The following is a 288,358-nucleotide window of genomic DNA, read 5'->3' on the forward strand; positions in this document are numbered from 1 at the left end:
AACTAGCTTTTTAAATCGTCACGTAAGTTCCTGACATTAACCTTTTGATCACCGAGGCATCCACGTCAAAGACATCCATCTTGAATAAACACATTGCCAGCTACCCAACTAGATAAAGAGCCAGGCCATTCTACTCAGGAGGTTCCCCCGTTTTGAAAGTTCTGGTTGGCCTTGGGGCACCTGGGTGGCTCAGTGGGTTAAGCATGGACTTCAGCTCAGGTCATGATCTCGCAGTTTGTGAGTTCGAGCCTTGTGTTGGGCTTGCTGCTGTCAGTGTGGAGTGGAACTCGCTTTGGCTCCTCTGTACCCCTCTCTTTGACCCTCCCAGTTTGCACCCTCTCAAAAATAAATAAATATTAAAAAAAAGAAGAAAGTTCTGGTTGACCTAAATTACCGACGGTTTGACCACTCGCTTTTCCCTTCCCATACTTTAATCCCCACCCTTCTATTTTATGTTCACCAATAAAGAATGAATCCACAAAACCCTACATGTCCCACAGTTGATTCGAATAAAGACAGAACACTGGGTCCATGCTCCCTCTTTGTCTCCCTACCTGTGACCTCACAGTGTGGCCCCAGATGTGCCGTGTATCCTCTAGGATTTGTGAGTAATAAACCTTGTTTTTTCAAAGTCCATTGATGGTTGTTGCTCAGCTGTATCTTGCAGTCATAAGAACCACAAGGGCCAGTGCAGCCACAACATTGGCTCTGGTCAAGGAGGGGTCTCTGGGGGTTCTCCACAAGTAATGCAAGCTCAGGTGAGTGTCCCCAGCCACCTCTAGCCTATAGCATCACTATTGGCAGGCCAAGACAGACATGAAACACACCCACTAGAGATTGTGACTCAGAAAACTGTAATGTGAAAAGGGGTGGTACCTTTAAAGCATTCCAGGAAGGTGGCTAAAATTAACAACTCGGGCAACAACAGATATGGGCGAGGATGTGGAGAAAGGGAACCCTTCTGCACTGCTGGTGGGATGCACACTGGTACAGCCACTCCACTCAGTATGGAGGTTCCTCAAGGAATTAAAAATAAAGCTACTCTATGATTCAGCAATTGTACCACTAGGTATTTATCCAAAGGATACAAAGATGCTGTATGAAGGGGCACATGCACCCCATGTTTATAGCAGGGTTATCAACAACAGCCAAAGTATGGAAAGAGCCCAAATGTCCACTGACTGATGAATGGATAAAAGATGTGGTATATGTATACAATGGAATATTCCTGAGTGGTCAAAAAGAAATAAATCTTGCCACTTGCAGCAACATGGAGGGAACTAGAGTGTATTATGCTCAGCGAAATAAGCCAGTCAAAGACAACTATCATAAGATCTCACTCAAAAGTGGCATTTAGGAAACAAAACAGATGAACATAGGGAAAGGGAAGCAAAAATAAGATGAAAACAGAGAGGGAGACAAACCGTAAGAGACTCTTTTTTTTTTTCAGTTTTTTTTTTTCAACGTTTATTTATTTTTGGGACAGAGAGAGACAGAGCATGAACGGGGGAGGGGCAGAGAGAGAGGGAGACACAGAATCGGAAACAGGCTCCAGGCTCTGAGCCATCAGCCCAGAGCCTGACGCGGGGCTCAAACTCACGGACCGCGAGATCGTGACCTGGCTGAAGTCAGACGCTTAACCGACTGCGCCACCCAGGCGCCCCCGTAAGAGACTCTTAAATACAGAGAACAAACTGAGGGTTGCTGGTGGAGTACTGGGTGGGGGGATGGACTAAATGGGTGATTGGGCATTAAGGAGGGCACTTGCTGGGATGAGCACTGAGTGTTAGATGTAAGAGATGAATCACTAAATGCTACTCCTAAAATCATTATTACACTATATGTGAACTAACTTGGATTTAAGAGAAAGAAAGAAAGAAAGAAAGAAAGAAAGAAAGAAAGAAAGAAGAAAGGAAGGAAGAGAGGGAGGGAGGGAGGAAGGGAGGAAGGAAGCATTTCCAGAAGGGTAATGGATCCTGCTTGAGAATCAACAGGAAAGGAAGGTGACATTCCCAGTAACAGCATCCCTAGCATCGTAGCATGGGCTGTGGCTCCGTGCTTCATGGTAGCACCAATCAGATTGCCACTGGAGTAGCTGCTCATGGTATTGTTCAAGCTGCTTCCTGATTCATCTGCAGATTCTGGGAGCCCCTAACCTGACTTCATAAATGACTTCCCCATTTGAACCAGTGTCAGCGGGTTCCGTTCTCTGTGACTTAGGATCCCAATCGAAGCAGTAAGTGATCCTAGGAGCATCTGCTCTCAACAGGTCTTCAAGGAAACGGGCCACAAAGATGACAGGGTAGCCTGGTTGCTTCTGAGCTGACGAGCTTATAGAAAGAAAACAAGTTCAAAGCTTTTATTTTCCCAGGCTAAGGCATAATCAGAAAGCCAGGGGATTTCTCCGATTTCTCAGGCAGTGCGGAAAGAATACCTGATCTTGGCTGCAGACACAGGGCTGAAGTAGTCAAAAGTCAAAGTCAAGGTTTGAGCCTGAGGGATGCCGAAATTCAGAGTGAGAGAGTGACATCTCCAAAATAGCAGTGCAGGAAACCCCAGTTTCCATTCTTCCCCAAAGATAAATAATTAGACAGTCATCCACGAACATAAACGGCTCTGAGAGAGCTATGGAGTCCACTGAAGAAACATCAGCAACTCAGTGGAACAAAAAATGTGAGAGTAATTGCACAAAAAGGGGAGGGAGACTGGCTTCACTTTGCCTGCATCATCCCACGCCCCGCCCCCCTTGGTGGCACTGCTCAGCACCAAGAAGGAACCCTCTAGCATTTGTCCTCGTGAGAAAAAGAAGAGGGGTAAGCAACCAGCTTCCACAGCCTTTTGGGGCTCCCCACACAGATCCTACCAGCCTCTTGTCTCCCTCCCTGCTTTCTTCTCCTTGTCTCATTCCCCCACCTCTACCAGGTCGTGGGTCCCAGCCTCTACGACTGTGAGTCAGGCTCCTGGAAGCAGTCCTAGAGTTGTGTGTGTGCATACCATATACTCTGGCCACCATCACTGCCTGCTCTGGTCTCTACCCACTGGATGTGGAGGTACCACTGAGGACCCCGACAGCCCTCCTAGCCACTGCAGACGCCCTACAGCACTTACCAAGGACCACACAAGTTGTTCATGCAGCGGGCCCCAACGACCTGAGCCAAAAAGACATCGTGCCTTCAGACCTGGTGCTGCCACATGCCCCCACATATGGCACCCTGCACCAGTAGACCTGGGGTATCACCAGCATAAAAACTTCAGCACCCTTTCATGATATGAAAAAATATTCAGAGCAGAAGGCAACTTCCTCAACCAGATTAATAGCATCTTTGAAAAACCTATAGCTAACATCATACTCAATCGTGAAATACTCAATACTTTTCACCTAAGATTAGAAACAAGGTTGGGGCGCCTGGGTGGCTCAGTCGTTAAGTGTCCGACTTCGGCTCAGGTCATGATCTCGCGGTCCGTGAGTTCAAGCCCGGCATTGGGCTCTGTGCTGACTGCTCAGAGCCTGGAGCCTGTTTCAGATTCTGTGTCTCCCTCTTCCTCTGACCCTCCCCCGTTCATGCTCTGTCTCTCTCTGTCTCAAAAATAAATAAACGTTAAAAAAGAAACAAGGCAAAGATATCCACTTTCATCACTGGTGTTTATCATTAAAGTACTGGAGGTCCTAGCCAGAGCAAGAAGGTGATAAAAATCAAATAAAAGGCATGAAGATTGCAATAGAATAATGAAAATTGTTCTTTTTGAAATAATGATCAGGGAAGTAAAAACTCCCGAGAATTTCCAAGAAAACCACTAGAATGAATAAATATGTTTTATGGGATTGTAGGATGGAAGTTCAATATTTAAAAAAAATAATAGTTGTGTATCTTTACACTAGCAAAAAACATTAAACACTGCAATTTAAAAAGTATTTGCTCTTGCATAAAAAAAGAACAGCAAAATACTTACATAGATTTAATAAAGGGTATGTGAGTCCCTGTACCCTAGAAATTATAAAACAAGGTAAAGAGAAATTCAAAACATATAAGTAAATGGAGATATATAAAATGCTTCTGGATCAGAAGACTAAATGTTGTTAAAATAGCAATCTTCCCTCTATAGATTTATGCAATCTAAAAACAAAATTCTAACAGAATTTAAAAAAATACAAATTGACAAGCTGAATTTAGAACTCTTATAAACAGGCAAAGAACCTGGAATAGTTAATACAATTTAGTAAAAGGAAAGAAAATTGAAAGGATTGTGCTGCTTTACATATTTACTACAAAGCAACAGCAATTAGGACAGGGTGGTATTGGAGAAAGGCTACACTTACAAAGAATAAGGTAACAGAAAACGCTGTCCAGAAACAGACCCATATTTTAAGGTCAATGGATTGTCGACTTAATGCCATGGTGATTAGGAGAAAAGATAGCCTTTTCAAAGTGATGTTGCAACTGATGTTGTAAGTGTAACATCAGTTACAACTGACGTTGCAAGTGATGTTGGATATTTCTATAGAAGAAAAACGAACTTTGGGGCACCTGGGTGGCTCAGTTGGTTAAGCCTCCCACATCAGTTCAGGTCATGATCTCGCGGTTTGTAAGTTCGAGCCCCGCATTCCGCTCTGTGCTGACAGCTCAGAGCCTGGAACCTGGTTCAGATTCTGTCTCCCTCTCTCTGCCTCTCCCTGCTCATGCTCTGTCTCTCTCTCTCTCTCTCTCTCAAAAGTAAACCTTAAAAATAAAAAAAAAAAGAACTTTGACCTCTACCTCACACTATACATAAAAGTTAGCTCAAAATGAATTGTAGATCTAAATATAAAAGTGAAAACTATTGAATTTCTAGAAAAAAACGCAGGAGAAGATCTTAGTGAAAATGGATTAGTCATAGATTTCATAAACAGGACACCAAAATTACAGACTATAAATGGAAAAAAAAAAAAGGTAAAGGTAAAATGTATTTCATCAAGGTTAAAACCTTTTTCCCTTTGAAAGGTATGGTTAGGGTAATAAAAAACAAGCCACAGACTGAAAGATATTCTTGAAAAATGTGTATACAACAGAGGGCATGTGTCCACAATATATAAAGAACTCAATGGTAAAAGCCAAAAAAACTAAAAAAAAAAAAAAAAAAATAGACAAAAGAGTTTAGGATGCATTTCTCAAAAAGGATGAGAAAAGATATTCAACATCATTAGTCATCATAGAATCACTGGTTAAAACCACAATGAGATACCACTGCACGTTCATTGTAATAACTAAAGGTAAAAAGGTTGACAATACTGTGTTGGTGTCGATGTAGACCAACGGGAACTCTCATACGTTGCTGGTAGAAATACAAAACAGTACACAGAAAACTGTAAGGCAGTACCTCATAAAACTAAATACATATTTGCAATGACACAACATTTCCACTCATAAATATGAGAAATAAAAGCATATGCCCGTACAAAAATATAAACGTAAATGTCCACAGAAGCATTATTCACAATACTCCCAGACTAGAGGCAACCCAGATGTCCAACTGGTGAATGGATAAAATTATTAAAATATTTAAACATAAATATGTATTACAGTAACACATTTTATTTATTAATACATTGTAAAACAAAGAAAATACATTTGAAATGTAAGCTAATTAGAGTTGTTTTTAACTCTTAAAAGATAAATTCGAAAGAAAACTGTAGTTGCTAAGTTTGAATAAGAACACCACTGTAAAGTGGCCTTTGATAAGAGAATACGCATGTCGTGTTGACATACATCTCATTTTGGCTGTTTAGTAGTTATAAATGTTAAAAATCACAACTTGCAAAACATATTGTCGCAAATGAATTAAAGTTTCAGAGCTCACTTTGTAGGGCTAGGATAAAATTCTTTCAGAAGACACCAGAATTCTCTAAAGCTTGAACTACTTCAATCGTAATGGGTTATTTTTGTCCTAAGGTCAATTAGTTCATTTTCAGAATGGCAAATGTCTTCAAAATAGTTTATATCAGAAATAAAAGAACTATGTATTTATGATTACATTCTATGCTGTCAAGATGGTGGGCATTTGAAAGGGTCCTGAAGTGTTCTAGGGGTTTCACAGATTTCTTTATTCAAATCTAGTGGTGGGAAATTTTCTATTTCAACTCCATTTTAGAAATGTACTTCAGTATTTGAGAGTTTGCAAGGATGTTCGACGATACTATACTGTTTCATGTTAACAGCATGACCAAGAAAATTTGTCATGCTTTTTTTCAGTTGTATTGGTGACTTTAAAACCTTGAATTCAAAAACTTACTCATACAATTAAATATATCTGCCAGGTAAACTAACCTAGGTACAAAATTCTTTATTTCAAAGTGTTCCAAGAATGTGTTTCCCTTATCTTTTAGCAAACACAAAACTTCTACCCCTAGTTCAAACAAATACTTTAAGACTTGTCCTCTTGAAGGCCAGTGAATTTTGTCACCCATAGAAATCATAAATATTTTCATTTTATGTAATAGCTGTTGCACAGACCTTGCAATACTGTTTAGACTCATCACTATTTCAAAATTATGTTAGTGATTAGACCTGCTGTTAGATCACACATGTTCACAGTTCTCCCCTCTACAGACACTTGTTTGACCAGTCTGCCAACCCTCAAGAGACTGGGTCTACTGGCCATTCAGGCCCAAATGTTGAGATCACTTGTTTGGGTTGATTTTTACTTTTTCTTATTTATAGTTATTTGTGACTAGCTCCATTGGAGTGTAGATCAATCAAGTTTAAATATCTATGGTTGAAATAAATGTTTAAGTGATCATTTAAAATAATTTATAATTTCTTTATAATACAAAGGATCATAAGAGACTGCTATAAACAATTATACGGCAATAAATTAGACGACCTAGAAGAAATGGATAAATTCCTAGAAACATACAACTTACCAAGACTGAATCATGAAGAAATAGAAAATCTGAACAGATGAATAAGTAAGGAGATTCAATTAATCATCAAAAGTTTCCCAGCAAAAATGTCTAGAACCACATGATCACAAATGAATTCTACCAAACATTTAAAGCGCTAATGCTAACCCTTTCCAAACTCTTCCAAAAAATAGAAAAGAGGGAATACTTCCAAACTCATTTTATGAAGACAACAGTACTTCAGTATAATAGTGAATTAAGGACACTGCAAGAAAAGAATATTATAGGCCAGCACGCCTGACAACATTCTCAAAATGTTTTACATTTAAACATTCTCAAAAAATATTAGCAAACCAGATTCAATAATAATAATATACCATAACCAAGTGGGATTATTCTAGGGATGCAAGGATGGTTCAACATCTACAAAATAAAGAATAAAAATTATATGATCATCTCAATAGATGCAGAAAAAGCATTTTACAAAATTGGACCTCCATTAGTGAAAAAAACTCTCAACAGACCGAGTATCAAGGGAACATACCTCAACATAATAAAGGTCATATATTACAAATCCATAGCTAACATCATACTCAATGTTGAGAAGCTGAATGCTTTTCCTTTAAGACAAAAAACACTCTTGTCAATTTCATTCAATGTAATACTTGAAGTCCTGGCAAGAGTGACTAGGTAAGAAAAAGAAATAAGAAGCCTCTAAATCAGAAAGGAAGAATTAAAATGATCTCTATTTGCAGATGACACAATATTATACACAGAAAACCCTAAAGGCTCCATCAAAAAAAAAGTTGTTAGAACTAATAAATTCAGTAAAGTTGCAAGATTAATATACAAAGAACTGTTGCATTTCTATACACTAGTAATGAACTATCAGAAAGAAAAATTAAGGAAGCCATCCTATTTGCAACTGCATCAAAAAGAATAAAATATTTAAGACCAAATTTAACCAAAGAGGTAAAAGATCTGTGTGCTGCAAGCTCTTGACATTAATAAGACATTGACTAAGAGAAACTAAGACATTGATGAGAGAAATTGAAGAAGACACAAATATATGTTCATGGTTTGGAAGAATTAATGTTGTTAAAATGTCCATACTATCCAAAGCAATATGTAAATTTAATTCAACTTCTATCAAAATTTCAATGGTACTTTTCCACAGAAATAAAAAAAAAAACAATCCTGAAGTTTGTTAAAGACCTTGAAGAGCCTAAGCAATTTCGAAAAAGAAGAACAAAGCTTGAGACACCACATTTGCTGATTTTGAACTATATTACAAAGCTATAGTAATTAAAACAGTATGCTATTGATATTAAAACAGACACACAGGTCAGTGGAACAGAAGAAAGACCAGAAATAAGTCCACAAATATATAATCAATTAATTTACTACAAAGGAATCAAGAGGGGTGCCTGGCTGTCTCAGTCAGTTAAGAGTCCAACTATTGATTTGGGCTGGGGTCCTGCTCTCACAGTTTGTGAGTTTGAGCCCCATGTCAGGCTTTGCACTGACAGCGTGGAGCCTGCTTGGGATTTTCTGTCTCCCTCTCTCTCTCTCTCCGCCCCTCTTCCAATCTCTCTCTCTCTTTCTCTTTCTCTCTCTCTCTCTCTCTCAAAATAAATGCACAAAAACAAAACAAAACAAAACACAAAAGAAGCCAAAAATATACAACGGGGAAAGGACAGTCTTTTCATTAAATGGTGCCGGAAAAACCAGACAGCCACAGGCAAAAGAATAAAACTGGATCTCTATCCTACACTGTACACAAAAATCAACTCAAAATGGATTAAAAACTTGTAAAGGACCTGAAACGATAAAATTCCTAAGAGAAAACATAGGCGGTAAGCTCCTTGATATCAATCTTGACAATTTCTTGGATTTGACACCAAAAACAAAGACAACAAAAACACAAATAAACAATGGAAATACATCAAACTAAAATGTTTCTGCATACAAAGGAATCCATCAATTAAATGAAAAGGCAACCTATGGAATGGGACAAAATACTTGCAAATTGATATATCTGAAAAGGGATTAATATCCAAAGTCCATAAAGAACTCATACAACTCAAAAGCAAAAAACCAGACAATCTGATTAAAAAATGAGCAGAGGACCTGAAGAGCCATTTTTCCAAAGAAGACATGATGGCGAACAGGAAAATAGAAAAGGTGCTCAACACCACTAATCATAAGGAAAATGCAAACCCAAATGGTGATGAGCTATTGCCTTACACTTGTTAAAATGTCTGTCATCAAAAGGACAAAAAATAATTATTGGTGAGGATGTAGGAGAAAAGACAGACTATCGGAGGGAATGCAAATTGGTGCAGCCACTATAGAAAACAATGTAGAGGTTTCTCAAAAAATTTAAAACTCAAAAAAGAATTAAAAATAGAATGACCATGTGATCCAGTAATGTCACATGTGGGTTATATCCAAAGGAAATGAAAACAGGATCTCGATGAGATATCTGTATCTCCATTTTTTTTTTGCAGCATTTTCACAATAGCCAAGATAGGGAAACAACCTGTGTGTAAGGAATGAGTAGATAAAGAAGATATGAGATCTATGTCTATGTAAACATAGAGATATCACTGTTATTTAGCTATGACAAAGAAGGAAACCCTGCCATTTGTGACAACATGAATCGACCTTAAGGGCATTGTGCTAAATGAGATAAATCAGACAGAGAAAGACAAATACTGCATGGTATCACTTATGTGTAGATCATTACAAAAAAGTAAAACATATATACAGAGAGTAGGAAAGTGGTAGCCAGAGGTGGTTGGGGGTTGGGGGGTGGGGCCTAAGGTGAGGTTGGTAAAAAAAAAATAAAAATTTGCAGCTCTAAGATGAATAAGGTCTGAGAATCTCTTGTAAAACTTGGTAAGTATAGTTGATAAAAGTGTATTGTATAATTGAAATTTGCTAAGAGAGAAAAACTTAAATGTTCTCACCAAATTAAAAGAGAAAGATAAATATATGAGATGATAGATGTTTTGGTTAACTAGAGGGGGAATTCTTCCACAGTGTAGACATATAGCAAATCATCATAAGGTACACTTTAAATGTTACAATTTTATATGTTAATTGTACCTTGATAAAGCTGAAAAAAATATTAGACTTGTGAACGTTAAAATATGTGAAGTAAAAAAAATTCATGATTGATAACAGATTGCTCCGTGGTATAGGCAGGTAGCATGCTGTAAGAATGCTAAAAAGTCTTTTAAAATTGGCTTTTTCTTCGTATTTCTTTTTAGTTTACTCTCTGAGATATAAAGTACTGGCATATGTATTCAATGTATGACCCAGTGATATTCATACGCTATTATTCCATGAAAATACCATACATTAAAGAAATATGTCTGAGAAAAGTGTGACATGTACTTTATGAAGGCAAAAAACAAAACACAAAAACAAGCAACTCCACTTGACAGGAGCTGAATTTCACCGACCCAGATTCTGAACTAGTGTTTTAATCTACATGCCAACATAAGGATTAAGGTCATTAAATGAGGGGTGCCTGGGTGGCTTAGTCGGTTAAGTGACCGACTTTGGCTCAGGTCATGATCTCACGGTTTGTGAGTTCGAACCCCGCATCGGGCTCTGTGCTGACAGCTCAGAGCCTGGAGCCTGCTTCAGATTCTATGCCTCCCCCCTCTCTCTGGCCCTCCCCTGCTCACGCTCTGTGTCTTTCTGTCTCTCAATAATAAATAAGCATTAAAAAAATAAAAAAAATTAAAATTCATTAAATGAATTAAACTTTTACATAAACTATAGTATCTATATCTTATTGACTTCTTATATAAATTTCTTGAATATCCTATATTCTACCTATTTAACATTAAAATTACCTGCTGCTAAACACATTAAACAAATTGGAAATACAAAAAATCAAGTTGCAAAATGTCAATTGAATCAATATTATTTTTGACGTATATATTTATTTTTACAGACTCAATTTAAGTTGAGACGTCAAAGAAAAGGAAAGATAATGATTCCTGTAAACATGTTTTCACCTGCATTGTCGATGTGATGTTAGGATGGAATACAAAAGCCATTATGTTTTCTGGGTCAAAGGTCTTGTCAACGGAAGCATATATCCAGCGAACCAAGAAAGGATTTCGCTTCTGCTCATGCCAAAATGGACCTAAACAAGATATTTTGGGTGAAGAGGTTGCACGATGGAAGTTCAACTCAAACGAACTGGGACCTCCCTAAACCTTGAATGTACCGTTTCCCAAAAACCTTTTCTTGAGGCATTCTATGAAAGTTGTCAAACACAAGAAGCCCTACTCTGTTGGAAAGGCTTAAGTAAAGCCATGCGTTCCAGTTAGCCAAGACTGGTTTGTAAAATAGAACAGGGGCAAAACTACAAGTGGTTTTCTTGTCTAATGATGTGTTCTGGAAGAGTTAATATTGCTGTTAACATTTTGAAGCAGATCATCAAGTAATTGACAGTCTCCTTATTCCCTTTCAGCGTGCAACTGGAGAAAACTTCAGACATCTTTTTAAGCAATCACCTCCTTTCTCATACTCACTATTTACATGCCAATGCCATCAAAGAAAAAAAATCTGACTTCATGAACTGCTTTTGAAATGACGAAGATCACCAATGTTTGGAAATGGTAAAAAGTTTGTGGGTTTTTTTGTTTTTTTGTTATTTTTGCCACACCACTCTCTCGGAAAGTAATAGCTTCGTACGTAGCACAGATGGAGCTCTTGTCATGCTTTGTAAGACGTCTCGTTTTGCTGCTTTAGGGAAAAAGGAAGCTCTCCACATCTTCATCATAAACAGGCAAAACAGGACTCTTCCAATATCCCCCAAAGAAGTTTGGTGGACAGCCGTAAAGTTATAAATTTCATCAGAACTGATCCCGATTCCTTGGTTACAAACAACTGAAACGGAAGCTGAAACTTTATTAACAAGGGAATTTATTTGAAGGGATTGACCATTATAAAGGCTAGTAAACCAGGCTTGGACAAGTCAACGGAGGGGACCAGCCAAATTCCTGTCACGGGAGTGGCCAGGGGCAGGGTCAATGCCACTAGGCTCTTGACTCAGCCGTAGCCATCACAAACTTTTATTGACCCTCTGCTTTTGTGTTGTTCCCTCAGGAATATCTGTTTGTCACTTTTAGGTCATGTGGCTATGCTCGAGCTGCCAAGAGAGGGTGAGAGGAATAAATGCCTTCCTTCAGTCTCCCTAACGGAAGGAAAGGTATGATTTTTTTTTCTTAGGTATACAGCTAACCAGTGGTGAGCGTAGTAAAACAAATTACTCTGAGCTTTTTTCTATCAAACTGTGACAGTGTTGTCATATTATAATGTTCATTTTTCAGATAACAGCTTCACATTGTGGATTCATATATATCTTGCCATCCTACACCCGTCTATAAAGAATGACTACAGCTGGGATGTGTTTGTGTGTGTTTTCATGACAGTTTCAAAAGAACCATCAGTCACACATCAATCCCTTTGGCCATGCCCATGAACAGAAGTAATAATTTATATCAGTCATATCATCATCTATCACAGTCAGTATAATAAGCATGTGTTTTCTTTTCAAGTGCAACATTTAATTTCTTTTTTCCAGGCTGGTGAAATCATGCATTTGGGGGAAAAAGAAAAACAAACTTCTTGTGGATGAGACCATAGAGTTGGTAATTGGCCGTGGAAAGAATCAAGAAAGATAAATTTCTACTTCAATCAATAAATTAGTTAAATTAAAAAAAAAATTGGGGACCATGTGTACCTACATCATGGTTGAATAACTTGTCTACAGTGCTTTATTCCAGGACAGTGAAGCAAGGTCCTCAGAGTTTTGAGAGAGAGAGAAAAAATTATGATCTGAGAATTAGCAATGTAAAACTGGATTACAAAATGAAGGACTTCTAATGATGTTGTCACTGATGAACAGATACTGGGCAGATGGGGTGGAAAGGGAGATCTGAGGAAGGAGAATGTGATAACGTGTGAAGGAAGGGTTAGGGTGAGAAGTTGGGAGGAATAGGCACTGAGGGTTATTCCTGTTAATTATTTTAAGTCATTAAAATGCTGCATCTTTTTTTAACTACTACACTCTCACTTCAAGAATGTGGTTTCGCTGAACTAGAACAAATAACACTAAAATTTGTGTGGCACCACAAAAGGCCCTGAATAGCCAAAGCAATCTTTTTTTTCAACGTTTATTTATTTTTGGGACAGAGAGAGACAGAGCATGAACGGGGGAGGGGCAGAGAGAGAGGGAGACACAGAATCGGAAACAGGCTCCAGGCTCTGAGCCATCAGCCCAGAGCCTGATGCGGGGCTCGAACTCACGGACCGCGAGATCGTGACCTGGCTGAAGTCGGACGCTTAACCGACTGCGCCACCCAGGCGCCCCAGCAATCTTAAGAAAGGTGGACAAAGTTGGACGTGTCGTAATCCCAGATTTCAAGATATACCACAGAGCTGCAGGAAACAAGACAAAATGGTGCTGGCACAAACACAGATGCGTATCAATGGAACAGAAATAAACTTAAGCTTATATGGTCAATTAATCTACAGTAAAGGAGGTAAGATTATAGAAGGGGGAAAAGATAGTCTCTTCAACAAATGGCGCTGGTGAAACCAGACAGCTACATGCAAAAGAACGAAAAAGTACTACTCCCTGACACCACACACAAAAATAAATTCAAAATGGATTAAAGACCTAAATAGGAGACCGAAACTATAAAATTCGTAGAAGAGAACACAGAAAATAATTTCTTTGACATTGGCCATAGCAATATATTCCCAGGTATGTCTCCTTAGGCAAGGGAAAAGCAAAGCAAAACTAAATTATTGGGACTACATCCAAATAAAAAGCTTTTGCACAGTGAAGGAAACTATCAACAAAACAAAAAGTCAGACAACCACATGGAAGCAAATATTTGTGAATGATAGAGCCAATAAGGGGTTAATATCCAAAATATATAAAGAACTTATGCAACTCAACACCAAAACAAACAAACAACACCAATAATCTGATTAAAAAACGGGAAGAGGACCTGAATACATATTTTTCCAAAGAAGACATCCAGATGGCTAACAGACACATGAAAAGATGCTCAACAGCACTCATTATCAGGGTAATGCAAATCAAAACCACAAAGAGATATTACTTCGTACCTGTCAGAACACTTAGAATAGAAAAGAAAAGAAATAACAAGTGTTGATGAGGGTGTGGAGAGAAAGGAACTCGCATGCAGTGTTGGTGGAAACATAAATTGGGACTGTAAATTGGAAAACAGTATGGCGGTTCCTCAAAACTTTAAAAATAGAAATACCATATGATCCAGTAATTCCACTACCGGGTATTTATCCCAAGAAAATGAAAACACTAACTTAAAAAGATATTTGCACCCCGTGTTTATTGCAGCACTGTTTACAATAGCCAAGGTACACAAGCAACCTAAGTGTCTGTCAGCAGATGAATGGATAAAGATGATATGGCATATATATACAATGAGACATTTCTCAGTCATGAAAAGAGAGTGAGATCTTGACATTGGCAACAACGTGGATGGACCTAGAAGGCATTATGCTAGGTAAAATAAGTCAGACTGAGAAAGACAAATAACAATTAATTTCACGCATATGTAGGATCTGAAAAACAAGACAAAGAGAGAAGTAAGACTCTTAAATACAGAGAAAAAACCGGTGGTTGCTAGAGGGGAGGTGGGGAGGATGGGCAAAATAGGTGAAGGGGATGAAGAGGTACAAACTTCCAGTTATAAAATAAGTAAGTCCTGGGGATGAAAAGTACAGCATAGGGAATAGAGTCAAAACGATTGTAATAATGTTGGGTTGACCAGATGGTGATTACACTTATGGTGGTGAGCACCAGGTAATGTATAGAATTGTTGAATGATTATGTTGTACACCTGAAACTAATATAGCACTGTGTGTTAATTATACTTAAAAAAAATTTTTTTAATGTTTATTCATTTTTTGACAGAGAGTGAGTGGGGGAGGGGCAGAGAGAGAGGAAGACACAGAACGTGAAGCGGGCTCCAGGCTCTGAACTGACAGCACAGAGCCCGATGCGGGGCTTGAACTCACGGACCACGAGATCATGACCTGAGCTGAAGTTGGACGCCCAACCGACTGAGCCACCCAGGCGCCCCTAATTATACTTTAATAAAGAAAGTTCAAAAATTTTTACATTTTTAAAAATAGAAAAAGGAATATGGTTTTAAAATTTGGACAAAATTAGAAATTGTTCCAACTCCTGGAATTGTAATGTCTCTCGATGATTTGGAAATGATACCAACTTCTCCCAATATAAACACTTCTTATATTGTAGAGTTTAGCTCGTCTGTGACTAAAGCACTAATAAAGCATGTAGTTCTGGAAAGTGAGGATGATATTGGAAACGGATCTGCGGTAGGATTTCTGTGTAAGGAAGACCTGTCCACTAATGGGACACCTTCCTACATTAATGGACCAAAGGACATACAACCACAACTCACGGGAAGGAGCTGTATTTCTTTTCTCTAATATTTTCCGCCATGTTCCTGCAGATCTCTTTTATTCAATATTTAAAAGAAGACTAATGTGATAATGATGCAGTAGCTGGGTAGAACAAAAAGTACCTAACTTTCCATGGCATTGCTAAACCAGCACAGTTCATTAACTTTATTTTAGAGCTACTCATATTTTTATGGAGTACCACTTATCACATAAAAATTATACGATGAACAAAGATTTCCTAAGAGCCTCGGTATTGATAAATTCAAAGCACTTTTCAAGCCATGAAAACCCTTTGATCTAGTAGAAAGATAATTGTTCTTAGAATTGAAATGCATAACAATTACACGATGAAGGAAAATCTTGTGAGCTTTCCTGTCTGATGGAACAAGTTTCAGTCTGTCAAAGTCAGCTTCAATTCCATTATTTGAATTTAAAGGAATGGTAGAAATTACATCTCTTAATATCCACGGCATTAAAATCTTTATCAGGGACACTTCCATTGTAAACACGCTCCAAGCATATAGCATTGAAGGATACTGGAAACAGAAAGTTAAAGGACAAACCCAAACACGGAGATGAACTGCTTATGTCTCTAGAACGGTCTAGTCAGTGAGGAATCCATGGGTCTCACAGCCTAGGAGTCCCAGGGAAACCAGACGTGGCCCAGAATTCCTCTTTTACAGTGCCCAAATCATAAATGCACTCCACAAGGGGCAGGAACGCATAACCAGCCTCTGAATGAAACCAGGGCCTCAATAGCCTCCTGTACTCATGAAAGATGGTTGCAAAAGTTTCTGCCTGCCAAGAGTGTGAGGGAGACCACTTGCCCGGGGAAGCAAGAGGACACAGATGCAGCTCCCAATCAGGACTGGCCAGAGTTGGTGACGACATCTACAGCATCCCGTATACTACTCTGGGGAGGGGATCCAAACCACTCTCCAATTTAAGATCTGATAGTTTTTGATGGAGTTCCTGAGATGTTGGGCAGAGAAAGCAAACACATGGAGAAGGAGAGAAAGAAAGAAAGAAAGAAAGAAAGAAAGAAAGAAAGAAAGAAAGAAAGAAAGAAAAGAAAGAAAGAAAAGGAAGGAAGAAAGAAAGGAAGAAAGAGGAAAGAAAGAAAAGGAAGGAAGGAAGGAAAGAAGGAAGGAAGGAAGGAAGGAAGGAAGGAAGGAAGGAACATAGTGAGGGAGAGATAGAAAATTTTACTCAAAATGAGCTTTCAAACTAGAAGAATAAATATAAAAATAAGAAAAATTGCCAATAAAATTTAAAATGCAGAAGATTAAATCATTTTAGATAAATATAAATAATGTAACAGGCTGAAGAATGGCTTGAAATAAGTACATTTAGCTTTAAAAAATGTAAGAATAACATCCATGAGAAAGAATAAGACAGTATAAAAACAAGAGAGGCAGAATGAAATAGGAGTCCATGGATATGAAACCGAACCAATTAGAAATCTTGAAACTAAAATATTGTCATTAAATTTTAAAAATTAGTGAATAGGGGTGCCTTGGTGGCTCAGTCAGTTGAGCCCGTGACTCTCGCCTTTGGTTCAGCTCACGGGAATAAGCCCTTGCATCGGGCTGCTCACTGAGTATGGACCCTACTTAAGATTCTCTCTCTCTAGGGGCGCCTGGGTGGCGCAGTCGGTTAAGCGTCCGACTTCAGCCAGGTCACGATCTCGCAGGTCTGTGAGTTCGAGCCCCGCGTCAGGCTCTGGGCTGATGGCTCAGAGCCTGGAGCCTGTTTCCGATTCTGTGTCTCCCTCTCTCTCTGCCCCTTGCCTGTTCATGCTCTGTCTCTCTCTGTCCCAAAAATAAATAAACGTTAAAAAAAAAAAAATTTAAAAAAAAAAAAAAAAGATTCTCTCTCTCTCTCTCTCTCTCTCTCTCTCTCTCTCTCCTCTGCTCCTCTCCCCTGCTCTTTCTCTCTCAAAAAAAAGAGAAAAAGAAAAAGAAAAAAGAAATCAGTGAATGGGGTAAACTCTATGCTGGGTAAAATCAAAGATAGAATATAAGAAAGGAAACATATTACTAAAGAATTCATCCAGAAAGCAGAACAGAGAAGCAGATATTTAAAATGTGAAACAACAGATAAAAGACACGGAAGATAAACTTAAAGGCTCCAACATATGTCTGATGAATGCATCAGAAGAATGGAGAAAAATTAGCAGAAAAGCAATATATGAAGAGAAAATAGCTCATGATTTTGCTGAATTCAAGAAAGAATAGTGTCAAAGCAAAGCAGTATGCTCAATATTAAGAAGGATTTTTAAAAATCGATCCATACCTGCACAATGAGTAGTGAAGCTAAAGGAGAAAATTCTAGAAATTACCAGAGAAAAAAGGCTGATTTTGCAGGACAATAACAATGAACCTCATTGGGCAGGTTCAGCAACAATAGATGCCAGAATACAACAGACTACAATAGAACAATAGTTATCTTAAAAGTTATCTTAAAAGTATTGAGGGAATGGGTGCCTGGGGGCTCAGTTGGTTGGGTGTCTGGCTTCAGCTCAGGTCATGATCTCAAGGTTCATGGGGTTGAGCCCTGAGTTGGGCTTCATGCTGACAGTTCAGAGCCTGGAGCCTGCTGCAGATTCTGTGTCTCCCTCTCTCTCTGCCCCTCCCCCTCTAATGCTCTGTCTCTTTCTGTCTCTCAAAAAATGAATAAATGTTAAAAAAAATTTTTTTTAAGTATTGAGGGAAAATACATGTCAACCTGGAAATAATTATTTTAACAATCTTTTATAATTTAGGTGCCATTAAAACTAAAGATATTGGTACAGGGACAGACAGATGGACATGTGAATAGAAAGCCAAGAAACAGAAATATACATTTATAAGCATTTTGTGTGCCTGAGAGAGAGAATTACAAGTCAGTGAAGAAAAAATGGATTTACTTCGTACTTTGGGCTTGGACTTTGTTCTTCATGTGGAAAAGAATGGGACTAGACCTTACTTCATTTCATGCCCTCAAATTGACTCCAAGTGGCTTAAAGACTTAAAATTTTAATTTTTTAAAGTTTTATTTCTTTATTTTGAGATTGAGAGAGAGAGAGAGAGAGAGAGCACATAAACAGGGGAGGAGCAGAGAGAGGGAGAGACTCCCAAGCAGGTTCCATGCTGTTAGTGCAGGAGTCTGACTTGGGGCTGGAACTCAGGGACTGTGAGATCATGACCTGAGCCGAAATGAAGAGCTGGACACTTAAGGGCACCTGGGTGGCACAGTCGGTTAAGCATCCCACATTGGTTCAGGTCATGATCTCATAGTTTGTGAGTTCGAGCTCCGTGTCAAGCTCTGTGCCGACAGCTCCGAGCCTGGAGGCTGCTTCGGATTCTGTGTCTCCCTCTCTCTCTCTGCCCCTCCCCGGCTCATGCTCTGTCTCTCACTCAAAATTAAATAAGCATAAAAAATTTTAAAAAAGAGTTGGACACTCAACCGACTAAGCCACCCAGGCGCCCCAGGACCTAAAATTTTAAAGCAAAACTTTAAAGCTCTTAGAAGAGTTTTCTTAGAAGGAAACTTCTACTGTTAAGGATTCCTTAAGCAAGGCATTAAAAGCAAATTATAACAGAAAAGATTAATAGATTTGATTACATGAAAATTAAAAACTGCTATACAAGAACACTGTGAGTATAACAAATAAGATTTAGTTTGCTTCCAATTTTTTCTCCATTACACTGCTATAATGAACATGCTTATACATATTTTTATGCAAATATTTTATCAAATAAATTTTTTAAAGTGGAATTGCTGAGTTGAAAAGTAGGTACAACTTAATAGCTCCTGCTTTCTAAATAGTTTATCAATTTATATTTGTATTAGCACTAATTGAGAGTGTTTTCTGGACACTCTTTTCAACATTGGTTATTATGACTTTAACTTTATATGTACAATATTAATTTTGTTTCTGGTCTTCTGTTGTTTAGAGTAATGCTGCAGTAAACATCCTTGCACATGAGTGGTCTTGCATTCGTAAATGTTCCATGCAAAATATAGAACTGTGTAAGGTTCTATATGAAATAGTCCTAGAGATGAAGTTGCTGAATCAAAAATGTGTATATTTTAATTGCTGTCAGAAGAGATAATTACTGTGCCACCACCAAGAGTTCATGAGAGGGGTCATTTCCCCATATTCTGGGCAGCATTGTATCTGTCAAACTTCTCAAAGTTCTCCGTTTTTGCCAATCTGACAAGTGAAGAATGGTATAGAAATGGTAAAGTCTGCATTTCTTTAGTTATGATTTCGATTGAACATCTTTACATATTTTCTAAAGCTACTTGCATTTCCCTTTTTCTAAATGAATTGCGTGTTCATGTCCTTTGCCTGTATTTTGACCGCATTTATCGATTAACTCCACAGTCTTCATTGAGCACCTGTTGTAATGTACCAGGCTCTATTCTGAACTCTGAGAAAACAGTGCTGCAAATGGCAGATGAGGTCTTCTGGGTCCTGGAACTTACCATTTAGTGGAGGAAGTGAGGTAATAAACACATAAAGTGTAACTTCAATATAATGAAGACGATAAAACCTGGCATTGGGACAGATAGCAACTGGCGGAGGGCACTGCTTTAGAAGAGGCAAGCAGAGGAGATGCCCTGTTAAATCTGCTCCTCCCACCTCCTCTTTACATTATCTGAACATATGTCCGAACACGTGATCTGTTTCCATGATGTCAAGGTACACACCATTTATGACTCTGTCTGGCAATCATAATTACCACAAGAAGTTCAGCTTTAATTCTTCCTTTAATGCATAAAATTCACATAACCATCCCTTCTTCCCACAGCCTTCACATTTCTGGGTTCATAGTTTTGACTCATTTATTGGTTTGTTTAGATTTTGTCTTAAAAGGGTTGATGTGTATTCTATTCCTTAAATTCTTGCATGCCTGAATAAGGCCAGTCTGTTGGACAGCTTAGCTCGGTATAAAATTCTTGAGTCCCAGTTTCTCTCCTTCCTAATTTTTTGTTTGTTTGTTTTTTTAGAGAGAGATCATTAGCTAGGCAGAGAGTCCAAGAGAGAAGGGGAGAGATAATCCCAAGCAGGTTCCACGCGCAGTGTGGAGCCCAACGGAGGCTTGATTTTACAACCAGGAGATCATGACCTGAGCCAAAATTGACTCAGACAATTAACCAACTGAGCCACCGAGACGCCCCATAATGTTTTAGTTTTTGAAGTGTCTTCTAGTATTGAGTACATTCTGTGACATCATCTGAGGTCAATTTGATATTTCCACTTCTTCAACATGAATTACCCCTTACACTGGCTATTTAGAAGATTCTCCCTTTACCCTTGAAGTTCAGAAATGAGACCAGGATATTGATCAGGTCTGTATCATTCTGTTACCATTTTTCCTAAAACATCATGCTCCCTTTCAGGATTGAGATTTGAGTAAATTTTAGTTTAGGCAATCTTCAATCTTTCCAACCTTACTGTTTTTTGAACTTCACATTCTTATTCTAATATCGCTTCTTAAAATGTGGTTTTAATTTACATAAGTTATTTTATTTTTCTAGTCCATTTCATTCCTGAACTCTGCCAGCTCACTCTTTTGTTGCCTTTTGGAGGGTTGTCATCTTGCTTTCTCTCTCTCTCTCCCTCTAACTCTTGTTTCAAAGAAGCCGTCTTTCTTTAATTCCTCTCAAGTCATGGATGCTTTAAAAAACCTTTCTCCTATTTTGAGGCCAAATTTGTTTTCTGCTTTGTGTTACTTATTTGCCTTCTGATTTTCTTTCATGCTTTCTTTTTAAATAATAGTTTATATGCATAGGAGCTACCATAGATTGTATGTTTGTGTTTCCTCAATACTCGTATGTTAAAACCTATGCCCAAGGTGATGGTATTAGGGGGTAGGGTCTTTGGGAGATGATTAGGTCATGGGGCAGGGCCTTCATACATGGAATTAGTGTCCTTATAAGAGAAGCCCCAGAGCACTCCGTGGCCTTTCCGCCATGTGAGGACACAGTGAAAAGACAGGTGTCTATGAACCAGAAGGTAGGCTCTCACCAGATGTCAAATCTACCAGTGCTTTGACCTTGAACTTTCCAGACTCCAGAACTATTAGAAATAAATTTCTGCTGTTTATAAGCCAGCCAGGCTATGGTGTTTTTATTACAGCAGGCTGAAAAGACTAAGAAAAGACTCATCACCCATTTCTTTCTCTTTTTTTCCTCATAATTTCTCATTTTAATGGAGGCTATTTTAGGGAGGAGGGAGATGTGAACTGCTGAGTGCCCACTTTTATTTCGATATGTTAATTTAGAACCCTTTCTCACTGGTTTTTATCCTTAGTGAAACAAGTCTCCCCACCCCCATTTTTAGTGGAATTTAAAACACTGAAATATATTTGATATATAACCCTGATAAATTTAAAGTGTACAACATGTTGATTTGATACATTTATATATTGTAATATGATTGCCATTGTAATGATAATTAGCATCTCTGCCTGGCCACATAATTATCATTTCTTTTTAGTGGCTTGAAGAGTTAAGACCTAGTCTCTTAGCAAATTTGGTGGTTGTAATTGAGGTGAGCAGAAATACGTGACTCATGGTGGAGGGCGTACGTTTTCCATATGGTTATTTAGACCAGTATTTCACCTGCTGTGATGGATGTGCAGACAAGGACCTGGGGCTTCCCGCTAAAATACACACCTGCCTTCATGGAGTCTGGGGTGGGACGGGAGAGTCTTCATATCTAACATACTCTAGATGTGTTTAATTCTGCTAGTCCGTGAGGACACTTTGAACTGCGGGGATTTGGGGTTTACTTCTTTCTTTTCAGCTGATTTAGAACAGCTGCTCCCAGATGGACCCGCACACCCCAGCCTGCCCTGCATCTCTTCCCGCCTCCTGCTCCTTCTGCCTGGGGGGGAGACGGGCTCTGGAAGACAGTTTTTGTGCTTTGTAGGCCTTTATGGGATTTAAGTTAACATTTGATTGTTAAGTTCTAATTCTACGGCATTGTTTTTAAGAAGTTGTTGATGATACAACTTCAGTTTCTCTTTTAGGAAATTTGTTAAAATATTCTTGTGGCCTAAATTACAGGTTTTGTATGTAGTAACGAAAAATAAATGCATTTCTTGCTTATAGAGGCCAAGGTCTCTCTTTCTCTTTCTCCCTGTCTCTCTCTCTCTCTCTCACACACACACACACTTGACCTTATATCTTACATATTTTTAAATTCCTTTTAATAATAGCTTTCCCCCACTTGTCTACTTGACCTATGAAGAAGGAAAAGAGGTGGAGTGGTATGTTAAAGTCTTCCACTGATATTCTGGTTGTGTTGATTTTCTACAGACTGTTGCTCGCAATAGAATTTTTGTTGCAATATTATTCCAGGCATGAGATGTCCTGGCAGTTAAGTCTTCAGTGTGAACTCTAATCTGTAAAAATATTTCCTGATTCTTGCAAGTTCCTTTTTTTCTTTTTTCTCCGTGAGCCAAAGTGTTTTCTTAAAAAGGTTCCTGAGTGATTTTCCCACCATGCTTCCCGGCCAGCCATCTTGCGACGTTCCAGGTGGCTGGCCCTTGAGAACTGACGTTACTGTGTCTTTCTGCTTCAGGGTGCTGGGTGGTCACTGTCATCGCACTGCCCTGTCATTCAGCTCTGCTGGGGTTCCCTGCCAGCCTTCCTTCAGCTACTGTCCACTATCCTGGTCCCTTGCTTATTCCTGCAGCAGCCCCAGGTCCCCTTGGTCCCGCCGTCCCCACCCCCTTCACTTGCTGTCTATGATCTCCCTCCAGGTGTCCCTCCAGGTGTCCCTCCAGGTGTCCCTCCAGGAGAGCAGCTGTCTCCTAAAGGGGGCAGGGCCGGGTGCTGGTTGTGGCAGCAAGTAAACAAGATGTGCTCCCAGCTTGGCGTCTCCTCTTGGCCTCAGATGGTGTCCTTGTCATCCACGAGCAGGTCCCCCAAGCCCACCGTCTTGTCCCTCATCAGGATAGTGCAGTCCATGAACTGGCGCTCCAGGTGGCTCTCCACCCACTCAGCCCGCGCTAATTCTCGCTCGCAGTGTTCACACTTCAGCGGAGGGCCGGTGCACACGGGGACCTCGGTGTCCTGCATGTCGTCCACCTCCGCACGGCTTCCGAGGCTGCAGGGATCGGCTCCGAGTCTGGGGAAAAGCCTGGGACCTCATACACACTGGCCACTTCGTCCACTAGGTCCAGCAGCAGGTCTCTGTACTGTTGCGGGTGAGGAACCCCAGGCGCTCGGCCAGCGCCTGGTCACCACCACCGCCCCCTCCCTGGGAACTGCCTGGGGGTGCCCTGCAGGAGGTCCGCTAGACGTTGGCCCACAAGTCGTTCAAGTCCAACAGCACCTGCGAGAGCCAAGGGCCCTTGTTTTGTTTTGTAATAAACCATTTATTTATTTATTTATTTATTTAAAAGTTTTATTATTTATTTTTATTATTTTTTGAAAATTTACATCCAAATTAGCCTACAGCGAAATAACGACTTCAGGAGTGGATTCCAGTGATTCATCCCCTAGGTATAACAGAGCCAAGGGCCTTTTTCATGCTTATCGCCTGAGCTCTATTCTTGTTACTATCAATTTTACAACCTTTGCTTGCTTTTTTTTTTTTTTTTTGAATGCTTATATGTTTGTATTTGAGAGAGAGAGAAAGAGAGAGCACAATCAGGGGAAGGGCAGACACAGGGAGGGAGACACAGAATTTGAAGCAGGGTCCAGGCTCCCAGCTGTCAGCACAGAGCCCGACGCGGGGCTCGAACTCATGAACTGTGAGATCATGACCTGAACCCAAGTCTGGCAATTGACTGACCCAGCTACCCAAGCTCCCTGCTGTGCTTGCTTTTTATTTGCGTTTGCTTGTCTCTATCTTTTTACTTTTAATTTTTTTGCATCAGTTTGTTTTAGGTAAGTCTGCATGTATTTGAATTTAGTCTAGGCCCAATTTGATTATATTTTTAATGAACTACTTTAACATCTTTAATTATTACTTAACAGTCGTATTTCATCTTGTATCAGTCACTGTGTTCCATGGTTTTTAAAATATTTATGTTTTCTCACTGTTTCAAGTTTTGATTTTTTATTTACTTTTTAAAAAAAATATTTCTTTAGTTTTGAGAGAGCTCGTTGAGTGGGGGAGGGTCAGAGAATGGAAGGCAGACGATGGGAATTGGGCTCCACGCTGACAGCAGTGAGATTCATGTGGGACTAGAACTCCTGAACAGTGAGATTATGACCTCAGCCCAAGTCCAAGGCTCAACGGACTGAGCCAGCCAGGTGCCCCTTACTGTTTTCATTTTTTTACAATGAAATACGATGTCTTATTTTTATCTTCTTCAGCATTTTGAAAATCATGTCCTATTTTTATGTCCCTTGGTGACTAATTTTTTCAAAAACGTTCCTTCACTATTTTTTCTAATTACCAGAGTTAAAAATACACATTTCAGACCCTTTCATTTGTGACACGTAATTTCATACACTTTGAAAATGTTCTCTCAAAAATCCCTACATACTGGTATTTATTATTTATTCAGGCTACGCTATGTGCCCCAAGCGAGTCCAAGTGCCGACTACCTCAGCGAACGAGGCAGACCACAGGACCCACCCTCATGGAGTTCACTCTGGCACAGCAAAGACAGGCAAGAAGAAAAATCAGTGTGTCTATACTGTAGAATATGATTTCAGGAAGTCATGGGTCTATATCATTGTTCTCATCTAATTATATTTTATTTTCACGGAAAATATTTTTGCATTGAATAATATAACCAGATTGACAATAATATTTGGGCTTCTTCCTATTCGAACTGGCTATTGCTCCTGATATGCAATAGTTTTCCCCATTGAGAGATCTCAATTTTACCAAATTGCAGGAAGTAAAGATACAAATCTAAGAGCTTCAATGGGACGCCTGGGTGGCTCAGTCGGTTAAGCGTCCGACTTCAGCTCAGGTCACGATCTCGCGGTCCGGGAGTTCGAGCCCCGCGTCGGGCTCTGGGCTGATGGCTCAGAGCCTGGAGCCTGCTTCCGATTCTGTGTCTCCCTCTCTCTCTGCCCCTCCCCCGTTCATGCTGTGTCTCTCTCTGTCTCAAAAATAAATAAACGTTAAAAAAAAATCAAAAAAACAAATCTAAGAGCTTCAAAACTTTCTGAAAACAATTCTAAGAGTTGGTTTTTCTGGCTCTATTTTCTAAGTTCTCACATTACTGAAAATAATTATTTGGGACTTTCATTTATGAAAGAACTAATATTGCTATAAAATTTTTGGATCTACCTTTGTTCCTTAAAATCCTGTACAGTGAAAGACAATCTTGGGCAATTGTTTCATTGCCTCCTGAGATTTCATGTTATGTAAGGCGAAACTTGAGAAAGATTTTTGCCTGTTGTAAATCATCTACTTTATCTGCCTAGAAGCTTCCTTGTGTGTCTCTACAGATGGCTTCTTTCAGTGATTTTACAAATAAAGTATGGAGGCATTTATTTTGCCTGCCTTGTAGCACAACTCATGGAGTAGAAAAGAAAGCAGCTTACACCTGTAATGGCAGGGGGCTCAGAGCTTCAACTAAAGCTTCCACTAAAGCTCTGAGATTCAGACTATTGCAGATGTGCAGAATATGTACAATTTCTACATATGGGTTATTTTATTAAGGGAACATAGAAGTGTGCTATTAGCCTTAGACATTTTTTTCCCCAATTACCTTCTAATTTGTATGAAAATTTCCCCATAGCTTGACAGTTATCTGTGAACTTTGTTTTAGTAAGAGGGTACATTTTCGTCTTTTGTGTTTCCTCTTGAGTGATTTGTCGAAGAGTTTGGCAGATTCCCGGGTGGATGCTAATTAGGAGAAGAAATCCACAGTGTTTGTGATTAGTGACCCGTTTACATGTTCTTTTGAAAGAGAATAGTATTCAGTTTACAAACAATGTATAAGGTGTCAGAAACCATTTTTCAAAATGTATGAGAAATTTAATGTTTCAAACTTTTGAAGAATACTGTCTTGGTCAGAAAGCTATATTGCTCAGCCCTCTTCATTCAAGTGAGAGAAGCCAAATTCAAGCTAGTTGAGAGAAAAAGAGAGAAGAGAATTTACTGGCACATGTGATAAAACATCCCGAAGTAAAAGTAACTTCAAGCATGACTGTCTCTAGCAGCTCAAAAAACGTGAACAACCCATTACACCAATGCAAAAATGTATTCTTTCCAGATTGTCCCAGAAAACTGTGTAGAATCGATGGGCTTATTTTGGGTTTTATGGCTATGCCACGGGAATAGTCATCCCATGAGAATGTTGACTGTCTAGGATTGTCCCTTTCCATCTTATAGGTACACACCATATTATCACGAAGGTTGATTTCATGTTCTAGAATTTTCAGAATATATTTTTAGTTGGTTTTTTTCCCCCAGCTTTATTAAGATATAATTGACATATGACATTGTGTTAAGTATACAGCATACAACCTGTTTATTTGATATACTTGACAAACTCATTACCACCAAAGCATTATCCGACATCCGCATCATGTCACATAATTATCATTTCTTTTTTTGTGGTGAGAACACTTGAGACCAACTTTCTTAACAGCTTTCAAGTATATAATACAATATTTCCAACTATAATCACCACGTTATACATTAAATACACAGAACTTATTCATGTTCTAATTGGAGGTTTGTACGGTTTGACCAACATCTTCCCTTTCCCCCTACTCCGCAGTCCCTGCTGACCACCATTCAAGTGTTTATCTCGGTGTGTATGGCTGTATGGCTTGTTTAGATTCCACATGCAAGTGCTATCATACGGTATTTGTCTTTTTTGACTTTGCCCTGTCTCATTTGGCCTAAAACCCGCAAGGTCCATCCATGTTCTCACAAATGTCAGTATGCCCTCCTATCTCGTGTTCTGAATACTCTATTGTATCTACACACCACAACTTCTTTATGCACTTATCTGCTGACACACACTTAGGCTGTTTCCATCTATTGGCTATTGTGAATGATGCTGCAAAGAACATGGGGATCTAGATATCTTTTTAAGATCCTGTTTTCATTTCTTTCGGATATATACCCCAAAATGGGATTGCTGGGTCATATGGTAGCTCCATTTTAATCTAATCATCACCAAGACCCATGTCAAAATGCTTTCCACCCGCTATGTGTTCTTCTAGGAGTTTTACAGTTTCAGGTCTTACAGCCAAGTCTTTAATCCATTTTGAGTTGCTTTCTGTTCATGGTGTAAGATAGGTGTTCAGTTCCATTCTTTTGCCCGTGGCTCTCCGGTCGTATTCCAACACCATTTATTGAAGATGCTGTCCTTTTACCATTGTATATTCTTGGCTCCTTTGTTATAAATTAGTTGATGATAATGCTGGAGTTTACTTCCAGGTTGTCTATGCTGTTCCATTGATTTATGTGTCAGTTTTATGCCAATACCATACAGTCTTGATTACTATAGCTTCGCAATATAATTTGAAATCAGGAAGTGTGATGCCTCCAGCTTTGTTCTTTCTTAAGGTTGCTTTGGCTATTCAGTCTTTTGTGGTTCTGTACAACTTTTAGGATTTTTTTTCTATTTCTCTGAAAAAATACCATTGGAATTTTTATAGGGATTACATTCAATCTGTAGATCATTTGGGGTAGTATAGACATGTTAACAATATTAATTCTTCCAATCCATGAGCATAAAACATCTTTCCGTTTGTTTGTGTCTCCTTCAAATTGTTTCATCAGTCTTGTAGTTTTCTGTGAACAGATCTTTCACCTTCTTGGTTAAATTTATTTCTAGGTATTTAATCCTTTTTGATGTAATTGTATGTTCCTCCTATGTGCGATTTGTTGGGAGTTTTTATAATGGAGGATGTTGAATTTTGTGAAATTCCTTTTCTGCATCGATGGAGATTATCAGATGATTTGTACCCTTCACTCTCTTAATGTTGTGTATCACATTGCTTAGTTGATGGAATTTGAACCATTCTTGCATCCCTGGAATAAATTCCACTTGAATGTACTGTTGAACTCAGTTTACTAATATTTTGTTGAGAATTTTTACATCTGTGTATACCAGGGATATTGGTCTGTAATTTTCGTTTCTGGTGGTGCCCTTGCCTGGTTCGTTATGGGGGTAATGCTGGCCTTGTAAAATGAGTTTAGCAGTATTCCTTCCTCTCCTATGTTTGCAAGATTTTGAGAAGTGATTGTATTAATTCTTCTTTAAATTTTTGGTAGAATTCATCAGTGCTTCATTAGTTCATTAGTTCACTATTTTTGTCGTCTCCACCTGTCTGTACACTTTCCAGTTTTCTTCTTGTAACTTATTTTTGGTTTCACAGCATTTTGATTGGGAGGATGCTTGATGTTACTTCAGTCTCCTCAAATGTATGAGGATTTGTTTTGTGGCCTCACATGTGATCCATACTGAAGAATGTTCCGTGCGAGCTTGGAAAGAATGTGTATTATGCTGTTGTTGGACGGAATGTTCTGTAAGTGTCTGTTAGGTCCTTCTGGTCTAGTGTGTAGTTGAAGTCTGATGTTTCCTTATTGATTTCAGAATGCAGTTTCAGAGGTAGGTCCCATGAGGCACCATTTCACACCTACTATGAAAACTATAGTCAAAAAGATGGACAATAACAAGAATTCCAAAGGTGTGGAGAAATTGGAATCCTCGTGCATTGCTGGTAGGACTGTAGAACAGTGCAGCTGCTATGGAAATACTTAAGCAGTGTTCCTATATGACTAAGTATTCCATTCCTAGGTATATATCCAAGAGAATTTAAAACTGATGTCTACACAAAAACATGCACACACATGTTCATAGCTTCATTATTCACAACATCCAAAAGCTACCAAAAAACCTGAGTGTCCATCAGTGGATGAACAGGTAAATAAAATGAAAAATTATTCAGCCACGAAAAGAAGCGAAATACCAATACATGCGACAGCATGGATGTACCATGAAAACATGATGGGAAGTGAAAGATGCCAGACACAAATGGTCTGATAGTGTCTGATTCCATTCTTGGAATGTTCGGAATAAGCAAATCCGTAGAGACAGAAGCTATATTAGCATTTCCTAGAGGCTGAGGAGAGGGAACAATAGTGAGCGGGTATAGGGTTTTTTCCTGTGATGATGAAAACGTGTAGGAGTTAGTCCTGATGGCTTCACAACTTTGTGAATACACTAGCAGCCACTGAAGTCTACACTTCTCAGGGGAGAATTTTGTACTATGGGAATTATGTTATCAATAGAAAAGAAATAATTCTTTTTTTTTTAATTTTTTTAACGTTTATTTATTTTTTTGAGACAGAGAGAGACAGAGCATGAACAGGGGAGGGTCAGAGAGAGAGGGAGACACAGAATCAGAAGCAGGCTCCAGGCTCTGAGCTGTCGGCACAGAGCCCGACGCGGGGCTCAGACTCACGAACTGCGAGATCATGACCTGAGCCGAAGTCGGGTGCCCAACTGACTGAGCCACACAGGTGCCCCAAGAAATAATTCTTTAAAAATATAAAGATGGATTCAGAATTGAGAATGTCTAGTCAGACATTTTAAATCAGCGCTTCCAAGAAATTATAACATTTCTGGGGAATTCTCTAGCAATCTAAGAGATGTGGACTGCCTTCAGTCGCTCCAGAGCATAAAGTGCAAACCATCATAAAAGGAACTGTTCAAGGCCCTATTTGTTTTGTTTTGTTAATTAGTGCTGCCTTCCTGTATGGCCAGAATAATTTCATATTTGCAAGTTTTAAATATGATTGATGATAATCATTAATACACAGAAAGCTTCCAAATACTGCTGAATTAAGTGGCATTTAACACCTGGAAGATATTTTAGGTCAATTATGATCTACTAAACTACAAAATCAGCATGTTGCTCATGAAGGTTTCTCATAAAGCAGAGTATAGTTCAAAAAGTTCATGTGAAAACAGGAAAAGTAAATTTTATATATGTAAATAGTTTGCCCAAACAAGGACAAATTTAGGCAAGTAGTCGAAAGTTCTTATTTTCAAATTACAATAAAGGAACTGTAAATAATTCACTGTGTAACATTATTGACTTTTAAACCTATTTTACTTTATCTTTTAAACTTATTTATTTTGAGAGAGAGAAAGAAAGAGAGAGAACGCGCATGCAAGCCGGGGAGGGGCAGAGAGAGAGGGAGAGGGCACGAATCCCAAGCAGGCTCCACCCTGTAGGCACAGAGTCAGAAATGGGACTGGATCTCGCAAACCGTGAGACCATCACCTGAGCTGAAATCAAGAGTCCAACACTTAACCAAATGAGCCAGCCAGGCGCCCCTAAAACTATTTTATTATAAAACAAACCACAAATACAGGAAGCTCTTCCGAACAAATACACAGCCTGATGAGTTTTTATGAGGCCTTTTTAGAACTACCACCCAGGTGAAGACATGTGGCCTGATTCAATCACAATAACACTCTTACCCCAAGTAACTATTATACTCACCTTTGTAGAGATGACACAAATGTCCATTCTTAGAGATTGTAATTTAATCTTACTTTTTTAAAAGTGTTCGGATTCCGTGTCAATTTCAGCCCACACATTTCTCCTCCTTCCCTTCCTTTTTCTTATCATTTATCTATTAAGGAATCGAGGACATTTGCCCAGCAGAATATTTCACACTCTCAATTCTACTTATTGTGGACTCATAGTGCAGTTCCTCTGTCTTCTTGAAAGTTGGCAGCTGATCGCCAGACTTGATCAGACTCAGTCAGGTTCAACTCCTTTGGCAAGACCGTGTGGAATGCTGTACTCTCACCAGGAGGTGTCTGTCTGCTTGTCTCTCTTTGTGGACTGAGCAGCTGTTGATACTCAATACCTGGATCCGTTCATTCATTAGTGGTTGCAAAACAATGATCTTTCAATTCATCATTTTTTTTTCATTTATTAAATAAAACGCTTTTACAAAGAGATGCTTTCCCTCTTCTACTGTTTGTACTATCCAGGCAGACAGTTTCTACAGAGCCCGGACAAACGCTTGATTCTTCGCTCTGAATATTTGCTTGGTTTCTGCACGGTGGGGGTAGAGACAAATGACCTACTAGTTTTTAAAGGTTTAATATTCAAGAATAAAAATCTGAGCCCCTACTCTTAGGAAAACTAAGAAGTAGAGATTTAATATTCTTGCGTATTTTTCACTTCTTACTGAAGTATATTTAAAGAGTGTCCGTATCATAAGATTGTAGATCAGTGGTTCTTCACAAACTGAACATACCATGTAATCAGCAACCAGATCAAAAACCAAGGCACTCTCACTACCCTAGAACAGCCCCTTCCAGTCACAACCATCTCTAAGGATAACCGCCCCCCACCTTCCTGATATCCAACAACTAATTGTTTCTGTTTTGTTTCTTAGATGAGTGGGATCATACAGTGTATGCTCTTTTGTACTGAGGTTCTTTGCTCTGTCATTATGTTTGCAGTAGTCACTGGATTGTGTATCCATTTTTCTGATAGGATTCAGATTGTTTCCAGTTGCCAGCTGGAGTGTCAAGAACTTTTCAGTGCATGCCTTTTGGGGCACGTAGATGTGCATTTCTTAGGGTATGGATTGCCTTCATTTTTAAACATGATACTAGAACCAGATAGTTTCTTGGGGAAACTACGGAAATATGTAAATAGCTTCATTTTTAAACACGATATTAGAACCGGTTAGTTTCTTGGGAAAACCACTGAAATTTCTGAAATTCTTTTATTGAAAAAATGAGTTGTTGTTAATAATTATCACCGTACCTCATTTAGTTTCAAAATTGTAGCTGCTACCGCTGCTGACATCAGGTACCAGCCTGTAACAAATCTCAGAGAAAGTGGCACCGCCCATGGCTGCATTCAATCCACTGTCTATGTTTGTCGCAAAGAAAAACCGTAGACAGTTCAACGCCGGAGGGGAATTTCACTTTTTCTTTTCGATGCCCTCTCGAAGCTCTGTCTGCTCCCTCAGAGCAGTGCCCGTTTACAGGCCAGCAGTCGCTGAAGCAGCTCTGCTTAAAAACCTGAGTTACCTGGAAATCTATTTTTAATTTACTTTTATAGGGATTCATCACCTGCTATGGGATAAATCATCCTCCCTCCCCCAAATTCATACGTGGAAGTCCTAATCCCCAGTACCTCAACATATGACCTTATTTAGAAATAAAGTCATTGCATGTGTCATTAGTTAAGATCAGGTCATTAGGGCGGGCCCTAATCCAGGATGACAGGTGTCCTTATATAAAAGGGCAAATCTTGGGGGCACCTGGGTGACTCACTCGGTTGAGCATCTTGATTTCGGCTCAAGTCATGATCTCATGGTTGGAGAGATAGAGCCTTGTGTTGGGTCTGCGCTGACGGCATGGGGCCTGCTTGGGACTCTCTCTCCCTCTCTCTCTGTCTCTCCCCGCCACATGCACGCACACACACACACACACTCTCTCTCTCTCAAAATAAATAAATAGCTAAGAAAAAAAAAAGGGCAAATCTGGACGCAGACCTGCACACAGGGAGAAGGCCATGCGAAGAGGAAGGCAGAGATTAGGGTGATGCTTCTACAAGCCAAGGAACGCCAAAGATCGACCACAAGTCACCAGAAGCTAGGAGAGACACATAGAACAGACCCACCTCTCACATCTCTCAGAAGAACCAACCCTGAAGATACCTTGATCTCAGACTTCGGGCCTCCTGGACTGTGAGCCAATAAATGTCTCTTATGTAAGCCTCCCAGTGCGTGGTACTTTGCAACAGCAAACTTACACATCACCCTTTATAACGTGGTATCCTTGGCCGTTGCCCATTGTCATGATCCTTAATTTGGACTCTAACGTGGACTTCTAACTGACTGACAGCGTGGAATCTTGAGTAAAGGGTTCAGCCTCCCTCTGTAAGCATCTGTGTCTTCTTACGTGTAATTAGGATAAAAATCATACCTCTATCACAGGCTTGCTGCGAGAATGGAGTAAAACCTGCATCTAAAGAACTTCTGAAAGTATCTCTAAATGGTAATTATTATTTTTTTTTTTTGCAGAAATATCAGAGCTTTATTCAAAGTTAGGCCTTTCTAACCAAAGAACCTCTATTCTTTTTTAAAATATAATTTATGGGGCGCCTGGGTGGCGCAGTCGGTTAAGCGTCCGACTTCAGCCAGGTCATGATCTCGCGGTCCGTGAGTTTGAGCCCCGAGTCAGGCTCTGGGCTGACGGCTCGGAGCCTGGAGACTGTTTCCGATTCTGTGTCTCCCTCTCTCTCTGCCCCTCCCCTGTTCATGCTCTGTCTCTCTCTGTCCCCCAAAAAATAAATAAACTTTGAAAAAAAAATTAAAAAAAAATAAAATAAAATATAATTTATGGACAAATTGGTTTCCATACTAAATAGCAATTTTTCAAATAAGTATTAACTCTTATCATTATATACTAAGTCGCAACCATAATAAATTCCAAAAAGCAGGACTCGTACAAGCCGCATTCTGTAGAACACAGAAACATGCACGAAATAAATAAATAGACGCAAATTATCCTTCACAACAGATACAAAAGGGCAATAAAAGCTGATGTTACAGACCGTTTGAGGACAAGGCCATCGTGGCATCGTATCTTCTGGATACAACCACAAAATAAAATAAAAATGGATAGCTTTAAATGCGTTCGGTCAAGGAAACATTTTCAGGACAAAATAAAACAGGTAGCTCCTGGAGCCAGAAAAAGTCACAAAGTGATTCTAAGCCAGCAGGATGAAGAAACTGATGATGACAAAAGCGGGAGAAAAATGGCATTCTGGTAACCAACGTTTGCAAAGCATTTCCTAGACACCAAGCCCTGTGCTCCATCCTTTTCCCAGACTGTCATGGAATGATCAGTACAGTCTTATGAGGTAGGTACCCATTTTACAGGTACCCATTTTACATTATGAGGTACCCATTTTACAGGTAAGGACACTGAGGTTTCAGAGCTGGCGTAACTCACCCAAGATCATAAAACAGAGGCAGGATGGTGTCCCAGGAAGTATGACCACAGACCCCAAGTTCTTAATCACTGTATACTCCCCCGGTCTTCTTCAGTCAAGGCACAACTGGTCACTCACGTTCTAGAGAACACCTCCCTTACTGCCTCTCATATTCTGTTTCTACCGCGTATCCTGTGCATTTGAATTTAGTGATTTCTTATAACTCGCTCTCACGGCGCCACATCCCCCAGCCCCATGCACACATCCACACCTGATGCTTGTTTGAGCCCTCTCCATCATGAGACACGAGCGACACGGTTGAACAATCCTCATTCCTAGGCCGGACGTCTAACCATTGGTGAACAGCTGGGCCGCCTACCATTCAAATATGGAAAGGGCCTCAGGGCCCAGCCCTCCTGTGTCCGTCTCGCATATGGCCACTTCTCATCTCTGCTGCTTGGAGGGCACAAGCGGTCCCTGGAGCCCACCTCTGCCTACACTTTGCTGCCAGTGCTCCTCACTGTTTTCTCTGCCCTTCTAAAGGCTTCTGAAATTGGCCATCCGTGGCTTCCTTCACCCACAAATGATTTAAAGTCAAATTGAGAATAGATTTTTTTTTTCTCCACGTAAGATCCACAAATAAGAACGCGTTCCAAGGACAGGAAAAGAAAAATTTAGTATTGGTAGATCTCTGGTTTCTATCAGCTCAGTAGATATTATTCATTAACCAAAAGAGTCAAATCTCCACTCTCATAAAAACAAATTAAATGCAGTTAGCTGAAATACACCTTTATTTGGTTCTTGTAGTTTTTCAGCTGTGACAAAGTAAACCTTTTCTTTTTTTTTTTTTTTTAAGGATCTTTATATAACATAAGAGATCGGTTTGGCATATCCTAAGACAAACCCCACCAACGGAACAAAGGTAGATTACAATTAGTTGTTTTGTAAGCATTATTTTTGGAAAGCCCAGTGTTGATTTCAGCTTTGCACATACCGTATAATGATATAGTAAAGCTGGAAGCGTACACATTTAGAGACCGTAATTACAGCAGTGCTGTGCTTGACTCCCTTATTTGCTAAGCTGAGTTGAAAACTGAAGTTAAGTGGAGCCAGAGTCTACCCAGCTTACTCCACAAATTTATCCCACTTAGACAACAAGTAAGAATTACAACAACAACACGATGCTTTAAAAAAAAAAAAAAAGAAAGAAACTGCTGTAGTTTTTACCCCTTTGGAATTTGATGCCCACGAAGGTAGGAAGGAAAAAAAAAATAGGGATTTTCATTGGATTTTTATTGCCATTCAAGGAAAAACAGTTTGGGTTAGGTCTTTTGGTTTCTATTCGTGTACCCCGTCATAATCAGCGGGCCTCAGTCTGGCTGTCTCTTCACATTTCACATCCTGCCTAAAATGTCTTGGGTTCAGAGAAATTCGGAATGTACTTTGTGCTAAACACTCTTTCTTTTCCTTTTTAAGTCACTGTAAACATTTACCTCGGCTTCAGATTCGTTTGCACTTATCCCATCCAAACTTCTCACCGCCTAACCCTGCACGGACTAAAATAAAACCAAACACTCTTGCTTATAAAAGACACCGGATTCCAGAATCTCTCTGCAGATTCTACTAGGCACTTTCTTCGTGGAGGCATGACATTCTCTTTAGCCAAGTATAGCTGAATTAAAATATCCACTGGGTTTTCATTCCATCTGAGCCTCCTTGTCCCAGCTGAGCCCCGGGGATGCTGCTGGGCGCAGGCCTTTCCAGCCTGCATGGCTCTTGGTTCCATGATAACTCCATGATTGAAATCCAATGTACTCAAAACTCATCGTCTTCCCTTCCCAAATCTGTTTTCCCTTCTGAGTTCATTCTCAGGAAATGGTACCACCTGCTCCTGCAGCCCCAGCCAGAACCCAGAAATCATCCTTCACCTCCCACCATGCCACCAGAGCGGGTACATTCACCTTCTAGCATTCGAATTGGCTTTGCCTTTCGTTGCCCCAGTCTATGCAGCATTGTTTATTGTCCACATTTGTGCAGTGACCTCCTAAAACTAGTTGGTCTGTCGCTAGACTTGTCTCTCCCCAATCCCTTGCTCACTTAAAAATGGTGATCTTTCTGGGGCTCCTGGGTGGCTCAGTTGGTTAAGCAGCCGGCTTCGGTTCAGGTCACGATCTCACGGTCTGTGAGTTCGAGCCCCGCGTCGGCTCTGTGCTGACAGCTCAGAGCCTGGAGCCTGTTTCAGATTCTGTGTCTCTCCATCTCTCGGCCCCTCCCCCGTTCATGCTCTGTCTCTCCCTGTCTCAAAAATAAATAAAACGTTAAAAAAAAAAAATAGTGATCTTTCCTTTCGACAATAGCCAAATTATGGAAAGAGCCTAAATGTCCATCAACTGATGAATGGATAAAGAAATTGTGGTTTATATACACAATGGAGTACTACGTGGCAATGAGGAAGAATGAAATATGGCCCTTTGCAGCAACGTGGATGGACCTGGAGGGTATTATGCTAAGTGAAATAAGTCATACAAAGACCGATACCGTATGTTTTCACTCTTATGTGGATCCTGAGAAACTTAACAGAAGACCATGGGGGAGGGGAAGGGGAAAAAAAAGTTAGAGAGGGAAGGAGGCAAACCATAAGAGACTCTTGAAAACTGAGAACAAACTGAGGGTTGATGGGGGGTGGGAGGGAGGGGAAGGTGGGTGATGGGCACAGGGGAGGGCACCCGTTAGGATGAGCACTGGGTGTTGTATGGAAACCAATTTGACAATAGATTTCATATTAAAAAAATTATAAATTTATAATAAACTGCTATTTAATGGGAAAAAAATAGTGATCTTTCTAAAGGGAAAATTTGCTCACCTGAATCCTCTTCTCAAAACCATTCCATGGTCTCCCATCACTTTTGGAATAAATTACAAATTTCTGAGTAGATTTCACCAGGCGCTTCTTCATCTGCTCTTATCTTCCCTTTCACTCTTCTTTGCTCCTCCCTGCCTGTCTCTCACAAAGTCAAGGGAATTGTCCTCAGCTCCCCAAGTGTGTGCTGATATTTCTTCCCTTTGGGCCTTCTAGCTGTTTAGCAGGATAACAGCTCTGACATACTGACTGTTTTATCATGTACCTGGCGCTGTTCTTTTTTTTTTTCTTGACTTGTTTTTAATTTATACTTTTTAATTTATTTTAACTTATTGTCAAATTGGCTAACATACAGTGTGTAAAGTGTGCTCTTGGTACCTGGCACTGTTCTACATAGAGTTAGTTCTGCTGTGATGTGATATTTATCTTGCAAAACATCACCATGCTGTGCAAAATCATGCGATCAAAATCTTTATGGAAAAAATGGAGTTGGGGGTGTACCACCCCAAATACAAATCAGTGACACATTTTAAAAAGCTAGAAAGTGAATAAAAACTTTGACATAAATTTGATGGTTAAGAAACACATAAATACTCATCATACATATTTTTGCTCTTCTTCAAGGATTCCCAACACAGAGCTCCTAAAACCCTTGGAATTTCCTGAGAGATAGGGGTGAGAGAGGAATATCTTTTGTTATTCATAAGCCCTTTTCAGGGGTTTATGCTAATGAGTCACTCTTGAGGATACAGGCTGGTTATCAGAGGAATCAACTTTGTGATTAGAGGGAGGGAACTTTTAGCTCAGGCTCCTGACCTTTGGGGAGGAGACCGGGCTGGAGATTGAGTCAATGGCCAATGGCCAATGGTTTTAGTTTCTCAGGTGATTTGAATGTGCAGCCAGAGTTGAGATCCACTTGGAGCAAAGCTGAACCTGCAGGTGCAAAACATGTTTTTGCAGAGTGATGTGAGAGCCAGAAAGGTCCTTAGCACCTCCACCAGCATTTGGACTGATTGGCCTTGAGTTCTCTACTGGCCCCAGAAAGTCTGCAAGCCTGTGATCAGTAAGACCACGCCTAGAAGAGAGCAATTCAAAGCACGACATTAAACTAGATCTGAAGCATTTGTATAATCTCCTCAAACCAGATTTTATATTATGAACTGATACACATACTGTGCCCCCAATTTATTTTTGTGAATTCCAAAACATTCTTGTCTCAGAACAAGAAAATCAGCATTCGATAACCTATTAAGTAGGTGAAGAAGTGTCAGATGCATGGAAAGATTTTAAGAATTGTGACAGTTTGGGGTGCCTCAGTGGCTCAGTCGGTTGAGTGTCCGACTTCAGCTCAGGTCAGGACCTCACGGTTCATGAGTTCGAGCTCCGCGTAGGGCTCTGAGCCGACCTCTCAGGCCTGAAGCCTGCTTGGGATTCTGTGTCTCCCTCTTTCTCTGCTCCTCCTCTGCTCACGCTCTGTCTTTCTCTCAAAAATAAATAAAGATAAAAAAAAATTGTGACAGTAGTACCATTGGGTGATGAGTGTAAAACAGACAAATTGATCAGAACAGCAGTATTTTCTATGATGATTTAAAAGTTTAAGAATCAAGGTAAGCTCGTGACCCCAGCTTAATGGGGCAACTGTCACAGAATGTACCATAAATTATTAAAGTTTTCCATTCAGCCAGATGAAATGGGCAGAGAACAGTGTTTTCCAATGCATATTTCATGAAATCCCCATTTCTTCAGATTATATGGGAAATGCTAGGTGAAATAAAATGAGACAGGTTTCTTTACTGTCGGATTTTTAGTCTTTCTTACGAAGATGTAGATGGTGAATGTCTAAGAAAGAGATGACAGTAAACTACGTCTTCAAAATTTCTTTTTTTCTCTCCGTAGATTTGTACTTCCAAAACACATATTGTTTTAAGTCCCAGCATAGAGGGCTGGGGGGAATGAGAACCAGTCAATTCCATCTTTCTCAAAACTGCTTCTAGCTCGTCTAAATATGTGGTTATAACTCTATGCCTTAGGTCATCTTCCCTGCCACTGGGTTCTGGACTTCACCGGGGCAGGGGCCCGCTCTAGGGACCAGAAGGAGCCTTAGCCAGCATGTCAGACTCCATCCGGCCTCTGCCTCCCTCACAGCAACCACCCGGAGAGGGGGGCGAGGATGACAGGGAATCCTAGGCACTCAGACCACTGCCCACACATAGAAATAGTCCTGTGGAGAACTGTCCCAGGTTGGGCCTGGACCTTCTTCAAAGAGCAGGGAGGCTGGCTTCTGAGGCAATATGGCTGGTTGTGGGGAGCGAGGGGAGGGGGGGAACCTTACTCTCTCTGCCTGTGCTCTACCCACTCCTTCACCAGCAAGCTCTCCTCTGCCCCAAAGAGACTTTGACATAAAACAGTACATGAATCAGTAAAGAAGTATAATACAAGAACTGAAAAAAAAACACAAAAAAACCCTTTCGTTTGCATCTCAAATTAAGCCGGGAATACATATGCTAACATAAATGAATAAACTATTTATCCATGTGCAAAGAAATAATCTCTCCACTCACTGATGAAAATAACCCAACGCCCACTTCTACAGTAATCATGGGCTCCTGGTCCTCAGACTTGGCTACATCTGGGTTCACGGTGGCTCTCGGATGGGTGGTTTTTAGCTCTGTCCATCATTGTTGGTTTTTTTTAATATTTATTTATTTTCGGGGAGACAGAGAGACAGAGTGCAAACAGGGGAGGGGCAGAGGGAGAGGGAGACACAGAATCTGAAGCAGGCTCCAGGCTCTGAGCTGTGAACACAGAGCCCGACTCTGGGCTTGAACCCATCAAGTACTAGATCATGACCTGGGCCGAAGTCAGACGCCTAACCGACTGAGCCACCCAGGCGCCCCCATCGTTGTTTTTATGATGTATGATACTTCCCATCTCTAATACCTAATCTCTGTGCTTCTTCTCAGCTTTTGAACAGGTGCTATGCAATTTACAAATCTTCCTGAATAGTAAAATGGACAAATGAGTTTTCTCTGAGCATGAAAGACAAATTGGTAAATGGACTAGCCTGGTCTGGGAGCCAGAACTTCAATGAATTTTCCAGCTTCAAATACAACGAACGCTATTTCACAGTGAGTTATTCTTCTCGGTTTCATTTTTGTAGTATGAATCCTGGATTTAAAATTAGCATGAAAAAGCACTTTCTTGTAGATAGATTCCTACTTCAGGCTGCTTTAAAGCTGCAAAAGGCTTGGTTCAGTGAGTGCCAACCACATAAAAGAACCACCCTCCGGGGCAAAGAATGTTCCTTTCTTCCTTGCAATCTTGGGACTGCTGGATCCCCCCAAAGCTGTCAGGGAAAAGAAATCTTTTCTCCTCTTTCCAGGGAAAGGAAATTCTAGAGTAAAGACTAACCATTTAAATAATGATCTGTAAATCTTTTCATTAGTGGCCAGAGGGCAGAGTCCTTTAAAGGAGCGAGTGCCGACTGTGGCCACTGTTCAGTTTGCTCTGTCCTGGAGCCCTGCAGGAAAATGTGTCCTAAGGTAAGGGAATAACAACCCCTGCAGGGCCAGCCAAGGGGTGTTCCTGAGCTCTCTCTCATTCATATGTGCTGTCCAGAATGCCCCAAAGCCTCTCTAGACTCTATAAAATAAGAATAAAGAGGGGCGCCTGGGTGGCTCGGTCGGTTAAGCATCCGACTTCAGCTCAGGTCACGATCTCGCGGTCCGTGAGTTTGAGCCCCCCCCCCCCCCCCCCCCCCCCCCCCCCCCCCCCCCCCCCCCCCCCCCCCCCCCCCCCCCCCCCCCCCCCCCCCCCCCCCCCCCCCCCCCCCCCCCCGTCGGGCTCTGGGCTGATGGCTCAGAGCCTGGAGCCTGCTTCCGGTTCTGTGTCTCCCTCTCTCTCTGCTCCTCCCCCGTTCATGCTCTGTCTCTCTCTGTCTCAAAAATAAATAAACGTTAAAAAAAAAATTAAAAAAAAAGAATAAAGAAATACACCTACAGAAATTAAGGAATAGAAAATAGAAAGTCAGTAGAGATGATGAATAAATCTAAGGGCTCATTCTTTTGGCACTATCTTATTCCCTTGCCTTCCTTTTATTTTCTTCAGAGCACTCAAATTCCACTGCATTTTTGCTTGTTTCCTTCATATTCCCCCTTCTTCTTCAACAGTATGATCCCAAAACTGGAAGGGCCTTTTACTGTTTTGTTCACGAAGATACTCCCAGCACCTGTTAATTACACTGTGTGGAAGAGAGTAGGAGCTCAATAATTATTGTTCACTAGATGGGAAATAAAGAAGGAAATGAAAACAACATATGCTGGGGCGCCTGGGCGGCTTAGTCAGTTAAACGTCCGACTTTGGCTCAGGTCATGATCTCACTGTTTGTGAGTTCGAGCCCTGCATCAGTATCTGTGCTGACAGCCCAGAGCCTGGATCTTGCTGTGGACTCTATCTCCTTCTCTTTCTGACCCTCCCCTGTTCACACTCTGTCTCTCTCTCAAAGATAAACATTAAAAAAAAATGTTTAAAAACCCAACATATGCCCAATAGAAAACATCAGACAAAATATATGTAATCTTGATATATATATAATCTATCTATATCTACATGTAGGTATAGAATATATATATATATATATATATATATATATATATATAAAATCTTGGAAAAATTAGCTAAAAATATATAAACAATAAATGTTTTTATATTTTAGTTACATTTTATATCACATTAGTTACATGTTCTTTACATGTTAGTAATACTTTATATCAGTAAGTCCCAGGTAAATTAAGATGATAATGTTAAACAAAATACAAGAATGAAATATTTATAAACTTGGGTCCTGGGCTGGGAAAAGTCTTTATAAAAGTGATCCCAGAGCAAGCAAAATGGAAAAGATTGGTAGTTGTGAATGTCTTCAAAGAACAAAAAAAACCTTCCAATGTTTAGAAACAAATAAACTAGGAAAGTATTTGCAACATACACTATAAACAAAGGATTTGCATTGCAATTATAAAAGAGCCTTTAAAATTCAAGAAAAAGATAAGTGATGTTCACTAGCCTTATTGTGGGGGATCGTTTTGTAAAGTTTAAAAATATTGCATCACTATGATGTACACCTGAAACTAAAATATTGTATGTCAATTATACTTAAAAGTGTGCCTTTTCAAAATAGACAAAATGTAGAGACAAGCGATTCACCAGAGAAAAAATGCAGGTGGCCAATAAACAGGAAAATGTAGAAATGCAAGCTCCTTGTAACCTCATTTTCACCTATTATAATGGCCCAAAAGATAGCTAATAAAGGCAGGTAGTCTTGGTAAAGATGCCGAGCACTGAGGATGGCTTGGCAAATTGGGTCTTTCTGGAAAAGAGTCTCACAATTATACCTATTATACAAATCTTTAAAATAAGAGTAACTGTTACAACAGTAGTTTTGCCTCTCAGAATTTGTTGTAAGAAAAATGCTAAGGAAATAGCCAAGATTTAGTCACAGAGACGACAATAACAATGCTGTTTATTATAGTCACCCTAAATTGGAAACAAACTAAATATCTATCAACTTTGAATTCAAAAACCAATCATGATTTATCTACATGATTTATATGGCCATTAAAAACAATTATGGACTGGGCATTAGTTGACATTGAACTATTCTTAATATTATTAAGAATATGATATGGAGGGGCGCCTGGGTGGCGCAGTCGGTTAAGCGTCCGACTTCAGCCAGGTCACGATCTCGCGGTCCCGGGGTTCGAGCCCCGTGTCAGGCTCTGGGCTGATGGCTCAGAGCCTGGAGCCTGTTTCCGATTCTGTGTCTCCCTCTCTCTCTGCCCCTCCCCCGTTCATGCTCTGTCTCTCTCTGTCCCAAAAATAAATAAACGTTGAAAAAAAAAATTAAAAAAAAAAAAGAATATGATATGGACTGCGTTATGTTTTCTTTTAAAGTTCCTATCTGTTAGAGATACATTCAGAGGTAGGTGAAATGGTATCATGTCTTCATTTGGATTGACTTGAAATATCCCTCCCTTTCCCATTCCAAAAAGTATGTGGGTAAAAGAGATGAAAAAAAAACAAATCATGACTCTGGGGATCAGTACTGTGTGACCCTGGGCAAGTGACTTGCCTCTCTGTGCTACAGCCCCCATGTGACATGAGGCCAATAGTAAAATTTACTTCTTCGGTTGTTGTGAGGGTTGAATAAAACAATATAGGCATCATTTTCCCACAGTGTCCGGTGCAGAGTTAGATACCTTCCCAGGATATGGAACATGCAAGGTCGTAGCAGGTGCTCAGATGTGTCTTGTGATCTTCAGAGGGCAGACTACCCTGCTTTTGAAAGGTTAGCTTTTTTCTTCCAACGCATGCCCGTATTTTGATGGTGCAGGGGTAAGGAGGTCTGGATAACACCAGTGGGGAGAATCCCACGCTGCTGGGAGAGAGCCAAATACTAGCAAAGAGAGTTACTTAATGGCTCAGAGTATCTCTGCTAGAGGAGAAGAAAAAACTGCTTCTTCCACAGTTGTTCTGGGTTTCCTCTGTTGCCTGTAATAACTAAAAAAGCGGTAGAGAGTGGGCAGGAATTGAGTGTGGAGGCCGGGCCAGAGACTGACTTCAGAACCGGCCCTCTGACCCACTGGCTCATTCTTGGTTTTCCTTCCCGAGCGTCATTTTAATTTGGGTAGGATCTTTCTGCCCAATGCAAAAGACTCACTAGTATGGGCATTAAAACTAATATGGGCTCTTCAGCTTAGAGGTGCCCAGAGGGCAGCCCTGTGCATAGGTCTGTTCCAGGGCTCTGCAGGGGAATTTATCCTCAGTTATTTTCCAACTGAGGCCAACATTGGGAGTCTCTGGTCCGTCTCTCTTCCTGTTAGATCCTCGGGGGGGGGGGGGGGCATGGCTTAATCAATGAAAAGAGTTATAGGGTGGGATGGACGGGTCGATAAACGGTAGAGAAGAAAACGATCTTGGTCTGTTTCAAATTACACTTAATAAATCACAAAGTGTCGTAGATGAGCTGAGAATAGGAGTCCAAATTATTCTTTCTTTCTAAAACATTCAAACTCATCTCTGAAGCACTGAGTGATTAGACAGACAGGTGTGGCTTCTAACGCAGGCTTTAAAAATAAGACACGATGGGGGCCCCTGGGTGGCTGAGTCCGTTAAGGGTCGGACTCTTGATTCCACCTCGGGTCGTGATCTCATGGTGCTTGGGTTTGAGCCCTGCCCTGACAGTGCAAAGCCTGCCTGGGATTCTCTCCCCCCTTCCCCACCCTTCTCCCATGCTCTCTTTCTCAAAAATAAATAAATAAACTGTAAACTAAACTAAGGCATGATGGGGGGAAAGATTTGGTTCTTTCAGTTCTGTGTGGATATACTATATATCCTCAGCGTGAGATCGCTATGTCTTTCACGAATGAATATCACCATCTCAGTCCACTTGCCTGTCATAAAGGCAACACTGCACAGCTTCTTGATTTTTACTCCTTCCCTTATTTAAACACATTTCTTTAAATCAAAAGGAAAGTTTCAGTTTTACAAATACTGGGGAAATGCGGAGTTCAAGGCTATTATTCTATTTGCAGTCTTCCATCCATATCTTCCACTATTGCAGCCAAATCCTTAATGGGTAAGGACGAGTAACAAGGACCCTGGGAACACCCAGCTGTAAGGACATTGATGCAGAAAAACATGATCCTCCAGAAATACTGATTGTGCTTCGGACAATAGAATCAAGGGTAGTGTGTTAGTTTGCTTGGGCTGTCATAACGACTTACCATAGGCTAGGTGGCTTCAACAAACAAATTCATTTGCTCACAGCGCTAGAGGCTAGAAGTGCAAGGTCAAGGTGTCAGTAAGGGTGATCTCTTCTGAGGCCTCTCTCCTTGGCTTGTACATGGCTGTCTTCTCCTTGCAAGACCCACACCAGCTTGCTCTTCCCTGTCTGTCTCCTAACCTTTTCTCTCTATAAAGCCACCAGTCATATTAGATTAAGGGCTCACTGATATGGCTTTATTTTACCTTAATTACTTCTTTAAAGGCCCCCTCTCCAAATATAGTCACATTATGAGGAACGGGGGTGCAGGAGGTAAGGAGTAACAGGAAAATTCAACATAAGAATTTGGAGGGCACAATTCCACCCATGACATCCAACCTTCTGGTCCACAAAGTTCATATCTTTCTCATATGCAAAATACATCTACCCCATTACAACAGCCCCAAAGCGAACCTATTCCAGTTTCAACTTGAAGTCCAAAATCTTGACTAAATATCATCCAAATCAGATACAGGAGAGACTCAAGGTCTGATCCGTCCTAAAGCAAAATTCCTTCTTGGCTGTAAACCTATGAATCAGAAGGCAAGTTATCTGCTTCCAAAATACAATGGGGAGACAGCCATAAGATAGATATTCCCATTCTACAAGGAAGAAATAGAAAAGAAGGAAGCAGTCATGGATCCAAGCAAGTCTGAAAAATAGCAAGGAAAGTTCCATTAGATCTTAAGCCTCAAAAATAATGTTTGGTCCAGCACTCTGTCCTCTAGGCCTACCTACTCTAGTGGCACCCCTGCTTTTCTGGTCCACCAGGACAGTGACCCTGATTGGATAGACTATGTGGTTTGGGGACAGGAGCACTAGACTGAAGAGACCCTAGGTGTGGCTCTATTTAATAACCAGCTCTGCGACTTTGAACATGACATTCAACGTCTCAGCATCTGGTTTCCTCATGTATAAAGTGAGATGGCTACCATTTCCAAGGCTATTTTTTATCTCTAAAATTATTTAGGTTGATAAGGAACGTTGGTCTTCTTTTTTGACTATTTCTGTCCTCACAAGAGGATAGATGCTCACTGATTCCAAAATACAAAAATGCAATAATATTTAGGGACCATTTATCTGTCTACAGAGATCACTAACATGATTTTTACAAAATAGTAAAGGAGATGTAGCCATTTTTCAGGATTCCTAATCAAGCAGTAAATCAATAAAACTTGAAACTAAATTCAAAGACATGCTTAATACAATAAAATGCAGACTTTTAGGTTTTGATCCAAGAATATGAAGTTCAGGTGCCTATTTACAGACCTGGCAATATGATAGCCGAAATCACCACTGTGGAGAAGCACTCTGTGTAACCAAATCCCTTCCTGCAAATCTGGGGAAAATTCTATTTTCAATGACACTTGGCACATCCTTCAGCAACTAATTGCCTACTCATTCAGCAGTTCTCCATTTCTCCAGTTAAAAATCCCCCATCTTTTGTCTTGAAGATGCAGGCAGGAAGTGTTGCAGCAGGAAAATTAGAGAAAATGCAAAGGAGTTAAAATGAGAGCTGATTCAAGCCATTAGAAAAATGTGAGTCAGCAGGAGGTAAAACTAAATTATAAGAACCCTGAGGTTAGCAAGTCTCACAGGCTCAGTGCATCAGAGTGCAATCATCTCATTAGGTAGCAAATCATGCCAATGAATTAATTAGCATTGTCATTTCTTAATAACATTGAAAGAACCTCAAGAAAGCCCTTTCATCGTCTTCAGCAATCCAGATCTCTAAAAGTTTAGATCTATCTTCATTCCAAGTGTTCTTTCAAGTAGAATCCAAGCCACAAGCTAATACTGGCCACTCATCAAGCGGAGCATGGGAGGAGGGGGGTCATCTGCACTTGGGTGATGACTGTACATGTTGCAGAAGATCTGTAAGTGACTGGGATTATTGACTATCAGAGACAGGAAGGAATTTAGAAGTTGTCCAACTGAATATTGTGACTTGTCAGATGATCTCCAGTTCAGGAAAGTGAAGTACCTTGCCTAGACCACCCAGAAGATATAGGAATTCTTCACTATGTTCAACATTCTCCCAACTAAACTGACTCTATACCATAACACACAAAGGATTTTGTCTTTTGTGGGGTTTGTTTGGTGTTTCGTTTTAATTTTGAAGAAGATATATGTGATAATTCTTTATTTCTAGTGGTCAGAAAGAGAGGTGAAGCTTTCAGCCAAAGTATAAACATAAAAAATTATATATATATATACACATATATATGTATGTGTATATATCTATATGTATGTGTGTATATAAATATATATACACACACACACATATACACACAATAATGCTCATACATATTTAACAATGTTCAGGTGTGTGTGTATATATATATATATATATACACATATATATGTTATATTTACATTTGGACATCCATTATAAAAAAGATCAGCCAGTTTTCAGGCCTGGAAAAAAACATCTTTCATTTTGCTCAAATAATTGTTAAATATAAAAGGCAAGTAGCATAGGGAAAGAAAGTTGCATTTGGAATAAACAAACGGCAGCTTGGATTTGCTTGTGTCCCTTTTTCAACAGTGTGTTCTAGAACAGTACCAGAGTTGTTTTAGGGATTCAATGGCTGACATTCAAAGTGCCTACATAAGTGCCTGGCAACTTGGTAAGCAATTAATAATTTCCCACAAAACAAGATTCTGTTGTGCTTCTGGGGAAGACTGTGGAGTCAGCACGGTCCTCCCTCCAAGTCCTCCCTGCCAGCACTGCTGGACAAGTGGCATGGAGCAATTAGGGGGAATTGCCCGAGGGCTGGATCCTAGAGAAAGGGGCCACCTACTCATCACGAGTTTTGAAGAATTGGTTTTAGATTTTATGCCTATGGAGTTGATAACTATTTAGCAGATCTCCATATGGAGAGAAGAGCCAGAGGTAGCAGAATTAAAGTGAATACCAGCAGAAGCCCTCTTCTAGCTGCTAACATGAAGGAAAGAAGTGGAGGCCTAGATTGACTATTGTCACCAAGATGGCAACATAAGCTGTTGCTGAGTTTGCTCCCAAGAAGAAGAAGAGGAAGAAGAAGAAGAAAAGAAGAAGAAGAAGAAGAAACAACTATTCAAGCACAAGGCACCACTGAGAGAATCTTAGAACACAGTAGTGAAACTGAAGCACCCCTTGCACCACAAAGACTAAGATAGATTGCCTTAGAAGGGTAAGAGAGGTAGCTCAATGTTGACTGCATGGCCCCTCCCCTGGCCAGCACAGCACCATGCAAAGAAGTCTCCCTTGAGCCTACAGTTTTTCCAGTTGGAAAAAATGGGGGGCCACCAACTCCCATCAGCATGAGAGTCTCTTTACAGAAGCCCCAGCTCTGATCTCACACCATGGGGGTTCAACTACTGGGAATCTGACTGTGAGAGAGAAATCTGACTGTGAGAGAGAAATCTGACTGTGAGAGAGAAAGGGGGAGAGGCTTGCAATAACCAGCATAAGGATGTTGGCAGACCAAACTTATACCTGCAGCGTCCAAGCAGTAAAACCAACCAGCAGCTTTGCTCATCTATGGAACCAGGTTGGGATGCACTCTGACCAGGGAATTAGGTGAGATGGAGATCTGCCAACTTGGATCCTGACCAAAGAATCCAGGCAAACACAGAGCCTACTCTGCAGTCTCACTTGGGTAGGGAACCAAGCCAGCAGTCCTATCCAGCTGTTCTCAGCCACGGGCAGATACTCCCATTCCTGTTCTCAGAACCTGACCAGTTGCCTTGCCCCCAAATGCACTATAATAGCAAGCCCCCTTTGCCCAAAGACATTAACCAGCGGCTAATTAACCAGCACATCCAGAAACCCAAACCGAGCTGACTGGTAAAGAACTGACTCTGCGAAGCAAATCTGTAAAGCCTGGAAGAGGAGTCCCATTGCTCGGATGCTCAGGTACCAATATAAGCAATCAAGGATCACAAAAAATTAGGTAAATATGACACCACTAAAGGACACTAATGAAGCTCCGGTGACATCTCTGAAAGAAATGAATCTGTCAGACAAAGAATTCAGGATAATCCTCTTGAGGAAGTTTAGTGAACTACAGGAAAACACAGGTAGCTAAACAACGGTAGAAAAACAATGCATGAGCGAAAAGTTTGACAAGGAAATAGCTACCATCAAAAACAAACAGAAATCCTAGAGTTGAAAAATACCATACCTGAACTGAAGAATTGAATAAAGAGTTTGAAAAGGAGACGTGATCATACATAAGAATCAGTGATCTGGAGGATAGGACATTGGAAATTACCTAGTCGGAAGAGCAAAAAGAGAAAAACTATAAAGAAGGGGGAAGAAGCCCATGGGAATTATGGGACATGATGAAAAAAATCCATATTTTCATTATAGGAATTTCAGAGTAAGAGAAAGGGACAGAAAATGTATTTAAGGCAAAAGTGACTAAAAACTTCTTGAACCTGGAGAGAGAAATAGACCTACAAATACATGGGGTTCAGAGGACCCCAGATAGGTTGAACCTATATAGGGCTACATCAAGACACATTATAATTAGACTGTCAAAAGTCAAAGATATAGAAAGAATTTTAAGAGCAGCAAGAGAAAGGAGAGAAGTAACAGGAGATGGATCCCCTGTAAGATCATTGACAGAATTCTCAACAGAAACATTTCAAGCCAGGAGAGAATGAAATGACACATTCAAAATATTGAAAGAAAATAATGGCCAACCAAGAATCCCATACTGGATGAAGCTATGCTTCAGAAACAAAGGGGGATAAAGACTTTCCCAAACAAACAAACAAACAAACAAACAAAAAAAGCTGAGAGCATTCCTTACCACTAGACCGGCCTTACACAATGCTAAAGGGAGTTCTTTGAGCAGAAATAAAATGCTAATTAACATCATAAAAACATAAAAAGGCAATGCAAATCTCACTTGTAATGGTAAACACATAGTCACAGTTAGATTCTGCAACATGGTATTAGTGGTGCATCATTCACTTACAGCTCTATTTTTAAAGTTAAAAAAAAGAACATAGCAAAAACAACCATAACTATAATAATCTGTTATTAGTTACACAATTTAAAAAAAAACCATGTAAATTGTAACAGCAATAACCTAAAACATGAGGGGGAGGAGGAGGAAAAGTGTGAAGTTGATAAATTCTACTGAAGTTAAGCTGTTATCAGTTTCAAATAGGGTGTTCAAATAAGGGCACCTGGGTGGTTCAGTTTGTTGAGCGTCCGACTTCGGCTCAGGTCATTATCTCACGGTCCGTGAGTTTGAGCCCCGCATCGGGCTCTGTGCCGACAGCTCAGAGCCTGGAGCCTGCTTTGGATTCTATGTCTCCCTCTCTCTGCCCTTACCTTGCTCGCTTTCTGTCTGTCTGTCTCTCTCTCTCAAAAATAAATGAACATTAAAAAATTATTTTAATAAAAAAATAAAATGGGGTGTTATAAATGTAAGATATTTTATGTAAGTCTCATGGTAACCACAAGGGAAAATTCTATATAATTACACAAAAGAACACAATAAGGAAGTCAAAGCATTTGATATCAAATGCCATGCAAACACAAAAACAAAGACAGCAAAGGAGCAACAGATCTACCAAACAACCAAAAAACGACCAACAAAATGGTAATAGTAAGTTCTTACCTACCAATAACTCCTTTAAACAGAAAAGAAATAAATTCTCCAATAAAAGATATTAAATGGCGGGGCGCCTGGGTGGTGCAGTCGGTTAAGCGTCCGACTTCAGCCAGGTCACGATCTCGCGGTCCGTGGGTTCGAGCCCCGCGTCGGGCTCTGGGCTGATGGCTCAGAGCCTGGAACCTGTTTCTGATTCTGTGTTTCCCTCTCTCTCTGCCCCTCCCCTGTTCATGCTCTGTCTCTCTCTGTCCCAAAAATAAATAAACGTTGGAAAAAAAAAAAGATATTAAATGGCTGAAACGGATAAAATAAAAAGAGCCAACAATATCCTGCCTACAAGAGACTAACTTTAGCCTTAAAGACACACATAGACTGAGAGTGAAGGGATGGAAAAAGATTGCAAGTGAATGATAACCCAAAAAAAGCAGGGGTAGCAATACGTATATCAGACAAAATAGACTTTAAACAAAAATGGTAAAAATAGACAAAGAAGGTCATTATATGACGATAAAGGTGTCAGTACATCAAAAAGATACAGCAGTTTAAAATATTTACGTGGCCAACCTGGAAGCATCTGAATATGTAAAGCATAAGTTAACGAACCTAAAAGAAGAAATCAACAGTAATACAATGATAGTTGGAAACTTCAATGCCTCACTATCAGCAATGGATAGATCATCCAGAAAGAGAATCAATAAGGAAGTAATGGCTGTGAATAATGGACCTAACAGACATATACAGAACGTTCTATCCAACAATAGCAGAATACACACCCTTCTCAAGCATACATGGAACAATTTCAACCTTCCATGCCTGGAGTAGAGTCTCTACCCTATGAGTGGAGGCTGGGTGAAGGAAGGCAGCCTCCAGCTTCTCGGCTTCACACATCTGGAATCTTGCCTCTGTAACATGGAATGGGAGGGATGAGAAAAGTTGGCAAACTGCTTCTTCCAGGGAGATACCTTGATCTCCAGGGATAGCCCTTGATCTTTGGGAAAGGAGTTCTATCGTATTGACCACAACTGCATAGAGTGAAACTTTATCAAACTGAGGTAGAGTGGACAAGAGGAAGGAGCCAGTCATGTCTCAAGCACCACAGACTCCTGCTATTCTTAGCAAGAGTCAGTAGATTTTCTTGAGTACATCTTTCTTCACTTGCTATATTCCCTTAGGACAATTTCCAGGGGCTTAAAGTTGTTGGATGTCTTTTATAATTTTCCCCACTTATGTTTGGTTTTGCTGGTGAGCGGGTCCATGATGGTCCTCAGGACACAATTCCAAAAGTTCTCTTCTATCTGTCTCTTTTTAAATGAGGTTTTGTGGTTGTGTCTTTCAATGAAACATCCAATTGATACAAATTGATCAAGTATTGGCATATTGGCATAAGATCATTCATAATACTATTATGATCCTTGAATATCTGTGGATTTTGTAGTGATATTACCTTATTTGTAATATTGGTAATTTTCACGTTCTTCTTTTCTAGTCTAGGGTAAACTAATTTTATTACTTTTTTTTTTAACGACCCAGGTTTTGGTTTTAGTGATTTTATATAATGTTTATCTGTACTCTAAAGTATTGATTTTTATTATTACCTTTTCTTTTCACTTTGGGTTTTATTTGTTCTCATGTTTTTAGTTTCTTGAGTTTGGAACAGAGATCACTGACATGACAGCTTTGCTTTTCCATAATATAGTTTGTTTATACGACAAATTCTACCCTAAACACGACTTCAGTGACATTCTACATATTTCAACATGCTGTGTTTTCATTTCTTCAGTTAAAAATATATTTTTTCTTTTGATTTTCCCCCAATTGCTGAGTTATTTAGAAGTGTTATTTATGTTCCAAAGAATTCAAAATTGTTAAAAATATCTTTCTATTATAGGGGCGCCTGGGTGGCTCAGTCAGTTGAGCCTCTGACTCTTGATTTGGCTCAGGTCACGATCCCAGGGTTGTGGGCTCAAGCCTCACATGGTATGCACTGAGTGTGGAGCCTGCTTACGATTCTCTCCCTCTCCCCCTCGCCACCGCTTGCACATGCTTTAAATAAATAAATAAATAAATAAATAAATAAATAAATAAATTTCCAGGCTTTAAGCCCTGCTGATTGCAAGAACCACTTTATTCAGCCCTTCTCATTTTCCAAGCCAATGGCTTTAGGGAAATGTTCTCCTTGTGTATTCTCCTCTGTGTTCCTCTCTCTGTCTCTCTCTTGCCCTTCTCCATGACCATGGCTCCCTCTCCTCTGGAGCACCTGCAATCTGTTTCTTCCTAAACCATGTCTCCACACTTCCTGCCTTCTTCAGTGTGGCCTCTTCTCCCCCTTTAGCAGTGGAATTTGTTCTGTCAGTCTTCAGGACCATTTCTGAGGTATTTAGGGTGATCTGATGGTTATGTCGTGGTGTTTGTGGGACAAAACAAGCCTAGGTTCCTCCTACTCCACCCCATCTTTGATGCCTCTACCGCTTTAATGCTTTTAAATTTATTGAGTCTTGTTGTGTGGCCGTGAATATATTCTGTCTTGATAAAGGACCTACATGCGCTTGAAGCTAATATGTTTTCTGTTGCTGTGTGGTGTATCCTGTAAATGTCAATTAGGTTAAGTTGGTTGATAGTCTTCTATATCCTTACCGATTTTCTATATACTTGTTCCCTACATTATTGAGCAAAAGGTATAGAAATCTCCAGCTCTAATTGTGAATTTGTCTATTGTTCCTTGCACTTCTATCAAATTTTGCTTCCTATATTTTGAAGCTCTATTATTATTAGGTGCACAAATGTTTAGGATTATTATATCTTCTTCATAAAATAAATTGAACCCTTTATCAATATGAAATGATCTTTTTTATAGTTGATAAAGTTTGCCTTGAAATCTGCTTCATGTGATTCTACCCAAGCCACTTCAACTTTTTTCTTCTTATTATTACCATGGTATATCTTTTCCATCTGTTCATTTTCAACCTCTTTGTGGTTTTTTTCTTTTTTGGCATTTTATTTTCTTATTTTATTTTATTTATTTATTTTTCCAATATATGAAATTTATTGTCAAATTGGTTTCCATACAACACCCAGTGCTCATCCCAAAAGGTGCCCTCCTCAATACCCATCACCCACCCCCCATCAACCCTCAGTTTGTTCTCAGTTTTTAACAGTCTCTTATGCTTTGGCTCTCTCCCACTCTAACCTCTTTTTTTTTTCCTTTCCCTCCCCCATGGGTTTCTGTTAAGTTTCTCAGGATCCACATAAGAGTGAAACCATATGGTATCTGTCTTTCTCTGTATGGCTTATTTCACTTAGCATCACACTCTCCAGTTCCATCCATGTTGCTACAAAGGGCCATATTTCATTCTTTCTCATTGCCATGTAGTACTCCATTGTGTATATAAACCACCATTTCTTTATCCATTCATCAGTGGATGGACATTTAGGCTCTTTCCATAATTTGGCTATTGTTGAGAGTGCTGCTATAAACATTGGGGTACAAGTGCCTCTATGCATCAGAATTACTGTATCCCTTGGGTAAATTCCTAGTAGTGCTATTGCTGGGTCATAGGGTAGGTCTATTTTTAATTTTCTGAGGAACCTCCACACTGTTTTCCAGAGTGGCTGCAAACTCTTTGTGTTTTTATATTCAATGTTTGCTTCTTATTAGCAGTATATTTTAATCCAACCTGAGAGTGTCCTTTAATTGGAGTGTTGGGACCATTTACACTTAACCCTTGGTTAGGCTACATTTAAGTCTGTTATCTTCCCATTTGTTCTTTGTTCCTTTTTCCGTGTTTGTTTTTTGCCTTCTTTTGGATTAACTGACTACTTTTAGGATTCCATTTCAACTCCTTTATTGGTTTATAAGCTGTATTTGTTTATTTTGTTATTTTAGGGTTTACTTCAGGCTTTATAATATACATTTTCAACTTATTATAGGCTACTTTCATGCAGTTTTGTTCCACTTCACATAGAGTAAAATAACTTTGCAATAGTATACTTCCATTTCCTCCCTCCTGGCCTTCGCGCTATTTTTGTAATATATTTTATCAAGACGTACCATGTTTACCGCAGAATACAACATTATAGTTTTGCTTAAACAGTTTAAAAAATAATATATAATCACCTGCGTGGTTAGGATGTGTATCCCCGCTTTCCAAAAGTTTGCCTTCTACCGCTTTGCTTTTAGGAAAGGCCTGTTTTGGCTAACTACATTAAACCCAAAAAGGGTTTCCACTTTGACGAAAACAGAAACAAAAACAAAAACAAACATCACTGTACTCAGGAAGGGAGTTCCTAAAAGTGAAGTGGCATAATGTGAATTTTTGGAAAGCCAGGAGATACTTTATGCCATTTTCACTTGCAGAGGTTTTATTAACACTCTACTTTTGTATAATAGGGAAAACCTTATTTCCATTCCTCTTCATTCCTTTGCATAGACGTAGGTTTTTATCTGGTATAATTTTTTTTTTCCACCTGATGGAATTCCTTTATCATTTCTTGTATTGTGGGTCTGCTGATGGTAAGTTCTTCCCTCACTCTTGTATGTGAAAAATCTTTATTTTTCCTTCATTTTTTAAAGATGGTTTTTTTCTGGGTAGAGAATTCTAGATTGACAGCCTTCTCTTCCACTATTTTCAAGATGCTGCTTCAGTGTCTTGCTTAAACTGTTTTTAAGAAGCATCCATCATCTTTGTTCCTCTGTACATAACATATGGTTTTCTCTGCCTGCTTTTAAGTACTCTCTATCATTGGTATTGAGCAATTAATTATGACAGGCTTTGACATAGTTTTTCTTCATGGATTTTTTCATATTCTTGAAGCTAAGAACTTATCATTTTCATCACATTTGGGAAACATTCAGCCCCAATTTCTTTCACTTTTTCTGTTCCCCGTCTCTCTTTGCCTTCAGAGGGTTAATTACATCTACCAGCTGTTTCATGATAATTTTTCTTTGTGTATTTAATAGTGAGAGTTTCTATTGCTTGTCTTCAAATTCGATCATCTTTTCTTCTGCAGTGTCTAGTCTTCCGTTAATCACATCCATGTGCTTAACATCCTACATAGTTTAGTTTTCATCTTTAGAGGTTCTCTTTCAATTTAAAAAATCATGTCCATGTCTCTGTTTCATATGTTGAACACATAGAATTCAATTATTGCCGTTTCAGTGTCTTTTTTAGCTAATTCTATGCAGCTGTCTCAGTTTGGTTTGGTTTCAATTGACTATTTTTCTTTTCACCATGGGTCATATTTCCTTGCCTTTTTGTATATCTGACAACCTTTGTTTGGATGCCAGATATTGTGAATTGTGCATTATTGAACACTGGATATTTTTGTATTCCTATGAAGATTCTTGAGCTTTGCTCTAGGATGCAATTAAATAATTCAGAAATAATTTGATCCTTTTGATTTTGCTAATATGATTTTCTAGACAGGACCAGAGCAGAATCTCATCTGGTTATAATTATTTCCTACTACTAGTCAAGAACCTTCTTAGCACTCTATCCAACTCTCCATTAATCATAAAGTTTTCTAGTCTAGACGTTGGAAGCAGGCACTTCTTCAAGCCCATTATGAGTAGCAGGTACTGTTTCCTCTCATTCTTTTGAATTTTCTTTCCCCAAGGTCAAATATTTTCTTTTTCACATGGTGCTGTATGTTCTGCTGACCATGCAAGGGACCTGTGGAGATCTCCAATGTTCTCTGTCAGTGCAGTTTTCTCTTCTCCAGTACTCAGTCCTACAAACTCTCGTTGTCTTACTGTTTTAAGTTTATTGATTTATTTTGAAAGAGAGAGATAGACAGAGGGGGGAGGGGCAGACTCTCCACACTCTCAGCATGGATCCCCATGCAGGACTTGATTCCAAACTGCAAGATCATGACCTGAGCCTGAATCAACAGCTGCACACTTAACCAACTGAGCCACCCGGGCACCCCTCTAACTGTCTTATTCTATCTGGACTTTCAGCTCTGTGCCCTCAATTCAAGGAGCCTACCATGCTTCACCTGGCTTCATTTTCTTGTTCTGATAGTTAAATGCTCTCTCAAGGCAGTGAGCTTGGACAATTATAGTGTTCATTTGATTTGTTTTCCACCTCTTAGGGATCCTTGTTCCTCACTGTTGATGTCTAGTGTCTTAAATATTGTCTTGTGTAAAGTCTGTTTTTGCCTTTTGTTTGTTTCAAGTTGGAGAATAAATCTAGTCCCTATTATTTCATTTTGGTTAGAAATGGAAGTTTTAAAACTTACAGGAAATGGGTTGAAATTCTAAATATCATCTGGTATCTTTCACAAGGAAATCAAATAAAACAAAACGGTATGTAAAAATAGAGAAAGATGCAGCTGAGATGATAAGAGAACTGACAACGTTTTAAAAAATGCAGAGAAAAAATGCCATGGTAACTTTATAAAAATAAACATTGTTTTTAAAAACAATATTGGGTTACAGAAAAATTGCAAAGATAGTACAAGGAATTCCCATATACCCCACACTGAGTTTTTCCTATTATTAACACTTACCATTATATGGTGCATTTGTCATAATTGATGTAACAGTACTGATAGAACATTTTTAACTCACATCCATAATTTATTTGAATTTCCTTAGGTTTACCAATTCCTTGGACCAATTTATGTTCTAGGATCCCACTCAGGATACTATAATAATTTTCGTTCATGTGTCCTTGGACTCCTTTTGCCTATGACAGCTTCTAAGACTTTCTTCTTTTTGATGACTTTGACAGTTTTGAGAGCTACTGGTCAGGCATTTTATAGAATGTACCTCAACTGGAATTTAGCTGATTTTTTTCCTACTGGTTAGACTAGGGTTATTTGTTTTGGAGAGGAAGATCACAGAGATAAAGTGCCACTTTCAAACTATCACATCATGAAAACAAACTAACATGATTTATGACTGCTGATACTGACTTTGTTCACCTGGCTGAAGTTGTCGGTACAGACTTTTCCACTGGGAAGTTCTTTTTCCCCCCATCCATACTACACTCTTTGGAAGGAAGTCACAATGTGCAGTCCACACTCAAGAAATGGGGATTTCTGTTCCATCCCCTTGAAGGCAGAGTTTCTACGTAAATTATTTGGAATTTTTCTGCATGAGTAATTTGTTTGGTCTTCCATATTTATTGATTTATTTATTCAATCATCTATTTAAATCATTGTGGTGTCATAGATAGTTCCTTTATACTTGGATTATAATCCAATACTACTTTACTTATTTTTTATTTTGTTGCTCAAATATTCTGGCTTTGGCCATCGGAACCTCTTTAAGTTGACTCCTGTGTCCCTTTTGCATACTTCCATCATTGCAGCCTCTATCATTTCCTTACTTTTTAACACTACAAGTTGTTCCAGAGTCATCTCATATGTTTCCTTCTCCAGTCCAAGAGCTAAGTATTTCTTCTGGAAGCCCTGGTTTCTTTTATGAGAAATGTATTAGAAACCAAGATCTGGGCCCTAGGAATGTTTATTGCCATTGGGGTGTCATTTCTTCTAGGCCTTCTTAGCTGACAGAGCAATAATATACATGTGTCTACTGATCCAAATATATACACATATCTATAAATATTTCCACATGTATCTGTTCCACATGTATATTTCCACATGCTTTATGTATCTGTTTTAAGCCAAACATGAGTTTATACTGATGCCCCTAACCTAGTCCATTACCACATAGATCATTCTAGCATCCTTTTTCTGCGTATCTATAATATCCATCAGGCAAATTTGGCTTCCACCATATGCCATCCATTCACATAATTGTTCGATACCAGTATACACGTATAGTGGTATTAGAAGTTTGAGAAATTTTTCTTAGTGTTCAGAAGAAAATGCCAAAATACGAAAATGACCAAAAAAGGAAAGCATGTTCCAAAATAATTAAGCTCAAGTAAATCAACATAACCAAAAAGTTTTTGGCATAAAGTAATAGTAGAAAGGTTTTCTGCAATACACTAAAACATGTTTTTAAGGTTGTAATAATTATAATAGCATGGTAAAGATACACCAATAGACTAAAAACCCAAGAGAATAAAAAACAGAGCCCAGAAGCCAACCTAAAAATATATTAAAATTTAACACAGCTATGAAGGGAGCATTCAAAATAAGCTTCATCTGGTATTCTTTTGGAGTCTAATGTCCATGCTAATCTTTCATCACACTATTGTACTGTTCAAATGCAACCATTCTATAATGAGCATTGTTCTTCAAGGTCATGGGGTATGACCAGGATATGCTGGCCTTGGCCACACAGACAGGTTTGGCTGATGTTAGAAAGTCTAACTCCTCTGTGAAATTGGTCCCCAAAGGGCATGACCAACCATCCAAAGAGGCTCAGCAGACCTGTTTCAGATTCGAGCAACAGTAATAGGGAAGACAACGTGGTCCAAGTGACAGTTCAGACAATAGAAATTCACAAGCCTCCAGTGAGAGGAAGTATTTGGGGTAAACTTCAGCCAGAAAGCCTGGTGTGGGTAAGGATGTGATAGTCCCTGGTGAAAGACATCTAGTCTTGGTCTGCAGTGACAAGGCTCTAGTACAACTTGCTGAAGTTTAATTCACTGAACTTACTAAAGACTTAAGAGGAGCTGGACTGCCAATCAGGAAACCAAGGCAGGCACCCAAGCACGTAAGTAAATCAAACCAGGCATCAAATAGTAGGAACAAGGGGGCAAAACCACTTCGGGTCTCTCAGACTGGTGCAGACCCTGGGGCCAGCTGAGCTTTTCAGGGGATTAAATGCTCATAGTCAGCAAAGTTGGAGATGGAGATTGCAGGTGTTATGCAGACAGGACTTATGAAATGGGTTGAAAATAGAAAGGTCGGTAAGTGAAGGAAGGGGATGCATGAAGAGAGATAAAAAATAAAAAGCTGCTGCGGAAAGTATATGTTGTGATTCTCTCAACAGATGTGTTCATAACAAAAGTTTATTATTTTTACAGGAGTAGTAATAGATCTCCCTCTACGCTGGGTCTGGAGGAGGTATTTTGATCAGCTATCATCTCATGAGGAAAGTGAACATGTTTAGAAGCTTTCTCTTAAGGCAGTGCTCCTCAAAATAGGAACTCTGTATCCCAGGTTGATGTGTTCAGAAGCCTCCCCTCATATCCTTGAAGCTGGTAGTGATGTCCAAGTGCAGGCTTTTCTATTTTTTTGGTCAATACCTCCTCATCCTTTTCCCCCACCCCATTCTGGCAGTCAGGAAGGTGCTGAAAGGAAGGTGCTTGCCAAAGTCAGACTTGAAGATTCATAATTTAGCCTTTGGCCGGGACGGCTGTGTTCATGAAAGAGCCAAGGATAAACCTAGATCAGACAAATGCCACTTTTTGAAGCCAAGAAATGTTAGAACCATGACCAGAGTATTATTCTAGAAAATATAGATTCTTGTCTTCTGTCACGTGTCTGTGATGCTTCATGGTTCATATTTACTTAGTATGTGTGCGTGTGCGTGCACAAGACTAGTGCTATATGTGAGAGTGAAACTAAATATGCAAACCGGTGTCCTACAGTGGTTGCCTCCTTGATTCCTTGCCGTGAATTCCCAGACCAAGCCATCTCAATAGTTCTGATTTCTTCTATACACCCATCCCGCCCTGGTTCTTCACATCCAAAGAAGGAGCCTAAGTCTTACTTAGTCATGTAAGTAACTTTTACTCTCTAAAAGGAAACTAACATTTATAAAGCACCAAGAAGGCATTATTTCATTTAACTCTAAAAATCAACAAGATAGGCATTATCGTTAATTTTATCAATGAAGAAACCTTAAGGATAATTCATTTGTTTATCATCTTACAACTATTAAGTGGCAGAAACAATACTGGCGTATAAGGGAGTGTGTTCTCAATACTCATGTCCTTCCTATACCTTCGTATGTTAGTGATCAGAATTTACTAATTCTGATTCGGAATCAAAATTCTTTTGGAGCTATAAGGGGAACAAAGTGTACCTTACGAATAATCCAGAAAACACAGGATTCGATTAAATGCAACCTAGCTAATTTCAGGGCAAATAACTCTTTCGCCAGCCACTCCAGCCACTCTGTCTCCACCAATTTGTTTACACATGCTAAGAGGAAACAGAAAAGAAAGAAAGAAAGAAAGAAAGAAAGAAAGAAAGAAAGAAAGAAAGAAAAAGATTTCTTCAACAGTGTATTGGGGCAAAATCTAATTCATCTTTATCCATTTTCAGAACTTGGTAGAGACTAGAGGGAAAGAGGAGCTAATGTTTCATGAATATGGAATGCTCGGCTAGAGGAAAATTAATTCAAAGTTTGATCCTTTACACTTATATTTGGCAACCACAATTTTCAAAAGCACATCAATAGAGAAATGTGATCCTTTAGACATCAGCTATCTTAGAAATAAACAAAATTAAAGAATCGGAATTTTAAAATTTGCATGTACCTTAGAAATGATCTTAGCTAATAATTTTCAAACCTATGGAATCCTCAGGATTCTATGGAAATCCAAAACCATGGGAGGGGTGAGGGGTGGGAAAGGAGTGTCAGGGGAAATCAATGAAAATGAGTGAACTCCCAAACAAGAGTTAAAAAAAATTAACTTCTAAAAGCCTTTTCTCATTAGTAACAGAGTTCTGATCTTATTTGTGATGGTTAAGTACCCGGCTCAAAAGACTACATTTCCCAATCTCCCTCATAGAGAAGAAACTCTGGCCAATGAGATGACAAAAGAGGTATTACATGAGATTTCTGGGAAGACTTCTTGAAAGGTAAGGTTACCCTTTTGTCCGCCCTTCTCAGCGGTGGCCTGGGATGTGCAGGTGATGGTTGGGATTCCAGCCCTCAACTTGAACTCTGGGGGACATTGAGGATAGAAGCCATGCTTTGAAGATAAAGGAACTCAGAATGAGGAGCTTCAGTCGGAGATGACAGTATGGAGCCAACCATACTGTATCAGTCCCAGACTGCCTGTCTCCAGACCTATTTTAAGAGTGAAAAAATAAAATTCTGTCCTGTTCAAGCCAGTATTCATTCCTGTCAGTTACAACCAAATGCAATTCCTAGTGATAAGCCACATTTAGCATATAAAAGATCAGATGTCCTAAAAATTGCCTTTGAGGTATCAGTTCTAAAGAAGTTAAACATTTATTCACTGTTCTTTTTGAAATCCCAATTTGAGTAACTTCCTAGCCATCTGGGTGCTCTTAATGAAGACGTTGTGACTGTGTATAAAGCACGGACGTGCTCATGTTTCCAAGTGAACTTTACAAAAGAACAGGAAATTTTTATAAGCATTTTTGTGAAATTAAGTCAAGCAATATAAACTTATTCTCAGAAACAAGTAAAATCAGTCCACTATGAAAATTAAAAGTGCACACATTGCATAATTTAGAGATGAGAGTAAAAAACACTCTTACATTAAATCAATATATTTTTACTTTTGGACAAAGCTTCACAAAAGCTTTAGAAGAAGAAACAGGTTGGGGCACCTGGATGGTTCAGTCGGTTGAGCGTCCGTCTTCGGCTCAGGTCATGATCTCGTAGTTTGTGAGTTTGAGCCCCGCTTCCGGCACTGTGCTGACAGCTCGGAGCCTGGAGCCTGCTTTGGATTCTGTGTCTCCTTCTCTCTCTGCCCCTCCTCCATTTGTGCTCTGTCTCTCTCTATCAAAAATAAATTTTTAAAAATTAAAAAAAAAGAAAGAACAGGTATAAGCCGCCCATGAAAATCAGCTATAAAGTCAAAAAGTGGTAGGAAAATATTTAAGGTTGTAAGGTTAAAAAAAGGAAGTACCCAAACAATACATTCCTGTGGATATGTCTTTTCACCAAGGATGCCCAAGGAAGGTTTGAATTTGGTTTTGAAGCGGAGATTATGGAAAAGAGAGTCTGACCACATGTCATGGTGAAAGCTGGACTCCACACCCCATGGCTATAAATCCCCCCTTCATTTGTGAAATATATGAGAATTGTGAATTGTATGTAAAATAGATGAGAAATAAGGTCGCAGCTCTCCTTCTCTACATTTCCCAGAAAAAAACCCCAAAAGCCAGCTCAACACCACGCCTTTCTGTTTTGTTTTGGTTTTGCACTGAGAGATTGTTTGAAGGAACACTTACACCGACATCCAGATTTCTCAACCTCAGCGCTGTTGACATTTGGACCGATAATTTCTTGTGGGATGCTGTCCTGTGCTTTGTAGAATGTTTAGCAGCATCCTTGGCCTCTATCCACCGATGCCAGGAGCAACATTCCCCCCACAGTCATGATAATCAAAAATGTCTCCAGACATTGCCAGTGTCTCCTGGGGGCACGGTGTCGGGGAGCCGCCCTCCTGAGGACCACTGTTTCGGCTGTGTTTTACTTCCATAAAAGGCTAGAGAGAGTGCCTGATGTCAAGCGAGATTGAAGCAGGAAAAGAATGAGAGAAGATTCCAAGCACTCCTCCACCCAATTCTGTAAAACCTTTTTCTCTTAGACGAGTGGGACAGCGACAGCAGCGATGACCTAGAGAGGCCCCCCAGCCACACGTCCTTCACGTGCAAGAACACGTTTCTCTGCTCAGGCACTCCTGATGGCCAGGTTGTCCTGGGCATGGTTAGAGCAAGGGAAACCCTCTCCCTGCTGACAAGTGGTCTCTTTTTCCCTTCCCTTTGGCCTCAGGGCACTTTCTGGCAGAGAAGGAAAAAAGGCCTAGACATCCATGAGTGGAAACACTGCAGTCTTTCTTTTGGCCAAGTTGGCTCTGGCTCTAATGAAATTACTTGCAGTTACAGCAAAAGGACCCCAACCTTCTCAAAGAGTCCACTGACTATACTGGACAGTCTGTAGCTTCTCTTTCCAGGGCTGCTGCCGAGTGAACGTTTGCTAAAACATACACGGGCTCTGATTCAAGATGAAAATTACGTATTTACTTACTCCTTCCTCTAGATTCCCGACGGGGATGACCTGAGAATGCAGCACAGGTAAAAATTTACATTGCCATTAGAAACTACAGAAGTGTCGCATTCAAGTGAAGCGCCAGAACTATTAACAGAATTCTGCAAGAAATAAGAAGCTGGATTGAAAGGAAGGCCAATTCATGTGAGGGTCACCGTATGAAGAGGGAAAAGCCCAGCCAGAGACTATATGGAAAGGATCTTCTGGGTCTCCTGGGGCAGTAGGTGGGGAAAATGTAAGGCTTACGTCTCTAGGTAATGCATCTGTCAATCAAGGATCACAGAGTGGAGATTCTAGTAAGAGGCTAGCTCCCAGCTTACATTTGACAGTGAGGAACGCGAAGTGAAATATACACTGTTATTACCCATCAACCCATTCTGTCTCTTTCCCTCCCCCCCCATCTTTGTCTTCCTTTTTTCCTTCCTTCCTCATATATTTTCATCTTTCCTTCCCTCCTTCCACCCTTCTTCTCCCTCCTCTCCTCTTGCCCTCCTCTTCCCCTCCCCCCTCCTCTTCCTTTTTCTTCTTCCTCTTCTTCATCTCCTCCTCCTCCTTCTTCTTCTTCTTTTCTTCTTCTTCTTCTTTTCTTCTTCTTCTTCTTCTTCTTCTTCTTCTTCTTTTCTTCTTTTTCTTCTTCTTCTTCTTCTTCTTCTTCTTCTTCTTCTTCTGTATAAGCAGACAGTCATTGAAAGCTTATTGTTCCCTATTATAAGCATTGGAGACATAACAATGTACAAGATAGTATACATTATACTATTTGTTCTCTATTTGGTAAGACTAGTTGGAAGGCAGAGAACAAAACTACCACCCAGATAAATTTTAGTTGCAGTGAAGGCATAAGCAGGATAGAAAACAGAATGCCACTAAGTCTTCTTCGTTTGGGTCCCACCAGATCACAGCGGAACCAAAAGGAGTATTAGAGAACCAGGGGAGGGAGTAAGGTTTCCGCTCCTGCCCCCACCACTCAGACTAGGAAAAAGATGCTGCTACGTAAGGGAAGACAGTGAAGGGAGAGCATAAGAGGGAGAGTTCCTTGGGTTCCAGAGCAAGGAGTCCTGTGCTCTTGGGAGATCCCAGGAAACAGCCAGATCCAGAGGAGTAGAGTCTGAGGAGTGTGTCACAGGCAGATGGGGCATTCCTGGTGAAAGATCATGGGAGCACAGCTGACACCTGGGTGGACTTACCCTGAACTTAGATACTATACTGAGGAAAGAATAACGTTACGAATTAATGGAGTTTAAATTTCTACCAATCTGGTGACATAAGACATTATATCTTATGTCCAGTTTTAGAAAAATTCAGAAAAGATGTCCATGCTGCACACACTAAATTTGTAAACTCAGATTCATACAGCTATATTCATAAGTCTCTCTTATCTAAAGTAAATTAATAAATCACCAAAAAATCCTTTCCTAAATCCCACATCTCTCTCTGCTATCACTCATTCACTTCTGTTCACAAATTTGTTAAACATATTCTTTATTAGCTACTGCAATTTCCTCCCTCCCTACACACTCACCCTTCAACCAACTCCAGTATGGTTTCTGTTCCTGTTATCTACCAGGAAAATATTTATTAAAGTTCTTGGTGACTTGTAGGCTCCTACATGCAGTGGGTACTTTCCAGCTTATTTCATTTCATTGTATTTGATCTTTAAACAGCATTTGGCACTGTTTTTGGCTCTCCGTTTTGAAACTCTGGCTTTCCTTGCTTTCATGACATCACACTCTCCTGGGCTTTCCTACTGGCTCAATCTTCTCAGTTACATTTGTAGGCTCATCCCCTCCTTGATCATCAAATATTGGTATTCCTCAAGATTCAGCCCTAGGACCCTTCTCTTTTTACTCTGTCCTCCCTCCCTGCATGTTTGCATTCGTGACCATGGCTTAATGAAGCCATTGTTATATATCTATATCTATATCTATATCTATATCATCTATCTATCTATCTATCATCTATTAAATGACTTTCAATTTATATCTTTTGATCAGTCCTATCCTCCATACATTGGATCCTTATATCCAACCACTTATTTGGACCATTCTAGAATATCTCAAACATGTCCAAATTTGACTTTTTGATCTTCCATCCTGTGTAAACCTGCTCATCTTCTGTAGTCCTTTTATTGGTGATTGGCATCTCTCTCTCCACTTCCTCCCATATGCATTCTTACTCTCTGGCTTTGGGTCATAATGGCCTTCTCTTTGTCTTCAAATGGGTCATGCTCTCTTCCCCATAAGGGTATGCTGTTCTATCTGGAACGTTCCCCCTTGCTGCCTTCCCTTCGATGTAGACTCCTCTTCCGATCTCCACTCAAACATTCCTCTGCAGGAAGTCTTTCCTGTCATCGTGCGGACATCATTTCATTAGGCTCATCTGCTACCTGGCATCATAGCACCATGTTCCTTTTGTTTCATGTGATTGCACATTCATCAATCAGTATCTGACCCCTTCTCTCAATTATAAACTTCCTGAAGGCAGGGGCATTATCTGTTGCTAATCTCCATTTGACCCCAGTGTCAATATGCTTGGAATGAATAAAATAATCACTAAAAGAGAGAACTGCTTTCCCCAAACTGAGTTGTTTGCCTTTTCTTTGTGATTTGTAGTGTTTTCACATGCGGACTTTTTTTTTTTTTTTTTTTTTTTTTTTTTGTGAAATCTACTGTGTCCATCTTTCCTCCTTTAAGGCCATTTTTAGAATGGCCTTTGCCACCCCAAGATTACATAAATATTCACCAAAATTTTCTTCCAGGACTTTTATGGTTTCATTTGCAAGATTTAATTCTTGAATCCATCTGGAATTTATTTCTGAAAGAAGCGAAATAGTGCCAGCTATTTTGTTTCAGAGCCAGTTCTTCCTAAATTGAAAACTTCAGCTATATCCAGTAGTGTGATGTCATTGGAGATAATAGGATTTAGAATCAGAAGGCCTGGATTTAAGTGCAGTTCCACCACTTGCTCACTGTACACATTTTAGCAAGTCATTTAATCTCTTTGCGAATTATCAGAAACCTTTACAGGAGGAAGACTCAGGGAAGACACAGTTCAGGAATCCTCACGAACAAAATGGCCATTGAAAAGGTAAGAGAGGGTGGCAGAGTGGCATATCGATTAAGAGTGATGAGCAGTGGGTGTTGTATGGCTGCGATGAATCACCGAATTCTACTCCTGAAACCAGTACTGCACTGTATGTCAAACTACCTAAAATTTAAATTAAAAAAAAAAAAAAGAAAGAAAAGAGTGTGGGTTGAGTCAGACTATCTGAGTGGCAACCATTTTATCATCCACAAGATGACATAAAAACTGTAACTATCTTTATGGTTTATGGTGGGGCTTAAATACATTAGTGAATGTCAGGCACTTAAGGCTGGTGTCCATAAGCAGTAAGCGATGGTCCTCATAGCAAGGGATGCCACCTTTTTAGTGAGGGTAGTGGAGAACAGGTCCGTCTTTGCTCTCTTGAAGGAACTAGGAAAGTAGGTAAAGTGTGCTACCTAAGGGCTAATAGGAATCTAAAGAACACGACGTAGAGCCGTCAGTTTCCTGGCAACACGACCAAAGCGATTCCCTCCCACCTCTGATTTCCGTCTGTTCTTGCGGATCTGCTGTGTGTGGTCTCGTCTTAACGTGCACAGAGGTTTAATGTTTTCAAGGGTGTGAGCTATGAAATTCAGTACATTACTACCTCAAAGTTTATAGAAACCTGGTCCTTTGATATCGACACGTCTTAATAATATATCTAGACATGAATACCTCTCAAAAGAAAGTAATAAATACCAGGGAAGTCTCCTTCCCCAGCAAGTGAGCTGGGGAAGAGTTACCTCATATGCCCACTGATAATGAACCTCTTCATCACCATTTCGATCCCCTAAAGTGCAGAAGGAACTGGGGAGGTGGCATACAGGAACTACCTAGTATCACGGAATAATAAACACTGAGTCGCCGTTGTCACTTACCTTTTCCAGTCTATTTCCTTGGGTTGCAGACCCTGACGTGGCCCAGACTCACATGACAACAGGCGGGGCCAGGCCAGGAGCTGCAGTGTCCACACACTGATTGAAATGATTAATGGAAGTGTATGTGTGTTTCACTGAGTTCCAACTAAGGGATTTATGACTGGCACTGAATTTAACACTGTAACTTATTTGAAATTGCTTATCATTTTACAGTGTGTCACATAACTAGATAGCATCAGTCACTCAACTGAGGATATAATAAATCCATTTTATTGGTTTTGTTGGAGGTTTTTGTTTTGTTCGTTTCGTTTTCCCTTTCGTGCTGGGAAGAAAAATGTTTTCCTTCGTTTCGTTTTGGTTTGTTTTTCTGACATGGTTCACTTTTATAGCAGAAAACATCCAACAAATTCCCACAGAGAATTCAGGTGCTTATTTGACATTGATGATTGTAAGTGCAGTTGAGTAATTTTAACTTTATTAACTACAAGATAAATTTATAAACAGAATTCCCATTAGCAATTCCTATAATGTATCAATTCAGGGAAGCAGCCATTACTGGAACCTTGAAAATAACATGACTTTTCCCCCCACCTTTACCTCCCCCATCACCAGTTCAATGAGCGGGATTGTAGGTGGGGTGGGGGCAGGCATGAGTCTCGGGAGCGTTCTCTGCTACCCTGTTGAGAAAAACAATGCAAGCTCCCTTTCTCTGGTTCTCTCATGTTCGGTGATTAGTCCTCCATACCCATAGACCTCCCGGGGTGTGCAGACGTGGTTTTCACTATATAGACTGTTCCAGCCAGATCTGTGATTCTTCTGTGTCAGCCTCCGGGCAGATAATTCAACTCAGCCCTCTGTTCTGCAGTGGGGACCAATTACATCAAATTCAGAGGCAGGAGTAAAATGCCCCATTTTCTCTCAGGTTCAAGCCATATCTTTCAGTCAAGGATTGGCAACAGCAAAACCGATATTTTGATACCCCTCCCGTCCCCCACAAGCACCCAACCATTTGCTGGGTCGTGTTTCTTCTCTACCTATTGCCAGCCACAGACAGAAAGTCATCATTAACTGGGACTCATGCTCTCATGACACGATATGATCAGTTTGCTCAATCCCAGGCACCAAGCAGAATCCTTGCCATTAAGGTCAGCAGCAGGGAAATGCCAGTTGACCACACGACCTGCCATTTGAGTGGAAACAACAACAACAACAACAACACAACACTACTCTAACGCAATCGATTTCAGTTATTGTGTCTTGATGTTAATTATCTGAAACAGCAGAAAATCAAAGGTTATCCTAATTTCGACTCAGAACCGAGACAGGAGTCAGATCCCATACAAGGAACGTTGACCCAAAGCCGGAGAAACAGGCACAAAATCACTAATTGACCTCCACTGAGGGGGGAAAAAGAACGACAGAACATTCTTTTCTCTTTTGTAATTTTTCTCTCTTGAGTTTTCTTTCTCGGTTTTCGGAAGAAGCGTCCTCAGATGGGATATTAGTCCTTTTTAATTTTAGATGAGAATGAGTCACTTCTTTTTGGAAAACGGCTCCAGGCCATGCACGATTCCATTTCAGGATTTTGGATGGCTCTGTTGAGGTCTTCAGGCAACTGGCAACCCACTGGTCAAGGATTAGTGTCTGGCCCAATGTCACGCCCTCTAAGTTGCCACAGGCGTGTCACAAATATCCTCAATAGACCCAGGTCAGCACTGGCAAGATTTATTATTTTTATTATTTGTACCATTTACTTGAAGGCACTGTTTATTTTACTGGGAACGGGAACTATTTACATTTCGCCAGTTCTATCAGTTTCTTGGGCTGCCATAACAAACTACCACAAACTCGGTGGCTTAAAACAACCAAAATTTATTCTCTCACAGTTCTTGAGGCCAGAAGTCCAAAAATCAACGTGCCCGCGGGGGCGTGCTCCCTCTGAAGGCTCTGGGGAAGAATGCTTCCTCGCTTCTTTCAGTTCCAGTGGCTCCAGGCATTGTTTGGCTTATGGTTCCAACCCTCTAATCTCTGCTCTGTCTTCACATGGCCTTCGTCGTGTGCTCTTCCTTCCTTACTCTTGTTTTATAAAGGCACCGGTCAGTGAATTTATGGTCCACTTTTAGCCATGTTGTCGTCGTCAAGAGATCCTTAATTACATCTGTAAATATCCTTTTTCCAAACAAGATCACATTGACAGGTTCCCAGTGGACATGCCTTGGTGGGTCCCACTCAACACACCATGCCAGCTGTGTAAGGAGAAGATGTGGAAAAGTGAGTTAGCTGGCCCTGTATTTCTGATGTATTTCAATGATTTTGAGCCCCACAGAGAGCGCACTGCCTTTCTGAATCTTCTCAGTTGGCCCCATCCCAAGTCTGCCTCTTGGCTGGGCAAATCTTGCACTGATTTAAGAAAGAGACACTTGAGGAGGAGATCCTACCATGGCATTCTGTGCATCCTGCCTTTCCCACAACTCCCTGGTTGAGTGTTCATTAAATGTCTCATGAAACTAAACTAGTATGACAACCTCGTCCATTGTCCTCCCCGGGTAAAACCACCATGCTGTTTAACCTCAACACTCACCTTCCCACACCTATTCCCAAGTGTAGACCAAAGTACCGACTGACCTCATACAGCATTCACGACTGCCAACAACAAACGGACATGGAACACAGATCAGCAATCCTACCTTGTTTTCTAAGTATGCTTTCCAGGACAATATTATATACCTTCACTGACCACAAGAATCCCTCCCCCAACACTCCTAGTTGTCGATCTTACTTCTCACTGTATTGATAATATTGAAACAGTCTTTCCATTCTGAAATGTACCACCTCTTTTCTTACCCGGACACTATTCCTTTCAGCTAGCTTCTCATAACCCCTTCGAAGGACCTCACTGCTGCAATTAGCCCTTCTTTCAATCAGCTCTCTCTCCTCGGAGCATTCCTACCTCCAGGAATCAATCCTACTAGTGTTCAAGTATATTCTTGTAGCTCCAATACCTATGAATAAACTCTCTCTTGGCCCCAAAGTTCCCTTCTATTTTGTGTCCTTTTCTCCACTCCCCTTTTCAGAAATGCTTGTTTTGTTTTTAACTCATTTTCCTCAAATGTCATTTCCCATTACCCTATGGGCATTATCCACATAAGAATCTCAATTCCCCTTTATGCCATCAATTTCACTGACCCTTAGTTTCCTTACCTTTTATTTGAGCAATTTCCTGTATTTTGCAGGTTTCTGCACATTCTTTATAGGTTTCATCTTCTTCATCGTACCAGTAACTTCCTTTTTTTTGTTGTTACATCTAATTTATGCAGAGATAAAATCCTACGGCCAATATACCTACCTCAGTTTTCCATTTGGGGGACTTGGTTTTAAAAAAAAAACAAAACTTGGTGGACTGCTAAATTATGCATGAATCCATTTTGGCAACAGCATTGAAATATTCCTCTGTCGTATAAAATCTACATATCATACAGAATGGTCACTGGGTTTTAGAATCTATTAGAGTGGTGAAAATGATCTTAAAAATTGGCAGGACATTTGTTTCCTGTAGAAGTGATTGGAGCATGACCTTTTGTACAAATCATATCGTTAAGTTATTTCCTTGGAGCAAGAGGGTCTAAATATATCTCTAATGGTGCACATTTGTATGACCCTTTATAGTTTTCAAGGAAATTTCATACCCATTACTTTATTTGATCCTTACAATAGCCCTGTAAGATACTGGTATTTATCTAATTTTCACAGACAGGAAGAATGAGGCTTCTAGAGTCTGTATGACTCACCCAACACCCTCCACCTAGTGCTCAACTTAAACCCATGGCCATTACCCCAGTGGCTCAACCTTGAGTGCACAAGAGAATCACCAGGGAGCTTTCAGAAATCTCAACACCCAGGCTGCACTCAACACTAATCAAATCAGAATCTCTGGGGTGAGATCAAGGCACTATTATCTTTGAAAACTCTCCAGGTAATTTTTGCATGCAACTAAGTTTGAGAAGCAGTACTTCAGCCCCTCGTTTCTGTAGCACTACCGTCACTCCAGTTCAACTCCCGCTTGCTGTCATCTTGAAGACAGATCTTTTACTGCCGTTTAAAGGGGAAGATGACTTTCTTGGGATCGAGTTTCTTGCAACGCAGATATCAGCCTTTTATAAGGGGGAAAAAAAGAAGGAACCATGTCAGTCACTTTAGATATGTAATTTTCTCCCAAGTCTCTGACGGATGTGTCTACATCTGGATTGATCGGAAGATAAACAATGCCAAAAAGGGGTGTAGTGTGATTTGTGGGAAGTATCAAAACATTTGAACCTGCCTTGTAGGTTTGTGCACATCGTATGGATATTCATGCTCAAATTTACATTCAAACGTCTCAGGGATGCCATCAGCTTCTTATTCTTTCTAAAGGAATTATAACGTTGGCGCTGATATTGTGGCTCGTTTGTTTCTTTTTAATAGCTGGGGATAACCTTGGAATGGCTTGGGAATGAGCTTAAGTATCTTAACACTTGTCCTAGGAATGTACCCTACATATGTAAGGTCTGACAACTATTGATTGTAAAATTATTTTTACACCTCTGCCCTCTGAGGCTGCATTGGAAAAGGGCAATTGTTCTGCTGTGACAATGAAATGGCTCTGTTCCTAAGCATGCACTGGGGAGACGCAATGTTGGTAAAATGTTAACTGGCAGCATACTGAAGTTTTTCAATTATTAAGAGAGCATTTTCCTTGCAAAGTTAGGCCATGAATAAAAGGTAAGTAAAAGAGAAATATCTCCAGAGTCCAAGTACATTTCAAGGCTCATGGCAATATGATTGAAAGAAGAAGATAGAAACTGAATTAAAAATGATGATCCTTACATCACTTCTTAAGAATACCAGGTTACATTGTTACATTACATTCTGAAACCATTGCCTCAGTTTGCCATACGTAAAAATGGGGATCCACTTCTGAAACTTTACATAAAGTCTGGAGATTTTGTTTCTTCAGCACACGAGGAGCAGAATGAAATCAAATTTTTTGTATACGGTTTAAGTGAAATACATTCAATTACGATCATTTTGGTGACTGATTATAAGGCAGCTGTTGGAGACTAAGGCTCCGACCAGTTGTTTGTCTCTAAGAATTACACTAACCAAACAGACAACTTCTTCAGGAATGCTGTTTCCACCAGATGAACGCCCAGCTCAAGAACATGATTTCCTGTTGCATCGCATGAAGTCAAAATTCTTCACTCTAGTTTCTAAGGCACCATATCCCTGCAGCTGTTTCTTCCTGTTTCCCAGCAGGCACTCTGTTCCGGTCAGGCTACTTTGTCTGTGTCACCCCACCCACTTCCCTGCTGATCCCAGATCTGTGTCTTTGTGCATGCTGCCTTCTCCACTACAGTACCTTCTCTCTCCTCTCCACCTGAGGAAAGCAGTCTTTCTTCAAGGCACAGCTCAGTTCACGTCACTTCTGTGACACCTCTTCCAGGTGCTCTGGACCTCGCCAATTCCCTCAACCTTCATTATCTATGCAAAGTACAACCATGACTGCATATTCTCCTGGTCCTTGCACTAAGAATTTTCTAGTACGTGCAGGACCCTTGCTCTGAGGTACCAAGAAGAATGCATACAGATGCCCCATGTTGAGAAGTCAAAGCCCATAGTGCATACGACAGACACTATGTTTCCTATATAAGGGCAGGGACAATAGAGCTTGTGTCCAGGTAATGTTTCTGTTACCACTTCAAAATGGAAGGAGTCCCTGAAGTAGATTTTTAAATGTTGGTGTGGTCGGCTGACCTTTTGTTGTCCAGAAAATATGTTGGATTCAACCTTCCTCAAAGAATAATCCATCTTTAAAATTCTGTGACTGGTTATCTTTTTACTGAACAGATGGACTTGTCCATTGATTTAGCACCATGTTGACATTATTAAATTCAATTAAACAAACAGGTTGGTCCATGGTGTCCTTTTCTTCTCCCTGTGCACTTCTCTGAGTGACATTGTCCATATGTAGAAATGGCATGCCACGATCTCAATTGACATGTGAATTATGGCCTATTGTGGATTATTAGCAAATAGTCCAGGCTGTTCCTATCTCAACCCATCCTCCTTTTGTGATTCAGTATAGTCACCAGGGTGTGAGGAAACCACTACTGCTTGGCTCTGTTTTCTCCCCAAATCTGAGGTGACACTTCTTCTCCTGCTCCATACAACAACCTTTCAAAGCTACCATGTTTCTGCAAGGCAGGGGGGACCGTAGCTTCTATCTCCACTGTGAAATTCAATCAAGGATAATCCGTGCCCAAATGGACCTGGTTTCTCAAGGGTATAGCTCAGAGATGCTTATGAAGTAAGTTTCTCCCTGCCTCCAGCCCACTCTGCCCTACACTCTGTCCTCCAAGAGTAGGTTACAATTGATAGGTTAGAGGTTCTGAATCACTTCGGGAGATTTTGTTTGTTTCGTAGCAGCTTTATTGACATATAATTTGTATAGTATACAATAATTCATTTATTTAAAGATTAGAATTCAGTGGCCTTTAGTCTTTTCACAGAGCCATGTACCCATCACCATGATCAATTTTAGAACATTTTCATCATTGCAGAAACAAACTCCAAACGCTTTAGCTATTACCATTCCAATCCCACCCTAAGCCCCAATCCTTCTCAGCCCTAAGCAACCACTAATCCACTTTCTGTCTCTATAGATTTGCTTATTCTGGATATTTTATATAAATAGGATCACATAGCATGTGGTCTTTTGTGACGGACTTCTTTCCGTCAGCATAATGTTTTCAAGTTTCATCCACACTGAAGCATGTATTGTACTTCATTCCTTTTCATAACCAAATAATATCCTATTATATGGATATGCCACATTATATCTACCCATCCATCAACTGATGGGCATTTGGTTTGTTTCCACCTTTTAGATATTGCAGGTCACGTTGCCATGAACATCTGTGTATTAGCTTTTATGTGAACCTAAGTTTTTAATTCTCTTGCCTATATATCTAAGAGTAGAATTACTGAGTCAAATCGTAACTCTATGTTTCACTTTTTGAGGAATTCCCAGACTGTCTTCCAAAGTAACTCCACAATTTTACATCTCTACCAGCAATAGACAAGAGCTCTGATTTCCCCATATCTTCACCAACATTTATTGTGATCTGACTTTTTGATTCTAGGTGCCCTACTGGGGTGAACTTTCCTATTTTGATTTTGATTTGCTACTTGAGGGCTGATGACGGTGAGCCTCTTTTCATGTGCTTGTTGACTGTTTGCTTATCTTCTTTGAAGACGTGCCTATTCAGGTCCTTTGCCCCATTTCAATTGTGTTATTTGTATTTTTATTATAGATATGATTTTTAAGTATTTTCTCCCATTCTATGGGAAATAGATAGTCAGTTCCTCATCTTTGGGTTTATAGAATAGTCCAGCAAACTTCTTTCCCTACCCTTGATTTTAAATGCCAGTAGCAGTCTTTCTAGTCATTTTGATAACCCAAAATACTCCCGTGTGGTTCCAAGTCATGTTTTTAAAACAGTATGATTCCCAAATCCCCAAATATTATGTTTTCAGCAAGGATGACTGTATCCCCTAAAGTCCTCACTTAAATTTCTAACTGCCTATGCCATTGAACGAGTCCACGTATAAATCCCACAGGCACCTAGACACTCAACACGTCCCTTTCTCCTCTCTGGTTTCCTTACCAAGACACCGTCCACTGTGCATTCTACCATCCACCACCGTTGTCCATCTCTCTTCCTGCTCTCCTCCAACTCAATCGCCATGTTCTGTTGACTCCACCTCCTAAAAATCTCTTCACTTCATTCTTTCAAAGCCGTGGTCACTAACCTTTACCTGGGGGGGGCTGTTGCAATAGCTTCCAATTGTTTTCCAGCTTCGGTGGCTTCATTGTCCAATCCAGAGTGACTTTTCTAAAAGGAAAACCCGATGAAGTGTACTTCCTGTTGAAATCTCTTCACTGGCTTTTTATCATTCTAGTGGCTCTGCCCAGCTGGTGGTTTGAGAACACTTAGGGATTTGATGGAAGGGTTCTGGAAAGGTCATGTCATCCACAACAGTGCCACCTGTTCCTTTCCAGTTTTATCAGTCAGTGAATAGAGTAGGAAAATTTCTCAAAACTAAGCAAAAAATAAATCAATGATTTTAAATATTTTTCCCCTTTAAAGGGAACACTTTGCTAACTTCTCATTTCATATCAAGGGAACAGGTGTGCTGTGGCCAGTGAATTTCAAAGTGAACAAACTCATATCTCACCCATATTATCACTCAACTGAATCTTACTAGCCAAGATGGTTTGAATTACTTTTTTTTTTAACATTTTATTTTATTTTATTTTATTTTTTTTTTAATAGATTTTTTTTTAAACTTTTTTAACGTTTATTTATTTTTGGGACAGAGAGAGACAGAGCATGAACGGGGGAGGGGCAGAGAGAGAGGGAGACACAGAATCGGAAACAGGCTCCAGGCTCTGAGCCATCAGCCCAGAGCCCGACGCGGGGCTCGAACTCACGGACCGCGAGATGGTGACCTGGCTGAAGTCGGATGCTTAACTGACTGCGCCACCCAGGCACCCCGAACATTTTATTTTATTTTTGAGAAAGAGACAGAGTGTGAGTTGGGGAGGGACAGAGAGAGAGGGAGACACAGGATCCAAAGCACAAAGCCAGGTGTGGGGCTCGAACTTAGGAACTGTGAGATCGTGACCTGAGCTGAAGTCAGATGCTTAACTGACTGAGCCACCCAAGGACCCCTGTTTGAATTACTTTAAACCGTAGTCTTAGAGTTTTTGTATACATAATGGACCACTTATTAAAGAAAGCAAAAAAAAAAAATACAATGTCAAAATTCAAGTTATGAGAAGAATAAAAATGATAACGATTCTGCAATCTAATCTCAAATTGATCCTCACCAGATCTGTGGCTTGTTTAAATTACAGTTTGCAGCTGATTGAAATTTTTTTTTCAAAAAAAAAGTAAAAAGAAGAAATATAGTAATGAGTATATTTAAATTGACCATTTATTGGATAAGAATAACACACAATGTTATCTAAGACCGTAAGTGAGACACAACAACCTAACATCTCCTGTCTCATCATGTAGAAACAAAAAATAAAACAGTTGTTTTTTTAACCCTTGGTCAAGAAGACAGTTTTTGTCAATTTTTAAAGCATCAGTAAGTAATTACATTTTAGTATACATGTTAGTACACATTCTGTTCCCAAACCAAAACAACTTTGCCATTTCTGATTTATTTGTCAACAAATTATGCTTTTCTTACACAATTAATACAAAGTAAATCAAATCATACAAACCATTGTTAATGGGAAGAAGACAGATTTTGTCTTCGATAGAACTATTGTTAAAATTATATTTTAGGAGAGCTTTACAGATCTAGAAGAGGCAACAGTGAACTAGATTGCATGTCTCTCTGGTAGGCAAAAAAGAAAAAAAAGATGAGGGGTGAGAACCCACCCAAGCCTCCTCTTTTCCCAAAAACTCACAGAAAATTCCAGTTTCCTTTACACCATGCTATCAAAGGCTGACCTCATACGGAAAAGTGGTTTAGGCACTAGTTGCCTCATTCAATTTACACTTAAGGGATATAAATGCAGAAGGTTCTGCATTCAGTGTAAGAGAGTGAACTCCTAACAAAATCGGTCTCCCACAAATAGTAGCATAAACTCCGGTCAGAGAGACAATACAATCACTTGAGGTTTGGGAAAACTTCACAAAGTCAGGGAGACTCGGGGCCCCACACGAGCTAGTCCGCCCCACCTTGCCCATCTGATTTCTTTTCACTCTCCCTCTGTGCTCGTTCTTCTCCAGGCATTACCGCCGTGCCCACCCGAAACCCTCTCCCCCATATGTGCTTGCCTCGCTCACATTCTCTGCATCATCTCACGAGCCCTTTCCTCACCATTTGGTAACAAATAACAACCCTCCAACCCTCTGCCTGGCCAGGACATCCTGCCACCTTACCCTGCTTTATCCTTCTCCATAACACCTGCGACCATCTGACATACCGCATATATTTGTTTATTGTCCCTTTTATCCGTGCATGCTTACTAGGATGCAGGGTTCATCCGAGCACCATGCTGGGCCATCCCCAGCACCTAGAACGGCACCTGGAACAAAGCAGTTAAAAAAAAGTGTACACTATTTGACTAAAAGGATGAATATGAGGTATTCTGGAGAACTGGGGGTGGGGGAGGGATCTCATTTGATAGTCTGGCAGCAGAAAGTCTTTCCGGACACAGTGATGTCCATGGACAAAGGAATAATGGCTGTCAAGGTAGGAAGCATATGTGATGACAGGCCAGTGACACTACTAGACAGACTGGAATGTGTCTGATGTTAGTATAAACTATAAAACCCTGGAGGGTCGAGCTTATACGTTTCTCACGCAAGTCCCTCAGATGAGATCCTTAAGATTCAAAATGTTGAATGACTTGCCGAATTCACATAGCAAACAGAGGAAACAAGGACTTTCTGATTGCTGGTCCAAATCTCTCCACATACACCCATACCCCCCAGCCTACCCTGCTGTGAACTGAATTCTGTCCCCCAAAATGCATGTGTTGACCCCCACTGTGACTGTATCTAGAGAGAGGGCCTATCAGGAGGTAGTTAAGGTTAGACTAGGTCATAAAGATGGTCTCTTTAAAAATTTTTTTTTTTAATGTTTTTATTTATTTTTGGGACAGAGAGAGACAGAGCATGAACGGGGGAGGGGCAGAGAGAGAGGGAGACACAGAATCGGAAACAGGCTCCAGGCTCTGAGCCATCAGCCCAGAGCCTGATGCGGGGCTCGAACTCACGGACCGCGAGATCGTGACCTGGCTGAAGTCGGACGCTTAACCGACGGCGCCACCCAGGCGCCCCAAGATGGTCTCTTTATAAAAAGAGACACCAGAGAGCTTGCGGTCTTGCTGTCCCCCCCACCCGCAAACGCACGGGAGAGGCCATGTGAGGACTGACAAGGCAAGGTCATAAGCCTGGAAGAGAACTTTCACCAAGAACTGAACTCTGTTACTACCTTGATCTTGAACTTCCCAGCATCCAGAATGGAAAAAAAATACACTTTTGTTCTTTAAGAAGATCCAGTCTGTAATACTTCGTTATGGCAGCCGAGCTGCCTAAGCCATGGCCTTCCCTCCTCTGTCACTGCCTCTCCACAAAGCGGGTGTCAAACCACTAATCTATACGACCACATGGCTGTCAATCATGAGGAGGGGGTAGGGAATAGAGCTGAGAAGTGGGTTACAAATGATGTCTTTCCCACACCTTGCCATCTTTAGTCAGATCACATTCTCAGAGCCTTCACAGGTGACTCACTCGACTAATTCAGCGTCTTAGTTTTGGCGTTCACAACAGCTAGCGGAACTATATCTATTTGAACACTTCAGGAGAGATTTAAACAGTGTTTTCCTATTGTCTCAGTCTTTGGGTACAAGCTGAATATTCAGACGGAGGCAGGAGCCGTCAGAAAAAAAAAAAAGCTATCGTTTTCATTTTCGGTCTATGAGCACCCCCAAGTAATTCACCCAGTTCGAAAGCAATGAAGCATGGAGTTCACTTGCAATGACACAGATCCAGGCATATTAGTGCAATTATTTTATTAAATACTTTAGAGGACATTTCTTTTGTCTGGTGCTGTAATATCACCTTTTTAATTCGTGAAACTGAAAAAGAAAACTAGAGGCTCCATTCTTATTTTAGAAGAATCCCTGCCAGCAAAAATATTGGTATTTAAAGCCTGGGTTTGGAAGTAGGAAAGTGGAGGAGATTGCATTAAAATTCAATCCAATTCATCCAAAGTTTATAAAATATAAATGATATGCAAAGCATCGGTTTCTCTGTGGGAAATGTAAGAAAACCTAAGGCGGGAGCTCTGCCCTCGAGTTAGAGGTATGTATAGGTATGTATGAGCCACGACGTTGGGTACAGACATCAAATTGTTCCTTCTCCATTCTTACTGAAGCGATTATAAAGATTATGAGCAGATATCAGTGCTGCAGTTCAAGAAAACATTATATATATGCCAGGAGCATTGAAGAAATCATTTAGATACAGCAAGATGGGACTCGATGAAAAGAAAGAGCCATCTAGTATTCTGTTGCATGTCTAGAAAATAAGAGGGAGAGGGGCGCCTGGGTGGCTCAGTCGGTGAAGCGTCCAACTTCGGCCCAGGGCATGATCTCGTGGTTCGTGATCTCAGGCCCCGCATCAGGCTCTGTGCTGACAGCTTGGAGCCTGAAGCCTGCTTCCGATTCTGTGTTGTCCCTCTCTCTCTGCCCCTAACCCACTAGCATTCTGTCTCTGTCTCTCTAAAAATAAATAAACATTAAAATAAATAAATAAACTTAATAAAAAAAATTAAAAAAAGAAAATAAGAGGGAGAGAGGAGGAAGACTGTATTAAAATCCTAGGAAGCGAAGAAATGAAGACAGGTACTGAGGCGCTGTGAAGGGAGATGGAGGTATATTACCTTCAACGTGCGATATTAAGTGTAGTATTGAATAGTTGAGTGAAATACTTCCACTCTACCAGCCAGCATCCGTGGGACATCCTCCAGAGCTGGAGCCACAGAGAAGGCACACAAGGGGGACACACACCAGAGGCACTGCTCCACTGGGGATTCAGCATGGAAAGGCTCCATGCTAAGATGCCTCCCACCCAGCCCTGGCTCAGGCTTCTAGCCACTGTGCAATGACTGACACTGAGCAGGGTTGATGGCGTGGCAACAAGAAATCGCAGTGAAAAAAAAAGAAGCAACAACAATACAGAAGGAAGCTCGGCTGTCTTGTCTGCTTTCCACTAAAACTGAAGGATTGAGAAAGAAATTGAACTCTTCGTTCTTACATAAAGCCATGAAATCCTAACTCTTGAAGCCAGTCTTGGGCAAACCTCGACCTCCCTCCTGAAGGGAGAATAAACAGAAGCCATTGAAACCTTCGTATTTTATAACAAGAGGAACTAACGTCACCTTCTGAAACTCACGGTTATTATTAGAAACAGATATTTTAAAGAAATTGTGTCATCTTCATTCTCCATTTCAAAAGGGCACTGTAAGTATGAGATTCAAGTGGGTGTTCATCGGAAGGAAATTATTCGAGATCAGGAAAGAGAAAGGTGATGGGAATTACAATTTCAGAATTCAGAGATTCAGTGTAATATTGAGTAGTTGTAGAGGCTACAGAAGTCCTAAAAAAGTTTTTTTTAATGTTTATATTCATTTTTGAGACGGAGCATAAGTGAGGGAGGGGCAGAGAGGGAGACACAGAATCCGAAGCAAGTTCCAGGCTCTGAGCTGTCAGCACAGAGCCCGATGCGGGGCTGGAACTCACCAACTGCAAGATCATGACCTGAGCCAAAGTCGGATACTCAACTGACTGAGCCACCCAGGCGCCCCAAGACTGTAGAAGTTGTAACTGGTGAAGTAGAAGACGAGCTTGAGAAATTCTCTAACAACACAGAAGAAATGAGAAATTATGAATAGGATACAAAGTCTGAGACCTGAAAAACAAGGTTTTACAAGATACAAAAGAACAGAATAGAACAATAATAATTTAAACAATTAATAAATTTAATAAAACAATTAAACAATAATAATTTAAAACAAAACAAATTGATACAGAAAAATACAGAAAAAAATTGACCTAAACTGAAGTAAACCTGTGTCTGTGGGTAAAAAGAGCTCATGTCTACAAGGTCAAGATCAAAGAGATTCTAACAATTAAAAAAAAAACGAAAAGCTTTAAGGTCAAATACCATCTCCAAATGGCATCCAGATGAAAAAAAAAATCACATTCAAAGGAATGAAAATCAAGATGATCTCTTTGCAACACTAGACACTTGTAAGACAGTGAAGCAACATCTATGGAATTTTCAGGTAAAATATTGTGATTCCAGAATTCTGCACTGGTAAGAACAACAGAAAGACATTTTCACATCTACAAGGGATCAAAAAGTGTACCACCCATATATTGGCAGAGAATTGACTCAGAAGGACATAGCAACAACTCGCCTATATTAACTCATAAAAGGAAATAAAGTAGCATAAAAAAAGGCCACTAAGGCCTGAAACCAAGTCATAGACACGTGAATTAAATTATAATAATTAATACAAGGGTAAAAAAAATTTTTTTTTCCAACGTTTATTTATTTTTGGGACAGAGAGAGACAGAGCATGAACGGGGGAGGGGCAGAGAGAGAGAGACACAGAATCGGAAACAGGCTCCAGGCTCCGAGCCATCAGCCCAGAGCCCGACGCGGGGCTCGAACTCATGGACCATGAGATCGTGACCTGGCTGAAGTCGGACGCTTAACCGACTGCGCCACCCAGGCGCCCCAAGGGTAAAAATTTTTTAAAGAGATGATTCATAATATAATATACCCACTTGGGTCTAAAAACCCCACAATATATAAATAAAATTTGAGAGGTAGAATGAAGAAGAGTAGAGGTACTGGTGATAAAAATATAATACGAAAATTCCTCATCTCGTATGTGTCTGGAAATCAACTCTTCCAAGTTTTCTTTGATTTTAGGAAAAGTAGTTTTAAATATGATTATTTTTAAAAACTTAAAGGCAACCAATAATAGAATAAAATATTTTAAGTATATAACTTCTTTGTCATTATAGAACAAAGAAAAGGCAAAAATAACTCCTGTAAATAAACATGGTATGAAAAATAAGCAAAAAAACAAAAATAATGTATATAAAACGTCAAAAAGAATGAAAAACACTCAAAACCATTAATATAGAGTGTAAACCAAGATGGCAATCGTAAGCCCACACATATGAGACATGACAACAAATGTAAATAGGTACACTTTTCTACTAAATGACAAAAAATATAAAACTATGTCGCAAAATAAAGGCCAATTATATGCTGCTTATAAGAGACAAATACAAAAGAGATACAAAAAGTCAAAAAATTTAAAATGACAAAGACATATCGAGCAAATACAAACCACGGAAATTTTAATATAAAATGGAAAGAAACCCAAATCGGAAGAGTATATAGGAAAAAGTCATTTTACATTGGCAAAATATACAATCCATAATTTAAATATAACTATCACAAACTTATTCTCTGCCTCATAATGTTGTGCCCAAACATATAAAGCATAAACTGCTACAAATACAAATAGAACTAACAGAAATGAAGGGGGGGGGTAACTTCAGATCTAAATCCTCTATGATGGATCAGTATACAAAATATAGGGGATTTGAATAATATCCCTAATAAGATGGATTAAATAGCTATGGTAGCAATACTACTTAAACATAAAAATACCTTCTTTTTCAAGCATGCACAAAAAGTCTTGTATCGAGTTAGAACAAAAACCAAAATAAAAAGAGAGGAACAGAAACTGTACAGACTCTAATCTGTGACAACAACACAGTAAAATTATCTTTAGCAACAACAACAAAATCACACAAACCAAAAGTATTCTCAAACTCCTGGACATCAAAATGCGATGTTCTAAATAATTCGGAAGTTGGTCAGAGATGAATACCACCATTCCAGACTATTTAGATTACAATGATAATGAAAACACTATACGTGTCAACATTTACGACATGTTGCTTATACTCAAATGTGTTCTTCCAAAATTTTGAAGAACAAATGATTTCCCCGTGGTAAAACCTGTTCCAGAACATGGCAAAAAGATGGAAAGCTTCCCGATTTGTTATATGCAGCTAACGTGCTCTGATTTCCAATTCTGAACATGACAGCACTCGAAAGAAAACTCTTGTGAAGATAAGCAAATAAAATTTAGCAATTATTCAAAAGAATGATTGACCATAGTCAAGGAAGGCTTAACTAAAGAAAGCAAGGCTAACTTAATGTTAGGCAATCTGTTGACATAAATCATATCAATAAAGCAAAAAGAGAAAATCCATACAGGGCTCTCATTAGGATGAGGGGACAAGGCTGAGGACAAAGTACAAGGTAGGACACCCTCCCCCCAGGTGGGATATGTGATGTTCCTCAGGCACTCCAGACAGCCCAGGAACAAAGGAGAGGGGAAAACAAATGTTTAACTGATAGAGATCACAGTCTTGCACGAGTCCTGCAGTCTCCATCAGCTTACAAATATCAGTAAATTACAAGAAAAAGGCAACATTATCGATAGCCTAATCTCCAGAAACACATAGACTCCGTTTCCTGGAGCCCCAACATCCCCCCTCCATAGTGATGTGGGGAACAAAGGCAAAAATGAACCGGCAGGTAAAATTAAATTTCCTTATAACCTGCAGCCCATTGACAAATACTTGAGGCAAATGCAGAGTGTAACATGTCTCCAGGAACCCCCTACTGTCCTACGGTTAATGCTTCACAGGAGGGAAAACAACCTTAGCTTGACAAGGTATCTTAGGAGTCCTCTTTAGCATATCAAAGTCCTTCTGGAGGCCTCTGATTTGCCTTTGCTTCCCCAACTCCACACTATATAACCAGTCATTCTTCACAACCCCAGTGCAGCTCTTTCTGTCCGTGGATTCTGTCTCCCTGCTTTATAATAAAATCACCTTTTTGCACCAAAGACGTCTTTCAAGAATTCTTTCTTGGCCATGAGCTCCAAACCCCCACCACCCCAAGACGTCATCAGTTAGAGGCAAAAAAATAAAAAGAAAAAAAGAAGAAGATAATATTCAACATCTACCCCTAATACAAACTTTAAATAAAGAAGCAGAGAAATATTTCTTCATTAACATAATAAAAACATTTAACTCAAGCTAACAACCAATATCACTTCTATAAATTTATTGAGCATTGCTTGGCATTTTTTTTTAAAGAAAGAAAATAACAGTTTAGATAATGCAATTTATAGTATCGTAAAGTTACATTTTATGTGTTTTTAAACACTAGTAATACATACACTGTGTTACTGCATTACTGTACGGGATTATTTTATTTTATTTTTTTAATGTTTATTTATTTTTGAGAGAGAGAGAGAGAGACAGAATATGAGTGGGGAGGGACAGAGAGAGAGGGAGACACAGAATCGGAAGCAGGCTCCAGGCTCTGAGCTCTCAGCACAGAGCCCGAAGCGGGGCTCGAACTCACGAACCATGAGATCATGACATGAGCTGAAGTCGGACGCTCAACCGACCGAATCACCCAGACGCCCCAAGTACTGGTTTAAAAGCCACATACGATGCAAACATTTTATGGGCACTTCAAGAAATTCTGAAGGATTAATTTTGCGTATATTTCATTTGTGTCCTTTTTGTCCAACTTGAGCACTTCATGCTCCTTACCCTCATCATAGCTGATTCCTCTTGAATGTGTGCTTCCTCTCAGTAATCTACGTGCTCATCTTTCACTGATTTTCCCAGGAATCTTTCCACATTGGCTCAGCTCATAGTAGTAATAGTAACTCTTTATATTTACATCAAAACAATGAGAACCTTCAACCAAAGTATTTCATCAAAGTAGAGCATTACAAACGCGGGCTTCCTGGTGTTCTCTTACTCTATTTCAAAGACGTGGATGCCAGAGGGCTCCCTTTCCACAATGATTAAGAACAGAATCAGAATCGATTCCCTCTTTAACAGCTTATTGTTCGCATTAGGAAAAGCAGTTGAGTATCCTTGTTAGAGTTGAGCCATGGGACCCCCTTCAAAACCATTTTTAAGAAAGTCAATACTCCTTAGTCTGCAAGTGAGGACTGATAAATATTACTAATTGTACACCCATTCTCTGTGCAGAGCCGGGGTTGTGCCAGGCGGCCCACACTTCTGCTGGGCACACACAATGCTTCGGCAGCACATAAAAGACCGGAAGTGGTCAGGAGCTACCGCAGTGAGAAAAGAGAATTTGGTGGAGTGAGCTGGGGGTGAGTAGGTAATGATGAAATTTGAAGTCGGGTTCACGAGCAAATGGCTAAGAAAGAATTCTCGAGATGTCTTTGGTATGAAAAGGTGATTTTACTAAAGCACGGGGACAGGACCCGTGGGCAGAAAGTGCTGCACGGAGTTTATGAAGAGCACTTGACTATATACTTTCAAGTTTGTGGAGGAACGCGAGGTATAGATAACATAGGTCTCCAAAGAATTTCTGGATGCTGAAAGCAGGGTCTCACAGGACCCTGCAGATTTAGCTGTTGTCAAGATAAAGTTGCTTTTAGTTTTTAAGGAAGTGTAAACATTAAGGCATTAAGGCAGCTATAAACGTCTCCTGGGGAGTGTTAGACACGGCAGGCCCGTGACATCTGCCAATGAGCGGAGGCTGTAAGGGAATTTAATTTAAACTACATTTTTCTTGCCTTTGTTTCCCTCATCAGGTAATAAGGGTGTGACTAGTAATACACGAGGGGCGTGTAAGGCTATCCACTGTATGATTCTGACGATATGGCATTTTGGAAAGGGCAAGACTAAGGACAGAAGAAAAAGTTTAGTGGTTGTCAGGGGTCACGGTGGAGGGAGGGAGGAACCGATGGAGTACGGGAGATTCTTAAAGCGCCGAAACTATTATGAATTACACTGTAATTATACAGTAATGATGGACACATGTCATTATACATTTGCCAAAACCCATAGAATGTACAACAGCAAGAGTAGACGCTAATGTGCACTATGGACTTCAGTTAATAATAACGCGTCCATGTTGGTTCATCAGTTGTATTAATCAGATACACTAATGCAAGATGTTAATGATAGAGGGAACTGGGGAGTGGGTACTGAGGGGGGGTACTGTGGGTACTAGGGATACTGTGGGAACTCACTGCTCCGTTCTTCTGTACACCTAAAACTGCTCTAAAAAGTAAAATCTGGGTGGGAGGGAGGAGAGGGTGGGTGATGGGTATTGAGGAGGGCACCTTTTGGGATGAGCACTGGGTGTTGTATGGAAACCAATTTGTCAATAAATTTCATAAAAAAAAAATAAAAAATAAAGTTAAGTGGGACTCATTCAAAAAGTATAAAACAATACATAAGTTTCAAATAGGTGCTTCTCAGGACTTAAAACTCATAAATAAAGTTAGAATAAATCCTTAAGTTTCCAAAAAAAAAAAAAAAAGTAAAATCTATCTTCTCCTCCTCCTCCTCTTCCTCCCCTTCTTCTTCTTCTTCTTCTTCTTCTTCTTCTTCTTCTTCTCCTCCTCCTCCTCCTTCTCCCCCTCCCTCTCCTCCCCTTCTTCTTCTTCTTCTTCTTCTCCTTCTCCTTCTCCTCCTCCTTCTCCCCCTCCCCCTCCTCCCCTTCTTCTTCTTCTTCTTCTTCTCCTCCTCCTCCTTCTCCCCCTCCCCCTCCTCCCCTTCTTCTTCTTCTTCTTCTTCTTCTTCTTCTCCTTCTCCTTCTCCTTCTCCTCCTCCTTCTCCCCCTCTCCCTCCTCCCCCTCTTCTTCTTCTTCTTCTCCTTCTTCTTTTTCTCCTTCTCCTCCTCCTCTTCTTCCTCCCCTCCTCCCCTTCTTCTTCTTCTTCTTCTTCTTCTTCTTCCTCTTCCTCTTCCTCTTCTTCTCCTCCTCCTCCTTCTTTTTTAATGGATGAGTAAAAGGAAGATCCCACAGGGATAATGGGAGAAACCAAAATAAGAGTGGAAGAGGTTTAAAGGTCAAGGTGAGCTCAGACCCAGGTGACAGGTTTCAGGAATGTTGAGAAGTGAATCAAGAATGATAGGGGTGAGAAGTGAAGAGGCTGATCTTCACAGAGAGGCAGATAGAGGCTCCCAGAGCACAGAGCGGCTCCTCTTGAAAGCAGCATCCTTCTACTTAAGCTTCCTCATTGTACAGAAGCTGAAATCATCAACCAGCCGTGAAATCGGTTGAGATGCTTGTATAGTTCACTTAAATGTATTTGACAAGGTAGCGTTAGTTGTAGTATGACTGTAAAACGTGTGTCAGCCTAGTTTCTTTAAAAACGCAGATTATTGCTCGTTGATAGAGCTGCATACGGATCCTCACTGACCAGTAGTGACCCAGGTGTTTGTTTCACTAGTCAAAGTGCTAATGACAAAGAGACAGGTGTAGTTTTTAAAGTTCTAAAATCTTAGAATTTGGAAAAAAAGAAGTGGGGGGAAGGGATTCCACTCAAACCTGGAAAAAACTAGAATTCAATGAAATACATTGGAAATGGTAAGAATTGGTAAAATAGTTTCTGTTTCTATGCGTCTGTGTTGTTTAACTTGTGCTGTCTTGTTTGCATTACATTTTAAAATAGTTTTTATTAGCCTGTTTCTCCATCTCAAGGACTCTTACTCTACCTTTGCGAAACTATGTGAAAAGTCATCTAAGAGTTTATAATGGGCTCTGTGCCCTTCACAGCCTTCTCCCCACCCATGGGTGAAGCCCTGAGCGGGATAGCGTGGAGTTTTGGCACATACGTTTTGGAATTGGCAAGCCGGGGATTCAAATCCCAGATTCTTTTGTTTATTATGTGACTTTGAGCGGAGTCTCTCAACTGTTTTTGAGCCTCAGTCCTTGTGTTAATCAGAGTTCCCCAGATAAACAAAACCATTCATATATGAAATGAAGAATTGGCTGACATAACTGTGGAAGCTGAGAAGTCCCGTGATCTGCTGTCTGCTGGCTAAAGACCAAGGAAAGCCAGTGGTGTCATTCTAGTCTGAGTCTGAAGACCTGAGAGCCACATGGTGTAAATCCTAGTCCCGTGGCAAGAGAAAAACCAGTGTCCAGCTCAATAGGGAGGCAAGAAATGGACCAATCCTCCCTTTCGCTTTTTGTTCTATTCAGGCCCTCGATGGATTGGATGATGCCCACCGACGCTGAAGAGGGCAATCTACTTCACTCAGTCTACTGATTCAAATGCTAATCTTATTCAGAAATACCCTGACAGACACACATAGAAATAGTGTTTCAGGGGCGCCTGGGTGGCTCAGTTGGTTGAGTGTCTGACTTCGGCTCAGGTCACGATCTCGCGGTCCTTGAGTTCGAGCCCCGCGTCAGGCTCTGTGCTGACAGCTCAGAGCCTGGAGCCTGTTTCAGATTCTGTGTCTCCCTCTCTCTCTGACCCTCCCCTGTTCATGCTCTGTCTCTCTCTGTCTCAAAAATAAAAATAAAAATAAACGTTAAAAAAAAAAAAAAAGAAATAGTGTTTAATCTGAGCACACCATGCCAATTTGACCCAGTCAAGTGGACACATAAAATTAACCATCACAGGGGCAGCTGGGGGGCTCTGGCAGTTGAGCGTCTGACTTTGGCTCAGATCATGATCTCGTAGTTTGTGAATTCGAGCCTCGCGTCAGACTGTCTGCTGTCAATGCAGAGTCTGCTTCGCATCCTCCATCTTCCTCTCTCTGCCCCTCCACTGTTCACACAAGCTCTTTCACTCTCTCTCAAAAGTAAATAAAAATTAAAACATTTTTTTTTAAATTAACCGTCACGTTTCCTTATCTACAGAAAGTACTCTGTAGTGTAGGGATAAATGAGTAATCCATGCATGGTTCCTGGCACAACGTCTGCTTGTGTCCCCCCTAAAATCCACATCTTCAAGCCTTAATCTCCGATGTGATGGCTTTTGGAGGTGAGGCCTTTGGGACACAATTAGGGTCAGATTAGGTCACGAGGGTGGAGGCATTATGCTGGGATTAATGCTCTTATAACAGAGGAAGAGACACAAGACCTCTCTCTCCACCATGCGGGGACACAACAGGAAGACAGCCATCTGCAAATCAGGAAGAGGACCTCATCGGACACCAGATCTGCCAGCACCTCAATCTTGGGCTTCTAGCCTGCAGAACTGTGACAAATAAATGCCTGTTCTTGAAGCCATCCAGTGTGTGGGGTTGATTATCGCAGCCGGAACTGGCTAAAACAACAGTGGACACGCAGAAAGAAAGTGCTAAAGAAGAGCTGACAGCTACTCTGTGCCATCCCCTGCCTCTATTTTCCAGCACCTTTCCAGAGAATGTCTCCAGAATGCCCTGATTATCTCTCTTCCTGTCCCTGCTTCCTTTGTCTCACCATCTCCGTTGGAGCTCCGTCGCCGTGGGTCTGGACTGAGCACTTCGCAATCTTTTTTTGGAATGATGCTTGATTTGGCAGCCTGCTTAGTTCTTTTTTTTTTTAAGTTTTTTTTTTTTTCAGTTTATTCACTTATTTTGAGAGAAAGAGTGCGCACAAAGGGGAGGGGCAGAGAGGGAATCCCAAGCTGACCGCGCAGAGTCCTGCGGGGGGCTTGATCCCACAACCTGTGAGATCATGATGTGAGCCGCAATCAAGAATCGACTGATCCACCCAGGCGCCCCAGTTCCTTTAGCCCTTGATTCTTATTTGCCTCTGGCAGCAATGTCTTCACTTCATGGCCAGTGGCTGCAAGACTAGCGTTATACTTTCCCACCTTCATCCCCTGGCTCCCGAAACCTGAGTGTGAGTCAGATCCTACCTCCCAGGAAGCAGTTCAGGCGCAACATTTCGTACAAACCGTCTGTTACAACATTCACCTAATAACGAGACTTCAGAGAAATATAAATATCCAACAACTTGGGGAATGCTTAAACAGATCACGGGGCATGAGTATGGTCAAATACTATGCAGCCTATACAAACATGTTTGAAGAGTTTCAAACCAAATGTAAACAGTGTTTTGCTACAGTCAGATGCGGGGGTGGGGAGGAGTTTTACAAAGACCTGTGTGTGATTCTGGCTCCTCCATTCATTCCCTGTGTGACATATGGCAGGTTGTCTAAACTCTTTGAGCCTCAGTTTCCTCATCTGCTGAATGGGGATGGTGACAGCTACCTCTTAGGATCACTCTGATAGTTCAATTAGATAACATATGTGAAAACTTTAGCAGTAAACTATGCTAGTAAGAAACACCCCCGAATTCCCATGGGCTTAAAAAGACAAAAGTCTATTTCTTGCTCACATCTCGAGTCCAGCAAGGGTTGCATGGGGTCTGTGCTCCAGACCATCCTTGACTGGGCAGGCGGGCTGACAAAGCCTCTGTGGTCTGTAACATCACCTGCCACCATGGCAGAGGGTAGGAAATGAGCAAATCATGAATCTGATTGTAAGTTTCTGTCTGCAATGCCTCATGCCTATGCCCAACTTCAGGGGACAGAGAATTGCAGTGCTACCACATATGTGAAAGAAAGAAACCCAGAAATGTAGGTAAATGATGCAACGGTAGGTCAATATCACAAGTACCTATTACAGCGCCCACGCCTAGAGGTTTTCTATAATAATTACATGTATGTAACGCTCTACACTTTTGCATGTAAACGTTTGAAATGCTTAAACGTGAGAACAAGATGTTACCATATTAGCAGCGATGACTTCAGATAATCAGATTACTGATGGTCCTTTTCTGCTTCTATATGTATGCCGTAAGAATTAATTTTCTATCATGTGTTTATATTACTTTTTAAATGAAGGTAGATGAACAAGACTAATCTGTATTGCTGTGTATGCTTAGCTGTTTTCATCAAGTTTTGAAAAGCATAATCGAATTTAAAAATCATTAATCATAAAAAAAAATCATTAATCATGAGTCTGGGAGATCAGCTGTTTGAAGGACAAAGTCATAGCCAGGACACTACTAGTGGGAAAAAAAAGATATACAAATTATGGGTAGAAAGGCAGAAGAAAAAGAAGAATGTAAACAGACTGTATATATAGCTAGCATTAAAGATTCAAATGTTCAATTGATGGCTAATGCTAAATATGGGACTTATAAAGTGTTCAAGTAAATACCGCTAATGCAATTCTTGTATAATGAGCTACCTCGTTCCAAATTTTTTGATCAAAATGTAGAGTTCCCCCAAAATCTCATCTTCCCTGTGTTCAATAAAAATAAAAGCATTATAGCTTCTGGTTAAAATATTCTTAAGAAGCATAGTAAAAATTATAGCTTCTGTAATGGAAAAAGGTAGCTGAATGTTTTTAGGAATTCCCCTAGGACTGAAGAAACTCTAAGCTTGTATCTAATAAAATAGAAATGCTCATATATATTGCAGATTTAATGTCCTCCATTAAATTTCTCTCCATTCTGCGAGGAAAACATTTTTTTTCTGTCTCCTTTTGCAGTGATCAGCCACTGACTGACCTTGCACCTCAGTCTGACTCCCTGAAGAATTGTGACCCCAGAGTCTGGGGACAGGAGCTGGTTGATTTGAGTCACAGCTGTCTGAGCCAAAGATGTCAGTTTTGTTCTGTTTTGTTTCTTACTGAGAGCAGGCTTACTGGAGAGGGGACTTAGAGTTAAATGCTTATAAACCAACCCAAGGCAGCACAACATGTATCACTATTAACAAAGAGGATGCCAGCTAATAGCTTACTGTCATCAAAATTTTTATTTTCTTCAACGAGTTAATGTCATGAAGAAAGGTGGAGGAGACTACTTTGTATTAAAAGAGAATTTTAAAGCATAGCCGTCCAACGAAATGTTCAAGTAAACCAAAGGTAAATACTATCTTGGGAACAACTGGGGAACTTTGACCGCAGACTGGGTATTAGGCAATGTCAAAGAACTGTTATTAATTTTATTAGTTGTGATGATAGTACTGTGGTTATATCAGCAAAAGTCTGTATTATTTAGAGGTGAATATCAAGACATCCATAATTTTATTTTATTTATTTCTTTTAATGTTTATTTTGTTTTTGAGAAAGAGAGCATGAGCAGTGGAGGGTAGAGAGAAAGAGGGAGACACAGAATCCGAAGCAGGCTCCAGGCTCTGAGCTGTCAGCACAGAGCCCGACACGAAGCTTGAACTCATGAACTGTGAGATCATGACCTGAGCCAAAGTTGGAGGCTTAACTGACTCAGCCACCCAGGTGCCCAAGACATCCATAATTTTTAAAAATTAAGCACAAATAAATAAAACAAATGTAGCAAAATGTTAATAGCTATTGAATGCAGGTGAGGAATATTTAGGGAATTATTATAAATTTTTTTTCTACTTTTCACTATGCTTAAAATACCCTGCAGTATAAAATTTTTAAATTTCCCAGAGGAAGGAACCATATTAGGCATGAGAACACATTGATCATATCAGAGAACTACAGAGCTGGGAAAAAAAATATTAGAAAACATTTATTCCAACACGCTCACTTCAGAGATGTGGATATTGGTGCCTTGAGTGATTGGCAAGTTATCCAAGGCTCCATAACTGGTTGGTGACAGAACCCGAAGAAGAAACCAGGTCTCTTCACTCCCAAGTATCATTCTGATTGCTGGAATCTGTCCTGCCCACACAGGACTTGTAACTAAGCTAAACATGGCTGCCACTCCAGAGCCACCGACTGTCTGTCTTTTAGGCCATCTGCTGTGGTGGCCTCGGGCACGATCATTACAGCTGTCCCTGTTGCTGCTGTAGAATTACAGAAGCTTCGGTAACACCGTCCCATTGCCCAACCCCACCTCAGATGCTGCCCCCACCAGCAATTCAGCAAAGAGAAATTCTTCTGACCCTCAGAGTTCTGCCACTGCTAACTTCTTAGGTTCTATCAGAGTAGAGAGAAGGTTCGTTGCCATTTTTAGCAAAGTAGATTTTCTCCAAAAATGGAGATACAGTAATTGAACTATATTTGCATTTCTATAATATAATGACTCTGGGTTTTTTTTTTTTATATTAATCTTTGAAACGTGTTAGCAATGAATAGAAGAAATAACATGAATTAAATATGTTGTTTTCTTAGTGGGAAAGCCCTGAAAGCATTTGGGCCGGTTAGAAAATTACAAAATAAACCCCAAACTCTAACAACACAAAAAATTGATTACAAGCTTCACATCAATAAGGAGAGTTTAAAATTATAAATTTAATTCCAATTTCTCATTCTAGATTTACAATATTTTCTGCCTTCCTTCTTGTCTTAGTGCATTTGTGTTTATCGTGAGAGTTACTAAAGGCAAAATAATTGCAAATGTATGCAAAATGCTGCACTTAGAAAGAATACTACTAAAATATTACTTCTATGATGACTTTTCTATACAAAACTTTCATCAGCCTATGTCATTGTTTAGCAAGGAGTTTTAGCTTTTTTGTCTCAATTAAAGATTATTTTAAGCTGTGGGATTTTTTCCTATTTTCTAGTTACATTTAGTTCCAATCCCCGGACCTATGACCCTCAACAGGCAGCCTATAATATAGTAAAGAGTGGATCACCCTTGGGTTCAGAGTTCATCAATAATGCTTAGGAGTCCTGCTCGGGATGGCTCTCTGAGATGATGGATTTGAGCCCCATTTTCCTGTTCTTTCCTCCTTTCACTGGCCTCTTGGGACTTCCTTTCCCAGCTGTCAGAACTTGCACTAGCTCCCAAATTCCCTCCCATCTCCTGAAATTTTTCTGGACCTAAACCCTCCTGAACAACTCTATTCCAATGCTCCTTAAATTCAAACACAACAAGAACACTTCATGGTTGAAAACAAATCCCTCCAAATTCTACAACTGAAAAACATAATCAAACTTAAGAATTTAATTAGTTTGATGTTTATACACTGTCTTACTGTCTATTTTAATGGTTACCTTAGAAATTCACCAATTTAGGGGCGCCTGGGTGGCGCAGTCGGTTAAGCGTCCGACTTCAGCCAGGTCACGATCTCCCGGTCCGGGAGTTCGAGCCCCGCGTCAGGCTCTGGGCTGATGGCTCAAAGCCTGGAGCCTGTTTCCGATTCTGTGTGTCCCTCTCTCTCTGCCCCTCCCCCGTTCATGCTCTGTCTCTCTCTGTCCCAAAAATAAATAAACGTTGAAAAAAAAAAATTAAAAAAAAAAAAAGAAATTCACCAATTTAAATAAATATGTTTAACAAAAGATTATACACAATTGAAGAGAGAGAGAGAGAATTAGTAAACTGCACACAGGCCAGAAAATTCTGTCAAGAGAAAGGGACGGAGTGACAGAAGGGATGAAATTCAAGAAGAGTGGATAAGACATGTGGGAAATTCAGTAACAAGTTCTAACATAGAGCTGATTGAGATCCCAGAAGGAGAGAAAGACAACAACGTAGGCACAGTAGAAAAGATAATGATGGGATTTTTCAAAACCAATGAAACAAATCAATCTATGGATTTAAGGAGCCCAGAAGCCCCAGGTGGAATACATAAAAAAGAAACCCAAACAGAGATGTATTATAGGAAAATTGCAGAAAACTAAAGATAAGGAGAAAATCTTAGAAGCGGTCAGAGATAAAAGATACACCATCTTCAAAGGAACGATGGACTATATAGCCCGCCTCTCTAGCAATGTCAGAAATCAGAACACCTTAAAAATACCAAACGGAAAGAACTGGCACCCTAGAATTCTATGTTGACTGGAAATTCCTTCAAGGACGAAGCTGTACTACGGACATTTTCAGACATGCAAAAATGAGAGGATCTGCCCCCTGGAGATCATACTAAAAAAAAATCCTAAAGGATATTCTCTGGGCAAAGAGAAAGCAGAAGTTTGGAGACGCAGAAAGAAAAAAAGAACAACAAAAACAATAAACATAAAAATAAGCCTAAATGAGCATTGATGGTACAAAACAATAATAAAGTCTTGTTTGGATATATGTATATATGTATATATATATACACACACACACATATATATATGAACAATACCATATATATATTGTTTATATATATATATATATATAAACAATGACATAAAACTCAAGAGAGGATTAAAAGAAAGCAAAGTGTTCTAAGTTCCTTTTATATACACAGAGGTGGGTAAAATGATTAATTAATATTAGACTTTGATAGGTCAAGTCTACATGCTAAATTTCTAGGGTAGACACTAGTAATTCTAAAGTAACCAACAGTAAAATAGTGTATAAGTTTCAAACTAACAGAAGAAATAAAAGGAATAATAAAATAAGTCCAAAAGAAGGCAAAAATCAAAAGAAACGAAAAGAAACCATAGAAGCGGTAAAGCAAACAAAAGCATACCCTAAGATCTTTGGAAGGATTGCCCACCCAAGTCACTCTTCTCAGCTCTGGAATTTCAGTGTAAGAAAACTTGTGCCTGATTTGGGGTTGGCGTTCCTTGGAATTACAGTGTAAGAAAACTTGTTGAGACTGATTTGGGGTTGTCCTCCTTGTGGGAAGAATAGAATCCAAATCACCCACACGTCTCAAGATTGGAACTGAGGGAGTCCTGTGTGTTAGACCAAGGTGGCCTCAACCGGGTCCCAGAGACAGGGCAGGACAGTGAAGTCCCGGAAATACAATTTGCCTGAGAAAAGTGGGAGTCCAAGCTGAAGAAAAGGATTCAAGATAAGGACCTACGTTGCCATATAAGAGTGTTGATTTCTTCAGTGACGCTGATGTAAGGAGCACCTCTGAACCAAACCCCTTGTTCCAGTGCTTGGAACCTGGGGAAAGAGTCAAGCACGAGAACTCACCAGAAGCCCAAGCAGGAGCAACCTGAGAGGATGCGTCTGGCACTTATCTGCCCTCAGAAGACTGACAGTCTACTTTTTGGTTACCTATTTCTGCTTAACAAATTAACCCCAAAATTAATGGCTGAAAACAACAAACACTTACCATCACTTGGTGTTTGTGGGTCACGAATCTGCTGGGTACCTCCAGCTCATGGTCTCTCATAAGGTCATAGTCAAGATGGCAGCTTGGCTGTGGCCTCATGTGAAGGCTCCACTGGAGGGTCAAGAGGGCTGCTTCCAAGCTCATTCACATTGGTCATAGTAGACCTCAGTTCCTTGCTTTAGGGACCTCTCCACAATGTGGCACCAGAGTCATTTTGTAATTTAACTTTCTCAGAAGTGCCATGCTCTCACTTCTCATATTCGTATCATTAAAAGTGAGTCACTGGGTCCATCCCACACTCAAGGGTAGGGGACTACACAAGGGGATGAATGCCAGAAGGCAGGAGTCAGTGTGGGTCTTCTTGGAGGCTTCCCACCGCAGAGCTATACCAACAAGACCTCACTGCAGAGAGGACAGCAGCCTCTGACTGCCAAAAACACGACTCTCAATGGTGATACTGTGACACTATGGGACGCTATGACGCTTTGTGGCAGGGAGAAGCAAAGGAGATGGTAATAAGAAGAACCACTCTTCATGGAATGTCTAGTCTACACAAACACTCATCTAAACAATTTATGGCTTGTTATGGGCTGAATGTGTGTGTGCTCCCCAAATTCCTATGTTGAAGTCTTAATCTCCAATGAGATAGTATTAGGGAGTAGGATTTGGGGGCAGTAATTAGATTTAGATGAGTCATGAAGGTAGGGCCCCAATGATGGGTAATGTCCTTTTAAAAAGAGAGTGACCAGCTCTTGCTCTCTCTCTCTCTCTCTCTCTCTCTCTATCCCGTATGAGGACACAGCAAGTATGAGACTGTCTACAAAACCAAGAAGAGGGTTCTTACCAGACACCAGAACTCCCCGCACCTTGATCTTGGACTTCTCAGCCTCCAGACCTGTGAGAAAGAAATGTCTGTTGGTTAAGCCACCCAGTCTATGGTACTTTGTTATAACAGCCTAGGAAGATTAACTTATTTAAGCCTCACGATGACCCAATAAAAATGCATTATTTTTATCTGTATGTCACCATTGAGGACAACTGGGCACAGAAGAGTTAAATAACGTGTCCAAGGCCATATAGCTAGTGAATGGTGAAGTTGGCTCTAACCCCAGGAAGTCAGGCCATAGACACCATTCTTTCATCCATTACACGCCACTGAGTGGACATCAGCGTGAATTCACCCAATGGATGCCAATGTCCTTCCTTGTGACTATATAATGCCTCATGGTGTTGAAAATTTTGGAGTGGGGAAAGAAGGTAAAATTATCTGCTTTCCTTCTAATACGGCAGGAGGGGCTTAAGCAAGTGTTAATCCAAAAAATAGATACAACTACATCTGTGCCTGTAAAGCCAAAGAACTTTGAAGTTATTTGCTCAAGTTCACAGGCTGACTTTAGGGATGTCTATGTTTTTTGGACTGACTGTCAGATCCCTCTGCTGTTGTGTAACTGTGGTTACACAGAGTAACATCTCGGGTATGTCTCAGAGAGCAAAGAGGTTGAACATCCCAGGAAAGGCATCTATGGTTCTGACCAGACTCCACGAAGGTTAGCCTGAAGGAAGTCCTCCAAAGACAGACCACTTTCCTCAATGGCTTTGGTGGCCAGTTCTTCCCTTTTCCCATACTCTTCCTGAAAGAATGCAATAGACAAGCCTTGCCTAAATTAACAACCTGCCGTAAAAATGAGTTGGGACAAACGGAATTGAGTCAGATATAATCCGAGAGCGAAGGAACTTTTTCACTCAGCACCTCTGAATTTCTCCCTCTTCAAAGAACTTTCTCTTCCAGATGCCCCACACCTGAAGTCATGGTTCGTCTGCGGGTGGCCATCACTGTATCTACCCACAGTACAAGCCATTTTCAGTACAGCATGGGATGGATACATTTTCTTACAAACGGGGACTAGAACCCATTTGCATTTCTTCCCACGAATACCAGAATTCTAAGATGTCTTAAATTAGTTTTGCTTTTGCCTTTGAAATAGATACACTTACTTTTCCGACTTACTTAGTTCCATGTTTCTTGCAGAGGAGGAGACTCCCAGTGCATGCTGCGCCCAGGATAACGCACCCAGTAAATACGTGTCGGGTGATACAGTGAAGGAAGTCTTCCTCTGAATGCTTTGCACAAACTTGGTTTCATTGACCCAAAAGGAGAATGACTATTTCCATTTGAACTTGGCCTGGCACCAACCCTTTTTGCTCCTCTGGTTTCGATACCACTGGTCCCTCTGCCAATTTCTCACAATTCATCTGGAAGCCTGGGACAACTCGAAATGCCCTGATAGCCAGAGGAACTTCATAGTGTGAGAAAGTAATTCTGCGAGCACCAGCTGGCAATATCCAGGGACTCGAGGCTAGTTTAGATGGAAGCAAATGCTGCTTTTGGCACCTCTGAGTGTAGAGGGAAACAAATTGCAACGAGTAGATCTGGTTTTGGTGTCGATGACTGTTTTACTCCGTTAGAAAATAGAAGCAGGGACATCTGAAAGTGAGGAGGCAAAACTGGCAAGTGAAAAAGCAGAGCCAGTCTGTGATGGCAGCAGATAAAGGTTACATTTGCATGTGATTCAAAACACTAAGGACCGAGCCACCCCAAGTAGCTGCCATGTAACAAACATATGAGGGTGCCAGGGCCCCAACGACTTCCCTCTGCCAAACCCTCCCATTTCTCAAATTCACTTTGGTTGCTAGATGTGGATTATCACTTGGCTTCTTATCACTTTCTCAGGCTGATGCAGCAAACAAATTTGACTGCCGCCAGTGCCTGTCTGAGTTGTCCTTAAGCTGTGGTGGGATTCCTGGCTCAACACTTAATTGGAGGCTTAAGTGGCTTTCGGTATTGGTGCCACTTGCCCATCTTATGTAGAATTTTTTCAGATAGGAGTGAAAAGGCCTGTCTGATATATACAGTGTTCCTAGTGAATATTTGTAGATTTTTCTGGACCTGCACTGACCAGTCATTGAGAAAAGGCTTATTTTTTTTTTTTTTAATTTTTTAATGTTTGCTTATGTTTGAGAGAGAGAGAGAAAGACAGCGTGGTGAGGGAGGGGCAGAGACAGAGGGAGACACAGAATCTGAAGCTGTCAGCCCAGATCCCAACGAGGGGCTTGAACTCACGAACCAAGAGATCATGACCTGAGCCGAAGTCACACGCTTAACCAACTGAACCACCCAGGTGCCCCAAGAAAGGGCTATCTTAAAATTAGTTTTAGCTGTAAAAGTCTATAGGCATTGTCAAGAACCAGGCATACTCAATGCCAAAAATGCATTTACATATTTGCATTAAATTTCTAATACCTATTACAATGTGTTAACGTAATTATTTACATGACTACCTCCTTCAACAAACCGTGAATTCATAAGGGTGAATACACTGTGTTTTTGATCTCTGCATTGCTAGCTTTTGATACAATGTCTTTCACATAGTAAGTATTCAATAGAAGTATATGATGGAAAAGTCAGATTTAGCAACTATACCTTTTTTTTTTTCCTTCCCAAATTTTTATTTAAAGTCTGGTTAGTTAATATACAATGCACTATTGGTTTCAGGAGTAGAATTCAGTGATTCATCAATTACATACACCACCTAGTTCTCGTAGTAACAAGTACCCTCCTAAAACCCATAACTCATCTAGCCCATTCCCCACACACATCCCTCCATCAATCTTCAGTTTGTTCCCTGTCTTTAAGAGTTGCTTATGGTTTGTTTCCCTCTCTCTTTTTTCTTTTATCCTCCTCCCATATGTTCATCTATTTTATTTCTTAAATTTCACATGTAAGTGAAATCGTATAGTGTTTGTCTTTCTCTGACCGACTTATTTTGCTTAGCATAATACACTCTAGCCCCATCCAGGTCATTGCAAATGGCAAGATTTCATTCTTTTGATGGCTGAATAATATTCCATTGTGTATATATACCACATCTTCTTTATCCATTCATCAGCCAATGGACATTTCAGCTCTTTCAATAGTTTGGCTATTGTTGGTACCACTACCATAAACATTGGAGTGCGTGTACCCCTTCGAATCTGTATTTTTGTATCCTTTGGGCAAATCCCTAGTGGTAAGATTGCTGGCTCATAGGGTAGCTCTATTTCTAACTTTTTGAGGAACCTCCGTATTGTTCTCCAGAGTGGCTACACCTGCTTACATTCCCACCAACAGTGCAAGAGAGTTCCCTTTTTTCCACATCCTCTCCAGAACCTGTTGTTTTTTGTGTTATTAATTGTATCTATTCTGACAGGTGTGAGGTGGTATCTCATGGTGGTTTTGATTTGTATTTCCCTGGTGATGAGTGATCTTTTCAGATGCTGTTGAGCATCTTTTCTTGTGTCTGATAGCTAGCTATCTGGATGTCTTCTTTGGAAAAATGTCTATTCATGCCTTCTGCCCATTTCTTTACTGGATTATTTGGTTTTTGGGTGTCGAGTTTGATAACTTCTTTATAGATTTTGGAGACTAACCCTTTATCTGATACGTCACTTGCAAATAGCTTCTCCCATTCTATGTAAGTTACCTTTTAGTTTTGTTGATTGTTTCCTTCACTGTGCAGAAGCTTTTTATCTTGATGAAGTCTCAATAGTTGATATTTGCTTTTGTTCTTGCCTCCAGGAACATGTCTAGTAGGCAGAGAAACTATATCTTTCAATTCCGAGTCCCATATAAATCTTTTAAATGATAGATAAGTAAATATTTCAAATAGAAGGGACCCTACTCAAGTCTGCGATCACCTATGCATTCCCTCACACAATTGCTATGAAGAACAATATGAGAATGCGAAAGCCTGAGTTTTTGTGCTGAGTATTGAAAAATACTCTCTAGGCGACCACATTGATGTAGTTGCTAAACCTGACATTCCAGAACATTACTGGGGAAATTCGAAGTGTAGAATGATTCCAAAATTGCTCCCATTTGCACAGTACCAAGGGCACATAGCCAGCCTGGCCCTGGAGACAGAAGCCTGGTGGATGCCAGGCCTGAATGAATTACTCTTATCCACTTGGGTTCAGTTCACTAACTCCAGAAACTATGTGGGTCGGTTCCTAGAGACTTCCCGGGAGGTACGGGCCAGAGGTACCTGAAAATAGCTAAGATGACCCACCTGCCAAACTCATCAGCCTGTGGGAGCATTTTACCAGGAAAACAGGTGCTCTGGGTGTGCAAAAAACAGAGATCAGCAAAATCTGTCTCTACAGGGCCAAATTATAAGTATTTTAGGCTTCGCGGATCACATACATATTGGTTTCATACTCTTCTTCACGTATTTGCTTGTTTTTTGTTTGTTTTGATAAACTGTAAGGATATAAGCAGTATTCTTAGCTGGAGGACATGTACAAAAAAATAGACAAGGGTGATAGATCTGACCCATGGAGTGTAGTTTGCCAACCCCTGTAAAAGGTCAAATTGGTATGGAGATATGAGCACTATTCTTTTGCTTTGTGCGACCTCCAACCCAACGGTAAGTTCATTGTATTTTGGACCTATTATTATTGACAAGAGTGAAGGATTTAGGTTTGGAAAATACAGGTTCTTACCTTTAAGTCACTGTGTGATTTGGGTCAGCTGATTTCACTTCTCTAAGCTCTGGTTGCCTCATCTTAAAAATGTGAGCAATAAATGAGGACTGTTCATAGGACTGTTTATAGGACTGTTCAAGGACTTCAGTGAGATCTGGGTGCCTGGGTAGCTCAGTCAGTTAACCCAACCCTTGATCTCAGCTTAGGTCTTGATCCCAGAGTTATGAGCTCAAGCCCCACGTTGAGGTCCGCACTGGGAATGAACCTTACCTAAAAAAAAAAAAAAAAAAAAAAAAAAGGTTCCAGTGAGATAATGCATGTGAAAGTTCTGTGTAAACTACAAACTCTTTTTGTTTTAATTCTTTTTAACGTTTATTCATTTTTGAGAGACAGAGACAGAGCATGAGCAGGGAGGGGCAGAGAGAGAGGAGACAGAAGCTGAAGCACGCTCCAGGCTCTGAGCTGTCAGCACAGAGCCCGACATGAGACTCAAACTCACAAACTGTGAGATCATGACCTGAGCTGAAGTTGGACGCTTAGGCAACTGAGCCACCCAGACGCCCCAACTATAAACTCTTTTTAAGTGTTAGCTGTTATTACTCTTAATGTTATTGAACTCATAGGAAATAGAATTACTCTGATGATACGATGTTTTAGTTTGTATACATACAGTTGTCACGACTGAATGTGGGAAAATCCCAAAGAAATATTTGGCTCAAATCATGAATTATTCTAAAGCTTTGAACTTTTCTTAGAAGCTATTATTTTGCTAATGTAGGAAATTACTTATGTGGAAAAACCTTGTGGTTTCTTAACCCTCCACATTTGAAAAAGAAAACCACACAAGAAAAAAATTATTTTTGTAAAAAATATTTGTAGAGATCTATTTTCAAATGCCAACGTTTCTGTCCTCCTGAAATTAAAATGAGTGAGACTCACTTCTCTAGAAAGACAGAAATTGAGGTTTTGCTAAAAGTCAATGTAATATACTTTGGTAAGAAGTATATTACATTCAGTTAAAAGCTGTTGGCTGGTTATAAGGACAATGTTACCTTGTCTAACGCATTTGGGAACCAAACACCAAAACTTTCGCAACAAACAAGACAAAAAGCAAATTCATACTCTTTTAATGAGACTTTTAAGGTGTTTCTCCTCCCCCAAGTTATGTAAGGACATCAACAAATTGTGGTAAATGGCAATAACAAGTAGTGTGTGTTTTTACAAAATGTGTACAACAAATTAATTCTAAATCCTTCCTCTTTTCTTTTTAAGCCTTAGCATTAGACATCAGACCACACTCTTTTTTTTTTTTTATATAGCCTTGAATGTTTGACATTTTATTATCCCAGTTCATTATTCTCTGGATCCCCTGAACAAAGACTTCACAAAAAGGAGAGTCAAACGACCAATAAACATATAAAAACTTGCTCAACTTCATTAGTGATCAGAAAATGTGAACTAGAGCCACAGTAAGCTGTTTCTACACACACACCAAAATAGCTAAAATTAAGAAGACTGACAATGGAGGGGTGCCTAGGTGACTCAGTCGGTTAAATGTCTGTCTTTGCTCAGGTCATGATCTCATGGTTTGTGAGTCTGAGCCCCACGTTGGGCTCGGTGTTGACAGCTCAGAGCCTGGAGCCCGCTTCAGGTTCTGTGTTTCCCTCTCTCTGCCCCTACCCCATTCACACTGTGTCTCTCAAAAAAAAAAAAAAGTAACATTGAAACAATTTTTTTAATATATATATATATATATATATATATATATATATATATAAAGAAGACTTGACATGGAGAATCTTGCACTTCTGACGGAGTGTAATTGGTACAGCTACTTTGGAAAAGTATGTGTCAGTATTTACTAAAGTAGAGCATTTAGGGTTTACAATTCGCCTTATGATCCAGGAATTTTATTCCTGGGAAATATACCCTGTGGCAATTCTGCACATGTACACCCGGAGTCTTCTACACACTGTTCATAGCAACATTATCTATAATAGCTAAACACTGGACAAAGAAAGGATAAATAAGTATTGGCTTACTCATACCCTGAAATACCATAAAGCGATGCCAATAAACGATCTACATAATTTACATGGAACAACAAACGTAATCGTGAACTCAAGACGCCAGATATGATTGAATATGTAAGACACGACTGAAGTAAAGTTTAAAAATTACCCTAAGTAAAAAATTACACATCAATTAGGTAATCTGGCAGTTGTGATAATCCATCAAACCGTACGTTTGAAATTGGTACACGTTCCTGCGTATGTGTTTTATTTGCATTTTAAGCGTTTAAACAAAGAATGACAGATAAGAATTGTTAATGAAAATTACATGACTCTTCACGTTGAAAGGACACAATAGCACCCAATAGAACATCAACAAGTTCATATTTTAGGAAACTACAAAACATAAAAGGTCAAAATAAAAGCTACTGAAGAGATAACAGATTACTTACAAATTGATAGCAAAATTATCAGCAGCAAAAACAAATAACAGTAGGAAAAAGATTAATCTTCTAAATAAGAAAAAAAGTAAACATTAAATTTTTTCAATATAAATTTTTTTACTAAGAAGGAATATGCATAATAGAACAAAGATCATGTCAAGTTTCAGCATGAAATGTCTTTATTATCTGGGAAAGGGACCCCCTTTAAGACTCAAGCATGAGCAACCATAAAGGAAATAAATGGTAAACTTATAATTTTATCATCAACAGAATAGCTGTTCACGAGTAAGTCGGAAATAAAGATGTTTGCAGATGCACACAAGTCAAGAACGTTTTATATCCCATACAAAGCTTGTGTAAAAGAACAGTTAAAGATTATGTTTTCACAAGAATGTAAAAATTCATAAAAGATCTTTGGCTCCTTTGCTCACCCATGTGTTTTTTTTTTTTCACTTGTTTTTCAATGACGTTTATTTTTATTTATTTATGTTTTATTATATGAAATTTATTGTCAAATGAGTTTCCTCGTCAATGTGTTTCAACTGCCTAAAACAGCACCCAGTGTCAGGGGAAATTCTCAGTAAGTATTTACTGACTGAAGAAGTGAACTGAAAGTGAACTCAGAGGGCACAAAAAGGTAGACACAAGCAAGGTGAGGAAAAATTAGAAAATACTCCAGCAAGTTTCATTACAATGATTCATTGTTAATTTTTTAGTTTTTAAATGATGGAACTACATAATAATTAGCAATAAAGAGAAAATTGGAAGTGTGGTTCAATGGGTAATTAGAGTTTGTGAAAATGATTACTTTTAGAAGAGGAAAGAGAAACAGAAGGCAATTTTAAGCTTTTGCTTGAAAAACATATATTTAAGTACAAGTAGTAAAAATGTAAGTACAAATAACAAAAATTCAATAGTAACTACTATCAGAATAGGGAGTAATTAAATAATCTTCAAACAAAAGTCAGATGAATACAAAGTAACTTTATCAGTACAACAGAAAGGAGAGAAACAAGAGGAAAAGCAGAGAAAATGATCGTAATCAGAAAGCAAAATATGATTGAAATAAATCCAATTTCAAAAACAAGCAAATAAATACAATCTATAATCATAATGTATGTGAACAGATATAACTTACCTATTAAAATACAGAAGTGTTAGATTCTACTTAGAAAAAAACAAAAACCCCCAAGCTTTATAGTACCTCTACAGAACAGTCCTATAACAAAAGGACCCATAAAAGTTGAAACTAAAGATCTAGAAAGACATTAATCAAAGAAATATGCTGCCTAAAACAAAGCTGGTGTTGCAATGTTGACATCAGAACAAATGCAATTTCAGGTAAAGATCCTTAATAGAAAAAATGGAGGGACATTACGTTACGACGTGGCAGGGACTTTTTCCTGGTCTACCCTCAACACTATGAGAATTATATGACAAATAATCATAAATTGGGATGAGCCCAGCTATAATACCAACAGATAGAATACAATAACTGTCAAAATTATAAAGAGAAAATGTGGTAACCATAATGGTGGTATAAAACATTAAGTCACTTATATCAGAAATGAGTAAATCAAACATCAGACCTAAGATTAGTAAGGGTACGTAAAATCTTCATAACAAAATTGTGTTTGATGTAATAGGCATATAGGGATCCCATACATAAAGAAAGAAAGAAAGAATATGCATGTTTTTCAAGCACATATGAAACATTTCAAAACTGACCATACGCTAAATTACAAAGCCTGAAGAATTCCCAAGAGTCAGTATTGTACAGATGATTTTCCTAGACTTCCACGTGATCAAATTACAAATCAACATTAAAACAACAGCTTAAAATTTTGATACTAAAAAGATCACACTCTTGGGGCGCCTGGGTGGCGCAGTCGGTTAAGCGTCCGACTTCAGCCAGGTCACGATCTCGCGGTCCGTGAGTTCGAGCCCCGCGTCAGGCTCTGGGCTGATGGCTCAGAGCCTGGAGCCTGTTTCCGATTCTGTGTCTCCCTCTCTCTCTGCCCCTCGCCTGTTCATGCTCTGTCTCTCTCTGTCCCAAAAATAAATAAACGTTGAAAAAAAAATTTAAAAAAAAAAATAAATAAATAAAAAGATCACACTCTTAATTAATTCACGAATAAGGAAGAAAAACACGTTGGAATGTGGGAAATGTTTGGAATTGCGTGACTATGAAAGCACTACATAACAAATCAAAACTTGTGGCTGTGTTAAGGGGAATTTAGAGGTAAATTATTACTGCAATTACATTTGTTTTGAGAATAAGTGAGAAAGATGTCCAATTTGTGTGTATCTAACATGCCAGAATAATAACATCACGGTAAAACTAAATAAAGTAAAAAAAAAAAAAAAGGAGAGGTCCAAAAACAATGGAAGAGAAAGCAGAGTAGCATGTGTCATGATCCCAAAACAATTAAATTCGAAATCAACAATAAAAGGATGGTTTCTTTAAAATACCAAACCATTACTAATGGAAACTAAAAAGCACAATGTTGAAAAACTAGTGAGCTAAAACTATAAAACTTAGGGAAACACTCATAGGAAAATATCTCTGGGATAAGCAGAATTCTTAGACTTGATGCCAAAAGCATAATCCATTATAGGAAATATTGATAAATTGGATCTCATCAATGAGAAGAATGTTTTCTCTAAGTAAATGAATGAAAAGAAAAACTAAAAACTGGGAGAAATTGAAAATGGATCAAAGACTTAACCATAAGACCTAAAACCATAAAACTCCTAGAAGAAAACCTAGGGAAGAAGCTCCCTGACATTGGCCTTGGCAATGAGTTTTGGGGTATGACACGAAAAGCAGAAACAACAACAACAACAAAATCAACAAATAGGATTACACCAAACTTAAAAGCTTTTGCACTGCAAAGGAAGTAATAAAATTAAATGTCATCTGTGGAATAGGAGAAAATATTTGCAAACCATGTATTGGATTTGCAAACCATGTAATTTATGAAGAACTCATACAACTCAATAATAAGAAAACCAAGCAATCTGATTAAAAAATGGGCAGAGGAACTAAATAGACATTTTTCCAAAGAATACATCTAAATGGTCAACAGGTACATTAAAAGGTGCTCGACGTCACTCATCATCAGGGAAATGTAAATTAAAACCATAGTGAGGTATCACCCCACACCTATTAGAATGGTTAATGTCAACAAGACAAACGATAACAAGTGTGGGTGAGGATGTGAAGAAAAGACAACAACCCTCGTGCAATGTTCATGGGATTGTAAAGTGGTTTAGTTGCTGAGAAGAACAGTATGGACGCTCCTCAAAAAATTACAAATAGGAACATCTACCTGGCTCAGTTGGTAGAACATGCTACTCTTGATCTCAGGGTCATGAATTTAAGCTCCCTGTTGGGCCTGGAACCTGCTTTAGCTATTGTTTTTTTTTTTTTTTGAACGTTTATTTATTATTGAGAGAGAGAGACAGACCATGAGCAGGGGAGGGGCAGAGAGAGAGGGAAACACAGAATCTGATGCAGGCTCCGGGCTCTGAAATGACAGCACAGAGCCCGACATGGGGCTTGAAGTCACGGACCATGAGATCTTGACCTGAGCGGAAGTTGGATACTTAACCAACTGAGCCGCCCAGGCGCCCCTGCCTGGAACCTACTTTAAAAAAAAAAATTAAAAATAGAACTACCACACAATCTAGCACTCTCACTTCTGGGTATATATCCAACAGAAATAAAAATAGGTGATCAAAGAGATATCTGCATCCGCATGTTTATTATTATGCAGCATTATTCACAATAGCCGAGATATAAAAACAACCTAAGTGTCTGTCAATGGACTAGGGGATAAAGAAAATGTGGTGTATATATGAAATACTATTCAGCTATGAGAAAGAAGGAAATCCTGCCATTTGCAACAACGTGGATAGAACTTGAGGACATTATGGTAAGTGAAAGAAGTCAGACAGAGAAAGACAAGTACTATATGGTATCTCTTATATGTGGAATCTAAAAAGAAGTGAATTCAAAATATAGAGAGTGGAGTGGTTGGGGGATGGGGGAGTGGGGGAAATATTATTCAAGGTTACATAGTTTAAACTAGTAGATAAATAAGTCCTGGGGATCTAATACACAGTACAGTGACTATAGACAATAAAACTGTGTTATAAACATTAAACTTACTAAGAGGCTAGATCTTAATTGTTCCCACCACTAGAAGAAATGATAATTATGTGAGGTGACAGAGATATTAGCTAATGCTACGATGCAATCATATTGCAATATATATGTGCCAAATTAAAAAAACTGGGCGAAATCATTTGCAAATCACACATCCAACAAAGAAATAGTATCTAGAACATATATACTCCAGATATATATGTATATATCTCATAACTCAATAGAAAAAAAAAAACCAAAGAAGCCAATCCAAATAGAAAATGGGCAAAAGGCACCAAGAAGCGTTCAGTGAGATCATTGAAGAAGATACACAGGCGGCACATAGAAAGATGTTTCACATCGCCAACGATTAAGGAAATGCAAATGAAAACACACTACACACCTACCAGGGTGTCTGAAATAAAAAAGGGAATGAGAGTACCAAATGCTGACAGAGGTATAGAGAACCTGGACCACTTATGCATGAACTGATGGTAATGTAAAATGGTACTGCCACTCTGGAAAATAGTTTGACATTTCTTTTATAAAATGCAATGTGTACTTACCATGCAACCCAGCAATTGCGTTCTTCTGCATTTATCTCAGAAATGTGAAAACTGACATTCACATAAAAACCTATATACAAATGGTTATAGCACCTTTATTTGTAATGGCCCCAAACTAAAAACAACCCATATGTTTTGAAAGGTGAAGGGTTAAACCAATTGTAGTACATCATGGAATACTGTCCAGCAATAAAGAGGAATGAATTATTCTTACATGCAATCGCTTCAATAAATATCTAAGGTATCAGGCTGAGTCATTAAAGTCCACCCTAGAAAGGTCACATGCTATGTCAATCTTTTTACAATACGTTGAAATAACAAATTTTTAGAAATGGAAAAGAGTGAGTTATCAAGAGGATGGGGCAGGTGGCCCAGGAAAAAGGATGTGAGTGGCTATAAAACAAAGTCATGCAACATGAGATAGCCTTGTGGGGACGGAACGATTCTGTACCTTGGCTCTATATCAATGTCCTGGTTGTAATGTTGTATCATGGTTTTGCAAGATGTTATCAATGTGGAAACTGGGTAAAGGGTACATGGCATCTCTCCATATTATTTCTTACAACTGCATATGATCTACAACTATTTAAAAGCAAAAAGTTGGGTGGCTCAGTCAGTTAAGCGTCCGACTCCTGATTTTGGTTCAGGTCATGATCTCATGGTCTGTGGGATCAAGCCCTGCATTGAGCTGCTTGCACGTGCACATTCTCTCTCTTTCTCTCAAATATGAATAAATAAACATTAAAAAAAAACACAAAGTTTAATTAGAAAAACTGATTAAAGAAAAATCCTGATGAAATTAAAGTGTTATCTCAACTGAATAGAGAAGGACAGGTCTCAAACTTCCAGAATATACCTAAAGTGACACTTAGAAATGAATATAAATATAATATAGATTCACTTTAAAATATAAAGACTGAAATTAGTTGTTCAATGATAAAAAACTAAGGTACTAACGGCAGGGTAAACCCAGAGGCAGAAGAAGGAAGAAGGAAGGAAAGAGTAAAGATAACGACAGAGATTAATATAATAGATACGAATAAGCAAAATAAATGAATAAATAAAAAGGTAACCAATAAAATCCCAACCAGCGTTTTGGGGGGAAAAAAACTGCCCTCTTAAAGGACTAATTAAGAAAAAGGAGAGAAAGGACATTTAAACAATATTAGGAATTTTTAAAAAAGACATATAAATAGAGTAAATATCTTAAAATTTGTAAGACGGTGTCATGAAAATGTACATGCCAATAACCATAAAAAGTTAGATTAAAATATAATAAAAATTAAAACCAGAGTAAAATAAAAACTATTAAAGAAACAGAACTGATAGACAAAACTGTTCCCTCTAAAGCTGTTTTTATTTATTTTTTAAAGCTCTTTTTATTTTTAAGTTCAAATTTATTTAAACTGTTCTAGAGAACAGAAAAATAGGGAGAAGTAGATACTATTTTTTTCAGCAAGGACAATTATAATTTCAAAGCAGAGCAAAAACAATATAAGGAAACCACAGTCCAATATTACTAATGAGTAGCACTAGAAAAAATTCTAAAGAAATTACAAAAAATGAAATGAAAAGTATGTAAAAAAATACTATATTGGCTAAGTAGTATTTATGTCAAGAGTGGAAAGAATATTTAGTATAAGAAAGTGAATCCATGTAATTCACCATATTAATAAAATAAAAAGAGAAACCGTATGATTATCTTAAAAGCACAAAAATAAAGAAGACTGTTAGCAAAGTAGAAATAGATGGGAACCCATTTAACTGATAAGATTATTACTAAAAGACACACAAACATCATGCCAAATATTAGAAGTCTGGAAGAATTCCCTATGAAGTAAGGATTAAGACAAGAATGCCTATAGTTATCCTTAAAATTCAACATTATACTGGGGCCAACAAAATACAAAAAAAACAAAAAACAGATGAATAAGAAATAAAATGTATAACACTTGAAAGAAAGACATAAAATTGTCCTTAACTATAGATAATTGTCTTCGTAGGAAATCTAAGATAATTCAAAATTTAAAAATCAGTATCAATTTTTTAAAGAGAAAAAAATAAAAGAGATTCAGCAAAGAAGATCACTATACAAAATTAATACCATTCTTGTATGTCAACAAAAGAATTTTTTTTAATTTAATAGAGAAAAGACACCATTTATGTCAAGAAAAAGAACTGTAAGTTATCTAAAACAATGAAACAAAGTCATGCAAGATGCTTATGAAAAATGTTTAGGTATTATTGAAGAATATATTATAAGTAAAAGGAGAAATATATCATTGTAGATGATGCGACTATCATAAAGATGTCAATTCTCCACAGATTAATTCTTGTTCCAATTAACCATCTAATAAGATTTTTGTTGGAAACCAACAAAGTCATTAAAATTTGAATGACATTTCTAGCTTCTGGAAACGGTGGAGTATTTTTGTCATAGTAATCTTTCTGCACATAACAATTATAAATCCTAGATTACATATGTGTGTGTGTGTCCACATGTATATATGTGTGATACAGACTCACACAGTTTATTCCATTTGTGGTAGTTATATTCTATAAAGTCACCACAAACACTGAATTATTGAGTACTAAACCATTGTTCCTACGGGAAACATAGGGTTAGGTTCCTACAAGCCTCTGGTCACAATATTTTCATCAACTGATCAATACACAACTTTGTTATATGTGTATTTCTGTTTAGAGACAGCTTATTTAATATATATTGTTGATTCGTTATCATTAAACTCAAGGCCATCAGTAATCATGCTTGAGCAAAGCTAATCTAACACATGCATTTTGTGATTATAAGATACATCACAAATTAAGTGTAAAAGCACTTAGGAATCTTTGACACTATGCTTGGGGTCTGGCCGATACAGGAAGTAACAAACTGAGTATCTCACCAATAAATTTAAACAAGATCAAGAATCATTTTGGACATTTTAGTTTCCCCAATGTTCCCATTATAATCACGGCTTTGATTATCCACATTACTTTTTCTGACATAGACCATTGGTCATTACATGATTTCTATATACGGGAACTGAGAAGTGCAAATCTGGTTGGAGAGAAGCCTAAGGTTTTTGCCTTGAAGTTGAGTTTACATAGCAAGTGCATTTTAAATTTAGATTTCATGTCTTTAGGGGAGCCATGGAGAGAAGGCTAATGGGAAACCACACTTTCTACACTATTCTAAATTGGTATTTAGTTTGCTTCATTAAAAATGTATTTTCTTAGGGCGCCTGGGTGGCTTAGTCGGTTAAGCATCTGACTTTGGCTCAGGTCATGATCTCGCGGTTTGTGAGTTCGAGCCCCGCATCAGGCCGTCTGTTGTCAGCACAGAGCCCACTTCAGATCCTCTGTCTCCCTCTCTCTCTGCCCCTCCTCTGCTTGTTCTCTAAATAAATAAATAAATAAATAAATAATAATTTAACTCTTCCTTCCAAGAACTTCCCAATTACAATGGATGTTTCTGATAAAATCAGACTGGTTGGATTCCTGATTTTTTTTTCTTATGTATGCCTTTTTTTTTTTTAACTTTATTAACTGGAATCATTTGATTATTATAAGACAGTAAACAAAAATGATGATGACAGCTTCAGAAAGTGAAGGAAAGAATAGTACATGTTGTTTTGTTTTGCTTTTTTCTGATGTTGGACAGAGGAACGTGACCATTTTGTCAATTTATGTGCCATCGCTTACAAAAGGAAAGGAAACTACATTAACAGCAGTTAAATTAACAAGACTGGATAAAAACCATTGAATACTTATCCAGAACTTAAGCTTATCCTTCAGTAAAAGAGAAGAGACACTGTCCTTTTTCAGACTTGACGATTATCATCTATTTTCTGCTGAACTCTAGCCAGAGGAAATTAAAGGACTTCTCCTTAATGCTTACTGTCTAAGATTTTCATGTTGGAATAACCTTAAAACGAGTGCAGACTCACATCTACTTCTTATGGGTTAAATTCAGTCTTGTCAGACATCCTAGGGGTGGAAGAAAAATTCCTTGAGTCGAGAGGAATAAGGAAGCTTCTTCAGGCTCTTTCATGAGGTCAGCCACTCTGACCATGAAGAAAAAAAATCACTGACCAGTAAACTCCTATAAAATATGCACAAAATGTTGGGCAGATTACATTCATAGGTTGCCAAGGTATAAATGTGTCACTTTCTATTAATTATGAGAGAACTCATGTGGACAGCTTCCCTCCTTATAGAAATTCATTAAGTATTTTACCCTTAAATATCTGTGACAGGAAGAAATGACAACAAATATCCAAAAGGACTGAAATCCTTAACGTATAATTTTGGTCCTTCAAGAGGTGGACACCAAGACGTGATTAATCATATAAAAGATTTATTGGAGGAAATTCCTGTGAAGGAAAGGAGAGTCAAAGAAGGAGAGCCTTCGGACTATAATCCAAGCCAGAGGGGAGGAGAGGAGGATTAGGAAAGAAAAGTGTCAGATTGTTGCATAGTTATAAGAAAGTTTTGGCTGACTGATGGGAAGTCCTCAAGACAAAGTCTCCCCTTCGATAAATCCTGTGTCTAATAATAAGGGGCCTGCTGCGTCAGAACCTCTGCCACGCTTAGCTGTTGCCTATAGGAAGTGTAGCATGAGCACAAGGAGGGATCCAGAAGGACAAAATCTGAGACTGTCCTTCAGTTATGCCCAATTATGCAGCAGGAGATCCGAGGGGTATATTTTTTATGGCTGCCATGACGTATAAAGAGTTTTCACAAACGTATAGGATACAAGGGGAAACCACCCATACAAAAATAGGCGGTGGACATTATACTAAGACGCCTACTCAGAACCATCTCTCCCCTTCTATGCGCTTCTCTGAATTGCCATGGCTGGAAGAATCTCTGTCATCATCGTTCTGGTGACATCCACCAAAGAGAGGAGCTTCTATGAGATTCTGAAAGTAAAGGAGAAGCAGATACTCTGTCCCGTAACAGTGTTGTGCAGGAACAAAGGTGTCAGCCGACAGCCCAGGTGAGGCTTTGTCAGGAGCTTCTGGGTGTCCTGTACTTTATTGATGCTTCAGGCAGCTGAGCTCTTTTGTGATTTCCTAATCTTCCTATACTTCCAGATTTCTTTTTTTTTTTTATTTTTTTTTCAACGTTTATTTATTTTTGGGACAGAGAGAGACAGAGCATGAACGGGGGAGGGGCAGAGAGAGAGGGAGACACAGAATCGGAAACAGGCTCCAGGCTCTGAGCCATCAGCCCAGAGCCCGACGCGGGGCTCGAACTCACGGACCGCGAGATCGTGACCTGGCTGAAGTCGGACACTTAACCGACTGCACCACCCAGGCGCCCCTATTCTTCCAGATTTCTTGACAGCAAATAGCGGTTTTCCCTGACCTGTTCCCCAAGCTTTTCTATTTGTCTTACAAGCCTCTGATTCCATGTGTTAAGTCACTTCCCGCTTGAAATATCTACAGCAGTTTCCGAGTAAATCCTGACTGATCGAAGCCAAGCAAATCACAACATAGTAAATGCACGTGTCAAGTAAGTGCAGGAAAATACGCTCATAATTAAAAAGTATTTTTTTTAAGATTTTATTTTTAAGCAATCTCTATACCCAGCGTGGGGCTCAGACTCACAACCCTGAGATCAAGAGTTGCATGCTCTACCAAACGAGCCAGCCAGGCGTCCCAAGAATAAAAATGTTTAATGAGAGATTTCTTACTTATCACACTGGCTTAAGTTTGTTTCGTTTACAGATATTTATGTTCTTGTGTATTTTATTATGAAACACTCAAGATTGGCAAGAAGCAAAAATCAACTACCACCACCACAAAGAAAGTTTCTATCATACCCCACTCTTACGAGTTTACATTTTGTATGTACATTTGTAAAACCTTTCTAGAGGGCAAAGTATAATTTCTCAAATTTTCTTAATTTTTGATCCTCTAATTTCAGTTATAGAAGTTAATCTAAAGAAAAATTAGAGTACGGAGCGTCTGGGTGGCTGACTTCGGCTCAGGTCATGACCTCGCGGTTGGTGGGTTCGAGCCCTGCATTGGGCTCTGTGCTGACGGCCTGGAGCCCGGAGCCTGCTTCGGATTCTGTGTCTCCCTCTCTCTCTGCATCTTCCTGGCTCACACTCTGTCTCTTTCTCAAAAATAAACATTAAAAAAAATTTTAAAACAAAACACAAAAAAACATTATACCTGAGCATTTATCACAGTACAAGCTATAAATAGGACATTTTTTGGAAAACCTAAATATCCAAATAGTCAAATTTATCAGGACATATATATGTAATGGAATTTCTATGCAGCTGTTACAAATCATATTTTTGTAAAAATTCATTAATATGAATAAGTGTTCAGAAATAACATTAAATGAAAAAGCAGGATATGTAACTAGAGACACAATATGATCACAGTATTATACATAATACATATATATACACACATATCATAAATACATGTATATAATATATTTCAGATATGTATGTATATCATTTGCACACATGACAAAAATGTATCAAATATTGCACAGTGGTTATTTCTGCAATGGCAGAATTATAGATTATGTCTTATTTTTATTTCCAACTTTTCAAAATATGCTGTTAAAATCATATATTTTATAATGAAATACAGGCCAATAAGCATTTTAATGTCCCCATAGACATCATCAGCAGGTGGAGAAATGACATAAAGCATTTCTACATTTGGTACAGGTATTGATTTTTGGTGTTTCCCTTCCCTTTTAGATGATATTGACAAATTTGATCGATATGACTCAACTCACATTTGCTATACAAGAGCAAAGATTTATTGCTTTACAGAAATAATTTACCTGATTTAGCTATAGGCTGACTTGACCCCATATTCCCACCATAATCTACAATGTAGGGATGGGCTCCATGACTCATAAGAGGCTTGGAACAAGTTGTTTTCTCAAGGGCAACGAGAATAAGCAGGACAAATGATGACAAGGGCAGAATTATCCCTTCCGAGGCTTCCTTCAGTAGTGTCTGTGCACTGGGTGGTTTTCTCAGTTCGATAAAGGATTAGAACACAAGGCCTGTTTAGAGAAGTGTGACTTGATACCTGCATCAATATCATTCTGAGCAATGTTTTTCATTTTCCTTCCACTTTAACTTTTTAAGCCTTACGTGAATTAGTTGAAAAGCCAGGTCTTTTAGGTAGATATTAACATTAAGCCCTCTACTCTGTCACTTGGAATCATAAGCTCCTAATTCCATTGTGTATTGTCTTCTAAGATGATTGACAGATTTTTTTTTTCTTGAAGCTTCCTATATTTGCTGACTGTCTCACTAGTCACAGACAGAATCCTGCCAGTCGAAGTCATTGGGTGTACGGTGATTGCAAGATCTTCTCCAATTAGACCCCAGTGTCCCTGAACACACACACACACACACACACACACACACACACACGCATGCACACACATGCATGCATACATGTATAGACACACATCCCCCCTCTGTTTTACACCTGTTGTTGATCTGCCTTTCTCACTTTTGCCTACCAATCTAAATTCTACTTATTCTGCAAGCCCTAAATCAAGCAATATCCTCCCAAGAGCCTTCCTGGAACCTCTCTTGCAATGAATTTCTCAGCTTCCATCACACCCAAAGTCTAGAGAGTAGCATTCTTAGGTCCAGGCAAGAGGATTCCTAACTTGGGTTTTGGGCTTTAGAGATCCCAGAATCCATAAGACTACAGGATTGAGGTAATATCCCTGAGTAGAGCCTCCACCCTTCTTTCTAGATCATGCTCTGGGACCCAGAATCCTCTGCTCCAAATGGCCACACAACCACTTTTAGGGCCTTAGGCCTTTTTCCTGGGCCCATCTTCTCAAGGGCAGACCACATTATAGGCCACTGCCAAAGGCCAAGGTAGAGCTGTCTGGATGTATGGATGGAAGTGTTTGCACATATTTTCATGGTCCTTCAAGATGTGGGACAAGGGAAAGTGAGAAGAAAGGAGGAGCAGCCAGTGAACGGGGCCATTCTTTTGCTTTGCCATGTTGGGTCACTCCGCTTACAGCAGTGGGCTTGGGAGTAATTTTCAGGTCATTTCACAGATTTCTCCAGCTGAATACATAGTACTCTTGTTAAATGTGGGATTGGGACCACTCTGGGTTAGAAGTGTGTTTCGCTTTAATGTAGGGCACAAAATGAACAGAGTTTTTAGTTACTAAGATTAATAACAGGAGGATGGATAAGCTTCATGAGATATAATTTCACTCTGTCCTAATAACAGTCTTGGGGTTTTTGTGTGTGTGGTGTGTGTGTCCCTTTAAAAATTAGGAAGCCGAGGCTCAGAAAAGCTGGGTTTTGCCCCTGGTCTTACAGGAATGCAGGGACAGCATCTTTAGGACTCTACAGCCTACTCTTTCTTCACCCCACCTCCCCATGGGTCTAACCGAACACCTTCCGGGACATCCACCTCAACCATTTTTAAAAGCGTAACCCACCAATAGATAGTTTCCTGTTTGTGGGTCTATGGTTAGTGAGGAAATAATTGGTTCTGAGAGTCAGTGTCTCAAAAACTGATGTTCACTGGCCGAGAAGCAGATTGGAAAGATCCACCTGGGGCCAAGCTAGAAATAAAGAGCAGCTCTTCTCAGCCTTGGCTCCAGCTAGTTAGCTGGTGGGGGAAAGGAGGGGTGCTCTGCTTGTTTGTTGGGGGTGGAGGACTGGGAGTTCCAAAGACCTTTGTACATTCTAACCTTGCAGAGCTGAGCAATTTTTGGTTGCTTTTCTTGCTGATAACACTACCTCCCTTATCTACCACAGAACAGATCTTAATAGAGAACTCGCCTTTATGGTATAAGGTTAATGAATATTAAACTCAACAATAAAATATCTCTCTGGTGGATGGCATTGCTAAAGAACATACATGATAGACGTATCTGAGGATGAGATAATACTTCCTAATGAAGTAGTGCTTCTTGATCTTTCCATGGACATTCCTCCAAGGCATTAGAGGTATATAACTATAAAAGAGCCTCCCAAACATCTCCTTTCGAAAAAGAAACAATATTAACAGACTTCCCTTCGGGGAAGAGAGTTCTAATGCCTACCCCTGGTCAAAGTTATCTCTTTGTTACTAGGTTCAAGGGTACCTGGCAAATACATTAAGAAGAGCATATGTTTTCTAAATCAATAAAGACGAAGGAGGATGATGTAGGAGGTGGGAATCAAAGTGGAGAAAATTCGAGTGTTTCCCAATATCCCAAAACACATACAGGTTTATTCAATTGTAAGGTACACAGAACATGGAATTTACCAGAAGAAAAAAATCAATAAAACTGGTGATGTCAGCTTTTCATACGCCAACTATTAATGAATCAAAGAGAATTAGGCAGAAGTAACAGAAGTAACTTTCCTTTAAAAAATACATTTTCTTACAAAAGCTGGGAAAGAATTTGTGGAACTTTGCCAACACTAAACTGTGTAAGAAACTACAGCGGGACTATAGTGTTTTTAGAATCCATCTGAGATGGATAAGAGACGGATGAGAGAAAGATCCGAGAAATGAGAAATGGATCATATTTCATAAAGTTTAAATATGCTCCCTTTACATCTTCCAGGAATCATAATTTTATTACAATCAGATTCATTAAATGTTATCTGATTTTACTCTCATCTTGAAACACCTTCAAATAATATAATTTACCCGTGTATTTGGCATAACAACATATGCTCTTCTTGATTTTAACAGAACCGAGTCCAAGTGTTAATTGAATAAAGCTGTTCAAAAGTAACTTTGGGGGCATTTCTGTGAACACACCACATCCGCAGTAATATCTACCAGGCAGGTGTCAATTTTTCTTTAGTTTTAAAATTGTATCATTTAAAGAAGTTATTTCCTATAAATAAAATTCACACGCACACGCGCACGCGCGCACGCACGCACACACACACACACCACGCACACACAAACATCTTTTTAAAGTAAAGCGAGAACGCAATCCACTCCAGACAAGCAGGCGGGGGGAAAATACGGTTGTGCGCATTCTGCCTGTTGCCGCAGAGTAATACGGTAAACAGCCGATCACCGTACTCGCTGGGGCTACTGCCTGTGTGACGTCAGCGAGAGCTAGCTGCAAAGTTCCTTGCCGTTCTTTGCTGATGTCGGGGAGCTGAAAATTAAAAGGGTGAACGTGGAGTTATGGGTTGGCCGGGTTTTTTTCTTTTCCTATTTTCACTCTTTATTGTAAATTCTGCAGGTAAAGCGATAGTGAGCCGGGAGCTTAAAGACATCTGTAGAGGAGGGGTGAGTCAGCGGGTGCAGAAGGACTAAGAATTGGTTCCTTGGAGGGACGGTCGCCTCTTTCCCCAGAGAGGAGGCGGCGGGGCTGCTCCTGGGACCGAACCCCCGTCCTCTCCCCGCTCCAGGTGAGTCCGCTGCGGCATGGGGCGCGGGCGTCCAGAGGGGCCGGGATGAGGGCAAATCGTCTTCGCTTCCCGCTGAGACGGAACCCGCACTTTGCCCGTGCGCCCCCCGCTTCTTTCACCCGCTCTGACACCTGCATCCCCACCCCACCCCGTTTCCCTTGTATATTCTGGAAAGTTACCTCCTAGTTAACAAGTGTGTCTTTTGGTCCGTATTTGTCGCCCCGAGGTAGAGGAAAGAGGCTTTCTGCAGTTGCTGGCTTTTAGGACCACCTGTGAGCTCTTGAACTTGTGATTTTCACCATAGCCTTTGCCTGGGAGTCCGGCCTCAGGGCCCGACCCCAGAATCGTCAGAAGGCAAGATGGGTCCCCACTCCTCGCACTCCTGCCTCAGTCCCCGTGGAAACCTAAGTGTCTCACAAACACCGTGGCCCCAGCCCCGCAAAGCGAAGCGTCCCGCATCCTCCTGATTTTTAAGCCTACCACATCCGCAGTGGCCGCCACTTGCAAAGCCCCTTCTGCAGAGTGGCGCTCGCCCTCTCCACCACTTCTCCCCCGGCACCCCCGCAGCCCGTCCGGGTGTGGCCGGAGGCTCAAGTCCTCCGGCACCGCTGCTCCTGCGGCCGGAAAAGGGCTCCTGGACCGACCTCGGTCGCGTTCAGTCCTCGGGCCCCGCCAGCTTTTTCTCGGGACCTGGCCCTCGGGCCGGCTTCGCGGGTCGACAGACCCGCGCGCACCGCACACCCAAGTGTGAATTCCACCGGCGTAAGCGTGCGCGTGGCACTGGCTGGCCGCGGCCCCCGGGTCGCAGCCGTTCCCTCTCCCAGGCCGCCCCCTCCAGGTGACTGAGAAGCAACCTGTTTAAATGGCACCCGGTGGATCCTCCAGTTTCCACCGGCCAGGCTCGGCGCGACACACGTACGCACCAGCCGCAGTCCCGCCGAAGCGAGCTTCGCGGGGTTTAATCTCGCTGTGTGGCCGCGCGTAATTGGCCGCCGCGGCTCGGGGTTTGTTTGCTTCGGCTCCAGGAGCCGGCCAGAGACCGCGGGGCCGCGCGCCAAGGCAGGTTCCCAGCGGCTCGCGGTCCCCTTCCGCGCTGCCCGTGCTGCAGCAGGGCACGCCGCTCCGGGACCGCAGAGTCGCCGGGGCTCCCAGCCGCCGGGCCCGGTACGGCCTCGCTCCCCAGGGCGCCCGGTATACACCCCGCCTTTCTCTTTGCGCTCTTTCAGGGGAACGCGGGGCCGAAGACGCCCCGCAGCCGCCTCGGTCTTGGCCAGCGTTCCGCGTCCAGTTCCCCCGGCCTGCGCGCGCAGAAGCTGGATCTAGCACGAGTCCACCGCGCGCCGGTCACACCGTGGGAAACTGCGGGCCGGGAGAAGCGCCCAGATGCCGGCGGTCCCCGCCTTTGAGAGTCGACGGCACACCGGTACTTGATTGTGGGTAGCGGGGAGGCTGGCGCTAGATTGTTGAATTCCCAGTTACGCGCAGAATGCCCAATCTTCTAAGCAGGACGGATCGGACAGTACGGAGAAGCGGGCTCCTGTAGTTCTGGGATTGCATTTTGCAACGTGTCTCCTCGAGCTTCGCGCCAAGCCTGGGGGAGGGAGGGAGTTGGGGCCGGAAGGCCAGCGCCGCGGGTGGATAGGGTCCGCGGGTAGCCCCGCGTGTGCGTCCCTGGCCATGTCGCCTTTAATGCCCTGCCCTTTTGCGTGGCCTTCTGAGGGTTTCCAGGGCAGGCCGGGGTTGCTTCCCACCCACACGCCCTCTCTCACCCCCAGCTAACCCCAGCGGGCAAGGCTCCCCAGAGCCGAGACCTTTTGACTCTGCTCCCTCGCTCCCGCCTCCGCCCTCGCCCGGGGGTGGCTCCCGAGAGCCGGACCTCGCCGGCCCCGGCTGGGACCATGGTGTTTCTCTCTGGGAATGCCTCCGACAGTTCCAACTGCACCCATCCGCAGGCACCAGTGAACATATCCAAGGCCATTCTGCTCGGGGTGATCTTGGGGGGCCTCATCATTTTCGGTGTGCTGGGCAACATCCTAGTGATCCTCTCCGTGGCCTGCCACCGGCATCTGCACTCGGTCACTCACTACTACATCGTCAACCTGGCGGTGGCCGACCTCCTCCTCACCTCCACGGTGCTGCCCTTCTCTGCCATCTTTGAGATCCTGGGCTACTGGGCCTTTGGCAGGGTTTTCTGCAATATCTGGGCGGCGGTGGACGTCCTGTGCTGCACCGCGTCCATCATGGGACTCTGCATCATCTCCATCGACCGTTACATCGGTGTGAGCTACCCGCTGCGCTACCCCACCATCGTCACCCAGAAGAGGGGTCTCATGGCCCTGCTCTGTGTCTGGGCGCTCTCCCTCGTCATCTCCATCGGGCCCCTGTTTGGCTGGAGGCAGCCGGCCCCTGAAGACGAGACCATTTGCCAGATCACCGAGGAGCCGGGCTACGTGCTCTTCTCGGCCCTGGGCTCCTTCTACGTGCCACTGACCATCATCCTGGTCATGTACTGCCGGGTCTACGTGGTGGCCAAGAGGGAAAGCCGGGGCCTCAAGTCCGGCCTCAAGACTGACAAGTCGGACTCGGAGCAGGTGACGCTCCGCATCCATCGGAAAAATGCCCCGGTAGGAGGCAGCGGGGTGTCCAGCGCCAAGAACAAGACGCACTTCTCCGTGAGGCTCCTCAAATTTTCCCGGGAGAAGAAAGCGGCCAAAACACTGGGCATCGTGGTCGGCTGCTTCGTCCTCTGCTGGCTGCCTTTTTTCCTAGTGATGCCCATTGGTAAGTCTTCAAACGCCCCATCTTTGTATTTAGGGTTCCTCATCCCCTTCCCCTTCTGCTAGACTCAAGGTCAGGGGTGGCAGAAAAAGGATCTGCATTTCAAACAGCAAAGCCAGAGGTGGGGGTGGGGAGGGGAGCAGGTAGGAAATGCTCCCCGGTAGAAAAGTAAATTTCAGTTTCCTTTCTTCTCCAGTCTCATTTACAGTATGTCCTTAGGCACCTTTTCGACTACTGTAAAGCTGCTTCCAACAGATGCAGATTAATTGGTCTCCTTAATAAGAACGTCAGCTTTTCTTAATGCCTGTAAGCATGTGTTTAATTTAAACAGATCCTCTCTTCTTTGGAGTCTCAGAGTCTCCACCACACTCTTAGGCAGGGCTGTGGGATTCCACTTTCACCTCTGCCGCTCTGAACTGCAAATTCTCTTGGCCTAAAAATAAGCCCTGTACTTATTCTGAACAAATGTGTAATTTTATTATTAGATTAGATTATTCCTAAGGGTTAGTCATAATGGTCTGCTTAGTTCTGTATCTGTGTTAATTTTATTTTCTGGATTCGGTATGGAAGGAAGTGTGGTGAGCCCCTGTCAAGGAAAAAAAGATGATTTTATGTCCAGAAGAATTTAAGCTTTAAAGAATTCAACATCATGTTTCCTATAAGTAAATACTTTCCCCTGTATTTTAATAGTAAGTAGCAAAACAAACAGTCCTCTTATCCAAGAGCGTTCTGGAAGCTGCAGATGACACTGTTTGAAAATAATGCAGTAATGTTACAAATCCAATTTTTGCAAATGCTAAATTAGCTGTTGTCAAAACTAATTAGCTCATCGTAAGTATCAGCAAGCTGATCCACTTGGAATAGTCATCTATCCCTGAAAGGCCTTCGTGAGATCCCAAAATGGTTGTTGGCTATTTTTAGTTTGGGAGCTCAAGTATAGACCCACACATTGGTTATCCACTAACTGTAACAAACAAAAAAAATATGGTAAAAGTTAATAAAAGTTTGTTTCTGGCACCTTGGAGCCAAATTTAAGTAGCATGTATTTAAAGTACTTTACTTTGCAACTCCGTGTAATAATAGCTATTAGTTTTGGGGGCCAACTTGGTTTCATTTGTCCAGGCTTTTTATTTCATGCATCCCCTCAACAACTCAGTGAGGTTTGCATTATTATTCTGAAATCACAAGTGTGGGGAAGGTTCTGGAGCTTCTCTAGTACCATAGCCACTGGTCACATGTGGCTATTTAATGCAAGTTAAAGAAAATTAATATTCAGTTCCTGAATCTCACTAGCCAAGGTTCAAGCGCTCAGTAGCCACATCTGGCCAGTGGCTACTGTTTGGGAACCGCAAAGATATAGAACATTTTCATCGCTGCAGAAATTTCTATCCGACAGGGCTGCTTGAGAGGCCCTTCTGAGTTCACTAGCTGACTTTCCATTGTGCCTACCCATCATTGTTGCTGACTCTGCTCCTAGAAGTACATCACAGCTTTGAATTTATTTCAATAGCACTCTACCTGAGCCCCTGCTTCCCTATCTTTCTGCATCCCATCTCTTACTTCCTTCTGAAGTTTGTGTATTTTTTCATGCATCCATGTACTTATCAAGTGTATACCGAGCACTTGTTCTGGACATAGTTTGAGCAAGGCAGCAGACTCCTTGCCAGTAAAATGTTTGCATTCTTCTGGGGGAGATAGACAAATAAATATGTATTAAGAAGTCACGGGTTGCTAAGCACTATAAAAAACTAAGCAGGATCAGAGGATAGAGATTTGTAGGACAACGGGGTGGGTGGTCAGACGAGTCCTCTCTGAAGAGGTGATATTTAAGCAGAGACCTAACTGAAGTGAGGAGCAAACTTTACAAAGTCTGGAAGGACCTTTTGGGCAGAGGAACGGGCGAGTACAGAGATGGGAAAGAGCCTGACCTGTTCAAGGCAAAGCAAAGACCACCGCCTGGCTGAACTACAGAGAATGAGTGGGCAGACAAGTCCAGAAACAGGTTGTGGAAATAGACAAGGTCATGTGGGTCTTTTAGGCCCAAGTAGAATCTGCATATTATTCTAATTGTGATGGGAAGCCATCCGATTGGACAGGTGTTAGCAGGGATGTGGCTGGTTTTATATTTTTAAAGGATCACTTGGGTTTCTGGTTGGAGAGTGGGCTGTTTGGGGGGACGATTGTGGAAGCAGGGACCCCGGTTGGGAGGCCGTTAGAGAAGCCAAGGGTGGAAAGACCGAGATGTCTTGCACTTGGGTGAAACAGGTGGAGGTGGTGGGAAGTGATCACAGCCGGTACTTATTTCAAATGTGGAGCTGACAAGGTTGGACATAGGGTATGAGAAAAAAGAGAGGAATTAAAGATAACTTCCGGGTCTGGGGCCTAAGCACCAGGGTAAACAGCGCATTTTACTCTAGGAAAACCAGAGAATGACTGGATTGTAAGGGGCTGGCAAGGGCGTGAAGTATAAGTGTTTATTTTGTGTAGCCATGTAGCCATGCCATATAGTCACATATCTATTTGACATCTAAGTAGAAATGCCAAGTGGCAGTTAGATACATGAATTTGGAGCTGGGCTACCATATACACTGTGAACACATCCATATATTTAAAGCCATGGAAGTGAAAGGGTCTACAAAGGAGAACATAATACAGAGAAAAGAGAGGTAAGGACTGAGTCTTGGGGCATTCCTGTACTTGAGGGCCAGAGAGAGGAGAACCAATTAGCAGAAGAAGTTGGAAGAGAGTGGCAGGGAAGAGGGAGGAAAACCAAGAGACCGTGTTGATCCCAAAGCCAAATGGAAATGTCTCAAGAAGGCAAGAGTATTCATAATCTATTTACTCTCTTGCCTCGCAACAGTATTCAGCTGTGTCACGGGCGACTGCTCGGCCAAGGCAGAGGAGGGCTGGGACTCCACATTGGACTTGGCCATGTGGAGGTCCTTGGTGATATGATGAGGTCCTCTGAGAATAATAGTCTCAGTGGAGTGAGGGAGAGAAAAGCCTGCCTGTGTGCTTTCTAGAGAGAATGAGAGATGGAGAAGTGGGAGCAGTGAAAAGACTCAACTCCTGGGAAAGGTTTTCCTAGACAGTGGGGCAGAGAAATAGAGTATAGCTGGAAGATCTAGAGAGAATTTCCAAAGGTGGGAGATAGGATACCATTCTGATGGAATTATGGTATAGGCAAGGGAGGGGGTGGGGTTCAGTGCCCAAGTGAGGGTCGGGAAGTGAGGGTGAAGCCGGGGTCTATAAGCCCAGAGGCAAGCACATACGGAGGGGGAAAGGTAATCCCCTCTTTGGTGTATGTTTATGCCCTCGACAAAATAAGAAGCAAGATCATCAGCTACGAGCGAGAAAGGAATAAGAAATGATTGTTGGTTTGAGGAGCAAAAGAAGATGTGCAATATTCACCTGTGAGGCAAGAGAGTAAATAGATTATGGAAATTTAGTAGAGTCACCAGGAAGTCCTGAGGACATATTTGAGATTTATAGCCAGTCACAAGTTGAAAGTAAGACCAGTCGAGAAGGTTGCGCGTTACTCTCCAACAGCTAAGAGGCTGAGGGTTATGGGTAATGTTGCCGATGACTGTACGTAGGAACCACAGTAAAGATGTGTGTTTGTGCAGGGACATGAACTGGAACAGATTAGGAGTCCTATAGAGTCAGATGTTGGACTAAGCTCAGGTGATGATGGGGGACTGGAGGGTTGGGATTTCTGGTGGTGGCTGAGCTGTCCAGGGAGGTGGGCTGGTTCCTAAGCTCACTCAGGGGAAGGGGGGCTCTGGTCTAACCGTGGCCTTCCTCTTGGATCCGCTCTCCTGGGGACTTAGTAAACATTGAGCTGAAGTATCACAGTGGAGGGGAGTGATGGCAAGACAAGAGCACCCAGAATCACTGGGCTTCCTTTAAATCCTGATAATGGGGTGCCGCAGGAGGGAAATTGAAAATTCCTCTTTGGCAGTCTGACCTGCTGCCCCGTACGGCAGAAGATCCCTAAACCTACCAGATCTGTGGTCCACAGCTTCTTCATGGCACCAAACAAGCAAGAGACTATTTCTTCCAGGTTTATTGACTGTATAATAAGTACCAGGCACTGAGTTAGAAAAAGATGCATAAAGCACATTCCCTGCCTTCAGGGGCATCACAATCTAGTTAAGAAAACAAATTAGGAACAATTATCACAAGCGTAGGAGGTGGTATTGGAAGTGCTAAGGGAACACCTGGGTGACTCAGTTGATTCAGCGTCTGACTCTGGATTTTGGCTGACGTTATGATCTCACAGTTCATGAGAGTGAGCCCCACGTCGGGCTCCATGATGGGTGTGGATGGAGCCTGCTTAACATTCTCTCCCTCTGCTCTCCCCCCTGCCCCCTATCTCCCTCTTTCTCTCTCTCAAAATAAAAATTAAAAAATTAAAAAAAAAATAGAAGTGCTAAGGACTATAACAGTTAACGGTGCCTGAAGGTCACTGTGGAAGCTTCTAGAAGTATCATTGCTGACTTGAAGCCTGCCCTACTTCCACTGGGCCATCAGCGAGGTATTATTTGTCTTGAGTAACTGTCTTGAGTACATTTTTCCTGCAAAGTGTGGACAGAAGAATACACATGCCACTATATTCTCATACACATGGACACAAGCTCTTAAGTATGACAAGTATGACAGAGAATAGCGGGACTAGAAACTAAGCCAGGCAGGGATGCACGTGGTATAGCAAGCTGAGAAGCCAAGTGCCCACACGTGTGGGAACCAGCCCGGGATAGCCAGGTGAGTGAGCGCTCTCTATCGCTGAAGGTCACTCCTCTACATTGTGACAATGGCTCCTCACAGACTCGGCGCTTTGCTCTTCCCCTGCTCCTCCCCTCGAGGCTGGGTGGATTTGCTGGACTGAGTAGTGTGCCTGCAGGTATGAATCTGACCTGCCCACTTCCAAGTCTACGTCTTGCTGGTTTCGTTTTCTTTTTGCATCCTAAATGTCTGGTTGGAACTCGGAACCCCTTGTGAGGAGGGGTGTCACATGTGAGGATGATGTTATCAGCCATGGACACCTTGGAGTAAATGTTTTTAAAAGCCAGGTTTTGATCATGGAGATGACTAGGGAGAAGATGAAGGTGTCAGCCTTCTGTGATAGAAGGAAGGGTAAAAAGTATGCCTCAGGGGGGCGCTCCAGCGCCTAAAGCACGTACATCATCTTTGCCTATTTCGTCTTTTTGCCTAGAACCCGCTAGTCCCAGAGTCAGTGCGCTGGCGGGGGGGGGGGGGGGGGGGGGGAACCATGGCCTGAGATTTAAAGCTAGGCTTGCTTCTTCATAAAATAGGAGATGTTATACAGGTCAACTGCCTAGCACAGTGCTGTGATGGCCACAAATGTGAATTTTATCAGAATGTATGTGACTTGCAGACCATTACTGACATACAAGGACTTTGCTGTGAGGGCTAGATCCCCTTGGAGGGCCGAGAAAGAGAGAGCATTGGAAAGAAAGGGATAAGGGGGCAATATTTACTGACTGCATAATTTTGTGTCTGAACCTTGGACAGGTTATCTGATTGAAATGCAAAACAGGCATTATTATTATTGGACGTAGGCATTGCTGTTATCTCTGAGCCAAAGGAGGCAGTGGGGCTGAGCTGTGGCTCACGTAAACATAGAATATTTGATAATTAATGTTAAAATTAAAAAGATAGCAGGGCACGCGGTAGTGAGGAGGGAGAATGTGGTTTCTTTTTTTGTTTTGTTTTTTATCAGTTCATTTATTTATTTTGAGAGGAACAGAGACAGTGGGAGTAGGGGAGGGACAGAGAGAGAGGGAGAGAGAGAGAGAGAGAGAGAGAGAGAGAGAGAGAGAGAGAATCCCAAGCAGGCTCCAAGCTGCCATCACAGAGCCCGACCCGGGGCTCAAACTCACAAAACCATGAGATCATGACCTGAACTGAAACCAAGAGTCGGACGCTTAACTGACTGAGCCACCTAGGCGCCCCAGCATGTGTTTTAAGATGGGATGTTGGAGGGAAGGCAAAGCTGGCAAGGGGCGAATCATCAGGAAGCAGTGAGGCAAAGAAGGATTCATTCGTTCAGCAAATTTCATTGAGCATCTCCTATGTCCCAGGCAGCTAGAGAATCACTGGAGCTAAAGACAAGAAAAAAAAATCCCTCCCCTAATGGAGCCGGAAATCTGTGCAATTAAATACATAGCAGACTTTCAGCTGGTGATATGTGACACACAGCAGGGAAAAAGGACAAGTGCGTGTAATGTATAAATGACATACAGTGGCTCTGACTCTTATGGATGCCCAAGATGACCAGACCCTATGTGGCTCGGCTGCAGGCACAGAGGGATCAGGTCCCTGACTCTTAGGGAGAAGGTTGACCTCTTAGAGATGTGATGTGAAGACAATCTCAGAACCGTTACGATTTTAAGACGCGAGGCCAGTTTCTGTTACTTCTGCTGTACCACGCGCCATCCCGAAACGTCGTGGCCTAAGGCAGCAACTCTTTTACGGTTCGTGGATTCTGTGGGTCAGGGATGAGTCAAGGCCAGTACGTGTGACTGTTGGGGCTGGCTCTCAGAATTGGCAGCCTGTCTTCCTCCAGGGGTATAGACCAGCTTTCTTACAACGTGGCCGTTGTCTGCAAGCGGGCCGGGGCAGACGCGGCCAGGCCTTTGAAGAGCTAGGCCCAGACTTGGCCCGTGTCACTGCTGTCTCATTCTGCAGTGAAAGCAAGGCACAAGGCCAGCATGGGTGCAAGGGACAAGGACACGGGTTTCTGTCCTGATGGGCAAATGGCAGACGCCCGGAGGGCGGGAGGGTGATTCTGACCATCTTGTGGCTTGTCTGCCACACAAGCATATCAAATTGCATTTCTCTTTCACCTGCTAGTTATTTATGGAGAGCTTCCTACATGCTGGCCTTTAGGTAATGCACCAGGTAAAACCAGTCTGGGTCCTTGCCTTCCTGCAGGCTTCTAATCTCTTTGGAGAGTTAGATATTAATCAGATAATGTCTGATTAAAAAAATCCAGACTACGTACAATGAAGAAGGTGTGGGTGGTGCCTTGAGAACATGCACTGTGGAGGTGAGTGGCCCGGGGCAGGGGGTGCAGAAAAGTCTTGCTGCAAAGGAGGGCTTGACCTTTGAGCCAGGATGTGCAGAATGGGGAGATGTTCAGTGGCCAAAAGGGTGAGGGGGGCAACAGAATGGGCAAGGACTCTGACAAGGTTGGCCTGATGTCCATGAGGATTTTCCAGTTGGCTAGTGTAGCCAGAACTGAGAGGCTGTGAGATAACTGGTAACAAATGAAACTGGAGAAAGAGGGCCAGACTAAGTAGGCTTTTAGAGCTATTTTATGAGTGGTTGAGCAGGAACAAGCCTGTATTTCAAACTATCAAAGGCTTAGTGGAAGGAAGACTGTGGACAGACCAGTGGGAGACCTTTACACAGGACAGGCGAAAGATGCACCATTCTTCTCACGGTTGCAAATACTCCCGTGAGCTGCTGCGTAGTTCTGGAATGCCTCTTTGTCATTGCCTCCAGGGCAGATTTACGAGAAAACCTTTCTCTGATCACAAATAGTCTAACCAGACTTGGCTTTAAATTAATTCTGGCTCTTTCCACAAGACGAAACTGTCAATGAAGATTTACCGTCATATTCAAAAGAATGTGCTGCAGGCTCAGAAAACATCTAAAATGAGTTCCAACAATGCTTTGAACGATAACCGACTCTTTCCAACCGGGCTACAGATAGGCAAGCCATTACTTTGAAGCAGGCGACACTTAAGGGACTAAGGCATTGCTGTGCTTTGTGGCCTCACGGTTTCAGGTTCGGATGTGAGGACCTGTTTCTGAGGCATTTTCCTTGTCTAGCAGGTTCACTGTATTTTAACACTGCCAGTTGGTTGGCCAGCTGGACGTTTTCAGAGCGGCTTCTCCTTTTTAAACCAAGTATTTCTTTACTACTTGAAAAAGTCCCCCCTGTTTTCTTATTAGTTATTTGTATTTCGACTCTTGTAATGTGAAATTGCTTGTCTGTGCTTTGGGGCCACTTTTTATAATTCCATTCCTTTTTATTTCTTTTCTATTTGTAAGCTCTTTTTATACATTGAGGACATTAATCACTTATCTGTAGTATATACCCGGTTGCCAGTTTTTTTCTCATGCCATGATCAGATAGTGCTGAGAAAATGTAGCTTCTTTATCTTCCAAAAACCGATGCAATCTTTTTCATGAACTTCCTCAGAAACACACACACACGCACACACACACACACACACACACACAATTTTAGTCAAATCCGATAAGCTCAGCCTGATCCGATCGTTTAAGCAATGTCTTTATATATTCAGTTTCTGTTGAATAACACAAGCTTTTCAGATTTGCCTTCAACTTGATCAGGTCCAGGGGCTCACACGATTTCATGGGTATGTAGATAGGAAATTAGGGTGCTTGGCTGACCCTTAAGTGTGATTTTTAGTATCCTGCACTGGGGGGGGTTGGTGTAGTCTAGGGACTTAACACTAACCCCCAGCCCATGCTCTTGTGCCCTGATGAATCTGAGGCTGGTCGTGGTGGCCCATTACTCCACCTGATGACCCAGCCCCACGGAGTCCTCCCTGGGACCTCAGACTCTCAAGGTTTGGCCTGTGACTCCATTCATTCCTGGCTGGGGAGATATCTGCTCTGTTGCCATTGGCCAGAGAGTCACTTTGTCCCGACTGCCCCCCCCTTGATCACCTCTTGCTCCTAAAATCCTCAACACTGTTTCACCCCTGTCTCAAGGCATGGAGAGTCCCGTGGGTGCCTTCCACACCACGCCACAGGCGCGTTGACTGGGCTTGCTGTCTGCTCAAACATGCTGGCTGTGACTTTCATAGGTACGGCCTGTCACGTGCCATCTCCCAGATGCCCAGAATGGACAGTGGGAAAAACCACCTTCACTCCCACCTTTTTCTTAAATGCCCAAGGTCCTTGTTGAGAGGGGAGCTCAGAGCAGACATCCAACTGCCTCTTCCCACTACTTCCTTCCCCGTTTCCCCACACAGTCCACCCATAGAGGGTAGATGGGGAAGACCTTCCCTTTCTTTTTCTGGCTAAATGGGACGCTCCTCTGAATCATGTCCTCCTTTCCAGGGTGGCATCCACCATCTGTGGAATAGCAATGGCAAATGTCTTTCTAGACAGAGAGGTTTACTAAAATGAGAATAAAGATGAGGAGTATTTAATGATATTATAATTCTTGTACATACATTAGCAACTATGTTGCCCATTGGGTTTTTCACATTTTATGGTTTTTGTGGGTTTTGCAAATATATGGACGTTTAAAATTTTTATGTAGTCACCTGTTTTAATCTGTTCCTTCATGAATTGTGCCTTCTCGGGGATCCTTGGAGAGACGCTTCCCCGATGCCAGTCAGATAACCTCTATTTTCTCCTAGTTCTTTTAGGGCATCATTTGTAACCCATCTGAAATTTATTTTTGCACTTTGGTAGGTGATGTCTAACTGTATCGATTTTGAAATGGTTATCCAGGTATTCTTGAGAGATTTAGTGAATAATCTACCCTTTCCTGTCTTATTTGGAAAGCCACCTTTGTGATATTAGAAAGAATCTTGGGACTCCTTCTGTTCCATTTACCTGTCTCTCCGCTCTAGCATTGGGTGCCCCATGATTTTTTTTTTTTCATTTAAAATCGTTTATTCCCTTTTCATTGTAGTATTATAGTTGACATACACCATTATGTGAGCTTCAGGTATACATCATAGTGATTGGAAAGTTCTATACGTTATTTTAACTCTTGTGGTTTCATAATACATTTTAATAGTTTTTGGTTTAAGGCCCCTGGAAGAATATTCTCTTTCAAAACTATCTCGTCCATCCTTGCACGTTTATTCTTCCAGAAGGACCCTGGACTCATTTTGCCAAGTGACACCCTGTCGCTCACTGGCCCCCACCACACACGAATCCTGTCACGGGTCGATCATGATTGATTAGGATGTATAGATTAATTTGAAAAGTGACATCTTTATCATGCCAAGACCTCCTGTTGAGAAATATGACATGTCACTCCATTTATTTCCCAAATGACTTTTGAACGATTGTTTACATTGTACTTTTCATCGCACTTGCTAACATGTCCTGGAAAAGTGATTATTGTAGGGGATTTGGGAAAGGCTGCTTCAGTGTTTCGACACTAGATATGGTGCCCATTGTTGGTTTTAGATCAACGTATTTCCTCATACCAAGGCAGTACCTTTCTGTAGTTTATAGAAAAATCTTACCAAAACTGAATTTTTAATTTTATCAAATGCTCCTTTTTTGACACGCATCAGTATCAGCTTTTATCACTGACACCGATCTGATAAATTTTATTTCACAGTATTAACCCATCCATGTATTCTTGGATTAAATTCTATCTGATCAGTGGCATTACTCTTTTTGATGCTACTGAAATATACTAAATATTTTGTTTCTGGATTGCATCTATATTTCTATGTGAAGTGACTGTATTGTTTTATTTTAGTATGCTGTTTTGGTCACATTTTGGTATCAAGTTTATGTTAACATCATAAAGCCAACTGTGACACTTTTCTTTTTTTTTTCTACCCTCCATAACAGTTTAAATAGCATAAGAATTATGTGTTCTTTCAAGGTTTGAAAGAACTTGCCCATAAAACATTTGGGCACAGCTCCTTTTATGGATGCAATTCTTGGAGACTGGTTTCTATTTCTTCCATGGATAGTGGTCTATTTTGATTGTCAGATTTGATAATCTTTGTTTTCTTATTTTCCATTTTCCTTCTCATTGAGGCTTAACATTTTTACAATAGAATTCTCCAGGAAATTCTTCAATTTTTCATTTATTTTCTATTTTTCTCATTTCCCAATCCTGTGGTTATGTTTTTTCTCTCTCTCTCTCTCTCTCTCTGTCTCTCTCTCTCTTTTTGTCTTCACCAAGATAGCCCCGGAAGATTGTCTATTTTACTAGATTTTTCTAGGAACCCATGACCTGGATTTATTAATCATTTTAATCTGTTTTCTGGCGCAATAATTTAATCTGTAGAAATTTCTTTCTTGTACTTTTTCTCGTTATATTTTGCCCTTTTGTGTAACTTTGTGCAGAATGTTTGCTTCATGTACTTTAATTCTTTCTTGCCTAAGATTCAGACAGTCAAAGCTGTACCTTTTCCTTTAAGCGAGCTTAAGCTCCTTGCCCTATGTTTTGCTAGGCCGGGCTCTCTTTCCACTGTCAATGTCTCCTTTGTCCTGTGTAGAAAGAAGAGGATTCGTCGTGGTGTTCTTGTTGTTTGTTAATTTACAAATAACTGGTGTTTTGAATCCTCCACTTTTGAAAATCAGTTTCAGATTTACTGCATTGTGGTCAGAAAATGTGAACTAAATAATTTCGAGCTTATGGAATTTATGGAGGTTTTCTTTATGACTTAATATATGATCAATAATTAGCAGAGTTAATAGATTTCATATTTAATAAGCATATGTTAACTAAACTTTAATAGTGGTGTTTTTAAGACCTTCTATTCTCTATCTTTACTCATCATCTACTTTGTTTGTCAAATATTGAAGGAGGTATGGTTAAATTCTCGCTGCTACTGGGAAGAAGTCTTCCAATTATTCTTCTATTTTTAACAGGTTTGCTTTATGTATGTTGATGTAGTTGCTTGATACCTAAAGGACTGAGTCAATAATATGTCCATTAAATATAGACTTTTTGTCCTATTTATTTTTCCTTGATATGTACATATAAAAAATTAATACTGTAATCTTTAATATGTTTCTGTTTGCATTTGCCAACATACCTTTGCCTGCCTTTTTATGTATCAGGTTGTGTATCTTGCATCACATAAATTTTTTTATGGTCTATGTGTCTGTCTAGTCTGTGTATTTGTCTCTTGGTAAGGATTTAACTAATTTCCAGCGATTGTAACAGATACATTTGCTTTGATGTTTGTCCTCTTGCTTTATACTTTCTTCCTTTTTTTTTGTTTTGTGTCTCTTGCAAATTGAACCATTTTTTCCCCCTTTGCCTTTTAATTCTGCAATGTTTTGGAAACGTTTTGTCTCCTATTTTTAGTTCTATGAGAAGTTATCTTAGAGCTTTTCAGAAGCATTTTTTTTTAAACCTTCAGTTGTGTCTTACCACAACTTCTGTCAGTCACCTTTGCCCACATAAGGAAAGAAGTTTAGCACACTTTGATTTTCCTTTCTTCCTGAAATTCACATCTTTGGGTTAATATTTGTACTTTAGATTTAGAGTATTGCCATTAAATGATTGTATTACCTACGTTGCTTTTTGTTTCTTTCTATAATTTCGTTTAGTAATACTAATCGCCCTTTTATACTGTGATTTACTCACTCATGGGCTCTGGATTTTGCTTTGTCTATCATGTAGAACAGAGACCAGCCAACTATGGCCTGTTTTTGTAAATAAAGTTTTATTGGAACACGTCCATGCCCACTGGCTTCCACACCATCCATGTCTGCTTCCATACTAGAGCGGCGGACTTGAGTTCTTCAGAGGCTGCATGGCTCACAAGGTTTAAAGTATTTACTTTGCTACTATAGCAGAGTATAAGACGGAATAAAATTTTATCAGTGAAAACATAGGCAAAACATATTTTCTAAGCTCTTACATGCCGGAGCCTAAACACAGGCACGGCAACTGTTTGGAGTATAGAACTTGAGTTATATTTTTTTTTCTTAAGTATTTGTTTATTTTGAGAGAGAGACAGAACACACAAGTTGGGGAGAGGGGTGGAGGGACAGAGAGAATCCCAAGCAGGCTCCGCACCATCAGTGCAGGGCCTGACTTGGGGCTCAAACCCACAAACCATGAGGTCATGACCTGAACTGAAATCAAGAGTTGGCTGCTTAACCGACTGAGCCACCCAGCTGTCCGTATATATTTTTTTAATCTGAAAATACTGTTGTTACTCCTTTGTCTCTTGGTATTCTGTGCTTTATAAACGACTTAACGTCAGCCTATTGGTTTTTTTTTTTTTTTTTTTTGGCAAGTATTCTCTTTGGATATGTATATATTTTCTAGCTTTCCATTTTACTGGCACACTGTTCCCTTGTCACTCTTAACTACACTCACTCTACAAACCCCTTACGTCCCCTTTCAATGCAATTTAGAGATTTTCTTCCGGATTACCATCGTTAAGGTGGACCGTCCCTCTGACTCCTCAGACCCATCTCATCTACAGAACAGCTGAAGCCTTTCACGTGAGCAGTAAATCCTTTTTTTGTGCAACCGTCATTAAGGATGAACTGGTCAGGAAACAGGAAATGGGCTCTAGTTGGACCTGGGTGGGTCCCTGGGCAAATCTTTCAGACCCAGATCAAGGGGAGAAGGAAACGAATGATCTTTGCAGTAGTTTAGGTTGGCTAAGGTACAGACCTGTGTATCCATAGGGAGCAGAGAAGGAGATGGAAGGAAAAGGTTTCAGTTTTACAGAGCAGGGTTTCTTTGTCCTGTTTGCTTGGCACAGGGGGTGTGGTGGCCTGTCCTCCGGGTGGCATGACTGGCCCCCTGGGGTCCCCATCCAGGAGAGCCTCCCCTTACGTGTCTGCTGACCTTGCCTGGGAAAAGTGAGGGGCCTCCCGCCCCCTGTGAACCTCAGCATTCATACTTTTCTCAGACACTTGAGTACAATTGAGATTTGTCTTTGAACAGCCCCGCCCCCCCCCCCCCCCCCCCCCCACCGCCCGGTCTACCTGTGTCTCCAGCATCCGTTATTCAAAGCCCCTGGGGGTATCACTGAGCAGCCACTGGGAAACCTCTTACCTTTACCTTCTTTTCTGGAGATTAACTGAGGACTTATCTGTCTTTCATTGAAGCTGCTCATAACCAACCAACCTGTAATTGCCAGAAATTTCTCAGAGGTTCTGGCTCACGGATATTGCCCCTCCTTAGTGTCTTTCGGCGGTGATAAATCCCCGTAAAATATCAACTGTGTGCATTCTTTTAGATTTACTAAGAACTTAGAAAGGGGATGAAGAAGTTCAGCTTAACCTTGACGTCACCACCTAGGCTTAGGTACCTCTTCCATTGATATCCGCGTGTGAAGCAGAAATTAGACCGACCCCATGTGTGACCATTTCCTTTGGCACCGTGGAAGCTTGTGGTTCCAGACGGGGCAGTTAGAGGAAGATACCCATGGGGTCAGACAGTGGCAGAGTCCTTGGATAGTCCAGAAGGCCAAGCCTTCTCTCATGACCCTGACCCATATGAGGTTTAAAAAGAATCATGTGAAGAGTTAACACATCTCTTCCTAGGAAAAAGAAATAAAGTAGTTTACATATCTGATGGGATAGATAGTTCTCTTAGTCACTTCTGGCTGCTGTAACAGACTGGGTGTCTTGAACAACAGACATTTATTTCTTACAATTTTAGAAGCTGGGAAGTTCAAGATCGGGGTGCAGCACGGTCAGGGGGCTTGGTTCTCCTCCTGGTTCAGACAGCTGGTGTCTGGGGGTGTCCTCATGTGGCAGAGAAAAGACGAGCTTTGTCTCCTCACAAGGGCACTAATCCCATCATGGGGTCCCCACCCTCATGGCCTCATCTAACTCGAATCACCTCCCAAAGGCCCCACCTCCAAATACTGTCCCATTGGGGTGAGGGCTTCCACATGTGAATTTGGAGGGGGACGCAAATATTCAGTCCATAGCAATGGTGCTCCTGTGCCACTTTACTGCCTCAATTTTAATTCCCAGAACAAGCCTGTAGGAAGTTGGGTGCTCATGCAGAGAAGCAGAAACAGAGGCACAAGAGAGGTGAAGTGACATCTTGCTGGAGCTGCTTGGCCGGCTTCCCTGGAAGAGAGGAGAGTGGTCCAGCCAGGAGTCAAAAGCCTGGGTTTTGTTTCCTCATCTGTAGTAAAATGGGCTTGTGCGGGGCCAGTGGCTTTCAAACTTGTCAGCTTCAGAACTCCTTGTTCGCGTGAATTCAAATGAAACTCCAGCTTCAAATGGAATACTCAGAAGTCCAAGATATGAAACAGATAGGGGACTGGCATCCTGGACCCGTAGCCTCGCCTCCCCGGCAATGGCCGCTAAAGGGGGTCTGGGGCACAGGTTGCTGTCTGTGCCAAGGGTATCGGATTCCAGATTCAGTAAAGGGTATCAGAAGAGGTTCTGGAAGGAGTTAGGTTTGCATTTTCAAAAGGGAAGGAGGGATAGTTGACAAAAGGCACATCAGCTGTCATTATTCTGGAATGCTGGCAGAGCCATAGCCTTTGCCCAAAAAGGGTTTGAAAAGGGAATGTTGAACACTAACTTTTTCTTTCTTCTGTGTGTGTGTGTGCGCGCGCGCGTGTGCTATCCACATTTAGCTTATTGCCAGGGCGTGTGGTTGCCCGCGAGAAACCTGCTGCTTGTGAGTTGATCACGTAGTTGATCCCTTATAATGAGAAATGGTTTTGTTTTTTTTTTGAAACTTACTTGCAGTCAACAACTGTGTTGTTTTTCAACGTGATTTCACTGTCCTTAGGAAATAACTAAAGGACAGTCGCAGAAGTGGATTCTTTCAGAGGAGACTCTGGGAAAAGGTGAAATCCCAGAAAAAGAAACTGTCCTGCGGAAGTCATAACTGGTAGTTCTCAACAAGGGGCAGTTTTGCTCCCCGGGGACATCTGGCCACATGTGAAGGCATTTTTGGTTGTCACAGTGTCCCAGTTGGGGTGGGAGGTGCTATTGGCATCTAGTGGGTAGAGGCCAGGCATACTGCTAAACCCGCCACAGTGCCCAGTTCAGCCCCACCACAAAGCGGTGACCAGCCCCGAATGACGATAGTGCCAGGACCGATAAACCCTGGTTTATAGGACAGGAATTCCTAAGATCTATCAAAATCTTTAGAAACACGTTTAATTATAGTCAATAATTTTGATTCTTTTTACTGTGTTCCAACATCTTGGCCAGTCATTCCAAAAAAACTAAGGTTTCCAGATGCCTCAGGGTCCCTAAAAAGCTAATAGTTGTCTACCCACTGTTGTGTTTTGGTAAAATTTACATAACGTAAAACTCATCGTGTCAATCATTTTAAAGGGTATAATCCAGTAACGTTCAGTACAATGACAATGATCTGCAGCTGTCACCACTATCTAACTTCTAAAACATGTCCACCCCCAAATGAAATCCTGTACCTGTTAGCAGTCACTCCTCATTTCCCCTCTCCCAAGCCTCTGACAACCGTCAATCTGATTTCCTCTGTCTGGGTTTGCCTAATCTCAAAAGTGCAAATAATTCTAGAAACATAGAACATGTTACCTTTTTGTCTGACTTCTCTCACCGAGTGTAATAGTTTCAAGCTCCACCCGTATTGTGACACATATCAGTCCTTCATTCCTTTGCGTGATTGGATAATATTTCATTGCTTGGATACCATATTTTATTCATCGCTTCATCAGCTGATAGACATATGAGTTGTATCTACCTTTTGGCTCTGGTGAATAGTGCTGCCGTGAATATTCATGCAAAAGTTCTTGCTCGAATACCTGTTTTCAATTCGTTTCGGTCCATACCTAAGAGTGGAATTGCTGGGTACATATGTTTAACTTATCGGAGAACCAAAAAGCTGTTTTCCCCAGTGTCTGCCCCATTTTATATACCTCCCCGCACTGTTTGAGGGTTCCAGTTTCCTCACATCCTCACCAGCACTTATTTTCCTTTCCTTCCTTTTAATTACCACCACCCCAGTGGATGTCAAGTAGTATCTCCTTGTGGTCTTACTTTGCATTTGCCTCGTGACTAATGATGATGTTGAACATCTTGTCAGGTACCTGATGGCCATTTGCATATATTCTTTGGAGCAATTTCTGTTCAAGTCCTTTGTCCATTTCTAAATTAAGTTTTTTGTCTTTTTGTTGTTGAATTGTAGGTGTTCTTTATATATTTGTGATACTAGACCCTTATCAGATATAGGATGTGCAAACATTTTCTCACATTCTGTCTATGGATTGTCCTTAACTCTTTTGAGAGTGTCCTTTAATGGACACATGTCTTCATTTTTATGGAGTCCAATCTTTCTACTTTTTCTTTTTTGTTGCTTATGTTTTTGGTGTCATTTCTAAGAAAACATTGCCTAATCCAAGGTCACAGACTTATCACTCTGCTTTCTTCTTTTTTTAAAAAATCTTTTTTAATGTTTATTTATTTTTGAGACAGAGAGAGACAGAGCATGAATGGGGGAGGGTCAGAGAGAGAGGGAGACACAGAATCTGAAGCAGGCTCCAGGCTCTGAGCTGTCAGCACAGAGCCCGACGCGGGGCTCGAACTCACGGACCATGAGATCATGACCTGAGCCGAAGTCAGATGCTTAACCGACTGAGCCACCCAGGCGCCCCTCACTCTGCTTTCTTCTAAGAGCTTTATCATTTTAGCTCTTACAGTTAGGCCTTGGATCCATTTTGAGTTAATTTTTATATTTTGTGTGAGGTAAGGTTCCAAGTTCATTCTTGTGCATGTGGAAATGTAGCTGCCCAGGCACCACTTATTGAAGAAACTATTCTTTCCCTCACACCCTTGCCAAAATTCAGTTAACGATTGATAACTTGATTCCTTTATGGATTCTCAATTCTCTTCCATATTCCAGGTATTTATTATTCTCATGCCAGTACCATGCTGTTTTGCTTACTATAGCTTTGTAGTAAGTTTTGAAATTGCTACTCGCTAGTTTTTACATTTTGTAAAGCTTAACGGAATCTTTCAAAAAGACTACCTCTTTTTTAGAAAACTACATAGAGTAGTATAAACACAATTCTTTTGGAATTCCTAAGTCCAAAAACTCTGAAGATAAAGAGTTCGACGTTACTAATTTAGGGCCAAAAACCTAGCCTGATCAGAACTCATTTGGCAGAGAGCCCAATCTGGACTCACATGGTTCTACAGATTTTATGAGATCTGTGAAAATCTAGATTTCAGAGTACGGAATAGGTTTTATAGATTTTATATTCGTGCATTAGGTTGCTACCCCATTGTACACGTACAGTGTATAGAAAAATATGAGAAACAAATAGTCATGTGTTTCATGTAACTAACATCTACAGCACAGTTGATCTGTGTTGGTCAATACGTAGGCCCTTCGTCTACTGTATATCATTTAAAATTTTTCAGAGCATAGGTTCTGTGGGGAAACATAGCAAAGTGACCTTCGGCAGTAAAAAGTTGGGAGGGATTTTCCTGAGCCCCTTTTTATTATCAGGAGAAACTGACAGGGGAATCACTACCCCGAATTCAAGGTCCTGATTAGCTTCTGTGGCTGATAAGCCAAAGAGTGTTTTTCCTCCTGCTGTTGGGTAGCCACTGTCCTTTCTGGCCTCTGTATGAGGACTGCTTTTTTCCCTTCACAGTTCTGTTCTGTCTCGTCACTCCCGAGAGGAAGCAGACCTGCTCAGATTCCTCTCACCTCCGTGTGGCCCTGTGCCGCCGTCGTGGGCTGTATGTGATTTCCAGATGCTCCTTCTCCTTCAGATTAGTTGACACAGACTAACTCCACTTTAAGGAGTTCTTTTGGTTTAAACATGGCTTTTCTAGATCATTCTTTTAAATGAAACCACCTCGGTCATCCATGTGGTTCTGTGTCTGGCATATCCAATCCTCTATGTTTAGCCCATTATTCAAGTGTGATTTTAGTTAACTTGTGGTTTCCCTGTAAATGCACAATGAAGTATTTTTATCCTTGTTTTGCCTGCCCAAGAAGTGAGACTCATCAGGGTTGAACAGTTCATCCAGTGACACCAAACCAGTAAGAAGCAGAGATCTGTCATGATTTTACCGCTATACCCTATAGCGTGACTTCCTCAACAGACACACGTTGATTATATGGCATAAGCAGCATCAGCCGTACCCACCCCCCCAGGAGAAGATGGAAAACTCTTACACTCTGTACCCTGACCTGTCATGATTAGCCCATGTGATTTCCTGGAAGAGGTAGACACAAAAGGGAATAGAAGCTGGAAAAGGCGAGGACAAGTAGAGGGAGCTGCCAAGAAGGAGGGGGAGCAGAGAGTCGATTATGAACGGTGTGAGTTTAATGTTCACTGAGTTCTCAGACGTTTTCGTGTCCAGCTCTTATCCTGAAGGTGCCGATTAGTTGAAAAGTGTTCACGAAGCACTAAACATCTACCTCACGCTCCGATCTGAGCTACGTCTTACAGGGGTTACTGAAGAAAATGACTCACTGCCTTGAAGTCTAATTGGGAAGGAAAGGATAGTTCCCATGAAACAGTAATTATCAGGACAAGATGGCATTCCCTATAAATGTTCCAGGAATTCAGAGGCGAGGTGTGTCAGGCAGGGCTTGGAAATGTCTATGGAGGGAGGGAGTCTTCAACTGGATCTTGAAAGGTAGGATTTGCAAAGCCACGCCCCAAGGTAGGAGTGAACATGGAATGTCCATGGGCTAGTGAGATGATCCGCCTGGAAAGGGTAGTTGTGCGTGCGTTGCGTGTGTGTTTGTGTGTGCGTGCAGGGAGAACTGTGGAAGGCAGCATGACCACGCTTCATGGCACCACGTTCTCTTGGTGTTTTGTTGAAAAGCAGACCAGGATTTTGGCCTTGAAGTAAGGGAATGTGGGGAACCACACTGCGGGTTTGAAGCAGGTAAGTGACACGGTGGAGCAGTGTTGGAGAGAGGTTAGATCAGCAGCGACGGCAGGGCGTGTTGAAGTGAGAGAGCCAGCTGACTGTGTAGGTCTGAACGAGGACCTGGACGGGGTGTGGCCGTGGGACAGAGGGGCAATGCTGAGAGCGGGGATGACTGCAGGGGGCATCAGTGGGAATCAGAGGCTGCTTATGAGGAATCGGAGTGGGATAAACAAAAGGTAGCATTTGAGCCTAGAGTGCAGACAGAGATGCCAGGGGGAGGAACACGTTCTGGAAAGCCTTTAGCTGTGACCAGATCACACCTGAAATCACGGAGCTTTAGTGAAACTATGTAGAACTGTGCTGTTTAACCTGGTAGCCACGAGCCACATGTGGCGAATTAAATTTGAGTTAAATTCATGGAAATAAGAGAGAATTATAAATTCAGTTCCTCATCCAGGCTAACCACGTTTCAAATGCTCATTCGCATACGATGAATGGTTTACCCTACTGGACAGTGTAGGCATCGAACTGTTGTTTTTTTTTTTCAATTTTTTTTTTAACATTTATTCATTTTTGAGAGTGAGAGGCAGAGCGCAAATGGGGGACGGGAAGAGAGAGAGGGAGACACAGAATCCGAAGCAGGCTCCAGGCTCCGAGCTGTCAGCGCAGAGCCCGATGCAGGGCTTGAACCCACGAACTGTGAGATCATGACCTGAGCCGGAGTCGGGCGCTTAACCGACCGAGCCACCCAGGTGCCCCGGCATCGAACTATTTCCATCATCTCAGAGTGTTCAGTTGGACACGACTGATCCAGAGATCAGTGGTGAATATCTGCGTCTTGGTGAGGGGTCAGCCCTCGTGATGGGATTGGGGAACCGGTGCTGCTAAGTCAGTGGGCCCTCCGACAAGGAGACGGGCCCAGCGCTGAACTTAGGGGCAGGTATGAAGTTGGGAGAGAGAAACAGAAGAGGAACAAGCAACACTCGCCTGAGGTTTGGAAAAGTGGAAGGCTCAGTGTGGCAGAAAATCCTGGCAACAGCTGTCACTGCCGAGGGCTTCATAGTCAATCATTGCTTTTTTTTTCTCCAAGAAAGGGAAGATGAGTACAAAAGAAGAGGGAATCATCAGGGGCCGGGTAAGAGGCTACCGGTGACAACCAGATGCCCTTGAGATGGAATGAGAAAGGGAACACGAGGAGACGGGCTGGATTTTGAGGGGCTCAGAGACGGGCATCGGGGGAGCTGGGCCAGGCTTGTGGCCATTGTGCTCTGAGATGGACCAGTTGCTTCAAGCCAGAGAATGTGTCAGTTTGGTCTGCTTGCTTCTGCTCTCCTGTCTTCCCCACCTCCCTTCCACCTGATTCTTCCTTTTGATTGATTGAATTTTAATTGTTTTTTTTTTTTCCTCATGCGTTAGACCTTTGCGTTTATGCATAGTGTCTCTACCTGGCTTTCTAGATTTCTCTAAGACTGTTGGCAGCTATACCCGTCCACCTGTTTTTTTGTCCATGTCCGTGTCATTGGTTTAAGATTGTTAAGAACAAGGACAGCCTCCGTTTTTGTTTTCGCTGTTTAAATGTTTATTTATTTTGAGAGAGAGAGAGAGAGAAAGCGAGCAGGCGAGGGGCAGAGAGAGAATCCTAAGCAGTCTCCGCGCTGTCCATGCAGAGCCCGTGCAGAGCTGGGCTTGAACTCACTAACTGTGAGATCGTGACCTGAGCCGAGATCAAGAGTCAGATGCTTAACCGACTGAGCCACCCAGGCGCCCCTGGACAGGCTTTGTTTTACTTGTGCTGCACAGGGCTCATCATACTACTGTGAACATATGGGCAATTAATTCAATACTGTTTAGTTATAAAGATCGGTAATTACGCTTGTATTTGAAGAGCTGCTTTTTAAAATCCACGTATACAGTTGAATGTGTGTATGTGCGTGCATGTATCCATGAGTGTTATGTAGGTATTGGCAACTCCACTGACCCAAGATCATCCACCCTCCTTGCCATTAGATAAACATTGCCATTAGGTAAACAGTGGTTCCAGCTTGGTTTCATGCTGGAACGTGCTGATACTAAATGCTTTGTGTGCATTATTTTATTTAATCCTTGCAAACTGGAGCGGTAGGTTTTCTGATTCTCATTTCAGAGACGAGGAAATTGTGGCAGAGGCTGGTTAAGAAACTTGCCCAAGGTCATGCAGCAAGGACTAGCGGCAGAGTAGGAATTGCATCCTGGCTCTCTCTGGTGCCCCAGCCCATGCCCTTAATGTTTTCTGTATCTCAGGCCAGTGCTCTACCGCGACCGGTCTGTTCCTGCTGCCATGACCGGCTTGACCACAATTGCGATCATGCCCACAAAAGGATGTGTTTGCTCTCTGCGGCCGTATTTCTCCTCTCATTCCTGAGAGGTGGAAAATGGTTGTGGGGAAGTAACAAGTAACACCTCCTGGTGTCAGCGCAGCCTTCCTGGGGGACAAAATGCTTAGCAACTCTTTCAAAGTATCCAAGACAAAACTTGACCTTTAAGCAGTTTCCCCATTTAGAGTTAAATCTGTCTTCAACAAATATGGTTTGAATAAATCAAGGTCTCCTGTTTTAGCTATTTAACGGGGAAGGTAATATTTCCAATCTGATTTAAAATTTTTCTTTTGCCAAATTCCACAGGCGGGAAAGAAAGGAATACTAAAGTTCAGGATAAAAAGAGACTTCCTGGGAAGCGCATCGGTACAAACCATAGCTGCGGTCATCACAAATACCACTTTTACTTTCCAAACTAAAGCCTGGGGTTTCCATGGTAACTGCTTTTACCCCAGCTGCTTTGCATTCTGTTTTTTTGTGTAGAAGCCAGTGGAGCAGGACCCGGCTATGTTACAAAGTTCAGGTGTCAATATCAATGGATCTCCTGGGACAAAAACCAGAAAGAAAAAAATGGCGTGCAACACACTCTCCCACCCAACCACTACCTTCCCAAACCCTTGCACTTTGCTACTGTCCTGACCAAGTGCCCAGAGCTTTCCAGAGCCTGCCATTTTCTCAAAGTCCAACTGCAGCCTGTAAGCAACTGTGACTTCTATGTCTAACCGTGTGCACCGGAAGGGAATTGGAGCCGCAAGGCTTTTGATTTACAATGTTGCAGCCATCCGTATGTTCTTGGGTAATAGCGTTTCATAAGGGTCAAGATGCAGATGTGACAGTCCAGGCCAAATGCAAACTGGAGAAATTTCATCTTGCCTTCCTGTGACTCACCCAGGCTTCCAGATGGAAGTGATTTCCCAAGGTCACTGCAAAGTTTGGTACAATGGCATCTTGTACAGAGAACATATGGTAGGAGGGTGCAGGTGAAGCTGGGTCGAGGGTCAGGACTTCGTTTCCTGTTCTCACCCTTGACTCTGGCGGAGCGAGCCCACCCCTGAGGACTTCTTTCCAATCACGGAAGAAGCGCAGGCACAGTCTGCCTCACCTCTCCCCCAAGCCCTTCTGACTACGCCCACCCGAAGCCCTGCTCCCATGTTCTAGGCATAGTGAAGGGAACTAAGGAAGAAATGTGCCTCCTTCCACCAAATCATTTCCATGTCTTAAAATAAATCCCAGCTTTCCTCTTCTGGGAAGCTACCCCAGAGTGGACTAGGATCTCAAAATATCTTTTATTTACTTTATGCAAGAAACATACTGAGAGCCTACTGGGTGGCAGATACAAGCGGACCCTGACTTCAACGTGGAGACCGACACATAACTGAGCCCCACGTAGGGTCATGATAAGCACAAAGGCACAGTTGGAAGAGGTTGGTTTTCCAATTTGGGGGGCAGGGTGTCCAAAAGGCTTCCTAAAAGACACAACTTGACTAGCACGAGCCATAGCCTGCTAACATTATTGATACACACATTCCATAATAAAACACGGGCTTTATTAACACACATTTGCATGCAAGTCTGGCTTGGTGTCTCCCTAGATTATAAAAATCTTGAGTGTGAAAACCCGGTCTCTGCTATTCAGGGCTCCATATCTGACTCACCTAGAATAAAGCTGAGAACACAGTGAGGGTCATCGTGGCCTTGACTCTGCCTTCAGAAACAAAGGATAAGTTGGAAGATCCACGGGCAGTTTGAGCGAGTAGACGCGTGTAGACGAGTAGACGAGTAGATGTGTGCAGACGGGGTGTAGACAGCTGCTATGCTGTATCCAGATGGAGAAATGAATTGACAGCTATGTCCAGAAGCTACATGATAGGGGACTGGCACGTTGTCCTTGTATTTTCAGCCATTTCTTTGGTAGTAATGGCACCGACATTGTAACTGTGATTTTAAACTCTTGAGTTGCCCTGGTGTAGAAGCGTGACTTTGAACGGTTCACACTCGCCTACGGTGTGACTCTGGGAAGGTTTCTTCTTTCCAGGCCTCTCATCTTCATCAGCAGAACGACAGGATCCGCTTGGATGATTGTCTCGTAAGCTCTGAATTGTATGCTACGGGCCTAACCTGAGTCAGTCATGATCAGCTCGGAAGCCTCTGGGCCTAAGCCCAGTAGTAAGTGCTGAGTAAACATCTGTGGAAGTAAATGAAAGAGACCCGAAATCCGGTTCGATATGTGAGGTGATAAAACTGTTTTCAACGTAGAGCGCAGAGAACCCGACCAACTGCACCACGTTTTGTACGAATAGCGGAGCCGAGGGCTTGGGGTTTCCCCCTGCCACAGACACTCGGAAGGAAGGTGGCATCAGTGACTTTCAGCTGGGCCCAGTCTGCTTCTTCAGATGTACATGCAGGCAAAGACAGGCCTGGGTCTCCTGTCGTAAAACATTTAAACATAAAAGGAGAAAATTCAGGGGTGCCTGGGTGGCTCAGTCGGTTGAGCGTCCAGCTGTTTGATTTCGGCCCAGATCGCAATCTCACGGTTGCGAGATCGAGCCCCCTCGTGGGGCTCCCTGCTGAGCCTGGAGCCTGCTTAGGATTCTCTCTCTTCCTCTCTCTCTCTCTGCCCCTTCCCCACTCTCTCCCTCTCTCACAATAAATAAACGGTAAAAAAAAAAAAAAAAAAACTTCAGGTATCCGAAGTGCTCAAACGTGGTCTTGCAAACTTGTCTTCGTGTGTCTTTTGGTTCCAGAAAACAAAACATGGTGTGAAACATCTGTATGATGGAATGCCTGTCCTGGTTTGTACTCAGTTTCTTGGCTTCACTCTCCACAGTCCTGAGAAACAGGAGTCTTGTGATCAGTGTAGACAGCCAACTGGGACAACTCAAGCCAAAAAAAAAGAAAAAAAAAAAAAAGAAAATCGAGATGTCCTTATTGTATGTTGTAGTGCTTCCAGTAACTTAAAGATGATTTTATTTCCCCTGTCCTCTGAGTTGCCCTGACAGAGACTAAGGTATTGTGTTAGAATAGGGATCAAAGCCAGCAAAGGTGGGAGCACTCTGAGCCAGAAATACATCTTCTTCAGACACGTAAGCTTTTTTCTGTTTTTAATTTTTTTAATGTTTCTTTATTTTTGAGAGAGAGAGAGAGATAGGCGTGAGTGGTGGAGGGGCAGAGAGACGGAGACACAGAATCCGAAGCAGGCTCCAGGCTCTGAGCCATCAGCACAGAGCCCCACGCCGGGCTCGAACTCGCAAGCCCTGAGATCATGACCTGAGCAAAGTCAGACGCTCAACCGACTGAGCCCCCGCACAAGTTAGCTTCTTGAAGTGGGCGTCAGAACAGCCAATGCAAAATTGTTTCATAAAGCAAACCTTTTTTTATCCCGTCCTAGCAAACATCCTCACTGTGGATATCAGTCAGCCCTCACTCAGGCTGTCTAGTTGAGTGCCCAATGGCTATTTGTAGACTTTAATGTGACTCTCACTGCTCTTTTTAACTGTGTTTTTTTCATGTAGCTTCTGCACCTCACCTGAAGCTATTTTAATACGATAGAGTCAGTATGGAGGAAAAATAAATCAAAAATCTTTTCCGAGGGGCTTTTTGAAAAGATGCAGGCGGCCGCCTGGTAGTGAAAGGTGAACTCTTTGTGCTTTTTCTCTATTTACAAAGACAAGTAATTTCCAGCATGTATGTGCTAAGCCATTTTACACATATACCTTTGTTCCATAATCACAGTTCTGTTAGCATCCCAAAGTCAAGGCCCATTACCCATTTGGGGAGTGGCAGGGCTGGGTTGGAAGCTAGGACCCTGTGATTCTGGAACCCAGGCCTTTCCCCTGCCCCACGCTGCCTTCCTGAGCTGGAGCATTGCACCCCTGAAGCTCTCTAGAACTCCATTTAACTTCATGAACCCCGCGGTGACGTGAGCACTTAGCTTTTCTGTCACCCACCCCAAGCACACCGCTGGCCCCTCCTGCAGAAGACAGAGAAACACATCCCCTTCTGAATAATAAGCAGAGATTTGGTTCAAAATTTCCTGAAATCTTCGTAGCTTAATTTACAAACTTGGGATGCCAGAGGCTGCTTATTTGCTCCTACATAACGTACCGCACCTGCAGTTTGGAAATGCAGCTAGGAGGTGAGTAAGGCCACTTTGATTGTGGCCATGGAGCCTAACTAATTTGTTACACTTCTTGAAGAGTTTAATGAGAGTTTTTAGTGACATTGCTGTGGTTTGAGATTTGCTATTGTTTTTGAAAATTATGGATCATTTGAAGTTTTTCTCTCAACACAGTGAGGCAGCATAGGAACAATACCATTAGCCCAAGGGCGCTGGACAATTTGCAGTGGGGAGCTTTCTTCAAGAATATATGGGGTAAAGAAAGGCAAAAAGGGACTTTGGCAGTATTCGCGCATAAAGTGTTTTGGCCGGCCAGGGCCACAGGATAAACTCATCAAATAGATCAGCTTGTCGTTTATCACCACGTACATGGCTCCCCCGGGGGATGGAAAGAACCCGCGATCAGGAGTCAGGACACTTTAGGTGAGTTCCAGCTTCATCACTGACCACGGTGGGCACATCGCTGAAAGTGTCTGCGAGGAATTGCATCACTCGCCTGACAAATGGGGTTTGTTTAAAAGTTGCCCCAATTCGGCACCCAGGTGGCTCAGTTAGTTAAGCATCCAACTTCAGCTCAGGTCATGATCTCACGGTTTGCGAGTTCAAGCCCCGCGTCAGGCTCTGTCCTGATGGCTCGGAGCCTGGAGCCTGCTTCGGCTTCTGTGTCTCCTTCTCTCTGCCCCTCCCCCACTTGTGCTCTGTCTCTCTCTCTTTCTGTCTCTCAAAAATAAAAAAATGTAAAAAAAAAAAACACCAAAACTTAAGAAGTTGCCCCAGTTATTCCTCAGAATGATGCTGGAGAGTCCTATGAGGGAGGGGATTTGAGTGCTATCGAAAGTAAAGGGTTGTGGGGCGCCTGGGTGGCGCAGTCAGTTAAGCGTCCGACTTCAGCCAGGTCACGATCTCGCGGTCCGGGAGTTCGAGCCCCGCATCGGGCTCTGGGCTGATGGCTCAGAGCCTGGAGCCTGTTTCCGATTCTGTGTCTCCCTCTCTCTCTGCCCCTCCCCCGTTCATGCTCTGTCTCTCTCTGTCCCAAAAATAAATAAACGTTGAAAAAAAATTTTTTTAAAAAGAAAGTAAAGGGTTGTAAAAGTAGAAGATGGTCTTGTGGCATGGGCCACAGGGTGTGAAGAATCCTTAGCTGCAGTGGCAGCCGGTTTGTTGATGACGAGGTTAGGACAGTACAGTCAGTGGCAGGTGGCCTGGTACTGATGGTTTGTCACTGGCCTGTGAAAAGAGTAAGTGTTTAGAGGCATTTGGAGCCATATAACAGAGGAATTTTATGTCGGTTGAATATAATAAAAATTTGGGCTTGTATTTGCTTGGCATTTTTTCTTTTCTTTTCTTTTTTTTTGGTTATTTATTCCTCTTGCATTTAAAAAAAGTGCTAGTACACAATGCATTTGGAAAAAAAAACTAGCCCTTCACACAAATGACTTGAGAAGCTCTGGTATGCGAGGCATCGAAAGTCCAGGAGACAAGTGAAAAATTAAAGTAAGAGTCTGCATATTTTATTCATCCAGTGAAAGGCCAACAGGAAGCTGGAAAACAGAACGGCTGGTTCCAACTGGATGGGTCACTTCTCTCCCAGATGTTTGGTGTCCTGGAGGGACAACCAGAGGACATGTTCTGACCTTGGAGACTGACTCAGCATCATCAAAAGGAACAAAGGTCCAAAGCTTAGGGCTACAACTGCTTTTCCTAAGATGGTGTTGAGGACCAGGGGGGCTGAAGGCTCCTTTCCTGGGCTGGGAGGACCTGGGAGAAGATGGCCACGATGCGAAATACCATCCACAAGAGTCCATGGTCAACTGAGAAAAGACAGGATGCTAATTTCCATGCCCGGAGGGATCGGAAGTAGCTGAATGATCAATCAGCAGGCAGCCTTTCTGTTTTGGTATCAATATTTTATAAATTACTGTCATTTTAAGAGTATCTTAAAATCTAAGAGGACAGCCCCCATTTCGTTTAGGATTTTCATCCATATTTATTCCTCTAGATGAAATTTAGAATTGTCTAGTGCCGAATAAACTGTTAGTTGGAATTCTGTTAACTTACATATTCAAATGAATGGAATTGCTATCTTTGCAACATAAAAACTTTCCAACCCGCTTCATTGAAGGCAGTTAGTTTTCTGTTAGCTTTCTCTTTGTTTATTCTATCCATCTCCAGTTAAATGTAAACCTAAGTGTTTTATATTTTTATTGTTCCTGTGATGGAATCTTGTCCCCCATCACATTCCAATAGTTCTAATTATCGCTAGTATAAAAGAAAGCTATAGATTTCTAATATAGTTAACGTTCAACCAGCTTCCTCCTTGCTTTCCTATTATAGTACTAGGAGGTCTTTTTCCAGCTAATTCTTTTGGGATATCCAGATATACAAAAATCATCTACATTTACTAACTCTCGTCCTCCTTTCCAACATGTGTAACTTACCTTTTTCTTGGCTAATTACATTATTCTTTCCAGAACAATGTTAATTAAATGAGGATATCCTGTTGCAAGAGGACGGGCTGCTGGATCTTTCTTTCCACATCAGTAGAAACACAGAACTTTGAAGCTTTGCTTCAGCCTCATTTTCCTCTCTGTTGTTCTCCTAACACTTGTTGATAGAAATGAAATCTTTCAGATGATTGCAGAAGGTAATCTTGGGAGAAATATGCACACAGAATGCGTTGTCTCCACTTTGCCTTAGTAATGTGGTGCAAGAAGGAGAAGATGATATTGAAGGGCTCATTACGTGTCCAATTTTGAAGTTCCTGCATTTTTTATAGCATCTTAATTGGCCTCAAGGGGTGCCTGAGTCACCACTGGGCTTCCTAGTTAGGGCTGGGTTGGAACAATTGCTTCAAGTTTACAGCCCCCTATGTAGCTCTGCCCTCCTGTCCTTCTGAGGGCTTTCCTTTGTGTTTTATGCTTGATTTCAAGGTACCCAACCCTGACAAGCAAAAGAGAGACAAAATTTATCCCTTGGTTCTATTTCCAACCCATTCAAAAATAGAAGGCAGTCAGAGTTCTCAGGAGCGGACATTAGTTCAGCCGGGAGCTTGGCGCCTGGTTTCCATTGTAACGACGTCAGGGGAAATCATCAGGCAGTATTACCACCAGAATTGCCCAGGCTGGGAGTCTACTCCACAGCCCCTTGGTATGGAGGCTGGCCTGGCTTCAGAACTGTCCGTGTGAGGAATAAATTTAACATTTGAGAATGGAAGAGGCCTCTCTTCTCTTTACTCTTTTCCTTTGTGCATCTGCGCGCACGGTATCCATAATTTCACAGACTCAGACATGTGATGATGCCCCCTGCAGTGGCTGCTGTGCCTGGCCGTCGGGCCCCTCCCCTCCAGGACTAAAGCGCCATCCCCGTGCTGGATGGTTGACTCGGGCTCCCTGTCCTTCCGGGTGCTGTCCCTCTTCTGATGGGAACCGCCTCCTTCCCGGGAGCAGCCTGAGTCCAATGCCTGGTCTTTATCCTAATTCGGGATAACTGTCCAGAGCACTACCAGCTCCACGGGGATTGGCAGAGATCCAGCTTACGTCTCTCCCCAACAGGTATGATCTTGACGGCACGTCCCCAAAAGTCAATCCGCTTCTCTGACTTACACCACATGCTTGAATGGTTAGTGCCAGCCTTTCCTTTTATTCTTTTTTGGAGGGGCCGGAGGGAGGCACAGTTCCTTCCCATCCCTTGTCCTGTACACTAACGTCAGCCTCACCGACCTCTTCCAAGAAACCACGTGCTCACAACGTGTTTCATGTCTGTGCTTTTCCTCTGCTCATTTAGTTCTGTATGGAAGCCATCTGGGGTCTATCACGTTCATTGGCTCCTCTGTCAACGGGTGCTCCCCTGGTTTCCAGACTTTTGCCTCCCAACAGTGCGCGTGGCTTACAGAGGTGCTTCCATGTGTGAGGGCTGCTGCTTCCGTGAGATGGGTTCCTGAGAGGAGGTCTGCTCGTGGAAAGGGTATGCTTGCGTTCGATTTTAAATCATGTGGCAGACAATCTTCTTAAGACTCTCTTCCACCATTTCACCAGCAATGTAGGAGAGTCACCCACTGCTTGTCTTCCCACCTTGAGCATCCCATCGGAGGATCAAAAGCCTCATCTTTGTTCAGGTCTTTGTCATTTCTCGCTGCAGACGGAAGCTTGCTCCCATCCCTTTTGAAAGGAAAGAGAGTTTGGTGAGGGAAAGACAAGGCCAATGGGCTTGAGAAAGTCCCGGGGCTTCCAGCTGGCTGTTTCCTCTAAATGGATGAGAAATACGGAGTGGAGACCAGGAGGACCTCCCCTCGTGCTCCAGCCTGCCTGCCCGGAGTCCGGTCTGCACCGGGCACGGGGGTCGCGACGCAGGGGCTCCTCCCTGGAGAGGCAGGGATGGGCATGGGAAGGAGCTGCATTCGGTGTGTTCCTCACCCTTCTGGGCCCAAAGGGGTCCTCAGCCACTTCCCTTTGAGTGGAATTACGTGCTTCTTGTCCCTAAAAAACAAACAGGGAGGGAACTGGCACGTTGATGATGTGCCCAGGCTACAAAGGGGGAAGGTCGATGTGACTACTCTGAAATTAAGGGAAATCTGTTTAAGTTGTTTGGACACACAGATACACCTCCTCCAGTGGCCAACACAGCGGATGTGAACGGACAGCTCTGTGACCTGCACACCCTTCCCAACCTGGCCATGATCGGTGATGAGGGTGTTTTGGGGGGGGGGGGGCGGCGCTCATTCCCAGGCGAGTGTGTCTCTGCCTGCCACGTCGGGCACTGGGCACAGAACATTGCAGATTCTGTCTCTTTCTGCCCCCATATCATCTACATCTCTCTTCTGGGTGTGTGAAATTAAGCCGACCCTATGTTGCCGTTATTGTGACATGGAATCATTATCCCTTAATAAGCGTTTCATAACTCCATCTATTTTTGCCAATTGTTTCAAATCTTTCTTATTAGCTATGTTAGGCATGCTATTATCTTAATCTTCTTAACGTCCATGTGAGAGTTTGACAAGTCAGCAGGGGTTCTTGCTGTAGCTGCCAAGGATACATGATTAGGTACCCACGCTCCAGAGCCCCACGGTCTCCCCGCCCCACCGACCCTTCTCCTGAGCACGTTTCTTTTTTAAAAGACTTCAGTCCCCTGAAGTCCAGAAAGTAACATGCATCAGTGAGACTCATATGAAGACCAATATCTTGGGCTTTCGTCAAATTCTTTAGCATTGTGAACATAAGTAAGAAGAGAGAGAGAAAAAAATGTGTGTACGTGAGAAGAAGAGAAAAGAGAGAAAGAGGCAGAGAGATGGAGAGAGAGAGACCCCAGTTGACCCCATCTGGGAAGACACTGTAATAGCCCGGGTCAGCTCGAGAGGCTAAAGAATCGTATTTTAATATTCCGAAGGCGTTACCACAAGGTCAAGAGGGAGTAGTTGACGCTGGGGCAGAAGTTGGACTGTTCTTTTCCTAGGATCATTTCAGGGTAAGAAATAATTGGGGTTTTGGCAGTTGAGATGATTGTGGGCAGAACAGCTTATTTTTCTGTTAATTCCTTAAGTAAACCATCATCTCTGCAAGCTCTTGCCATAGCCACACTGATAGGATTTGACTGCATTGTCCCCTCCCCACCCCCCAGGCAAACCATCTCTGGTTTTACCTTTGGTCAACTCTTGCCCTCTTTGCATTAAAAGAATATTGTCTGGCTGTACAACCTCAGCCTCTCATGGCCATTTCCCTGTGGTTCCAGATGTGTGTCATCCTCACACTCAAGAACAGGGAGTCCTGATGATTAAATTTGGGGTTCTGGAGACAGCAGAAGAAAGCCAGGCTCAGAACCAGATTGACAAGAATGAGATCACAGCATCATAATTTCACAGCCAAGTTCCTCCACGTCCTCCCCTTTCTTTGAAAGAAAAGGGTGCACGGCTGCTTCCAAGGTTCGAGGGTGGGTGCAGACAGAATAAGTCACGAAGCTTCTTTTGGTAAGAGTGGTCTTGGCTGTCAACCTGGTCTTCTGCCTCCCCACAAGGAACCAGTGGGTCCAAGAGCAGCCTGTTGCCATCTGGCAGGGACACTCTGGGTGGGAGGTGCTAAAATGGTGGTTTCTCAGGGCACCTGGGTGGCTCGCTCGGTTAAGTGTCCGACTTCGGCTCCAGTCATGATCTCGCCAACCATGGGTTCAAGCCCCGCATCGGGCTCTGTGCTGACGGCCCAGAGCCTGGACCCTGCTTCGGATTCTGTGTCTCCCTCTCTCTCTGCCCCTCCCCTACTAGCGCTCTGTCCTCTCTCTCTCTCTGTCTCAAAAATAAATAAACGTTACAAAAATAAAAAAATAAATAAAGTGGTGCTTCTCAAACTTTGGTGAGTATGAGAAAGACCCAGGAAGCTTATTAATCTTATGGCTCCGTCGGCAAACCCCGGAAACGCTGCCTCGTGTATGCTGTAGTGGGTCTTTGTGTCTCTGATGCAGGTTGTTGAATGGAGTCTAGCAGAGGCACGTTCTCACACACACCTGCTGCTGTCTTCGGGTTTGCAATACCCCCATCTCCCCTCGGTAGTTAGGGATGCAGAGGCACTACGTCCCTAATGAATCTGCCTGCACTCAGCTTGCCTGCTCCTTGGATAATTTTTTCCGATCTGTAGAAACTTACCAGGTGCGCACAGAGCTGTCCCTAAGGCGGATGGTGGGGTATGGAATTACTGATCTTTTTCTAGGTTTTCACTTTTCATTGGGCTGTTCCTCTGACTCTCATTGCTGCCTCTTTGCCCGTGTTCATAATAAACTCCAAATGCAAGCTGCACGTGTTCACAAGTGGCGTCAAGGGTCATCGTGACTTGTAGCTGCATGCCTTTGACGTGTGATTAAGCATCTTATCATATTGCCTATTGTTCCCTGCTTCTTGTTGTTTTCTCCCTCCATTTATTGAACCACCCATCTTTCCCTTGCCATTTTTTCTTAACCGGTGAAATTTATAACACAATTGTAAGTACCAAGGAAAATTCCATTCGAATTATTTCAGATTTATTAAAAATACAGGATGAATTGAAATCTTCGCGGTAGTGGTTGCCTGCTTTAAGGAGCCTGCATATATTTTCATTTTCTCATTTTTTCCAATGCTCTTTGGGACCCGTCTTATCTTCCTGTTCTTCCGTTTCCAGGCGGCTCTGCATTATGGATACTACTAGAAGCCATTTGAATTTGCCTTGTTTTGTGGTCATTTTTTGCTGGCCCTCTATTTCTCCCTCTTTTCACATGGTCTTGAATCCAGCAGGGTTTATGCAGACTCCGGCTTTGCCAGCAAATAAGACAGACATGCTATGCTGCAGGTTGCTCTGTGGCTCTGTGTGAGTGATGGTGCAGTCCCTGGCTCAGGTGACAGCTAGAAGCCTCCTAAATTGGGTTTCCCAGCTTCCAGCTGTCGCTTAGGTAGTGTCCCTCTGCTGTACTGGGATGTGATGCTTTTGCAAAATTATGCACCAGACGCCCTGAACTTGACATGTGCTACCTCATGCATACAACCCTACAAGGTAGCTTCTGTGTTATTATGCAGATTATAAGGGAAGAAAAAAAGGAATCCCAGGACCAAGTGATGTAACTCATGGAGCTGTACGTGGCAAAGACAGGACTGGAATCAGGTCCTGGATTCTCACCCAGATCGTCCTGCAGGTGGTTGTGACACGTCCCTAGCAGATGGCTCGCTAGGCGATAGGCCTGATTGCTGTTTTCAGGGTTTAGGTCAGGTGAATATTAGGCCACTAACCACTGAGACTTGAAAGAATTGGAATTCACACCCTACGACTTCATTTAGTAGAGAGCTCTACGGGGAGTGTAGTTACTCTAAAACCAAGAGGATTTCATCAAATTGTGGCAATGCCGGTATCACAGAAAAAAAAAAAATATATATATATATAATATTTATATATTATAAAATATAAATAACACAGCCCTCGGCATCCCAGACCTTTTGCCCCCAGCCTTGGGTTCTTAAATCCTCCCTCCTTTCCTCAGCCAATGGAACCTGCTTTTTGGAGACTAGAAGCACATTTTAGGTAAAGGTGCTAATGACTGATGAGGACTTTCCTGTTGTTATTCCAACAGGGCTAGGGACAGAGAAGAGAGCTAGCACTCTGGATCTCCACACCAAATTTCCGGGCCTCCTGAAAGAACTTTGAGGCTTTCATAACCACAACAGGAGATATTTAGACACTAATCGTCTTCCTCAACAGAAAAGGAAGGCGGCCTGGTGACGCGGAGACCAAGGACAATGTTTTAGTACTTGTAAAGGAAGTCATTTGACTTCACAGATGAGAAAGCAGAGTGTCGGAGAGATTAAGTATGTGTGATATGCCACCCAGCTGGTGAGTGGCGGAGTGGGATTTAAATCCACGTCAGTCTCACTCCAGAACCTTTCTGTTAAACCTCAGCGTTTCCCATAAACAAGCTTGAGACATGAAAACCACAGCCATGTTATCATCCCGTGGCAGTTCTTTGAGAACCCAAGCTTCTATAAATATGAGTTCTTGTCATATTAAGTCATAATGATAAAAACGTTGCTTCCCCAAATTTAGTACTTACCAAGGGCCAGCTGCTGCGCTAAGCATGAATCATCTCATTTCGTCCACACGGAAGTACCATGAGGGGGATTCAGGTCTAGCACTCCATTTTACAGATGAGGAAACTGAGGTTTGGTGAGTGAAGGAAATTGCCCAATCCACGACAGCTGTGTCCTCCATACGACTAGAGCCCTCGCTCTTGGCAAAGCCCTGGGCAACATGCAAGCAAAAGGCCCAACGTCCTGCTGTCCTGCTGTCTGTCTGGTGAGACTGACGTGTATGTATCAAGGGGGCAGACCAGGGCAGCATGAACTGGGTCCCAAGAACACGGGGCAGCCGGCGCCATGGAGATTTGGACCAGGAAGAAATAAGCACAGACTAGCCGAGCACAGCCCTTAGGGACCATGAGACTTGTAAGGGCTCATGGAAATGTATTAATTTTTTCAGAAAGCAAAATGCAAAAATTAATTTTCAGTTCCACAAAAGTATATTAACACACGATATATTCATCTTTATACTGAGTCCTACAATACAATTTGTAATATTCTGTGCAAAAGATGGAGCCCATGTAGGCAGAGGTGGCTAGAACCATGGAAGTCATATTGTGGTCCTGCCATTGCTCCTGGATCCAGGTCGCCCCAGGGTCTTAGGACATTGCAGAGCCACATGTGGAAGGAGCCTGGGTCTCTGAATATGGCACGCAGAACTGCCTGCCAGTCAGAAACACTCAACCACCAACTGGAAATAGATTAAAGGACCATCCCATGAGAATATCATCTTAGTCATTCTGGCATTCCTCATTTCATTTTTTTAGGAAACACAGCCTTATGGCTGCATGGTCTGAGGAAGGTCATGGAAGGAAATTGAACTTCAGCGGAGCTTGACAGACATGAAGTACTAACTCAGCTAGAATGCACCCTGTTTTCATTATCTCCGTGATGGGAATGAGGCCAGCTTATAGGTGGGTTGGTTATCTCTTTATAAAGGAGAGGTAAAGACTGCTCTGGACAGAACGTGTTTCTGACAAGGCCAGTGGCCAACTCAGTCCCTAGAAAACTAGAGGCATTTGAGAAATGTGTTCAACTGTGCCAGATTGAACCCTTACACTATGGAAAGTTGTCTCCGTGGCTTACCAAGCCCCTGGCCTCATGCAAACACCAGTGCACAGACCTTGGAAGCGAGTTTTCTGTTTTAAGCGGATATCAAATAGGCAATGAACTCTGCATAGCCTTGAACCAAGACATGTATGGACAGTACAAGAGAGATGGGAGATTTGGTCCCCTCCCTTGGGGATAATTAAATCAGAATGAGGAGTCTTAAGTACATGTACAATAGAACTGGTGTGTAAGGTGGATACTATAACTAAACTTTGTTGTTGTTTTTTTAAGAAGTGACAGGAGTTTTGTAAGGGCTGAAGTAGTTAAGGAAGACTTTTTAAGGAGGTGGCACTTGGAATTTAGGAAATAAGTAGAATTTAAGTAGGCGGGATTAGGAAAATTTGACAGGAATGGCCAACGGCTTGCAGGTGGGGTAAACTTGGCCTTTGGCTGATGAGGGACCTAGGATAATCAGTGCAAAGTACTCATGGTCACTTTGTAGGTCAGGAAGTAGGACAACATTAGGAAATGAAGGACATCTGTCTTCCTTCCTGCTTGCCTTCCACCTCTTGTGATACAAGAAAACGGACTTTGGTGGTAGAAGGAAGTCTGGCTAGAGGTAGGAAGGAGAAGAGAAAAGGAAGGAAAAGAAGCAACAGGTGGAAAACACAAAACAAGCTGGAGGGTGGGCAGCGAGGATTCACAGTAACCCTCAGTGAAGAGGTCCCATAACACCTTCTCAAAGTGGGGGCTCTCCCCTCCCTCTCTCTCAACACAGCATGGGGACCGAGGCCTTGGAGGCTCTAGAAAGTTCAAGGTGAGATGTGTGGGGGTCAGTGGTTTCTCTGTAGCATGCGGGCATCGCTGTTTGACGCAGTGCTTGAATTTGGAGAAATCAGATGCCGCCACAATGGAGTTGGCACATTGTTATGCTGGTAATTCAGTTGCAATGCTGTAAATCTGCCCGCTGGCTTGAGAACAACTATTGATGCAGTCGAAATCCAGTGTTCAATTGGAAATGGAAGCTATTCTCTTTTTCTGTGGAAGATTAAGAAGCAAGCATACTCATGGATCACAGAGCCCGGCTGTCTTTTTCCTCAGAAATAAAGATGGGCTCATTTAACATGATTTCTACCTGTTCTTCTGCAATTAGTGTTTAAGTGACTATCTCTGGGTATTAGTCACTCCGAGGAAATGAAATGATGCTATGGTAATTGGCCATGTGGGCTTCTTCCCTTCCCTGGGGATTTCACTTGGCTCAGAGAACATTTTTTTTCACCTAGGCCCTGTCTGTACTCTTTATTTAGCTAATTAGAGGGCTTAAGAGAATGAGCTGGCATTGGGTAGGAGGGAGGGAAGAGGAGGGGAGGTATGTTATAACGGGAAGATCACTTGATTGAAACAGAACATCTGGTTCTACTCCAAACTAATAAATTTTCTCTTCTGTTGTGTTCTTTATCTTGGACAGCCCTGTTATATACATTCTCTTGCTTCATCCTCACGATAATCCTTTGGTATTGGTGTCACAACCCCCTTTACAGTGATGAGAAAAATAAAGTTCAAGAGGTTGCTCTGACTGAGGCTCCCCGGAGAGATTGGAACTCCAATGGGCCTTAATTCACAAGCTCTGCTGTCCCTGTGTCTACTTACTAAATAGACCTCTCTTAAAGGGAACAAAGCCACCTCACTTCTCCGTCTTTACTTTCCTTAATTCTTCTGACTCCGAGAAGGTGCTAGCTCTTCTGGAAACTCTAAGTGCCTTTCTTTATGGACAGGTGGAAACTATTAGGCATCCCTTCTACCGTTCTCTTGCCCCCCCCCTTTTTTTTGCTCCGTATCTCTTTTGTTCTGCTTTTCTTGTCCTTTCTATATATCCAAACCAGGGCTTGTGTTAACAAGTGTGAGGGTTGAGCAAGGGAGGGAAGCAGATCTACTCATTAGACACTTCGTTTTCCAGCCCTGAGCAACGCTTCCTTCTAAATGAGATCACGGCACTACAGTACAAGGCAAAGACCCGAGGGCTTAGAGTCTTGAGGATTTCACTTCCAGTTCTGGTACCATCTCGTTGTGACACTTTGACCAAATTCTGACCTTATGGCACCTCCAGTTACTCATCTCTACAACTGTAATACACATCAGGAAGTGGCTGTTCCCTTGAAGTCACAAAAACGTACAAGTGTCAGGTATAAAACAGGGGATTATGATCCCGGTGGAGGTCTGAGTCTCCATTTCACACAGGATGACAGGGAGCTGAGTTTTCTGGTACCACCTAGATATTTGGTGGCACAGAGAAGTAAAGAAGCCAGGCCACCTAGTACCCATCCTGTGCCCTTGGAGCAGTCCACTTGTCCTCGTTTGCAGAATGGACTTCACAGCCCTAAGGGGGAAATAGTCTGTCAAAGAACCTCATCTAGTTCCTTTGGATGACTTTTCATCAGAGTATGGCAGGGGGGTAGTGGGATCTTTTTGAGGTAGGGATCACCAGGGACCAATTTCTCATAGCAGACCACATTCTTGTTGCCAACTGAGCTCCATGTGAGGCATTGCTCTATGAGGAAGCAGATCGAAATTGCTGCCCCTGCCCCTCTCCCAGCACAGAGCCATCCTGTAGGATGGGGCTCAGCAGGTGACAGTGTGGAAGGCAGACGCTGTAGTGTGTAGGTGAATGAGCATGTAGTGGAGAGGAGCACACGTCGGAGGAAGGCTAATCACACATTTTGCGTCCTGTTGCTGTCCTCCTCCATTTCATTCATTTCTTGATGGTATTTATTCTTCTATTTAGGTCTATGACAAAAAATTGACAGCTCTCGGTTAGAAGGGGAAAAATAACTTTGTTGGCCTCTACCCAAAACATACTTGAGTTATTGTATCGACTACAAATATCACCTCAGGTTGTGTATCACAGTGTCTTCAAAGCAGTTTTCCATATTTTTATTTACTCTGCATGAATACCGTGAGTTATTAGTTATCCCCATCTATAACAGTGTCACTCTGAATAGAGTAGCCACTAGCCCCATGTTGCTATTTAAATTTAAATGACTTAGAATTGAGTAAACTAAAAGCTTAACCTCCTCAATCATACTAGCTGTGTTTCAAGTTCCCGACAGCCATATGCTAAGCACTTGCACATATCATCTTTTTCAGCTGTCGAAGCAAGTTACGAGGTAAGTACAGCTTTACAGGTGGAGAATGTAAGTCTCGGACATATTTGTTCCCTTGTGAAGATCATATGTGGCAGGAGAGTGGTGGTTATTGACCGGTCTAACTCCCAAACGTCTCCTGTAAACCACCACACCGGACTGTACTCCTGATGGAGAAACGGCCACAAGAACAACAGCAAAGGCTTACAAAATGTGACTAGTGACTTCTACTTCCAGAGAGATAGAGTGGACACACTTTCACCTATTCCTCCCACTTAATTACAACTAAAAATCCTTGACACTGTATATAAAACATACGAAGACTTTGAAAAATAGAAGGAAGACCAACTAGAGATCTTCAGACCCAAGGAACACCACAGTGATACATTTCCTGGGCTTTCTCTTTTGCCTCCTAGATCACAGACTTAGCAGAGTGAATTAGACAAAAAACATGACTCACCTATATGCTGTCTACAAGAAACTTACTTCAAATATAGTGATATATGAGAGTTGAGAGTAAAAAAAAAAGACAGATCATGCAAACAGTAGTCCAGAGAAAGCAAGAATGGCTATTTGAGCACCAAAGTAGTCTTCAGAGCATGTATTACTCTGACTGAAAGGTCAATCCAAGAAGGCCTAGCAGTCTAAATGTATAAGCACCAAACAACATAGCTGCAAAATATGTGAAGTAAAAACTGATATAACTGACATGAGAAATAGAGAAATTCACAGTTGTACTTGAAGATGTCAACACCCCTCTCTTGACAGTTGACAGAACAACCAGACTGAAAATAAACAAGCATGTAGAACTCAACACACTATCAGTAAGAAGGTCTAATTGACATAGAACATGCCAATCCAACAACAACAGAATTACACTCTTTTCAAGCACTCACAGAACACATATCCTGATAGACCATATTCCGGACCATACGATACACTTTAACAAACATAAAATCACGCATGTGGGGCACCTGGGTGGCCCAAGCATCTGACTTCAGCTCAGGTTATGATTTCCCAGTTCATGAGTTCGAGCCCCGTGTTGGGTTCTATGCTGACAGCTCAGATTCTGGAGCCTGCTTTGGATTCTGTGTCTCCCTCTCTCTCTGCCCCTCCCCTGGTCGCACTCTGTCTCTCTCTCTCTCTCTCTCTCTCTCTCTCTCTCTCTCTCTCTCAAAAGTGAATGAACATTAAAATAAATAAATAAAGTAAAATCATGCATGTGTGTGTGATCAGTGATCACAGTGGAATCAAACAAGAAATCAGTAACAGAAAAACATCAGGGAAAATTCCAGATGTTTAGAAGCTAAACAACACACTTCTAAATAATCATGGACCAAAGAGAAAGTCTCAATAGAACTTTAAAAAATACATTTAGATGAGTGAAAATGTAAATAAAATATCAAAATGTGTGGGGCACAGCTAAGGGCGTGCTGAGATGCACATACTTGCATGATAAAAATGTTATAAAAAAGGAAAAGTCAAATAAATAATCTAAACTCCTACTTCAAGAAACGAGAATGAGAGAAAACAAAATAAATCCAAAGTAAGAAGGAAGGAAAGAAAGAAAGAAATAAGAACAGAAATCAGTGAAATTGAAAACAGAAAAACAATAGAGAAAATAACACAAAGATCTGGTTCTTTGTAAAGATTAATAAAATTGACAAGCATTTAGCAAAACTGGCCAAGAGAAAAAGAAAAAAGACATAAGTTACCAATATCAGGAGTGAAGCAGAATGTCACTACAGATCCTGCAAATGTCAAAAGGATGACAGAATACTATGAACAGCTCTACACACAACAATTTGACAATTTAGATGCAAGGGCTACTTTCATGAAAAGTGACAATTACCACAGCTCACTCAATATAAAATAAATCAGTTAAATAGCCCTATAACTATTAAGGGAATTGAATCCATAACTTTAAAACTTCCAGAAAAGAAATCTCCAGGCCTAGATGGTTCCAGTGAAGAATTCTACCAGAAGAAAAATTGACATCAATCCTACACATCTTTTCTAGAAAATAGAAGAGAATGGAACATTTCCTAACTAATTTTGGAGCTAGTGTCAAAACCAAAGACAGTGAATGAAATGAAGAAAGGAAGACCGGTAGATAGGAAAGGAGGGAGGGAGGAGAGAAAGAACTCCAGTCTAATATCCTTTATCCTTCCAAAATTTCTTAAGAAAAGAGTAGCAAATAGAATTCAGCAGTATAGAAAAAATTCTAGATCATTATGAAGTGAGATTTATTCCAAGGATGCAAGGCTAGTTTAGTATTTAGAAATCAATGTAATTCAACATATTAACACACCAAAGGAGTAAAAGCACATGATTATATCCACTGATGCGGAAGAAACATTTGACAAAAGCCACCGGTGCAGTTATTTAAAAAAAAAAAAATGCTATGAACAGATGGGGAGACTTCCTCAATTTGATTCCATTTATCTGCAATAGACCTACAGGTAACATTAAACATAATGGTGAAAGCATAAATGCTTTCCCTCTACAATCAGGAATAAGGCATGTATGCCCCCTCTCACTATTCTTATTCAGCACATTGCTGGAGATACTAGTCCATGCATTAAGGCAAGAAAAGACATACAGATTAGACAGGAAGAAATAAAATTGTCATTATTTACAGATGATACAATATCATATTTATAGATATATGTATTTATTTGTAGATATGGTATCTCTGTTGAGAATTCCAAGGAATCTTAAAAAAACAAAACACCCAAATTCTAGAACTAAAAAGTGAGTTCAGCAAAGTCTCAAGACACAAAATAAACAAACAAACAAAAAAAAAAAACAAAAAAACGGGGTGCCTGGGTGGCTCAGCTCAGCCGACTTCAGCTCCGATCATGATCTCACAGTTTGTGGATTCCAGTCCTGCATCAGGTTCTGCACTGACAGCTCAGAGCCTGGAGCCTGGTTCGGATTCTGTGTCTCCCTCTGTCTCTCTGTCCCTCCCTCACTGGTGCTCTATCTCTGTCTCTCGAAAATAAATGTTAAAAAAATTTTTTTAAACAAGATAAACAAAAAATAATTCTTTATATGCTAGTAATGAGCACATGGACACCAAAATTTAAAATATAATACCATTTATAATTGCTCATAAAAATGAAATATTTACATTTAAATCTAACAATGTCTGTACAGTATTCATATGCTAAGAACAACAAAATGCTGATGAATGAAATCAAAGATCCGAAAAAAATGGAAAGAAATATTGTGTCCATGGACTCACTTATTAAAATGATCAATTCTCCCCAGATTCATACCCACTTACTACACAGTTGCTCCCAAAACCCTAGCAAGATATTTTTGTAGTTATATACAACAAAAGACTCTTCTGAAATTTATATGGAAGGTCAAAGAACTAGAATACTTCTGAAAGAAGTATACTCTCAAAACTTACTATATAGCAAGACTAATCAAGACTGCATAGATTGGCAGAGGAGCGGACATACAAAGTGGAGACCCCAAAAATAGACCCACACAAATATATCCAGCTGATTTTTGATCAAGATGAAAAAGCAGTACAGCAGAGGAAAACAGCCTGCCTCTCACATGATGCAAGAGAAGTTAGATATCCATGGGTAAAAATTAAACCTTGACCTAAATCTGACACCTTATAGAAAAATTAACTCAGAATGGATCATGGACCTAAATATAAAACATAAAACTATAAAAGTTTTAGGAAAAAAAAAAACAAAGGAAAAAAATCTAGCATCTAGGTCTAGACAAGACATGATACCAAAAGCACTCTTCACCAAAGGAAAAATGAACAGATTGGATTTTATAAAAATTAAAAAAAAAAACCAACCTTTCACTCTACAGACAACCTCGTTCAGAGAAGGAAAAGCTAACTTACAGACTGACAGAAATTATTTGCAACCCATATACTCAATAAAAGGCTGGTGTCTAGAATATATAAGGAGTTCATTAAAAAATACCCAAGCAATCTAGGTAGAACACGGGCAAAAGGCATGCACAGATATTTCTGTAGCAAATGGCAAATAAATACATGAAAGGATGTTCAGCATCACTATCCCTTAGGGAATGCAAATTAAAATCACCATTAGGTATTATTACACAACCATCAGGATGGCTAAAATACAAAATAGTGACAATAACAGATGCTGGCCATGATGCAGAGAAACCAGATCACTCGTAAATTTTTGGTGGCAATTATAAAATGATACACTTTGAGAAAGTTTGACAATTTCTTAAGAATCTAAACATGCAACTACCATACAACCCAGTAATTGCATTCCTGGGCATTTATCCCAGAGGAGTGATATTTATGGTCACACAAAAAGCTGACAGGAATATTTATAGCAGCTTTATTTGTAATAGCCCCAAATCAGAAACAGCCCAGATGTTCTTCAGCAAGGGAATGGTTAAACAGATTGATAACATTCCTATTCAGTAATAAAAGGAAGGAGCTGGGGACACCTGGGTGGCTCAGTCGGTTGAGGGTCCGACTCTTGATTTCGGCTCAGGTCATGTTCCCAGAAGTCATGGGATCAAGCCGTGTGTCGGGCTCTGCACTGGGCATAGAGCCTGCTTGGGATTCTCTCTCTCTCTCTCTCTCTCTCTCTCTCTCTCTCTCTCTCTCTCCCTCTCCTTCTGACCCTCCCCCAACTCGTGCTCTCTCTCTCTCTCTCTCTCTCTCTCTCTCTCTCCTTCTGACCCTTTCCCCAACTCGTGCTCTCTCTCTCTCGAAAACAAACAGACAAGCAAGGAACTATTGATACATGTGAATGAATTTCCAGAGATTTATGCTGAGTGGAAAACAAAACAAAACAAAATCCCCAAACAATTACACACTGTATCACTTCATTTATATAATATCCTTATACAAAGTTATAGAAATGACAAAATTATAGAAATGGAGAGCAGAGCAGATTAGTGGTAGCCAGAGATTAAGGAGGGGTTGCAGTTGGGAGTGAGGTAGGGGTGCTACCTCTGCCAGTGATGGAGAAGTGCTGTAATCTTGACTGTATCAACGTCAATATCCTGGTTGTAATATTGTTACTGTGTTTGCAAGATGACACCATTGGAGGAAACCAAGTAATAAGAGATCTCTCTATATTATTTCTTACAACCGTATGTGAATCTGCAATGATCTCCAAGTAAATTATAAGTTTTAAAGAATGTGACTATTTTTATACACCCATTATGTACAGAAGCTGCATCCTTTTAGAATCTCAGTGTCATGAAACACATTCTCTTTTGTGACAGGCTTGTGTGCAGGGGTGTGCATATTCCCACAAAGGCATGGCTTAATGCTTGATATATGCCTTAGGAAAGATAGTAAAAAGTCTAACAGCAAAATGAATGTTTACACTGTCCAACCGAGTGGCAATGAAGTTATAGGTCAAAGGCGATCAAGGATGTTTAATCAAGAAATTACTCCTAGAGAGGAGATTTAAAGAATTTTTTTAAAAGAACTTAAACAAGGGCACCTGGGTGGCTCAGTCAGTTAAGCATCCGACTTCGGCTCATGTCCTGATCCTGCGGTTCACGAGTTCCAGCCCCGTGTCGGGCTCTGTGCAGACAGCTCAGAGCCTGGAGCCTGCTTCAGATTCTGCGTCTCCCTCTCTCTCTCTCTCTCTGCCTCTCCCCTGCTCGTGCTCTGTCTCTCAAAAATAAATGAAAACATTTTTAAAAGTTTAAAAAAATAAGAAGAAAAGAATTTCAGCAAGGCGCCTGGGTGACTCAGTCAGTTAAGCATCTGACTCTGGATTTTGGCTCAGGTAATGATCCCATGGTGTAGGGTGGAGCCCCCTCCTGGGCTCAGCCCTGGGTGCAGAGCCTGCTGAAGACTCTCCCTCTCCCTCTGCCCCTCCCCTGCTCTAGCATGCACGTGTGCATGCACACACACACACACACTCTCTCTCTCTCTCTCTCAAAATAAATACGAAAATAAAGTAAAATAAAAAATAATGTAAGCAACTTTACAGAAGAAAAGAAACTGAAGAATGATTCTGTCACTTTAAATATTTTCACTTAAATAATTACATTATCTATTTCATAAGGTGACTGTGAAAAATTAAAGGAAAGGATGCATGTAGAAACACTAACCACAGTGCCTGGCAGGTACTAAGAGATTCATAATGGCTAGTTATTTTGTCCTTAATGGAATTTTTCCTACGAGGTGTAATTTATATGCAGTAAAATGCATTCTTTTTTGCTGCATAGTTATGTGAATTTTTTTAAGTTTATTTGTGTATTTTGAGAGAGAGAGAGAGCACAAGTAGGGGAGAGGCAGAGAGAGCGGCAGAGAGAGAGAATCCCAAGCAGGGTCGGCACGGGGAGCCTGGTGCAGGGCTCAAACTCATGAACCATGAGTTCGTGACCTGAGCTGAAATCGGGAGTCATCGCTTAGCCCATGGAGCCACCCAGGCACCCCATTGTTATGCGAATTTTAACAAACACATACAAGTGGGTCACCACCAGCACAATCAAGGTATTAAAAAGTTCCATCATCACAAAAACTTTCTTCTTGCTGTTTGTAGTTAACCTCTCTCCCCGCCCTCAGCCTCCAGCAACCACTGATCTACTTTCTGTCTCTATAGTTTTGCTGCTTAAAGAATGTCATATAAATGGAATTATGCAGCATGTAGCCTTTTGAATCTGGCTTCTTTCACTTAGCATAGCACATTTGGGAGGCACTCATTTTATTGCCTAAAGTGCTAGTGGATGAGTATAAAATCAGACCTTTGATCGACCTGGAATTGATTTTTATGTATGAGATTGGAATTCACTTTGACTTTTGTTCCCTATTTGGGTAACCAGGTTCACCAGGGCTGTTTATTGAACCATCTGTCTTTTCCTCACTGATCTGCAATATAACCTTTGTCGTATATTAAGATTCCATTCATATACATACATACATACATACATACATATATATATACACACATATATATATACACATACATACATATATATATGTATGTATGTGTGTGTGTGTGTGTGTGTGTGTATATATATATATATATATATATATATATGATTATCACTGGGCTCTCCATTCTTTTCCTTGGTCTCTTCAGACCTAAACAGATTCTTAAACCGATGTAACTTATTTTACAAAAGCTTTCAAATATCTTGATATTTAGCAACCGGAGTTCTTCCACGTTCTTCTGTTGATTTTCCTTCTAGTTAATTTGGAGAAATTTGGTATCTTTACAATAATGAGTCTTTCCATGTAAAAACACGAGATCTCAGTGATGGTAAATTGTATGTAACAACTGGACTGAGCTAAGGGATGCCTGGATAGCTGAGAAAACAGTATTTCTGGCTGTGTCTGTGTGTCTCTGGAAGAGATTAGCATTTGAATCCAGAAACCGAGTGCAGAATACTGATCTCACCACTGAAGATGGGCATTATTCAAGCCACCGATAGCCCAAATAGGACAAAATGGCAGAGGAATGGTGAATTCACTCCCTCCTTGTGAGCTGCTTGTATCATCTCCTGCTTTTGAACCTCCGTGCCTCCTGGTTCTCAAGCCTTAGGACTCAGACTGGGACTTACACCATTGGCTCCTTGGTCCTAAGGTTTGAACTGGAACTATACCACCTGCTTTCCTGGGCCCCCAGCTTACAGATGGCAGGTCAAGGAACTTCCCAGCTTCCATCATCATGTGATCCAGTCCCTTATAATAAACCCTCTCCTATATCTCTCTATGCATCCTGTTGCTTCTGTTTCTCTGGCAAGCCCTACCTCTCAATTTATTTGGGTTTATCAGTGTCCTTCAAAGTTGTATCCTTTTCTCCATAAAGATTTAGTTAATCTTTCATTGGTTGTCTTGTCTTAGATACCTTGCACCTGTGTTGGATTGTGACATGTATTTATTTAAATACATGCTTTAACAGTGCCTTGCTGAGTACGGGAATACAATTTCTTTTTGTGTACTGACCTGCCATCCAGAAAAACTGTTGAGTTTTTATTAATTCTGATGCGTTCTCTAGTGGGTTCTCTAGGAGTTTCTGCATGGCATGCATACATCTGTGCATTTGAGTGACTCGTTTCTTCCTACCCAGTCGTTACTTTCTCTTCTCCTCCCGCATTGGCCAGGACCACCTTGTACAATGCTGAAAAAGTGTTCCAGCAGCCATTATTTTTGTACCTATGACTTTACTTGTTTCTTTTATTTATTTTGAGGCAGGGAGAGAGAGCGAGAGAGAGAACGTGAGCAGGAGAGGGGCAGAGATAGAAGGAGAGAAAGAATCCCAAGCTGGCCCCGTGCTGCCAGTGCAGAGCCCGATGTGGGGCTTGAACTCTCGAAGCGTGAGATCATGACCTGAGCCCAAATCAAGAATCAGATGCTTAACAAACTGTTAAGCCCCATTACTTGTGACTTTAAAGAGGATGCTTCTGATATTTCACCACTGAGTCTAGTGTGGCTGTTAAGTTTTTGGTGGATAGTCTACCTAAAAAGTAAGAATGTATCTTTCCTCGTTTGCTAAAAGGTTTTGTTCTTTATGGATGTTGAATTTCATTAGTGCTTTTCCTGAATCTTTGGAGATAGGCATGTGTTGTTTTTTCCTTTAATATGCTAATGTGGTAAATCACATTAATAGATTGTTCTAATATTTCCTAATAGACAAAACAATTCTCTAATATTAAACCAAATTGGCTATGGATTTTTCTTTGTTGTAAGGTTTTCAACCACAAATTAAATTTCTTTCTCAGATATAAGAGTAATTAGGCTATTTGCTTCTTCTTGAATAAGCTTAGCAGTTGTGCCTTTCAAGGAATTTGTCAGTGTCATCTCAGTTGCAGAATTTATGATCATAGAATTATTTGTACAAATATTTCACTATTAATTTAATGCCTGTAGGGTCTGTAGTTCTTTCTGAGTACTGCGTTAGCTTCAAACCACGTTTTTTGATGTTATGTTTTCATTTTCATTCAGGTAAGAGCTTCTGTATTCTCTACAATTTCCTCTTTGATTCATGAGGCGCTTTTTCTATAAGTGAGTTGTTTACTTCCTAGTATTTGTAGATTTTTAAGTTATTTTTTCTGTAATTGATGTTTATTTTAATTCTATTATTGTCTGAAAATATATGTGGAAGAATTTCAATTCTTCCAAAATTGTTAAGGTTTATTTAATGGCCAGAATATACTCTATCTTTGGGAATATTTCGTGTTCGCTTTAAAGAGTGTGTATTTTGCTCCTGTTGAGTGGAAAGTTCTGTAAATTAGGTCAAGTTGTTTGAAGTATTGTCCAGACCTTTTGTATGCCACCTTTTCCCCTTTACTTAAGAGTAAGTGTTTAGGTCTCCAACTGTAATTATGGATTTGTTTAATTCTCAGTTTTTTCTTACATATTTTGAAGCTCTGTGATTAAGTACATACACCTTAGGATTGTTACAGCGTCCTCGGAAAGTGACTATGTAGTATCCCACTTTATCCCTGGTTGAATGCTACTTTTTCTGACATAGATATAACTGCTCTAGCATTGTTTTGATTAGTATTTTCCTAGTATATCTTTTTACATCCTTTTTCTTTTAACATCTTTATACTTAAAACCGGTTTCTTATAAACATATGGCATATGCATGCGTGTGTGTGTGTGTGTGCGTGTGTGTGTGTGCGTATAGCTAGGTCTTGCTTTTTAACCAACTTGATAATCTATGTCTTTTAATTTGTTTGTTTAGTCTTTATATTTTATGCACTAATTTCAGTTAAAATCTACTACCTTGCTAGTTGTTTTCTACTTGTTCCATCTTTGGGCTTTTTTTTTTTCCTTCTAGTTTTGTGCCTTCTTTTAGATTATTTCACCTTATCTCTACTATTGACTTACTGTTGGTGCTTTTTTAAATGACTTTAGTGAATACTCTAGTATTTACAGTATAATCTTTAACTAATTGTATTCTGCCCTCAAATCGTATCGTATCGGTTGCCTATAATGTTAAGGACCTTCCAATAGTGTACTCCCAATTCCTTCCTCCCAGTCTTTATGCTAATGTTGTCGTATATTTTACTTTTGCAAACGTTATAAACACACAATACGTTGCTACTATATTTGCTTTAGTCAGTGAACTTTAGAACAATTAAAATAAGGAGAAATGAGTTTATATTTACTTTCAGCTATTCTGTTTGCAATGTTCTTCATTCGTGTGTGTGTGTGTGTGTGTGTGTGTGTATTCAGATTTCTACCAGAATAATTTCCTTTCACGTGTCTTACAGTACAGGACTGTTGGCAATAAAGTTCTTCATTTTCATTCGTCTGCAAAAGTCTTCATTTCTCCTTCATTTTTGAAAGATATTTTCTGTGGGTATCAAATTCGGAGTGATGTTTTTATTGTCAACACTTTAGAGATGGCACATCATTGTTCTTTGGTTTGCCCTGTTTCTCATAAGAACCCTGCCATAATTTTTATTTTTGTTCCTCTGTCGGTAATGTGTAATTTTTTCCCCCCTCTGGCTGTGTTCAAAATTTTCTGTCCTTGGTTCTGAGCAGTTTTTGTTGTGTTTTATTGTGTTTATCTTGCTTGGTTTTCTCCAGTGCTTTAAAGTAAACAGTTTGTTGCCCTTCCCGTATCAGCTAAGGTTTTTGACCCACTGGGGATATACAGGAAAAAGATCCAGCTAGGATTTTATGCCTTTCTTGCAAGGGCTGTTATTAGCCTACCCTAGGCCCACACAAAAAAGGAATACTTTCTTAAGACTCTGTTTTGAGGCTCTCTTTTGTTGAATAGCCTGTCTGGAGATTTTAAAAAGGTGGCAAATTGATACACCTGTCAAGCAATCAGTTCAGTCTTATCATAGCTTGTAATAAATCAATGACCAGTGTTCATCATCTTTCATTTTGTTTCTACCTTTCCTTCCTCACTTCCCTTTTTCTCATTCTTTCTGCCCTGGGAGTAGATCTTCCAAATAAAGCATTATTATTTAATCCTTGCATCAATCACTATTTTATAGGTAACAGATATAGATACCTTACTGATTAGTTTTCAGATTTCTTCTTTTCCAATAGAAGTATTTATGGTTGTAAATTTCCCTCTAAGTACTGCTTTGGCTGCATCCTACAAGTTTGGATATATTTAATTTTTGCTATGTTTCAGTTCTCAGAAGAAACTTTTCTCTTCCACAGTCAGGATCCAGGTTGAGACTGATAAGGTTCCTACTCATCTACCTTTTCACTGGAGGCCTAGCCCTTGGAAGGTTCCATGCTTCATGCAAGGATCTCAGTGTATATTGCACCCAATCTTATACAGGCCAAGACCACATCTTCTGCCCCTGTGTGGTTCATAAAAGTCATATCTCTTGATCATCAATAACAATAAATGTCCATAAGGCAGCCTTAGATCAGTGTTATGTCAATACCATGTTTTCAAGTACTCTTTGTTGTTGGACCCTGGAGACTCTTTTTTTTTTTTTCCATCTTGCCACTTAGCTATGTACTTAAATGGGGTCTTATTAAAATTACCTATTATGTCTAGGTATTCTGGCTACAGGAGGTTTTCCAATATATTTTGCTTCTCCTATTTCCAGAAATAGAAGTCTACATGTGATCTTTAAGTCATTTAAAAAGTATTATTTTACTATTTGGTACCACAGAATTCAATCTGATATGTCTCGATGAGATAGATATTGGTAGTGAAAATTTTGGACATTTCGGCCCATACGTCTAGATGTTTTTGACCAACAAAAAGAATAAAACATATGTTTTGCTAAATTATTAAATGAGTTAAATAGTTAGATTGGTATTAGAGGAGGAAGTGATCTAATAGAGAAACTTTGGTTTTAAATATTTTTTTATAATCTGAAAAAAATGACATTCTTTACTAATTTAGATTTTCTGAATCACATTAATTAAAAGTTCAGTTCAAGAGATAAAAGAAAAAATATATTTGAATTTTAAGGGAGTCTTTTAAGTGACAAGGATTATTGTCATATAAAACTGGTATGTGTTGAATACTGAAAATGAGAGCAATTCAGAAAAATATACTTTAAAAAAGAAAGTTAAAATTCCATTATCTATAAATAACCATCATTATCATTTGGACATAACAGTCTAGATATCCCTCCAGATAGGAAAATGGACGGATGAGTGGATTGATAGGTGGGTACTTAGAAAGAAAATTATAAAATAGTGTCGTATTTTTTTTTATTTTAAAATATTAAACTTAAGGTATTTAGCAGAAATAAAAAATATACCAAAGCTAAGTTGAAGGAATCATTTAATTTCAGAAAGTGTTTCTTCACCACATCAGATAGTAATTACTAAAGATATTTTTATAATAAGAAAAAAATGATGAAAATCATTAAGCACCCTCTTTTTGTCAGGATAAGCCAGACTCAGGGTTTATGTGAAATAGTCTAATGTTAAAACTTAGCAACTGATTCATTATTTTGGAAAAATGATGCTGGCCAAATAAAACACATCTGGGGTCCCCAAGCTGCAAAATTTCACCAAATAGGAATCAGGACTTTATTACTTGTAGAGAAATTATTCTCCTGCTTCAAATCTTACAGAAAACTTTCAGCTTTCAGAATTGCCCTTCTTTTTGTCTAGATTTTAGAGTCCAGTCTTAAAATACTTTTTTGTGTGAACTTGTTTTTTATTTTTGTTTCATTTTGTTTTCTATGTTTTTTAAAAACTTTTTTAAATGTTTATGTTTTTGAGAGAGAGAGAGAGAGAGAGAGCATGAGCAGGAGAGGGGCAGAGAGAAAGCGAGACAGAATGTGAAGCAGGCTCCAAGCTCTGAGCTGTTAGCACAGAGCCCAACGCGGGGCTCGAACTCGCAAACCGTGAGATCATGACCTGAGCCAAAGTCAGACACTTAACCAACTGAGCCACCCAGGCTCCCCTGGGTTTTGTTTTTATGCCCTATTGTCCAGTGGTTGAAACAACTGTTGTAGCAGTGGAGAATAAAATAATGAGAAGAATAAAATAACGCTAACTCGTGAAAGCGATTTGTTGACCGTGTTTCTTTGTCAGAATGAGGTGGCTGCTTGGCTTATATGAGTCTCATATCACTGGAAAGAGTTAAGCATAGCCTGAATGTCCACAGTGGGGAATACCAGTCTGAGATCTAGGCGTTGGATGGATGGATGATGGATGGATGGATGGATGGATGGATGGATTGGATGGGTGGATGGGTGGATGGATGAGTGGGGTGAGTGCGCAGATGGGTGGATGCATGGACAAGTGGATACATGCGAGGGTACCTGAATGGATGGATTTATGAATGGTGGATGAGGGTGAATGAATGTGTGGATGGACGGTTGGGTGAGGGTCAGTGGATGGATGGATGGATGGATGGATGGATAGACAAATGGATGGGCGAATGAATAGATAGATGCAAAGGTAGTTAAAATTTCTTTTAGCCATAGGTTCCCTTCTAGGAAGAGTCTTTATTAATTCACTTCTTTGTAAGGAATGGGATCAGTGAGGCAGAAAGTTTGTGGGGGTATGGTTGAAAAAGGAAAGACAAAATGATGCCAAATATTTGTTTTGCCTTCTTTCTAATCTTTCCTTAAAAAGCCTCATCCTAGTCTTGTCACTGAGAATCATTTTGCCTGTTCCTTTGGTGGCTTAGAATAGGTCTCCTCCCCTCAATATAATGAGAAGAAACAAATATTTACCAGCTTTTGTTCTTTCAGAGCAAGTAGACAGCTTTCACTACTCTGAAACTCTAACTGAAAAAGTTTTCTTCTAGCATGTTTTACTATTTAAGGAGTATAATCTTTCATAACCTATTCCTTGGCTGGCAATTTATAAGAAGAATATGGTTGTACTTAATGCTTAGAAATTGTGATTAGACTATGTTTCCTATTACTATGCATACATCATCAGAAAAAGTGATGTCATTATTATTTAAATCTAAGTATTAGTTCATTGATTATATATTTTTTTCTGAGTAGATAGAAGTTGAAGGAATATGGAGAAAGCCCCAGAACAAAAATGGGTGAGTAAGAGTTGCCATTGCTAGGAGCAGAGGCAGAAGGGGAGGAAGAGTCAGGAGTTAGGAGCATCAGAGACAAAAAATACACAATTTTGCAGAGGATTCATCTCTGGATTTATCTGGCCAGAGTCCAGTTTTCTTAGCTTCCCATTTGAAGAGACCACGTTGTCTTCTTCCAAAAAGAAAATTATAAAATAATTCTAATTTATCAAATCAGACTCTTTTTTAAAAGGCTCATGTCTGCCAAAATATATTTATAAGAGCGTTCATTAAAAAAAATTTACAGGGGCGCCTGGGTGGCTCGGTCGGTTAAGCCTCTGACTTCAGCTCAGGTCATGATCTCATGGTTTGTGAGTTTGAGCCCCGCATCAGGCTCTGTGTTGATAGCTCAGAGCCTGGAGCCTGCTTCGGATTCTGTGTCTCCTTCTCTTTGCCCCTCCCCAATTTGTGCTCGCTCTCCGTCTCTCTCTATGTCTCTCAAAAAATAAATAAATGTAAAAAAAATTTAAAAAAACATTTACAAAGGAGCGCCTGGGTGGCTCAGTTGGTTAAGCAGCCTACTTTGGCTCAGGTCATGATCTCACGGTTTGTGAGTTCGAGCCCCACGTCGGGCTCTGGGCTGACAGCAGTCAGGAGACTGCTTCAAATTCTGTGTCTCCCTCTCTCTGTCTTTCCCCCACTCGCATTCTCTCTCTCTCTCTCTCTCTCTCTCTCTCTCAAAAAATGAGTAAATGTTAAAAAAAAAAAAAGAATGTCATTTGTATAGCCCAGCAAGAAACAACCCACATGCCCATCATTTGTTAAATAGGGTAATGCATTGTGTTATATCTCTACTGTGGGATTCTATATAGGAATAAAAAAAAATGAACTACTGATACCTATGACAATATGAATGAATGATGTTGAATGAACAAAGTCAGACACAAAATCGTACATACTGCATGACGCCATTTATATGAAGTTCAAAAGCAGGTGAAACTAAGCTATAGTGTTAGAGGTTAATATTAGTCCTTACCTTTGTGAGGAGTGTTGACTGGAAGCGGGTATGAGGAAGCCTTATGAGGTGCTGGAAATGTTCTGGGTCTGGATCTGGGAAACAGTTTCCTGCATGGGAACATCCGTGTAAAACCATTGAGCTGGACATTAAAGATTTGCAAACTTTACAAATCTTAAGTTATACCTCATTGTTTTTAAATGCAAGGAACTTGAGAGTTGATCCCCACTTATGTGCTGCCATGGGTTGATGAAGAGTGTCACGAGTGGCCTCTGAGTGAACTGGAGTTTAGCAGCAACGTGTGAAGAGAGGTTGGGGTAAGGGTGAACTTGTTTTTGGACAGCTCAGTGGGGAGCCTTCTACCTTCGTTTCTCCCTCAAGGACCTCACAGAAAATAATGATGAACAAGTGAATGCACCCAGAGTGAGTCCATGTTTGTTAGTGGACTTAGTGTGTGATATCAAATGTCCTGCATGGATTCCAATCATTTCCTTTAAATCCATGATTTTGTATTAGTTAACTCCGAAAAGTGGTTGAGTATAGAAGCACATTTGGAAGAAATGATGAAAGAATAAAATTTCATGCCAGGTGACTCTTGATTTTTTTTCAGACACTTTTCCAAATAACTTACTAATCATATTTTTAATTAAAGCAACTTTATTTTTTATTTCGCTTTCACATTGTCTGAGGATAAGTCAAGTAGGAAGCATACTAATTAAAAATGATTGCAAAATCTGCTGTCCAAGGAAGAAAGATGTGTTAGCCATACGTGATTCTATGGGAGTGGGTATGTGGGGTTTGGGGCACGGACCTAAAATATTGGTTCTGGTTTCCACCAAAGACTGTGCCAACTCTCTAATAAACTAGTTTATTTTCTGCAAGAAACATCACTGGACATAGTTTAGGCTGGAACATTCCAGGGCTACATTGCCAGTGTGACATAGGAGGAGGATGCTTATAAGGGCTTGTCTTCTTATTTGAGATGTTTTATATCATTCCATAAATATTCAGTTGCCTTTAACTGAGTTTTTTGAAAGATTCCCCACCATTTCCTTCCTGAGCTGGAAGATTCTAACAGATGGTTTCATTTAGAGTACACATGTAGCTTGTCTCCCTAGTGAAAGAGAGTGGCTGTTTTAAGCTTGCTGCCTGTCACCAACCCTTACGATGAAGAGAGGAAAAAATTCACAATTATGACTACATTTGTTAGGAATTGCAGTGGGAATTCAGAAATGCATCATGAAATTAACCCAAAGTGGAATTCGCCTGAACTACTAGAACTTGGATGAGTACTCTTTGGTAAAAATGGCTTTGGTACTTGAGATGACCACAAGTTGGTCAAGATCTTGGCTTTATTGATTTGACCTCTGAGTTGAAAGCATTAATGGTTAACAAAAAAGATGTGTGCAAGCCACTGGGGTTTAGTTAAGGGGAGGGCAGCCAGTTTTCAAAATAGGAACTCTTAGAACCAGAGTCCCACTGCTGTCATGAAAGTTGCAAGCAGAGACACAGGATAGAGTGTAACCATCTAAGAAAGAAGTTCCATTAACTGTGTAGGAAATCTGAGAATCAAATTGCTCGAGAGACTTTGCCAAAATTATATGATAAGCCATGGCCTTTACAGAGGTAACCCGTGTCCAGGATTATCACGCTTTTGTCTTTGTTTGCGTAGGTGATATCATTTTGCGTTTTATGAGGCTAATTCAGTGACCATGACTGTCTCTCAGCCCCTTGAGGGAAAAGATCATCTCTGCATTCCACGTCTAGCACAGTGCCTCGTGTACAATAGAGGTACAAGCTTAATGCTTGTTTGAGTTTAAGTGTGTCATATATATCACTGAGGCAGAGAAGATTTTGTGTCTACAAATGGTTACTATCTATTATTCCATGGGATCATCCCCATTCCTTAATAAAAGTTGCAAGGCAAGGGTCAGTTTGGCCTTCTAGCACAGGTTGACGTCGTTTCCTGGGACATAGAAATGAGTGGTTCCTGATCTTAAGAGTTTCTAGTGTTTCTTGGCTCATGGAAAGTGAGACACCAGGATTCTGGTTCAATTTCCTCTACTGAGTAATGCGATTCTTTTGGGGACTCCATATAACACTTGTCAGAGATGCTGGGTTTTGGAGACGAATGGGTTTTCAGTATGTGGCCAGAGTGGCAGGCACATAAAGGGAGAAGAATATTCCAGGCAGAGAGAATGGCATAATCCAAGTCATGAAAGCCAAAAAGGCAGATATGAATGGTAGTTCAAGTGGCTTTGGTATAAAGTTCATTCGAGGGATTAGTGGGAGATAAGATTGGAACCGCCCATTGAAATTATATTGTAGAAACAGAATCAACAGTTATTTGCTTAGCACGCGGCATATGCCTGCCCTCAATAGAGATGCTAGGGATAAGATGTATACAGGCAGGCAGGTCCCTACTCTTAAGAGAGCTCACTGATAAATAGACATCTAGGTCTCCGATTATAAGCAGTGATGTAAACTTTCTTCACTAAGCAATGAGACAGCCTGATGGCAGGAAATCATCCCATCCAAATTGTGGGGATTTCCCTCCCAAAGCTGTCCAGATGGTTGTAGTGGAAAAAATAATTCTATATTATTGTTTTAAATGTCCCAGGATGAGTTAACTTTCTAACGGACTAGAAAGTAACAATCAGAACAAAAAGGAAGGATGTATGCCCCAAATGTTGTACAAGAAAAAAAAATTGAGGTTGTTGCTCCACTGGATGTCAAGGTCAAGGAAGGGAAGTCACTACAGGCAACAGAAGCTTCACATCTTAATGAGTAAGAGAGTGAGCGTGACATCTTGGTGTATACATTTTTATTAGGAAAACCTAGAAGCAGAGGAGGTTCAGAAGAAGGAAATGAGGTCAGTTTTAGAGTTGCAGTTGAGTTGTTTCGGAGATGGCATTTAGTACGACACAGACAGTTGGACAGGGAGATGATATGCGCTGGCAGGAAGCCTTTGTTATCAGTGTGGAAGTCATCTCTGGAGTCCTACGGATGGCTGAGATCACCAAGGGACAAAAGGCAACAGCAAGTAAAAAAACAAATTGAAAAACTCTTCCAAATTACTAGGCTATCCATTTCCACCATGTATATAGTAGGAAAAATAAGGACCAAGCCAAGTATCAGCAACAGGGGACTCGTTTCCTAAACTGCTAACCACACACGGGAATATAACCAGCTATTAAAAGGAGTGAAAATGTCTGTACACGTTGACAGGGAACTGAATACCAAGATGTATTAAGTGGAAAAAAGCCAAGTGTAGAAGTATATAATAGTATGCTACCTTTTGTGTATGAAATACAAGAAAAAAGAACTGTATCGGGGCGCCTGGGTGGCTCAGTCGGTTGAGCAACCAACTTTGGCTCAGGTCACGATCTCACGGTTTGTGAGTCCGAGCCCCCCGTCGAGCTCTGTGCTGACAGCTCAGAGCCTGGGGCTTGCTTCGGAGTTTGTGTCTCCCTCTCTCTCTCTTTGCCCTTCCCCCACTCATGCTCTGTCTCTCTGTCTCAGAAATAAACATTAAAAAAAAAAAAGAAAATTTAAAAAAAAGAAAATAGGACTGTATAGAAAAACTTCCTTATATTTGTATAAAATAAAACGTTAGAAGAATAAATAAGAGGCTAATAAAAATGGTTACCTAATAAAAATGGTAAGGATTGGGGGAAATAGTGTAGTTAGAATCTAAGGCTATGATATCTCAGTGCATACCTTGTTATATTGTTCTAATGTTTCAACCAAGTAAATGTATTAGTTATCCAAAGTATGAACTTAAAAAAGTAAGAAAGTGTAGAGTGCATGGCCGTATGTCTAGCATAAAAGACTCAGGAACTGGTTCTGTTTCCAGACAGGAGCAAGAGGTGATAACGGAGAGAATTAGCCACTTCGTGAGTCCTTGAAAAGGAAGGAGGAAACAGAATTTACAGGTCAGGAGCTAAAGTACGTGGTCCTGGCCCCTCTGGTGGATTTCTTTCTCAGTATCGCCCCAACCCTTGTTCTCTAGCCAAGCCACCCCTCCCTGTCTTCTCTTGACTATTCTAAGTGTGTCTTCACTTTTGTTCATGCCACATTCCCACCAATGAGAATACTCGTCCCAGTGTTTCTCACCGACAAAAATCTTCATTCCTTTGTCTAATAAACGTCCTGGCATCTCCATTCCCTACATACAGTGGCAGACCCCAGACCCAAATGAAGGACGGCTGTTCTCTCAAAGGTGTTCACTGTTAAGAGGGCCAGACATTGAGATGAACAAAGCAGCGTGGCATCCAGGAACAGCTCTTCACAGAGGGTGGTGCTGGTGTTGACTCTAAATTGTAAAAACCAGTAAGAACTGACCAGGGGAGAGATTTTCTGAGGGCAAATCGGACGGAATCAGAGTAACACCGCTCTTCTTTCTAACTTAACTGTGCCAATCGTTTGTATTACTTTTATTTCTTGCATTCATATTTTAGCTCCCTATGTGGTTAGTCATCCTCCTTGACTCATGCACATAGACTTGTTATTTAGTTGCTAGAAGAAGCCCCAGGAGAATAGCTGTGATCACCCCATTGTATCGATAAAGAAGGGAGACCTGGAGAGGTAAGTGGCTTCCCCCAAGGCCAAAAGCAAATTCCTCTTAGAAGGCGATGCTTAATGGGAAGGAGTTAAGTTGTGATCTTTATGAAGGAAAATAATTATTACTGTGAAAACTGTTATAAGGCTCTCTCATATTTATTCCACCTTCATGAGCCAAGGGTGTCTGGAATTTTTCACTCATTCATTGAACACATTTGTTTTTGTAGCATTCTTGACTCTGAAAGTTTTATACTATGAGCAAAGCCAAAGTCAAGCTCTGTGGGCCCTCAGTAAAGAAGCAGATCATCCAATAGCAGGTAGCCAGACATGTGAGCCTGGCCTTCCTCCTGCCCCTCATTCATCTTCTCTTGGTGGCCACAGATGTCACCTTTTCTCTGATGACTTGAGGTGATAGGCTGCCCTGTTTCTCCATTTACTTCTTAAATGGAGTCTAGAACGTCATTTTATGTGAATACATGATCAGTTCTTTCTTCTTTTCCAGAACTTCCCTGGGGCCATTTCTAACCAGGGCCAACTGTACTTGCTCTATTTCATCCTGTTATTTGAAATGTTATTTGTTATTTGTAATGACCGAACATGTTATTTGTAATGACTGAACTCTCAATTAATCCAGAGCAGAGAGACTTAAGGAGCAGCCCAGATTCTCTGGCAATATCAGCCTTTCCACTCTAAACCCTGAGCCATTTTCATTTACTGCCCCATGTGAGGCATGACATCTTCCCACTAATTAATAGCGACCCTTCTCAGTGATGAGTTACTATCTGGATTCCCATGCGCCATCTGGAGAAGAGCCTGGACACCGGAGAGTTTCTATTTTTATCAGGCTCTGGCATTGTACTTACATTCCATTAAAACTGAGCCAGAAGTCACAGAAAACTTAAATTGTGCTCTTTTTCCACCTAGGGCCACTATATCAACTTGATAAAGAGCTTTTCGCACCCTCTTATCTATTGTACTACAAGGGAAGAGCAAAACAGCAGTCTATTTTCAAAGTCAACTTTTTGGCGTAAACATTCGGCTTCTGAGACCAGTTTCACTGCATCTTGAAGGAAGACTGTGGGGACATTATTTTGATACAAGCACGGGAGGCTGAATGAACTACAACCCAGTTAAAAATAGGACAGCCATAATTCCCCACAGTGGGTCATGCTTGGGGTAGGGGAGAGAGCAGAGGTGGAGCGGAAGTGGGGGCATGATCTACATTTTCTTTCTTCCTTCAGAGGAAGAATGCAGCTCATTCTTCAAACAAAAAGGATGTGGCCACCTGTTGTAAGGCCAAGGGTGTAGGGACTAAGAGCATGGGCTCCAGAGCTGGGTTGCAGCTTCTTCCATTCTTCTTCCATTTCCTTCTTCCATGGTATCAGGCAAGTTATTTAGCCTCTCATGCCTACTTTCTCGTCTGTATGAGTACCTTACCTCAAAAGATTTCTGGAAAGTTAAATAACACACGGAAATCATTTAGAAAGTTCCAGGCACCTGGTGAACCAGCAGCAGGCATAGGTCTTGGTTGTTCTTCATTTTAGCAAGCACTTTGCCTCGTTTTTTAGAATGGAAATGATGCCTGCCTTGGAGGTCCTAATCAGTAAATATGAACTCAGTGTTAATTTGGTGTCAAGCCTTGACACTTGAAAGAACAAAAGAAAATACTATGAATAATTATGCTAAGACAACAGGCAGGAACTGAGGCTGCCCTGGGCAAACTAGGAAGGTAACATAAAGTAAGGAGGTAGGTAGGCATATGTAAAGCCATTTTCAGTGGTCACAAGGAGGTGCTATCCAACTGATCATATAGCATTTAATTTTTGACCAATAATGAACCTCTGAATCACCAGTGGCATTAGAAAAGAATTTTAAGTTATGCCCCGGATATCTGTGGAACCCATGTGTGTGTGTGTGTGCACGTGTGTGTGTGTGTGTGTGTGTGTGTGTGTCTCCAGAACTGATTCCAAATGGGCACCATTGATGCTCACTGATGATGAGCTGTGAAATCCTAATTTCATGCTTCTCCTTAGCTGCTAATAATAAACAATAAGAATAAATTAAATTTCCATCAGACCTTACAATTGCTGTTGTTGTTCATACACGTTATCTCGTTTGATCTCCTATACAACCAACCACCAAGACATCAGCTGTTTTTCTGAGGGGACAGCTTTTTCCAGAGGTTACCTGACTTCTGGAATTAGCCATTCTGGAATTAGACCTCAAACTTTTAGTTTAGAGACTTTTCAGTCTGTATCATCAGTTGTTTGTTAAACAAACAGTGATAAATGTTAGAGTAGTTCAGAGCACAACTCTGGCCCTTATGAAGTCGTGGATGTCTGCCCCCAGGCAAACACTAACCCGTTTTCTGTCACTATATATTAGCTTGGAACTTCTAGAATCTTGCATGAATGGAATCACAGTATGTACACTTTTCCCTCTTTCCTTTCATTCACCATGATTTAGTAGTGTGTCTGTTTTGTGTATCAATAGTTCCTTTTTATTGCTGAGTAATATATATATTATTTTTCGGCTATGTTTCGGCTATAAACATTTTTTTAAATGTTTATTTTTTATTATTTATTTTTGAGCAAAAGACCACGTAGGAACAAGGTAGGGGCAGAGAGAGAGGAAGAGAGAGAATCCCAAGCAGGCTCTGCCTTGTCAGTGCAGAGCTCGAGGTAGGGCTGGATCTCACAAACCATGAGATCATGACCCAAGGCGAAATCAAGAGTCAGATGCTTAACCAACTAAGCCATACAGGCGCCCCTGTTGATGAACATTTGGACTATCCAGTTTGGAGCTATTATAAATAAACTTGTATATAAGCCTTTGTGTAGGCATATGTTTTTATTTCACCCAGGACATATCTATGAGAGAAATGACTGAGACATAGCATAGATGTGTGTTTTAACTTTTTAACTCCCCAAATGTTATTTGGCAAAGTGATTGGACCATTTTACATTCCCACCAACAGTGTATGAGATTTCCAGTTTCTTTTGCCAACCCATGCTATTTTCAGTTGTTTTTTTTGTTTTTTGTTTTTAGGTCTATCCATTGTAATGGATACGGAATGCTATCTCATGATGATTTTACTTTGCATTTTCTTAATGACTAACAATGTGTATTATGTTTTCAGGTACTTATTGGCTGTTTGCTCCTATTTTAGTAAATTGTGTCTTCAGATCATTTGCATATTTTTTTGTTTTGAATATATTGTCTTATTATTGAGTTGTAGGAGTTCTTATATATTCTGGGCACATATATTCAGAATATATTCAGACACATATCCTTTGATATATATGTTCCAAATATTTTCAGTCTGTGCTCTGACTGAAGACTGAAGACTTTAAGAAAGTTTGATATTAATGCTTCTTTAAATGCTTAGTAGAATTCACCAGTGAAGCCATCAGGTCAAAAGGTTTTATACTGGGCAGGAGTTTTGATTATTGATGAAATCTCCTTCCTCATTTCTGGTTTGTTTAGATGACCTATTATTTCATGATTTGGTCTGTGTAGGTTGTATATTTCTAGGAACTTATCAGTTTTTTTTTAATTTTTCTCATGTTTATTTGTTTTTAAGAGCAAGAGAGGCAGAGCATGAGCAGGGGTGGGGCAGAGAGAGAGGGAGACACAGAATCCAAAGCAGACTCCAGGCTCTGAGCCATCAGCACTGAGCCTGATGTGGGGCTTGAACTCATGAACTATGAGATCGTGGCCTGAGCTGAAGTTGGACGCTTAACTGACTGAGCCCCCAGGCACCCCGGAATTTACCAGTTTCTTCTCAAGGCCAGCAAGATCCTCAGACCAAAACCAGACAAGGGTATTACAAGAAAAGAAACTTAGAGGTCAATATCCCTGGTAACACAGATGCAGACATCCTCATCAAAAGACTAAAAAACTGAATTCGACAGCAAATTAAAAGCATCATACACCATGATTGAGTGCGATTTATCTCTGGGATAGTAAGATATTTCAGCCTATACAAATCAATAAATGTGACGCACCACATTAACAGAATAAAGGACAAAAATCGTATGACACTCTCAAGAGATGTAGAAAAGCATTTGACAAAATTCAGCACTCTTTCATGGTAAAACCACTCACCTAATTAGTTGCAGAAAGAATGTACTTTAACCTGATAAAGTTATATATGACAAGCTCAGAGCTAATATCATACTCAGCAATGGAAAACTGAAAGCTTCCCCTCTAAAATCAGGATCAAGACAAGGATGCCCACTCTTATCATTTCTATTCTTTATAGTAATAGAAAGTCTAATCAGAGCAATTAGGGAAGAAAAATAAATAAAGGGTATCTAAATCAGAAAGGAAGAAGCAAAATTTTCTGTTTGCAGATGACATGATCTTAAATAGAGAAAACCCTAAAGACTGCACCAAAAAGCTGTTAGAACTAACAGCTCACTAGAGTTGCAGGATACAAAATGAACAGACAAAAATCAATTGCATTCATATGCACTAACAGTGAATTAGACAAAAAAGAAATTAAGAAAATAATCCCATCTACAATGGCATCAAGGCCAATAAAATACTGAGGAATAAAATTTAACCAAGAAGATGAAAAATCTGTACACTGAGAACCATAAAACATTGATGAAAAAAATTACAGTGTCATTTTTCACAGGAATAGAAAAAAACTCTAACATTTGTATAGAACCACAAAAGACTGTGATAAGCCAAAGCAGTCTTAAGCAAAAAGAACAAAGTTAGAGGCATCATACTACGTGATTTCAAAATATACTACAAAACTATAGTAATCAAAACGGCTTGATATTGCATAAAAACATACATATAGACCAATAGAATAGACAGCCCAGACTTAAATCCATGTATTTATGATCAATTGGTCTTTTATGTATTTATGGTCAATTATGGTCTTTCAGACAATATGATTTTTATGTATTTATGGTCAATTTTTATGACATATGTATTGTATTTATGTATTGTGTATTATGTATTTATGTCATATGTATTGTGTATTTATGGTCAATTATGGTCTTTCAGAAAGGTGCCAGGAACACATAATGGGGAAAGGATAGTCTCTTCAATAAATGGTGTTAGTAAAACTATTTTTCTACATGCAGAAGAATAAAATTGGACCTTTATCTCATTCCATATACAAAAATCAACCCCAAAGGGCTTAAAGACCATGTAACAGCTGATATTAAAAAACATAGGGAAAAGCATCTTGACATTGGTTCGGGCAATGATTTTTTTTTGGATATGTCTCCAAAAACACAGGCAACGAACTAAAAGTAGAAATGGGATCGTATCAAACTAAAAACCTTCTGCACAGCAATGGAAACAACCAACAGAGTGAAGAGACAATCTACGGAATGGGAGAAAATATTTGCAACCATCCACTAATATGGGGTTAATATCCAAACTGTATAAGGAACTCAGCTCAATAGCAAGAAAATAAATAAGCTGATTAAAAAATGGACGAAGGACCTGAATAGTCATTTCTCAAAAGAAGACATCCAAATGGCCAAAGATATATGAAAAGGTGCTCAACATCACTAATCATGAGGGAAAGGCTAATTCAAACCACATTGAGATATCACCCCATACCTGTTTGAATAGCTGTTATCAAAGAGAAAAAACGTAACACGTGTTGTCAAAGATGTGGAGAGAAGGAGAAAAGGGAACCTTTGGACAGTGTTCGTGGGATGGAAGTTCTTCCAAATAGAACTACCATATGATCTAGTAATCTCACTTGTGGGTATTTACACAAAGGAAATGAAATCAAGATCACGAAGGTAACTGCACTCTGAGTTCATAGCAACATTAATGACTGTAGCCAAGATATGGAAATAACACAAGTCCATCAATAGAATACATAAAGAAGGTGTGGTGTATACATATATACAATATGTTATCTCATATAATATATAGAATATGTATAGAATATTATTTAGCCGTGAGAAAGAAAGAAATCCTGCCCTTTTTTGACTACGTGGATGATCCTACCTGGAGGACATCCTGCTAAGTGAAACAAGCCTGATAGGAAAAGACAAATACAGTATGATCTCACTTATATGTGTAATCTGCAAAAAAAGCAAGTCCAACTCTAGAAGCAGAGGGTAAAACAGTGGTCATCAGAGGCTGTGAGGGTGGGGATGGGGGAGATGTTGGTCAAAGAGCATAAAATTGTAATTACATAGATGAGTAAGTCTAGACAACCAATATATAGACATGATTGTTTTTTTTTTTTTTAATTTTTTTTTTCAACGTTTATTTATTTTTGGGACAGAGAGAGACAGAGCATGAACGGGGGAGGGGCAGAGAGAGAGGGAGACACAGAATCGGAAACAGGCTCCAGGCTCTGAGCCATCAGCCCAGAGCCTGACGCGGGGCTCGAACTCATGGACCGCGAGATCGTGACCTGGCTGAAGTCGGACGCTTAACCAACTGCGCCACCCAGGCGCCCCGACATGATTGTTATACTTAGCAATACCGTATTAAACACTGGAGATATGCCTAGAGTTATTTCAGTTGCAGTCATCACACACAAAAATGCATAGAAGTCCCTGACAATTTTTAAAATGTATTCCTGGATATTTTACGGTTTTAACTGCTACTATAAATGGTTTCCTTAACTTTGTATGTTATGAGCATTTCCTGCTAGCATATAAAAATACAATTGGGGGGCGCCTGGGTGGCGCAGTCGGTTAAGCGTCCGACTTCAGCCAGGTCACGATCTCGCGGTCTGTGAGTTCGAGCCCCGCGTCAGGCTCTGGGCTGATGGCTCGGAGCCTGGAGCCTGTTTCCGATTCTGTGTCTCCCTCTCTCTCTGCCCCTCCCCCGTTCATGCTCTGTCTCTCTCTGTCCCAAAAATAAATAAACGTTGAAAAAAAAATTTAAAAATACAATTGATTTTTATATATTAATCTTGTCTCCTGTGACTTCACTAAATGCATTTATTAGTTCTGGTAGTTGTTTCAATAGAGTCCCTGGGATTTTCTATGTACACAATTATATCATCTGCAGACAAAAATGGCTTTCCTTTGTCTTTTCCACTTTTGTGCCTTTTATTTCCTTTTATTTTATTTATCTCAGCTGATATCAGGGGAAAACAATTCAATATTTCACCATTAGCTATAAGCTTTTCGTAGATGCCATGTCTCAGTTTACCATTCCTAACTCACTGACAGTTTTTATCATGACTTTTTAGTTTTGTCAAATAATTTTTCTCTATGTGTTGAAATGATTATATGTTTTTTATTCTATTAGTATGGTGAATTTTATCATCTGACTTTTTAAAAGATTGAAACAATAATCCTGTATTATGGGAATAAACTCTAATTGGTCATAATGTATTATCCTTTGCATATATTGTTGGTAACTTGTCCAATTCATCAAAGTTGTCAAATCTGTTGACATGGGGCGCCTGGGTGGCTCAGTCGGTTAAGCAGCCAACTTCGGCTCAGGTCATGATCTCGCGGTCCGTGAGTTCAAGTCCCGCGTCGGGCTCTGTGCTGACAGCTCAGAGCCTGGAGCCTGTTTCAGATTCTGTGTCTCCCTCTCTCTGACCCTCCCCTGTTCATGCTCTGTCTCTCCCTCTCTCAAAAATAAATAAAACGTTAAAAAAAATCTGTTGACAGAGTTATTCATAATATACTCTTATTATCCATTTGATGTCTATATAATATGTGATGGTAACACCATTCTCATTCATGATATATGATATTGACGATTCCTTTCCTCTCTCTCTTGCCCTCCCTCCCCCACCCCCTCCCCTTCTACTCCTTCTTATCTCCCTCTCTTCTCCTTCCCTCCCTCCCTCTGCTGGATCAATCTAGCTAGAGATTTGACAATTCTGTAGATCTTTTCAAAGAGCCAGCTTTTGACTCTCTAAATTTTCTCTATCGTACGCCAGTTTTCTAGTCCATTGATTTATTTTTTTATTATTTTCTTCCTTCTATTTATTTTGAATTTACTATTCTCTTTTTTTCCTAGCTTCTCAAGTTGCAAACTGAGGTCACCAATTTTAGGCCTTCCTTCTTTTCTAATGTAATCATTTAAAACGCTTAAGTTTCCCTCTAAGTTTTAGCTGCATCTTTGGATGCTTTAGCTGCATCCATTAATTTTGGTATGCCTTATTTTCATTATCCATTAGTTCAAAATATTTTCTAATATCTCTCCCGATTTCATTTTTAAGGCCATGAGTTATTTAGAAATGTGTTGGGTAATTGTAAGATAGTGTGGGTTTTCTTACATTTCTTACTGTTCTGATTTCTTATATGATCAGATTTTGTACGATTTCAATCCCGTTAAGTGAACTGACTTTTTGAATGAAGCAGTTTATGGACTGTCTTAATGAATGCACCATGTGCATTGAAAAAGAATACGTACTCTGCATCCTCAGGTGTAATGTTCTGTGTAAATGACGATAGATCAAGGCGGTTGATGACATTCAGAGTGTATGTGACTTGCTGAGTTTTGTCTACTCGTTCTTTGCTGAGAGGGGACTATTACAATCTGCTTTCGTTGTAAAATTATATCCCTCTTCCATTAAGCTTGTCAATTTTGGATTTATGGATGTTGAGGGTCTGTCAATTGGCAGGCACATGTCTATAATTTGTATCTCTTTCTGGTGATTTTTTTTTTTTATGATTATAAAATGCCCTCTTTCTCTCTTGTATTTTTGCCTTGGAATCTACTTGTTCTGCGATTAATATAGCCACTCCAGCCCTCTTATGCTTGCTGATTGCATGGTACCTTTGTTCATCTATTCACTTTAAAATTTTCTGTGTGCATTTTTTTAACGTTTATTTTTGAGACAGAGAGAGACAGATCATGAACAGGGGAGGAACAGAGAGAGAGGGAGAGGGAGACACAGAATCGGAAGCAGGCTCCAGGCTCTGAGCCATCAGCCCAGAGCCCGACGCGGAGCTCGAACCCACGGACCGTGAGATCGTGACCTGAACTGAAGTCGGACGCTTAACAGACTGAGCCACCCAGGCACCCCTCTGTGTGCATTTTAAAAATACGTCTGTGTATATTTAAAGTGCCTGTGTGTGTGTATAAAGTCTCCATGCGTTTGTTTTAAGTGTGTCTCTTATAGGCAGCATATGGTAGGAACTAGCTTTTTTATCTATTCTGTCAGTCTCTGCCTTGTTAACTTAGACTAGTTAAAATCTAATGTGACTATTTATGTAGCTGGATTTAGATCTATCATTTTATCATTTGTTTTTGTTTGTGCCTTGCACTTTTTGTTTCACTCTCTTCCCTTCCCTGCTTTCTGTTGGATTATTTGAATATTTATTGGTATTCTTTTCAGTGTACCCATTGTATTTTTTCCATATATCCTTGTATTATTTTTAAGTGGTTGTTCTAGAGTTTACAATATACATATCTATATACTTACACACATGCATACATGCATAGTCTACTTAGTTTATATTTATACATAAATATAAATATATTATTAGAGTAGTTTATTATTCTATTATATAATAGTTTAGTTTATATTATACATAAAATGTAGAAACCTTGCAACCAGATAGGAGTCTTTAAGCCCCCACCACTGACCTTTTGCTGTAATTGTGAGATGTGTTATATCTTTATAAAATTCCATGAGATGTTATCATTTTTGTCTTCAACCGTAGTAAGTATTGGCTTAAAGAACTTTAGAGTGAAAAAAATTGTCATTTATAGTTAGCATTTCTGTTGTTCCCAGTTTATTTCTGAAGGTTCACATTTCCCTCTGGTATCAATTTCCTTCATCCTAAGGAACTTCCTTTAGCAATTCTTACAGAGTAGGCCCATGGTGACAAATTCACGTCTTCCTTCATCTGAAAATGCCTTCTTTTTGCCTTTATTTTTGAAAGATCACTTTGCTGCCCCTAAAACTCTGGGTTGCCATTCCTTTTCTTCCAGAATTTTAAAGGTGTTATTTCACTGTCTTCTGATCCATGGTTTTTGATAAGAAACTTGCAAGAATTTGAATCATTGTTCCCCTGTATGTAACCTGTCTTTTTTTCTCTAGCTCTTTTAAGATTTTTGTCTTTATCTTTGGTTCTCAACAGTTTGATTACGAGGTATTTGGCATGATTTTCTTCAAGTTTATTCTGTTTGAGGTCCACTGAGCTTCTTAGATTTGTAAATGTATGGCTTTTGCCAAATTTGGGATATTTTTTGACCTTTATTTCTTCAAATATTCTTTTCTGCCCCCAGAGTCTTTCTCCTCACTTTGGGGAATCCCAATGGCACATGTGTTAGATTCTTTGATACTGGTCCACAGGCCCCTAAGTCTCCATTTACTTTTTTCATTATTTTTTTTTCTTTCTGTTGTTCAGATTGGATCATTTCTATTGGTTTATCTTTAAGTTCGTTATCTCTATTCTGCTACTGATCTCATCCAGTGATTTTTAAATTTCAGATACTATATTTTTCAATTCTAAATTGTCCATTTGATTCTTCTTTATGCTTTCTATTTCTCTGCTTGGAATTCATTTTTTTTTCCATTCATTTCAAATGTTTTCCTTTATCTTACAGAGAATAGTTTAAATAAAAACTTTAAAACTGTTCTTAAAACTCAAACATGTTGGTCATCTCAAGCCTGACCTCTTTTGATTGACTTTTCCTTTGCCCATCTTATTCTTTGTATTTTGAGTAATTTTAGATTGTATCCTGGACATTGTGAATGTTATATTGTGTAGGTTTTGGGTCCTGTTGCAATCCTCTGGAAACTGCTGGTATTTCTAATTTTTAAATATTTTTAAACTGTTGGTTCTTTGAGACTGCAAATTGTGTCTTGTTTTTTTTTGTGGGAAGTGATTCAGTTCAGTTCTCTAAGACCTTGCTATATTTGTTTAGGTCTGTCCCATACATGCATGGTGCATAGTGGCTCAGATAAGATCCTGAGGTTTCTCTAGGTTCATACACATAATTAGGCAATATACTTCTCCAGTCATGTCTTTTTTGGGATTTCCTCCATTCTTTCCACAAGAACTCCTTTTAATGGTACCTCTGGCCAGAAAGAGGAAGTTTTTTAAGGGACATTTAGCCACCCATGCAAGTGCCCCCATTTAGCTCTACAGCGGGGGCCCACCCTCAAGGCAAAACAATGAGGAAGAAGGAAACAAAACAAATCAGAAACTTTTCCCACCCCATCCTGCCTTCAAAAGTTGCTTCTGTAAATTTTGACACCCACGCACAATCTAGCATCTTTTACTTTTACATTTTACTTACTTTTCTGAGTCTTCAGTTATTTATTTATTTATTTATTTATTCATTATTTTATTTTATTTTATTAGTATTAGTATTATTTTTGCAAAAGAGAGAGCACGAGTGGGGGAGAAGGGCAGAGGAAGAGAGAGAGAGAGAAAATCATGACCTGTGTCAAAATCAAGGGTCGGAGGGCGCATGGGTGGCGCAGTCGGTTAAGCGTCCGACTTCAGCCAGGTCACAATCTCACGGTCCGTGAGTTCGAGCCCCGCGTCGGGCTCTGGGCTGATGGCTCAGAGCCTGGAGCCTGTTTCCAATTCTGTGTCTCCCTCTCTCTCTGCCCCTCCCCCGTTCATGCTCTGTCTCTCTCTGTCCCAAAAAATAAATAAAAGTTGAAAAATCAAGGGTCGGACACTCAACCAACTGAGCCATCTAGACACCCCAAGTTTTTAAATATTTATCCATAAATTTTAGTTTTAATCACAAGAAGAATGGGGCATAAGGAGCTTCTGCTGCCATGCCAGGACAGAAATTCTCTATTGCTTGTTTTTTTTTTTTTTTCCCCAGCGTTTTATGGTGAAAATTTTTAAGCATAGAGAAAAGTTGAAAGAATTACAGTGATTGCCCATATGCCCACTCTTATCACATATCTATGTGCATGCTTCTATGTAGCCATTAATCCACCTTATTTTCCAAAATATTTTATTTTTGTATTGTTTCTCATACTGTTTTTTTTTCTTAATTTTAGAGAGAGAGTGTGCAAGCAGGGGAGAGAGGCAGAGGGAGAGAGAAAGAATCTTAAGCAGGCTCCTGGCTCAGTGTGGAGCCCGACAGGGGACTTGATCCCATGACCCTGGGATCATGACCTGAGCTGAAATCAAGTCGAATGCTCGACTGAATGAGCTACACAAGGGCCCCTCACGTACCTGTTTTCATGTACAATTTAGTGGCATGAATTATTCATGATGTTGTGTAACCATCACAACTATCTATTTCCAAAAGCTTTCATTACTCCAAACAAAAGCTCTATAACCATTAAGAAATAGCTCTCTATCCACTATTCCCCCAGCCCCCTGGTATCCTCTAATCTACTTTCTGTCTCTATGAATTTACTTTTTCTAGATATTTCATAAAAATGGACACACACAATATCTAACCTTCTGTGTCTGACTTCTTTCAAAGTTTATCCATGTTATAACATATATCAGCACTTCATTCCTGGCTATGGCTAAATAATATTCCATTGTATGGATATACCACATTTTGTTTATCCATTCATCAATTGTTTATACTTTCTGGCTATCATGAATAACAGTGGTCTGAGCATTCACATACAAGTCTTTGTATGGTCATGTTTCCAGTTATCTTGATTGAGTATATATCTACCTAGGAGTGAAATTGCAGAGCATATGGTAACTCTGTTTAAATTTTTGAGGAACTACCAGACTGTTTTCCACAATGACTGTACCGTTTTGCAACCCCACCAAGCAATGTATGAAGCTTCCAGTTTCTCCACATCCTCACCGACACTTCCTCTTGTCCATCTTTTCCATTAAAACAATCCTAGTGGGTGTGAAATAGTAGCTCATAGTTTGGGTTTGCATTCCCTTAATGACTAATCATGCTGAACATCTTTTGATGTGCTTACTGGTCCTTTGTTTCTTATTTGGAGAATCCTTTGCCCATTTTTAAATTTTTTTTTCAACTTTTTTTTTTTTATTTATTTTTGGGACAGAGAGAGACAGAGCATGAACGGGGGAGGGGCAGAGAGAGAGGGAGACACAGAATCGGAAACAGGCTCCAGGCTCCGAGCCATCAGCCCAGAGCCTGATGCGGGGCTCGAACTCACGGACCGCAAGATCGTGACCTGGCTGAAGTCGGACGCCCAACCGACTGCGCCACCCAGGCGCCCCCTTTGCCCATTTTTAAATTCAGTTATTTATCCTTTCTTTGTTGAGTAACTGTGCTTTTGAAGCATAAGTTACATATAATAAAATACATCTTACGTCTACATTTTTGACGAGTTTTGACATATGCATATACCTATGTAAACTCTACCCTACTGAAGTAAAAACTGTTTCATCATCCTGCCCCTTCTCAATGAACCCATGCTCTTCTCAGTCAAACTACAGTATTTATTGACTTTCATCTGTAGAGATTAGTTTTGCCCATTTTCAAAATTAATGTAAGTACAACCATACATGTACTATTTTGTGGTTGGCTTATTTCACTCAGCGTGTTTTTTGAGATCTGTTCTTTTGTTGCAAGTATCAGTAGCTGCTCCTTTTTCCATTCTGAGTAGTTTCCATTGAAAGAATAGATCATAGTTCAGTCATCCATTTTCCTGTTGATGGACATTTGCATTGTTTCCAGTTTGGGGTCTGTTAGGAATAAAACTGCTTTTAACATTCACATACTAACTTTTTGTGTGTGGATATAGATTTTCATTTCTCTTAGGAAAGACCCAGGAGTAGAATTGCTAAATCATGGGATAGATACAGATTTAACATCATAAGAAACTGGCAAATGGTTTTCCTGAGTGTTTTTATATTTTCACCAGCAATGCGTGGAGAATTCTGCTGGCTCCCCCACCATGGTAGTATTGTCAGTCTTCTTTATTATAGTCATCATAGTGAGCTTGTAGTAGTATCTCACTGTGCTTTTATTTTTTTTTTAATATTTATTTATGTTTGAGAGAGAGAGAACATAAGTGGGAGAGGAGCAGAGAGCAAGGAAAACACAGAATCCGAAGCAGGCTCCAGGCTCTAAGCTGTCAGCACAGAGCCTGACACGGGGCTCGAACTCATGAACCATGAGATCATAACCTGAGCCGAGGCTGGACATTCAACCGACTGAGCCACCCAGGTGCCCCTGTCTATTCATCTCTACTGTTATCTTTTGATGAACAGGAGTTTTCATTTGGGCAAAGCCTATTTAACCACTTACGGTTATTGCTTTCTAAGCCTTGTCTGTGAAAGGTCTCCCTGCTCTAAGATCACAAAGGTATTTTGGTATGTTTTCCTTTCAGAACTTCATAGGTGTAGCTTTATGTTTAGGTTCATAAACCTTATCATATTATTTTTTTGTGTAGTATGTAAGGTCATAGTTCATCTTTTTTTCTGTACAGATATCCAATGATTCCTACACCATTTGTTGAAAAGGCTTTCCTTTCCTTCACTGAATTCTTTTAAACCTTTGTGGAAACTCAGTTGACTGTGGGTCTATTTCTGGAGTCTCTGTTCCCTTCAGTTAATCTGTATTCTTACATTCATACAATACTATAAGTCACAAACTTAGGAATCAGAACTCTTCCAACTTTGTTCTTTTCCAAATTGAATTGGAAATTTTAGATCATTAATGTTTCTACATAAATTGATGTATTGAGATGTTCTGTTTCTTTGCATATCAGGTTTGAAAAATTGTGTATCAAGGAATTTATCTATTTCATCTAGGTTGTGGAATTTATTGGCATGAAGTCCAAAATATTTGCTTATCATCCTTAGGGGTTGTGAGCTCAACAGAACACATTGAAGATGAAACCAGCTATAGTAGAGACCTTGTTCCATATCCTGGGCTCAGCTGACACCCGGAAAAGTATGCCTTAGGAGCAGGACTACTTTAGCCCTAGAAGTAATAATAAAACCTAAAGCCAGGTCTCAACAGAATCAAACTGATCTGCCTCTCAGGTCTTCTAGGGGCCCCATCCTATGGTTACATGGTGAAATATTTGAGGATCCCTTCCAGGGGACCCATCCGCAGACTGTTGGAACTTGCTTGCACCACTTTCTCCTCTCTGGGTCCCTACCTTTCAGCTTTCACCCATCTCCGCATCCCTGAGCCACAACCTCTGTTTCCCTCTATCCAGAGAGATGCTCTCTGTCTGAGCTTCGTGAACTTCCCTGTGCTTTGGTTTAGAAAATGCCCCTAGGGTTCAAGCCAGGGTGACTGTGGAGCACCTCTCCTGCATTCCCTTCTCTCAAGGATCAAACCCCTAAATGCCTCAAAACAGGTGCTTCATATATTGTGTCCAATTCTATTATTTTTATGGCATTAAATAAATAAATGCAATGTTGATAACTCTCAGGATTTTTTAGCTAATTAAATTCAACATTTATGATTGAAAGTTGACACCATGTAAGGCATTGTTGAGAATCAGTAAAGTAAAACACTTGCTCTGAAGGATATGCCTGGGTGGAGAGAGCAGAAAAAAGCATAACAAAGTGTCATATACAAGAAGTTAATAAGACATAAGATGAAAAAGTGCTCAGGGGAGTACAATAAGAGTGTTTAATTTTGACATGGGGATGGTGGTGGGTGAGTGGTGTTTTGGATAAGTTTCTTAAAGAAGTAACCTTTCACGTGGCTTTTGAAGAATGGTAATCTACATAACCCCCCAGATTACCTCCTTTTGTAAACTTTAGGATATTTTATAAGCTTTGTTGTCTTTTCTGTAAGCAGATGCCATCCGAGTGCTACTTTTCATTAGACTCCAGTTAGTTAAATGAGTTGGCTTTCTCTACACACGCATTAAATGACATGTCAAGACAACTGAATTATTATCTCTGGGGAAATAATCTGGGAATTAAAAATGTCCTTGGAACAAAAGTAAATGAGAACAAGCAGGAGGTAGGTGAGAGGTGACAGTGTTTATGGCAGTGTAAGCAGAGGGAAAAGTATATTTGGATCTGCTTAACATATTAGGACTCCTTTTTAGAATGTGTTGCTTCTGCGTGGGTTAATATCCTGTCCTTTCGTGAGTGAGAGAGACCCGAAACTTTGCCCAAACACTCAGCTAAAAGAGCAGATAATTTGGAGCATCACTAGAAGTTATCCAAAGCTAACCTATTTGTCAATGCAGATAAACAGTTTGAGTCTGACTTTGAATCACGCAAATAACCAGCTCGACAGCCTGAAGACACCTTTTAGTCCCCCTGCTTCGTTTCAGCACCTTGGGCATAGTGAGTGCTTAATGATCATTTATTGAAGTAATCACCATGTCTTGACCACGTTGCCCTTGAAAGCCCCCTCAAATCCCTTCTTTTCTCCATATCCTTAAAACAGACTTTTTGGTCTCATATCCAGAGCTCAGACTTTTTGGTCTCAGGCCTCCTTTACATTCTTAAAAATTATTGAAACCCTCAAAGAGCTTTTGTTTATATCTATATCTGTTGATGTCTAATTAGAAATTAGAACTAAGAAAATTTTTAAATTTTTATTCTTTCAAAATAACAATAAGAAACCCGTGAATATTAACGTAACTAGCATTTTTGTGCAAAGGAACTATATTGTCCAAATTTAAAAAAAAAATAATGGAAAAAAGTAATATTGTTCCATATTTTTGCAAATCCCTTTATTATTTGGCTAATATCTGGACATCTGGGTCCTCATCCCCACTTTTGCATTCAGTCCGTCACAATAATACACGTCACGTCCTTTCTGGAACATTCCACTGTACTCTTGTGGCAGGATGAGCATGAAAAGGCAAATAATGTCTTAGTATTATAATAAATCTATTACCCACTTAGCAGCCCCATTGGAAGAGAGCTTTGAGGACTGATCCTTGAATATGACTCTCTTCACTTCATACCTGATTCAAGTCCCATCTCTATAAATATTTGCTCAGTGAGTAAATAAACCTCTCCAACAGATACTGAACATATCTACCGTAGAAGCAAGGCTGTGTGTTTGCAAGAGTTCTCTGTGATCACATACTGCAGAGGCTGCTGGGTTATCGCGGTGTCAGTCTCCATGCCTTTGCCTGATTTCGGAGGCTTCCTTTCATCTCCGCCCACCGTCTTTAATTTGATTATATCTCCGCCCAGATCCATTGTGACCCTCCTTCTGCAAGGTTCCCTCCCCATCCCTCATCTCATAGGTGCACCTGTTTGTTATCCATTCCCGAGGCCCAGTGTAGGGACCACTTGTCACAGTCGTTCCTCCATGAATGCTTCCCTGCCTCACTGACCATCTCTGACACTTTTTATGACATTCTATACTGTGAATTACTAATGGATCTCTACAAGTCTTGGTTCAAAATGGATCCAGGAGGTGAGGAAAAAGGTCTCACCTCTTTTGTTGCTCACAGTCCCAAATATATTTGACTTTTAAGCAAAATGAGCCAAAGAGCAAACTCACCTAAGAGAGTTGGTTAAGTGTCTGACTCTTCATTTCAGCTCAGGTCATGATCTCACAGTTCGTGTGATGCAGCCCCGTGTCATCAGGCTCTGCACTAACAGCATGGAGCCTGCTTGGGATTCTCTCTCTCTCTCCCTCTCTCTGTCTGCCTCTCCCCTGTTCATGTGCGGGTACGTGTGTGCGTGAGCTCTCTCTCAAAATAAATAAGCTTAAAAAAAAGAGTTTTAAGACACTTAGACATACAGACAAAAGCACCAAAAATTCAGATAAAAAGTGAACTGTCTTCATAATTAAATGCTTCTACTCTTTTTTAATTTAAAAAACTTTATAATGGAAATTCTCGAATATATACAAAGAGAGAAGAGAGGAATGAAGCTGGTATACCTATCGCCCAATTTTAACAACTTTAAATAGATATGTAAGCAGTTTTATCTTATTCATATTCCCCACTTGATACAGATTCTTCTGAAGCAAATTCTAGACAGCATATCATTTCACCTGTAACTGTTTCACTATGTACCCATAATATAATTATAGACAAAAGCCAACAATAATGTCTTATTATCAATATATTGAATTAGTGTTCACATTTCTCCAATTTTCTTATAATACTTCTAGAATCTTTTTGCTTAAATTGATATCTTCATAAGGTCTATATATTGTGAGATGCCTTTATGTTTCTTAAGTCTTTTTTATTCTACAAATTTCCCCTTGATCTCATTTTTTTTTCCTTTCCTTGAAATTGTTACTTTATTTTATTTGAACAAATAGTTTTCCTTAGTCTAGATTTTGCTGACTTCATCCCTGTGGTGCCATTTAATGTGCTCCTTTCCCCCTATAGTTCATGGAAATTGGTCAGGCTTTAGATCCCAGAAGGTTTTCTCAGATGTTGATTTGTTGTAAAAATTAACTCCTGTGGCGCCTGGGTGGCTCAGTCGGTTAAGCGTCCGATTTTGGCTCAGGTCATGATCTTGTCGTTCATGAGTTTGAGCCCCGCGTCAGGCTCTGTGCTGAGAGCTCGGAGCCTGGAGCCTGCTTCAGATTCTGTGTCTCCTTCTCTCTCTCTGCCTGTCTCCCACTCATGATCTGTCTCACTCTGTCTCAAAAATAAACACTAAAAAACAAAAAATTTAAAAATTAAAAAAAAATTAACTCTTAAGTGGTATATACTTCCATCAGGAGGCACATAATGTTTTATCGACTCTCTTAAGATATCAATAAGGAAGACCATAGCCTAGATCGATCAATTCAGTTTATTTATTTAGATTGCAAAATGGCAACATCCTAACTCTGTCATTCTATCTTCATTTTTTATAGCTTGAAAACACCTATAAGGAGCAACTTTCACTCATCAACTATTTGATTCACTGCGATGTAGATTTTACCAGAAAACCAGGATAAATCCTGGCTTCCTTACCTATTTCCCAATTTTAAAAAGAATAAAGTGGATATTTAGCATCCCACAAAGGTAATCAGTGAGGATCCCCGTGCCCGGCATCATTAAAACTTCTGGCTTGAAGCACGTTATTAATCTTTATTGGGATGATTAATGCGTTTTAAATCTTTATTGAGTCTCAAAGTGTGGCAACTTTGGCTAGTGGTAACTTTTTGAGGCTAGTTCCTGAGTACTTATGACATGATCCAGTAGTCTGTCATGACCACCCCACGTGTGCTTTGTGTTTCCTGACCAGACCTGGAATCAGCCGTCTCTCTAAGAATCCTTCGTTCTTTGTAGTGGAAAACAGTATTTAGGTGACACTATCTAGTGGGGTGGTTATTAAAACTTGCATCGATCATTTTCTCTAGGTTTTTTTAGTAGTCAAAACTAGGAAATATGATTTTTTTATTTTTTTAATGTTTATTTATTTTTGAGAGAGAGAGAGAGAGAGAGAGACCGAGCACGAGCAGGGGAGGGGCAGAAAGACAGGGAGACACAGAATCCGAGGCAGGCTCCAGGCTCTGAGCTGTCAGCACAGAGCCCGACACGAGGCTCGAACTCATGGACCTTGAGATCATGACCTGAGCTGAAGTCGGACGCTCAACCGACTAAGCCACCCAGGCGCCCCTCTCTCCTATTATTTATAGCTCCTGTTTCTTTTCTTCTTTCAAGGCATTGATGTAATCTTCTAGAACATCACTCATTAGTTATAATTTTAGACATCTTTGTCTTGTTCATAATAAACATTTTTAATAATCAAGGGACAGAAAGAAACCCTTCTTCTGCTTTCACACAAATTCCCCTTAAAGTGAGAGATAATTTTTGCTTTAGTTGTTAGCAAACTATTGCTCCCACGGGCCAAATCCAACCTGCCTCTTTTTTCCATAAGCTTGTGAACTAAGAATGATTTTTGTACATTTGTAAATGTTTGAAAAAAAATCAAAAGGAGAGTGTATTTTGTGGCACATGAAAAGTACATGAAATTCACCTTTTAAAAGTATTTTCTCGGTTGCCTGTCATTGTAGTTTTGATTTCTACTCAAAAATTACCAGTAGATACTTTGCTGTGTCTATATTTTAGTCATTCTACTCTGAGTATAGTTTTATTGGTTTTGTCTAAGAGCTTTTTTAGAGAGGGAGAGAGGAAGAGAGAGCATGCGCATGTATGAGCTGGGGAGGGGCAGAGGGAGAGAGAAAATCTTAAGCAGCCTCCATAGCCAGTGCAGAGCCCCATGTGGGGCTCGATCTCATGACCCTGGGATCATGACCTGAGCCGAAATCAAGAGTCAGATGCTTAGCCAACTGAGCCACCCAGGCACCCCTAAGAGCTTTTGAAATCTATATACATATCCAATGATACATATTCAATGTATTCAATACATATTCAATGATATGCATCCAGTATCATTTCATACATAAAAGCTAACAAATACAGCTTTATTGGGAACTATTCCTTTTATCAACATAAAAGAAACCTACTTATCCCATGAAATTCCTTATGGCTTGAATTCATTGTTTGATATGAATATTGCTGCCCCAGGTTATTTTTGCCTTGGCTTAGTATATAGTTCCAAAGCATATCGGTTTTTTTAACCACACAATGGTATTTTGTTTTTTATTTCATTTGTATTTGGGTTCTTTCATGAACCATATATATTTCTATTTTTAACTCTGAGAGTCTTTGCTTTCTTTAATAAAAAGGTTATTTTTTAAAGTAATTTCTGGTTCACAGCAAAATTGAGGAGAAACTACAGAGATTTCCCCTATACACCCTCCCTTCACACATGCATAGCCCTCCGCCATTAACAACCCCACCCGTGGTACATCTGTTGTGATTAATAAATGTACATTGACCCATCATAATCACCCAAAGTCCATAGTCAACATCAGGGTTCACTCTTGGTATTTACATTCTATAGGGTTTGGACAAATTTGTAATGACACGTATCCACCATGACAATGTCATACAGAATAGTTTCACTGCCCTCAAATCCTCTGTGTTCCACCTATTTATCCTACCCTTGCCTCTAGCTCATGGCGACCGCTGATCTTTTTACTGTCTTCATAGTTTTGCCTTTCCCAGAATATCATGTATTTGGAATCATACAGCATGCAACCTTTTCAGATTGGCTTCTTTCACTTAGCCATATGCATTTAAGATTCCTCCATGATTTATCATGGCTTGATCACTCATTTCTTTTTTGGCACTGAATACTGTTCTGTGCAGGATGCACAATCTATCCATTTACCTACTGAAGGACATCTTAGTTGCATCTATATTTGGACAATTACGAATAAATCTTCTGTAAACATTCATGTGCATGTGTTTGTGTGGACATAAGTTTTAAGTTTCTTCAGGTAAATATCAAGGAGCACAGGGTGCCTGGGTGGCTCAGTCAGTTAAGTGTCCAGCTTCAACTCAGGTCATGATCTCCCAGTTGACAAGTTCGAGCCCCGTGTCAGGCTCTGTGCTGACAGCTCAGAGCCTGGAACCTGCTTCAGATTCTGTGTCTCCCTCTCTCTCTGCCTCTCCCCCACGTTCTGTCTCTCTCTGTCTCAAAAATAAACATTAAAAAATTTTTTTTAAATATCAAAGAGCAGAGGTCCTGGATCGTATAGTAAGAGTGTGGTTAGTTCTGTAAGACACAGCCAAACCGTCTTTCAAAAGGCTGTATCATTTTGCACTCCCACCAGCAATGAATGAGAATTCCTGTGGCTTCACATCCTTGCCAGCATTTGGCATGACGATGTTTCAGATTTTGGCCAGTCTAGTACGTCTGTAGGGGTATCGCTGTTGTTTTAATTTGGATTTTTTTTTAATGACATATGGTGCAGAGCATCTTTTCATATGCCTGTTGGCCATCTGTGTATCTTCCCTGGTGAGATGTATGTTAAGGTCGTTAGCCCATTTTTTTTTTTTTTTACTTAGATTGTTTTTCTTCTTGCTGAGTTTTAAGAGTTCTTTGTATATTTTGGATAACAGTTTTTTATCAGCTGTGCCTTTTGCAAATATTTCTCCAGTCTGTTTTCTTGTCACCACATTGTCTTGTCATCGACTTTGGCAGGGCAGACATTTCTAATTTTAATGGAACCCAGCTTGACAATCATTACTTTCATGGATTGTGCCTTTGGTGTCATAACGAAGAAGTCACCACGTACCCAGTCATCTAGATTTTCTCCTATGTGGTTTTCTAGGAGTTTTATAGTTTTGTGCTTTACATTGAAGCCTGTGATGGATTTTGAACTAAACTTTGTAAAGAGCGTAAGGTCTATGTCTTGATTCACCTTTTGTGTGTAGATGTTCAGTTTTTCCGGCACCGTAGGCTGAAAAGATGATGAGATTTTGTCTTTTTCTGCAGGACTTTACGTCATTTGCGTTTGTCTTTTCAATTGATATATTTGAGCATCTTTGTAATAATTCATTTTGCTCCTCAAAGGGTGAGCATGGCTATACTAAAAATACAAACTTTAGTTAACAAATAGTTATAAATTTATTATTTTATTTTTGTATGTTTCATAGGATTAAGTAGTAGTAAATCAATGTGTCTGAACTTTCTATGTGCCAAGGACTAATCCAATATTAGCTCATTTGATTATCACAACATGAGGTAAGCATTAATATAAAAGGAAGCTGAGGCAAAGAGAGTTACTGAGAAAGCAGTGACTTTAGTATATCTCACATTTAGCTATTATCATAGAACTTGATATGTTTTTGTGCTGCTCGGAGGTCATCCTTCCAGTGATGGAACATTAAGAGAATTTTATCAGGGATTGGTGATAAATTTCATTAAATGACTTTTATCCCTGTCGCGCTAATTGTATGTTCTTTTCTGAAGTATTATTCTTACCTCCCAAAGAAATATTTAACATTCCATCTTACAAATGATGAGAAAAGATGACCACCCAATGGGGAAATGGGCAGAACTAATTAACAGGCAATTTGCAAAGTACAAGAAATACAAGTGACTAATAAAATGTAAAAAGATCATATTTTACCTGTCATATTGGCCAAGAGAAAATGAGTACTTCCTGCTGCTGAGGGGGGTGGGGTAGGCATTCTCTGTGTGCTGCAGTGCTAAAAGCAAGCATTTTTGAAGCGGATCTGGGTTCCAATATTGATGGCTCTTTCTCGCTGTTCTTTCACACAGACATTTATTTATTCGTACAGCCAGCAAGCATGTATTGAGTTCTTTTTGTTTACCAGGACTTTTTCTTGTGCTCCTTGCATTTAGAGTGATTACGTTTCATTGGTGGAACAGACAATTTAAAAATATTTCATGATATTGGGGCGTCTGGCTGGCTCAGTCAGTTAAGCGTCCAACTCTTGATGTTGGCCCAGGTCATGATCTCACAGTTCATGAGTTTGAGCCCCGAGTCAGACTCTGCTGTCACCACAGAGTCTGCTTGGGTTTCTCTCTCTCTCCCTCTATCTCTGCCCCTCCCCACTCGTTCGCTTTTTCTCTCTCAAAATGAATAGATATAAAAATAAAATATTTCATAACATCACACTGTATGTTAACTAATTGGAATTTAAATAAAAAGTTGGAGAAAAGGGGAAAAAAAGAAAAATGTTTCAGAAAGTGACAAGAGTTGATAGGGAATAAAAAGGAATAACATGAGCTCATGTGACAGGGATCCTGACGTGGGGGGTAAGGGGGAGTCGGTGAAAGAGGTATTCCTTAGATAATATGCTCAGGTAAAGCATCTCAGAGGAGGGATATAAAAGAGAAAGATCTAGACAGGCGATCCCAAGGGAAGAGCATCCCCAGAAGGGAAAATCAAGCATCGAGACTTTGAGTTTGGGAAATCTTGGCAGTTTGAGAAATAACAAAGAGGTTCAGCATGGCTATGAGATACTTTATTGCCAAACGGCAGAGGCCAGCTCCTTGTAGTCCTTGGCGGGGATTTAATTCTTTACTCCGATGAGGAGAAGCGATATTTTCTGTGAAATGGGCTTCTTGGCACCCAATCTCATGGAGCACCTGTACATGAAAAACTAGCACAATGTTTTAGCACATAGTAGACACTCGTTATAGTTCATTGTCATTGTCATCACCATATTGCCATTATTTAAAAAAAAATTTTTAATGTTTTTTATTTATTCTTGAGAGAGACAGAGCATGAGTGAGGGAGGTGCAGAGTGAGAGAGGGACACAGAATCCGAAGCAGGCTCCAGGCTCTGAGCTGTCAGCACAGAGCCTGACACGGGGTTCGAACTCCCAAGCTGCGAGATCATGACCTGAGCCAAAGTCGGATTCTCAACCGACTGAGCCACCCAGGCGCCCCGCCATTATTTTTTTTTTATTAGGGGTACAAGAGCAAAAAGACATCTCTTCCCCAGAGAGAACTAAGTCTGTATGTATCAAAAAAACATACAAAAATCTCTTATCATATGACCCAGATTTCTTTTTCTAGAAATTTGTCTTGAGAAAATCCTCCGTAATGTGCCTTCCAAACCTACCCACGCATTTGTTTTATAGTTATTTATATAGAGAAAACTTGGAAAGACCAAAACTTCAAATTAGGAAGGGTAGACAAATAAGTTTTATTATATTTACATGATGAAATACTTTACGATGCTGTGAAAAATAGTGTTCTGGGGTAAAAATAAAGTAGAAAAATGTTCATGATACAGTAAGTGGAAAAAGTATGGTCACAAAAGCGTGTGCTATAAATACAGTCCCGGTTGTTTAAAGTGTGTTCTTATTTCTAGATCATAGCATAACAGTTTGACTTTTGTTTCGCGTGTGTGCACGTTCACACGCGTGTACGTGGGCGCCGTGATTACAGATGGTACAGAGTGTGCACGCTGAGCGTGTGTTAGTTGTAGCATTGTTGAAAAAATTTTTTAAGTTTATTTATTTATTTTGAGGAAGAGCCAGCATGGGGGGTGAGGGGCAGCAGGGGACGGAGAAAGAATCCCGAGCAGGCTGTGCATTGCCGGCACAGAGCCTGATGCGGGACCGAACACCCGAAGCTGTGAGATCACTACCTGAGCCAAAACCAAGAGTCAGACGCTTACCGGACTGAGCCACCCAGGCACCCCAGTTTTACAATTTTTTTACACAATATTTTTTTAACATACTTGCTATGATGTTTCTTTTTTTTTCTTTTTTATTATTAAAAAAATACTTTCAAGGTTTATTTTGAGAGAGAGAGAGAGAAGTGCATGAGCGGGGGAGGGGCAGAGAGCGAGGGAGACACAGAATCCGAAGCAGGCTCCAGGCTCTGAGCTGTCCGTAGAGTCCGACGTGGGGCTCGAACTCATGAACTGTGAGGACATGACCTGAGCTGATGTCACACGCTCAACTGACTGAGCCACCCCGGTGCCCCGCTATGATCTTTCTCAAACTATTTTAGTGTCCAAACACAAACTAATTCGAAAAAGAAAGTGAATATAAATGTTTATGTTAAGAAGTTTCTAGAAATTTCTTAATAATGGATTCAATACTGCTTCATTTTTGGTGTCTAAACCAGGATCTCATTTTGCCTGCGGGAATTCAGTGGTAAACACTGAGTACCGTTTAGCCGCAGAGAAGCCAGACAGCAGGCAGTGCAGATTTACAGCAAGTTCGGTATTAGGTGGTGCCGTGCAGGATCCGGAGCCCCGCAGAGTTGGGTTAGAACTCAGCTTCACTGGCTGATGGTTCTTTGGCAACTCATTAAACTCCCTAAGTTCCAGTTACCTCGTCTGTACACTGGGGAGAAACAGTATACACCTCACAGGGTGTGATAAGGCAAAGCACGAGGTCATGCACTTAATATGAAGCCAGAAACTCGAACATGCTCAGTAAATTTCATCTGCTATTCTAGTCATTACTCCTAAAATCACCACCATCCCCTTCATTGTGTTCTGAAGAACTCTGGTAGGTATTATGAGCTCGGGAAACTTTAAAAGCCTTAAAACCTTAAAAACAAAATCAAACCATATCTAACTCCTAGGAGCCTTTCATCTACAACAGACAAAAGCAGGAAACAGAAGGGCCTCGTGTAATAGAAAGGCCAGATGTCCCTTCACGGGGAAAGAGTGCCAGAGAGAAATGCGGTGTAAGTAATACGTGGCCCTAGCTCCGGTCTGGACACAGCACACCTTGGACAGGCACCTATCGTTTGCCTAATAGGACTCAAGCTGGTCCAAGAAAACCTTCGGGTGAACAAAATTACCTTTCTTTTTTGTAACCAAAATTAAGTATTATTGGACAACAGGCTATCCAAGAAACGTGAACATATGTCAATGGGAATGTACCTTTTCCCCAGTACACTGAATAAGGTACTCGAAGTACTTGGGGATCTCAGAGCAGCCTGGTTGGTCATGGTTTAAGAAGATAATGGAGTCCACAGGCTATCAAGGAGGGCTCACAGGTGGCCCAAGCCTTAGAGCCAGAACAGGAAGTCCAGGCACATCTCACTACGAAGATAGACCCATCACAGATACTCAGAACAGCTGGTTTCTGACCTTGAGAAGTCTCCCTGCAGGTTAAAAATAGACCAGGTGAAGACACAATGAATAACCAGGATACTCTGAAAGATGCAGAGTTGGTACAATGGAAGAAGATACAGCTCAGATGTAATGAATGCTTACAACCCAACACCATGCCCACAAGTATGTGGGAACTGAGGCACAGGCAAGGGAAGAAACTTGCTCTCAGCAGTGGACTTGTAAGTGAACTGTCAGGATTTCTTTCCCAGGGAACACAGAGTGGCAAAAGCCTGTGGCAGGAATCAGTAATTTTATGCAGCAAGATAGATGGTGACTATTTCCATCTCCTGTCCTTCACTTTCCCCTTTATGCTCCGTGTTGAAGGATCTCAGTTCTCCTTGTAGGCTGGACTTTGTCTGGTGTTTCTTTACAAGTGGTCAGGCCCACCTTCTGACCTAATCTTACCTGATTGTTTTTAAGCAAACTTTATTAATAGAGTTTTATCAAAAGGTTCTTTGACAGAATATAGTGTTTGTGGTTTTTCACATGGCCAACCATGTCTATCCTGAACAAACAAAATTATTAACACTCAAGAATGGATTTCTATTTTAATCACTTGAGTTCTACATGTCTCTGCTTTCTGAAAAATAGTACATGAAATGTGTGATTAATTTTCTTTGCCACTCAGATGATTGTTTTTGTACTGAACTTTGAGTACCGTAACACTGTGCACTAATTTCGCTATAAAGCCGGTAAAACACAGACTGACTCTTTTTTTTTATAAATTTTTTTTTAATGTTTATTTATTTTTGAGACAGAGAGAGACAGAGCATGAATGGGGGAGGGGCAGAGAGAGAGGGAGACACAGAATCGGAAACAGGCTCCAGGCTCTGAGCCATCAGCCCAGAGCCCGACGCGGGGCTCGAACTCACAAACCGTGAGATCGTGACCTGAGCTGAAGTCAGACGCTCAACCGACTGAGCCACCCAGGCGCCCCACAGACTGACTCTTAAGGCAGCATAATCTGAGGGTTAAAAGCATGAGCTTTGGTATCAGACAAGCCTGGATTTGAATCTGAGCCCAGACATTTCCTTTAGTTGTCAGTTAAACTCCTTGAGCCTCAGTTTCTTCATCTGTAAAATGAGGTTGATAATGTATTCACATAGGGCTGTACAGGGGAATTAAATGGGATAATGTTTGGGAAATAACTTGCGTGATGTCTGGCATGTAATAAGTGTTCGATGAATGTCAGTTTTATTCATGAACAGATATTGACTAAGCACCTACAATGCACCAACTACAATTCCTATCTTGATGAAAGTTATATGTATAGGGAAAGACATTAAGCAAATCGATACACATGTAATCTTACAAAAATAAGTGTGACAGGTACAATGAATGAAAAGCATAGGATGCTTTGGTAGCATTAAACAAGAGAACTTCTCTTAGCCTGTAATCTGGGGTATGCGAATGTACAGAAGGAGATCACAGATAGTTTTCCTGAAGAACTGGGATTTAGGCAAAGACCTAAAGGATGAAGAGGAATTAGCACTGCAAAGGGGATAGAAATGGAGATAATATTCCATGCAAAGAGAACAGGAAGTGCAAAGGTCCCGGGGCAGAGAAGCATTCCATGAATCCAGAGAAGATCAGAGTGATCAGAGGAGGAGTCAAGGAAGGTATGCAAGACAGGACAGAAGAGGGAAGGAAGACCAGAACATTTGACTTGATGAACCATGTTAGTGCTTTTGGATTTTATCTAAGAGCACTGGGAAGTAGTTGAGACATATAAGCAGAGATGTCACCGAATTGGAGTTGCATTTCATAAAGGTCATCCTAAAGAAAAGAGAGGATTATGCATGCATGCAGGAGACCAATGACAGGGATCCTACAGGTGACAGATTAGGCCATGGCAGTGGATATAGAGAGATGTGGAAAGGCTTGGATGACATTAGGTGGTATAATCTACTGGAGATATCAAGAACAAGGTACTGGGACCAAGTTTTGGTCACAAACAAGTGAGTGAATGTTAATAATCATTTTTAGAGATAGGGAATGCTAGAAGACAAGCAGATTAGAGAGTGTCATTGTACATACATTAATATCAAAGCTCCTGTAGATATCTAAGTAGAAATGCATATGTGGGTCATGAGCTCAAAAAGTGAACAAGGACCTCAAAGTATACACTTGATATCCAAATGCTAGCTACCGAGATATTAATTTTGAAAGTGTCCATATTTTTGGAGGGCCTGGGTGGCTCAGTTGGTTAAGCATCCAGCTTGGACTCAGGTCATGATCTCACGGTTCATGGGTTTGAACCCCGTGTTGGGCTCTGTGCTGACAGCTCAGAGCCTGGAGCTTGCTTCGGATTCTGTGTCTCCCTCTCTCTCTGCCCCTCCCTGCTCATACTCTGTCTCTCTCTGTCTCAAAAGTAAATAAAACATTTTAAAAATTAAAAAAAAAACAAAGGGTCCATATTTTTTAGAGGCAGTTCTCGGAGAGCTCCCAAGTAATTGGACATATGTCTACTCTTGCAATGAAAAATCTTAATGGATTAATAATGGAAAGATTCTGAAGTGAAGACCAGAGTTATTAGTCTAGTCCTCCCACTCACCAGTTCTGCAACCCTGAGCAAGTGTCTTACCCTTTCTGCATCCTTATCCATTTGTAGCCCAGATGTCAGGTGCCTCGAGAGTTTACAGGAGGTGGCTACAAATGACTTCAACAACAATTTAGATCAAAATGTGTATATTGGATCCCAAGTAGCTAGTGAATAAAATTTAGGAATTCTTGAAACGTAGGTAGATTAGTCCCACTCACAGAAAAATGTAAGTCATGCTAAGCAAATCATTTGTCAGATCCAGTGACGTGTCCATACCCTTATATGTGTGTACCTCTTAAAATGCTTCTGGTGCACAATGTCTTTACTGCCACATTGGAAAGGAAGCAAGACGTTCAGAACAACCAACTTTCCTTCCCCAGTGGTGTTGGCTTTCTTCGGAAGTTTTAAAACTTCAGGGTTAGAATGTACCTTTAGGAATATCTTCATAGGATGTTTTATGATGCTTGAATCCCCAGTATGACACCTCAGGGATGGGTATTCCAGGATGCTTCCATTGATGGGAAGAACAACTTCCAGGAAACCCCAAATCTGCCTTCCTCCAGCTTCTAGCCATTGGTCGGAAGTCGAACCCAGACCAATGTCCTGGTCTCCTAGTTGGCCTCCCTGCCCCTAGTGGCCGCCCTCTTTAGAAATTCCTAGATAAATCTGAGTCTTATGGGAAAAAAAAAAAAAAAAAAAAACTAGGAAAATGGAAGCCTGCCGGAGCCTCCAGGTTCAAACACGTTTCTGTGCCATCCACTCGCTAACACTGATACCTGTCTTGAGGCACAACGTGGAGCTAACCTCTGCCTCACCAGAATCAAATTGGAATATGCAAAAACAGTGAGGGTCATTATTTTCTCTTTTTTACAGTTTGTTTATTTTTTGAGAGAGAGCGACAGCGCGTGCAGGGGAGGGGCAGAGAGAGGAGGAGAGAGAATCCCAAGCTGGCTCCGCGCTGTCAGCGCAGAGCCCAACACGGGGCTCGAACTCACGAACTGTGAGATCACGACCGGAGCCGAAACCAAGAGTCAGATGCTTCACCCACTTAGCCACCCAGGCGCCCCCCCCCAAGTATCTATCATTAGTTTCATTTTGACAAACTACGGGAGCTTTCTTCTCTTCCCGTGAAAATGTGTCTATGGATGAAAGACAAATTGACAACCACAGCCAGGTAAAAGTCCTGTGGCTCTAACGGTTGCCCAGGGAATGAGCCCGGCTGTGCTGGAGGTGCTCGGGAAGGCTCTGGGTCCAAGTAGCACATCCAGAAATTATTGTTTGTACTTATCAGATGTGTTCTGAATTAATCACCTAATCTGAGCAAATACAGCGTGGGCATTTCAGAGGGGAATCACGACAGCTGGGAGCAGCCTTTCCCTAGAAATGGCACTGTTTTTGGTAACGGAACATCACAACACACAGCAAGGATTGGTTCTTTTCGGGCTGCCCCAAATACACTTGCCCCTGTCTTTGGCTCTTCTTCACCATTTTCCTTGTTTATTTTTCAAGCATCTTTATTCCTGACTCTGGAATTTTGCAGAACTTTCTGAACCACTGTCATCACAACCTCTGGGACAGTTAAAAATTCATGAGTGGTTTCTCTTCTCTGGCCTTAGGGAGACTTTTTAGTGGGCATGGTTTCTTCTGGTTGCCACATATTTATTTCTTAGGATTAAACTATGATACGTCAACCACTGTGACCCCTAACCACATCCTAGTGAAGTAAAGATACCGTATCAGTCAGTTAACAGTTATGCAGACGTTCAACTCCTGTTGGTTATAATTTTCTACTTCTCTGTAATACTAACTAGAGTCTTTGGGCACTTGGGTCACCATCTCTACTAACTAGTTATCTAGCAAAGTCTCCCAAACCTGTGGACTTCATAAGTGCTAGTACAGAATTTGAACTTGATCTTGAATTCAGTGGAGAGTCATTGAAATGATTTGATCAAGGAATTGATGATCAAGTTTGCTTTCCTAGAATCTCTCCGGCTACAGTGTAGACAGTAGGTTGGAAGGAGGTAAGGCTGGAAATTAGTGAGCTGAACAGATGGTCCTAGCTGGAGATGACGGTGGCCTGGACTAGGATGGATGGCAACAAGGAGAAAGAAGTTTCAGCAGTCTGGACTGGGAGATTGCGGGATGTCACAGAGGAGTGGGAGACTGAAAGGTTGAGGGTGATAGTGGGCTTCCAGCTGGGACAGCTTAGGGGAAAGGGTGCCATCTACTGAGGATGGATGGAGGAGAGAAGGAACAGCAGGTTTTGTGAGAGACAGTGAGTTCCGTTTGGTTATGTTAAGGATGAAATTGTTTGGAAACATCAGGAAAGATGTCCAGTAATAGTTGTATATGCAGAACTGGAGCTCAGGAGCCAGATATGCCCTAGGATAGAGGTTTGACAGTCGTCTAGGCAAAGAAGGAAATCGAAACCATGGAAATGGACGAGCTTCCCCGATGGTTTTCTCCCCTGTTTGAATATCAGACGGTTCTCAGTTGCGACTACAGAAGGTTTGCCCAAGTTGGAAAAGAGTGAGGTTGTCCACTGCCAGCAAAACTGAGATTTCTCAATATTGCATCTATTATGAAAGACAGAAGCATGGTCAGTTCTTTGTTTCAAAGATGTCTGTAATTAAAACAGTGCCATACTCTATTGCCTTTTTATTTTTTATTTTTTTAAGCTTATTTATTTATTTTGAGAGGTAGCAGGCAGGGAAGGGGCAGAGAGACGGTGGGGACAGAGAATCGCAAGCAGGCCCCGTGCTGTCAGCATGGAGCCCCATGCGGGGCTCCAACTCATGACCCAAGATCATGACCTGAGCCAAAACTGAGAGTCAGACACTTAACCGACTGGGCCACCCAGGCGCCCCCTATTGCCTTTTCAAATTAAAGAGAAAAAGTTTCCAATCCCTTTTGCATTTTAAAATTGGTTTGCCCAGCTGTATTTAGAAGCCATATTATAGCTTCCCAAAAGACACTGTATATTTGAAAACAAGCTATTAAAATACCTATGCATGTATGTTACGTCAGTTCGAATACCCCCTGTTTTTGGTGGAAGTGAGGCACTCAGCTGGTCTGGTCAAGCTTGAGCCTAGGACTGGGGAGAGGTGGCAGGGGTCCACAGCACCCCCACACACACACACAACCCTGCTCCCTGGCTTACCTTGGGCAGGGGCGGGGGGGATGCCAGAGCTGGGAATAGAGATCAAAGTATTCTTCAGATTCTGCCTTAGACAGAGCTAGATGATATTCCTGGAGGATGGCCATAGTATCAGGGCACATACCTCTGGGTGACCTGGTGAGAGGACCTAGTGTGTCATTTCCAAGTAGGGAATTATCCGGAGAACTCGGATTTGGCCTCTTTACAGGCAGTCCAGAACCCAAAGTCCATCTGCCTGCTCGCCTGTTTACCTCTTACTACAAAAGCACCAGCCAACTCACCCATGTCCTTTCTGGCAAGACTCTGGAATGAAACCTGCCTGAGCCTTTAAGCTGAATGTGAAGGAAGGGACATCGTGCTGAGAAACTCCCGTGCTTCCTCCCTGGGTGACCGATTTGGGTCGTTCATGTCACCGCGTCGGATTTGTGGTGTTTGGCCTTGGATTTGCATCCTACGAATATGAGAGGCTGCTGTCGTAATTACAGGCTTCGACGTTGCCTACAAGACCCCATAAAATATCTTTATAAGTACTGGAAGTAATAATTTCATGAAGTGCCTGCGACTTAGCTGTACAAAATTATTTGTAGAATGGTTTTGTTTTTATGTAAATATGAGCGCCTCACAGATGGGGAAGATAAAGTGTTGGAATGCGAGTTAAGACGGCCCGCTTTCTCCACATAAGCATGTTTCCAGCTGTGAGCAATTGAAGCCGGAGTTTGATTCAAAATGCCATTTTCTCCCATCAACAAGTGTCAGCCCCTAATGCAGCATTTACTGAGAACTGTGTTCATCACTGAGGGAGATGTGAGGGACAAGAAGCGGTGTGTGTCTTTAGAGAGACTAGAACCGTAAGGATTGAACATGTCACTCGTTCACTGGTGTTTATCATGGCTTACCGTATGCCATAAACTGTCAGAGGTGTTGAGGAAACAGCAGCGAAATGGAAAGGCAGGAACTTCTGCCCCTCAGGGAGTTTGTATTCAAGAAAAGCTGGGGGGAAAGAAATAAGTATAGAAATGAGTCAGCGGTCAGAGTGGCTAAAATGAACAAATCAGGAGACTATAGAGGCTGGCGAGGATGTGGAGAACCGGAAACCCTCTCGCACGGTTGGTGGGAATGCAAACTGGTGCAGCCGCTCTGGAACACAGTGTGGAGGTTCCTCAAAAAACTAAAAATAGATCTACCCTATGACCCAGCAAACCACTGCTAGGAATTTACCCAAGGGACCCAGGAGTGCTGATGCATAGGGGGACATGCACCCCAATGTTTATAGCAGCACTCTCAACAATAGCCAAATTATGGAAAGAGCCTAAATGTCCATCAGCTGACAAATGGATAAAGATGTGGTTTACATATACAATGGAAGACTACTTGGCAATGAGAAAGAATGAAATCTGACCATTGGCAGCAACATGGATGGAACTGGAAGGTATCATGCTAAATGAAATAAGTTAGGCAGAGAAAGACAAATACCATATGTTTTCATTCACATGTGGATCTTGAGAAACTTAACAGAAGACCAGGGGAGAGGGGAAGGGGAGAAAAAAGTCACAGAGAGGGAGGGAGGCAAACCATAAGAGGCTCTTAAGGACTGAGAACAAACTGAGGGTTGATGGGGGTGGGGAGAGGGGAAAGTGGGTGATGGGCACAGAGGAGGGCACCTGTTGGGATGAGACCTGGGTGTTGTATGGAAATCAATTTGACAATAAATTATATTTTATTTTAAAAAAGAAGGTGGTGATGAGTGCTATAGAGAAAAGCAGTGAGGTCCAGTGATTAGGAGGAATGGGGGAAAAGACAAGATAGACTGCCATGCGGAAGGGTTCATGAATGAGCTGGAGTTTGAACACAGCTTTGAAGTTAGACCATCTGAATGGATTCTAGATGGATGGACGTAGGGGAGAGGGACAGTCCTGAGAGAGAAGCAGGAGAATGAAGGGGAGAGCCATCATCACGTGGATAGATTAACCAGATTACGGTGAACAGTCTGCCATGGCCAATAGAAAGCCTTGGTGTTGGAAATTCGCAATTCAATTTCACGAGCATTTATTGGAAGTACTCACAGGATGTAACCTCCAAGAACGGGAACCTTATGCATTTTCCTGACCATTCTAGCTCCAATGTCTACAAAAGGCTGTCTGACTGAGGGTGCTAAGTGCATCATTTGTTACATGAATGGATAATGGGTGAGGAGGTTGTGCAAGGCTGGTGAAAACCAAATGATGAAGGGCCTTGAGTGACAGGTGATGAGCTTGTATTTGATCTTGTGATCAGCCCAAAGATAATTCACAACACGCATCCTGACAGATCTCACCATTATGAGGTTCCCTTAACTGTATTACTGAGCCTTTTGGAACTCCTCCCTTCCTTTTTGTTATTTGTGAAAATTTTTCCTCGTGGCTTCCAGCCATTGCTTCTCTTTCTGTCCCATCCCCTTGGAGACGACCAGGTGACCAGCATCATAGCCACTCAGCAGCCCCCATATTACCGAGGGGCATGGGGGCCCTGGAGCTGCCAGCAGGCTGACCATGCTGTGCTCCGTGCCAAAGAGCAAATGCCATTCTTGCTCCGTGTGACTCACTATCGGTGGGCCTCCATGTTGCATGTGTCCCTCATGGGTGTATCTCATGACCACAGCCCTTGGATGTCTCCTCTCAGCCCTTCTTCCCCTCCAGCTGAGACACAAATCTCCAGGAAGGACATTAGGATGTCCTCCGCAAAACCTAGCCCCAAACCTTGGGTTCCCTCCCTTCCGGTCTGCCGTCTTCCCTTCCGGCGATCCCTCACAGGGTTCCTTAATCATCTCGCTTGACCAAGTGACTGGCCATTTGCAGCAAGATGGATGGAACTGGAGGGTATTATGCTAAATGAAATAAGTCAGGCAGAGAAAGACAGATGCCATCTCACTTTTGACCACTTCAGTTTTCCTCGACGTTGAATGCTTTTATAGGGGGCAAGGGGTGGCAACGATGGCCTGGTGCAAACCTTTCATTTTACAGACGTGGAAACTGAGGCTCGGGAAGGGAGAGTGGCTCACCCAGCTTTAAACAGCGATCCGCGCCTTCTTGGTCCCTGGTCCCGACGAGGCTGCAGGGTGATGACCGGGCACTGTTGGCTTAACAGTGGTCAAGGCTGGAAGTGAAGAGACGCTCCATGCTCTGCCTCCATAATGCAGGGGTGCTGGGACAGGTGTGGAGGGAAAAGGCAAGTCTTAAAGGTGTTTCAAAGGCAAACGTCAGTGAGGCTTGGGGACCGGTTGCAATGTAAGAGGCAGAGAGGAGGAGGAGGAGGAGTCAAGTACGCATCCTCCTTTCGGACACCGCACCAGACCCTGGAGTGGCACTCCAGTAAGCACAACAGCCTGGGCCTCTTGCACGCTCCGGAGGGTAAGACGATCAAAGAAAACTTACGTGGGACGGGGTCAAAACGTCCACGCTTCCAGTTGTAACACAAGTAAGTCAGAGGCTGTGATGTACGGCATGTGACCACAGTTGATAACACTGTATTGCAGACTTGAAAGGTGCTAAGAGTAAATCTGAAGAGTCCTCATCACGAGAAAAAAAAAAAAAAGTTTGAGAACATACAAACCATGACACGCGCCACGGAAGAAAGCAACCACGCCAGGCTGAGGACTACTCTTCTTCAGACCGGGTGGTTGGAGGAAGCTTGTGTGGAGAGATGACGTTTCAGACGGGAGACCCGAAACAAGGGTGACCCTAACGAACGTGGTAACGTTTGGGAAATAAACTGGTTCGTGAAAGGAGAGCACTTTTAAGGAAACCACCTGTAAAAGAACAAGACCATGTAATTGCTAGCATTTTCCAAAGTCAAGTTGTGCTTTGTGAAGTAAAGGAGGAAAAAAATCTTGCTGGCTTTTGGAAGCGTTTGAATTATGGATTCATTTCAAAAGGAAACACACCGCACGAGGTGCTCTTTAGGGTCTGACACAGCTGGACACAAGTTCTTCTCCCCCGAGTTATCGCGGGGGTTGGGGCCAAACACGGGTGATCTGGAAGACCCAGTCCCCTTTTCTGAAAGGAGAAATGCTGGTTGGGGCTTTGACAACTGGTGAGAGAAGCCTTTTGTAGAGCTTTGACTTGAGCAGCCTGGACTCTTCCAGAGTAAAATCCCTAATTCTGCAGAGCCACACTTGGCCAGCCAGAAGGGTCTCATAAAGAGTGTCTCCTGATTGGGGTGCCTGGGTGGCTCAGTTGGTTAAGCGTCCGACTCTCATTTTTGGCTCAGGTCATGATCTCGCAGTTCATGGAATCGAGCCCCGCATCGGGCTCTGTGCTGACCTTGTGGAGCCTGTTTGGGATTCCCTCTCCTTGGGATTCACTGACCTTCTCCCCATGCTTGGAACATGCGGGGTGCTTTTCTGCCTCAGGGCCTTTGCATCAACTCTTCCCTCTGCCTAGAACACTCAGCTGTTTCTCATCCTTTAGAACAAAACTTAAATTTCACCTCCATCAGGCCTGCCCTGAGCATCAGATCTAAAGAATCCCTCTCTCTCTGCCCCTCCCCCGTCATGCTTTCTCTCTCAAAATAAATAAATTAACTTTTTAAAAAACGTGTCTCCCACTTGCAGAACTGTGAGGTATGAGAGAATGCCTCCCCAGGTGACCTCTTTTCTCGCCGGGGCTGGAAGAAACAGTGGTTCTTGACAACAGAAACCGGAGACTAATGTACCCCAGTCCCTGGGGACAGGGAAAAGGGCCAGCACTGCCCTCCGCACTGGGCAGTCCCCGTAGCGCCCCAGGTTTCTTCTGTTCCGTGCCGTGTGCATCTTTCCCCTACTCACTGCACCCTGCCACACTTCCAGCCTTCCTCTGCTTGACTGCTATCCCAGCTTCCTCCCAGAAAGTTCAGAAAAGACTCAACATATTAACTCTCTGAGAGGAGCAACCATATCATTTCCCTAACATGCGCAAGCCCAGAGCTCAGTTAAATTGAAAAGAGCAGGTCCTTCTAAAGAGGTGTTGAACTAACATCGTCTTGCCCCATTTGTAAGCTTAATGTTGTCATCAGGATGAACGGGCTCAGTGAGGTACACCGGCCAGCGGTACGGCTGGTTCTCAGTGGCTGGGAGCCAGGCTTAGCCAACTTTTGTGTCCCCGAGACCACAATGAGAAGCCAATGGAAGCTGAATCCTCTTTTCTCAGGAAAATGAATCTCCGTACATACACAGACTTGTATTTCACTTCATGGGAGTCCTATCCATGAATCTTAAGTTGAGAGCCTGGGGTTCCAGCTCATGGTTCATCTGGCCAGCATTGTTAGATATTGTGACCTAAAGACGCCTGTCTGGCTGAGGACTGCTCAAAGGTGGTCCCTGGATGAACCTCAGGAGGGCTCAGGCATGTCACTGTGACAGCCAAGCTGGGAGCCCAACCCAGAGACATCTGGTAGATTCTGGGATGATAAGAAACTTGGGCCTGTGCTTACCCTCTGATTCCTATAGCTTTTCGCTGGGATTTTGTTCAACGGGGCAGAGTTTGCTTCTTGGTAAGAAGATGCCAACCGACCTGGCCTGAATGTTGCTTGGACCGGGACTTCCTGGTCTGGGGAGCTGGCCGCCTCTTTGTAGGACAGCTCGGATCTCTCCTCTGTTCATTGGATGCATACCAGTCACATTAGACTGGTACCACACTCACAGAGAGACCACTGGTTGGACGGGGAGAAACAATGAGGGTCATTTTCTCCCATGGTCACATAACATTAGCTGCTTCTTTTGGAGTCCACAGTTTTTTTAATTGGAGTCATCTAAACCCCAAGTTTCAGAATGTGATACCCTGCAGATGGGCTGTTCCAAGATCATCGCCCACTGTGCTTTTTTCCAGTGTCTGAAGAGTACTTTACGGGTTTTTAAATGCTGTCATTATTGATGGTGCTGCTCTCCTCCCCTTTGCGTCTCATTATCTCTGAAAGACCTGTCGTCATCCTATGACAACAGCTGGACCTAATTGCCATTAACACGTCCGTGCCATGGTGGGGTTGCTAAATGGCACACAACGCCAGGAGCAGAAATGGGTGAAGCAGAGCAGAATCTGGGTCTGGGCCTGGCGGGACCACAAATGAGCCAGGTGATTTTGTGGGAACCATTCCTCTCCTCGGCCTTACCGTCTTCATCTGTTAAGGAAGGAAGGCAGTGGTGGCTAGGCTCTACGTTTCTGCCAGTCTCCGCATTCTGGCATTCCGTGACTCCAGCTAATTAAGGCTTATCATAACCCGGAGTCTCCCAAAGTTGTCATTAAGGTAAATGTCAAGTTTTCAGGTGGGTGAAATGAAGCATGGAAGCTGGGAGGTAAGAACTGAGAAGACTGACTCATAGCTTTCTGCTTCCATACCAAGTCACCCTGATTCTGAGAGAGTTGAACTGCAGAGGAAGCTTCTAATTACCAGTGCTGGGTTGGAATTTGAGAACTCCATTTGTATCCTCACCGCCTTTTAGAGTGAGCTGCGCTGGCAGAAAACTCATTAAGGAGAACAACACTGGCAGAAAAATTGGTTTTCTCTTGTGTTGGGGGCATTGAGAGAAAACACCTAAAATGTGACTAGAAGTGGCCAAGACTTAATGTCCATGGCTCCCAGTGTCCCCTATCATAAGCCTACAGATGAAGCCTGGATCAGAAATGAAAGGTCACGTGTTCCCAATGGAGAGGACACTGAGTGACGAGTCATAAATGGTGTCATTTGAAATCATCAGCTTCAATTTCCCCTTGAAATCCAGAGGCCTTGACAGTGGAGGTGAGGATTCTGAACATTCACTTCAAGGGTGCAGATGTTAATGGTGTTTGGGGATGAACTCATCTGATCAAGTTTGATTTGACCAAGATGTTTGGAGAGTCCCCAAAAGAAAAGAGTCAGAAATTCTGTAGCAGGACCAAATGGTGGAAGGGAACTCAGTGGAATGGTGAAAGAGTCCCTAGGGACTCGAGGCTTTTCCAAAGCTCTAGACTTTACCCAGGCGGGTGCACAAGCAAGGGATGACCTGACCTGAAGGGGGAGGTGTTCAGAGAAGTAAGCTGGGAGCAGTTTGCTCCCTTTGAAGCGGAGTCTGAACAGGGAGTGCTGAGGAACACAAGAAACCAATGGAGACAAGAGACATAGAAGCCCCTATGCTCACGTGGGTAACTCAAAACTCTGGCTCTTCCTAGGAAGCCCGATGAGAAAAACTACAGTGTTAGATACCAGATGATGCAGCAAGGAGAAAACGATAGTGAAACCCTATTACAGAGAAAACCAGAGGGTTGAACAGAAGCTGGGCAGAAAAAGGGAAAGAAAAAAGAGCAGCAGAAGAAGGAAAGCACCAGCAAGAAGAGAAATACAAGGCTACAGCTGTCAAGCAGAGAAGAAAGCCAGGCCATGTCCAGGAAGCAGAATCATGGAGAGGACAGGGGTCGGCCATTCAATCAGTAGTTATTGGGAAGAGGCCTTCGAGATGCAAGCACTGTGCTGGGTTCTAGAGCTCCCCGAGCGAGCAACCCTGATACAGCACAGGTTCAGATGGGGCTTATGGTCTAGTCAGAGGTACCCAGGTCAGAGGCACCCAGATCAGAGATGTCGGTCCCCCAACCGGTGGGTTCGGCCCTGGTGCCCCACGCCATGGTGGATGGAAAGCAGGAGGTAGCACGATCCAGGAGCCTTCCCATCCTAAAAAGCATCGTCATCATCAAGAAGAAAGGGATCTGAGAAGAAATGGAAGCTGGGGATAGAAATAGTGGGGATTGCCAAGAAGACAGTGCCTGAGTGGGAAGGTTTGGACAGAGAAGGATGGCTGGATGAAGGGACCCCACTCGGGACCAGGCAGCACCAACTGTTTTCCAAGCCGGATCCGAGCATAATCTGCCCTTCCTAGGGGAGGAAAAATGAACGGCAAAAAGAGATTGAAGGATGTGAATAAGGAGGGAAACACCCCATGCTGGCTTTTCTCACCTTTTTGGAAAGTTCCCGAAGGAAGTGCAGTTGTGAGTACCTCTCCTAATTTCCGCCAGCAGCTGCTGAAAGAGAATCACCCCCAAGGGAGGATGAACATCGCCAGCAGGAGAAGTGGATCCCACGACCTGCTCCTGTGGGATTGTCAGATTGGGAATGGGCAGATAGACTGGGTTTAGATACATCCAGGTGCTGTCACACACTTAATGGAATAAATTAAAAGGGGTCATTTATGTAAAAGGCCTCTTGTCCAGAAAAATCTCCCAATCAGTCTGAAAAGCCAATGTCTAGAGACTTACTTAAATTATCCAAGACAATATGTCCAGAACATTAAAGCTGGAGACCATCTGACATTCCAATCTTGGTGTAAATGCATTTTAACCACCTCCCTGTCTCACCCTATACCCTAGCTGCAGGGAGGAGATGGTGTTTTGAGCACATAAAAGGGGAGACCAGTATTTACCTCTTAAATTGTGGACACAGCAGGAAGGCCAGTATAGAGAAAGCCCAAGCGCTCAGCTCTAGGTCCGCCAGGCCTGGAGTTCAAGGAGGTTCAAGGGACGGAAGAGATTTATTGAGATTTATGAATGCAAAACTGGGCTCTGTGAGCATAGTGACCTCGAAGGGATTGTGGGAAATTCCAGGGTTCCCAAATCCCTTTATTAGCATTCACATTCACAATTCATATATATTTTTTCTTTGCTATTGACTTTTTTCAAATAAGAGAAATACACTCCCCTGCCTACCTGATTTACAGAATGGTGAGATCCCCAGACAAGGTGTGCCCTGTTCATACATCCTCATTAAGCCCAGGCCAAGACATGTCTTTGTGAAGAGTGTTCACTTAATCATGTCACTGGCACTGTTAGAAAGAAATAGTGGACGATATAGGCATCATAATGTTAAGATGATTTTTTTTTTCTAGAACTGACCGTATTCACACAAAACCACCAGTCATGTTGGCAATGGCCACTTTCTCCACCCTCAAATGAAGCTTGAAAACACATCTCTCCAATTTCGCTTCCCCCAACTGCACACTTCACTCCCCATACACCATCTTCTTTCCCAAGAGACGTGTTATTCCAGTATATTTTGAGATCCCATAAGGGAACATAGGTCCTAAAGTTTTAGAGGTAATAAATGCTCCCATAACCACCGTCCCATTTTGTCTTCTTTGGTTCTGCAATATTTAAGTTCACTTTTTGCTTGTAGTTGTGAGATCCGCTGCTAAATTTCAAGACAACGTTTGCCAGAGTGGATTTTCAGTGCACCCAGTAGTCTGTCATGACTCTGATGGGTCTGTCAAGCAGAGAGAAAAAGAGAGACAGGAAATCAAGATCTTAGGCTGAAGCAAAACAAAAAAAAGGTTGTGCAGAGAATAAAGAACACCGTGAGTCCTTTACCCATCCCTGCGTTAGTGATTATCCATGAAGCTTGCGACAACCTCTTTGATCATTATTTTTTAAATTTGAAAATTGACAAATTAAACAAGATAACCCCTAAGACTGTTCATGAGTTAAGTCTCCATGGCTTTGTCACTGTGCTACCAAGAGCTACATGACCGTTACTGTATAAGATGTAAAGAGGTCTGCAACTTGGTTCCTCCCGTGTAAATTAATGGATAAGACTTGAACAGGTAAAGAGGATGGGAAGGAGCATTTGAGACATCGGGTCCCAACTTAAGAGGACAAAAAATGGGCAACAGTTGCAGGAAAGCAGTGCATGCAGTTAGAGTAAATATATTAATGGCAGAAAGCTTTGGAAGACCCTGAAGATCAAGTGACTGACAAGCATTTGGCAGCCATTACAGCATGTCGAGCAGGGAGGCCTCAAAAGGCAGCATCAAAAATAATCGGCATAATTTCAGCGTGGTAGAAAACCACTGTCCAAAAGTTGGCAAAGCCAGTATTTTGTGCATGCTGGATTCTCATTAAAACATACAACTCCCCTGCTCAGGAGAGAAGAGATTCGCAATTATTTAGGCTGTGTCTATATAACACCCCATCGAGGAACAAAGGGCATATTTAGGTATTCCCATTTCGATATGGATTATTTTAATGGATTCCAACTTGTTTTTAAATTCAGTCAAAACAACTTGCATGTGCCAACTCAGCCTAAATTTCATCGTCTTATTATTTAAAGTTGCGTCGCCGCCATCACGTGATGTTTCATCATGGAGAACTGGTGCATACCCACCCGATGGGTCGGTTCCCTTAATACGTATTGCACACGTGAACCAGGTGAGAAGGGTCTCCGAGGATACTACGAAAGGGCTACATTCAGAGGGGCTAGCCAGTCAAATGAGAAACCCAAGTGCATTTGGAATCATTTGAAACATTTTAGAGATACGAAAGTATGTGTGTGCTTTTATTTGCTTGTTTCCCTAGCCAATTGGTCTGTTGGCTTGCAAATAATGTGTATGAATCTGTGTGTTTTCTTCTAGGGTCTTTCTTCCCTGATTTCAAGCCCTCAGAAACAGTTTTTAAAATAGCGTTTTGGCTCGGATACCTAAACAGCTGCATCAACCCTATTATATACCCATGCTCCAGTCAAGAGTTTAAAAAGGCCTTTCAGAACGTCTTGAGAATCCAGTGTCTCCGCAGAAAGCAATCTTCCAAACACGCCCTGAGCTATACCCTGCACCCACCCAGCCATGCCCTGGAGGGCCAACACAAGGACCTGGTGCGCATTCCAGTGGGATCGGGAGAGACCTTCTATAAGATCTCCAAGACAGATGGGGTCTGTGAGTGGAAATTTTTCTCTTCGATGCCCCGTGAATCTGCCAGGATTACAGTGTCCAAAGACCAATCAGCCTGCACCACAGCCCGGGTGAGAAGTAAAAGCTTTTTGCAGGTGTGCTGCTGTATGGGGCCCTCGACCCCCAGCCATGGAGAGAACCACCAAGTTCCAACCATTAAGATCCACACCATCTCCCTCAGTGAAAATGGGGAGGAAGTCTAGAGGACAGGAAAGGTCAGAAGGAAGGCAGGGGGCGGGGGATGATCTTAGGCACCCACCCCACTTCCTACTCGGAAGGCCAGTTCACTCTTCCTGGATGACAAGACGGGACCATCAGACCAGGGACCATGTGGGAACGGGGTGGGGGAGGAGACCTTGGGCAGTGGGTAAGGCTCAGGGAAGAAGGGGGATGTCACACGACCATCCAGCTCTAAATGACGATAAACAGCATTTCCTTGAGGCTAATGCTCTCGCGGTCATCCTCTGAGGCCGCTTTCCACGTCTGGCCCTTGCAACGAAAACCACCATGGGAAACAGAATGTCATACACAATCCAAAAGACTATAAATATAAGGTTATGATTTCATCACGAATATTTTGAGCACACACTCTAAGTTTGGAGCTATTTCTTGATGGAGTGAGGGGGATTTTATTCTCAGGCTAAACTTACTGACAGCCACGTTGGATATTTACAAGGAGAGGGCCTGGAGAGGAAGAGCCTTAAGACGGAGGCCAACATCCAGGCACATTCTTTCGAGAGCGCGTTTTAAACTCCACCATTTCTGATCCATCCAGTTGCTTCACTTGGGGGAAACGTGGCAGTGAGGTTTACCTTTTGCAGCAGTTTGACTGGATGCTGCCCCTGATTCCCTAAAGACGAGGGGGAGGGGGCGCTCATTTTGCCTCGGAATTAACGGAGGCACATCCTCTATGCTCGGGTCTAGATAGTTGGGGGAAAAAAAGGTGGCTTTTCCTGATAGGAGACAGTAGAGGTGAGGGCCCGTTTTTTCAACTTACTGCTACAGAAAACATTCCAGTAGCCAATGCCAGGATCAAATCGAGGAAGGCTTCTTGTGAAACCTACTTAAAGATCAAGAGCTTGGGGTGGAGTGGGTACTGATTTCATGCTAAGAGGCTGCATACTTACGGCACAGCCTTTTTCATGTGGCTTAGAAAGGCTTTTCTTGGCAAATGGCTTACTTTTTCCAGAACTCCATTATGAAAATTCAGAGCTTGCAGTACTTTGAAAGGCACATCCTGACTTCCGTTTTTTCTCAGCTGCTTCGCTACCGCCTAATGAATGAGGTTCAAGGTCCTGAATGCACATGCAGCCTGGTGGAATGCGCCTTATGATCCAGGGATACCCTTCCCGAACTTTGAAAGATACACACGCTTAGCTTGAGAGGAGACTGACAGGTCCCCAGAAAATCATCTAAAGGAGGAATTTGCAAATAGTTTTTGACAGAGGCCCATTGCTTCTGGTAAAAGATCCAGGAACCCGTTCGCTTCATCTATCCCCACTTTCTACAGGGATGTGGGGAACTTGCTTTATGTGTTCCAAATTTTGGTAAACCTTCATAACTCTGAATATCACTAAAGATGAAGATGATTCTGATATGCAAAAATTAAAATATTTTTCACGTGCCACAGTAAGAATTTAAAATAAGACTTCACGTTTTTAGAATAATTCTGGACTAGAATCACTGGTCTAAAAACTACTGGTCGACCATTTCTGTGGCCTCTTCCCCCCATTTGAGTCATTTCCTCTTAAGAATTCCCAAGCAGATTGCAGCCCTTGTTTAACTTTCACAGCAAAGGTAGGAGCTTGTGATCTTTTCTTCTTCCCTCGCAGCACAATGATAATTTCTTCAAGTGCGCCTTGAAGGCTAATACCTTTGCACACTGCCATGGGGCGGGGGGGGGGGGGGGGGGGGGGGGGGGGGGGGGGGGGGGCGGGATATTTGCATGTGGATTTGAGTTTGTGGCTGGTTGTGCCGGGACCTAAAATATTTTGCCTTTTCAACCCTTTCTGGAGAGTGTCCTCTTGCTGACCAGACACACACACTATGTATGCCTTGTGCTTATAACTTTGATTCTGGCATTAGATATTGGCTGGATTTTTAGACTCTGGGCCTGTCTGCATGTCCCATAACAGCTCTACCAGATGTGGGTGTCCTATTATGGATGTAAGCATCAAGAAAGGACTTGAACATACAAAACTGCTCTTCTGCCTTGATAGGAAAGATAAGTTTCATTGTTGACAAGAGTTTCGTCCAGGATCTGAATTTTAAAAACCACTTTTCCCAGGCTCCCTTTTACAGGAACAGCATCCCCGGGAAAAGAATGGTAAATGTTTTGTTTCCGTAAAATACGGCTCTCTTAAACACATTTCCAGACACATTTAAATTTTAGGTTTTATTTGGGGAGGGAGGGGATGGGGAGGAGCAGAGAGACAGGAGAGAGAGAATCCCAAGCAGGCTCTGCACAGCCCCCACAGGGTTCGATCTCATGACCCTGAGATCGTGACCTGAGCCCACATCAAGAGTTGAATGCTTAACTGACTGAGTCACCCAGGTGCCCCTAAATGTTGGATTTTAGAAAGCTAAGGATCACCAGAAAGCCAGCATTAATGCCATTTCTAATCAAAACAAGCAGCTAGAAAATCTTTCGGTCATCAGATAAAAGCCATGACAATTGTATTCATGTGAAACTATCCATAAATAAATTATCTGCTACACTCTTCACCAACCACACTCCCTCCAGGGAGGCAAACTTTAACATTTATTTCCTTTCCCATAACATGATATTAAGTATAAACATGCCAATTTTACAAGAAATCGATAATGTCACCCAAGACTTAGTCAAAGTGGGATAAACAATACTTGAGTTATTTTTTACTCATCCACAAAAATCTCTGTACCTTTGAGCATGCCAAAAACTCTCCAAAATTGTCACAGTTAAACAAATGATTGTCATATTTATACTCACATGTTTACTGCTTCTATTTGTAGTTTGAAGAATTTACCCAGAGTAACAGTGGTCAAAATGTTTTCTCAAATGTGTTATAAAAAGCAGTTGCTTTGAGACTCTCTGAACATCACAAAGAATCAACTTGACATAATGAGATGGGCAAAATTTGAGTTGCTTCTGCAGTTCAAATTGCATGCCTTAAGAAAGACCTTGGATGTCTGTACTCAGACATTTCCCCAAGTTGCTGCAAGGATTTCAGGAGAGCACTTTGCTTGTCACAGTTTTCTTCCTCTTGCCTCACTTGTGTCTCATCCAAGACCACTCTGCTGTCATCATTTTGTGTATGCTAACACTCCCCAAAATATTAAGGCTTTGAACTCTCACTACCTACCTGGGATCATCCATCCATGGATGTTTGGGTAAATAAATATATTCTTAAGGCTTTTTTGTTAGGTTCTTTGGTGTGCCGGGCATTGGCAGGGCGTCTTGTACCCCATTATCTCTAAACCTCATACCAATTTCACGTTTCTGTTTTAGAGGTAAAAATCTGAGCGTTAAGAGTGATTAAAGATTTGTTGTAGGCCAGCGAGGAACCATGATTCAGTCCTGGAGCTGCCTATGACGCTAAAGTCTTACCTGTTTCTCCCAGTGCCTCTGCCCCCTAATTAGTAGGGGCGAATGCTCCCCAATTTAGATTGGATATGCTGAGGATACGAAACTACACCCAAATGTTTTAATGTCTTGTCTCTTTGGGATTTGCCTTCCATTTAACCTCAGTAAATGTGTTGCCAAACTCCACCCCAGCCAAATCCCCCAAACAGATCATAATTAGAGGATCTCGTGTGTACAATTCTACCTTTCAGACTGCAACAATTTTTAGGGGATAATGACACGGTAAGTTATTCAGGCCTGGCAAGAAAGACAAATTATATCAAACTGGGAGAAGATGGGCATATAAGAGAATGCAGAAGAGGCTTCATTGGCCCAGAATGGCAAAACACGGTTGTGGGTATGAAACACCTTGTGTAGTACGTTGATGTTCTTGACTACCAGCCACAGTTAATTGGCACACCTTCAGGAAGTAGATCTCTTTTCAAAACAGACCAAAAACAGATACAACATTACTCTCACCTGTATTCCAACATCATTTTGGGTTGTGTTTTTTGGTGTTTTTTTTTTTTTTGAGTTGAAGAGAGAAAAGAGAAGGAATTATAGCTATATCTCCAGGAATTACACGGAACCCAGAGAGCATATCAAACATGTGGATTTCATATCGGTCCCTATAGGGAAATGGCTCAGAATGCTGATCCCCAGGTAGCCAGACACATAGGCAACCCTTGAAAATGAAGAATCAGGTGGCATCCGTGGCTATGGATTAGCTGGCATTCACCTGTTCTTGGATTTCCTTTTGCAAATGAAAGCTTTATGCCCTGAGTATCTCGGATTGCCTCACCCCCTCAAAGTGAACTGTCACACAGACCTTCTCGGTCTCGGCCTGGGACCGAGACCTGGGTCTCGTGGTCTCGGCCTGGGAACGAGAACATTTTCGGAACTATCTGCCGGGGCAGGTAATCATTCGCTCATTAATCGCAGCTACTTGATCACGGCTTGACAAACATTCTCATTTGCTTCTGGGGTTGGTTCTGCACAGGTCCCCTTGCCAAAAGAGATGCTGCCTCTGCGTATGAGTGCTTGTTGACTTAATTAAGGAAAGAGCTCTGCTCGTCAGCAAAAGGGAGAAGGGAGCCCAAGCACATGGAAGGTAACTCTGCCAGCAAAACTAGGGTGACCCAAAAGAAGGCAGTGGTGGCCAGTAGGAAGGCATCAGAGGTGTGCTCACCGTTGATCTGATTTCTTTTTATACTACTAGGACTTTTAACCATGAAACTGCCTGCACACAGCTCCGGTCCAGCCCGATTGGAACACACTGTTGGCACCTGCTCCTTGTCTACGTGCTGTGCTGGGGAGCAGGGCTGAGCCCAGGCTGCTGTGGGGTCCACCGTCTTCAAAAGGCAATGACAACAGTGGCCGCCTGGCCCTCCAAAGTCCCCGCAAGATGAATGAGTGGAGATGACTTTGGGGGCTGGGCTGGCAAAAAGCAAATTGGGATTTCGGCAGAGGACACCCAGCCCCTTGCTGTTGCCCCCATCTGCCTTGCTTCCCTCATGCCTCCCAAGACCCAGATGTCATGGGGGCTGAGGGTGGAACCCATCTGCCCTGTGCAGGAAAATGTCATTTCTTCTTTGCTGCTGCAATATGGATTCCTGAGTCTCCCGCCTAAAAGGAAAGCTATGGCGGTGGGCAGGGGGCAGTGTTGAGAAGGAAGGGAAGACCTACCCCGGGCATCGCTCAAAGCGGGACGCATGGTTTAGTAATATTTGCTACAACTGATAAGCAAGGAACTGCCCTGAAGCTGGTTGCTTCTCTGTCTCCCAAAACAAAATGATTATCTTTCCTTTCCGTGTCGCTCCGTCATTAATTACATCACTGGCCCTTGATATCATGGTCAACGTAGCCACCTCGTAAGCTAGAAATGCTTAGTGTTAAACTATGAGAAGTAGAGACTTGATCAGATAAGAAGAAATCTAAGAGCAAATCCATACTGTGTTTGTAGGAAAAAAAATAATGAAGGCACCGACCTGTTAAAAAGCCCAGGTACAGTAGGTGCATTCGGATGCAACAGAAAAGAAGCTAAAGCAGAAAGTCCCAGTGTGAGCTTAGTATTTCCTTCCGTTGATGTAACGCTTTGTACTTGTCCAGGTAACTTCGCCTATCTCGGGTCATTCCTGTGAAGGACAGAGAGAAGGAAGGGTGTATTATCTCTACTGAACACATGGAGAAACTAGGGGACATAGAGATTTAAGGATGCTTTGAATAGCCCCATATCCAACCTCTGACTCCTCTTTTCGTGATGCCCTCAGTATCCCCAAGGTTCACTGTGTTTCTTGGGACCGTGAATTTCATATGTCACTCATTTGTCTCTGATCCACATTTTCAGTTCCATTGTCACCTTCTCTGCTATTACATCCTTGCCAGCGGCTGGCCAGTGCAAGATTGTCCTAGGGGTTCAGTGCACATTTGTCTCTGTTTTCCTTATTGGCTAAAGGACAAGCAAATGTGATTCTGTTCTGTCTCCCTAGATAGGCAGGACCAGAGCCAAGGAAGTAAGCAGGGCAGGGGGCTCTTGGCTTCCTCAATAGGGTGACACTGTAAGGCAAAGCCAGCAGTGATTAACAACCTAAGGACCTCAGGAATGCAAAGATGGAAAAGGGACTTTCTGGAAGGCTCAGGTGAGCCTGAGGGTGGTTGTGACAGTACCGTTTTGTCATTGTCGGCAAACTGCCCTCTTCCTCTCCTGCACCGGGCACTGCATTTGGCACAAAAAAATACTTAAGAGGCACAGACAGTCCCCAGTTGGGTGTGTTCCAAGTTCATGGGTTGCAAAGTCAAGAATGCGTGTTGCCAAGTAGCATTGTTATAGATGGGGGAGGGGAGGGGTGTTCCCAAACCAACTAAAAAATAAAAAATCTATTTAATGTATACATGGGGCTGGCAAACTTTTCCTGTAAATGGCTAGATAGTAAATATTGGAGGCATTGTGGGCCATATGGTCTCTGTCACACATCTTTTTTTTTTTTTTTTTTTGGTTTTTGCTTTTTTTTTTTTTTTTTTTTTGGACGATCCTCTAAGAACATAGAATCCATCCTTAGTTCATAGGTCATTGCATAAAAAACAGGCCGTGGGCCAGATACAGCCCATGGGCTCTACTTTGCCGTCCTTGATCTATGGCATCTCTAGCTTATGGTATAGGAATACTAATAATAATCTCAAGCAGTGGATTTTAGTGTCTAGCTTGCAAGCATCTTTTTTAAAAAACATATGCCATTGATACATCTCCGATTGACTACAGTAGTATCTCCAACCTTCATGATTTGTTGGAGGGTGCCAAGTTCATACGTGGCGGGGGGTTGAGGGGGGCGGCTTGCTCCATGTAACCCACTCACCCAAAAGACATATTTTAGTTCATCACTGCAATTTGCTATCCGGGCACGAGGACAAGAGGGAGGCACCAACCACCCCTTCCCACTTTCGGGTTCTGTAGAACAAACAGGCTGCAGAAGCTCCGGGAGTCTATGGGGAGGTTGGGGCAGGGGCGGGGGTCTTTCAGCTTCTCACACCACCGGCAAAATCTCCCAGCACAATCCGTCTGACTCCACAACAATCAGTGAGTGCCATTTGACCGTGACCAGTGTGAAATCCCTCCAGGAGCACTGGAGCCTGCTGAAGTGGGGCTCCCTAGAGGCTTTGGGGGCCTCACTTGGCTCTTGGGAAGGCCTTCAGATCATAGCACCCTGCACCAGGAAATTCGAGGGTCCGCCCTGGGGATCCCAAGAAGGAGGGTCCAGAAAGAGGTGCAGGAGGGAAAGGATATCTTCCAAAGACAAATACTAGCTTCTAGCAGGACTTCTCCCTCTCTTCCTCATCCTTCTCCTTCTTCTTTCCCTGTTTTTCATTTTTGGTTACGTCTGACATGACCTAACTAAACTCAAAATGGCACTGCTGTGGGGAAACACTTAACCCTCCCCTGTGATGACAAAGCCATGTTTCTCGAAGTTAGCGTGCTATCGGAGGGACTTCCTTCCCCGTCCCCTCTCTGGTCCTGCTGGGCAGTGAAGGGGAAGAATATGTTGTCAGTTGGACACAAGGTGTGCAATTCTGGTGGCCTAGGATAACGTCCACAGTGTTGAGAGATGAGACTCTGCAGCGGGGCCAGGGGGTAAGGCATGGAATGGGAGTGGGTGCAGAACTGGTAAGGAAGGACCTGGAGATATCAATAATTATATCAGTAATATATATAATAATGTAGCAATACCAAAAATATCAGTGCTAACACCAGTGCCTACGTTGGGCACAGCAAGGAAGGCTTGGGCCACACTATGTGGCCACTTCTCTTGCCTCTCCGTCCCCTTCCATCTTGGTCCTTTCCCTCTCTCCTTTCCAGTCTCCCTTCCATATCCCTGCCTCTCTCTCTACATCATTCCACCCTCTATTATTTTTTAAACTTATGAGCAATGAATGCTGGGGTAGGCACCCTTGTCCCAGAAGGTGCCTGTTCCCCTGGGATACAGTGCTCCGTGCAGAGTTCTGGGTGACAAGGGGGGGTTTCCCTCACTTCTCCCGTCCCCTCCCCTAGTCAAGCCTGACACTGCAAGCTCGGATCCCCGGAGCCTCCAGGGAGCCCCAGGCAGGAGATGGGTCCACAGAGCGAGATACACTTCAGGCCCCTCCCCCAGGACTTGAACATGTGCCCCCATTGCGGTCTTTCTGTTCTTGTACTATTAGTTCCAAATGAAGGGTGCAAACACAAAGTTCTGGTGCTCAAGAGTGGTTTCTGGGTTATTTCTCTCCCTATCCACAGGTAAGCATCTCTTTTATCAGTGCCACCTCTCACTCTGACGTTTCAAAAGTCTTTACCGAGCCCTACAATGTCACCTTCTCTTTCTCTTCTGCATTGTTTGTCTCTTGCCTCTGTGTGCCTTTACTTTTCACTTCTCCTCTTAGCCCTTAGGGCCTTCGAGACCATAATTAATCCCAAAGTAAACTTGGTTTCATGTCAGCATTAAGCAATGATTGTTCCCTCAGAAGGTACACCCTAGGCAAAACTCAACAAAACTCAACTGGGGGAAAGGTGCTCCTTCTCATGTGGTGCTCCCACCCCTGACCCGGTCCCCACCAGCCTCTCCTCTCCTAGAACTTACCCATGGATTCCTTCTATTCTTTCATCATAACTTTGGGCCAGGAAACATTCTTCTTTACGCAGAGGGTGCTCTCCTACCCAGTGTGCTCCTGCTTCTGCTGATGCGGCTCCGTACATTTGTAATCCCCCTGTAGTAGTCTGCTGGGGCTGCCATAGCAAAGTACCACTGACAGAGGGGCTTCAACACCAGACATTGATTCTCTCGCAGTTCTGGAGGTTGGATGTCTGAGGTCAAGGTTCTGCAGGCTTCTTTCTTCTGTAGCCTCCTTCCTTGGCTTGCAGATGGCCGCCTTCCCCCAGCATCTACACATCACCTTCCCTCTGGGTGTCTGTGTCCTAATCTCCCCTTTTTCTCAGGACACAGTCATATTGGATCAGAGCCCACCCCAATGACCTCATTTAACCTAAACTGCCTCTTTAAAGATCCTTTGTCCAAACACAGCTATATTCTGAAGTCTTGGGGATTAGGGCTTCAACAGATGAAATGGGGGGGGGGGGGGGAGAGTAGGGGAATTTAGCTCCTAACACTTTCCTCCCCACTCTGTCCTTTCTGCCCATGAAAACGTATCCAGATTTTTTTCTTCAAATCAAAAGTTCAAATTCAGCCCTTCCTGACCATCCTCTCCAAATTCTCTCTAGATTGGGCCTGACAACCAATTGTGCACTTTATTTTTTCATCCTCCTGTTGCTTTTTAAAAAATCTATCTATATATTTTTTTCACTTTAAAATGTACTTTACACTGTGCCTCTACAGGTTCTGTCTTTAGATGAAACCTCCTGGAGAGCAGGAGCTGTCGTGTGTCTTTGGATGCCCAGAGCAGTGCACAGCCCCTAGGGGATCCTATCTAAGGAGCAGGGCCCCTCCTGAGCAAGCAAGCAGACAGGGGATGAAGAGGGACATGGGACCAGAGCCAAGCGCTGGTTACAGGAAGGGGCTGGAAGATCAAGTCCAGGGCCTTGGAAATGCCAGATGATGCACCAGGACAGCTCAGGTAATAGTTACTGGGCTTCTGAAAAGTTACAGTGAGATTCTAATCAGGGGTGCCGAGCACAGCAGTGAGGAAGTCCAGGTTAGCTGCCATCTTGAGTCGGGCAGGCATAGGATCCCCTGGGAGGCATCTGCATGCAGGAAAGCAGACCACCACCAAGGAAGGGGACAGAACCTAGACCCTGAGAGCAAAGTGAGACAGAGATAAATGGGGTGAACAACCCACAGCAGAACCCAGTCCCAGGAAATGGGTCACTGAGGAGCAGACTGAGGGAAAGATCACCACGGGGTCCCAATCCCAGCGATGGGTGAGTTCATGCTATGTTTCAACGTCTGCTCTGCACCAGGAGCCGCTTGAAAAATGAACGCCAATGAGCCTTTGGGTAGCTTTTCCTCCACTGTCTCCCCGCCTAGAAAGAGTAGAGGAAAGGAAGCTACACTGACTTGGCTGGATGTGTGGATGTAGATGGCCATTCCCTGCTAAAAGGCATTTTAATTCTGACCTTCTGAAGGCCACCTCCCACTATTCCTGTCCCCGGCCCTCAGGGACTACAGTATACAGTCATTGCTGCTCCTGCCTCTCGGGGAATGCTGCCCACCCTGTGTGGTTTCAGACCATCTCGGCCTGGTCACCTTGCTTCTGTTGGGAAATTCAGTCCCATTTCTGTTTCATCCACCCACCTAAGCCTTGTATTGTAGACGAATTGTTCGCCCGCAAGGTGCTTCTCTGACAGCCACGGAGTGATGTCTCCTCTTCTGCCTGGTTCCTGCTGGGAAGCCAAGAGCATTTATCCTCACTTGGAAGGACTGGGACTGCTCTAACTGCATAGCATCTACTGTTGTGCTTTCTGGGCAAGGAACTTGGGTTTCCCATCCCCCTGCCCCCTCCCTGGGGTACATCTCGTACTGGAAGGGTTTCTGGCCCCACAGTATCTATCACAATGGAGCAGCCTTGTTGGCTAAGAGTTTGTGCTTCAGAACAGCTTCAATCCAATCTAGAAATTACAGGAGGAAAAAAAAAAAACCACATGAAAAGCCAGGGCCTACCAAAGCGTTAAGTGTGTTTAAGGCCAAACCGTCCCAAAACATGGGGATATATTGATTGAGTGTAGCAATGGCTTATTGATTTTTCTACTAAAACACAACCACAACAGAAAAGACGACAACAAGAAACTTGTCTTTCTTCCCCAGTCTGGTCCTCATTCCTTTTGCTAAACTCAGCCTTATCTTCATAATGAAAAGGTTTCAGCTTTGCAGCTTGGCTAATTGAAGTCTCACTGGTTGGGAGGCCCTTGGCTCATTAATCAAAAGCTGAGCACGAATGCTTTGCAGTCCACAGCACCTCCCCCACGCAGCCCCTGTGCCCTAGCAGAGGTGACAGTCCTTGCAAAGAGCAGAGAAAGAGGGAGCATCGACGGATAGGTAGCTTTAATCAAAAATAAGGCTGCCCAAATGCAACCTGATGAGAAGGCTACTCAAGTAAGATGATGAACTATTTGTAAGAACAAAACAAGCAAGTATTCCAAATGTTCGAATAACAGCTCATTGTTAGTTGTCTCCATACTTTCTTAAGAGAGGCAAACGTTGGCTAGAGACTAACTGGATTAAAAAGGGGGGTCCCACGCTTGCTTTTGTCCCCACCTCCAGCAGCTCCCCCGACCCTCGGCCTTCACCATTGTGAACATCGTGTCCGATGCCGATCCCGCAACTGCAACCCGTGGTCACTGACATTCGGCAACAGCAATTCTTGCCTCGGCTTTTACAGCCTGAATCACAACACATGCTTTCTTCATCAGATGTGGAGGGAAGAAAATAGCTCCTTTTGTCTCTGGGGTATAACAAGTCCCAGGCAGCCCACTTTCCAGTAATACCGCACCTACTTAACCCAATATTGCAGACAACGAAATGAGCGTGCTCCATACGGGGCACTGTGAAAAAGTATGCGGAGAGTAAGTAGGAGAAATTACACTCAGAGCATCTACGCTGTGCCAAGTCCATCGCGCATTCAGATATGGTGAAATGTAAGGTTTTTCAGTCACTTTGCAAAAGAAATGTTTTCACAAGAGAACCGAGAAGAGCCGTGGCCTGGGAGCCACGAGGCCTGGGCTTAATTTCAGGCCCCCATCTCTGTACCCACCTAAGTGATCCCGGACAAGTCATTTGACCTCCCTTGACTGCGTTTTCTCACCTGGGACATGGGGCAGGCAAACGAACTAGCACACGTGAAAATGTCTCATGGGCTGATAAACCGTATGAAATCATCACGGGCACCCAACAAACGCTGGCAGGGTACACTTTCCCTGTCTTCATTTCCCCTCCCAAACACTATATAAATAGAACATTATTATAAGTTACATCACCTTTAAGGTGTCTTAAAGCACTGAGAGCTCCCCGTGCAAGAAACAATGGGGTAAATCTCTCACTTTCCTTTGCTTTCTACCTCGGTTCAGACTGATCTGTGTCCAGACGTGGGTCTTCACTAGTTCAAGACACTGCGCTTTCATTCGAAAGTCGCAAGAGGTGTTGTACCATTGCCTGGGTGCTATCATTCCTAAATTTAGAATGCGGGCACCAAATCCCAAGTTTCAGTTATGTACACCCCGCCTCCCCCCCCCCCCACCATCTACCACAACTATGCTATTTTCTTGGGGTTGGAAATTTCCCTACCAGAGCATTTTGTTTTAATTTTTAAAAAATCAGACCCACTGTACTAGTTTACAGCTTTCCACCAAGTTCTCAGATTATAGACAGCCTAGAACGAGAGTCCCCAGTGACGGTGATTGCAATCTTTCTCAAATTAACTGCTTACTTGGCAATAGGAGGCATTGTGTTACCATGGTCTGAAAGACACTACATAGCATGCAGTCCTTATATAAAAGGTGTGTGTGTGTAATTACATAAATGATGTCATAAGAAAGAGAAGTAATGTTGACCCCTGGAAAACAGTAGAACATTTGAAGCGCAGTTTGGGATTAAAACCATCTAAAGAAATAGGGCACCAGCAGGCCTGGGTGACTATCAGAAGTTTATGCAAGACAAAATAGCAAATTCCCAGGCATGCTCCCCAAGGCAGTTTTGATTTCAGCCAGACTTGAAACCCACATCACGGGAACACCAAGTCAATCTCAGCTCTAATTTCAAGTTGCCAGTGAGCGCCTTGGCACTTCTGTGGACCCCCTTAAATGATCTCTGGGACCCTTCCGGGCAGGTGGCTCCACAGGAAAATCCATACCGCAAGCTCCGCCCATCATGGCTCAGTCTGTGTCGGGCAGGCAGCCATCTTGAGAAGCTGTGTTTGACAGGGACCTGCTGCCATCTCCGGGCCAAATGGTCTCTTGTGACTCGGAATCTCAAACTTGCTTTAAACGGAGGGGGAAAAGTCACTTTCGGGGATGAAGTCCTTGGCACACTCTGCTTTGTGTAAACACAGTCTATGGCTATTTCGGTCTTCTGGGTTTTGAGAAGCCGGGCTATGGCAAGGGTGAACCGGTTGGTGCTGGCCCAAATTACAAAGAAGAGTTTTTTCATTCTTTCAGTGCTAGGGGAAGGAAAACTGAGAACATCGTCTCATAGGGAGCAGAATGGGACTGGGTTGGCCAACAGGGAAGTAAATGTGGGCCTCAGTTTACAAAGAACCAGCTCTACCAAAGTATGAACTTGTGAAAATGGATACATTGGGTTTGTAGTAAGAATTCTTACTCTACAGAATTTTGGTCGTGTTGACTTTCGAAAATGGATACATTGGGTTCGTAGTAAGAACTCTTACCCTCTACAGTTTTGGTCATGTTTACGCATGATGCTTAGTATATTGAAAGTATTAATGTAAGTCATTAAAGGTCAATGTGCCTTTTTTTTTTTTTTTTTTTTTTTTTTTTTGAGGAGGCATACATCTATCACATGAAGCCAGCTTCATGTCCGTGAGTGCTGTCCTCATGGTCAAATGAAGGGGGTGCCAGCCCACCCCCTGCTTCCTGCTACCCACTGTCTTTTGAATCCACCTCAGAAATCTGTAAGTCTTACCTGCCACATGGATTTACTTCTTTGTTGAACATTCACTTGACTAAGACAAAAGTCTAACATATTACTCTTATCATTACTGGGACAATAGTGACTGAAGGAGAGGCTGTGGATGTAAAAATAAGAGAGAAAAGCAGGTTTGGGGGAGAAATAGTGCAGTGTTTTGAGAGTCAGCATAGTACAACTTCCTCTGTTGCATTCTTTTTTTTTTTTTTAATTTTTTTTTCAACGTTTTTATTTATTTTGGGGACAGAGAGAGACAGAGCATGAACGGGGGAGGGGCAGAGAGAGAGGGAGACACAGACTCGGAAACAGGCTCCAGGCTCCGAGCCATCAGCCCAGAGCCTGACGCGGGGCTCGAACTCACGGACCGTGAGATCGTGACCTGGCTGAAGTCGGACGCTTAACCGACTGCGCCACCCAGGCGCCCCTCCTCTGTTGCATTCTTAAGCTCCCTTTGTGTCCCTCGAATTCTAGCATGTCTGTAAAACACAGGAGGCCATGCTGCAAAACCAGATCACCTTTTTCCAAGGGAAGTTGTCATTGCATACAGCAGTTCTTTCCCTCCTATGTCCATTCTGTAATATTCCATGAGGGCTCCAGGCTCAGCTCCAGACAGTGGAGGAAACAAGGGTGGACACATGATCCTCCCTCTCAGGGTGCCTGTGGTCTACGGAGAGGACAGGAAAGTCAACAATTGTAGTAGAACGTGGTAAGCTCCGTGACACAAGAACTCACGCAAGGCCAGGAGAGTTTAGTGTAAGGCACTAAAGCCACCCTCGGAGTCAGGCTTTTCAAAAAGGGTGGACCTCTCATTTGGATCTTGGAGGACAAAATGGAGTGGGAAACAGAGGGAGTCGTTCCTAGCAAGTAAGGAATGAACCCGTTCACCAGGGGCTGGTGAACCTCAGGTATGTGCTGGGGTTGCCTCCCCCTCCAGTCTGTCGGGGCACATGGAAATCAGCCTCACATTTCATGGTGGCCAGTTGGCTCTGCAAACCCCATTCCCCAGGTTCCGTGCAGGAAAACCACGCCTGGTTTTCTTCTTACTCTGTTTAAACCAAGGATGAACCAAGGAAGAGCCAGTAAATAATGAACCAGCGGCTTTCCTGTTAGAGCTCCTATGTTTGGCCTGGCTGAATATCGAAAAGCCTTGGTCTCTCAATTGTCTGATTCTCTTTGTTTTCAAGACTTAACACAGCATTACAGTGGGATGGCTAAACAGAAAAAAAAAAGTCTATTTCTTTCTCATGGTGCAAATAAACATTTGTTGAACCTGAAATGGTTAATCATTAAGAATAACCAAATGCTTTGGAAGTCTTTGCAAACAAGTCTTACATGATGCAATTCAGTGTTTTTTTTTAATTGAAGAATTGTTTTTAACAAAGAAATGTTGTACAATATTAAAATAAAGAGTTTTCCCTACCACCACCACCCCCCCCCCCCACACACACACACAATGCAGAAAATAAATGGATCACTATAGACCCACGAGGCTGGCTTTCACAACATCCATCATTGAAGGGTCGGTATCTTACGCTGTATCAGGACGCTGCCATAGTAGCTAAGGGTACCTGGGAGATTTTGCACATCAAATGCAGCAGAGGTGGTGGGAGAAACTGAAACAAAAATGAAGACCTTGGAACTGCATTTCTACAATCAATTAACGACTGGGAAGGACTTGACTTGCTGGGGCTAAAGAAAATCATTCTGGAAGTTCATTTTGTCTGTGAACTCAAAACTGTCTTTTAGTAAATAAAGCTGATGCCGTTCAAACATGAACCCCGTGACATTTCCTGGCTTACGGCAGCTTTTCTGCTTGTCTACTCATTAGATGTGTTAAAAATACAAACATGGCATTTCCACTTTGCCAGAGAAGCAAATGTGGGCTGAATGGCTGATTTTCGCTGCTACGCTTTTCCTGTAACCCTTACAATTGTTGCGGTGAATAAGGCCCCTGTAGGGATATTTGCCAACTATGCAGTGTTCGTGGACCATGCCACCTTCTCCAGGTTTCGGTACTTGGTTGATTGAGTTGATATCACCACCTTTCCCTCCATGTAACAAACAAAATTCGTCTGAACCTCGCTGAGAGTTTGATATGTGTTCTTTGCTCTAAAAGAGAGAATTCTCTCCTAAGTCAGATAAATATGTTCATGCGTGTGAATTGTTATACTTGAACTTGCTGCTGCATTCTGTACTAATGCGTATATATGACACCCAAGCTGACTGTGATTGCTTCTGAAGCATCTAATTCCTTTTAAATGGATTCAGTATCTTTGGAATGTGCTGTTTAGGTGTTTCTGAATTTTCTACATGCCATTTTTACAGGTTCATTTGTTTTATGGTACGATGTGGTGAACAATCACATTGGTTCTTTTTTTTTTTTTTTGAAGAAAACAAATGTACATATGACTAGGCAGATGAATAAATTATTGAAAAAATATACTTTATGAATCATACAGCCCACTGTTTAAAAGGAATTTATTTCATTTGTTTAATAAAGTGGCTGTTCAAGTCATAAGCATTTATATTGCCCTTCTAAATATGGATGCCATAATATTTAAGTGTCGTTGAATATTGATGTATGTTCCCTAATAAAATATCTTAAACCTCTGTCTTTAGATGCACAATGCCTTAGTTCTTCGATCGTAATGTGTTGTTAACATGTTGGCTGAAAAGTAGAGTGGATACCACAGAGAAGGAGAGTCAGGTTTTGACCAGCTCAAGAGCGTAGGTGGTCCATAAAATACACTGGTTGGCGGCATTCACGGCACAGGTAAGAGCCAAAATAGAACCACATCATCTGGTGTAGAGGCAGGGGAAGGTAGTAGTGAAAATGAGACCCAGAAGAATATTGAATCGACGTCTGTAAGGCTGGGCGTATTAAGTGACCCAAAGCCAGGGCAATAGGTTACGGGGAACTAGTCGTCAGAGAAGGTCATGGGCAAAAATGGTTCAAGGGAAGTTTTTCAGTGGAAATTCTTGCCTGCCAATGCTCTCACAGCCTGGGAGCCCCAGGGCTACGCTTTTAGCCCCATTCCCTCAAGGTAGCACGCTGTCATCACTGGGGACAAGAAGGCTGGGGTCAAACTGTCACAGGCTCCAGATTCCTTTAGCCACTTGCCAAAGCTGTTACTTAATATGTCTGAATCTTTGTTTCCTCTTCTCAAAAATGGGGACAATTACTGTACTTCACTCAGATTATTGCTAGCATAATAAAATAAAATGCTTCCTGTGAAATGTTTGGAAGAATGTCCGACCTCCGGTGAGCACCCAGCAATTTTCATTGTGACCGCTCAGGAGTGTGACCGTGGCCTTCCTGGTGATGAGGGCTCATTATTTTTTTGCCCAAAGCCCTTAGCATCTAAGTCAAATGATAGTGCCGCGTCTCCTATACCGATCTGGGTTTTTGCCAAATGGTGTCGTATCCTGCAGATGCGCTGCTGGTCACATTCCAGGCCCCCGTCGTCGTCATGGTGGTGGCTCTACTCCCTGGACCCCCACAGAGGGTGGGCAGGGGAGGGCAGACACGGGACGGGGGAGGGAGAGCATCGTAAAGTAAATGAAAGTTTGTCGTTGCTCAGGCTTTCTTTTCACAGACCTTGGAAGTGACATGACAGGATCACCAGGTTATCCTGATGACTTCTCTTCTTAACTAATTTAGGTTTTGCCCCAGGATATAGATTATGGAAGAGAGAGCAAATGGAGACATGGTCAGTTTTGTCACTGATTGCTTTCTATGAAGGTGGGGGAATAATGTGAAATAAAGGGGCCACGATGACACGAGGGCTTTGTCTCTGTTTGCATTGTTCCACGGCTAACATTTACTACGGAAAGCCCTATTCTAACTGGTTCCAGTACATCATCTCATCTAATCCTCGTAACAATCCTGTAAGGAAGCGCTGGGAATCGATTAGGGTGCATTTGGCTGGAACAGAATACCCGGAGAAAAGTAGCTGACGCAGTAAGAAAATGGATACTATCGTCAATAATTTGGCATGAAAACATTCATCTTTGCCAAAACGCTCTGGAATCAAACCGCCTGGGTTTGAATCATAGCCAGGGGGATATGTCAGTAAATGTTTAGCAACCACATCTCCGGGCAAAAAATTTAAAACGAAAAAAACACCATGTGCAGTATTTGCCAGTTTCTGTGGTGTAAATTCTCCCACGTGGACAGATATCAAGCCACCAAAATGACACCATGGAATATAGTTTTGGGAACAGACGGACCCGGTTGTCTCTTTGGAGCCTGTACAAGCCACACCACGGATCCCACCTCTGCCCTTAGTAGTGTCTAGCCTAAGCCTCTCTCTGTGTTCGTCTCCTCATCTGTAAAATGGGATAATGAGAGCACTTTCCTCATTGGGTTGATACGCATAAAAAATTTCTGTGCTTAGCATACAGTAGTGCTTAGCGCACAGAGCAGAGACCGTCTCCAAAGAGCGAAAGTGTTCATCCTTACTCAATTCCTAGTGCAGCAACTCCTCTGAAGCGTGTGTGCAATTATTGTGATCCTTTTTCAGACATTATATTGCATTGACTCTGCCCCCTGCCATCCCCCATTGAATTCACTCGTCTCGGTTTCTGACTGCAAAGTCTCTCACCGCAACTCTGCCCTTTTGCATTTTTGCTTCAACCATTTAATGATCCCATGAACCAGTTTTCTCAAAGAGCCTCTTCATGCCATACCGTTCTGCCAGCCAATTATTAGTATCTCTCCTGTTTATAAATGCAAATTGCCTCCAACGGAGTTTATGAAAAATAATTATTCTGTTGTAGGTGGACAGAAAAACCACTCTCCGTGCCCACTCTCCACACTGTTATTATGTTCTCATCCATATTCTCTTTCAAAAATAATATATGTATATGACAAACTGAATACACAAAAACACTACAGAATCAGGGGATTGGGATGAGTTTGGGGCTCCTGAAAACTACCACAGGCCACTCTGTAGTTCTTTTCTGAGGGAACAAAGCCCAGAAAAACAAGAACCAAATGGGAAACAAAGTATAACTTATTAATCCCAAAGTTTTCTTACACTACCTTGCTTGCATCTAAAATGTCCAGATTTGGGGCATCTGGGTGGCTCAGTCGATTAAGCATCTGACTCTTGATTTCAGCTCAGGTCATGGTCTCACAGTTTGCAAGTTCAGGCCCCACATCGGGCTCTGTACCTAGCACGAAAACTGCTTTGGATTCTCTCTCTTTCTCTCTCTCTCTCTCTCAAAAATAAATAAATACACTTCAAGAAATAAATAAATAAATAAAATGTCCAGATTTGAAGAACAAACTCCAATGTCCACTTCCATCCAGCCCCATGAGCAAGGAAGGCACTGGTAGGAAAGCTGAAATTGAAAGTATAATTATGGCCACACCTACTTCTCCAAGTGAGGCCAGGATCACAAGGCAATGGGGATGGAAACCGGAAGAGGAAGGGCCAAATCCTGCTCCCTAAGAACGCAAGGTCCCAGAGTGTACATTTCTCCTCGGCGTGGTAGAGGTGGCAGTCATAAGGGCAATGGACAACAGTGAAAAGGAAAGCTGAAGTCTCTTCCTTTCTATGAGTAAAGGTAAAAATGCAAGAAGAGTAGCACTATCCTCCTCATAGGTATACCATAGCTGGGTATAAATTGAAAAGTAATATTTTCACCTCCTTTCCTACTCCCCCAAGCTAACCACCACTACCATTTTCTTGTGAATCCATTCATTCAACATGTATCTATTGAATATGTGTCATATGCCAGGCATCATCCCAGGGATACATTAATAAAACAAAGCAGGGGAAAAAGGCTTGCCTCATGAAACTCCCATTCTAGAGCATCTTCCAGAAATGTTCTATGTACAAGCAAACATCTGGATCTTTTAAATATGTTTATAAAAGCAGAATAAGCCACAAAGTCTGATCTGTTACAGTAGATGCATTTTTAATAGTTTGGTGATTTAGCACTTGGTTGATGCCTGATTATCTTAGATCTCTGAGCTTTTGCCTTAGCAAACAACTCACAAAGTTAATTAAGCAAAATCCCGTCTCTTGCCCTTTGGAAAGTTACAGTGTGATATCATGTGTCCTAAAAGATTTTGAGAGCTTATTTTAGAGCTTCTAGCATATTTAGGGGCCCATAAACTTATTTCAACAGTGTTGTCACTGCTTAAAATATTTTTGGAACTCTTCAGAGATTGCCTTTGGGATCAATTTATATACGGTTCCTCCCCTAAAAAATCCTGTGTATTACCACAAATAGTACTAGACTGGACCATGAAAGGTCTTTCTCCAACACGGAAGGTGAGCCTTTCAGCTGGGAGACAACTTCAGAGGTCGGCACTGTTTGACTCTGTGTGTGACTGGTGCCAACGCCTTGGCCAGACTCCTCTGTCATCCTGTTGGCCCAACCCGAGCTGGGAGAGTCAAACCACTATAAAAAGCCATTCTGCATAAATTCAGTGGAAAAAATTAGGTCAATGGTTTTCAAACTGGAAAAAAACAAAACAAAACAGTGCAATCCTTTCTTTGGATGGAATCTTACACAGAAGCCCAATATGCAGGACAAAGAAAAGCAGAACAGTCTGGAACGATGGTGGGGTAGGGTAAAACCCCAACCACACACAGCCCCCAACACACACACGCCCTCCCCCTGATGACCCTCGAGGGGTCCCTGCAACACTCTTAGGAACCCCTGGAATAAGACGTAAGCACCACTGAACTGCATATTCTCCTGGGGCAATGGGTATCTTATCTTCCCATAACCATGGCACATAGCACGCAGCACATAGCTATTCCCAAGAGGGAATATAAAAGGGTTTAGGGGGCCCGGTGTCTCCTTAAAGAGCTCAGTTTTTAAGAAGCCTGCTAAAGATTAGTAGAGGGCGAAAAAACAAAGATAACTACGAAACAGAGGCTCCTATCTCCAAGAATGATTTCCTGAAGGTTGAAATGCAGAAAGTATAGAATTTAATGAAGACCACCCAAAGAAACAGAGGCATGCAAACTCTTTGAATTAATAACGTGATACGGAGGGGATAGGCCCACAGTCAGGGTGAATGGTGTAATGACAACGAATGACAGAGGGCAAGGCTAATACTCAATTTCCATTTTGTTCCCTTCTTCTTCAGCAGAGAGGATAATCTAGTTACAAAGGAGAAAAGTAATGGATATGCATTTGAGCAGAAATCCGTGGGAATCATGACCAAGGCAGGTGGGGAAGTCAGGAGAGGTTCCTGGCTCAGGAGCAGTGGCAGCGTGGTTGGGACCCATGGAGGGGGAGGAACTGGGTCTCTGAGGGTCCCAGTGTCCACCAGCCACCTTCCCTCAGCATGTTCCGAATCAGTTGAGGAAAATATTGACCAGGGAGTGGCAATTAGTTAACACTTGTTTACTACTTACCAGGGGACAGGTATTGTTCTGAGTGTTTTGTATATACTAACTCATCAAATGCTCCCGACTAACCTATGAAGTAGATTCTATTATTTTCCCCCTCTTCTAGAAGAGACACTCAGGCCCAGCAGGGCCTAGAAGTTTGCAAAATGTACACATCAATTAATGGCAAAGATAGAATTTGAACCCAGTTTCTCGGATGACAGAGACCAGTCTCTTAACCAATATGCCATGATGGCTTTGGAAATTGGACTATTGGGGCAGTTGTTAGTGAAACTCCAAGTTGGAGGTTAGAGGTTACATCCGTAGGCAGATGGGCTTTGTGAGGGGCTGCCCGCAGGCAATGGGGGCCTCAGGGCACGTGGGGTGGGGATGCCACCCAGGAATGGCACAACCTGGAAGGACAGAAGGAGACCGCTGCTCCCAGAGACCAGCTCACCAGATTAGAGGATTAAAAAATTCTGAGCTGGGCCTATGCAGTTTGTTTCTTCCAACTTCTTCAATCAGATGAAGTTGCTCCATGGGATGATGGAAGGGAAGACAAGAAAGAGGGAAAAGCCCCTCCCTCTAACCCTGAGCACATAGGAAGCTTGGGAAAGTCGGGGAACCACTGGGCCCCGCATGTCCAGGAAGAAGCAAAAATTCAGGGCAGTGCGAGGACCCAGTGATAAAGCAAAGTGGGCAGGCTCACTCCCTGCAAATAGTCTAAAACCAGGAGACATCCCGGGATTCAAGAGGCTGCCAAAAATGAAAGTGAGGGCTGGTCAAAGAGTCAGCACCTATGTCATTCATGACATGACTTCGAACACCGTTATGTGACCGGCACTTTACGCACGCGGCCCGACCTGCCCTTTACAGCCAGCTTTTAACGCACACGGTCTGCTCCTTTCACAGATGAGGAAACCGAGGCATGGCGGGATTTCAGCACTGGTTCAGCTTCCCAGCTGTTGACTGCCAAAGCCACGTTTCCTCCTGGCTTATAGTAAACCTCACTTTCCGACAAAGAAGGAAGAGAAACTTGCTGCAACAATATGCAAATGCTACTCTGAATTACAACATTGCTTCTAAAATTCTCCATTTCGTAAAATAAAGCTTGTAACACAATGCTTAAGGTGGCTTCTCTGCAAACGCGTATTCGATACCTACAGTTGACAATATTCCCTCTTCCCAAAATTAGGACATGCGGGTTTTGAGACAAAGTAGGGTCTTTAGCTGTGGGGCATCCCTGGACACAAAGCTGTTCAAGGACACTTGTCCCCAGTTCACAAAGCAAAGGTCATCAGCTTAATTAACACTGTCTTATGCTCAGCTACAGTAAGGAGCCCCCAAACTAATTTCATAATCCCATAAGTGAACTGGTACAACTTCTTTCCTGACTTTCTAGGAGGAAACCATATGAGGGACCCAGTACCGATAAAATGTGAACACCAGCATCAGGGCGCTGAAAATTATTATTCCTTTTGTAGCCACTTCCAACCTTGCAGCTGGGAGCCTCCTTTAGAACTCAGATCTGGAAACCCTCCAGATATTGCTTCCAGAAAAAGTTCCTCCCAGGATTCATCCCAGGAACGCTCTTTTTAATTATTTGCAAAATGGTGCCCGAGTTAATACCCTTGCTCCCTCCCTCCCCCACCGTTAGCTGGTAATTGCGGAGTTGCTGATGTAATCACTGCTTGTCGCCCACATAAAGGACAAGAGGGGTCCAAAGGACAAGAGGGGTCCGGTCACATTAGGATGAATAGTAAGGGGAAAAAAGAGACCCTCCTCTCCAGGCTTATTACCCTGCAACCACTCAGGAATACTGCGGTATGAGGAGTTCACAGCCACATTTGGAAGAGATAACTTCAAGTTGTGGCAGCAGCTGTAAACCCAGAGGAGAAAATGCAGGAACAAAGCAGAAAGGGTAAGACTCTTGTGCGCCGGGCACAAGGTCCCTGCACGCTGCTTTGGACTAGTCACCTGAGAAGCAATCAAGAGAAATGAAAAATTACACTGACTGGCAAGCAATGGTTTCCCACGGGCTCGGGGTTAACAGCTGTCCTGGCAGGCAGTTATAACCCTCAGCCTTGACCTTCAGAGGCCTCACTTTGGATATGGCGAGAAATCCATGAAGCCAGGGTGATGCCCTCAACCTTCTAGACCACAGTCCAGTACCCTAGGCCCAACATGCCCTGCCCAGGTGGCCCAGAGATTGCTTCTAAAGCCTGCCCTGCCCTCTCCCTGCATCTGCCCACTTCAGCCCAGGGAGCGGCCAAGAGGGTGGTTTACAGGGCTGTGTGCAAAGCCCGGACCTGTGGCCTCCAGAGTTCAGACACAGGAACACAATGGAATTGGGGGGTGAAAAAGGAGAAGTGAGTCGCAGCCAGAAGCCAGCTCTCCAGCATAGGTGTGGCCATTTGAACCTGCCTTCCAGGTCATTCTGAAAGTATATTTGCCCTAGTAGGAGGAAGAACATACAGTCAAGTCTCTAATTCACAGTGGTTATGTTCTATAAAGTCTCCACAAACACTGAATGAGAGACTACTGAACCATTGCTCCTAGGGGAGATACACGGTTATATTGCCGTGAGCCTCTGGATACTTCTTGTCAACCGATCAATCCATGACCTTGTTGATGCGTGTTTCTGTTTGAAGACACCTTATTTAATATATATTGTTGACTCATCAGCATTGGACTCATGGCCAACGGTATTAAAACTCATGCCTGAAGGAAGCTTCTCCAACACAGACATTTTCTCTGTAAGCCACATGGCAGTCTTCTTCCACTTAGGAACACCGGACAGCACTTCAGCCCTACTGTTGGGCATCGTTTTAAACAGCAAAATCACCAACAAAAGCACAAAAATGAAGGAAAAAAAAATGACACTAACTAAGCTGTAGGAAGGACATTTGTTTAGTACGAGAGCTGAAACGGGAAGGCAATGTTGCTTTTTTCTACCTCAGCTGGGAACGTAGCAATGGTCGTAAAGATGGCACAAGTATTGATCCGGGGGTTATAAACAGATTCTAGCAAGTAGACAGGTTTGCAAATACGGAATCTGGGAATAGTGAGGATGACTACGTTTGATTTAAGATGCTAGCATTTGTCCCCCGTTGACACTCTTGCCATGGTCAGAAATGCCAAGGGTGGGCCTGTCGACAAGAAACAGATTCTTGAATCAATCCACTCCGGCAACTTTAAAATGGTGCGTCTGCAAAGAAAAACGACATGACAGATGGCTTGAGTCTCAGGCTTTCATCAATGAAAGGGCAGAAGGAGACCTCGGGGGCCAGAGCAGAGCTATTGACCATGAACAGCAGCCAATACGTGGACAAGCCTGATCTTGACTTCGGGGAATCGGAGGCCACATGCATGACTACTAGTGTGCTTGGAAATGTCAAGAGAATCATCCCCATCTTTCCCGATGGCCTCATGTTCTCAGTCTCCTATTGCGCTCCTCACCGTGTCTGGAGCCCAGGACTTCAGAGCCCTCGGTGCCCTGGCTCAGTCATCCTTGCCCTGCAGAGCCCAGCGAAACTAACTGGGTGCTTCAAAACCAATCATTGCTACTGCTTAGGACATTCTCTCCATGTGCCAGGCAATACGCTAAAAGCTTTACACGCACTACCATTTATTGTTCACAGCAATATTATAGATGGTAATTACTAATCCATATTTTACACATCAGAGAACAGAGGCTTCAAGGGGTTAAAGAACTTACCCAGGGTGAAGCCGCTAGAGAATCGGCACTGTAGAGCAATGTATATTGATCGATGAGTTCCAATTTGATTTAAGCCCTCAACACACTTGTCCTGGAGCAGGGCCACTTTCATCCGCTGCTGTTCCAAACCTTGGATGTTCTTTGGGTCCCAAACCAAAGTTTCCCACACAGAAGTCCTCACTCCCTATTTTAACAGCAGAGATAAGAGGGCGGGCACTGCTTTTACTGTACCTCCAACCCTGCAAATTTCATCGAAGCTACACCAGGAATAAAATAGTACCAACTGCCATGTAGCGATTCCCAGGAACTTTACAAGTTATGTTTTATTATCTTGACAAAAGACCCTGCTGGGGAATTCATAGTATGTTTTATGATTTGCTCGTACAAGTTCCCCCCATCATTTTTTTTTCCTTTTTCAAAAGCTTTCGACTAGGCTTAACCATTTCATCTACCAGGGAATTTCAGTACCATAGAATTCGTTTGTTATGTCCCAAGGAGAAAAGTCAACGGAGATTTTTATTCCAATGGCGTTAAATTCATAAATTAACTTAGGGGAACTCTTTTTTTTTTAATGTTTATTTATTTTGAGAGAGAGAGAGAGAGGGAGAGAGAGAGAGGACATGAGCGAGTGGGGGAGGGGTAGAGAGAGAGGGAGAGAGAGAATCCCAAGCAGGCTCCGTGGTATCAGCACAGAGCCTGACACGGGGCTCAATTCCACGAACCGTGAGATCGTGACCTGAGCCGAAATAAAGAGTGAGACGCTTAACCGACTGAGCCACCCAGGTGCCCCAACTTAGGGGAATTCTTATCTTTATTATGGGCCTTTCCTCCTGGGCAGGGACACCCCTAAGCCCAGCTCAGGCTGAGGGTGGAAGTCAGGGTAAGAGTATATACATCTCTTTCAGTGGGGACATGTAAGGGGAACATTGCTCCAAAAGCTCAAAAGGGGAACCAGCCCCACAGAGGGAGAAAGGAGCCACTGAGCCCGGGGTCCATGGACAGGGGAGGCCTCAGGCCTGCTCAACTCTATTTAGTTCTTTCATAGCTAGGATTTTCTGGTATACATTCACAGCATGAGTTCCTTGATCAAAGTCCATTGTTGGACATTGAGGTGATTTCTGATTTTTGCCTCTTATACAACACTTCCATAAACAGCCTCATGGCTAAATCTTTGCACATACCCACTATTAGTTCCTGGAGATAATACATAGAAGTACAGCTTCTGTTTGAAAGCACATGTCTATTTTTAAGTCTTTGATACAGATGGCCAGGTTGCCATCTGGAAGGTGTCAATTTACCTTTCTGGCAGCAGTGTTCCCAAGCACAGATGTCCCCATGCCCTTACACCCCTCATTCCACCGCTATCCTTTTATCCATTTTATTCTTTTTCAAGGTGTGAGATCCCAATGGCCTCCCGCTATGTAAGTGTATCTGATTCTCGGGAAGCTGACACATTGCTTCATAAATGTCTGGACAACCCGTATAGCTTCACTCCTTTGTACCTCCTGTGTCTCTTTTCCACTATCGTGTTGGCCTTTTCTTATGTAACTGAAAGGACTCCACACACCAAGAAATTCAACTCTTTGTGACATGCGTGGCAAACGCTTTTAAGTGTTTTGCTTGTCTTAAATTTTGCTTATGTTCTGTTTTTAGGTAGTGGGCTTGTATTTTACTTCACTTTTTTTTTATTTATTTATTTTTTTATTTTTTATTTTTTTAATATGAAATTTATTGTCAAATTGGTTTTTTTTTACTGTTTTAGCTTAATTTTTTTTAATATGAAATTTATTGGCAAATTGGTTTCCATACAACAGCCAGTGCTCATCCCACTAGGTGCCCTCCCCTGTGCCCATCACCCACTTTCCCCTCCCTCCCACCCCCCATCAACCCTCGGTTTGTTCTCAGTTTTTAAGAGTCTCTTCCGGTTTGCCTCCCTCCCTCTCTAACTTTTTTTTTTCCCCTTCCCCTCTGCTATGGTCTTCTGTTAAGTTTCTCGGGATCCACATAAGAGTGAAAACATATGGCATCTGTCTTTCTCTGTATGACTTATTTCACTTAGCATAACACTCTCCAGTTCCATCCACGTTGCTACAAAAGGCCATATTTCATTCTTTCTCATTGCCATGTAGTACTCCATTGTGTATATAAACCACAATTTCTTTATCCATTCATCAGTGGATGGACATTTAGGCTCTTTCCATAATTTGGCTACTGTTGAAAGTGCTGCTATAAACATTGGGGTACAAGTGCCCCTATGCATCAGCACTCCTTTATCCCTGGGGTAAATTCCTAGCAGTGCTATCGCTGGGTCATAGGGTAGATCTATTTTTAATTTTTTGAGGAACCTCCACACTGTTTTCCAGAGCGGCTGCACCAGTTTGCATTCCCACCAACAGTGCAAGAGGGTTCCCGTTTCTCCACATCCTCACCAGCATCTATAGTCTCCAGATTTGTTCATTTTAGCCACTCTGACCGGTGTGAGGTGGTATCTGAGTGTGGTTTTGGCTTCACTTTTTAAAAAAATTTTAGGCAGTCAAATCTGTTCATATTTTCTTACGATTTCTGACTTTGGTTATGTTTAGAGAGACTTTTGCCACAACATGCTTTTCAACTGCATTTTCTTCCCATTCTTTAAGTATTTTATAAGCTACACTTAAGTCTTTTTTCACTTTGGAATTTATTTTGGTTTACAATATAAGGTCAGGCTCTACATTTATTGTTTTGTAGATAGTTATCTAATGATTCCAACAAATTCCAGTGGCTTGACTTCCAGCTCTTGTTACTGCTTCTATAAACCCACCAGGAATAAAGGGGGGAGGCATTTAGTCCCTCAGAACTTTGGTGGATGTATCTTTCCTCTTATGCCCAGAAATCTTTGAATTTAACTCATTCAGGTATCACAATAAACACTGAATCAAGAAGCCACGTCATTTGTTTTCCATTTCCAATTATATGCAGTCATTTCATCCACCTAAACTCAACAGATAGGCCAATTCAATGTGCCCCGGAGATTTAAAATATCTCATCAATTTCAACACCATATTAAAGTTTTACATCTTAAATTTACTTTTCTATCAATTCAATGCCCTATGCCCATAGAGAAACCATGGCCCTACCCAATGAATCTTCCTATATGCCTCTAATGCAAGTTATAAAATGATTTGGAGCAACCCCCACTGTCATCTTCTGTCTTGGCCCCAACAGAGTGTGTCATCAGGTGCCTGGGTATTGAGTCTGCTCCTCGTCAGCCAGAGTCAGGTCATCATGCCTGTCAGCACCCCCAAAACTGGAGCAGACCAATCCTAGACAACCGTCAGTCGCACCTTTCCAAACCTCTGTATTTCCCCCCAGTGTCAGATTTGGAAAACAGGCAGAACCAGATACGTCTCCTTGCAGCAGCTTCCAAAACAAGCACGCATTCCTTTATTTAGTTGGATATCCCACACGTTAGTGGGGTTCAAGATGGGCCATGAAGCATAGGTGGCACTTAACGTTTCTCAAAGGAGTAAGTAGACAGAAATGGAGATAAGGAAGAAGAAAATAATTCATAGCTTCTCTTTTTCCAGGCTAGCAGCTAGTCTAAAAGAGTATTTCTGTCAGCTAAAATTCATTTGGGAGATTTTGCCCAATAAAGGGTTAATTTGTACAGCTTTCTGGGGTGGGGGGGGTGGTTGGGGAGGGCATCCATCAGCCAGAGAAACTAACTTCTCTCTTATAAAGTAGTATATGAAATAGCTGTGAATACTTGGTATTTTTAGTTATGTGAATTGTGACCCTTCTGGTGCCCAAGTAATTTCTGAGACCCCCTTCTTCCTTTCAGGGTCTCTTCCAATTAAATTCCATTTTCAAGATGTCAGAGATTCTCTTTATCTTCTTCTTGATCCATGGGTCCCTGGTACCTCGAAACCAAATTCAGTGTAATGTCTGTCCAATGACACAGTCTCCACTCTGGCTTATAAACAGGGTGCTATGATCTGAATGTTTGTGTTCCTCCCAAATTCATACGTTGAGAATCTAACGCCCAAGGTGATGGTATTAGTGGGTGGGGCCCTTGGGAGACCTTACATCATGTGGGTGGAGCCCTCATAAAAGACATCAGTGACCTTATAAAAGAGACCCCAGAGGGATCCCTTTCCTCTCCCACCATGTGAGAACACATTGAGAAGTCAGCATCTTCTAGAAGGTGGCCCTCCTCAGAACCCAACCATGTTGGCACCCTGAACTTGGACTTCTAGCCTCCTCGACTATGAGAAATAAATTTCTGCTGTTTATAAGCCATCTAGTCTGCGGTATTTTGTTACAGCTCGCTGGACAGACTAAGACATAAGGCACTTGCCATTTATAAGAACCTGTCTACAAATGGATAGCCAGAAGCCTAGTCAGTCTCCTGTTCTTCGTTCCAGAGAGGCATATAGTAGAGTGCTTGACCTCATGGCTTTTAGTACCAGGCTGCCTAGATTCTAATCCTAGCTCTGCTTTTTACTAGCCGTGAAGAAGCTCCTCTGTGCCTTTGTTTCCTCATTTGTAAAATGAGGGTGATAATAATAGCATCCACTTAGCAGGATTATTGCAGGGGTTACGTGATTGGACACACGTTTACAGCTTAGACACATAGGTAGACTGACGTAACAAGCACTATGAGTGTTCGCTCTCATTCCACTTATGTCTGTAAGTAGTCAACAAATCCCAAGGCTGTCGAAGCCACATGCTGCTTCTGTCCAAAGTGGCTGTGCCTGAAGATCTGTCACCTATACCATGCCTCTCTAGGAATCCATGCCACTCTCTTGAGTTTGAGTCCTAGGGTAGACATTGCTAGCACGTCAGAAAATATAAGCCTTTATTTTTTTTTTTAATTTTTTAATGTTTATTTATTTTTGACAGAGAGAGAGAGAGAGAGAGAGAGACAGAGCATGAGCGGTGGAGAGGCAGAAAGAGAGGGAGACACAGAATCCGAAGCAGTCTCCAGGCTCCGAGCTGTCAGCACAGAGCCCGACGCGGGGCTCAAACTCACAGACCGAAAGATCATGACCTGATCGGAAATCGGACGCTCAACCGACTGAGCCACCCAGGCGCCCCTAAGCCTCTGTTTTTTAACATTTGTGTACTATGGTAGTACCCACCTAAATCTTTCTTTTTGGAGTGCCAGGTTAAGGAACTGTCAGCTAGGTTAAGAGGCAGGATAAAAAGGAATAAAGACACCAGGGTGATAAATGCCAAGCCATCTCCAGCCTTAAAAGCCTACACCCTATAACAGCCTACACCTGTTATTCCAAGTATGTGTGTGAGGGTGTTTCTGGACAAGGTTATCATTTACGTGGTAGACTGAGTAAAGCAGACCACCCTCCCTAATGTGGGTGAGCCTCATCCAGTCTGATGAGGGTCTGAATGGAACAAGTGAGGGAGGGAGAATTTGCTCTATGGGTCTCACTGTCTTCAAGCTGGGAAATTGATCTCCCGTCTTTGGTCTTGGGGTCTTACTGAAACTTACATTTTCACTCTCCTGGGTCTCCAGCTTGCTGACTATAATTCTTGAACTTGTCAGCCTCCATAATTGTGTGAGCCATAATTCCTTTCAATAAATCTCTTTATCTATCTAAATGTCTATCTATCATCTATCTACCATCTATCTCTGTCTCCTATTAATTCTGTTTCTCTAGAGAACCCTGAAAATACATGCATATGGCCTTTTCAGACTCACTTCTTTCACTTATGCTTTTAAGATTCCTCTATGTCTTTTCGTAGCTTCGTAGCTTCTTTTTATCATTGAACAGTATTCCGACATCTGGATTTACTACTGTTGTACCATTCACCTCCTGAAGGACAACTTAGTTGTCTTTGAGGTTTGATATAATTATGAATAAATTTTCTATAGATTAAAAAAAAAAAGCCTGCACCCTGGAGGTCTGTGTGAGCTGAGTGTACTGTGGTCTTTGAATTGAATCTCTGTTTTTTGTGGGCCCCAAGCTCACCTGCTGCAGTGTAGAAATGGCCTGCAGGAGGTGACTGGCCAAGCTGACTCCACTCTGCCTCTAGAATTGATTGCTCATCACCACTTCTTCCTTTGAGAACTTCTCACACCACAAGTGCCTGCTCTCTTCCAATGGGAATTCAACACAGACAAGATCATCTGGCCCCACACTGGCAGGATCTGGAAGAACAACGCAAGGCCCGAGGCAGATGCCCTGGCCACCCAGCAGTGGAAGGCCATGATCCTGAGGAATGGAGTCAGGATCCAGAAACCTGGCATCATCCTATTTTTATCCACAGTTATTCCTGTTGGCAAGGCCAGACAAGTGACACCTGATCATTAATAACAAGGATTTGGCCCAAATCCCTCTCTGGCCTCCTGCCAAATCAATCATGTCACTCCCTGCTTGAAAACCTCCAATGACTTCTCATGGCTCTCAGGATAAAATCCAGGACTTCTCATTAACAAGTCCCTGGCTGAACAGGCTTCTCTTTCACTTCCTCTCTGCACTTACCTGTCCCCCAGCCTTGGTCTGGAAAGTCCCTCCCTCTCCATTCAGCCTCTTTCTTCTCATCCTTTGGATCTCAGCTTAAACACCACTATATCCAAGACTAAGTCAGATCCTCTTTTAAAAAAGAGAGAGAGAGAGAGAGAAGAGAGAGAGAGACAGAGAGAGAGAGATCCTCTTTGTATAGTCTTCTAGCACAACATACTTCTTGGTAGCTTTTGTTAAATTGTAGTTACATAACTAATGTACCACTATTTGGTCAATATCTGTCTCCTTGGCTAGACTGTGAGCTCCACATGGGTGGGGACCTTGTCTGTCAGAACCCCTGTGGCATCTGTGTGTCTAGTCCAGTGGCTGGCACACAGCAATAACTCAAAAATACCTGTTGACCAAGTAAATAAACCAAGTAGGGGTCCAGTTTTAATACTAATCAAACAATTTCTAATTTATTATGCATTCTGGCTGTAAATCTTTCTATCCTTCTTGCAAATGACAATCTCTGTTCCTCTAAATGACATTGTCCTAAGCCCTCCCTAACCAAGATCACATAAACAAGCCCTGAAATACAGGCAGTCAATCCACGTTATTTTTTTCCTCTTTGTCATTCCTAAACCACGTTTTCCACTCCAATCCCTATAAATCAATCTGTCTTGCTCTTCCCACAAGGCATTAGCCTTGACCTTTGCGTTACTGCCTTTTTTCCTAGAAAGCTCTTTGCTCTTAAAAGAAAACCGAATGGCGTCAAATCCTCTCCATGCCATATCATCTTGGCCTTTGCACAACTAAAGTACTACAGAACATGTCTTTATTGGTAAGCCCTGATGCTCGTCTCGGATCACACAAAACCACACTCTAAGGCCTTGGTATGTAAGCAAACCTCCCCCCTAAATTAGATGATCTCTAACAGTGCTTCCAGCATTAATTCTCTGCAATTCCGTGATTATATGATTACTCATAAGGGGATTGACTAAGAGTTAAATAAGCCTTTAAAGCTGGACAAACTTACATCCTTGTTCTGGCAGTCATTTACCAGCTGTGTGACATTGGCCAGTTCCTTAATCTCTCAGAGTCTGGGTGCCTTTTTATGTGATAGGAGGGAAGTCACTGGGGGAATGAAACGAAATGATGCTGATGAATGTTTAGAACATTTCCTAATCCTCAAAACCATAGTTGTTGTGGGTGTCACCAATATCATCATTTTGCTGAGTCATCTGCATTTATAGAATTAAATCCCTTCATCCCAGCCCACGGAGGCCCCAGCCTAACCCATCCTAATTCAGCAGATGCCTCCAGAATGGCCATGGGGATGGGCTGTACTAAACAGGAGGAAGGAGACAAATAGGTCAATTGGTAAGAGCATATACTTAAGGATTCATCCATTTACAGAAATTGTCTCACTAAATTTAGTTAAACACAACTGTATTAGTCATTGTTCCCAGAGACACAGGCCAATAGGACCTACATACATAAAGATTTATTATAAAGAGATTTATTATAAGGTATTGACTCACACAGTTATGGAGTCTGAGAAGCCCCACAATCTTTCTGCCAAGACTCAGGAAGGTTGGAGGTGTCATACAAAGGCCTATGAACTAGATTGCTAAGGTTGTGTATTCCAGCCTGGATCTGAAGGCCTGAGAACCAGAGGAGAGAAGAGACAGAAGATCAATATCCCAGCCCAAGAAATCGGGCAGAGAGTGAATTCAACCCCCCTCTACATTTTTGTCCTCTTCAGACCCTCAACAGGTTGGGTGATGCCCACCTGCATTGGTAAGGACCATCAGCTTTACTCAACTCATCAAACGCTAATCTCTTCCAGAAGCACCCTCACAGACATGCCCTGACATAATATTTAACCAGCTATACGGGCAACCCATTCAGGGGGACACATAAAATTAACCATAGCCACAGTGATTACAAACATCAGGTTATGTTTTTAAATTTCTTGTTGGGATTTGGATTGTATGATACCTAAAATTTGGACTAATTTTTTTCCAATCTGTTAGTGTTCATGTCATGTAGACAGTTTATGCGACCTCAGTACAGAATACGATGTTGTTTCAGTAGAGCTCATAGAAATAACTTGTGTTGTGAAAATATACTATCACTGGCAAGCTATTCCATCTCTAGGCTCATTGCCCTTTGTAATCTCCCTACACATCCTCATTGCATTAGTGTGCTAGGGCTGCGGTAACAAGTTATCACAAACTTGGAGACTTCAAATTTATTCTGTCACAGCTCTGGAGGTCAGGAGTCCAAAATTAAGGTGTGGGCAAGGTTGGTTCCTTCTGGAGTCTCTGGGGGAGAATCTGTTTCATGCCTCTTAACTAGATTCTAGTGGTTGCTGGAAATTCTTGGTATTCTTTGGATTATAACTGCATCATTCCAATCTCTTCCTCAATCTTCACATGGCCTTCCCCTCTATATCTCTGTGTGTCTACTTTCCTGGGTTTTATAAGGTCTCTTGTCATTGGACTTAGGTTTCAAACTAATCCAGGATGATCTCACCTCAAAATCTTTAACTTAATAACATCTACAAAATCCTTTATTCCAGATAAGATGGTCACACTGTGAAGTTGTGGATGGACTTATCCTTTGAGGGGTTACCTTTCAACCTACTATACCCACCAGACTAATTTTTCTCAAGTATCATTTGGCAAATATTAATTAGCAATATATAGCCTATAAAATTAATTGTAGACTCTTTAGCCTGGTTTTCAGTGCCTTCCACAATCTTACCTTAGCCTGCATTTCAGTCTTATATTTCTTTTTCTTCCTACATTAAGGCGACATTTCTACCAGAATTTTCTATTCGGTAACAAGCTACAATTTTCTCTCCCACGTCCACTCTTAGAAAGCCTTCTCTTGTTTTTCTCATCCTTTGTGACAAGTCTCCAACCCCATCAGCTTCTCTGATGATATCTGCCTGAAGGATAGGTATTTATTGTTTGTATCTTCCATCTGAGGGACTCCTGCACTGCATTTTGACATCTTTTATGCTAGTATTTCAGCAATTACTTGAACTATATAATTTTTTTTTATTTAAAAAAAATTTTTTTTTTCAACGTTTATTTATTTTTGGGACAGAGAGAGACAGAGCATGAACGGGGGAGGGGCAGAGAGAGAGGGAGACACAGAATCGGAAGCAGGCTCCAGGCTCTGAGCCATCAGCCCAGAGCCCGACGCGGGGCTCGAACTCACGGACCGCGAGATCGTGACCTGGCTGAAGTTGGACGCTTAACCGACTGAGCCACCCAGGCGCCCCAGTAATTTTTAAAAATTTTTTTAAACGTTTTATTTAATTTTGAGACAGAGACAGCGTGAGTGGGGGTGCGGGCAGAGAGAGAGAGAGAGAGAGAGAGACAGAATCTGAAGCAGGCTCCAGGCTCCTAGCTGTCAGCACAGAGCCCGACATGGAGCTCGAACTCGTGAACTGCGAGATCATGACCTAAGCTGAAGTTGGACGCCCAACTGACTGAGCCACCCAGGCACCCGTGAATTATATTATTTTTTAACTTTATACATTTCTTCTATGTCTCCCATATTTTAAGTTTTTTGAGGTAAACCAACTTTTTCTTAAATTCCTTACATCCCTCCCCCACAAGAATCTTTGTCACTTTGATTTAGAGAATGTGTTAGTCAGAATTCTCCAAAGACACAGAACCAATTGAATGTATGTGTGTGTGTATACAGAGAGAGAGAGAGAATTTACTGGTGCGGAGAAGTCATGAGATCTACAGCAGGCAAAATGGAGACCCGGGAGAGATGACATTTCAGTCTGAGTCTAAAGACTGGAAAAGGCCAAAAAGCCAGCTCAAGCACTGGGCAGAAGTTGCCTCCTATTCTGCCATTGTGTTCTGTTCAGGTCTTCAACTGATTGCATAAGGCCCACCCACACTGGGGAGGGCAATCTGCTTTACTCAGTCTATCAATTCAAATGTTAATCTCATCCAAAAACACCCTCACAGACACACCCAGAATAATGTTCGACCAAATATCTGGGCACCCCATGGCTCAGTCAAGTTGTCAGATAAAATTGACCATCATGGAGAGATACACAGGGGTAGAAATTAGCCCCAACTCTGCTACTGAGCAATGCACCACTGATCCCCCAAATCAGAGTCTCAGCAACTTGGAACCACTAAATCTCCCTGCAGGTTTTCTCCAGCTAGAGTTTGAATGAGCCATTTTTCCAGAATCTTCTCTTTGTAATGGGAAGCAACGCTCTTCCTCTCGTGGCTCCTGACACAGGAGCAATGAAATAAAGAAATATTTATTAGTAAGCCAAATAACAATGTAAATACCAGCTCGCCTCTTATCTTCCTATCCCATATGCCACGTGGAATCGGTTTTGACAATTTATGCTTGAGAGGAACTGAAAAATCAAGCTCATAGGTTCCAAGAGGCATGTTTTAAGATTCCCTCGAGAATCATTACATTTATACTGATACACTATATCTGAAAGGTCACTTCACTCCAGCAATACATGCCTAAAACCCTGTACTCTGCACATAGCATGTAATAAATATTGTTGAATCAATGACTGCAGAATATCCAATTTTACTTTTATGCTCACGCTGCTAAAATACTTTTCTCCTATGAATGTGATATTGTATTTCACTTCATCACTTGGGGAGGTTTATAAAAGAGAATGATGCTGTGATTAATACTCTGAATAAAAGTGCACTAAAAATAAAATAAACTCAGTCCAATAATCTATTTTCCACTGCCTGCGCTTCTAAGCTATGCATAATGTCTTATCGAACACCACCATTTTTTGCACCTGGCTTGCAACGCTCTTCGTGTGACATTCCCTAGTGCCTTTGACTCCCATTTATTTTAGGATACTGTTATCCTGTATCTGTACCTATGAATCTCCAGCAATAATCTAATTCATTTTCAGTGTTAGCATTTCTGATTCATCCATGGCATGCTGAGCACTGGGCTACACTCACAGGCTTCTTAAGTAAGAATATGCCGGCGTAGCTTTATCCGTCAATGTCCGGCCAGGAAAACAGGCATCCCTCTAAACACCCCAAAGATAAATACCATGCAGGGAATTCGTTTTAAACGTATTGTAGTGGCAGGCGGGGCAGAAGAAATAAGGGCATAGGGAAAGGCTGCGAGAGCAAAAGAAAAAAAAGAGAATTATTATCTAAATATCAGAGAGTTGGCCCGGAAACCTCATGCCCACGCTTGGTGCTCAGCTACTTGAGACATGGCCACAGCTGCCAGAGGAAGCACGCCGCTGGCTCAGGTCACCGGGACCCCACACCCGCCCCTGCCACCCCCCCCCCCAACACTACTGGAGAGCGCCTCTGCCTGCCGAGCCCACAGGTGCCTGCAGAGCCTCCGCCACCTGCCAATACAGCTGCCACTGTCCCCATGGGTCTCTCGTTTTCCGCGCACCCTGCTGGCTATGCCACGGGTGCAGAGCTTTGACCGCCACGAAACGCAAACGTGCGGCTGCCGTGTGCTGTGCTTGGACCTGCCGGACTTGGCAAATAACAGCGCAGGATGCCATTGACGTTTGAATTTCAGTGAACGACAAGCAGTCTTTCAGTATCAGTATGTGTCGGGAGTCATAAAGCCCTTTACCTCTCACTCGGGAGACTTGATTCTTCTGCCAGATTCCGTAAGACAGTTAGTACCAGGCTAACTTCTCAGCTTCAAAGGAGGGTAAAAGTCAAATCCCAGACCCAACCTTGAGACGCGCTCAGCTCTAGGACCCTCCTGGTCTCCAAATCCGATCTCCGTAGTCAAGCATGCAATATAAGTGTTTGAAGCTGTTTTTTTAATGTTTTGTTTATTTTTGAGAGAAAGAGAGAGACGGAGTGTGAGCGGGGGAGGGGCAGAGAGAGAGACACAGAATCCAAAGCAGGCTCAAACTCATAAACCGCAACATCACCACATGAGCCAAAGCCAAATGCGTAACTGACTGAGCCACCCAGGTGCCCCTAAATTTCTGAGGCTAAAAATTATCAGCATCCTCCCACCTCTAGCTACCCAAATGTCTTGCAGGGGGGAATCTGGTACAAAGGCTCATGCGCACAGCCTACGTTAACACATATCCCGGCATGCCATCAACTCTAGAAAAAATCTACTTCAAATAAATTGAAAACTTGAATGAATGAATTGGTTGAGTCACTTTTCAAATGACTATGATTCCATGGCTCAAACATTCTTACTTTGCAGGCTCTTTTTTTTTTAAATGTTTATTTATTTTTGAGAGACAGAGTGTGAGTGGGAGGGGCAGAGAGAGAGGGGGACACAGAATCCCAAGCAGGCTCCAGGCTCTGAGCTGAGGGCACAGAGCCCGACATGGGGCTTGGCCTCACAAACCATGTGACCATGACCCGAGCCGAAGTCAGATGCTCAACCAACTGGGCCACCCAGGCGACCTTGTTTGCAGGTTCTTTAGCCGAGTTTTCAGTGACCTCCTCCATTTGACTTCAAGTTTCCGACAGAGGGCTAGATCATCTGACTCAGACCCAAGTACAGTCAGTACATCGTAACCGATTTCAGCGTGTGCCAGAAAATATTAGATGTAACAGAATTCTTGACTGCAAGCCACAGAAATCAACTCTCCCAAACTTGAGATTTATTGAGAGACTATCAGCAGGCTCAGAGGATTGACCTCCAAGATGATCTTTTGGGAGTCCAGTAGGTATCACCTCTATTTATGATGTGGATTTTGAGATTGGGACTCCAAAGTCTGGAGTCTCGTCATAGTTCAACTACATACGGCTGTGCGGTCTTCATTTAACTTCTCTGAGACTCAAGTTGTTCATCTTTAAAACGTGACTGACTCCTGGTCTCCTGATCTCTCGGATTGTGAGGAGGGTCTCAGGCAGAAGGAGATAGTTTACATCCCTCAGTGCCCGAGTCTCCCTCCTCCAAGGAGGCCAAAGATCTGGTCAACACAGGGTCCCTACAATGGCAACTCTGAATGATCAAAGCCCCAAAGCTGGCATTTGCGATGTTGCCAGTAGTTTTTGCATTTTGTGGTGAAAAACAACATTGTCTTGAAAACAGAGCTTCTCTTTGTTCTGGAAGAGACCACTTTGTGAGAGCTGTGTAGTTATGCAGATGTGTCTGTCTATCGATGCGAGAAATCACTCACGTGGAGGTGATCCAGGCTCCGTGGGTTAAGTGTTCTATTCAGTAAGTTCACCTGGGTTCTTTTTTTATGTTTTTATTTATTTATTTTGAGAGAGGGAGAACGCGCGCACATACGGACGGGGGAGGGGCAGAGAGAGAATCCCAAGCAGGTTCCACGCTGTCAGCACAGAGCCCGACCAGTGCTCAACCTTACAGCTGAGATCACGACCTGAGCCGAAACCAAGAGTCGGACGCTTAAGCGACTGAGCCACCCAGGAGCCCCTCACTTGGGTGCTTTGGGCGCATAACCATGCTTACATCTGTTACATATAAAAAGATTTCCCTTAAATGTTTATTTTGACTCTCTAATCCTTACAAAAAAATTATTCTTTGCTCTTGAGGGAATGTGGGTGTTATTTTTCTTCCAGGCATTTGCTTACCAACAATGAGGCCCTGTGCCCGGAATGCAAAATATAAACTCGGTCTCCTCGGGAGGAAAGATTGTAGAAGGGCCTGCATGGAAACTGGGTGCCAGGCGCCCCGAAGCACGCTGTTGGTTTTACGCGCAAGTAATTGTTTAGAAGAAAGTAATCCACGCTTCGAGAAATCTTTGCTGCAGTTGCCTTACCTGGGCCGTGGGAGTGGGATGAGGGTCAAGGTGTTCCCTGAGGGACTATGTCTCCAGTAGTCTGTAGACCTGCAGAGCAGTTAGCCTGGGGGAGTTAGGGAGGCCCTGGGCCTGAACTCTGAGCTGTGGAGACGCTGCAGATGTGGGCCCCCTACAGCCAGGCCTGCCAAGGAGCAGGTTCTTGTCAGCACTTTCATTAGCCCTGACCCCTCCGTCAAGTGGTGCATGAAGGCACAGCTTGGGCGCAGTTGTGCTGGGGGGAAACAGGGAGAGCATCCCTCCTTCCAGAGGCCAGAGCGTGGGTGTCCATGGTGGTCCCAGAGACAGGGTTTCCCGGTGAAAGAAGTGAGGCAGCAGCGTGGAGGCCCCATGAGGAGCCGGGGCAACGAGACACTGATTTTAGACACTTGCCGTCAGCGCCCTGGGAAACCCTCAGACATAGGGAGGCAGGGATCCACATTTTCAGAGGATAACGTTTCCAGAAAGTACGTCAGTGTGTGAAAAGTTTATATAATCCCATTTGATAGACTCAGGATGATGAGACTACAAAGGTGTGAACGCGAGGGCTGGCACTGAGCATTTAATAGTCTTCCTCACGTTTGAATCTTACACGACCCTATGACATAGTACTGCTAGTCTCATTTCACAGCTGAAGAAACTGAAGCTTGATGATGTGAAATTACGTGCACACGGTCACATGCCTGCTAAAGGGAACAGCTGGGACTCGAACTTGGACACGTTTAACACCGAAGTCTGCGCCCCTAACCACTGTGCTCAACTGCATGCTGGAGTGAGCCACTCTTCGAAGGCTCCCGGGATACCACAGAGACTTGGCCAAAGACTGGTCAAGTAAGTCAAAGAGGGAAATTGTGACAGCCTGTCACAACTGAAGGGGAAAACCTCGGGCACTGAGATCCGTGGAGTCGGGGCTCAGAGAGCTGGGGGTTGAACACGCTGCAGGAGACACGAGCAAACAGGGTGTTGTTCTGGGAAATTACCTAGACCAGCCATTGTCCTGAGCCATTCTATGTGGGGCCCTCTTCCTGTCGGGATGGGACGGAGACTTTCCTGGCTTGGCAAGGATAGCCCTTGTGATGATTCATTTTATGTGTCAATTTGACTGAACTAGGGGGCGTTCAGATATTTGGTTAAACGTTATTCTGAGTTATGTCTATGAGGGGGTCTCCAGAAAAGAAACTGGTTAGAGAAGATTGCCCTCCCCAGTGTGGATAGGATTCATCCAATCCATCGAGGGTCCAAATAGAACAAAAAAGCAGAGGAAGGGAGAATTTACTCCCTCTGTCTGACTGCATGAGCTGGACATTGATCTCCTCTTGTGCTCTGACTGGGACTTTCACCAATGGCTTCCCTGGTTCTCAGAGTCAGAAGCAAATATACCACCCGCTTTCCTGGGTCCAAGGTTTGAAGACAGCGGAGCATGGGATTTCTCAGTCTCCACAATCACATGAGCCGATTCTTCATAATAAATCTCTTTCCTTCTCTCTCTCTCACTCTGTGTGTGTGTGTGTGTGTGTGTGTGTATCTTCATCCTCTTGGTTCTGTATTTTCGGAGAACCCAAATACAGGCCTACAGGTAATTTGGGTCATTCTTGAATGTGGATGTAGGCTTCCATGGGCCTTGATCTTGAAGCTGGGCAGGTATCCTATTGACTGAATGGACCTGGCTATAACAGAACTTGACCCTGTTCACACTTCTTTTTCTAAACAGGTTTTGCTACTTCTGTAGACAAACAAGCCTTTATCCTTTTAAAATTCATATGTAAGTATGGGCAAATAGACATGGGAGTGTCAATTCATACACGCTAAAGAATGATTTGGCAAATCTATATGAAAATTGAAAACATGATTGCTTGAGACCAAACAATTCCACTTCTACACATTTATTCTACAAAGTCATACTAGTGAACAAAGCTGTATTTACAGAGATGCTTATGGCAGCACATTTTTATTTAACTGTTTACTGTTAAAATGTGCATTACTATTTGCAATAAGGAAGGACCTTCTAATCATTAATAAGAGACTAGTTAAGAGGCACCTGGGTGGCCCAGTCGGTTAGGCGCCTGACTTCAGCTCAGGTCATGATCTCACGGTTCATGGGTTCCAGCCCCACATCTGGCTCTGTGCTGACAGCTCAGAGCCTGGAGCCTGCTTCCGATTTTGTGTGTCCCTCTCTCTCTGCCCCTCCCCGACTCATGCTCTCTATCTCAAAAATAAATAAACATTAAAAAATTTTTTTAAAAATAAGAGACTAGTTAAATAATTACGCTACATCTATCCTGTACATGATATGTAACTATTTTAGCCCGGGGACACCTAGGTGGCTCAGTTAAGCATCTGACTCTCTGACTTCGGCTCAGTTCATGATCCTGCAGTTCGCGGGTTCAAGCCCCGTGTTGGGCTCTGTGCTGACAGCTCGGAGCCTGGAGCCTGCGTCAGATTCTGCGTCTCCCACTCTCTCTGCCCCTCCCCCTCTCGCACTCTGTCTCTCTCAAAAATAAACATTAAAAACAATTTTATTTAAAAAGCGAGATGACCCTATATCATGAAAAGATAGGCAACGCATATTAAGTGGAAAATTTTTCAACAGAGTCTACATAAAATGATCCCTTTTATGTAAAAAAGGATGTATTCAGGGGCGCCTGGGTGGCGCAGTCGGTTAAGCGTCCGACTTCAGCCAGGTCACGATCGCGGTTCGTGATTTCGAGCCCCACATCGGGCACTGGGCTGATGGCCCAGAGCCTGGAGCCTGCTTCCGATTCTGTGTCTCCCTCTCTCTCTGCCCCTCGCCCATTCATGCTCTGTATCTCTCTGTCCCAAAAATAAATAAACGTTGAAAAAAAATTTTAAAAAAAAAGGATGTATTCTGATGTTATGTTTTAAAAATACTTACAAACAGTTCCACTACCACCAAAATCCTTCATTTTGTCCTTTTGTACCCATACCCCTATGTCTTGCTCATTACCCACCCACCGCTAACCTCTGACAACCAGTAATCCGTTCTCTATGTCTGTAATTTTCTCGCCTCAAGAACGTTATATGGATGGAACCGTACAATGTGTAACATTTGGGGATTAGCTTTTATTCGCTCCACACAATTCCCTTGAGGTCCTTCCAAGATGGTGTGTGTGTCAATAGTTTATCCCTTTTCATTGCTGAGTGGTATGGATGGATGTCCCACAGTTTGCTCAGCCATCTGGAAGGGTGTCTGGATTCCTTCCAGTCGGGCGCTATTTTGAATCAAGCTGCTATGAACATTCATGGAGCTATTAAAGGGCAACAAAGGATCTTCGTGGTGATGAATTCCTCAGTATCTTGACTGGCAGTCATTGATACAGGAACCTCCACATGTGATACAAATGCATAGTATGAAATGCATTACACACGGGAATGAGTACAAGTAAAACTGGGAAAAATCTGAGTAAGATTCGTGTGTTTTATCAATGTCAATATTCTCCTTATGACGTTGTACCGTAAGTTTTGCATAACGTTACCACGGGGGAAACCGAGTAAAAGGATAGATGGGATGGTTTCTACATGTGAATCTGCAATTATCCCAAAATTAAAATGTTAAAAATTTTTTAAGTTACTCTCTTTAAGAACTCCAGGAGTTTCTTTTGATTTCCGTTGTTTCCAATTTACTTTACCAAATGTCACTGATTGTCTACTATGTGTTAAATACATTCAACTTTATAACAGACTGACCTTCCTGTACTATTACATAATTTTATTTATATTTTTAATGTTTATTTATTCTTAAGACAGAGACAGAGCGTGAACAGGGGAGGGGCAGAGAGAGAGGGAGACACAGAATTCGAAACAGGCTCCAGGCTCTGAGCTGTCAACACAGAGCCCGACGCGGGGCTTGAACCCACAAACTGTGAGATCATGACCTGAGCCGAAGTCGGACGCCCAACCAACTGAGCCACCCAGGTGCCCCACTATTACATAATTTTAAAGGACCAAATTAATTTAACAAAAAATTAATATCACTAAAACATTTTTAATCATAAAAAATTTTTATTCGGCAATAAAATTTTTAAAATTACGTCAAGGCAGGGGGAGCCTGGGTGGCTCAGTTGTGTGTACAACTCTTGATTTGGGCTCAGGTCATAATCCCAGGGTCATGGGATCAAGCCCTGCATCAGGCTCCACACTCAGTGTGGAGCCTGCTTGGGATTCTCTCTCTCTCACTCTCCCGCTGTTCTTCTTCCCCACTCACACTCTCAACTCTCAATCTAAAATGAAAGAAAGAAAGAAAGAAAGAAAGAAAGAAAGAAAGAAAATTAACCCAAGGCAGAAAATCATCTTTCCCCCTCAAGTTCCCTCCTCCCATCTAGTCCCATCCCCAAAGAACTTCCATTTACTACATCTCTTTCCTGCCTCCAAAGCATATATAGTTGCACACACATACACACACACACACACACACACATCCATTTCCACACATATTTTTTTAAATGAAAAAGGAATCCTGCTATCCAAAATTATCTACATCCTGCTTTCTCAATTAATAATATATTTGGAATGAATAATGTATCTGGGATGAATCAGTACAGCTAGATCTATTTTGGCCATTTTTAATGGTATACACCATAACTTACTCAACAACTCCACTATAAATGAACATCTATGTTGTTCCCACTGTTTTGCTATTATGAGTAAATCTGCCACAAACATTCTTATACATGGTTATATTATTTCTAAAGAATAGATTCCTTGAAATGATATTGCTGAGTCCAAATGCAGGCATGTCTTTAACTGTTTACTATTAAAAATGTGTTGGGGCGCCTGGGTGGCTCGCTCGGTTGAGCGCCCGACTTCAGCTCAGGTCATGATCTCACAGTCTGTAAGTTCGAGCCCTGCATCGGGCTCTGTGCTGACAGCTCAGAGCCTAGAGCCTGCTTCTGACTCTGTGTCTCCCTCTCTCTCTGCCCCTCCCCCACTCATGCTCTGTCTCTCTCTGTCTCAGAAATAAATAAACATTAAAAAAAATTTTAAATGTGTTATCAGGGGTGTTATGGATATTTTTATTTATGCAATCCTATACTGCTTAAACTTTTGAAATGAGCACATAAATTTTATAATAAATTAAAATATTTAGCCTCTTTAAAAGAAAAAAAACAAAACTAAACAAAGACTTTGATCACTTTGGGTCATTCCCTACAGTCTTCTTCGCCAGAAATTCTGTCTACTATTCAGTACTCCCCACTTGAGGCATTTCGGAAATGTAAGGTTGATTGGTTGGTCGGTTGGTTGGTTGAATAATTGATCTGTTAGGCTTGAGCTCTCACGATCACTGGGAGTGGCATTTCCTGGGTAGGAGCCAAGGATTGCCAATATCTTGCAATCCATGAGAGATTTCTGCACCAAACACCAAAAGTGCCCGTGCTGACAAACTCCAAATCCTGCTTTAGAACATCACACCCATTTCTTCCTACTCTGGCCTTTGGTCTGAGTCCTTTACCATTATCAGCCATGGACACGCAGGGCTGCTTCTTGATGTACAGGAGCACAGATCTCGGAGAGGAGGAAAAACATTAAAGACCCCGACTGCTGAACTGAACCTGTATCTGCCCAGACCTACCACTGTCAGTGGGGCAGTGGCTAAGCTGCCCAGCAGATCCCTGGCATCCCTACAGCATGTGATCAGCTCTCACTAAAGCAATCCAGATGATGGCAACCATTTCGATTGTTCCATCACCCAGCGCTTGCCCATTATGATGACTCAGAAGTAAATGAATTAAAAATCACCTGGGTGGCTCAGTTGGTTAAGCAACTGACTCTTGATATCAGCTCAGGTCGTGATCTCGAGGTCTTGAGATGAAGCCCCGCGTTGGGCCCCACGCTAAGCATGGCGCCTGCTAGGGATTCTTACTCTGTCCCTCCAGCACCTCCCAAATAAATAAACGTTAAAAACAATCATCCGGCCTGAACTTCCGTCCAATGGGAAACTCACACACAGAAAAGAAGAAAATGTATTTTTTAATGGACCAGCAATAATACACTAAGAGCCCTTTAACCTCAAATATAGAATCTCAGGACAGGAAATAGGACTTTTAAGCCAATCAGCTCCCACCCCTCATAACCTCTTGTTGAAAACCACAATCTGTTTTCAAGAAAACAGCGCCCATAACATACTCTGTTATCAATCGACTAGTATCCCCGTTGCCAAAAAGATCCCTTCTGCAGTCTCAGGTCTGCAGTCTGGCTATTTTTAGGTGAACCCAACACCATAACATCACTGTCTCCCTTGATGCATTTCACAAAACCAAAAGAGGCAGTCACATTAAATTACAAAGCTTAATTTTCTCATTCCTGGCCTCCTGGCATTACCCAGAGACGCTTCTACTTCCATTAGGGAATACTCAATTATAAATTCAACTCAAAAATACATTTGCATATGGCCTGGTGGACGCTGATGAGCTCCAGGGGCTTCCTCAAAATGACCCGCCCCTCGGGTCTGAATGTCAACGCTCTCCCGGGTGCTGCCCGAGGACAGGGTTAGATAGCAACAGGGGAACAGTGCACTGAAGAGACAGAACAGGGGGGGACATGGCCCAAAGGAGGCAGGCAATCCTTCCTTCACAACTAGCTCCTAACGGAGGGAGGTGGAGGTTATCACTATTCCAGGGGACCTCTTTCCTGAATCCCTGACACAGAAGAATGCAGTAAAACACCCCTTAAGCTTTATCCCCAAAGCTGTCTGAGATTATCACCCTCACGCCCCGCGGCGAAGTGGCACACAATGCCTTAATGAGAGCCTCGCTGTTGCAATAGTCCTAGTTCAGTGACAATCTCACAAAGAAGTGCCACCAAAACAACGACGCAGGCTTCATCGTTGGCTGGAAAGTCTGTTTTTGCCTAGGGACAGCTGGCGGCAATCGTAATTTACTCATTTGGACCGAATGAATGGTGTCTTATTTCCTCCCCTCTGTGCAAACCCTCAAGTATGGACATTAGAGGAGGCAGAGTTCTTGAATGTCATCCGATGCTGCTCTTTGCCAAGAAAGTCTTGCTCCCTATTTTTAAGCTCCTAGAACAATCCCATTTTAGGGCATTTTTTTTTTTTTTAATCTGGACGAGGTTTGGGATAATTTGCATCACCTGTTTTCCTTTAAAAATGATTTCTCGGGGCACCTGGGTTGGCTCAGTCGGTTGAGCCTCCGACTTCGGGTCAGGTCATGATCAGGCGGTTTGTGAGTTCGAGCCCCATGTCGGGCTCTGTGCTGACAGCTTAGAGCCTAGAGCCTGCTTCAGATTCTGTGTCTCCCTCTCACTGACCCTCCCCCATTCATGCTCTGTCTCTCTCTGTCTCAAAAATAAATAAACAAAAAAAAATTTTTTTAATAAAATAAACAAACATGATTTCTCGTTTTTCCACACTGGGAGGCCCTTCTGGATTCCATGTTGGAATATTCTTGAGTCTCTATGCGATGTCTCTGCTCATTCAGTTAAGAAGGAAGCAGGCTTCATGCTTATTGAAGGAACCAGCTACAGAGACTTCGTCAGTGATTTCAACCTTGGCAGTACATTAGAATCACATGGAAAGCTTTTTAAAACCCCAGTGCTCCAAAAATGACACACATTTGATTCCATTTACATGATGTTCTTGAAGAGAGATGCGTGGGAGGGGCTTTAGGGACAGAGAACAGATCCATGGTTGCCAGGGTCTGAGCCTGGGGGGAGAGAAGGGGGGTCTGGGCTCAAAGTATGTACAAGGACAATTTGGGAGGTGTTAGAATTAGTCTGTACCCTGATTGTGATGGGTGTTACGTGACTCTATTTTACATGTGTTAAACTCATAGACATGTACATCAGAAAAAGAAAAAAGTGAATACTACTATATATATTTTTTATTTTAAATCTCAATGTCCAGGCCATATCCAGGCTAATTAAATCTGAACTTCTGGGTGGGATCCAAGCATCCATATTTTTTAAAGCTCACAGGGGTTTCCAGTGTGCAGTCAAGGTTAAGAAACACTGGTCTATGGGAGCAATGTGTCTTTGACAGGGAAAGCTGCTGTTTTGCTAGCAGCAAATTCCCCACCTCCCAGGGGAATTCTGTCACTTGGGACCCACTTGCCACACTCTGGGGTGTAAAGTGGGTTTTTGCACTTCAGTTCTCACAGAGACACTTTTCCTTATGATTAGCGTGGATTTCTGTCTCTAGGACTCCTGCTCACTGCCCCCAAATAGTCCCACTAGACATAGGAGAGACTGAGATGTTGTGTTTGAGGGCTATTTCACCATCACTCTGGTCCCCTCTCCTCCCCCAGACACAGAAGGTAAAATATACTAAAAATTGGCACATGAGGGGCGCCTGGGTGGCTCAGTCGGTTAAGAGTCCGACTTCAGCTCAGGTCACGATCTCGCGGTCCGTGAGTTCGAGCCCCGCGTCGGGCTCTGGGCTGATGGCTCAGAGCCTGGAGCCTGCTTCCCATTCTGTGTCTCCCTCTGTCTCTCTGCCCATCCCCCATTCATGCTGTGTCTCTCTCTGTCTCAAGAATAAATAAACGTTAAAAAAAATTAAAAAAAAAATGGGCACATGTGATCACAGACAGGCAAGAGTTTTATGACAGTTAATTTTATACAACTTGACTGGACCATGGGCTGCCCAAACATTATTCTAGGTGTTTCTCTGAAGGAGGTTTTGGATGAGATTAACATTTAAATCAGTAGACTGTGTAAAGCCGATTGTTTCTGTGATGTGCTTGGGCCTCATCCAATCACTTGAAGGCTTCAACTCTTTCATAAGAAAGAATTCTTCCCGCCAGCCTGTCTTCAAACTGGGACAATGGCTGTTTCCTGCCCTCAGGCTGGAACTCAACTATCAGCTTGTCAGTCTGTTGACCTGTTGAACTAGAACTACACCCTCAGCTAGCTCCCTTGGTTCTCAGGTCTTCAGACTTGGACTAGAATTACACATCCACTCTCCTGTGTCTCCATCCTGCTGACTCACTCTGCAGATGCTGGGACGTGTCAGCCTCTGGAATTGTGGGAGCCAATTCCTTATAATTAAATAAATAAATAGAGAGAGAAATAAATGTATATTAATATGTGTATACGTACATGTGTGTACGTACATAGGTATATGTATTTGTATACATATACATATACATATACATATACATATACATATACATATATGCAGACATTCTATTCTATTGGTTCCACTTCTCTGGAGAACTCGGATTTCTTAAAATTCATAACCACTGGCAAAGTAAGCCCAGGCTACTCCAGTTTAAAGGTAACATAAAGTAGGGGCATCTGGGTAACTCAGTCAGTTAAGCGGACTCTTGATTTCAGCTCAGGTCATGATCTCACGGTTCATGACATTGAGTCCTACATTGGGCTCTGTGCTGAAGGTGTGCAGACTGCTTGGGATGCTCTCTCTCTCTCAAAATCAATAAATAAAAACTTAAAAAAAATACAATAAATAAAATAAGAAATAAAGGTACCAAGAAGCCACTGACATGACTGTTCTAGAAATACCATAGAACACTTACATGCCCTATCCATCATGCACTTCCGTTCCAAGACACCACCTCAGGTGCTCGGAACGTGGACCTCACTTCCTGCCACTGCCTCACCGATCACCACTCCAAAATGAAGAGCAGCAAGGAGAGGAGGGAAGAGCTTTCATTGCCTTTTCCTAGAATAGGTGAAAATGTCCTCCTTGGAACAAACTCAGAAAGGTTGGTTCAAGCAGATCTTTGATTATTGCTTCCATTCCAGTTGTTTCGTTTCCTCCTTGGGAATACCTGAAATTCTGAGGTTGGCTCTCTTTGCTATCTTCAGTAGCTATTATCCAGCCCACATCATCTTGGTTACAAGTCCTTGTACTTTTCCTCTGCATTCTTAGAGGTGGTTATAATACTTGCGCTCTACCTCGGTGGGCCCATCACTTTCTGCCCACCCTACAGTTTACTGCCATCAGTGGGGATAGCCACTCGGCTGTTGCATTTTTAATTGCTTTGCAATGGTTCCTTAATTTACTCCACTCCCTCCTTGTCTCATTCTGCTATATATTCACAGAGATAGTTTCTCCTGTTGTAAAGTCCTAACCCTTCATTATTTACGCCGGGTCTTCCTGCATCCTGTTATGCCAATGTTCCCTGGAATGTTCTTGTCCTTCTGCAGTAAGTTGTTTCAGACTTTACTCTTCATCTGAATATTCAGAAAGAGGTTCCCTCTCCTTTCTTTTGCGGGAGATTTCATAAGCCCTGTGATGAAATGTTTTCCGTTGGCTTATTCAATAAAGAGAAGATATCCATCTGGATTCAATGTTTACTGAAATTCAAGGTGTGTGGACTGTCCTTGGCCCTGAACCCTCTCCACGAGGGTGCTGAGTGAATTTTATTCTTTTTATATGCAGCTGGAGAGGAGTGGATATTTCAGCTCCTGGATCAATGTTCACGTCTAGGAAGCTTTTACCTGATGTGATTCCATTAAGCTAAAATGAAATCAAATTTTTCAGGTATTTCCAGTACCTGACTCTGATGCCGTGAAGGGACAAAGCACATACAAAACCGGAATTCCCTAAAAGTACCACTATTGAGTTCTTTTAGTCTCTGACTCCCACATAGAATGCTTAATTGTGGGATGCGGGGGGTGGGGGTAAGGAGGGAGGCGTTGAACTTCTCATGATGTAATGCACCCTTGCTATCTTCTTCTTCTTTATGCAATCTGTGTGGGGAGGTACAGCAACAGGTAAAGAAGGAACGAGGGTGCCTCTCAAAGCAGCGGCCACTCGGTGTGACATTTTTCATTCTTCTTTTATTGAAGAGTGATTGAACATCTACTCTGTGTTTGGCACTCTCGTATGATGAGGGCACATAGCAAAACAAAGCCCCCGCCTTGTGGAGGTTATGTTCTGGTGAGTACAAAACCAATGACTGGCCAAATTGATCAGGTGGGGAAGGGTCATGAAGAACATTGGGGGGTGGGATGTAATGGAGGGGCTTAAGGATTTAGGAAAGGCATCTCATAAATTGATTTTTACCAGCTTCTTTCCTCCAAATAAATATTATATCGAAGTCTAATATAGAAAACACAAAATCCTTCAGTTACGATGGGCACTCTGCTTCCTTCAATTCCCCTCAGAGGTCCTTGGGTCTGTCCACAGGGCTTCAAAAGATGCAACCAGAAAGCCACTGAAATGAGCCCCTGAGACACATTTTCAAACATTTTAATGGTAGTTTGGTTTTTGAAACAACTGATACTCATGCAGAATGAACCTAGTCCCTAAAGTGAATGAAAATTCTGGAGGATATCATTCAGATTCCAAATAAGCCAAGAAAATTTAATATAACAAAAAGACTGTTTTTCTTACAAATGCCTATAAACTGACCGTTTGAACTGGTGGCCGTTGTGAAAAGAAATCTACAAATTGTTCCAACAGTGGCCTCATTGTCGGACTAAAGGGGCAGACTTCTAAAATGAGTCCTTTAAAAGAAAGCAGTTACTCAAGTGAATGATTTCTGATAACTTTATTAAAAACCAGTCCCACTGCTTAAGGAACCTGTGTCAAGTGGTGGAGAAAACAAATGTTTTGTGTTCAGAAGAACCTGATTTTGAAGTCCAGATCTGCCCCATGATACGTAAGGCGAGATACTTAACCTCTTTGAGCTGAAGTTTTCTCATCTGTAAAATGCGAGTATGGAGACATTTCACTACAGGAACCACACACAGCCAATAACCATCTGGACATGTTCCACATGGTTTTATTCAGAGAAACATAAATCAAGGTCACAATGAGATGTCAATTTACACTGATTTGGTGAGAAAAAATGTAAAACTCTGGCAAAACCAAGTGTCGGAGAGCATGTGGAACCATTGAATGTCTTACAGATTACTCACAGATATAAAACCTGGTGCAACCATGCTGAAAAACAATTTGGCACAATCTTCTGGAGTTGAATATTTATAGACGCTGTGCCTCAGCAATTCCACTGTTAGAAATACACACGGGAGAGATTGACCCACATACAGCAAAAACACATGAGACTGTTCTCCATATTTAAGAGTCTGGTTTTTCTTCTCTTTTTTCTTTGTTTACTTGTTTTGTTTCTTGACTTCCACATGTGAGTACAATCATATGGTATTTGTCTTTCTCTGATGGATTTATTTCACTTAGCATAATACCCTCTGCATCCACCCATGTGGTTGCAAATGGCAAGATTTCATTCTTTTTATGGCTGAGTAATATTCCATTGTGTGTATACACCACATCTTCTTTATCCATTCCTATATCAATATACACTTGGGTTGACTCTTAAATACAGAGAAAAAACTGATGGTTACCAGAGGAGAGGTTGGTGGGAGGATGGGGGAAATAGGTAAAGGGGATTAAGAGTACACTTGTCGTGATGAGCACTGAGTAATGTATAGAATTGCTGAATATATATTCTATACTCCTGTATAGAATTGCTGAGTAATGTATAGAATTGCTGTATTGTACATCTAAAACAAATATTACACTGTATGTTAATTACACTGGAACTAAATAATAATAGTAAATAAATAAAGACACGCACAAGAATGTTCACGGCAATATCATTCACAAAAGAGAAATCCTGGAGACAACCCTGGTGCCTAGCAACTGGAGAGTGGACAAACTGATGTGCGGCCACACAATCGGACAGAATACATCAGGTAAAATGAATGAAATACAACCATCCGTACAATGTGGATAAATCTCAGCAAAACAATATTGGATATAAAGGGTAGGTTTTGAAAAATGCAACTACGCTGTGAACTTTCATAAAGTTAAAATGAGTATAAGAATACGTATAGATGTAATAAGATGATATAAAGAGGAGCACAAGGTAACAGGATCCAGGATGATGGTTACCTTAGTTGGGAGGAATCAGTGAAATGGAAGTAGATGTAGTTATTGTCAAGATCCCATGGGGCACCTGGCTGGCTCAGTCAGGTAAGCATCTGCCTATTAATTTCAGCTCAGGTCATGATCGCACAGTTCGTGGAATCGGGCCCCTCGTCAGGTTCTTTGCAGACAGCACGGAACCTGCTTGGGATTCTCTCTCTCCCTCTCTCTCTCTCTGCCCCTCCCCTGCTTGCGCTCTGTCTCAAAATAAATAAATAAACGTAAAAGAAAAAAAAATATATCCTAGCTTTTGTTTGGGTAGAAGATCTGGAGTGTTTATTACATTAATAGAAAATATCCAACTATATAAATAAAAGTAGACCATGCATGGTACAATAACAAGAATGTGTCATAAACCTAAGATTATGATTAACCCAATTCTCTAACGCTGGGATCCAATAAAAAATAATAATAAAATAAAATAGAATGGGGCTGAACAAGACTTACCTAGCATTCATCTATATATATCTTGGTAGAAATTTCCTTAAAATGCAGTGTACTGTCGTTTATCATTACATTTGCTTAGGAGGCCAAAAAAAGGAAGAAGAAAAGAAGAAAATAGAATGGGGCCAATAACACTTACCTCACGAAAATTTGCATGAGTTAATGAAAAAAATATATGTAAAACAGCTGACACTTAGAAATAGATCTTAAATATTAACTCCCTTAATACATATTCTTTACTTAACAGTCACAAAAATATAGTGCTATTTCTTCACATTTCCTTGCTAAGATATGGAGTAGTAACAAGAAGGGAGAATACACTTAGAAGACTAGTTCTCCCAGCTGCTAGCTGGTGACTTAGGACAAGCCATTTGAACTCCATGAACATAGTTTACTCGCTTGAAAAAAAAACAAAAACTAAAACAGCGAATTAAGACGCTTCGGACCCCTGAATGTGGTCCTCATGTCACTTTATGTCCTGTGATTTTCTCATTTCATGAAACATCATGTTTATTTACATATTTTCCTCTATCATTCCCAAGAATACCCAACATACAGAAAGGGATCATTAGCCAGTCTGCTTTCTAGCATTCACTCTACAAAAGTTAGAATGACTTAATCAATAGTAAATAATGGATAAATGGTAAAGAAATAAGAAACTGAAAATCCTTGTTACACAGAAATTCCCATCTGTAACCACCTTTCATTTGAGTCACCGTAGCTGAAGAGTTTTAACGAGTTTTAAGCCTTAAACAAAGTATATTAAACTACTGGAACCCAAATGGTTTCTCAGATTTTAGTGCAGGTCAAGGCCCAGAAAGAATAAGATACAAGATGAACTATAAGAGGAGTAAGTGGATAAAGGCAGAACCAAAGGAGATGGAGAAAATGGAAAATTGGCAGCGTTTTCTGGGGAGAGTGAGAGGCCTGGTTTCCTTGCAAATGAGGCTGTGAAATAAGGAAGGAAGGAGCACAGGGAAGGACGTGAATCAAAGGGCACTGCAGGGGGACCTGGCTGGCTCAGTCAGAGGAGCATGTGACTCTTGATCTCAGGGTCATGGGTTTGAGCCCCACGTTGGGTTGTAGAGATTACTTAAGTAAATAAACCTTTTTTTTTTTAATTTTTTTTTTTAACATTTATTTATTTTTGAGACAGGGAGAGACAGAGCATGAACGGGGGGAGGGCCAGAGAGAGAGGGAGACACAGAATCTGAAGCAGGCTCCAGGCTCTGAGCTGTCAGCACAGAGCCTGATGCGGGGCTCGAACTCACGGACCGTGAGATCGCGACCTGAGCAAAGTCGGACGCTCAACCGACTGAGCCACCCAGGCGCCCCTAAACCTTTTTTTTTAAGGGGGCACTGCAGACCAAAGATGCTCAGTTATCATTCCATCAGCTGGGGATACGGGCGGCCTGTGTACAGCATGGGAACCCCTGCCACTCTCTCTCTCTCCCACAAACACACACACACACACACACACACACACACATACGGTCTCACACATATACAACTCTACTAAATAAAACTCAAGCAGAATAAAATCTGAAGTTCATGTTCCCCCTGCTCCAAATGGCTAAATGCATGATGATATTTTATTTCTTCAAGATAGCACCCTAGTGAATATGAGAAATATTGCAGTCACTAATCCAGTCTCTTAATCAGTTCTGGGACATATTTTACTGGATATTGACTATAAAAATATAGCTAGTCAACTAGATGAAGTAAGGCATATAAAGAAGGAAATTCAGAGTCTGACTCAAGGTAGATGTGACCACGAAAAGAAAGAAGGGAGGAGGAAGAAGAGGAAAGGAGAGAGAAGGGGAGGGGAAGAATTTCCCTCATACTGCTGCTGCTGAGGCAGGAAATTGATTTAATCCTTTCAGAAAATAGCTTGTCATGATCTGATAACATTTAAGATGTACACACCCTCCAACCCCCAAATCCCACTCCTAAGGAAATACTGTACAAATATGCTTATGTGCTCCTGAAATGTGGTCATAGTAGCATGAGAGTTGGTAATTCCCCAAACTGGAAACCAAGTGCCCACAAAAGAAGCATAGTTCAATTGTCGTCTGTTCATCCAATGGAATACTATACAGCAATGAAAATTTTTTAAACTATAGCTACACGCAGCAATGAATAGCTACACGCAGATGAATCTTAAAAACGTAATGCTGAACAAAACAAGCCAGGCACAAAAAATACCCATTTGGCACAATCCCACTTATAAAGTTCAAAATATGGAAAAAATAATTTTAGGACTGCATACATAGGTGGAAAATCATAAAGTAAAACAAATAATGGCCATTGTGATCTATGCGATGCTTAATCTTACATGTCAACCTGATTAGGCCAGGGGACCCAGATACTCAGTAAAACACCAGTCTAGATGTGGCCTTAAAGGCATGCCTGAGATGAGATTAACATTGAAATCTGTAGACTTTGAGAACTGGAGATTGACCTTCGTAAATTGGGTGGGCCTCACCCAGTCAGTTAAAGTCCTTAAGGAAAAAAGGATGGGGTCCCCAGGAGAAGAAGGGATTCCGCTTCCTGATTGCCTTCAGACCCTTCCAAGCGATGTCAGCTCTTCCCAAGGTCTCCAGCCATGGGCCTGCCCTGTCAAGTTTCAGATTTGCCAGTCCTCACAGTTGCATGAGCAAATTCCCTAAATATATATATATATATATATATATATATATATATATATATCCCTCCCTGCCTCTCTCCCTGTCTCACTCTCTCATTCTCCATATATGCATGTACATGTGTCCTATTGATTTTGTTTCCCTAGAGAACTCTAATACAATCATCTAGAATGGGCCTCTGGGTTGCTAGGAATATTCTATTTCTTATCCTAGATGGTAGTTACAGAGATGTTCATTCCTCAATAATAAACTGAGCTGTGTATTTCTGTTTGAGGTGCTCTTCCATAGATGCTTACATTTTTCGATGAAAAAGGATTTATAAAAGTATTACTTTCCAGCTAGCATTGAGAAGTTCACCAGATAGTGTATGTAGCATCACATGGACAGCTGGGGAGTCATGATAAAATATCCAAACATCGTTATATCATATTCTCTGGCAGTGCCCCATCTTCGCCTCCCCCATTCTCTAACAACTTGAGTCTCTTTCTTATGAAGCCCGCATGGTATTTTGTACCTCTTTTTACCTTTTCGTATCTCCTCCATTAGACAGAAAGCTCTTTAAGAGAAAGATTCATATCTCTCATTTCTGCATCCACTTTCGAGCACGGCGTACCTGCAGGACAGTGGGGGTGTCGGCAGGGATGGGGCAGAACATATGATCTGAGCAGTGGAACAAAGCCGATTGAAGAAATAAAACCAGGCAGGGAATATAAAGGAGGGAATTCGGTGTCTGATGCAAGAAAACAGGAGCCATTACTATTTTCTTATCCTTTTTACTTTACATAAAGACCTCACTTTCAGGAAGAAGAACCTCGATGCTCCAGCTCTCCATGTGGCAGGGCTCTTCATTACGAAAAGATCTAAATTCTATGCTATTGTAGTTCCAATGCGACTGAAACACTTAGATTTCCTCTTTTCCTTTGGCTTTCAGATAGGGAGAAATACAGCTGTTCTAAGGCATGAACAGCGTACTTTAAAACATAGCAATGATCATCTTAGAATAATGGCCTTTGCTCTCCCTCATGTAAACACAGGATCCAACTTCTTACACTGAATTATTGGACCCAAGATACAAAAGGTTAAAACCTAACAACTGGTTAGATTGAATTTTGTCCACAGAGCCGAGTAATATTTTTCAATTACTTATATGGTTATTTTGACATCAAGGAGACTTCACCACCACCAAGTTAGACTTTCACTTTTTGTGCTCTTGAGTTCATGCATTTAGCACCCAGAAAAAATCGTAACTTTTATGAACATGACAATAGCACCACAGAGGGTTGTCAGCATTTGGGGACTATGTTGGTCCCTAGTTCCAGTCAGCTCTATACCATTGTTCTTTCTGAAAACTTCTTCACTGCTTTGCTTTGTCCTTAGATACACATAGACTCTTTTTTTTTTTTTTAATTTTTTTTTTCAACGTTTATTTATTTTTGGGACAGAGAGAGACAGAGCACGAACGGGGGAGGGGCAGAGAGAGAGGGAGACACAGAATGGGAAACAGGCTCCAGGCTCCGAGCCATCAGCCCAGAGCCCGACGCGGGGCTCGAACTCACGGACCGCGAGATCGTGACCTGGCTGAAGTCGGACGCTTAACCAACTGCGCCACCCAGGCGCCCCACACATAGACTCTTAATGCAGCTTTCTTAACTCTATAAGCTTTTTTTTTCTTTTAAGGTATTAATTACATTCATAACAGAGAGATAAAGCAGCCCTCCATAATTGAATCCTATGTGAACAACAAAAAAAAAATGAAATTAAGGAAAAGCAGAGAAAATAGGAGATGGGGAAAGTGTCTGAACAAATGGCTGAAATTGTGGGCAGCTTTCCAGCTTGATTTATGCTGCTCTTAATTGCCAAGTCCCAGGAGCCTCTTCTGCTTGTTCTTTAATAGGAGAGGGAATGATCTATGCTTCGACCCGGAGTGAACCTGAAATGATGGATGGCATGTGCATTCAACAATGATACTCTTCTCGTGTGTAGAAGACTCCCCCTGCCTGAGATGAAAGCTTAGCTCACTTGGTTTGTAGTTCCCATAAAGGCCAGAGCCCACACCATGTGCACAGAATGCCACCGTGTCGTTTCACCTATTTTAAAGGGTGGTGTTTGTTGCAAATTCTTTGTCCTGGAATTCAGGCAGAATGTTTCACACCTCAATGCAAAACTGAAGGAGAAGCACATTTGGAGGTCATTATTCAATTGTAAGGTATTATAATAGCATGTGTTCCCTTACATAAAAGTAAAATTTCTTTTGAAAGAAAATGACAGGCAAAAATTCATCACCTCGTGTCCTGCTAGGCAGAGGTAACCACTATTAACTTGTCCATGTGTATTATAGGGGCGAGTGTCGTTATGGACTGAACGTGCATCCCTAGAATTCATCCACTGAAGCCCTAATTGCCAGCGTGACAGTATTCAGGGGCGGCATCTTGGAAGGTAATTCAAGTTAGATGAGGTCATGAGGATGGAGCCTTCATAATGGGATTAGTGTCCTTATGCGAAGAGGAAGACACTGGAGCTCTCTTTTTTCTCTACGCACACAAAGAAGAGGCCATGTGAGAACACAGCAAGAAGGCGGCTGTCCAAAGGCCAGGAAGCAGTTCTCACCAGGAACCAAATCGGCGAGCACCTTGATCTTAGACTTCCAACGTCCAGAACCGTGAGAAATAAATTCACCTTATTTAAGCCACCCAGTCTGCGCTATTTTCTCATAGGAGCCAGAGCTGACTAGTACAGGTGTTTGTTTGTTTCTTCATTTGTTTAAAGTGAACCAATGGTTTTCCATCCCTCTCACTCCCAGTTTCCTTTTTTACTTGGCACAGGTGAGTTGTGCTCTATAAAGAGAGAAGGGTTTGTCTGGTAGATGTTCCTCCCTGTAGCAGATTGGCTGAAAGCAGGGGCTCCAGTCTGTTTGTTCAAATCTATAATACACAGTTAATAGCTGTGTGACCCTGGGCAAGCTATTTAATCGCTCTGTGCCTCAGTTTGCTTACCTAACATAGGATATGTACAGTACCACTTTCAAAGGGCTCTTGGGGGGATTAAATTAGTAAATATATTTATACTATCTAGGACTGCATCTGTTATATGGTAATCGCTCTACAAGAATTCACTTCTACCGTGTCTGTTACTACTGTGGACTTCTCGGGTGGACTACCACAAGCACAGAGCTGAAACTTGAAGAATAGGTCAGAGGGACAGAGGCAACATGGGAGGAAGAGAGAAGAGGAAGACAAGCCGGAGGGAAGAAGGTATTCCAACTCACCCAACTCCGTAAGGACCGAAAGCAATGTAAAAGAAAAATTGTCCTAAGCCCAGCCTGTGACAGAACCTTTGTGTATGATGAAATTCAAAACTCATTCTGAAAAGAAATTAGTATTTCTGATCAAATGCTTGAGCAATTTTCTGATAAACTTTAATGGGATTAAGACTTGTTCTTGGAAAAAAAAAAAGACTTGTTCTTGGAAACCATGCTCTGTGCCATCAGTCAAGACCCTAACAGTCACACATCTCTGGGTACAGGGTAAAGTCCCAGGTTCATCTCAGTATAATCATTAATAGAGTGCCCTTGTTCTCTCAAATTTGTGCCAGTTGGGACAATTAATTCTTTGGACAAGTACTCTTTTTTTTATTTATATAGTTCAACTTTTTATATATAGTTTAACAATGATTAATCATTCTATTTGCCTTTAAATGTGTCTTCCAAAAGTGAATCTCTAGAATATATTAAAGTCTTTTCCTATGCAGCAAGACTAAAAGAAAACTTTGGCACATGTTTTTAACTTACCTGCCAGGAAATACTTCTACTTGGCCACAACTCAATAGATAAAAGGTGCCCTGTACCATCCTCCTGTATGGTTGTGATGTTAGAAGTAATTCGTGACCAGCAACAAATAATTGGAATTTAAAAATAAAAACACAACAGCATTTTCACTAGCACTGAAAAAGTGAAATACTAAATATAAATCTAAAAAAAAAAGTATAAGATCTATATGAAGAAACTACAAAACTCTGATGAAAGAAATCACAGAAGAACTAAAGAAAAAGTAAATAAATGAAGGAATATCCTATGTTCATGGATAGGAAGACTCAAGATGGTCAAGAGGTCAGTTCTTCCCAGCTTGATCTATATATTCAATGCAGTCTCAATCAAAATTCAGCAAGTTATTTTTTGAATATTGATGAGCTAATTTTTTAAGTTTATAGGAAAAGGAGAAAGACACAAAACAATCAACACAATATTGAAGAAGAACAAAGTCATAGGACTAACGCTACCCAATTTCAAGATTTACTAAAAAGCTACAGTAACCGAGACTATGTAGTATTGGTGAAGGAATAGACAAATTGATCAGTGGAACAGAATAGAGAGCCCAGAAATAGTTCCACACAAATTATAGTCAACTGATCTTTGACAAAAGAGTAAAAGTAATTCAGTGGGAAATAAAATAGCCTTTTCAATAAGTGGTGCTGAAACAACTATACATCCACATGCAAAACAAAAAATCTCAACAGTCCTTAAACTTTTCACAAAATTAATTCAAAATGAACTATAGAAGTAAACTTAAAATTGAAAACTATCAAACTCCTAGATGATAACACAGAAATCCTAAGTGACCTTGAAATGGCGATGACTGATTTTATTAATTTATTTATTTATGTCATTCATTTTTTTAATTAAAGTAACAATTAACATGCAATGTTATATTAGTTTCAGGTTTACAATATATAGTGATTCAACAATTCTATACATTACTCAATGCTCATCATGTTAAGTGTACCCTTAATTCCCTTCACCTGTTTCACCCATTCCCCCCTCCATCTCCCATTTGGCAACCATCATTTTGTCCTCTATAGGTAAGAGTCTATTTCTCGGTTTGTCTCTTTTTGTTGTTGTTGTTGTTCATTTGTTTTGTTTTTTAAATTCCACATATGAGGGGCGCCTGGGTGGCGCAGTCGGTTAAGCATCCGACTTCAGCCAGGTCACGATCTCGTGGTCCGTGAGTTCAAGCCCCACGTCAGGCTCTGGGCTGATGGCTCGGAGCCTGGAGCCTGTTTCCGATTCTGTGTCTCCCTCTCTCTCTGCCCCTCCCCTGTTCATGCTCTGTCTCTCTCTGTCCCAAAAATAAATAAAAAACGTTGAAAAAAAAATTTTTTTTTAATTCCACATATGAGTGATATCATATGATGTTTGTCTTTCTCTGACTGACTGATTTCACTTAGCATTATATCCTCTACATCCATCCATGTTGTGGCTAATAGCAAGATTTCATTATTTTTTATGGCTAAATAATATGCCATCATATATAATGGTGATGACTTTTTAAGTATATCAAGAGCACAACTCATGAAAGAAAAATAAGTTGGACTTCATTAAAATTTAAAACTTTTACTTTGCAAAAGACATTGTTCAGAGGATGAAATGACAAGCCACTGACTGGGAGAAAATGTCTGTAAAAGACATATCTGATAAACATTTTGTATCCAAAATATACAAAGAAATCTTAAAACTCTATGATGAGGGGCACCTAGGTAGCTCAGTTAGTTGAGCATCCACCTGTTGATTTTGGCTCAGCTCATGATCCCAGGTTGAACCCCACATTGGGCTCTGTGCTGAGTGTGGAGCCTACTTAAAATTCTCTCTCTCTTCCTCTGCCCCTCTCCCCTGCTTATTCTCTCTCTCATTCTCTCTAAAAATTTTTAAAAATTAAATAAAAGACTTCATGATAAGAAAACAGGCATCTGATTAAGAAATGGGCAATAGATCGGAACAGACATCTCACCAAAGAAAATATGTAGCGGCAAGTAAGCATATGAAGAGGTGTTTGCTCCACATCATAAGTCATTAGGGAATTGCAAATTAAAACAATGAGGTACCACCAGCACTATTAGAATGGCCAAAATCCAAAATACTAAAACACCAAAGGTGGCAAAGATGTAAAGCACCAGGAACTTTTACTCATTGCTGGTGGGAATCAAAATAGTACAGCCACTTTGGAAAATAGTGGCAATTGCAATTTCTTTTTTTTTTTTTTTTTTTTTAGCGTTTATTTATTTTTGAGACAGAGAGAGAGAAAGCATGAACGGGGGAGGGTCAGAGAGAGGGAGACACAGAATCTGAAACAGGCTTCAGGCTCTGAGCCGTCAGCACAGAGCCCGACGCGGGGCTCGAACTCACGGACCGCGAGATCATGACCTGGGCCGAAGTCGGCCACTTAACAGACTGAGCCACCCAGGCGCCCCTGCAATTTCTTAAAAAACTAAACTCTTATAAAACTTAAACTCTTACCATACAATTCAGTAAACATACTCCTTAGTATTTACCCAAATGAGCTGAAAACATGTCCACACAACAATCTGCACATGGATGTTTATGGTAGCTTTATTCACAATTGACAAAACTTGGAATCAACCAAGATGTACGTCAGCCTTCAGTAGATAAATGGATACATTCATGTGTGATACATCCAGACAATGGAACATTATTCAGCACTAAGGAGAAATGATTAATCAAGCCATGAAAAAACATGTTAAAATATGTTAAATTCATATTACTAGGTGAAAGAAGCGAATTTTAAAAGACACGCTGTATGATCCCAACTATATGACATTCTAGAAAAGGCAAATCTATGGAGGTGGTAAAGAGATCAGTGATTGCCAGGAGCTTGGAGAGAGGGAGGGAGGGAAGGAGGGAGGGAGGGAGGGAGGGAGGGAGGGAGGGAGGGGTGGAGCACAGAGCATTTAGGGGGCAATAGAACTGTTCTGTATGATACTGTAATAGTGGATACATGTCATTATATGTTTATCCAAACTCACAGAATGAAAATGCAAAGAGTGAGCCCTGATATCACTGAAGGACTTAGTTAATGATAATGTGTTAAAATTGGCTCATTAATTGCATCAAATATACCACACTAATGCAAAATGTTAATAATAAAGGAAACTGGGGAATGGGGTGAATGGGCAAATAAGAACTCTCTGTGTTTTCTGCTCATTTTCTATAAACTAAAACTACCCAGGGGTGCCTGGGTGGCTCAGTCAGCTAAGTGTCCGACTTCAGCTCAGGTCATGATCTCATGGTACGTGAGTTCAAGTCCCGCATCAGGCTCTGTGCTGACAGCCTTGAGCATGGAGCCTGCTTCAGATTCTGTGTCTCCCTGTCTCTCTGCTCCACGCCTGCTCACACTTAGCACTTCTCTGTCTCTCAAAAATAAATAAACATTAAAAACAAATAAAAATAAATAATAAACTAAACTACTCTAAAAAATGAAGTCTATTAATAATTTTTAGAAAAAAAACTTTGTTTTCTCTTTGACAATGGACTGTGCCTGCCTTGCACCCCCTTTCAGATTTTTTTTTTTGCATACATATCTGAAAAATTAAATGGACAACAATAGGATCATAGTTATCAATATTCTTTCGTGGAATTTATCTTTTCTTCTAACTGTATATTCTAAGGATTCTTCTAAAGTACTAAATGAACTAAATCTAAAACATGATTTTGCCTATATTGATTTTCATCTATGTAATACGATAAGTGATTATGCCAATTTCCTATTTTAGATATTTAGGTTAGTCCCAGCAGCCGGTAAGTAAATAGCATGGTAAATAGATAAGTAGGTAAATAAATAGAATGGTAACATTCTTTCAATTATATCTTTCAAATGTAAGTTATTCTTTGATTTGGATAAGCTCCTAAACTCAAAGTTGTTTCAGTCACATGCATAGTTAAGACTTCTCATATTTATTGCAGAATTTCTCTCCAAAAACATCCCAGTTTTTACTCCAAGCAGCCTGTTCCCTTGCCAACATTAAATATTACCATTACATAAAATCTCTACTGATTCATTATCATTAGTGTTAATTTGCATTTTACTACGAATGAGCTTAGATATTTCTTAACATGTTTTTGGCCATCTAGAATTCCTTATGATTTGACTGAAAAGTATTTTTATTTACATATCAACATGGACCAGCACATATTTAATTAACATATTCAAAGGAATCCTGGACAGAGACCCAGTTTTATTTTCAAAAAAGAAAAAGAAAGCACTAAATCTCTAAATCTATAGGCCCAAATGCTTAATAATGGCAATTAATTCAAAGAATGCCTTTAAGTGTAAGAAACAGATGACAGTGATTAATTTTCTTCGAAGACCTTCAGATTTAGAATTTCCAATTCTGTTAGTGACTTCCTACCGGTAAAGAAGTTAATCGTCTATTAAGCATCTCAGTACTAGTTGGAAATTGTTTTAATAAAATTTTGTGATACAGCACGTCTATAGGAGAAAAGAATCAATCTACAAGAAAACAATAGACACAAAGCAAATGCCTGAAAATAGGAAGGCGGCCTCGACCCACCAACCTTTTCATTCACCTGTATGATGCTGAGGGGTGCTAATTGATTTGAAAGAACTAGGTTTGCTGTGAAGAACTGGCCTGGATTCCTTGAAGTCTTAGATCGATTACTCGGAGGCAGTAGAATGATAAACTTCCATTTCCCTGACTTTTGAAATGCAACATCCATCTCCTCATAAGCTTTCAGCCAAACCCTTAAAGTTGTACGAAGAGAATTTCAGGAAGTTGAACCACACATAGGAGATCTCAATACATCTCTGAAATATGGCAAGTAAATGGAAGTAGCCCGTGAAGCAGAGTTGAGCGTCCAGCGTTTGAACTCAGCTATGGAAGGCCTCGGGCCTGCCTTGAAGACAGGGCTGGAAGGTCTTAATGGAAGGTCTAGGTGTGTCAAAGTTCACCATCCACCCAACCCTACAGCCATCACCAAGCAAGCAGAAAAAGTAGATACTCCTCCCCAACACAGTACCAGCAAAGACCAAAGGAAAAGCAAGACATAAGCTAGGGGATGAAGGAAAGAGAGAGAGAGAGAAAGAAGGAAGGAAAGAGAAAGAAAGAAGAGAGGGAGGGAGGAAGGGAGGAAGGGAAGACAGAAGAAAGAAAGAAAGAAAGAAAGAAAGAAAGAAAGAAAGAAAGAAATGAAATGTGGGAATGCAAATTGGTGCAGCCCCTCTGGATAACAGTATCTCTGGAGGTTCCTCAAAAAATTAAAAACGGAGCTTCCCTACAACCCAACAATTGCACTACTAGGATAAGCATGCAAAGGATACAAAATGCCGATTCAAAGGGGCACATGCACCCCAACGTTTATAGCAGCGCTATCAGCAATAGCCAAATTATGGAAGGAGCCCAAATCTCCATCTACTGACAAATGAGTAAAGAAGATGTAGTATGTGTGTGTTTGTATATATATATATATTATATATATATATATAAATATATATACATATATATAATATATATATGTATATACACATACACACACACAGGAATATTACTCAGCTGTCACAAAGAATGAAATCTTGCCATTTGCAACAATGTGGATGGAACTAGAATGTATTATGCTAAGCGAAACAAGTCAGAGAAAGATAAGCATCATGATTTCACTCATACATGGAATTTAAGAAATAAAACAGATGAACGTGGGGAGAGGGAAGGAAAAGTAAGATAAAAAGATGAAAAGAAAGAGGGAGGCAAACCCTAAGAGACTCTTAGGTACAGAGAACAAACTGAGGGTTGCTGGAGGGGAGTTGGGTGGGGGGATGGGCTAAATGGGTGAGGGGTACTAAGGAGGCCACTTGTTGGGATGAGCAGTGGGGGTTAATATGAAAGTGATGAATCACTAGATTCTACTCCTGAAGCCATTGTTACACTGTATGTTAACTAGCTTGGATTTAAATTAAAAAGAAAAGAGAAGAAAGAAGAAATGAATGAGCTGCCCTGTTATCAGCCAAGTAAGAACAAAGACACAATGTGAAAGGCACTGACATAATGACACGCTCTGCCCTCTTACCTAGTTAGCCGTCACCTGCAAATCAGCCTTTTTGTTGCCTCCTACTTAGATATGAACCGGCAAAGTTTACCAGACCTTCCTCAAATGAGGAAAACCCACAACAGGAAAAAGAGAGACAGACGAAGGTAAACGTGTTGGTGACGATTTCATGCGGCCGGATTTCTCTTTTTTATTTCATCTGATATGACCTATGAGCACAACCGCAAACTTGTTTGCAAATTCCCAACGGGCAGCTGCTGCTGCTTCCCTGAGAATATGCAGAGACCCAACATGTCAGTTCACCATGTGGTGGGGCCTGATCATAAGCAGTCGGCCAATTAGAGGATTCTACTCATCCTGACCGCGACAATGGAGGGCGGTGTACTTTCCTGCACGCGTCAGTGTATTCCCTTCGTGCACGATAGAGTCAGGGTAGCGCTCTCAAAATGTTTGCAAGAACTGGGCTCACACTGAGTTGCTGCTGTTCACGCTTTGAAATTTGGGGGAAAACTAAATTCAGAAGTCGGTAGAAAACAAGAGCGGTTTGACTGCACCCGTATTGATGGCTTGCTCTCACCTGGGAGCTGGTGTCTGGACAACCTTCATTTCCCTTGCCTGGAGGCTCATGTGCCGCCACCATTTTAATCATGAGAGGGGCGCCTGGGTGGCTCCGTCGGTTGAGCATCCGACTTCGGCTCAGGTCATGATCTCGCAGCTCGTGAGTTCGAGCCCCGCGTCGGGCTCGGTGCTGACAGCTCGGAGCCTGAAGCCTACTTCGGATACGGTGTCTCCCTCTCTCTGC

General features: G+C 41.7%; 1 protein-coding gene and 1 pseudogene across 2 annotated transcripts; one reads left to right on the forward strand and one right to left on the reverse strand.

Annotated features, from left to right (window-relative positions):
- Nucleotides 1–23,120: 23,120 nt before the first annotated feature.
- Nucleotides 23,121–119,122, reverse strand: LOC122468643 (annotated as a pseudogene).
- Nucleotides 118,641–229,208, forward strand: ADRA1A (adrenoceptor alpha 1A). Of its 2 annotated transcripts, XM_043561263.1 has the most exons (4): nt 118,644–118,985; nt 120,212–121,766; nt 222,402–222,787; nt 227,537–229,208. In XM_043561263.1, exons 2-4 carry the CDS (start codon nt 120,884–120,886, stop codon nt 227,543–227,545), a joined length of 1,278 nt encoding a protein of 425 aa, XP_043417198.1. In that variant the 5' UTR covers nt 118,644–118,985; nt 120,212–120,883; the 3' UTR covers nt 227,546–229,208. The 2 variants fall into 2 exon arrangements, with proteins under 2 accessions (XP_043417188.1, XP_043417198.1); XM_043561253.1 differs by lacking the exon at nt 227,537–229,208 and having other exon boundaries at nt 118,641–118,985; nt 222,402–223,650.
- Nucleotides 229,209–288,358: the final 59,150 nt, after the last annotated feature.

This window comes from Prionailurus bengalensis, chromosome B1 (genome assembly GCF_016509475.1).
Source record: "Prionailurus bengalensis isolate Pbe53 chromosome B1, Fcat_Pben_1.1_paternal_pri, whole genome shotgun sequence".
Lineage (NCBI taxonomy): Eukaryota > Metazoa > Chordata > Mammalia > Carnivora > Felidae > Prionailurus > Prionailurus bengalensis.

Bases quoted from the DNA above. Each gene is read 5' to 3' on its own strand.
- ADRA1A (XM_043561253.1), top strand. From the start codon at position 120,884: ATGGTGTTTCTCTCTGGGAATGCCTCCGACAGTTCCAACTGCACCCAT. The intron at 121,767-222,401 runs GTAAGTCTTCAA...GTTTTCTTCTAG, and splicing joins TTTCCTAGTGATGCCCATTG to GGTCTTTCTTCCCTGATTTC.